This window comes from Plecotus auritus, assembly GCF_963455305.1.
Source record: "Plecotus auritus genome assembly, chromosome: 12".
Classification (NCBI taxonomy): Eukaryota; Metazoa; Chordata; class Mammalia; order Chiroptera; family Vespertilionidae; genus Plecotus; species Plecotus auritus.
In genome coordinates, this window is record NC_137778.1 from 21243883 (window position 1) to 21532240 (window position 288358).

The 288358-nt window shown below is 42.6% G+C and overlaps 2 protein-coding genes across 2 annotated transcripts; one reads left to right on the forward strand and one right to left on the reverse strand.

Moving 5' to 3' along the window:
- Nucleotides 1–72399: 72399 nt before the first annotated feature.
- Nucleotides 72400–221762, forward strand: ACBD6 (acyl-CoA binding domain containing 6). Its single transcript, XM_080648452.1, has 8 exons — nt 72400–73222; nt 80849–80913; nt 84399–84495; nt 130225–130307; nt 145279–145384; nt 159930–160019; nt 209076–209106; nt 221153–221762. The coding sequence occupies exons 1-8, from the start codon at nt 73001–73003 to the stop codon at nt 221305–221307; spliced, it is 849 nt and encodes a 282-aa protein (XP_080504578.1). The 5' UTR covers nt 72400–73000; the 3' UTR covers nt 221308–221762.
- Nucleotides 221763–237533: 15771 nt separating this feature from the next.
- Nucleotides 237534–276077, reverse strand: LHX4 (LIM homeobox 4). The gene is made up of 6 exons (XM_080648149.1): nt 275964–276077; nt 259696–259867; nt 244084–244286; nt 240545–240699; nt 240037–240208; nt 237534–238002 (listed from the first exon to the last, which is right to left on the reverse strand). The coding sequence occupies exons 1-6, from the start codon at nt 276037–276039 to the stop codon at nt 237608–237610; spliced, it is 1173 nt and encodes a 390-aa protein (XP_080504275.1). The 5' UTR covers nt 276040–276077; the 3' UTR covers nt 237534–237607.
- Between the last annotated feature and the right edge of the window lie 12281 nt (nt 276078–288358).

Genomic DNA, 288358 nt, shown 5'->3' on the forward strand with positions numbered 1-288358 from the left:
CTCTCTGAAATCAATAAAAATATATTTTTTTAAAAAAAGAAATTCCACACCTGAGGGAACTACAATGCATCTGTCTCTAAGTCTGTCTCCCTCTCTCTCTCTCCTCCCTCCCTCTCTAACCCCTCTTTCTCTCATTTTGATATGGACACTTAAGAAAATCTAGAATAATCTCTTATTCATTCATTCACTCAATATTCAGTGTCTGCTCTATGCAGAGCATTTTACAGGTAATAAAGTACATTTTACAGATCATGCTATACAGTAGTTATTGTTACAAAATACACTTAACTCATAAAAACAAGGCTCAAGGGGGTTAAATAACTTATTCAAGATCAAATATCAAGTATAATGAGGAAGGAAAGTTTTTAATCCAGGCTGACTCTCCAAAATCTATGTACTTTCCACTACACCACACTGGGATGACACAAAATAATTGACTTACATATCAATAATTTGCCATTAGGCACTAGCAACTAACATCTGACACACTCTAGCTAAACATTTTCCTAAAGTGAGAGTTCAGATTATGTACCCAAAATGAATACCCATAAAATAATTCTATGAGTTTGAAAAAGTTCTCTAAGCAGATTTTTAAAAACAAGTTTTTTTTTTAATGTGTAATACCTATAGAAAATTCGGTCTCTCTGGCATCTGTCTTTTTCCTGAGAAGCATATATATTTATTCATTTACTAGAGGTCCAGTGCACGAAATTTGTGCATGGGTAAGGGTGCGTAGGCCTGGCTGGCAATCAGGGCTGATCAGGCCCTTCTGGCTGCCAGCCGGGGCCTCCCTTCATTCTGCGCCGCCCCCCTAGTGGTCATCACACATCATAGCAAGTGATAGTACTCCCAGTCTCCTGGTCGAACTCCCGTGGGGACACTTTGCATATTAGCCTTTTATATACTAGTATAAATAATTATGCTGCCTTCTACATCATGCACTGTTCATTCCCCGCTAAGCTCTTTATGTTTGCTTTTGGTTAGCTCAGCATAATTTATTGTAGGACTAAGAAATCAATTCAATTCTTCTGAGTAACTTTATTTTTGCACCCAATCTTTAGGACTGGAAAAGTAACAGATGCTTATTGTATAAAAGACATATCATACAGATGTCTTAGAAAGTAAAAAACCCTGACAATTCCACCCCCAGACATAACAACTATTAACAATGTAGTACATAGACTGTCAAATTTCCTCTATTCATATAACCAACACATATTATATTTATACATATTTTTACATAAATGGGATCTGCCGTACATACTGTTTGGTGATTTTGTGTCTTTTTGACAATCATCTTAGTTATCTTTCTTTGTCAGTATCTATAGCTTGATCTCAGCCTTTGGGTAGCTTTTGACAAAAGAGAAAACATCCCTTTCACAGAAATAGAATGAATTTCAAATGTTTTGCAGTGCTCGCCTTAATCAAAACAAAGTCTACGTGAGAAAGTGGGGATAGTGCTATATATTGAAAAAAAAATCAAAGTAGGTTAATAGTTGCTGCTAATAAACAGTATGTTGTTGTAACTAACTCAGCCTTTTAAAAAAAGCAGAGGCGGGGGGTGGGGGGGGGGGTGCTGTTACATCCACTTTTTGAATGAGCAGCCAATGGACAAGAGGGGAAATGAGGAATGTTTTGGAAAATACCCCTTCATGGGAGTTGCCTTCAGGTAGTGGGTTGTAAACTCTGAGGCATTTTCAACAGCTTGACATTAGCTGGAAACACCCTTCGCAACACCTCAGTGCTGATCTGTTAAAGCCTCTCATTTAGTGAGAAACACAAGACAGATGATTCAGTGTGGTGTGCACTTCATTAACCCATCAAGGGCTTTCTTCCTGAGCCCAGGATAACAGGCAGAAAAAGAAATGTAATCCTTAATGAATAACAAAGGGCGCTGCTGGAGGGATGGGAACACACACATACAAGGCATGCGATGGGCTCCCCTCTTTCTTCTGGAGCAACCAGTTTTCTCCTGAACAAACAGATTTTCACCATAGATTGATCCTGCCTGGGAGCGAGATGAGTTTTTTTCCCCAGCTATCTTAGAAATGGGAAGTGACACACGTGATAGATCACACTCACAGAAGGCCATATGTCTAGTATCCCAGGTCTTGCATTGTGGAGTGAACCAAAAAAGTGGTCAGAGCCTTGTCAGCATTTTATAGGACACCAAAGAGAATATATGAGCTCAGGTCAAGACATAAAAGTTAGCCCTAACCAGTTTGGCTCAGTGGATGGAGCGTTGGCTGAAGGGTCCCAGGTTCGATTCTGGTCAAGGGCTCTTGGTTGAGGCAGCTGATTGATGTTTCTCTCTCATCGATGTTTCTAACTCTCTATCCCTCTCCCTTCCTCTCTGTAAAAAATCAATAAAATATATATTTTTTAAAAAGTTAATATTAGTCCAGGGATTACCTGAAATTTGCCCTTCTGGAACTCAAGTAATAGTCTTCAGAACACTGAATATGCTATGTTCTTTTTCATGTTTTTTACATGGCTTATGGGCTTATCAGAAAACGCTGAGGCTAGATTTACAGGAAGCAAACGTTTGTAATAATATTTTTATTTTTTAATCCTCACCCAAGGATATGTTTTTACTGATATTTATAGAGAGGAAGTGGGAGAGAGAGAGAGAGAGAGAAACATCGATCAGCTGCCTCTCACACGCTCCCAGACCAGAAATCTAATCTGCAACCTACATATGTGTGCCCCGACTAGGAATCAAACCTGCAACCACCTAGTGTATGGGATGAATCTCCAACCGATACCGGCCAGAGCTTGTGAAAATACTTTATTGATTTTTTTCAAAACACTTTTTTCTTTTCTCCACAGTATTTCTTTACTCCATGAGATATTTTGATATCCAACTATGATTCCTGGCTTGGGAATCTTCCTTTTTCAAATGAAAAGTCTAGAAGTGTAAAATATTTAGAAGCTAATCCTTCCTTCTTTTCCTTAGTCTTTTGGTTCGCTGTTATTAAGACGAGATCCAACAAGTAGGTTACTGGAAAATTCGTGTCCTTTCTCAGTGTAATACTGAGGGAGTTAAAAAGTAGGTTTGGGGAGGATAAAAGGAGGATAATTGAAATATCTTAAGCTATTTGCAGGGCTGTCTTACATTTTATGCAATATTATTCTCATTAATAATGTTTATGTTAATAATTATTAGGGTGACCAAATGTTCCAGTTTGCCCAGGAGAATCCTAGTTTGTGCTCAAATGTTCCAGTTTGCCCAGGAGAATCCTAGTTTGTGCCTGTAGTCCAGTATAATAATTAATAGCATCCATTTCCTCTTTCAAAATGTTCTGGCTTGGGCACAAAATTGTATGATCACTATATTAATTATGTAAGACAGTATTCTGCCATCACAATGGAAGTAGGGTCATTTAACAACTGTATATTGAACTGTATATTAAACAATGACAGTTTTCTGTCAAAATTTTAAGTGCACATACTTTTCATCCTAGAAATTTTTCTTCTATGAATTTATTCTATAGAAATTCTCATGCTATGAGCAGATTATATATATGTGCACACACAAGAATGCTTAGTGAAAACCAGAAAAAATGTAAATGTTTATCAATAGTCTAATTAGATACAATGGAATCCTCGGTAACTATTATAAAAGAAGGTAGTATGTCTCTATGTGTTGAAGATATGGTGAAATGTACAAGACATGCTTTCAAATTTAAAAAGCAAGTTGTGGAGGGATATATATGGCACTGCTTGTTACGGCTGGACCTGAGAAGCCTTTAAATTCTCCCATAATCTCCAGCTCCCGTCCCCACAACCCACAACAAATCAAAATCAACCTAAATACTAACTGGTTACTATGCAAATGAAATTTCCTGTCTAACCAGATTGCCCTTCCCAAGGCTTTCCAATATAGAAATTTTGGAGATGCCATAACCTACAATATAGTCCTGTTGTAATATGTATATTGGACCAAGATTCTCAAAGCTCTTGACTATTTCTGGGGAGTGATTGTTATTCCCTTCTGTACTTTTATTTTAACCCATAATCATATCTACACTAATAAAAGAGAAATATGCTAATTGACAATACCTTCGGGACTCTCACCAGCTAATCAGGAGTGAGTATGCAAATTAACCCAACAAAGATGGAGGGTTAATTTGCATACACAGGCTCTGAGCGGTTGGGGGCAGGGCGGGACGCTTGGGGCCTCTGGGCAGCGTGGGAAGGCGGAAAGGCGGCTCTGGCCAGAGCAAAGGCAGTGCCGGCAGCCAGGGGAAGGAAGGCCCATTCTTGCACAAATCTTCGTGCATCGGGCCTCTAGTATTGCTTATAATTTTTTTAAAAATTTGTTTAAAAGAAATGCATGTCAAGTCAGTTTGCCATGTAAGTTCAAAAGTGCATCTGGAGCATCTAGGATTCCTTTATTTACAGAGCAAGATTAGAGAGCCAGATCTTTGGTATCTTTCCTGTAAATATACTTGGGAGTACATGCTATAGTTATCTCCCAATTATCAGGATAATTGAGGAAATAAAAGTTGAAATCTAGCTTTTTGTTTCCAACCTTCTCACAATCATTTTAACTGGATCAGTTAAACAAATACATTAGTTGCTTCCTCTGAATCTCTTGTGGGAATAGATTATAAAATATAAACCAACTGTTTTTTAAAAATGGAGTTTCACTTTTTTCCCCCTGTCATTTCTCTGCTCTATCTTCTAGGACAAGTGTGACTCCAAAGGCTCACAGAAGATGAATGAAGATTTGAAGAAACTTCACTGTGAAACTAACAGATCAAATTGCACCATTTCAATTTTCAAGGGTTACAAAATGTTCCCACTCAGTTTTAATTTTGGAGTGAAACAAGAAACTAAAGAAAAATAAGCTAATACAAAAATCTAGAGTTGGAACTATCTTTCATAGATAAACATGCTCTAATTTTCATTTCTCCCTCCTCACTTGCACCTGCCTATCTACTTGGTTAACAATCATCCTTGGAGTGAAGGTTTCCCTCCAGGGTCACCTGCTCTTCCCTGCCTCCCAGCCCCCCTCCCACCCACTAATCCCCATATCCACCTCCTCCTCCTCCTCCCTGGCAGGAGGACTCTTAAATTAAGCACTTCCTCTCTGTTCTCCTGTACTCTCTTATAGGGCCACATTTATTTTATTTGTTTCATCATTTGCTTCAATCCCCTCTGCCACCCCCTAACTAGATGTGGCTTCCTTAGGAGCAGAGGCTGATTAATATTCATATTTAAAACATCAGTGCCTGACATAATACTTGGCACATAGTAGGTAATGTAAAATGTTTTTTAATGAATAAAACCTTGACATAAATACAAAAAAAAAAATTCCCATCTCTACTCCACAGAAAGAAGGTACAGAAAACACTCCAAACCATTTCAAGGTCCCCCAGGGAGGGATTCTCTTGGGCAGGTACAGCTTTGTTTTCAGTTGGCTCTTTGGCTGGGGTTCAGAAGCTTGTCTGCATTTCTTCCCCTAGTGGGTATTGGTTTGAAATGCTTTAATAACTACGCCTTTTGCAGTTTTCCTAACCACTTTTTTTTTTCTGGGGAATCAGAGTTCTATCATTGGAACTAACCAAGTGAGACAACATGCATTCCCCATATACCTGTTGTTACTGGTTGTCTTAGCTGTGCACAATGTTCTGAATGAACTGACTCAGGAGACAAGTGACTCATGCCATTTTCCCTGCAAACAGCGGTGACCTAGAGCACTTTAGGCTGGGGAGAAATTAGTTCCTCGCACTCTAGCTCTGTAGCTCTGACTGTAGATGGAGTCTGGGTGCCCTCTTGGCATCCATCAACATGACTGAATTAGTTGTTGCTCTATCTGATAGTAATGGCGATGGCGCCTGGCTACAGGAAACCTTCCCGGCTTGGCTAAAAGAGATTGTGACCTGCTTCCACATGGTAGAATGGGAGCATGAAATCTGCACTTAACTGAAGCTTTAGGTTAGAGACAATTAGAGACACAGCAGCATTAACTGGGCAACCTCTTTTAAAACCCAGGGAGTATGAAGCTATTAGCTATTCAAATGATGTGAATTAATTTAACATTTATTGACTGTTTCTAACATCTAACAGAGCTACCTAGGAAGTAGGCACTTGGATGGGAAAGTACAGGAAATGCCAGACAGAGAAGTGATTGGGGAGCACAGACATTGGTTACTGAAGACCACAGACGGGGCACTGTAGAGAAGATTGGGGTGGGGGTGGGAGGGCTGTCCTGAGCAATCAGAGAATAGTGTGAGTGTTACAGAAGGGTTTAGGAAAGAATTCTGAAAGGGAGACTCAAAACGCTCCTAAACATTGTGTGCCAAGAAGTCCCTTGTATTTGTGATCTCCTAGTCTAGTAAGCTAAAGAATAGGAGATTGATCTAAGGTGGAATCAGGAGGAAACATTAGTATTGATAAGAATGGGCAAAATGGGATGAAATTGTCAAGGCCTGATGATTTTTAACTTAACCGTTGCTTTGTTCATTTTCAGAAGTAACATACATGCAAGAAAGTTGGAAAACATAAAAAAGCACAAAGGACCCAACAAACAAACTAAATCAGAATTGATCCCACCCCTCAGAGACGACCTTACCATTTTCGCATGTATGCTTCGGATCTCCTGTCTATGAACATATTCATTCCTGTGCATATCTTTTCTAGAACGTAAACTATACCTTACCGCACATACTGTTCTACAGGCTGTGGGAAAATTTTCTCTATCTTTCTATTGTTCTGTACACTCCGTCTTTCCCACCCTGCCTCACTGCCCTGTTGCAGGGAGGTTGAATGCTGTAGATGGACCCTGCTCACCCAGGGGCCTCTTTGTTCACTGACAGGGTACAACGGCTCTGCTTAAGATGATAAGGCTCTGCTGATTTGTACATATCTTTGCATATATTGTCTTCCTAAGTATAAGAGGCTTTTAAGTGAGCATGTAAGATAAAACAAAATAGATTGATTAATGTAATCTATAGCCTAGCATTCAGGGCCTCCCATTTGTGGAACTAAACCATGTAATTACAGCCTGGGGTAAGCCGACTCTGCACACAGAGAAAAAAGCACAGGGTACCTGCCCTGCACCTTCTTCTCCCATCTCTTAGGCTTCAGACTCCTGATGCTGGCCAGTGGGGCAGAGTGCTGAGCCCTGTCTCTCCTTCCTACTACTGCTGCCTTAATTGAACACTTTTTCCGCACGTGGATTACTGCAAAAGCCTTGTACGTTTTCTTTCTGCCCCTAATCTTGCCTTCTGCTACTCCATCCTTACCATGTGAAGATAAATGAACTTTCTAACATGAGGTGAAGCTTCATGGCAGTGTGGGGCTGAGTCTCCCAAGTCACACAGCTTCATTTCCACTGTATTCCATGGGTCAAAAGTCACAAGCCTGCCTCAATTCAAGGGAAGGCACATAAATTCTACCTCTAGATGGGAACAATGTCAAAAATTTTGGAGTTATGTTTTAAGTCATCTATCTATCTATTTTCTAGATTTGTATATGCACAAATTAAAAAAGACACACCAAATTGCTAAAGATTAGAGGAGGGGAGGAGACGTTCACTCTTTATTCTCCACACTTTCAAAGGAGGAAAAACTAGTGGGATTACAGGTGATTTTTATTTTTTATAGAAAATTGCTTCCCCTATTATCGCAAGCCCCACAAAAGCTAAAAACATGATGGTAGGTCCTAAGTGAACACATTCTAAAAGCCAGACCACCTAGCTATGCAGGGCCTGCAAAGACAGTGACAGCGTGTTATCCACCTTCAGGTCATGGAAGAGAAGCTAGAAGCAGCCTGTGGGCGGTGTCAGAGGCCAGATCAGGACTTTGTAGAGCGTGGTTCTGGTGCTGCGTGCCACAACTCCCCTCATCCCCCGCTCTGCCAGTGGATACAGCCCCTCATCTTAAACCACGTGAGAGGGGTTCACAAAAATCCTTTGGAGATTGTGACCTGTGTCTCCTGGAGTTTGAGGGACACAGGGACTGGAGACTGACTTTCACCAGAGAAGCCTAAAGGTGAAAGGCCGGCTGGGGAAGCCTGCCTTGCAGCAGAATGAAGAAAGAGGACTCAGAGGTAGGGAGCTGCACTTTCACTTATGGGTGGGCCATGGAATGGAGAGAATCTATGGGCCACTGAATGGCATGAAGGATGCCACCCAAGAGAACCACCTGGGAGGTGAAGAGACCTGGAGGAAGTGCACTATAGCCAGGGGTCCCTGGTAGATGGATCTGCACAAGGTGCAGGTGCCACACCAGATGACAACTGTATCAGTCACACAAGTCTGGGCCATTTATCCCTAATCCTTCCTCGAGAGCCCAAGGAAAGAGCAGCTAGTGGTTACAAAAAGGGAAGATTAACCGAAGAACTTATACGCATAGCCCATGGACACAGACAATAGTGCGGTGAAGGCCTGGGGGTGGGGTGGAGGTGTGGTGGAGGGGTCAATGGAGGGAAATAAGGGGACATCTGTAATCTTTTCAACAATAAAAAAATGTTTTTTAAAGGAAAGGAAAAGACAGACCATGCACTCCTCCTCCACTCCAAGCTCCCCAGATTGAAGCAAGCCTAGCTGGAGGAATGAGAGGAGTTTTAAAATAAATAAAAGATTGAAAATGTAATATTGGGTTTGACATGACCTTTACAGTATTCAAATGAGAATATTCCTGTGATGGAATAGGATCAGAAAAATTATGCATGGGTTTTCTAGAGCAGCAGGAGAAAGAGTAAAAAGTTGCTTCTTTCTAGAGCTATATCTCTATATTGAATGTCCAGTACATTCAATAAATCTACTATGTGTTTTTTGTGCTTTTCTGATTTTCCAATTTTTATTTGGAACGCACACTGCTTGCTATTATTTAAATGCACATCTAGTCTTATCACTTCTATGCTTAAAACCCCTCAATGCCTTTGCATTGCCCTCACGATAAAGGTTAATTTTAAAACATGGCTTCCAAGGTTTTTTCAGGATCTGGCCCCTGCCTGCCTCTCCAGCCTCCTCTCCTAGCCTCCTCTCAGCCACACACAGCCTATAGTCCAGCCATATGGACATAAAGGTTCCAAATGCATCACGGTCTCCTGTGTCTTTCCTCAGATCACATTGTTCATTTAGCCCAGATCATCCCTCACCACCACCCTTGTCTGAAGGGTTGGCTCCGATCCACCCTTCAGCTCAGCTACCACCTCTGCAGGTTCCAAAACATTTCAGTTGGCGAGTTCATTTAGGTCAGAAACTGGGCTTTCCAGTTGGTATTTCTAGTGCCTGTGACCAAGTAACACAGCAGGCACTTGGTTTCTATTCCTATAAATAAACCGTCATAAACAAATGATGGCTGATGATCAGCCCAAGTTTCATAAGTGAGTGAAGTCAGGAGAGGCCAAGAAACATAGTCATCGGTCATCTTTCTGAGATGATGAAAGGATGTCAGTTCTCTGTGCCTCGCTGACACGAGGCAGAGGATACCATGGAAGGCTTTGGAAAGATGATGGCTCCCCAGTGTTGATGAAGTTCATCCTCTGCCCAGCTGCAGGTCTGGCCACTGACCTGCCCAAACAGTGACCACTTTTACTTGAACTAGACCTTGAAATCGGAAAGATTTGTCCTTGGTGTAGGCTGCTGCTCTGTTCTAATTTGGTCTTGGTAAACCACTCTTTAGGTTTCTGACTTGTGGGTCTTTCTCCTGAACCCTGCTAAGGGGATTTGATCATATTTGGGGTGATGGACTTGGGGTGCTAAGGCTCCTGTGGAACTTTTTCGATGAGAGTGAAAGCTCTAGAAGTTATATGCAGACAAAATTGAATCACACCGAGTTCAAATAACTGCTAATTTTGCTTCAGAACTTCTATCACTTTTTTTTTTTTTGCATTTCAATCTAATGAAACACATTTATGGGTTTTGTTTTGCTTTCTTTTGTTTCGTTTTGCTGAAAGCCATCTGTCCTTATTAAACAGGTGGTTGTTATCCTTCTAGAACCAGCCACTGAAGTTGCAGACTTCATTTCTAACTTGATGTAGACCTGCCTGCTTCTTGGCACTCTCTACTGTTAATATTAATAGGTAGCCATGAGGTCCTCAGATTCTTAGATCAAAAGGACAATAATCCTTCATATTTACTCAAGGTTTAAAGGTTTGCAGATAGTCTGGAATTTTAAAATACATTATATCATCTGAATTTCACAAAAACCTCTGAAAGAAGTGCTATCATCATTTTAAAGGTTTTATAGATGAAGAACGTGAGAAGCAGCAAGATCAGGCGATCTGTCTGCGGTTACAGAGTTAATTAGTGCCAGAGTCAGGACTCTGTTAACTCTAAATCGAATGTTCCATCCTGCAGTGAACACCATGGTTTTCTCTATCTTACTTAGTACATGGCCCTGTGTCAGTATGATAAGGCCATTAATAACAGACTTTATAGCCACTTGTGGTTGAGAGTTCAGCACAAAATCAACAATGACCATGCCTCTTGGATGACTGTTTCAAAATTCTTCCAGGAGGCAGCTGAGCCATCTGAAGTATCTAAGAAAGTAAAAATTATATCAAGAATTCACTTCACATGTTGATTTTCTTAAAGTGAGCAGATTGTTTGGTTCAAGTCATTCTGATAATGACGTCGGAAGCGTGTCCTGTACCTTTAATAAATGGCCACACCCCCTTCCTTCCTGGGCAGTAGAACTTGGCCAATGGCATATTGGAAAAAGAGTTATGCCTCCTTAGAGAGCTTCTAGCCTGTCCCCTGGAATAAATTTGCAGGATAAGTTGGGCATAATTTTCATTATGGAAAATTTGCCATTGATTCAATTACTCTAGTTATGCATTCTTGTTTTTATTTCTTTAAAGAGTAAACACATTTCTTCTGAATAAGTGGAACAATAAACATGGCTTGTTAAATATGAGAGACAGGATTCAAGTCTCTGCTCTGCCAATTCCTAGCAGTGACCCTGGGCAGGTGACTTAAACCTTTGAGACTCAGATTCCTCATCGATTAAACTGGAATGACCCCAGAGAGACTCTTTGTGGCCCCGGCTATGAGACCTATTTATGATGAGCATGTGATCCCATCTAATTAGAGTGCATCTGAGCACGCAGGAGAAAGGTCTCGATTTCCTGCTGAGAACAGAAACACTGGAAGACTGTCTGGTGCAGCTCCAGCCACCTGCCCCCACATTGAACCTGAGAATAAAGCCAAAATGCACAGAGGAAGATGGAGCCATCCCAGGAGGTGGAGGGAGACAAGATTCTGATAACATTGTGTGAGTCCCATCATGTCTGAAGTCAGCCCTATACATGGACTTCCCAGTCCGGTGAGCCCATAAAAACTCTTTGCATTTATACCTACTTGGTTCAGGTAAATCAAGAACATCCTAAATGATATTCTACCTAAATGTGAGAAGAAGATAATGTAAGGTGCTTAGCAACATACCTGGTACATAGTAAGTGCTCAATGAAAGTGAATTTGTTTGTGCGTCTTCTGGAGTTCAATTCAGAAGAGACTTCATCATTTATTTTGAACACCAAGCGACCTTTACCAGGAGAACAGTTGTGTCAATGAGTTCCTTAACTCCATTCCCAAGGACAGGTTTTGAGTGGCCCATAGAGATGATGGAGGCCACCGGGTGCCCTGCGGGAGCACGGGGACACGGCTGCAGCCAAAGGAGACCGCAGGGCCGGAAGTGCCGCTATTGCCCTGCGCAGTTTTGCTTTGGTTTCCTTGCTGGGGACCCTACAGGGTTGGGCAAACTTTTTGACTCGAGGGCCACATGGGTTCTTAAACTGGACCGGAGGGCCGGAACAAAAGTATGGATGGAGTGTTTGTGTGAACTAATATAAATTCAAAGTAAAGGAGCGGAGGGGAGAGCAAGAGAACCCTCCGCCCTTTCGGCTCCGCGGGCTGGATAGAACAGCCGAACGGGCCGGATCCGGCCTGGGCTGTAGTTTGCCACGGCTGCGTCTCCCATCTAAGATTTTTAGAAGGCGAGTCCTTTTTCAGAACTTACAGAAGAACATTTGGCTAAAACGGCCAGACAAACCTTTATTAAACAGAAAGCATCGCATGTAACCCAGTCCTCCTCTTCTGCCCACGTGGCCCCAGAGCCAAGCCCTCAGCTACGGACGTTCCATGGGAACCAAGGACCCCAGAGGACCGGGCAGATGAAAGACCGAGCTGGAGGGGCTGAGGAACGGCGGCGCGATGAGAGAATTAGAACTTTGCCCCTGTCAGGTGTGCATGCTCAGGTATCTTGATCATCTGTGATTCTTGCCCACAAGGGAGATGGCTGGATACGAATAATGGAGAGGCTGCTGGATGGAGTATGGAGTAAACAGTTTAAAAGTTCTGTCAGAACGAGAACAGACATACCCCGAGGGAAGAACCTGAGTCACATTTCAAAGAAATTAGGCAGAAATTCCAGGAAGTGACAATCTAAACAACTTAGACATCTTATTTAACTCTCAAAGCTTCAATCCTTCTTCCTCCCTCCCTCTCCTCCTTTCTCCATTCTTTCTTTCCTTCCTTCTTTTCTTCCTTTCTTCCCTCTTCCTCCCTCCCTTCATTCCTTCCCTTTTTCTTTCCTTCCTTCCTTCTTTCCTCCCAACCTTTCTTCATTCCATTTTTATTTTTTCTTACACTCTTTAACTTAGAACCTGTTTTCTTCTTGCTTTGGAGTGTCAGGAAAAGGTGCTACAAAGCTGGCAACATTTCAGCTGCATTTTCTGAGAAGAAGGAGAATTCAAAAGATTATCAAGGGGAGAAGGATATTCCAAGCAGGGGGAACAGCAAATGCAAAGTCATGGAGGACTGTTCTGGGAACTGTTAGTGGTTCCATATGGCTAGAGTGAAAGGCAGAATAAAGGAGAATGGCAGAAGATGAAGCTAACGCAGCCGTGGGCAAACTACGGCCCGCGGGCCGGATCCGGCCTGTTCCGCTGTTCTATCCGGCCCGCGGAGCCAAAAGAGAGGAGGGTTCTCTTGCTCTCCCCTCCGCTCCTTCACCAGCAGCAGTGTTAACATGGCAACATCGGGAGACACGGCCGCAGCTCCTTCTTCTGAATGGGCGGATTTATATCCACCCATTCAGTAGAAGGAACAACCTCTCAATCTTCCAGAGGCTCCTTGTAATGCCCGCGGACGCTCCCGACATCACCCTGGGAATGCGTAGACACGTTATCATGGTGATGTAGGGAGACACGCCCCTGGAGAGCACAGTATCAGAGCATTAGCTAAAAAGGAGACCAACAACACTGTTCCCACTGAAGTTGATGTTTTAAAGACCAAAAACCTTTCAACCCAGTCTACGTTGCCATCTACATCTACGTCCCGGGCATAATTTGGAAGTTGCACTAAAGAAAATGTTTAATTTACTGTTTATAGATTTTGTTCTTTTCTATTTGTTTTAGTTTTAAATTATTTTATTATATTTAAGTTTAATTTGAAAGGCTTTTGTACCTTTCCTTTGTTAGGCAATTTTATTTTGCCTTTGCCATCTTCAATATAAGGTATGTTATTGTGCTATGATTCCTCCATTTTTTGAAGTTTCAAATTATAATAAGTGTTTACATTCTTCTTGTTAAAATGTTTGAAATGAATAAAACTATTGAAATAAAAAAAAAAAGATCGTACCCTTTTATGTAATGATGTTTACTTTGAATTTATATTAGTTCATACAAACACTCCATCCATGCTTTTGTTCTGGCCCTCCGGTCCAGTTTAAGAACCCATTGTGGCCCTCGAGTCAAAAAGTTTGCCCACCCCTGAGCTAACGGGTAGGCGGAGGCTAGCTCATAACCGCCTTAGAGGTTGGGATGCACATTGTAAGTGTGCCATTCCTTTTCCTTGCTAACAGAATTTTGATTTTGTTCTGGTGGTAAAATGCCTAGGACCAGAACATAAATCACAATTAGCCTAAGCCGAAGAAAGCAGTCCCCCTTACATTTGATGATAACTCTTAGTCCAGGACTGGGTATGGCACTCAGTTCTAGCCAGAAAAACAGAAGAAATCTGGTGGAAGGTAGTGAGGAAAGAGTTTCATCCCGGATTTTAATTTATTTTTGTGAATCCTCATCTGAGAATATTTTCCCATTGATTTTTAGAGATAGTGGAAGGGAGGGAGAGAGACACAGAGAGAGAAACATCGATGTGAGAGAAACACGTCAATTGGTTGCCTCCGGCAGCACCCCGACCAGGGCTGGGGATAGAGCTTGCAACCAAAGTATGTGCCCTTGACTGGAATCGAACCTAAGACCGTTTAGTCTGAAGGCTGATGCTCTAGCCCAGGGGTCCTCAAACTTTTTAAACAGGGGGCCAGTTCACTGTCCCTCAGACCGTTGGAGGGCCGGACTATAGTTTAAAAAAAAATTATGAACAAATTACTATGCACACTGCGGGCCCGGGACGAGTTGGCTGCTAAGCAGGACAGGCAGCGGCCCCCGGCGGGCCGGATAAATGTCCTCGGCGGGCCGCATGTGGCCCGTGGGCCGTAGTTTGAGGACCCCTGCTAGCCACTGAGCAAGTCAGCTAGGGCTATCCCTGATTTTAAGAAAGAAAGAAAGAAAAAAAAAACGAATTCTGTACCAGGAAGAGTTTTCTTTTCCCTCCCTCCCTCCCACCCTGTGTGATTTGGATGTGATATCTAGAGTTGTCATCTGTGACCTTAGTGAGAAGCCTGAGGGTGGACACCACACACGGAGGATGGAAGAGAACGGACAGAAAGTCAGAAATTGGCCAAACCAATTGTAAGACTTCCTGCCTTAGGACTTTTTCAGGGGTGGGGAACCTTTTTCTGCACGGGCCATTTAAATATATGTGTATAACATCATTCGTGGACCATACAAAATCATCAACTTAAAAATTAGCCTGCTATATTTGGTCAAACATTTAATTAACTCACTCCTAATGCCTTGGCAGGGCCAGACCAAATGATTTCGAGGGCCTTATACGGCCCAGGGGCCAGACTTTCCCCATCCCTGAGCTAAGGGAACACAAATATCCTGTGGTTAAAGCCACCATTAATTGTGCTTGCTATCAAATTTGTCACAACTGCTGTCATGCCAAGGGTGACATTTGTAGGTATGGCTAAGGAGTTTGGACTTTATCATGAAGACGAATGGGAGCTACAGAAAGCTTTAGGCAAGGAAATGAGTCGTTGGCTCTGTGCTTGTAAACCAGGATGGTGGCTGCACTGTGTAGAATGGGCTGCAAAGGAAGAAACCAGGCAGAGACTGGTTAGGAAGCTACTGCAATCGTCCAAGAGATCAGGACCTAAGCAAAAGAAGTAGCAATGACAACGAGGGAAAAGGGGATACGTCTGAGAGCTATTTTTAAGTCAAACTAACATAACTTAGTGACTAAGTGGATGTGAGAGGTGGGGAAGGCAGGAGAATCAAGGCTAGCTCGAGGTTTCTGGCTCAGTTGACTTGAGAGAAAGGAGATCTGACTCTAATTCTGGCTTTGCCGCAAGTCAGTCCTAGGCTAGTTTCTGCATTTCAAGGAGGTCAGATTGAAAACATGAAAGTAGATAGGTCTCATGTCTCCTGACAGCTCTGACTTCCAGGAGCTCATTTGCTGAGAGGACTAAAAGGGGCCAGGAGGGCCACCTTGGGGAAGGAAAAACCTCTCTTTTCCTAGTGGATCCTCAGGTTTATTTGCCAAGAGCTGGGTGGTGGGCGACTTTGAGCTTTTGTCTGCCTTTTCTGGGTTTAGACTAACAATGTGAGAAGTGGGGTGGAGAGCTCGGTGGTGCATGAATGATGCCCAAGCATGTAAATTAAAAACAGCAAAACATCATTTCCCACACACCCTCAAGACTTACTATTTATTAAAGTTCTCATAAAAAGCCTTGTCTGCATCCCCTAGGATTCAGGGAAGTCTTTCCCTTCTGCAGTTTCTTTAGCATCCAGACCTGCCAGGTGCAAGGGGTAGACATTTGCTTCAGGGGAAAAAAAAAATGGAACAGGTAACAGTGATGTCTTCACCCCAGGATTGAATGATGCAAACCAGGCATAAAGCCCAGAGACTGTTGCCAGGATACATAGCTGCTAGGTTGCAGAGGTCACAGAACCATGGCAAGGGTTTCACAGATGACTAATTAGTTTTGTTTTATTCTCCTTATAGAAGGATTGCCTTGGGCTCACCGAGACTTACTACAGTTCAAATACTTAATCTCTCTCACTCCTATACCACATTTTAAATTTCACACATTATCTCACTTGATGGGGGAAGGGTTGAGGGACGCAAGGGTCCCGATTTTTCCCTGTACTCAGGGCCATTCTGAAGGGCCACCCCAGTTCCAGAGCTCCCCATGGGATTCGCTGAGGCCTCGGTGGCAACTGCATCATAATTCAATGTCTTCCTCTGCTTGTTTCACTCCCCGCTTAGAGGTGTTGTTTCTGGTAGACACCCCACCACCACCCCCAAACCCAATAAAATCCCTGTATGTGTCAAAGAAAAAACAGAGCTGGACAGTAGTTAAAGGGGTATTCAGGATTGTTGCAATAGGAGAAAAGAGATCTCTGTATAAAACTGGGCTCAGCTCTGAATATAAAAAGGACAAGTGGGGTTTTATAGCCAAATAGCAGAGGGTTGGGGGTTACGGCATGGAAAATTACTAATAGGAAACATCAGAGGTAAGAGGGAATTCTAACTAAACCAACCTAACAGAATTCTTGCTGGAGGCAGGTTAGGATGGTTACACATCACAAGGGAGATGCTAGGGGATGAAGAATTTGATCAGATATTGAGGGGAATCAGGTATTGGAGGGGGGCGGTCTCTAAATTAACGTAACAGGATTCTTGCTAAAACTAAGTGCTGCCAATCTGACAAGGACAGACTGAAGTCAAAGGTCAACACCTAGTTGAGAAGAGGCCTTGGAGCAGATTCAGCAGGATTTGGTGGAGGAGAGATCTGTCACATGCAAATTTATGTCTGTCTCCTGCGGAACCTGACCTATGACACCAACATAATATCATTAATCAACTCTATTTTTCTAGGCGCGCACACACACACACACACACACACACACACACACTTCTATCTATTCTTATTGTCATCATTTTATTATAGTATTTTTAAAAAGATACTTTAATTCCAACAGAGAAGCAAAATCTCAGAATAAATTTAAAATGCTTTGAGTTACTAGTACATAAATTTAGTTTAAACAAAAACTAAAACAACTGGTTGACAAACATTTCTTAGAAAGGATACAAAAAGCATAAACCATAAAAAATTAGTAGATCAGACTTTATCAAAATTTAAAACTCTGCCTTTTTGAATGTCAATAAAAGACAGGCACAGATTAGGAGTATTTGCCAAAAACATATGTGATAAATGGCTTGTTTCCAGATTATATAAAGTACTCCCACAAAGCAATAAGAACATAAACAACTCAATTTTAAATGGACAAAAGATCTTTTAATTAAAAAAAGATATAAGTGGCAAATAAGCCAACAAAAAGATGCTCAACACCATTAATTATTAAAGATAAGCAAATTAAAACTGCAATAAAATATCACTACAAACCCATTAGAATGGCAAAAAGGAAGCAAGCAAGCAGCCAATCTACCAACCAAAAAAAAGAAAACAAACCCTGACAATAGGAAGCACTGACAAAAATGAAGAGTAACTTGAACTCTCACACATGTTAGTAGTGATGTAAAATAATATTTCCATTTTGGAAAAGCAGTTTTTTATAACATGAAGCATACATTTACCAAATGATTCAGCAATCCTACTCCTGAATATTTACTCAAGAGAAATAAAAACATATGTTCACACAAAGACCTTTACACAAAAGTTTAAGCAACTTATTTATAATTGCCAAGAACAGAAAACAATCAAAATGTCCATCAACTGATGAATGGGTAAACAAATTGTGGTACCACCATATGATGGAATACTACTCAGCAATTAAAAGAATGAACTAATGACAGAAATTCTACTCCTAGGAATATACTCAAGAGAAATGAAAACATATGTCCACACAAGAACTTATACGAAAATGTTTATAGTTATTTATAATAGCCAAAAAGTAGGAAAAAAACCCCAAATGCCTACCAACTGATGAATGGATAAATAAAATGTGATATACTATACATACAATGGAATATTATCCAGTAATAAAAAGGACTGAGGTGCTGATACAGGCTACAACATGGATAAACTTTAAAAATAGTAGGCTGGAAAGAAGTGAAAGAGGCCAGCCACAAAGGACCACATAGTGTATGTTTCATTTATATGAAATGTCCATGAGACAGTTTGGTACTTGCCTAGGGCTGGGGCTTGGGGAGAATGGAAAGTAGCTGCTTTAGGATTTCTTTTTGGGGTGATAAAAATGTTCTAAAATTGATTGTGATATTGGTTGCACAATTCTGTAAATATACAAAAATAACTCCACTGAATTATATACTTTAAATGAGTGAATTGTATGGTATGTGAATAGCTATTTTAAAAAAGGAATAAATGGGGAAATAAGTAAAGCATAGGAAATATAGTCAATAATATTGTGATGACTATGTATGGTGCCTATTGGGGTACTGGAAATATTGAGGGGAACACTATGTAAAGTATATGATTGTCTAACCACTAAACTGTACACTCAAAACCAGTGCATAATAAATTAATATTTAATTAAATAATTAATAAATAAAGGAATAAAAATTATTCTACTATTCACCAGCATATATTAAGAATAAAAAAAATCACAGAGTAAAAAAAATGAACAAATGAAACACACAATAACATGAATGAACCTCAAAATTATAATACTAAGTAAAAGAAACCAGATGCAAAAGATAAATTACAGTCTGATTCCATTTATCTGACATTCTGAAAAAGAAAACTGTAAGGACAGAAGTTAGATCAGTGTTTGCCAGGGCTTGGGGGAGAGGTTTACTTTAAAGGGGCAACAGAGAATTTGGGGGGGGGGAGGTGATGACAATCCTACATAATAAAAGGCTAATATGCAAATTGACCACACGGCAGAATGACCAGGCACTATGATGTGCACTGACCATCAGGGGGCAGATGATCAACGCAGTAGTTGCCCCCTGGTGGTCAGTGCGCTCCACAGGGGGAGTGCCACTCAGCCAGAAGCCGGGCTCACCAGTGGGCTCACGGCTGGCGAGCACAGAGGCAGTGGCGGGAGCCCAAGGACCCCTCAGGGATGTCTGACTGTGGGGAGTGGGCCTAAGCCAGCAGTCAGACATCCCCCGAGGGGTCCAGGACTGCAAAAGGGCACAGGCCGGGCTGAGGAGACCCCTCCCCTACCCCCAGTGCACAATTGTCCTGCACTGGGCCTCTAATATATTATATTTAGATTATGGTAGTGGTTATACACTGTTTGTATTTCTCAATATTCATAGAACTATATATGTAAAAAGGTGAATTTTTAAAAATTAAATTTATTGGTAAAAGGGTGAATTTTATTATATTAAATGGTACCCCGGTAAACCAAACTTAAACCTCACAGCATTGTCCCTTTTTTTTTTTTTTTTTTTGCTGTTGTTTTGCCACAGATTAGTGACAACTTTATCACCTGCCAAGCTGGGCTTGTGGACATGAAGGGAAGCAGGAAGAGCAGGCAGTGGCTATAGGATCCAAAGATAATTTTCCTGGGCAGGTGGAGTCTGCAGCATGTGTATAGGCTGAGGTAAGGAATTTGTTTTGAAGGGAGAAACCAGAGTTACTGGAGGGAGGGAGAGCTGATTGATGGAGAAAGAAGACTACTTTCATCAGAATTCTTGATGGTAAACAACAGAAACCCAATTCAAACAACCTTAAGCAAAAAGGAAAGTATTTGGCACGCATAACTGAAAAATCCAAAAATTTCAAAGCAATGTTGTCAGCACTTGTCTTCGCTCAGGCTGTTAGAACAAAATGGCATAATCTGGGTGGCTTAAACAACAGACATTTGTTTCTCAATAGTCTGGAGGCTGGGAAGTCTGCGTTCAGGATGCCAGCATGGTCATGGTCAAGTTCTGGTGAGAGCCCTCTTCATAGCTTGCAGATGGCTGCCTGCTCACTATATCTTCACAGGATAGAGAGGGGGAAAGGACTTTGGTCTCTGCTCTTCTTATAAAGAACACTAATCCCATCATGAAGACCCTACCATGACCTCATTTAAACATAATTACCTCCCAAAGGCCCCACCTTCAAACATCATCAAATTGGGAGTTCAGGCTTTGACATGAATTTTGGGGGACACCAACATTCATCCAGAGCAGTAGTCTAGCTCTGTATTTCCTGGCATCTTCTGCCTCTCCCAGCCTTGTTCTTAGTCAGGCTCACTCCAAATAAGATAGGCAGACTCACACTGGTCTCATAGCTGGCAATTCCAGAGAAAAGAGTCCAACCAACTGTCTTCCAGTGCCCTTATCCATCCCTGAGACAAACTCTGATTGGCCTTATTTGGGTCATGCCTCACCTTGTGCTAGGGAAAGCAGAGTCACATTATTGACAGCCCAGAGCACATAGAAAGAGGGAAGGGGAGTTAAAAAAGAAGGAATGCCTGGCTGGTGTGGCTCAGTGGTTGAGTGACAACCCATGAACCAGGAGTTCACGGTTCGATTCCCAGTCTGGGCACATGCCCAGGTTGTGAGCTTGATCTGCTGTAAGGGGTGTGCAGGAGGCAGCCGATCAATGATTCTCGGTCATCATTGATGTTTCTATCTCTTTCTCCCTCTGCTTTCCTCTCTCTGAAATCAATAAAAAATCTCTATATATAAAAGCTTAAGTGACTGTTATGACCGGTCGGCCAAATGACTGGTCGACCGGTCGCTTTGACGACGCACTGATCACCAGGGGGCAGATGCTCAATATAGGAGCTGCCTACTGGTGGTCAGTGCACTCCCACAGCCAACCTCCTTTAGGCTGGCCAACCTCCCATGGTCCCTCCCCCCAGCTGGCCAGCCCCGATTGGCCCAGATCGCCAGCCAGGCCGAGGGACCCCACCTGTGCATGAATTCGTGCACTGGTCCTCTAGTTTTATAAATAAGGAAGGAAGGAAGAAAGGGAGGAAGGAAGAAAGGAAGGAAGGAAGGAAGGAAGGAAGGAAGGAAGGAAGGAAGGAAAAAAGCAAAGACAAGGGGGAAAAACAAAACTGCTACATGCTTATGATGGACCCACAGACTTGGGAGGGGATGAATTTAAAGGTCACTCTGCTAGGGGATTTCTTCCTTTGAGATGGATGGGGATAAGATCCAGATGGATGGAACATAGAAAGGTTGGGTGGATGGTTTTTATTGGACATAGGAAAATACGGTCAGGAAAATGAAGTCATTTGCATCTGTGAGCCCCTCTCTTCTCTATGAAGTAAGAAGTAAGGTCAATTGCTGGAAGTGAATGAGTAGGGGGAGTAACGGTGGAGACCTTGAAAGAGTGGCGAAAGGTTTAGAAGAAGTGGTAGGGAGATTTGGAGAGGGAGTATGTAGAGACAAGTAAAAGGATTGCCAAGTGGCACTGAGGTTGGAGGTAAGAAATTCTACCCACCTTTCAGGACTCGATGAAAATGTGTTCTCGACAAAATTGTACTCCTGTTGGAATATAGCACCCACTCCTCCAAGCTTCCTGCTATTTGGGGCCATTCTTACAGCCCTTATTGTGTCTCCACAGAACCAAGTATTCTGCTAGCTACATGGAACAGTTTCCTGAGTTTGGAGACCGACAGTTTGCACAGGGAGGTTAAATACTGATTGCCTGAGGTTTCTGAGTTTTGGAAAGTGAGTTAGTAAAGTTTGGAAAGGGAAGAATTTATTTTAAAATGTGTCTGAATCTATTCAGTTCCTGAATTTGGTTAGCAAAGAGTTTGAATACTGAGGGTAATACAAGCATGTGCATACATGTGTGCATGCATGCACGAGTGTGTGTGTGTGTGTGTGTGTGTGTGTGTGTGTGTGTGTGTTCGCCTGTTAATTTGCCTGCTGTATTGTACTCTCTTGAAGGCAAAAACCTTGTGTGAATAATTTTCATGTTTCCACAGGTCCTAATGTGGTGGGTCCTGAACATTTGTTAAATGAATAAATAAAAACCAGCTTTGTTTTCCCCACTTTTCCTTGTTCCTATTAAACCTGATTGCTCCGTTAAGATAATTTAGGTGAGACTAAAAGGACAACTTTAAAAAAAATTTGCCCTTCTAATTGGGACTGCTTCCAAAGGCAATTATAAGCACGTGCCTTTCTTTTCTTTACCCCTCCCTCCGTCCCCCCGCCTCCCCACCCCATCATTGGGTAAAACTTGAATCAATTCCAGGAGATGGATTTTGCTGCCTGTGTAAAATGTTCTGGCTTCTAATCAAATGGACATTACAGGAGTATATAAAAATAGTTCTGTTCTCCACACAAATGAATTCATTTAAGCTGCACACAGTTTCGATTTCTTATTAGCTTTTGGGAGGGTAGAGCATTAGGGAATTTAAAGGTATCATTATTGTATGAAAACTGCTGAATAAGGAATACCTAAGTGGTAAACAACTGGCTGAACTGCCCAGGTACATCTGAGATAAGGGAGCACATTCTTTATTGTGCCTGAAACCTGTTTCCTATACGAGGACGGTCCACGCCTTGCTTACAGAGGAACAATAACATGTAACCTTGAACACACAGCACAGCTCTGCTGCTTGCTCTTTGTTTGCAGCTGTATCCTTAGACAAGGCCGATTATCGGGGACTCCAACAAAAGGATTAAAAGATTCTGACGGCTGAAATGTCTTTGTTTCTGTGTGTTTGCGTGTGAACTAGACCAACATTAACACATAATTGGTGTTTAATAGTCACTGGAAGAGTGGATGAATAAAGAAGCAAACTCCCCTGCTAGAGATCCAAGCTTAATAAAGGCATTTTCCCAGAAGGAGGCAAAGAAACTGAGTCTCTAGACTCTATGCTTTGTAAGTACCCTAGAATTGTGTTCAGGGACTCAGGGAATTGGGGGAAGAGAAGAAATAGACATTTCTGACAGTGGACTCAGGAAGGAGGTCAACCCACTCCAAAGTGGGTGCTTCCATATTTTCAGTTCATAACAGCCACAAATGTGATTTGTCTAAATAGGAGCATGGGGAGGTAAGACATTGGATTTAATCTCCATATGCACTTCTTCCTAGCTCTGTGGCCTTTGCCATGTCTTGCTATTCTCCTCAGCCTCATTTCCCATTTGTAAAATGAATACATTCTAGGGCGTTGTGAGAATTAAACACTATATGTAAACATGTGTATTCATGTACCAGGCACTAGGGATGAAAAGGCATAAGAGGCATCATCCCTTAAAGAGTTTATAGTCTAGTGGGAAAGACATACAAATAATAAAGATACTTGTGGATGGTGCATTCTGGGAGCAAGAGGAAGAACGTCTAAATCAGATTGGGGAACCTAGGAACACTTCCTGGGGAGGCAGTGCTCCAGCTGAGTTTTGAAGAAGTAGGAGATACATAGACAAAAATGGGAAGGTCATTCCAGACAGAGTGGACCGTATGCGCACAGGCAGGGTGGTGTGAAACCGCTGACTGTTTAGGGAACAACAGATAGTTCAGTAAGACTGGAGCAAAGGTATGTGTGTGGGGGAGAGGCAGCAGATGGGGTGAGGCAGGCAGAGGTCAGATCATGAAGAACCTTGGGTGCCCTGCTAAAGAAAGTGAACTTTACCACCAAAGGTTGGGCAGTGGAGGGGTGGGGCAAACAGTGAATGTTTATGCTGAGAAAGAGTGCCCTGAATGTAATGTGGGGAACAGATTGTAGGGGTGCAGCTTGAAGGCATGGGGCACAATTTGAGATCCCTATAGTAATCCAGACCAGAAAAAAAAATGAGAGTCTGAGTTCAAGTAATGGGAATGGGGAGGAGGAGATGGATATAAGAGCCATTTAGGAGGTAGAGCTTGCAGGGCAGGAATATGGGGAAGGCAGTGAAGGAAATGAAAGTATCTAAGATGATTCACATCCAACCAGGTGGATGACATGGCCATTCACTGAGACGGAGATCACAGGAGAAGGAGCAGGTCTGAGAGGGGGGTGGAGTGGGTAAACACGGTGCTTTCCATTCAGGGCATGTTCAGTGTTACTGTCTGTGAGTCATCGGGGTAGAGGTGTCCAAGAGACAATCGGCTATACACATCTGGATTAAAAGCATGAATTGGAAAGAATGGCCAAGTCCGCTAGTTGTTCTGGTGGTTATTTATTGCTTATTATTCTTCGGTACTCGAATTCCTCACCTTTCCCTATTCCTTCCTTCCTTCCTTCCTTCCTTCCTTCCTTCCTTCCTTCCTTCCTTCCTTCCTTCCTTCCTTCCTTCCTTCCTTCTGAATATTGTTGCTGATTACATGACCACCTAGAATAAAAACTACATTTCCCAGCATCTTTTGCAACCGGGTGTGATCATATGACTAAGATCTAGACAATGAAATGCAAGTGAAGTTTCATGTGAGAAGTTCTGAAAACCTTACTTTAGATTTAGTCCATGTGTACCCTGTGCCCCTCCTTTTGCATACATCCCTTCCTCCTTTTTCCTGCCTGGAAGACGACAGATGTTGCAATCTTGGACAATGAGGTTGAGGCCATTTAAAGGAGAAAACAAGAGAGAAGGCTCCTGGGCAGGGCCATCCCTTTGCCCTCCTCCAGAAGGGATCCTTCATACTGGATGTATGCATAATGCTTCCTGTGAGGCTGTAAATGGAGGCCCAGGGCCTGCGTCTCTGATATCTCGGAGCTTCCTAACAGCTCTGGACTATTTACTCAACATTTATATGAAAAAGAAGAAAATCTAAAACTCTTTGGTTTAAGCTTTTAAACTAGTGGTATTTGAGTTTTCTCTCACTTGCTGCAGCATCTAATCCTAAATCCCACAAAGAGTCAATAAGCTATGGCAGAGAGTTGAAGCCACAGACATGGATCCTCTCACTCAGGGGGGGTCCCTGGGACTGTGCCTTCTGAAAGATTCCTTTGCTGCTTGTTCTTTCCTTCCTGCCTCTGGGATAAGAGTAATACTTCTCTACTCATCCAGGTATTAAACCATCACCAATGGCATAGACGTGCCACTCTAGCCATAGAGTCACAGCTGGGAGTGGGGTGAGGAAAGGAGCAGCAATGGTTTTAACAGCCTTACTGAGAATTCACATATCATATAGTTCAGTCATTCAAAGTGCACAATTCAGTGTTTTTCATTATTGTCACAGGGTTAGTCAATCATCACCACATTCTCATTTAACAACATTTTTACCCTGAAAAAAGAAATGGTATTTGAGCCCTGGCTAGTGTTGCTCCGCGGTTAGAGCATCTGCCTGAGCGCCGAAGGATCTCAGGTTCAATTCTGGGACAAGGGCACATACCTGGGTTGCAGGTTTGATTCCTGGCCTGGTTGGGCTGTGTGCAGAGGCAACTGATCAATGTGTCTCTCTCAGATCGATGGTTCTCTCTCTCCCTCCCTCTCTTCTCCTCCATCCCTCCCTTCCACTCTCTCTGAAAAATCAATGGAAAAAATAGACTAGAGTGAGGATTAACAAAAAGAAGGAGAAAAAGGAGAAGAAGGAGGAGGAGGAGGAAGAGAAAGAAAAGGAATTTGATGCCCTTTAGCAGCTGCTCTCATTCCAAGGCAATGATTTTTTAACATTGCCATTGGTTGTCCCTTTTAAAGCTGAAGTAAACCCATTTGATACCAATGCCATAGAGAGGGAGAGAATGGTAAGCTGAGGACACTGAGGTTCACAGATGACACACAGTGGCTAGACTAGATCCCTGCCTTTCCCTCCATTGCCCATTCACTTTTGTGAGTGATGCTGTGCACATAAAGACTCTCTGAATGGAAGTGACAAGGTAGCATGAAAGAACAATGACCTTCTTTTTTCTTTAGAAGTAATTTCAAATTTACAAAAATGGTGCAAGAACACTTTAAAGAACTCCTAGATGCCCTTCACCCAGACTCAACAATTGTTAACACTTTACCACAGTTGTCTTTCATTCTCTCTGAATAGTTATATAGTTTATTTTTTATTTTTCCTGAAAATTTTAAGAGAAAGTTAAAGACATAATGCCCCAGTATAATTTAATCCTTTAGTATGCATTTTCTAAAAATAAGGATATTTTCTGACATAACTATAGTACAAACATTGATACAGTGTTACCATCTAACCCACAAACAATATTCAGATTTTACCATCTGTCCCAACAATATCCTTTATGGGTCTAGAATCCCTTCCAGGATGATGCATTGCATTTTATTGTCATGTGTCTTTGGTCTCCTTTAATTTGGAATACTTCCTCAGCCTTTCTTTGTCCTGCATATATTTGATATTTTCAGGAAGTACAGCCAGTTATTATGTAGAATATTCCTCAATTTGGGTATGTCTGATATTTTTTCATGAAATATTTTTTAAAATATTTTTAAAATTAATTTTTGAAGAGAGCAAGAAACATCCATGTGATGGCAAAACATCTATCGGTTTCCTCCTGCACATGCCAGGGACCCTGCAGCACTGACACATACCCTGACCAGGAATCGAACCAAAAACCCTTCAGGGCTTGGGACAACACTCAACCAACCAAGCCACACCAGCCAGGGCAGTTATGCATTTTTGACAGAGCTACCACAGCACAATGCTTTGTTCTTCTCAGTGTATCATATCAGGGTACATGATGTCAATTTGTTTCATTACTGGCTAAATTGGGTCACTTAGTTAAGCTGGCTTTTGGCAAATTTCTCTACCATAAACTCAATTAATAAGTATTTTGTACTTTGAGGGCGGGACAGTCAATTAGCATATTCCCTCCTTATTGGCTGTGGGTGCCGCCATCTTTGAGACGGTGTGGGGGTCAATTAGCATATTCCCTCCTTATTGGCTGTGGGTGCCACCATCTTTGAGATGGTGTGAGGGTCAATTAGCATATTCCCTCTTTACTAGATAGGATTATTCTATATTTATTAGTTGGCATTATACTATGGGGTAGAGTTTTCTCTTATTTACTTATTTATATCATTTTATATGGATTAATATGGACTCATTTTATTAAGAGTGGGTTGTAATAATTAGTCTTGCCATTTATTTTGCTTCTTAATTTTTATTTATTTTGATTCTTAATTGCCCATAATTTGGCCAGTTGGGTACTCTTCAAGTTGGTCCTTTTGATATGTCCTCATCATCCTCAGCATTAACTCACTTTCTGGCACAACAAGATGTTCTGGATCCATTCACTATCCTGGCCTTCTCTCTATATATAAAAGCCTAAGCTACCGGCTGACAGGCTGACCAGCTGTCTGGTAGCTATGACGTGCAATGACCACCAGGGGGCAGACGCTCAACACACAGGCATGGAAACATGGAACAGACTGATGAATCTCCGAGGGAAGGGGGGAGGGGGAAGATCGGGAAGAGATTAACCAAAGATCTTATATGCATACTAGAGGCCCCGTGCACGGATTGGTGCACTGGTGGGGTCCCTCAGCCTGGCCTGCAGGCATCGGGCCAAAAACAGCTCTCTGACCTCCCCTGAGAGGTCCCGGATTGCAAGAGGGTGCACAAATCTGTGCACCAGACCTCTAGTATACTTTTTAGTTCCTGTGGCTGCTATAACAAATTATCACTGATTTTGCGGCTTCATACAACAGAAATTTATTCTCTCACAGTTTGGAAGCCAGAAGTCTGAAATCAGGTCATTGGACTAAAATCTAGATGTCAGCAAGCCCACGCTTCCTTTGGAGACTCTAGGGAGAATCTTTTCCTTGTCTCTTCTAACTTCGGATGGCTGTCAGCATTCCTTGACAAATGGCCGCATCACTTCAGTCTCTGCCCCTGTGATCACACTGTCTCCTCCTCCTCTGCCAGCAATCTCTTTCTGCCTCTCCTGTAAGCATGCTTGTGATAGCATCAGGGCCCACCCAGATAACCCAGGGTAATCTCATCTTGAGGAGAAACATAGTCACATATGCAAACATCCCTTTTCCCCCCCAAAAAAAGTAATATTTACAGATTCCAGGGATTAGGATGTGAATATCAATTGCTGGACCATTTTTTAGCCTTCCATATTCTGGAATGAAGGCCTGCTATTCCTATTGATAGAGAATGATACTTAGTAGCCAACATGTGGATGCTAGGTATGCTCGTTGCTACTTGAGTGCACTCTGTGCACCAACAGCCAAGAAGTTACACAGACAGAAAGATAGATAGTATGTATGACTGTATATATGTATACCTATGTAAGTAAGTGTATATCTATTTATAGACATACATAAATATACATAAATCTAATTAATCTATTTACATCAAACCCAGAAGATCACACAGATACCTTCAGTTCCAATCCAGCACCACAGTTTATCCTAGCCTCTTCCTTTCTGATCTCTAACTCAAATATAGATCTGTCTAACCATAAGACCTGGCTCCCATTTTTCTCAATATGTTTACTTATTTGCTCAATTTCCCTGTAAACAATCTCCTGACCATGTCAGTTAAATCCATATAGCCAACCACACTGACTAGAGGAGATGAATCCCATCAGCCTAGGGAAGGGAAAGAAGGATAGGATTGTCTAATGAAAAGAGGCACACTATGATTTTATTACAGAAATAGAATTGTCTTTGTTAAGGATAAATCTTTCTTTCATTCGTCAAAGCACCTTTAGTTGTGATCTTGCATTTGTTATGCTCAGAGAGAGTCCTCAAATCCCAGAAATAAGAGAATGATTTTTATAATTCAACATCCTCAAGAGCTTCTCTCCTAAAGACTTTAAGATGACAGTGAAGGGTTCAGAAGTTCCCTTACATAGCATACATATTCACATTTAGGGCTGCATTTTCTCATCCTTTAAAAAAAAGAGTGAATTGCCAGACATGCTGAAGCTTAAATTGCTAATAGACATAAAATGTTTTCAGTTGGATGAACACCTTCATATTTTATAACCCTAGAAGACCCTGGGGGGAAGCAATTTTAAAATCCACTCAGAGACACTAACAGCTGGTTTTGCCCCTCACTAACTCCTCTTCCGATGTTGTTCATGGGAGGAAGGGTGGAGTTCTGCAGTGCCATTTAAATTCTAGACAAACACTGGGTTTATATAGTTCTATTGTATAATATCATTGTCTAACACCTAAATGGTTTTCCTATCGGGAAACAGAGACTCAGTGTCGGGGGCGGGGAGGGGGGGGGGAGGGTGGGCGTGGAGTGCCAAGCAAGGGGAAATTAGTGGATTAGAATGCATTTGGGTGACTCTTTCAGACAATTTTGCTTTTTACTCTCTGGAGTAAAGGAAAAAAAGTGGGTGGCGGAGTGCTATCTTAGCTGTTGCAATTCCTGGACTGCTTACACATTAATAATGTTCCAAAAATGCAACAGATTTTGTTTTTGCTGCTATCGCGTATGCCAGGCATCTGGGGTGAGACGAGGAAAATGGGACCTGAAATGAAAGCCTTCTGAAATTGTGGAATGATGACAGTAGCTTCTGATAGCAGGACTGAGTCTGATATCCCTTTCCAGTTACAAAGGTTCAAAAATTAAAAGGAGTACATTAGAAAAGGGGTTAGGGGGGACTGGTTACTACACACCATACTTTTAAAAAAGGAAGAACACATGTCAGGAACTAGAGGAAATGACAAGGCAGATTTGCAATAATTCAGCCCTTTTTTTTAAAACAGGGTCCAGCTATGTGGTGTGCTTTACTCAAACATTCAAAGGACTGTATTCACTTCAAAGTGGCCACCCAGGGAGCCCATGCACAACTCCAAGGTGCCTGTGGGCTTTCGGAGCATTTTGGAAGCACCTTTTGGAATTAACTTCAGAGTCACTTAGATAAGCCACATCAAATTTTGGGCTCGTGACTATAGCAACAACCATTCCTCACCCTTCCCGCCCCCCCCCCCCCCCCCCACCGACACACACACACACCAAAACTAGAATTTCCAGCCCCATTTTTTTTATCCACTTTTATTTTACTAATTTAACTTTAAGGACTTGGAAATTCCCCAAAAGTATCACACTCAGAGACCTTTTAATGCAATTCAAAAGCACGTGTCATTAGCGCTAATTCTTTTTTTTTTTAAATATATTTTGTTGATTTTTTTACAGAGAGGAAGAGAGAGGGATAGAAAGTTAGAAACATCGATGAGAGAGACACATCGATCAGCTGCCTCCTGCACGCCCCCTACTGGGGATGTGCCCGCAACCCAGGTACATGCCCTTGACCAGAATCGAACCTGGGACCCTTCAGTCCGCAGGCCGACGCTCTATCCATTGAGCCAAACCGGTTAGGGCCATTAGCGCTAATTCTGATATTAATACTTATTGGGCTTCCTGGGATGTGCAAACACTTTACATACATTTTTTCTTATCCTTCTTCCCATTTTACCAATGAGGAAACTGAGGCTGAGAGAGAGAGAGAGAGAGGATAAGCAACTCGGTCAAGGTCCCACAGTTAAAAAGTGGCAGAACTTGATTTGCAGCCAGGTCACCTGCCACCAAAGCCCATGCTTTTGGCCCTGTGATACGCATCAATGAGCACGCCACAATTTTTTTTTTTTTTAAGCAATGGCTTTAGCCCTAGAAACAGGTATTAACCCACAAAGTGGGGCCATTTCAAAAGCACAGTGCTCATTGGGTTGTATACATTCCTACTCATGTGTCTAAAGTCTGTCACATTGTATTACTGGTCACGTCTCATCTTTTATGTTGCAGAGAAAATGTTTACAGCTGAAAATGCCAATGGGATGATACCCGTAAACAAATGTAGTAATTGTTAATATTACCATTTAGAACAATGATTCTTAGGAACCGGCGGTGGGGGGAAGGAGTTCGGACTCCCACGGGCGCCCCCATCAGCACCCAGCATCTCAAAGGGGCCGGGTTATGGGCCTGGTTCAGAAACAAAGCAGTGCTTTGTTCTAGCACATTTGTTCCCCCGGAAATTTACGATTAATTTCAGAAAATGAAAGGAGAGCACGCGATGTTTTCAAGTTTATCACAGGGCTTTTAAAACGCAGGGATTTTTAAACTACGTTTGGAAAATACTCAAAGAAGGGAAGGCATAAGCTGTTGCAGTATTCTAGAAATCTTTGCCTCCACACAAAGAAAACGCTGACGGGTAAAAGTCAGAGGTAAGGCAGTCAAAAAAAAACACATCTTCAGTGCCCATTGTTTAATAATTCATTGCAAACCCTCCTTCTTAGGCCTCTAAAAATCATTATTGTTCTGAGAGCGAGCCCAGCAGCAGCCTCTGGGCACAGACGAAGACAGAACGTGTGAAGTTCCAGTAGCTGCGGATGCTCAACCTGCTCCCTCCTCTTCATTGAAACCTGGGTGGTGAGAGACAAGTGCTCTTGAGCATCTGTTCGATAGACAGTTGTAAATGGCAGGGGCTCTTTCTCAACAGATTTGTAGCCTCCATGTAAACAGTTGGGTTTAAGAAATAGCTCCGCGGGCACGGGCCAATTGTGGGCCTATTGTTCGATGAGAGAATTTGAGTGCGAGGCTTTGGCGGCTGAAAAAGTCAGGGTGGTCCATTGTTTGCTGGGTGAATTGTGTGTTTCAGGCACTTCATTTCCACCCTTATTCCGCTCCAAGATTCCCATCCCAGTTTTTCACTGTATTCATCTTATTTTCAATTTATCCGTGACTAGATAATCAAATTCATAGGCTTCGAGGACCGGGTCTGTTTTATTCACCAGCGTATACTCGGCAGATAGCATGGTATTTGGCACATGGTAGGAACTTAGTGAATGAATAATCCAAAAATCTTGCTCTATCCTGCATGGGGCTTTGAGTTGGTCATTACCCAAAGATCATCTGGGTTCCTGGGGTCAAATTCCAGAGGGAGTGGGAGAGTCCCTTTTCAATGATGCGTGGGCCCTGTGCCACGGCCAGGCCCTCCTTTCTACCGCTTCGACAGCACCGCTGCTTACCCTGCCAGCTTGTTGAAAGGAAATGGGCGCTTTGAGGGGTCCACTGATTCTTGTTCTGGAAACACAAACTCTGGGTTTTCTCTACGGCTCAATCTGGGACGTGGCCCCCCGGGGCAGAAGCCAGTGCCATCAACGTGGTCTGCAGGGATAGTTCCCAGACGGGGTTCTTGGTCCGGGCCAAAAAGGCCAGCCTTTAGGCGGGCCCGAGAAAAGAAGACCAGCTGCAACATGGGAAATGATGTGTTGTGAGTAGAGAAGCATGAGGCAGGTGATGCCAAAGCTAAAGAGAAGCAGGAGCAGGTGGGAGGCCTGGACAGAGCCAGGAGTCAGCTCCAGACAGGTCCTGCATGGGCCAAGAACCCTTCTAGTGAATCTCATCGCTGCCCCCATTCTGACATGGAACACTCAGTCCTCTAATTATATTTTCCAGACTACAAAATAGCTGATACGACAGGGAGAGTATTCAAAAAAGAGAAACCAAGTAAGCAGAACAGAGGCCACTGGGATCAGAGGGAGGGCATAGGACAATGGTTCTCACTAGAACATTAAAATCACCTGGGGAGCTTTTGCAACCCGTGGATGCTGGACTCCACCCCTCCAGGTCCTTATTTAATTGTTTGGAAGTGCGGCCCCAGCATCAGTGGGTTGTAAAAGCTCCCAAGGTGATTCTCAAGTACACCAGCCTCGATCAAGCAAAAGTGAGCAGGAAGCAGGGATAATGCGCTTACCCACTTAACTTCTGGTCCTGCCCCGGGGCACTCTCGCCCCAGCTCATCCCAGGCACTGCGACTTGGTCCCAGCCTATTCCTAGTCCAGAGATCGAAGGAAGCTGATTTCAGTAGCTCAGGTGACTGGGTTAATTGGGATGGTCCCTTCTACTTTCTCTTTTTTGGCAACCAGACTATGCCCTAAATCAGTCAAAGACTAAAAGCTTTATACATCATAATCAGTATGATGAAATTAGCATATCATACAGTAGTAGCAAATAATAATATAGAACCCCCAACTTAGTTCTAATTTCAAATAAACAAAGAACAGTTTTAGCGTGATAAGTGTGCACTATGTAATAGTTGGAACATATTTATGCTAAACAAATTATTTGGTTATCTTAAATTCAAATTTAACAGGGCATCTGGACTTTTATCTGGCAATCCTTCTTTCGACTCAAATGTTATGTTTGAATTTAAGAGTGTGACTAGCTTTTTATAACAAAATTGAAAAGATTGGGTTACTGTGTATGCGTTGGGTAGCTTTAGGTCTTGATTTGCCAGAGGTGTCCAACAGAAGTACTAGGCCCCCTTTCATCCTAAAAGATATCTAGTTTAAATGATAAATTTTGTGGTCATCTATGCATGGTGACCCAAATGGAGATACCTGGCTGTGTGCAGTAAGGTAATGATTATACTTGGTTAGTCCTATAAAGGTGATCATCTCTGCTTTTCTTTCTGGAAGCCTGCGATTTTAACAGAACATGAACCCATCTGGGCTGCTCCTGATAGAGCCCTTGTACCTTGCTGTCTCCCCGTTGCCCTTCTCTGACTGGGGGAGGTGGGTCCAGGCTGTGTGGGGGCCTGCAAGAAGCAGAGATGACAAATTCTTCTGCTGCCAGCATGCCCTGCACCCTGCGGGGGGGGGGGGGGGCAGGGGGGGAGGTGGCAAGAGCTTCACACCTTACTCTTCCCAGGGCTAGAGAACTCCTCTTACTTGCCCACCAGATGCAGAGACCAAGGGAAGTAGCAGTAAAGTTGCTTTTGTAGTTTCCTTTCACTTGTGTCTTTATCTGTCTGGAGAGGGTCACTGGTCTAGAAGAACAAGAATATATTCTCAATTCCATGTTTAGAACTAAGAAGTTAGTCTTTAACCAGATGGAAACACTCAGTACTAAACTGACTGCTGTTTATGTCATTCTGTCCCTCTGTCTCTGTCCCTCTAATTATAGTGGACTGGCCATCATCACATCTTTGACCCCTCAGCATAATCAGCCACGGTCTGACTGGTGACAGAGTTCACAGCACAACCATATTACTCGGTGTCCCAGACCTCACCAGCCTGGGAGGACCATTCATACTCCTATTTCTTCTCAGCCAAAATACCAGCCAGTCAGTCTTGTTTCCACTTTCTCTATCTCTCTCCAAGAATGCCTGGGTTGCTTACCTGGTCCACACATCAGCCTCCTTACAGCTGCCTCCTGAAAAGAAATAAGAACTTTGATGAGTCCTTGCAGGCCACCTTCCACACCTGCCTCGCTGCCGTGACTAACGTGGATGGCTGGCCTCCCTGTAGACACCTGGACAGGCTAAGAAGGCCAAAGAGGAAAAAAGGGAACTCTAATTTGCAAAATCATTTTAATTATATGACTGTGCCCAGTTGCTGGTCTTGGATTTGCTGAAGCAACTTGTTTGGGTGTCATCCTTCCATGGAGCCTCTGGGGGCACTTACAGCTTCTCACATCTCAGAATGGACAATGACAGGGAGGGTCCTCCGGACACACCCCAGCCAGGCCGAATACCCAGCTACTTCATATGGCTGGCCCATGCAAAACACCTGCTCAGAGCTGCCAGACAATCCGATGCTGAGAGCTATCTGCATATGTGTATCTCCATGGAGCCCCTGTTCTCTAAATCCCTGCTGTGTACTCCACCCACCTTCTGCAACACCACCTGTTTCCATGGCTGGATTGTCCTGACAGTGAATAACAGGTCCTTGTGCCACCCCAATGGATTCACAGAGATTCCCTTGGCCCCACGTCTTGCCATACATGTAGCTTGACTGCCACTTAGCATCTGGCCACCACTGTGGTTTAGCTTGGCCTTCCCAATAACCCTCAGCTGAATGACTTCTGAGCTTCCGTTCCAAAGGCATGATGGGGTGGGGGAGGCAGATGGAGAAGAGGAGTGTGTTCAGGCGAGAGTAACCACTGAGGAGTGCCAGGAGAGAGCAGAACAAATATACCAGATAACCCTGCTTCCTGATAACCTTTTTGTTTTCTTTCCTCTTATCGCTAATTCTTTGGGCCTGGAACATGGTGACTCAAATCCCATGGTAGACCTGAAAATAGAAAGGCCCATACAGATTTTTCCCACCTTAAGATAACTGATAATATGAAACTTTAAAAAATTTAAGCATAACGTTTTTGATATTTCCAAAGAACTAAAAAGTTAGATTAAGCAGATATTTAAAACAATTTAATTTACCAAAAACATTAATTTGTCTACTGTTTACATTTTTTCTTGATTCATTCCTTTTACTTACCACTTTTCAAAATAATGTAATGCTTTATTTTATTTTCCAATTACAGTTTATAGGCAATATTATTTTGTGTTATTTTCAGGTGTATAATGTATACACTATTAAAAAAAAAAAAGAGCTTTACTACCATGTAAGGCTAGATACTAACCTAACTGGTTGGAGGACATGGTTACCAGTTCTTACAAAATAAGTAAATGCTACTGAACATTTAGTGAACTGAGTGTTCTCCATGTTAACTTAGCCAGCAAACGCATAGGTTATACAAAGTCATTTCTGATGTACATCAACCATGTAAAACCATAAGACAATTACAGTAGTTGCTGGCCCAGAGAAGAAATATTTCTTAGGGAATCTGAGGTGTAGCCCCAAATCCTAATGCCAAGTATCTCTAAATGCAGCTTCTAGTATTTCTTTAGTTATCGAGACCCGATAGGAGGTCATTATTATTATTTCATTGCATAAGTATCACCAAAAATAATTTCATTGTAAAAAAGAGGGAAGTGTTGGGCATCAGATGAGTTGATTAAGTATACTGAAGATCAGTGAGAGGTACTGGGTTTTATTATAATATCTCCTTTCTCTGTTTCTTTCCATCTCTCCCTGTCTGTATCTATTTGTACTCCTATCGATACATGTATATACATTTTTCCATAATAAAAAGTTTTTTAAAAATTCTAGAGTCCAAATGTAAGACATCAAGTGCCTGAACCTTGGAGGGATTAGAGAGTTAGGATAATAGCCAGCAGTGGAATCAAACTGTAAGCAGAAATTGGATTGGAATAAATTCCTGACATCCCTTCATGTGCCTGCTTAAGTATAGTGAGTGAGAAAGTACTTACATTCAAAGGTTCAGAGATAGAGCAGACTCAGGAAAATAATTGTCAATATAACTTTGAAAATGACAAAAGTAGCTCTCAGATCTTTATTACTACTGTTCATAACCCCAGGGATTCTGGAGACCCCAGGATGAAAGAATCTACAATAGACAATATATTGTTCTGTTCCTTCGTGGACTATACCCAAAAAAGTATTTAGGATAAAGGGAGTAGCAATAAGTGAGGCCCACCAATAACATCAGGAACTAAAGAGTTCTGGTGGCAAATGGTCTTTCTCTGGAGCCTGCTTCAATGAACAAGATCCTTTATAGTGAAGTATTCTTGGATCCCTAAAATTACAAGCAATGGACCCAGGGCTGTAGAGCCCAGAGTCAAGGCCAGCCCAGCAGCAGTGGTGATTTCTGGTTCTTCGCTTCCTCTCTGAAAAATCATGTCATGTGTAGTAATTTCCAAGAACTTGCATTTGTAGCGCTGCTTGCTAAATTCAGGGTTTGCCACTGAGAGCTACAGAAGTGCAGTTGTTTTGTTTGTTGAGAAAATGAGCTATTTGGAAATGAATTTCAGTGCAATGACTTTCGAGTTGGTTCTTTGAACCAACTGCTTAACGTTATATTTTTTTACTTCATGGTAATCTTTCTTCCACACCACCCCCAATGGAAGGCGGTTGGGTAGCACTTTTACTGAAAGCTAGGGTGATGTGGGAGAGAAGTAAAATTACACCATAGCCCAGCCAACTCCTTAGAACTAAACAGTAGCTATTAACACTCATGATGGAATCACAGAACTATAGAGGCTAAAAGGGCTCTACAGCTAATTTAATCCAAACCACTCAATTTAACAGATGAAGGAACAGAAATCCTATAAGGTAGGGCAATTGGCTTACGATATATCAACCAGGCCAAGGCAGAACTGGGCCTAACAATGAGGTCTGCCTCCTCATCGGGGACTCTTGTACAAAACTATACTGTTGCCATGGTTCTGAAGCTAGCAAGTCAGACCGACTTGAGGTGCTTAGGGATGGATGAATGCACAGCATCAAACAATAGCTCTCTCTGGATGAAAAGAAAACCTGGTGGTAATTGAGACCTCGGAACCACAGCGAAGAAAGAAGTGAAAGGCTCGGCAGGCTGCTGCCCTGCCTGGGGGCGGGTGGGTGCAGAAGATGTGGAGAGGGGGTGGACAGAGACTTAGGTGAGGCCCTGGCTCCACTGTGTCCCAGATGGGTCATGTGGGACGTCCTTCAGTTGCATGACACTGTTGTAGGCACCCTGTGGATTTTACATCACCCAAAGCTATAAATGGCTTTGCATTATATATATAAAAAAAAATTACAGGTCTTCCACAGCCCACAAAAATATGCTCCACCCAAAAAAGAAGCCCATAATTTGGCTGCATCCAGCTGGGTTAAACAAAATCGGAGCCAAGGTTGCCCTGTATTGTCCCGAGAGATGGCCTAGCATTAGCAAGAGGAAAGAAATGTAAAATTACTCACAATGGGCTAGATTTTCTCCATAGGGAAAGCTCTCAGAGTTACACAGCAAGACCTTGGCATCAGCCAGGTAAGGTCTGCGTAGAAGCTGCAGGAAAATCACTTCCAAGCTATTATTTATAATTGTATAGCATCGCACATTTGCAAATTGCCTTGCCATGAATTGAGGCAATTTCTTATAACAATTCTGAGTGGGAGGTTGAGGATGTTAACCCTTCTTTTACTAAAACACCAAGATATTGAGACAAATATGCATCAACCATAAAAAATACCTGAACAGTGTATTTATTTTGACCAGGGCTTGTGGTCTGTGACTTGGCTCCCATTAGGATGACCAATGTTCCAGTGTGTCTGGGATGGAGGGGTTTCCTGGGATGTGGGGCTTTTCGAGCTAAAGCCAGGACAGTCCCAGGCAAACCAAAACAGTTAGTCACCTTCTACACTGAGTGATGTTGCCTGTGCCTGGTGCTGACTCCTGGCCATTTCCATCTGCATTTCTTAAATGAATATGGCTCTATTTTTTTTTTTTTCACCTAATCTGTTTCATCTTGCTGTATCTCAGAAGGCAGAACCTGAAATTGAATTTTTGTTGCCTTCTCCTGTTAGAAACCCTTACCAAAGCAGATGTGTTCCCTTTTTTACTAGCTGATTGTTCAGGAGTGTTCATTTAGGGCGTTCAGGTGCCTACCACTGACGTCTGAAATGTTTTTATGTGTCCTAAAGAGGGCTTAAAGCAAAATGCACATGAGAGAATATGATTTCATTTTTATATTAAGTAATCTGATTTGAATACCATTCTCTGTCCCTGAACACACAGGTCACACTTTCTATCTGGGATATTGGCTTTGACAGGAGAACATTTAAAGTTATACAATTCAGATGGCCCACCAACTGGAGCCACAGCCCATTTTTATCACCAGTCAGGAGGATGGCAAAGGGCCAGGCATGCCAACATTTTTAATAGTAGGATGTCATAAATTAGGTGAAGTTTTCTCTAGAATTACAACATTAAAAATCCAGAAAGGTCTAAGTGAGGCAATATAACCACTGGCAGGGCCTCCTGATGTGAGGCCTCAGGAGACAGGTTGGCGGGAGAGTAGGCCCCAAACACTTTGTGAGTTACAGGGACAACCACAGATTAGCCTTTATCGGCAGAGCTCTGTTACTAATACATTCCATTGCCCACAGTGAGAGATAGCATGACCTCTTTAAAGAAGGTCAGAGAAGCATAGAGGGTGCAAAAAAGAAACCACAGATACAGAACTGGATTGAGGGTCAGGTCAGACAGACAGCTGACTTAGGTAGCAATTTCTAATGAATACTTTCAAGAATAAAGCAGAAACAGGGTGCCAGGTAAGTTCTACCACCAGATTCCACATGTAACTGATAAAATGTCAACAGGACCTTACCCCAGGGAAGTAGACCACGTCCTCCAGTGAAAATAAAACACCACTCTTCCCCCGTGTCAGCCCCCACCAGCATAAGTCAACTCATAGACACTAAATTCTTAACCCACCTGGGATCCCTGCATTTCTTGGTTTGCCATATAGAAAGGCCTAGAGGACTTCTCATGCCAAGTACATGCTTGTCCACAGAAGGCCCTGCTTCCACCTCTTGGGTACCAGGTTGTCTCTGGACAACTTATTCTCCAAAGTATTCAGGTGTAAATGGTACGGAGTAACACTGTGGGCCTTGAGGAAGGTACTTACAAGTTATAACAGTCTATTCTATGTCTGAGGTGACTTCAGATCACCTTGAAGTATTTTTTTTTTCTCTCTTGCCTGGTCCTGGCATGGTCCCTGCCTTGTTAGCCAGGTGTAATTGTATGCAGACATCTGTTACCCTTGGGAAAAGGACAAAAGGGATCTTTCTGTGATCTGCAAAAGCCCATCAAGGTGCTCCTTTATCTTAAGGGCATTTAGGTCTTGGCACAGAACCCAGGTCACCAGTCCTAAGTCCTCCTTTTGTCCTGGTGAGTTTCTCTTTGGGGGCATCTGTCCTCTGGTGGATTGGTTCACCCTTACCTCAGCAGGTCCAAAGTAATGTTTGAGGCCTGGCTTTGACAACCACAGGAGCTTCTGTGGCCCTGGAACCTTGACTATGCTCTGGTCAGCATACAGCCTACACAGGAGGGGCCTCAGGATGTAGCTACCCTGGCTGGGCACCAAGAGTGTTACCTTATCATAGAACCAGGGGACCATTGCACCAAACCAATAAGGATATCACTGCAGAGCAGACAAGCTCTGTTGGACTGTGCGGTGCCAGCCTTTGACAACCTCTATTGGCCTGCACAGGCCACTTGTCTACCTAAGAATTAATGAGAGAGGTTGGAATGCTGATATCCTTAGATTGGTCACCTTGGGTCAGCATACTCCCCAGGACAGCTAGGAGAGGGATGGGGCACTGTGGTTGTGCAATTGACAGCCTGCCTAGGATCTCAGGGGATGGGGAAGGGTAAGTCCCCAAAGAAATGAAGGACTAAGTTATCAAAACATAAGGGGAACCATTTCTGGCTGAACTATTCTCTCAGTGCTCTCTCACAAGCCCAGTGTTTTTAAGAGAGGGATCGGCAATGAGATAATATATTCCCCTTGCTCCATGTAAAAGATAAACATGATTTTACTACAACTCACTTGGAACATTATTCTACTGACTTGCTAGTGGGAACACAACCTAGCTTTTCTTTAAAAATATAGTTGAGTCAGATAATAATATAGTGGAAATTAAATTCCTTTATTTTTTTAAAAATATTTTTTATTGATTTTTTACAGAGAGGAAGGGAGAGGGAGAGAGAGTTAGAAACATCAATCAACTGCCTCCTGCACACCCCCTACTGGGGATGTGCCCGCAACCAAGGTACATGCCCTTGACCAGAATCGAACCTGGGACCCTTCAGTCCACAGGCCAACACTATCCACTGAGCCAAAAACGGTTAGGGCCTAAATTCCTTTATACTTCTCAAAATCAGGCTATTAATGGAAAGGACATCTGAAGAAATACGTAAAGAAAATGGCACCATTTCCACTACACGTAAGGTATCTTTCACCAGGGGGCCAGGTGCAGTCACTATTTTATTAGTTTTCATAAAATCCCAGAGTGGGAAGAGGCAACTATAGAAGTATGGTATTCTCTTTCTCTCTCCCTCTCTCTGTCTCCATTTCAGAAATTCAAGAAAAGTGATTAGGCCATGGTGACACACAAGGAATGTCCCTGGTTGCTATGTATATGTCCAGCATCCTGGTGATTGAGACAACTGTGAGTTGGAAGAGGAAGAGTGTGAGGTAGGTTGGCTCTTTGAAGAAGTTCATAGTTCGAGTTCTAAGGAAAGGTCTTATCCGTGAGGCATGCAGGACAACTAGGTTGTCCGAGAGCTCTCTCTATCCCAACTTCTCTGGTCCCGCAGCAATAGGAACAACGACAATAATAAGTATGCTGAATAGGAGAACATCCCTCGGATGAGCGTGTTGATGAGAGAGAAGGACTGTGAAATCATTTATAGCAAGGTCAGAACAGAACATATCATGGCCAAGCAGGAGGAGTTGGAGTTCATGAGAGCGTCTCAGGAATCCCTGGAATGGAATGAAATGCATTTGCTGAGTTCCAGCTACAAAGAAGAGCTAAATGTTGCATCATCACGATGGGCTAGAACATGTGATTGCTTGATTTGAACGAATAAAGCATACCAACAAAGAAGTGAAGCCTTTGAGTTTATAAGTTGTAAAAGTAAATAAACTGAATTGCATGTGAAAAAAATGTTTTTGTTCGAAACAGGGCTTGGGAGAGAAGAGGCCTCACGGTTGCCTGAGTCACTCATAAAATACATGTCCTCTCACACAGCCCCTGTAGCCTGTATCATTGGTGCTTTCTGAGAACAGGCAAGGCTGCACACTGTCCATCTACTTTCATTTGTCCAGTAGATTTAGGTAAACAGCGTTCAGCAATGCTGTGAAGCAGGTCATTTATGTTTGTCTTCATCCTCCTTGGGCCCAGGACCCTGCTGTGTGCTCGTTTCTACCAGCCTGGGAGCGAAGGATATGATCTTGGTCCTTTTCACTTTAGCGTGAATGAGCTACAGCCATAACCTAAGAATGTCAACACTGTAAACTTCACTCTAAACAGCAAATGAAAGACCTTGCCCCTTTAAAATAGAATTCTAGGTAAAGAGGAGCAGAGACAGCCTTCCCAAGCCTCCCAGAATCACATCATACCTATTCCTAAAAGCACTCTTCAGAGAATCTTGTCATTTTAGGGCATGTGGACTCCAGGAAAAGTGGTAATTCCTATTTTTTACTCCCTCCAAGTTTCCACTATTCCCAGAGGAAAGAATAGCCAAGGACTAGACTATAGAAAGAGGGTAGCTCACTAGAAGAAAAGGCTAAAGGAAAAACGGCCTGAATGCCACTCCATAAACAGCGGTGGTCTCCCTCTGGTCACTCTGTGTTGGATCTCTCTCCTCTTCCTCAATCCCTGCCATGGTGCTGGTCTCAGTTTACTATGCTTCTCTGTCCCCCAGACTCCAATGATCCAGAATTCAAAGTCACCCAAAGCTCTCACCCCCCACAACCCTGGTACCGTCCACTCTGGTCCAGGTTTCAGCATCTCTCTGCGTCCATTATTTTCAGCTGCTTAATTAGTTGGTCATAGCCCAGGGGTGGGCAAACTTTTTGACTCAAGGGCCACAATAAGTTCTTAAACTGGACCGGAGGGCCGGAACAAAAGCATGGATGGAGTGTTTGTGTGAACTAATATAAATTCAAATTAAAGGAGCGGAGGGGAGAGCAAGAGAACCCTCCACTCTTTTGGCTCCGCGGGCCGGATAGAACAGCCAAACTGCCCACGGCTGTATAGCCCCACAGTGTTGAAAACTTAAAGCTAAAGATTATTGACCAGCAACATTCTTTTTTCATAAGTAGAGAAATATCATTGATATTCAATAATTATTAAAGGTGTGCCATATGTACTTGATTTATCCCCATTTTTTTTTATTTTTTTTTTATTTGCTGAAATACTTTAAAGCAAATCCCAGACATCACATTATTTCACCTCTGACTCTCAAAATAGTGACTTTTGAAAACATAACCACAATGCCATTACCACACCTACCAAAATTAACAATAGTACTTAGGTATCACGAATACCCACTCTGTAATTAACTTTCTCTTACTGTCTCTAAAGTGTCTTTTTACAGTTTATTTGTTTGAGTCAGGACCCAAACAAGGTCTCCACATTACTTTTGGCTATTATTTATGCATCTAAAATTAATTTCCCCATCCTTGAATGGTTTTGCTTTAAACTCATTTTGAAAAGGCAACGTGAGTAGTATACTGTGCCATATCTATACTAATAAAAGGGTAATATGCTAATTAGACCAGATAGACTGGACATCTTCCAGACATCCTTCCGGACAAAGCCGCAGCGGCTGTCAGGGCCGAGGGCCGAGGGCTGGTAGCCATGGCAGCTGGCAGTGGCAGCAGCAGCGGGGTGATGGGGGTGGCGCCTTCCCCTGATTGGCCCAATGGCCTCCCGTAGAACATCCCCTGAGGGCTCCCAGACTGTGAGAGGGGGCAGGCCGGGCTGAGGGACCGCCCCCCCCAGTGCACGAATTTTTGTGCACCAGGCCTCTAGTATGATTATAATGCTTAGGGCTGTTGTTTCTGTTGCTGTTATGGTTGGTTTTTTTTTTCATAGAGATGAACCCTGGTGTTGTGTGTGATGGTGGGAGGGAGCAGCTGGAGAAGAGCGTTAAGATATTGGCGTCCGCCCTAACCGGTTTGGCTCAGTGGATAGAGCGTCAGCCTGAGGACTCAAGGGTCCCAGGTTCGATTCAGGTCAAGGGCATGTACCGTGGTTGCGGGCACATACCCAGTAGGGAGTGTGCAGGAGGCAGCTGATCGATGTTTCTCTCTCATCGATGTTTCTCACTCTCTATCCCTCTCCCTTCCTCTCTGTAAAAAATCAATAAAAAAATAAAATATATTTTTTTTAAAAAAAGATATTGGCGTCCGAGGAGGCAAATGGCACTGGATTATCTGCAGAAGAGAAACAAAAATAATAATTACAGCTAGCACCTACTCAATGCTTAGTACGTGCCAGCCATTGTTCTAAATGCTTCATATGTAATTACCTCATTTTTAAAAAAGTAACTGCATTGGGAGATTTGAGGATGCTGGTGAAACGGGAAGAAAGGGTTGTCTGTTGTGGTTGGGTGAAGGCTATCTAAATGGGTCGCAGAGCTAGTGAGTGTGTCAGGTGAGGGAGCATGGGTGGCTGCAAAAGACTCTGAAGACTGGCTGAATTTTTCTCTCCACTCCCAAATATAAAATAATATAAAGGGAATGTTTTTTCGCTGCCAAAACGTATTCTTGGGAGGTCAGGGGAGAGGGAGGAGTAGGTTGCTAGTGGCCTTTAATCCTTTGTTTGGGACAAGTCTCATTCTTTCTCTCCCCCATCCCTGTCTTGTGTCTGAAGTCATATGTGCACGGTCATGAAATGTCACGTCCCAGGCGGCCGCCTCGGTGATTCATCACCGGTGGTGCCGGCAGGGGCTGGCTGGAATTACTTAGCCTGTGAGTAAGTGGGATTGTTATTCATCAATATAATAATTTTGGTTTCTTAGCCTTGCAATGGCCATATTGCAAAACTTGGAGGCCATGTGCTGTTTAAATACTGCTTTCTACACTTTAAGGTGCTCCAAAGCTTGACCTTGAAAAGTGAGGATCAAGGCAACTGAAGGTGGTGCTAAGGACTCCAGGTAGAAGTGCTCTGGGAGATGGGCCTAAGCATAGGGAAACCTCTGGACTTGAGGTAAGTCAGGGGTAAGGGTGTCTAGAGGACACTGTGGAGATAAAGTCAGGGACAGGCTGAGTTTGGTGCTGGGGAAAGCTGGGGCTCCAGGGGTGGGCAAACTTTTTGACTCGAAGGCCACAATGGGTTCTTAAACTGGACCGGAGGGCCGGAACAAAAGCATGGATGGAGTGTTTGTGTGAACTAATATAAATTCAAAGTAAAGGAGCAGAGGGGAGAGCAAGAGAACCCTCCGCTCTTTCGGCTCCACGGGCCGGATAGAACAGCCGAACGGGCCGGATCCGGCCCACAGGCCGTAGTTTGCCCACGGCTGGGCTAGACACTAGAATCTAGTTCATGAGTTCAATGTAAAGTTGAGGCAGTCCAAGGTCAGTTACCTGCTTACATTAGACTCCCAGGTAATAACCCCAGGACTAATCTAGCAGAAGTTGTTAAAATGAGGCATAAAACTAGGGTGACACCAATCAACATAGAACAGTTCCTTTGGGTAAAATTGTCTGCCATCTGACCTCCGCTGAAGATCAGAGAACCTGATGTGACAGCAGGACTCAAAGGCATTGCTCTCTGAACTAATGTTGTCCCCTCAGGACCGTCCTTGTGGGCAGGAAGTCCTCACCTTCCCCGGCCCACCTCCTCTTGCTGTATGTGTCCACACAGAGCTGAGCCCTGCTATGTGGCAGGGCGGTAAATACAAGGGGAGAATTGCTTCTCTTGGGCAGTTCTGGGTCATCTTTATTAACTGGGAAATAAAACAAGAAGTCATTGTTAATGCTAATATTTAGGTATAAGCTTCCACCATTGATTGCAATCCTGGTTACACTATTCATTGGACCTTTGAGAAAATACATGTTTAAGATGCATAAATGTCACTCTCTTATTTTCTGCCTTAGGGCCACAAATCTATATAGAGATCCACCACCAAAATAAGTAGGAATTTAAATCAAATGGGTTTGCACACCTAATGACCCCCTTCGGTGGTAGAAATGTTTAATGATAGTTTAGTTTATGGAAGCCCCAGCGACCAGGTTCCAAACAGTCTCAGCTGGGAAACCCAAGTATTTTTCTTTTGAAAATTCTCAATGATATGTTTTCAAAGCAGCTGATAAAACAGTTAATTATAGTGAGGTGTTTGGGCTCCTCTGTAACATACACTTTCTCCTACTCTATGATTGGAGCTTCTTGTCACGTACCCTGAGCAGGATTAGCTAATGCTACCATATATTTTCCCCCCTTGGGAGAAAACCTCCTTAAATTACCACATAGGTAGAACTTCAGATAAAAAGGCAAAATCTAGCATGAGAGCATTCAGTTGATTTTCACCCAAAATCTGGAGAGCTATGTACCACACTACCTCCATTTTTCCAAAGCCAGGATCTTTCTGAGGTGGGAGTTGCTTGGACTGAGCTTGGAGAGCTCTTAGCTAGTCGAGAAGTGAAACCCCCCTTTTGGAAAGGTAGACCATAAAGAAATAAGCAGTGAAAGGACTAAGAACTCTGACATCACCCTTGATTTGAAATGAGCAGAATCAGTTCTTAGTGGTCTTGGTGGAAATTGGCTCTCCATCTAACAGAGAATGATGAAAAGTTGATTCAATACAAGCTCATATATCCAACTGCTTACTCAGCATCAACATTTGGAGGTTAAATGGGTATCTCAAACATGTCCCAAACTAAACTTCCAATCTCTGGGCCGCCCATCTCCCTGCTTCTCACCACCAACCTGCTTCCACTGCATTTTCCCCATCTCACTTGATGGCAACTTAACCTTCCAGTGGCTCAGGCCAGACACATCTTTGCTATCTCCAGGGCAGTGAATCTTACTGGCTCCTGCCTGACTCCCCTGCCCCCTTTGGCTTCTACCTATATAGGAAGTTAAAGCTGAAAAGGAACTTACAAGTCATGAGTCTTACCCTTTGTTTCCCAAATAAGAAAACTAAGGTCCAAAGAAGGTAAGCAACTTGCTTAAAGCCAAGCTAGGGACAGAGTGAACCCAAGGTATGTTCTGCTCTCTGTGAAGGCCTTTCTTTTGCAGAGTGACTTTTTGAAAGGCTTTGTGACAAGCTGGATGGACCTCTGGGTCCTTGTGTGCATGTGAAGCTGGTGGGCAATGCTGGGGCTGTCAGGTGGCACCTTCAGTAGGCTGGCCTTTTCCTTCTAGTGGCTGTCATCATCGCTGCATGATGCTGCATAGATCCAGATTTACAGCATGTGGCAAAATTCACACGTGGAGAAAGGATGGATAGAAGCAGCCACAGCACACACTGGTGTAGCACCCAAAGGTTCCAGCTTAAAGGACCTGACCAGCTCCCAGCTGGTGTTTGCAGAGTGTGAGGTCATGGACACAAGTTTCCAGTCTCTAAGGCATTTTCATATAAAAGGGATATTCCCAAGACCCTTTAAAATGTCCAAAGAGCAATTGCTGCTGCCATTCACTGGAAGAGGACAGGGACATGGAATCTACAGCCACAGTGCTGAGGTCATTTCTGTGAAGACAGTCACACGACGCTGACTATGCTTAAGGTTCATATTTGTAAGACACATAGAAACGAAGGGGGAAGAGGTTTCTCAGAGCAAGTTCTGGTGTTGGGAACAGGGCAAAGGCCTGACTGGCCTAAATTTGATGGGCGTTTGCCCTTCTGCCCACTCCTTTTAAAAAATCCTGGAAAGGCTTCTAGCCAGTTCCTCAAACTGTTCTCTGGTTGATTCACACTTTAAAAATGGACCACAATCTTGGAGTCGTTTTAAAAGCAATCCTATTCTGCACTTCTGTATGACATTGACCACGTCAATAAAGCAGGCTCTAAAGCTGCTTTTCTACATTATAATGCAGCAATATTTCCATTTGGAGCCTTGAGGCTTGTCAGTTACCCCCAATTGCACAGAGTAGATGCTCAATAGACATTTGTTCAATAACTTCCTGAAAAAAAACTATTTCCTCATCTGAACTGGAAACTTACCAAAAGCATAGGCATTTTTTGTTGTTGTTAATCCTTTAAAAATTCATCTCTTGTGCTCACTTGTGCAAAACTCTTAGCTCAGTGCTGAGCATGCAAGAGATACTCAGTACATATGTTGGCAGGAGCAGAGGCAGCAGGAATGATCTACAGTCTTATTCTCATGGGTCTCTCAGTATTCCTCTGCTGTGTCCTCCTCCCCCCACCTCAGGATCTCACACCCTCACACATACATTCAGTGCACACCCTCTGCCATCCACCCTGGCCCTGGCACCAGGGAGGGCCACCTGAGCACTTTTCCTATATCGATGCACCCAAAGCCAGAGTCTGCCAAACAACTACTTTCCAGGAACCATACGACTCCGCTCTGCTTTTGTAATGCAGCCAGAGTGCCGTGCCAACAAGCTCCATGCAAGGATGGATCTTTCGCTGCGTGCCACTCGATCAGAAAACTCCGCCACTGGGCCATTTGCCATTAATTAAATTGCTTAGTGTGGATGGAAGGGTGGGGAAAGGGGCTGGACAAGCCGTCTGTTCTATGTTTAAGTGAATTTATATTAAATTTTGAAGGGGGAGTGTGATTTTTTTTTTTTCTTTCTTGAGGTTGAAACCGTTTCGTAAGTAGACACCGGAAAAGAAATGTGATTATGTGCTTTTCTTTTTCTATTGTGTTATTCCTACTGCTGTTTATTATTCTGATGTCTTCATTTAAAAAAGTTATCGTCCTTCAAAATAAATGTTGGATTTTATTCCAGAATGATCCCTGGAGGAAACATCCCTGGCTTTTCGGAACGACTCAAGGTCTCAACATTGGCCTAACCGCCCCAAGCCACGTTGTCTGGTCCAAAAACTGTGAACATAAGACCTGCCCTGCCTCCCTCAGGAGGTCCCTTTGAATAATAGTCCTCTTGAATGCTCCTTGAAAAGCTGCGTGCGTGGAATGTCTTATTTTCCAATTTGTTAAGAATGTGACCCTTTGATTCTTTTTAAGAAACTGCTGAGATTGGTAATGACCATTATATTATAAGACAGCCCAGAAACCAGGTCAAGGACCTCAGAATCTTGTGTAGAGAAGACAAGTGGGAAAATGGCGATGGGAAGGGATGGAGGCATGAGAGTGCCCCCAAGTGGCAATTTGGGCACGAGGTGAGGGATGACCCTGCTGGTGCGACCTGTAGTGAAAAAAGGAAACAATCTAATACTCATCTCTCCTAGGAACATTTAAGTACCATAAAGAAAACAAGAAACTAACGTATTTCATGCGGTCAAATTGTGCTCCAACTTGCTGGCTTCCCTTCTCAGACCGGCCACTTTGTATTCAACGCGCTGCTCTGGTAACACAATGAAGTGTTTAGATTCCATTAAGGAACCTCAAAAAAAAAAAAAAAAAAAAAAAACCAAGCAAACCTTAGACCTTCAGAGATGGCAGGAAAGCTTTTAAAAGCTTCTCACAAGCTATCATTTGTGCATTCAGAAAACCATTAGGACTTCCTCCTTTGAAAATACGTGTGATTTTTTTTTTTTAGCTTCTGATTTTAAACATTAATGTCTTCTTACAGTGACCCTTATGCTCAAGAGCACATTTCCCATGCCTCACCAGACCATGCAATCACTTTCTGAGGTGCTGAGATGTGGACTGGATTTTTAACAGTATGTGACATCTTTCTATATGGATGATATGCAGTGATGGGAGGAAATTTGGAGGCAGGAGCTGGATGAGTGAAAAAGTGGGACACATAAGCATCTTGAATACTTAGAAATGCAGTAGGAATCACAAGGGCTTTGGGAGAGCCTCGTGCCAGAGAAGGGTACTTGCCAGTTGGGTGGTGGGGATATCAGGAGACCAGATGGAATCGAGGTGGAAAACATCTCTTCACTCCTAATGCTCTCTAGAAATGGAGACTTGGGAGAGAAACCAAGATGGTGGCATAGGTAAGCACCTGAAATTGCTGCCTCGCACAACCACTTCAAAACTACAACTAAAAGACAAAATGGACATCATCCAGAACCACAGGAAGGCTGGCTGAGTGGAAATTCTATAACTAGAAGGGAAGAGAAAAGCACACTGAGACTCACAGGAGCTGCGGAAGTAAAGTGCAGAGGTACAGCAGCGCACACACGGAAAGGGCTGGCAACTGAGTACGCGGCTGGCTTTTTCAATCCAGAGGGAGACACAAGCTCCCAACTGCTCTGAACTCCAGTTCCGGGCGAGACTCTGGGGACTCAGACTCATACGGGGAGAAACTGGACTGTCTGGCATCGGGCAGAACTCGAGGGAGGCTTTCTCTCAGAGGTGCTTGCAGCAATTACTGAGGGACACTGAGACCCAGGGGCCTCTCAGGGCAGGGCTGATGGGAAGCCATTGCTATTTGCTCTGCCCTGAGACTCCGCCCCACCCAAGCTGTGCGCAGAGGTTTTTGCATATGAATGGCCTGGTCCTTTGAAATCTAAAATTACCTAACAAACTGCAGCTGAGTCAGAGAGACCCAGAACATCCAAAAGAAGGCCAAGGCCCCACAGCAGCTTGCATTGCTTCACAGCTGGGCCTCATCTGGGCACCTCCAAAACCCAAACAAAGAAGAGGAATCTGCAGATCTCTCCATAGCTCCTGCTGGGTGGCCTCAGGCAGAGACTAAATTAGCACCTCCTTGGAGATCCAAGAGCCAGTGTACCCAGCGGGCAGAGTGGGACCATCCAGATTACAACTCCTCAGATCCATAAGGGACACACTCAGGGGTCAGACTCAGTGAACACCAAAGCCCCACTGAAGCAAGTCTTGCCTCATAAGGGTGTCTCCAGCACAGAAGTTCTCCCATCGTAGACACAGCTGATCCTCACAGCCAACTGGCCTGGAGGTCAATTCCTCCCAGTGATACCAACAACAATCAAGGCTTAACTACAACAAGACTGTGCACAGAGCCCACAAAGGGGTGCACCAAGAGTGTCCACCTCAGGTAACTGGGGAGGCTGAGCCACTGGGCCCTATAGGACACCTAGCACACAAAGCCAGTCTATTAACACAGGGAAGCAACCAAAATGCAGAGACAAAGAAACAGGTCACAAATGAAAGAAATTGAGGAAAGCAAACTACTGGATATAGAGTTCAAAACCATGGTTATAAGGTTTTTCAAGAATTTTCTAGAAACTGCCGATAAATTTAGTGAGACACTCGAGGATATGAAAAAGGACCAACTAGAAATTAAGCATACACAGACTAAAATAAATAATAATATACAGAGATCCAACAGCAGACTAGAGGATCCCAAGAATCAAGTCAAAGATTTGAAATACAAAGAAGCAAAAAACACCCAACTGGAAAAGCAAAAAGAAAAAAGAATCCAAAAATATGAAGATAGTGTAAGGAGCCTCTGGGACAACTTCAAGCGTACCAACATACAAATTATGGGGGTGCCAGAAGAAGAGAGAGAGCAAGATATTGAAAACCTATTTGAAGAAATAATGACAGAAAACTTCCCCCACCTGGTGAAAGAAATAGACTTACAAGTCCAGGAAGCGCACAGAACCCCAAACAAGAGGAATCCAAAGAGGATCACACCAAGACACATCATAATTAAAATGCCAAGGGCAAAAGACAAAGAGAGAATATTAAAAGCAGCAAGAGAAAAACAGTTACCTACAAGGGAGCACCCATACGACTGTCAGCTGATTTCTCAACAGAAACTATGCAGGCCAGACGGGAGTGGCAAGAAATATTCAAAGTGATGAATAGCAAGAACCTACAACCAAGATTACTCTACCCAGCTATCATTCAGAATTGAAGGTCAGATAAAGAGCTTCACAGATAAGAAAAAGCTAAAGGAGTTCATCACCACCAAACCAGTATTATATGAAATGCTGAAAGGTATTCTGTAAGAAGAGGAAGAAGAAGAAAAAGGTAAAGATAAAAATTATGAACAACAAATACATATCTATCAACAAGTGAATCTAAAAATCAAGTGAATAAAAAATCTGATGAACAGAATAATCTGGTGAATATAATAGAATCAGGGGCATAGAAAGGGAGTGGACTGACAATCCTCGGGGGTAAAGGGGTATGGGGGGTGCGGGAAGAGACTGGACAAAAATCGTACACCTATGGATGAGGACAGTGGGGGAGGGGGATAAGGGCAGAGGGTGGGGTGGGAACCGGGTGGAGGGGAGCTATGGGGGGGGAAAAAGAGGAACAACTGTAATAATCTGAACAATAAAGATTTATTTTTTAAAAAATGGGGACTTGGGCAGACACCCCAAGAGGCATCGTGCAGTGGCTGGCAAAGGCATGCAAACGCCGGGTCAAGCTCCTTGGCTTGGCCCCAGCTCTGTCACTAGCTATATGAACTTGGGCAGCCACTGTTTTCAGTAGCCTTAAAGCAAAATTCCAGGTAATTGATATAAAATTCCACGATCTCCTACTGAACAAGACTACTACCTCTTCTCTACACCACAAGCCTGATTTTACTAAATGTATTAATTGGATGGGCCTTCCAACTACTTTGCAAAGGAGAAAGAATATATGTGTAGATGTAAAAAGTATAGGCTTTGGAGCCAGACTGCCAGGGTTCAAATGGCAGCCTCACCTACTAGCTAGGTGGCCTCTTATTTTCTCTTTAAACCTCAGTTTCTTCATCTGTAAACTGGGAATGATAATAATTTCTATCTCAAGAGGTACTTGTGAGGATTAAATATAATTAAATACATATCTATCAACAAGTGAATATAAATGGTAGCTACAGTATAATAATAATAATTTTCACCTTGTTATTTGAGACATGATATTATAATTCCTGGTCAAGTTGAGGGAGACAAGGACATCAAAGACATCACCTGTATAAAGATTTAAATCAGGAGAAATTTCACAGAGCGTTTGACCTTCCTCTCTCTTTTTTAAAGTATAATTAGTTGCTTTTATTCCTAATCACTAAAGTACACATGAACACAGTATAAAACTTGGATATTTTATAAAAGCACAGAAATAATCACTGTTAATTATTTGATACATAAGAATACTTAAATATAGAAGTAAATGTGTATATTTCAAACAAAACTGAACTCATTCTATGCACAGTCCTATAATCAGCTTTTTTTCACTCAACAATATGTTGTGAATATTGTGAAACTTGTACTTTGGAAACATGATGTTTATTGATGAATATGCAATCATTTAATGCTGTATTGTCCAACATTTAGATTCTTCCTAGTTTTTTTCCTTTTGTAAATTATAATGCTTATTTCTTAAAGATAAAAATTCCAGTGGAGAAAGAGAAATAGTTTAAGGCTTTTGATTCATATTGCCAGGCTTCCAATTAGAGACGCAGTACTAATTTATATTCCCCTAGTGGTTTTTGAATGCCACTTCTCTGAGTATTATAAAAACGTTTGCCAACTTGATAGGTGAAAATGAGGTATCTTTAGTTATTTTGCATTTTTTTTACTTCTAGGGAGTTTGAATATTTAAAATATATATGTATATGTACATATATATACATATATACATACATATATATTTATAAGCAATCACATATTTCTTTTTTGGTGACTTATCTATTCGTGAGTTCTTTGTCTACTTCATTGAAGCGTTTCATTTTCCTCTTAATTGCTAAGAGCCCTTATCTGTATGATGTGAACCCTTCATCACTTGGGAGAGGGGGTTAAAACCTTCCTTTTCCATTTCTCATGATAAGTGAAAATACGTGGAAGAAGCAGAATACAAAACTGTATGCATAGTCTAATAGCAGTTTTATTTTGTTTAAAGCACATAAAAATGAAGTAAAATACTATAAGGAACCCCTTTTAAAAGTTAACTATTTCCTTTTTTTATGCTTTTAAACATGTCCAACTTTTTTCCAATCAACGTATTTAAGTCACAATGATTGTGTACTTTCTCTCCGAATTAGATTGTAAGTTCCTAGGGAACAGAGATACCTATGCCTCGTTTGTTCCCTGCAGTGTTTGACAAGTATTTGTCAAATAAATAAATCAGTGAACGAATATATTTGTTTTATTTGATCATAAAAGCTTTATTCTCAGTGATATATTCCTATGTTACTTCCACTGTGGTCTTGGTTAGCTGACCTGGGAAGCAGAGGAATTAATTTGTTTAAGAAACTAATTTTAGAAGAGGCAGTTGGTGGTGCTCAGGTTATATCTACAGGAAGCAATCTTGGAAGCTTTCAGTAAACATCATCAATTGACTCCCTCCCCCTCAGGCCTTATCTGAGGCTTGCTCCTGGGGTGGAGGACTCCATTGACACCAACAAGATACAGGAAGGTGTCATAATTTCACTTATATCCCATTGCTAGACAAAATCCCACTCATAAAAATTTTCTTATCTGCCCTCTAATAAAAAATCAGTCTCAGAGCTGTCACTGTGGTCCCTAAGGATGCAAAGGAGTCAGGACTTTAGACCTGTGGATGTGAGATCCCAGCAGCTGGAGAGGAGAGGGCAGTGGGTGGAGAAAGTGGTACTTGGGTAAAACACTGTCCTCCTGGCATCACATTGCAACATGGCACTTCCTTCACAATACATGGCAGGAAGGGAATTTCTGGGATTACTTTGAATCCAGGCTTGTTAGCAGTGCAGCAAATGGGATCCCATCACTGTGTGAAAGAGCTATCATAGGGTGTGATCAGTGCTGTTTGCATTTGAGTCTCCTGCCAATGGGCAAAGGCAACGGTTAAGGAATATTGAAAAGTATCTGAGACCTGGCTGGGTAGCTCGCTTAGATAGAGCATCAACCCCATGCACCAAGGTTGTGGGTTCAATTCCCGGTCAGGGCACATACAAGAATCAACCAATGAATGCATAGGTAAGTGAAACAACAAATCTCTGTCTCTCCCTCCCTCCCTCCCTTACTCTCTCCCTAAAATCAATCAATAAATTTAAACAAGTAGCTGAAAAAGGATATTGCACTTAGTACAGTTGGGGTCACAGTTGCCTTGCCTCAAGTGAAAATAAGGTGGGGACAGAGAACTGTTGGGTGTTTAGTGCCGTCCTGCTTTAGGCAGCAAAGCCAGGCATCAGGAAATTGGTGCATCGATTTTGCCTGAAGGGCTGTCTCCCCTGAATAATAAGACCCTCTTAGGAACGTGCTCTGTGCCATTCTTATTGACCAGCCTTCAGAAAAGAGCAGAGTGGTGGGGAGGAGAGGTGGGACCAGTTGAAGCCCAGACACCTACACAAGCAGATGGAGGCTTGTCGAAGCGCTCCATTCACCAAGAGGGGCCTTGTCTATCCCATTACAATTCTGAAGGTGCCCAGGATGGTTGCCTGATACTTCTGGTCAACTCCCCTCAGTATTCTTTTCTTCTCCTTCCCTACACCCTCTCCTCAACACCGCCCTTCATGTGACTTGTTGGAATACCCTCTATTTCTTTACTCTATTTGAAAACAATATATTATATGGTCAAATAAATCAGTGTGCACTTGAGGTACAGCAGGAAAGGCCTGTGTCTCTGAACAGAAGAACTTAGAAAAATCTCACCCCATTGTTTTCCAGGTAATTTGTCTTTCAAATACTTTTCTTCCACGGAGAAAATTCCAAATGACAGTAAAAAGAGAAATGGTTCATTTAGAAAATACAGTATTAGTATAACAGTATTTTCTTAGGGTGCTAATTAATGATCCTCTATTTGCTACATTTAAATCACATACAATGATAGATATTAAAATCACTTTTTAAAAAGGAAGCTTTGCACATATCTCATCTTCCCCAAAGAGCCACCTCTATGATTCCTTTAAGTGTTCTAGAAAAAAAAATCTGGTATACAAAGTGCTTTTGCATATATTTTCTCATTTGGTCATTAAGTGGTAAGGCACAATGGCATTTCCCCCTCTGCTCCCCCACCCCATTTTTTTAAATGAGGACACCCAGACAGGTGAGGTGACCTGCTCAAGGTCATTCAGCTCCCTGCTGCTCAGGTTTGATCACCACTAGTTCCCTGCATGTCCTTAGCAGCTCCGTGCTGCCTTCTGATGTTTAAAACAAAATGGAAAACAACGTATTACCCTTGGCACTATTTTGTGACTAGATTATACTTGACTTAGCTTTGCACGTAGGCACCCTTTGAAATGTGATTCTGAGCTGGAAAAAGGGGCTATTTTAATACACCCAAGTGGCGGCTTAGTTGGATTTTTCCTAGTATGTGCCTATGACTAAGAGAACACAATGCCTCAAGTAGTTGTTCCTTCTGCACTCTGGTAACCTTTGCTTTGCTACAATCGTGAAGTGAGAATTAATTTCCTTTCTAAATACACTGGAAATGTATGGTAACCATTCGGGAGAGGTAGGTGGGTTCAAAATTATTTTTAAAAGAATAATCAATCAAGGAGAATGTCCCATCAGTTTGGCATTACAGGCAGCTAATATTCCTCAATAGAAAATACTAGGAAAACAAAAAACATCTCCTATATAAAAGGCCAAAAAAGCAAAAAATTTTCCTGCTTTTATCTTAGGGGTGGACATGCCTCAGCTTGGCTGGGAAGCCTATATGACCACCCCCCCCACCATGAATACATACCCGGAAATTCGGAAACACAGGCCAGCATCCATCAGAAACAGCACTCCAAATCCTGAGGAAATGCACCTTAAAGCGCACACCCCTCCCCCACAACAACTGCTGACGGGACAGCACTCAGACATTTGTAGGTAATGTTACCGGGATTAGTTTCCTCATGGAGACATTTCCTGGCTCCCCGTAGCTTTCAAGCACTTTAACAGGGCGGAAAAGTTTGTGATCAATTCTGGCAAAGCCAAAATAACCGTTTGACACTGCGCTTAGGAATCAAGGTAAGGTGTGACCAGGTTATTTTTCAGATTTCCCAAAGAACAGACTCCTGTCCAACAGCATGAAATGGAGTTTCCAGCCAAACAAAGCTGAGAATTTTGTCAGGGTCCAAATTCATATTGGGCTCAGGAATTCTCACCTCCTCAGTGTCACTGGGCAGTGACGTCACAGGCATATACTTTCTATATTGAGAATCTGGATCATGCTTTTTTGGTGCGGTTTTTAAAAAAGAGAAAAAAATTATAACCTGTTATGTGCCCACTCTGATGTGGCAACTGTGAAGAAAGCCCAGGGGTGACTCATTGTCCTCTGAACACATCATTCGCATTCCTGCCCCCGCACCTTGGCTCAGGCCCTTCTCCTCGAGATGCCCTTGCCCCTTCTGGCCTGCCCAGAAAGGCTGCATGCCTGCCAGCCTCATCTCCAGCCAAACCTCTCATCCTCCTCCCCCACGTCAGTGCTGTCTCCCTCCCCTGAACTCCTGTAGCCCTCACTGTCTGCCTACCACATTTACAGCCTGACATATCCTCTCTAATATGGATAATTATCTTTTATATCCTGTCTCCGGAAATAGGCTGTGAGTCCCATCCGTACAGGCGTATCTTTCTTCCTTTCCTTAAAAATGAAATGTCCCTGAGCGTGTGTCTCAGTCCAAATAGGTCCTCAAAACCATCTCTTGATTGGTTCATGAATCCCAATATCTTGGTGCTTGGAGACAGAACCATCTATTAGTTTGGGTAGCAGAGCTGTCATTTCTCAGCACTAAGCGGTTTAAGGAGGCCGTGGACTGCGGACTCACGAACGAATGAATGAATGAATGAATGAATGAATGAATAAGTAGATGAATGAAGAAATGAATGAATGAATGAATGAATCAATAAATAAATTCTGGCAACATTTATTTGCTCTGCGGCCCCACCCCCACCCCCACCCCAACTCCCACTCCCTCCCCCACCCAACCTCCAGCACACCTTGTCTTCAACTGCTCTTCTCATCTCCACAGACAACTGGTCAACGCAATCACTCTAATCTGCTGCCAGAGACTAAGTCCGGGCCAGCACCTAACGGTGTTTTTGTAAAAGTTGCATGTGAATGCCTTTAAGCAGCCACGTTCCGTTACCTGTAAACCACACACTCCCTTATATATTTCCTCTGTCCTCTTTACTCATTTGATCAACTTGATCTCTAAAATAAGCTGAGTTAGGCCCTGTCGGTGTGGTCAGTGGTGCTGTTACAGTGTCTCCAGGCAAGGTCAGGGAGGAGAAGCACATGTTTACTTTAGAACTCCATTTGAATGTGCGCTCTCTCCGCTATGGCTGTCAGCGCAACTGGTGGCAAGGACGTAATGAAGAATTATGAGGATTCAGGAGGGCTGAGAGTCCGGGCTTAGTGCAGTGCCAAGCTCAGCTCAGCTCCAAGAAGGCCAAGGAGTTGGAAGGAGGAAAACACAGCTTCGGGTTGGGGAGGGTCCCTGCTTCTCTCTCTCCCCCTTCACCCCTCCCGCTACGGGAGAAGACACCTGGGAGATTCCGCCCCGCCCGCGGGGACACAAACATCCTGTGGCCTTTCCTATGGGGCTCCATTCACCTGCTTTAAGAAGGAAGGGGCAAATGGATCCAAGTTCCTGGGATTCACTGAGGCCTTTTCCACAGAAGAGCTGGCAAAGCAGAGGCATCGGGAGGAGGGGAGCAGAGACAGCAGAAAGTTATCTCTGGGAGCAAGTGAGCAGAACCAATCCCGTGGAAATACCAGAGCGGATATGACAATTAACCCGGCAGACGGAGGGTCGTTTTTGAGTAAGAGGTCTTGGGGAAAAGATTCAGTTGCATGGAAGAAAGGTTAGGGAAATGCTTTTACCTGACTCTACAGAAAACTTTGCTGAGGTAAGGGATGAGTAATAGAGTTGAATTCTGATGACCTAAGGGGTATGTGAAGAATTTCACTACGCAAGGAGGCAGCAACTGTAGCAGTAAGAACATGAGCCCGGAGCCGGGTTCAAATCTTAGCTGTGTGTCCTTGGTCAAGTTACTACTTCTGAGTCTCCGTTTTCTCAGGTGTAAAATAAGTGTGTCTACCACGGTGTTGTCGAGAGGATTAAGTGAGATAATACAAGCAGGTAGTGCAGTCTCTGGCCCTTAATAAAAGGTTGTTTCATCCATATGGAAGGATGGGATATTTCTTGGTTTCTTGGGGCAACTCGAGCTTTGGAGTGCACTGAGAGTACCACAGAGGGACACAGACAGAGAGAAATGCCTCGTGGGGGGAAGGGCAATGCCCTTCTAGGACTGATGATGTCCGATGTTGCATTTGAAAGAATTTCCTGCAGCAGGCTCTAATAGCACTGTCTGCTCCCATTAGCCACATCTTCAGAAAAGTCTGTTTTGTGCAACTGCTTTGTGTCAGTGGTGTTTTGCAAGAGAAAGGAGACAGGCGGATCTGTGTAGAGGCCCCCTGCCGTGGGAGAGCAGAGAGCAGACAGCAAGGACTGAGCAGGAGCCGGACTCCGGAGCTGGAGCCGCTGGGTGGGGGGTTAAGAAAGACAATAACATTTTTACAGGGAATGTCAGAGGCAAGACAGGCAGTGCACTTGGTAACATCCAGGTTACACTAACACATGCACTGTCCCCGGTCAAAGAAGTAGGGAAATGACCTAGCTGGTTTGGCTCAGTGGATAGAGGGTTGGCCTACGGACGGAAAGGTTCCAGGTTCGATTCCAGTCAAGGGCACATGTCTGGGTTGCAGGCTCAACCCCTAGTAGGGGATGTGCAGGAGGCAGCCAATCAATGATTCTCTCTCATCATTGATGTTTCTATCTCTCTCTCCCTCTCCCTTCCTCTCTGCAATCAATAAAAATATATTAAAAAAAAAAAAAAGAAATAGGGAAATAACCTCTAGTAATTGAACTAACCAACACAGAGCCCAGAGTCAATAGAAAGGCTCTCCTGGGCCCTCGGCCCAGAGGCAGTTTATCACTTACTGATTCAATTAGGTGGAACTGACTCACCTGGAGCAGGTCTAGCACATTCTACTGAGCAGGCACCGCTAAGTTTACACAGCCAGCATCTCTGAATGTCAGCTGTGGCTCTGTGTGCACAGTTTTCTCCTCTGTGTGACAGGAAGTTTCCCCCGGGGTCTCCAGCCTCAGGGACAGGCAGGCAGAATAGAAATTCATACTAGCACCAAAATGACTTGCTCGAAATGCGGAAGGATTTCTAAGGACGGTTTCCAACTGCTGTCGTGTGTGTACAGGGCTGCAGTGACTCTCCCCAGCTCCCACATCCACCAAAGAAATAATTCATGAAACCCCTCGGATAATGCACCAGCCGCTGCCACTGCCCCCACCACTGGCTTGCCTCTAGGGCAGGGCTCTCACCTGCACAAGCTTCCTTCTTTTTTCCTTTTATAAAAAATATTTTTATTGATTTCAGAGAGGAAAGGGGAGGAAGAGATAGAAACATCAATGATGAGAGAGAATGATTGATCGGCTGCCTCCTGCACACCCCATACTGGGGATGGAGCCCACAACCCGAGGATGTGCTCTGACCTGGAATCGAATGGTGACCTCCTGGTGTATAGGTTGATGCTCAACCACTGAGCCACACCGGCCGGGCCAAGCTCTCTTCTGAAGCCCGGGAGCAGGGCCCACCTCATCACCAGGCTCCTATTTCCTCGCAGGTGCAGCTGACTCTTTGAGAAGGTCAGCAGCTCATCAAGGGCACCAGCTAAACTGCTGTCATTCATTTCCTATCTCATTTGCTCACACAGGTGGCTTGAAAGCCCTTTGCAGCATCTGGCCTAAATCTCCAGAATTTCTCCAGACCACCCACTACCTGCTCATTTGCTACTCATTTGTTATTCTTAGCTTTCCCATCAGTGACCTCTCCCTTCCTGCTCACTGCCGGCATCTCCCCACTTTCCATTCCACACCTGAGCTTCTGTCCTTCATGTTGGAACAGATCCCCAGCTTCAACCCCTGAACTCCTTTGGACAACATCCCAGCTTTCTTCCATCTCAAACACCTGGGGCAGGACTAAAACCTTTAAAATTCCAAGCAATAGAAAAAAAAACACACACACAAAAACACATCAACGATCATTTTAAAATTATAAATCATTAAATATAAACTTCAATACATTAAATGATGACCATTCAAATGCTTTTTTTCTTTCTGTCAAATGCTCCTCCCACCCAAATATTTGGGAGGCCTGATTTGCTAGTGCTCAAAGCCTGCGGTTAGTCTGCCTAATTGTGAAGCAAGTATGCTTCCCCACCCACACATCTCCCCTCCCAGCTCCACCCCCATGCTCTGTTGACCTTAGGGCCTGTAAGGACTGACCAGCACAGCTGCCGGGCTCAACCCTTGCTTCTAGCTCTTTCCTTTCCGTAAAGCTGCCTCTAACCTCCCCATCCATCTGAGACTGTGTGTACTAGTATATCTGTTTTGTCTCTTTGACTCACTCTCACTGAATTGATGGCAATTCATTGCTATTTCAACCAAGATGACTAGAACACCAAGAGATAAGCATTACACTAGAGATATGTGTTGACTCTTTGTTTAATAGTCTTTTCTTCCTCTAGCCAGGCCTGTCCTCCTGGGTGATAATTGGGATCGGGAAAACAATTTAAGCAACAGGCTTCAACAATTGTTCTGACCCCAAGCGAATTTACCCAGGTCACCAGGACATCCATCATTTCCCACTGCAAGTGTTTTAATGCCAGTGGAGGTGGTTATGCATAATTTATTATCTAATTGACTTGACCAAAAGGCCATGAGAGAAATAACAGGCATGCTCAAAAGAACCCCCTCTCTTTCCTTCCCTCCCTCCCTGCCGCGGCTTCTTCTCTTCATCTATTTTTTAAAGCAAAGTGCATGCGAACATGAGTTTACTTTTTATGTATAACTCAAATATTTATCTCATGCCTTCACTCTTCGTGGCACAACCTCCCCTCCCCCCGCCCCCGCAGCCCCCGCTCTTTCCCAGACCATCAAGTGGAACTATTGGGCCATATCTAGCTCTGCCTTTAACGATTAGTTATTTCCATTGCAAGCAGTTTTCTCATAATAGTGTGTCATTCGCAAGGGCAAAAGGCCTCTTTGCCAGGGAAACCAGGAATTGTGTCTGCTCACCTGGGCAGTGCAGCACTGAGCCTCAACTCTGCCTTCAAGAAATATTTTTTTGAATAAGCTCTTTTTGTATTCCCAGCCTACACCTTTATTTTCCTCCCAGGTCTTCATGACCAATATGCTTCTCCCCTAATTTACTCACTCGTTTTATTTCTTCTAACTAACCCTGATACCTTTAGAGTCTTCTGTTCGGAATTCCCCACCTGCTCATCACGGTCTGGCCCACAATAGACATAGATGCTACAGGAGGGAGGAAGAGTCAGCCAGTCTCATATTTTGGAGATGATTTAGACATTCTACGCAAGAAGAGATATTAAAGACGAACCACGGGGGTGAAGACCAGATAGAGGAGGCAAAGCTGATAGGCCTGAGGAGTGTGTGAGTTTCCCAGGGGAGCTGTAACAAAGGGCCACCAACTGGGTGGCTAACACAACAGAAACTTACTGTCTCCGTTCTGGAGGCTCCAAGTCTGAAATCAATGTGTCCGTAGGACCATTCGCCCTCTGAAACCAGGGAGAGAGAATCCTTTGCCTCTTCTAGCTTCTGGTCACTTGCTGGCAGTATATGGCATTGCTTGGCTTGTAGCTTCATTACTCCAGGGTCTGCCTTTGTTGTCATGTGACATTCTCTCCCGTGTGTCTCGCCATCATATAAGGACACCCGTCATATTGAATTAGGGGTTAACCTACTCCGGTATGATCTCCTCTTGACTAATTACATCTGCAACAACCCTTTTTCCAAATAAGGTCCCATTTTGAATTGCTGGGGGTTAGGACTTCAACGTATCTTCTTAGGGGGGAGGACAACAATTCAACCCATAACAAGGAGCAGGCCCATTCTGATAACAGTTGGTGGTTCAGTTGGGCTGGAAAATTGGGTATGACGAGGGAGTGGGGGGACATAAAAACAATCTAGCAGTTAAAATAATGGAGAGAAAAATGATGAACTGGTTAGCTTAGTTTAATGCAGAAAAGGTCTCTGCATCTCTCATTCCAGTCCAGAAGCTTACAATTTTTTGGCCATTGGTCAAAGAGAAATCGAGAACTACCGTGCCGGAGAGCAATAATGTCTTCTCTACCTAGCTGTGATTTCTTCTTTTATTAGTTCAACTAGAGGCCCGGTGCATGAAATTCATGCGCAGGGGATGGTCCCTAGCCTGGCCTGTGATCAGGGCCATCTTCCCGAGCTGCCCACAGCCGGCCCCGCTCCCCACTGCCACCCACCCCTGTATCCCCATTCGCCATCTGGTAATCGGTGCCTGACAGCCGGGGAAAGGGACCAAGAGATGGTCAATGTACCTCATAGTGACTGGTCCAGCGGTCATTCTGGTTGTTCTGCCGTTAGGGTCAATTTGCATATTACCCTTTTATTATACAGGATCATATTTATTGAGCACCACGTACCAGGATCCATCCCAGGTGATGGGGCTTCAGTGGCAAGCAAAACAGAGCTGACTCCTGCCCTTCTGGGAAAACAACTCAAGTGTATTCTTACCGGTCTTTATCCATGACCTTCCGCATCAACAAGTAACAATGTTTAGAAGGAATTCCAAAGTAGAGAAATTTAAAACCAACAGGTGGCAAAATGAAAAACAAATCAGGAAATCACTTTAGGAGCAGGAAGTAAGTAAACATACATGGGTGGCAAGCCTGTGCAAAGCTCTTTCTATGTCAAGGCCAGTGCCCTTGACATACCATAAAGTATTGGATAACTAACTCCTCCTGACTGGGAAGACATGCTCCTCATTCCCATAATGAAAACAGAAAACCCTCAAGTGACCCTGCAGGAAGATGACAACATAACGCATTGCCCAAGGACTCAGCCAGCCGCTGAAGTTCAAGATGCACAGTGGGAAATACAATGCTATTTCTTCCACGCATTAGGGATAATTGGACCATGCCTGGACAAGCACAATGAGTTGGAAGCAAGCCTTCAACTCTAATCTGGCAGCACACTTGTTGATAAATTGCAAAATGTCCCCTGGTTTCCATGGCAAAGAGGAAGATGTTGCTGACATGTGACCCAGTGCCATTATGTTCGCTACCGTTAATATTTTCCATAAACTACAGATGGTCTCTGAATTGGCCGATATTTGCAGAAATCATATTCTAGTCCTATAAAATACTGTGTAGAATTACCTTTCAAAGGAGGCAGCTCATCTCTTATCATTCAGCAAGTGACCTACCTGGCAGGGAGGTTTCCATTAGATGATATAATATGTTTTCACAAAAGGTACAGAGGAAGGAAGGAAGGAAAAAAGAGTAAGATAGTGAATGTCACTGCAGCTGTTCACAAGGAGCCTGCTTGTCTCTCCTTCCAGGGACATAATAGACTGCATTTCTCTGCTCTTCTACAGTTGGGTTTGTCCATGTGATTTACTCTGGCTGGTGAAATGTGTGCAGACGTGACTTACAACACTACTGAGTAAAAGCTTTAAGACCCGGCACACAATTTTGCTACATTCTCCTCTATTGTGCTGCTTTTAGAAATTGCGGAAGCAGGTATCAAGACTGGTTCTGTCAGCGTGGGTCCCTGACGACTCTGACGAGCCAAGGAGCATAGAGTGGGTGAAACCAAAGATGTGTGGTGTTAAGTCATTGAAGCTTGGGGGGTTTTGTTACTGATATATATATATATATAACCTGTCCTGTTGTGGTCGACATCAGCAGTTTAAGTTCTTCATGTCAACTCCTACTAACCAACTTATCCTACTAACCAACTAATCAACACCCTCAATGTTAATGGGGCAGAATCCTCAGACGGGTGAATGGTATCCTGTAAAAGGGGTTGCTTCTCTTAGGTGTGCACCTGCCAGGAAAGATCTGTCAGGGAGGTCAAGGTTGGGATTTTTAGATAGATTTTAAAGGCTTTAGTAGGAAGCTACTAGAATATATTTATTTTTACCACTCAGTTGTAACATATGCTTTGGATATAACTATGAAATATTTCTTTTTTTTTTTTTTACATTTAAAAAAAATTTTTATTGATATTTTAGAGTGGAAAAGAGAGGGATAGAGAGTTAGAAACATCAATGAGAGAGAAACATTGATCAGCTGCCTCTTGCACACCCTCTACTGGGGATGTGCCTGCAACCAAGGTACATGCCCTTGACCAGAATCAAACCTGGGACTCTTCAGTCCGCAGGCCACAGGCCGACGCTCTATCCACTGAGCCAAACCGGTCAGGGCAACTATGAAATATTTCAATATGATAAAGGTTAATATAAATTTTTCTGGTAAATACTCAAGAATATTGCGAAGAATAAAGGAAAGGGATAAAGGATTAATATGAAGAACAATGGGATAAAGGAAAAAGGAAGAAGGAAAAACAATTGAACCAAATGCTAATAGGTGGATTGTAGCCATTGAGTTAATATTATTTGTTAATTTAAAAATACTCAAGAAAAGAATAAACAAAATCAACAATCAAAAGGGGGTGATGATGTAAATGCAAAGCTAAGTTTACCTCACCCTACATTGTATGGCCTCTGTTTCTTACTGTGACATTCAGAATAGTAAGTGGATAGTCAGAACATTTTAAAAAAATAAGCACATCTTAACAAAGCCGGTTTCCCTCTTCATTCTCAGTTCTTGGGTTCCAAGTTTAAAGAAGAAACAGAATTAGGATTTGGCTGCTGTTAAAAAAAAAAAAAAAAAAAAAAAAAAAGATGTAATTGTCCCATCCACTGTGCCATACGACCTGCAAGGTCTGTGTCCTCCCAAAGCTTAAAGACCCAAAGGACAAAGATAATCCTGCAAGTCTGGCTCACCGATGAAAAACAAACCTGGCTCTATGCTGCCATCATGTGGCCAATATGTATATTACGCTTCCACTCGGCAGATGCCCAGCAAGATGATGGGCATCTGGACTCTTGAGTCACCCAGAGAGGAGACTCAATCTCACAGGACTTATTTTTCATAAAAAGAAATTATATTTTACAAAGAAACAATATGTCAGTTATGTTTTTTATTTTCTGGCTCCTTTGTTCTGCAAACCAGTAACTGTACCACCCCAAAAGATTACAGAGATAAGAAAATTTTTAGAAAAAAAATTTTTAGTTTCATACTTTCAAGTTCAAAGATACTTTCCTTAAACATCTTGACTTCTAATGCATATGCAAATAGTTCATTTTAGCTTCTGCCAATCGCATAATAGTTCTCTTGCCATTTAATGAATTCTGAGCACAGTGTGTTTAGTTGCTATAAAAGGCCCTAATTGCTTAGAAGACTGGGGTGTTAGATGCCCTTGGTCACTCCCCTAAATGTAAAGCCTACAGCAAATCATGTGATGCTTAAAGGGCCTCAACTGAGGATTTTTATGTGGACGATAGCTAGCTAACAACACCTATCATTCTTTCACTTCAATGTGCATCACAAGATTTAGCACTTAATTTTACTATCTTATTTGTTTCATGAATCCTAATATTATTTCTCCAACTAAAATTTAAGTTACTTGACAAGGATGATATCCGTCAGTCTCCCCAGCCTGAGTACTTTTTACTGTGTTACATTACCTGAAAGATTAATGTCAGCATTTTTTGGATTAATTTTTAGCAAGTCAAAATAACAATATGAAATTTTAAAAATGCATTTACAAATAAAGAATACTCACTAAACTCCATTAATGTACTAGCTGCTATACTAACAACAACCACCCAAATGTTCCCAATGTGGGCCAGACGTCACCCAGAACTAAGCTCTTAATTGAGCCCACTGATTTTCTGTACTGCTTTGTGATCCAGATGTATCAAGCAAAATGGAACCTCTTTGGGACTAACATCTAAGAGTATGCTAGGATTTGCTTATTTAATGGTGTTTTTGTTTTGTGGCATCTGATTGCCCTTATAATTGTATCCATGTAATGATACATAGCATTACACAAGACTCTCTTATAGAGTTAGTTTCTAAACCCACAAACCCATCCCCTAGAATTTTCTGTTATTTGTGTTGGATCAAGGTCCATTATTATCAAACAACCTCTCTGAGATGGTCTTAAAATTAATCACAGTTTTATCTTAATTTTTTAGTAAGAAATATCTCACTATTCCTGAGAACTTGAGGATGTGATTTATTTTTTTAAATTAAACTTTGCTGATTATATAGATTTCACAGACTCCAAGATCAAGAGTCTGATTTTCCTGTTGTGATCCTTCCCCCCCTTTTTTGCACTTAGTAAAACCTGCTGGTTATTTATTTGAAGGTGGTCAAATGAACTTAAAGATTATGCAAATTAGATAATATGGTCTAATCTCTCTCTCTACCTGCTTATCTGTCTATATGCTAGAGCCCTTCTAATGTGCTTAAAGCATTGGATTAAAGGCCATGGGTTTCCTAGAAGATTATGTCCTAGATAAACTGTCAATTTGATTTAGTGACAAAATAAGTCACTGACCTATAAGGACGTTATTCTTTTAATATCCACAAAAAGAATGCAGTCTTTGTTAAACAAGGTTTTTCCTCTTAGGTGTAGGTTACATATATTCCAATTTTTAGTTTATGCTGGGTGAGAGAGGAAAAACAGCTAACTATATTTCTGCTGTTTGTTTATTGAATCTTTCTTATTATTAAGTGAAAACCAACAACATCGCTTGCTATTTTTATACCATTGTGCCTTTGCCCGTGCTACTTCTTCTGTCTGGTGTGCCTTTTCCACATCACTTGTAATATTTTATTGCCCATATTCATTTTCCATTGGCAAGCCCTTAAAGAACTATTACTGTGTTTTATACATTCACCCATTTATTGATTCAGTAAAGATTTAGCTATGTGTCAGGTCTGGGGGATACAGCAATGGTGAAAACAGACAAAAATCCCTGCCTTCATGGAACTTACATAAAAATCACATACTAAATGAGTAAAATATGTTGTAAGTTGGGTGGAGATAAATGTTAAAGAAGTGGGATAGACAGTGTTAGTGAGGACGAGGTTGCAGTTTTTAATAGGGTAGCCAACGGAGATTTGACTAATGTGATATTTGAGCAAGACCTGAAGGAGCTGAGGATAAACCATGTAAATATCTGAGGATAGGGTGTTCCAGAAAGAGGGACTAGCAAGTGAAAAGGCACTAAGACAGGAGTGTGCTGGATTACGCCTGGTTTGTAGAACCAAAGTGGTTGGAGTAGCGGGAGAAAGAGGAAGAATAATCTTGTTCATCCTGCTATCCTCATGGCTTATCACTGTGTCTGAAACATTAGGAATCAACATAGTATTGATAAATTAATGAGTATTTTGTCATGATGTAAAAAATGTCAATATTTCACAAACCCAGAATCATACTAAGTCCAGTCTAGTTACTTTTGAATGAAAATATTTTGTCTGCTTGCCCAAACTTGGATTTGCACTGAAACAGATGCATCTTTCGCGTTGGAGTATTTCACGTGGCCATTCACAGCTTCTTCTCTTTGCACTTCTCCCGTTAAAGTACTTACAGAAAACGATAGCCGATAGTGAATATAAGCATTGGAAATGCCGGCACACATTGCTGGATAGTAAGTAGTCTTATAACCTAACATTCAGATCGCTCAGCAAATTTGAACAGCACTATTCAGAATCACTTACAGAAATTTCCAGTTTAAGGACTTGTTTTGTCTCCAAAACTTATTTCTCAGAACATCACTCCGAGAATTTATATAAAGTATACTATACATGTAATATTTATTTGATTTGCAGGAATGACTCACTGGTAGCAGCAGATGGGGCTCTGAACATACATGCAACCTGGCAACCCTTACAAGTAAGACTGGTGAGAACTTGACCGCTTTTCTCCTGCCTGCTCTTTCCCCTGGCTCACTTTGGACTCCAAGTGTTAGCATTTCCTGCTATTGCTTTCAATTTGTTAGTGGATCCCTTTGCCTTGTAGCCCCTCTAGGTTGATGGTTAAACTTTAATTCTAGCAGGATGGTAATACTTTCCCCTTTCTGATTTCTCAGGTGATTTTTCTTGAGATTCAGAAAAACATACAATTCCCCACAGTACCCAAGAAATGCTTGAATGGGAACACTAATTGTAAAAGATCTATTTCCTCAAAGTCACCAGATCCTGATAGTTTTGGAGTTTTAATTGAATCTTCAAGAAATCAAAGGTTCTTAAGTGTCAACGGCGCCCCCAGCTGGAGACCCCCAGGAAGGCCCCTATAGTAAACCAAGTTGTACTTATGACTTGTTGCAGCGAGAACCATAGGAAAGCATGGGCTGTCACAGTAAGAGGGTGCTCAGAAGGAAGCTGTTATAGATTTGGGCTTTGGTTGGTGACAAAGGGGATTTGCTCTTGATTGGATGCTGTCAGAAAGCTGGGACAACACTGTGATTGGGCATCTTAATAAATCTTACCCGTAGGGGGAGAAGTCTAGGAGGAGAATAAAGCTGGAATAGTAACGAGGTAGTCATCACGCATTTTGGCTAAAATAAGGGTTGTTTGGTATTTTATGGTTGGCAGAGTGATTTTGTTTTTGTCTGTGCTTAGGCAAACTTGTGGAGTGCTCTGTTTTGTCTTATTATTTTTTTAAAGCATGGTTTATTTATTTTTAGAGAGAGGAAGGAAGAGGGAGAGAGAAACACCGAGGTGAGAGCGCAATATCGACCTGCCTGTTTTCAGAATGGCCTTGTTTGAACTTAGTATTTCATGAAATTATTTCCATCTGATAGGAGAATAATATGGCTTAGCTGTGAGTGCCAGGCCGCTTCTGAGTATCAGAAGCTTCTCTGATTAGTTTTTTCTACTTATTAGCTTCTCTTATTAGCCTCTGTCATTAGTTGTGCAGCCTTGGGCAAGTTACTCAACCATTCTGTGCTGATTTCCTACATCTAACTAGAAATGACTCTACTTCCCTAAAGTAGTAGGAATGAAGTCCCCTAAGCAGTAGAGGATTCAGTAAGTTATCACTTTTTAATTGCAAGAATTTGTTCATCAGTCATCCCTAGACTGGATTGTGAGTGCCTCAAGGACAGGGACTAAGAGTGGCACACCTGGATACTGTTAAAATTAACCTCAAATAGAGACCAGACTAGAAAATTCCCTGGGCAGACAAAACCAGTTTAGTCATAGAAGAAAAGCTAATTTAGCTTATTTTGCAAGGTAAATGAGGCTAACTTGACCTGATTCACCCTTTGCTTACGCCTCTGAAAATCATAAGCAAAACTTAAATTGTTCCCCAAAATTGATGAGGTAGCCACTAAGCAATTCTCTTTCATTTAAGAAAATTTTAATTATGACCAATCACTGTGACAAATAAGCAGTTGCTGCCTCCACACTATGTAGACTATACTGAGTGGCCAGATTATTATGATCTCTGAATGCATAATAATCTGGCCACTCAGTGTGTGTGTGTGTGTGTGTGTGTGTGTGTGTGTGTGTGTATTAGAGGTCCGGTGCATGAATTCGTGCAGCCTGGCCAGGGGGAGGGGACATGGGCAGTTGGCTGGCCTGCCTGCTGGTTGAACTCCTGGTCAAGGGGGCAATTTGCATATTAGCCTTTTATTATATAGGATATACACTGAGTGGCCAGATTATTATGTGTTCAGAGATCATAATAATCTGGCCACTCAGTGTAATTTATAACAATACTAGAGGCCCAGTGCACGGATTCGTGCATCGGTGGGGTCCCTCAGCCTGGCCTGAGCTCTCTCACAATCTGGGATCCCTCAGGGGATGTCAGACTGCCGGTTTTGGTCCGATTCCTGCAGGCCAGGCCATGGGACTCCATGGGTGCACCGGGCCTCTAGTATGCATGTAAAATCTTTGGTTAATCTCTTCCTGCCATCCCCCCTTCCCTCTGAGATTCATCTGTCTGTTCCATGTTTCCATGCCTATGCATTGAGTATCTGCCCCTGGTGGTCAGTGTGTGTCATAGCTACCGGTCAACGGTTGAACGGTTGCTTAGGCTTTTATATATATATTAGGGGCCCAGTGCATGAAATTCATGCACTGGGGAGGGGTCCCTCAGCCCAGCCTGCCCCCTCTCACATACTGAGAGCCCTCAGGGGATATCCTACTGATGGCTTAGGCCTGCTCTCCATTGGGAGCGGACCTAAGCTGCAGTCTGGCCTCCCTTTGCGGGAGGCCACCGGGCTGATCAGGGAAGGCACCAGCCCCATCACCCAGCTGCTGCAGCCACTGCCAGTCACTGCAGCTGCCAAGGTATTTTCATCAACATGGACTCCAGTCCCTTTACCACGAAAAAATGACAACTTTCTTTAAGCATTTTCAAGATGTGTCTTTCATAGGATATGACATTTCTTTCTTTCTTTTTCTTTTTATCCTCACCTGATGATATGTTTCCATTGATTTTTTCCCCTTCCCTCCGATCCCAGGCTCGGCCGCTGCCCAAGCCTAAAGCCTCTGCCCCAGGCTTTAGGCTTGGGAAGGGGTTTCCCCCTGGCACCTCCGATCGCAGGCTCGGCCCCTTCCCAAGCCTAAAGCCTCCGCCCGGTGGCCAGCTGAGAATGACCTGGGTGCCGAGGAGGTTCCCGGGACCCAGGTATGTATGCAAATTAACCACCATCTTTGTTGGGTTAATTTGCATACTCACTCTGATTGGCTGTGGGCATAGTGGAGGTATGGTCAATTTACATGTTTCTCTATTATTAGGAAAGACTAGAGGCCTGATGCACGAAAATTCGGGCAAGCGTTGGCCTTCCTTCCCCCGGCTGCCAGCATGGCTTCCCTCCAGCACCCAGGACCTGGGCTTCCCTCCTCCAGCCACTGGCAGGCACCCAGGACTTGGGCTGGCTTCTCCTGGGTTGCCGCAGGCACCTGGGACCCAGGCTGGCTTCCCCTGGGCCGCCCGCAGGCACCCGGAATCCGGCTGGCTTCCCTCCGGTCCCAGCTTCATCAGGAAGGATGTCCGGAATGACATCCGGAAGATGTCCAGTGTAATTAGCATATTACCCTTTTATTATTATAGATTATTATTATAGATAGATGTAGATACCTCTGAATCTCATTGTGTTTGAGAGCTCCAGGTTTTGGTGGGTGCATACTAAACTTTTATTGATTATTGCTTAAGTGATTCATTGGTTTTACTCGTGTGTTTTTAATGAACTTTGACAATACTTAAGCAATGTTTGTTGAATCCTGATCCAAACTTTCTCATCTGCCTGCCTTTTCTCATTGTTCTCTCATCCTGTCTACCCTTCCCCCTTGCCCACTTGTCTAAAGCCTAACCCCAAAGGATTAATAACCATTCTTTAGAGCACTTTCTTTGTACCATTCTGATGGTGCTTATTACAGTGTTTTTTTTTTTTTTTTTTAAATATATTTTATTGATATTTTACAGAGAGGAAGGAAGAGGGATAGAGAGCTAGAAACATCGATGAGAGAGAAACATCGATCAGCTGCCTCCTGCACACTTCCCACCAGGGATGTGCCCGCAACCAATGTACATGCCCTTGACCGGAATCGAACCCGGGACCCTTGAGTCCGCAGGTCGACGCTCTATCCACTGAGCCAAACCGGTTTCGGCTATTACAGTGTTTTGAGTACTAAAGGAATATAGTGTGTGTGTTTTAGGACATAGTAAGTACTCAGTAATGTTAACTAATATAATCATGTTATAGCTTTTGTATTTTTGTAAGTTCCTTTAGGACAGAACTCTATTTTACTTTTTTGGTTTCACTTTACAGTGTCTGCAAAGCACAGTGGCAAAGTGCTGAGGGACTGGAGTCCCCATAAGGCCCTGAGAGCTGGGGGTTCTGCAGGCATGCACAGGAGCCACGGAGAGGAGCTGACTCAACCAACCAACCACACAGCTTGGGCCAGGGAAGGCCCCACCTCCCCACTTTCCATTCACTGCTCAAGTGAGAGCCTGTCGACTAAGTGTAAGTGAAACGAGGAGGCTTTGGCTAAATAGAAAACATAAAGATTTATTCAAGGTTTCAACCAGAAATACACCTGGGCAGGAGAAAACAGAAAAGCTGAGGGTTCTTACAGTAAAAAGTACATTTTGAGAAGAATCAGTCCTGCATTCTTAGCCTCTGGATTGGTTCTAGATGGTGATCCTCGGAACATTCTTTTGTTTGCCCTTCAGGGAGTTATCAGACGTATATCTGAAAGTCTGGTGTATATGCAGGCGTTTTCGCAGGACTGGGAAGTTCAAAAGTTTCCGTTTGCAGGCTAGTTAAAAACAACAGAATCATTTCCTCGTAACTCAACCTATTTGATTTTAGTAGTTTAGCAGCTTGACTATAGGCGCTCCATTTTATTTCTTCAAGCCAAACTGTCCGACAACAGATGCAGGGATCCCAAGCCTCTTTGGGGGCGTCTGGGGCACAAAATCGGGGAGGCGGGCGCGAGGGCGGAACCTTAGTCCTCACTTCTGTTTCCCGCGACTCCACCCCTATGGCTACACTACCAAACCGAAGGTCTCCTTCCCCTACTCCTGTGGCCTATTCCGAGCACGGTTCCGGAGTTTGAGACTAACTTCAGCTAAATAAGTAAGGACCATTTTCCCAAGCGGCGTCTCCCCAGCGCGGTCCCGCGAGCCCCCCAGAGAGGACGGCGCCGAGCCTGGAATCGCGCACGTGACCCCCAGCTGCGCCGAGCGTAGCAGGGCGCGTGCGCGTGCGCGTGCGCGTGCTCAGCGTGCACGCCGCCCGCGCTCACGTCGCCCCGCCCCCGCCGCACGCCGCTTCCACTCCTGGACCGGCTAGTTGCGCTGCTCCGGGGTCCCCGCGCGGCTGGAGGGGCCCCAGCCGCCCCAGCCCACAGTTAGTCCCAGGAAACTGGGGGAGACGGGGTCTGCAGGGGAGAGCTGCAGAGAGTGGCGGAACCTGCCCCAACGCCCCGGGAGAGAAGGGGAAGGAGGCAGAGTGAGGGGAGGGAGCGCGGAGGAAGTGAGCTGGGGTCCGACGCCAGCGCGGGCTCCGGTCGCGGACTAGGCGGCCAGGCCCCCGAGCCGGCGTGACTCCCGACCTAGAGAGGACCGAGCGGACACATGGCCTCTTCATTCCTATCCGCGGGGACCACCACAGGCGACAGTGGTGGAGAGCTGAGCTCGGGGGACGACTCCGGTGACGTGGAGTCCCTCCCGAGCCCCGAGAGCGGGGCGTCGCGGAGCCTGGCCGAGCTGTTTGAGAAGGCGGCCGCGCACCTGCAGAGCTTGGTTCACGTGGCCAGCAGGGAGCAGCTCCTGTACCTGTACGCCAGGTACAAGCAGGTAAAGTCGCAGGGAAGGGGAGGATGCGGGAGAGCGATGAGAGGCCTTCTCTTTCCAACAAAAACTAATAGCAAATGAGCATGGTAAATGGCTAGTAATGGTGTGTGTGTGTGTGTGTGTGTGTGTGTGTGTGTGTTTTGTTTGTTTTTTCATCATCCCTTAAAGATTAGCATCATTACGGACATGGACAGGACCTGTCTGCTCTCCTAGGAGTGATGTGTAGCGGGACACTGAGTAACAGTTTTCCTATGTCTTCTCGGACTTGCTCAGTGACTTTGCTGCACTTAAGCTTTTACCAGCTTTAGAACCGTTACAAAATGAGGATGACAAAATAAGATTTGTCAGTCACTCTTGCCAAAGGGTCATATGGATGTAAGGTTAAAAAAAATATTGTGAGATCCAGGAGAATAATATGATTTGTTACAGAGAGGAAGGAAGAGGGATAGTTAGTTAGAAACATCGATGGGAGAGAAACATCGATCAGCTGCCTCTTGCACACCTCCTACTGGGGATGTGCCCGCAACCAAGGTACATGCCCTTGACTGGAATGGAACCTGGGACCCTTCAGCCCGCAGGCCGACGCTCTATCCACTGAGCCAAACCGGTTAGGGCCGTAGACATGTTTTGGCTGCATATGCTAAGAGAGTAGGTAACTTGCCTAAAGTCATACAGGTAAGTCAGTCAGAACTAGAACTAGCTTGTAGCGCCTGACCCTAAGACTGAACTTTACTTGGAAATAAAAATAATATCATTTAAGACATTTTTAATATGTCATTCAAAGAGATATTGGGTTAGGTACTAGAAGGAAAAATAATCGCTTTATCATAATCCACAAATACTTACTCAGCATCATTTATGTGCAAAACTCTTGGGTATTATGCCTACAGGGAATGCAAAGAAGCAAGAGCATCATGATACTTATCTTCAAGAGACTTACTAATTTACTTGAGTCTAGATTTAAACTTGCTGACAAGCATTGCTGACAAGCATTAAATAACAATTCAGGAAAACTCCAGTTCTTTAGAACACTGGAAGCAATGAAGTGCTGGATAATAGCCCATTTTATTTTATGAAAGTTTTAAAAACTTTTGCCTCTTGGTAGCTATTTTTCCCTGTTGTTTTTTTTTTTGTTTGTTTGTTTGTTTTTTACAGAAAGGAAGGGAGAGGGATAGAGAGTCAGAAACATCTATGAGAGAGAAACACCGATCAGCTGCCTCCTGCACACTCCCCACTGGGTATGTGTCTGCAACCAAGGTACATGCCCTTGACCAGAATCGAACCTGGGACCCTTGAGTCCGCAGGCCGACGCTCTATCCACTGAGCCAAACCAGTCAGGGCTCCCTGTATTTTTTTTATTTTTAATAGTTGTGGGGTCCCTCTGTATTCTTCAACTGAATATATTGAATAGAGATGAACCCTTCTTTTGAAGACTGATGAATATTAGTTAAATTGACCTGAGAGATAATTGTAGACACCGGTGGTATAAATCATAGTGTTGAATGAAAATTGCCCCTGCATTGGCCTTGAATTTGCTTTCTTGTAAAAGTTCTTGATATCTATTTTATCTTTGGTCACTTACATTAAAGTAACATTAAAAGGAGATTTCCAATTATTTCAACAAGAATTTATTGAATATTGTGCTAGGATTGTAATATGTTTAACTGATGATTCTCTGGGCAGTATAAGACTAATTTTCTCCAAATTCCCTAGAGAACATTCTTTCTAGGACATACCTTTATTATTGATATTAGCGTCATCATTATTAAAGATTTTATTTCTAAGTCATCAGTGAGCTGCAGTCACCTGTCAGCCTCTCTGTCTCAGGTGTACTCACTCCATCCAGATAGCCTGGAAGAGGCGTGTCCCTCACCCTTGCAAGAACTTGATGGTAGGGTGTCTAGAAATATTCTGTATCTGGAAAATAAAATTCTTCATTATTAGAGAATAAGATTATACCTACCTAGAAATGACATCGGGATACAGTTTTCCTCAGTATCTTCTAAATAATTTATTTTTAACAGAATTCTGAGATTGTGTTAAAAATAGCATCTTTGATAGAATAATAAAGTTGAAAGTCTACAGTATAATTCCTGCATGGTGGAAAATTTCTCGTAAAATAATTACATTTTGTACTTTGGGCTGAATGAGGTAAGGTTGTCAGCAGGAAGGTAATAAAAATGAGCAAAGATATGAACCTTTTTTTCTCAGGTATAGCTTTAAACTTACCTAATAGCTCTTTTAGTTTCAAGCCTATGGCTACAAAATCATCTTTTAGTGAAATTTCAAAAAGGTCACACCAATTAACAGTGTGTTTTGTTTTTTGTGTGTGTGCACTAGCCTACATTTTCCCAGCAAAAGATAATTAATTGACACCTATGAAAACAATAGGACAATAAAAATTTCAAATTCCTTTTGGCTTCATTGTTCAAGAGCCTTCAGCACTAGTACAAGTCCTCCTACTTTAACCTGGGTACACTTGATTCACTGGCATTCACCATTGGCAACCTTTGTTGAAATATTCTGTTTCACGGGCACTGGATATGTCATATATATCAGAGAAAACAGTTTAGATGCTCTGTTAAAGTGGTATGTTTTATAACTCTGCTTTATAGTTTATGATTCATTATCTAATGATTTGGAAACTGCTACTTATGGTCCTAAAATGCTATAGTTTTATTTTCTCAGTCTTTTCTGGATCCAGAACTGAATTTTGGGGTACAAAAGCTCTGTATCAGTTGGGATACAGGTCAGCTGCAGGACTTTTATTTTCAGTTCACATAATAGTCTGAAGGTAGTTGATCTAGGACTGGTAGGGTGATTCTGCCTCATGAGATCATCCAGGGGCTTGGTCTTTTCCATCTTGTAGCTCAGCCATTCCCCAAGGCAGCAGTTCTCAAATTAGGGTCTGTGGACCCCAGAGAATGCCTGAGATTTTCTTAGGATCTGTAAGATCATACTATTTTCATAATAATACTAAGACACCGTGTATCTTCTTTCTGTGCTGTCATGGTGGATAAAACTGCTGATGCATTAGAATGAATGAAGACACTGGTTGTAAATAGTACTAGTATTCATATTTCTTTGCCACCATGCACTCAGAGTAAAAAAAAAAACAAACCAGTTTCACTTAAAAATGTCTTTGTCGAAGCAGTAAAAATTATTGGTTTTTATTAAATATGAACTCTTGAGTATAACTCTTCATATATTGTGTGTGATGAAATGGGGGTGCACACAGAGCTCTCTTGCTGCAGACTGAATTATGTTGGCTATTTCGAGGACAACCACTTATGTAATTTTTGAGTTGCAAACAGCTATCCACTTTTTAATTAAACATTTTTACTTAAATAGAACAACTCACAGATAAACTATGCTTATTCAGATGTGAGCATTTAGCAGAAAGTTTCTTGAAAATGATTGAAGTGAGCCTATCACTTTATGGAAAACAACTGATGGTATTTGTTGCCAATGAGAACATTTGAGCCTTCAAGTGAAAATTAGGAGTTTGGAAAATCTGCCGCAGGAGCTTGACAGCTTCCTAATACTGAAACACTTTTCTTATTATATTGGTGATTTTAATGATTGTGAACTTTTGCTTTTGTATAGTGAAATGTGTCAACATTTGGAAGGTCTGCATAACTTAGTAACCATGTTTCCTAAATATTGCATGGAGTAATGTTACAAGTTATGTGTGGGTATAAAAACCTTTCAAAGTGCAAGTCAGAACAATGGATTTTAATGTAACTGTGAAAAATTCATTCATATTTTTCTTCAGATTCCAGATTGCAACTAACCTTAAACTGTCACTGAGTTTTGGTGTGGCATCAAAGAAGAATATTCACAATTATCTGAAAATGCTGCTAAAATAGCTTTCTTTTCTAGCAGCATATCTGTGTGAAGCTGAATTTTCTTCATATACTTCAATCTAAGCAACATGTTGCAGTATATTGAATGCAGAAGTAGATTTCTGAGAATATATTAAGGCAGACATTAAAGAGATTTGCAAAATGTAAAACAATGTCACCTGTTTTATTCTTTTTGCTTTAGACTGATGGTTATTTTTTTAATATATTTTAATTTTTTTTACAGAGAGGAAGGGAGAGGGATAGAGAGTTAGAAACATTGATGAGAGAGAAACATCGATCAGCCGCCTCCTGCACACTCCCCACTGGGGATGCGCCTGCAACAAAGGTGCATGCCCTTGACCAGAATCGAACCTGGGACCCTTGAGTCCGCAGGCCAACGCTCTGTCCACTGAGCCAAACCGGTTAGGGCTGATGGTTATTTTTTATAAAATTTTGTTATGTTAACATATGAGTTTATTATTTTTAAGTGAATTAATACATAGTTTTAAAATGTCTTTTAAGCAGGTGTTCAACAAAACACCTACTTTCCTTAATGCTAAATATCCAATCTGACCCCAATCTACTTCTCAGGGATCTTGTAAATATCAGTAGCTATAACCCACATAAAAGCTCTTTGGGATCCTCAGTTTCTAAGAGTGTAAAGGGATCATGAGATCAAGAAGTTTGAGAACTGCTGCCCTAAGATCCTCTGTCCGTGGCCAGAGATAGCTCACCATCAGCACATGCATGATTTAGCCCGGGCAAAGGGAAAGGGAAGGACAAGCCTTTTTTTTCGTTTTAAGAAAGATACTATATAATAAAGAAGAAATATGCTAATTGACCATCACTCCGTCACAAAGATGGCTGCACCCACAGCTGAAGCCAAGTTCCCATAAGGAGCCTTAATGAGCAATCAGCAGAGACCTGAGGCTACACCCTCCCCCGCCCCCGTGGGGCTTGACAGGGGACCTCAGGCCACATCCTCCACCCTGGCACCAGGTCAGGGAACCTGAGGCCATGCCCCCCACCAGGTGGGGCTTGACAGGGGATTTCAGGCCATGCCCCCCACCCCAGCACCAGGCTGGGGGACCTCAGACCGCACACCCTGCCCAGCAGGGCTTGACGGGGGACCTCAGGCCATGCCCCTTGCCCCAGCACCAAGCCAGGGGACCTGAGGCTGCGCCCCCCCTGCCTGGTGGGGCTTGACAGGGGACCTCAGGCCGTGCCTCCTGCCCTGGCGTCAGGCTGGGGGACCTCAGGCCACGCCTCCTGCCTTGGCACCAGGCTGGGGGACCTCAGGCCATGCCCCCCACCCAGCGGGGCTTGACAGGGGATCTCAGGCTGTGTCCCCCACCTAGAGGGGCTTGACGGGGGACCTCAAGGCACGCCCCCTGTCCTGGTGCCGGGCCAGGGGACCTGAGGCTCTGCCCCCCGCCCAGCTGGGCTTGACAAGGGTGGGACTGGCCGGGTCTGGATCTAGCCCAACGGGGGCGATGAGGGGGGGTGGCGCGGCCGGGTCTGGGTCTCACTCAATTTTGAGGTGCATGTGTGTGGGCAGAAACTTGACTCTGGGTCCCCCTTTTGATGTGCACGAATTTCGTGCACCGGGCCACTAGTATTTATATAATTTTTACACACATTCAGTTCCCTGTGCCTGGGCAAGAGTTGCATGGCTATATGTAATGGATGACCACGTGAGGGCTGAGACTTCTGTTACTGTAGGAAAAATGGATAATAGATACTAGTTTTTGTTTCTGCCTCTGGCTGAAGTCTGGTTAAAAAAACAACAACAATAATAATAACTTTTTATAATGTCCAATAGTTAATCTCATTTAATATTTCTATCATTTCAGTAGTTCAGGTGATTTTAGAGATGCCAGAACTGAAGCCTAGATTCTGTGTAACATATATAACAAGGTTATAGTAAAGGAATATTGGACTGTGGAGTCAAACAGCCCTGGATTCAAATCCTGACTACTGATTAGCATTTACTAATGTGTAGACTGCAACAGCCCTCCTCAGCTGCTCTGTACTCATTTATAAAAGGCGTTTGTAATAGCAAACTTAACGGGATTGTTGTGTGGCTCGTTTGATATAACGTGGGTGGAGCTTTTGCGCACCAAATGCAGCTGCTGCTCTCTCACCTCTGTGTCCCTTCATAACAGGGCTGCTCCTGTGTAAGTGTACATTTTAGTAACAATTGGATTAATTATGACAAATTGCTAAGCAAATGATAGGGCTGATAATTATGATTTCAGAGATGGATGGATCATTGTGGACTGAAAGGGTTCTTAGAATCTGAACCTTGAGCAGGAGGTGGAGCATTTTGGAAAGCTCAGGGAAGCAGGGAAGGCATTTGTGATGAGGGGAATTACATTGAGCAAAACTCAATAAAATTCCGTAAGGCAGTGAGTAGACCAGTCTGGTTAGCAAGTAGACCATCATTTTGATTTTAGCAAAATTCAAGTGTAGAAGAGAAATAGGAGTTAGAAGATCCCTGAGAAGTGGATTGGGGTCAGATTGTATATTTAGCATTAGGGAAAGTAGGTGTTTTGTTGAACACCTGCTTAATACATTCACTCTATAGTCAACAGCCTTAAGTTAGGCACTATATTAGGTGCAATGATTGAGTTATATTAACACACATTTAGTCCCCTGTGCCTGGGTTTCTTGCAGGCTGTATTCTAATAGAAGGATGAGACTTTACACAAAACTTTCTAACACAAAATAAAAGTGAAAAGTACTGTCATAGATTGTATTATATAGAGTAAGTGTTATGAGAGTTTATCAGAAAGGGAGATCACTCTGGCAGTGGGAATCGGGCTGGATAGTTAATTCTGCTCTTGTGTCAATTTCATTTATGTTTATTCACAATGAAGCTAATTACTGCATAGTTTAATTGGATTAAAAATAAGTATTGACCACAAACAGAAAAGATTATTGTGGAATAGATGAATTTATATTGTTGAGAAACCCTTGAAATTTTTTGCACAGCTTCCAAAATAAATTTATATTAATTAGTTTCATAATAGGGCACTTTAAAAATAGTGTGTTTTATCCTGGAATTTGGGAGACATAAAATGCTATAGTGTTATGAGCATCAGTATACTAGTAAATAAACAATATTATGAATTGCGATCATTGTACTTTAAAGTTTGTTTATTGCAAACTTTAAAATTGTTCTGTATTTTAAGTAGTAATTAGGATTGCATAATCTATATTTATAATTTGTCATATATAATTTGTCTATTAACTTAGGAATGCAACTCTTTTTCACTCATTTTTTAAAAATATATTTTTATTGATTTCATAAAGGAAGGGAGAGGGAGAGAGAGAGAGAAACATCAATGATGCAAAAGATTGGCTGCCTCTGCATGCCCACATCAATGATGAGAGAGAATCATTGATTGGCTGCCTCTGCATGCCCTCTACTGGAGATTGAGCCTGCAACCGGGCATGTGCCCTTGACCAGAATTGAACCCGGGACCCTTCAGTCCACAGGCTGATGCTCTATCCACTTTACCAAACGGCTAGGGCTTTCACCCATATTTTTAAATGTATTATAGTATTAGATAAATTGTTTCATGCAGTAAGTAAAACCAGCCTATATTTAAAGTTTGTTTTTTGTTTGCTTTTGCAAAAATGTTATATTTTGTTATCCTATATAGATGCAAATATTTTCTAACCAGTAGTTACTAAGTACACATAATAACTTTGAAAATAAAAAAGTTTCTCTGGCATTTCTTTGAAAAGTAAGTTCTTGATTTCCTCCCTCTTCATTTAGGTCAAAGTTGGAAATTGCAATACTCCGAAACCAGGCTTCTTTGATTTTGAAGGAAAGCAAAAATGGTAAGGAATTACTTTATTGGGGTTGTTGGAAATGGTTTAGGTGTTTAGGAATTAGAAATGGATGAGCAGATTAAAGAATTATTTTTATATTAATCTCCCTGCTGTAGAGTGCTAAGGGCTGACAGTTGAGAAAGAGATTAAAAGAATCCGATTTAGCTAAGTCTCCTAAAGGATTTTTATTTCATGATGTTGGTATGTAAGTAGTTCACTACAGAAATACATTCCTTGCATAACAATAGCTTCTTAGAGAGTGACCATGTGAGCTGTTGCTGGAGATTTCCCTTTCCTGTCATACAGGCCCCCCCACTTCTTCCTCTGAGAAGAGCAGGTGAATCCCCAGTCCTTACTCTTCTCCCCGACCCTGTTTTATCTCATCTCTAGTGCTCTTCTGTTCCTTGCCCCACCCAACAGGAAGGAAGTGCTGACCATAATCTTTTGGGAAGAAGGGGGAAAACCAGATGCTTACTTAGTTCACTTCTTTTTTTTTTTTTTTTTAATATATATATTTTATTGATTTTTTACAGAGAGGAAAGGAGAGGTATAGAGAGTTAGAAACATCGATGAGAGAGAAACATCGATTCAGCTGCCTCTTGCACACTTCCTTCTGGGGATGTGCCCGCAACCAAGGTACATGCCCTTGACCGGAATCGAACCTGGGACCCTTCAGTCCGCAGGCCGACGCTCTATCCACTGAGCCAAACCGGTCAGGGCATTAGTTCACTTCTTTAGTGAATATGTAAAAGGATTATACCCTCCCCAGTTTTTTTGCTTGTAATTCAGAGGTTCCCTCTTAGCGTATGAGACCTTATTTCCTCTTACCTTGTCTAAATGAAAAAAGAGGACTTGCACACAATAGGGAACCTTAGTTATAGCAGGAAGAACTTTGAAGCATTAGCCCTGGAATTAAATGTATAGAGCAGCCGTGGGCAAACTATGGCCCGCGGGCCCGATTCGGCCCATTCGACTGTTCTATCTGGCCCACGGAGCCGAAAGAGCGGAGGGTTCTCTTGCTCTCCCCTCCGCTCCTTTACTTTGAATTTATATTCGTTCACACAAACACTCCATCCATGCTTTTGTTCCGGCCCTCCGGTCCAGTTTAAGAACCCATTGTGGCCCTCGAGTCAAAAAGTTTGCCCACCCCTGGAGAGGGTAGGGTTTTTAAAAAAAGAAATATGGTTGTAGAGAGAAGTGCTAAACATGAATTGTAATTTTACTTTCTAGAGCAGTGCTGCTCAAAATGTGGTCTCCTGGACAGGTTGCCTGTCTGAACTGTTACCCAGTTAGAGAGGCTGAGCTTGAAGCCAAATGTAAATCAGTTATGGCATCAAGCACACTGCTTGGTTCCGCTGACCTGTTTGTGTGTAGGACATCTCAGTGAAGGACGCAGTGCTTTGATTTTCATTCCGGCCCAAGGTTTCTTTGCTGGTGATAAAGAGTAGTTCTCCGACTGGGCTTTATTACTGTTGTAGAGAATACCTGACATAACTTTTATTGTGAGGTGTGCTTTTTAAAATATTTATGACAATTTATAACTTCATTATTTTTATCTTGTTTTAATTTTTTAAAAATAATTTTACGAAGTTTAGATTTTACAACCACTCTTAATATAATTCAGGCAAGAATCTAAATTGGATGCTAAAACCAGGAGATGAATAACTATTGGGAAGCAATTTTTATTCATACTTACCCACAATTTACTTATTAATTACAAAGAAGAAAACAGGAGATACTGCCTTTACCAAGTCCTCACTCTTATCACCAATGATGGGACAATCTGATATTGTGCCCTCTGACAGAATGCATTGTAAAGGACATGTCACCCGTGTATTGCTCTTGACAAAATATTTAACCTGATTCTAATCATGATTAATTGCTTTTGCCATGAACACTCTTTGGTGAGGGAACAATCAGATAAGTCCAAATGGATATTTTATAAAACACGTTTGGAGTCTTAAAAATATCAGTATCATGGAAGACAGAAAAGGCTAAAGATACATGAAACTCAATGCTGTGTATGAATCATGATTGGCTCCTGGTCTAGGAGAAGAAAGCTATGAAGGAAATTATTGGCAAATCGGAAATTTTATTGTATTGGTGTTAAATTTCCTCAGTTTGATATATGCTGATATATTTATGGGTAAAGTGTTAGGATGTATACAAGGAACACTCAAGAGATTCAGTAAAAATAAATTTAGAAATCTCAGAAAGGTGTTATATTTATCAGAGGAGCAGGAATGTGTTTAAGAAAATGTATGTCTGAGTTCTGGTTCACAGTGGATCAGTAGGTTTACTTCCTGGTGGACATAAAATCGGCAAGGAAAAACCAAGAAGGAGCCTGTTTTGGCAGCTTGCAGAAAAAAAAAACAAAACACTAAAATATTACTCTTGGTATTTATACTTAGGAAGTCCCTACCTTCTTAACCCATTTGTGTATTCTTTCTTTTTTTTTTTTAATATATTTTATTGATTTTTTACAGAGAGGAAGGGAGAGGGATAGAGAGCTAGAAACATCGATGAGAGAGAAACATCGATCAGCTGCCTCCTGCACACCTCCCACTGGGGATGTGCCCGTAACCAAGGTCCATGCCCTTGACCGGAATGGAACCCGGGACCCTTGAGTCCGCAGGCCGACGTTCTATCCACTGAGCCAAACCAGTTTCGGCCCATTTGTGTATTCTTAACTCTGTCCTCACCAGCCCTCACTTTTGAAGTTTCTGCGGAGGCCTCAGTATCCATGACTAGCAGATTAGATAACAGCAGAAGGGGGAGGTGTATTTTTTACATCTTAAACAAGAAGTTTGAGGCATTTTTCCAGGGAATGTTGTTTTGTGTGATGATTAGTTTCCACGTTACCAAAATGCTGTAAGCACAGTTAAGTTATAAGATGGGAACTACTTGTATTGGTCTATATACAGATCAGACATTTTCAACAGGGGTGTGAAAGTTGGTTTTGGAGAGTTATAAAATCTTAGATATTACAATGGTTTGTGGTCTTATAAAATTCAACAGATACGCAATATATCTGAACTACTAAGATTTCTTAGGAGAAGGTGATTAGAAAAAATTGTGTAAAATGTTCCTTAGGTGTGGTGAGAAGATCTGTGTAGACTAATGTAAATATAAAAAGAGAGGCTCGCCCTGACCGGTTTGGCTCAGTGGATAGAGCGTTGGCCTGCGGACTGAAAGGTCCCAGGTTCGATTCCGGTCAAGGGCATGTACCTTGGTTGCGGTCACTTCCCCAATAGGAGGTGTGCAGGAGGCAGCTGATGGATATTTGTCTCATCAATGTTTCTAACTCTCTATTCCTCTCTCTTCCTCTCTGTAAAAAATCAATATATTAAAAAAAAAAAGAGAGAGGCTCGTCTATGGCTTATTATATCTGTATCCCCAGACCTGTAAAATGTGTATGCCAATTTTTAAATAAAAAGAAACATGCTATTTGTGCTACTTACATACTTAATGATGGGTTGTTTGGGATATTCTAGGGAAGCATGGAAAGCACTTGGTGATTCCAGCCCGAGTCAAGCAATGCAGGAGTATATTGCAGCAGTTAAAAAATTAGATCCAGGTTGGAATACTCAGGTAAGACTTAATGATTACAAAAACATACCATGTTTCTCTCAAATAAATGTTTAAATCTAAACTTATGCAAAGTAACATTCTTAAAGTTTTACTTTCTCAAATCAAAAGATTCTAAATTTATTGCAGTATTTATCTACCTAAAAATACGATTGCTTAAACATTAATATAACCAGCTACTGATACTGAGAACATCTCTGAATTGTAGAGACTTTTAAAAAAGCATAACAATAATTTCAACCATGTAAAAACTCAATTTATTTCAGAATTTTAAAAGAGTTTAACATTAGTTCATCACTGTTAAGAAATGGTAGGTAGCCCTAACTGGTTTGGCTCAGTGGATAGAGCGTCAGCCTGTGGACTGAAGGGTCCCAGGTTCGATTCCAGGCAAGGGCATGTACCTTGGGTGCGGGCACATCCCCAGTAGGAGGTGTGCAAGAGGCAGCTGATCGATGTTTCTCTCTCATTAATGTTTCTAGCTCTTTCCCTCTCCCTTCCTCTCTGTAAAAAATCAGTAAAATATATTAAAAAAAAAAAAAAAGAAATGGTAGGTATCTCTTGGGGTTTGTTTGTTTTTTGAGCCCCTTCTGTGCAAGTACAAAATTATTATTGATAGGAATAAACTATGAATAACATGCTTCTGCCTTTATGTGGTTCAAAGTATATTATAGAAGATGAAACATACCGAAATATGATTAATCGTATAAAACAATAACATCCAAGTGCTAGGGAATCCAGTGGAAGCAGAGATTACTTTGGACTTTGGGGGCATTGGATATTGTTCACTTAAAAGACTCCTTTTCTAGTATACTTATTAGAGAACATCTATAAAGAATTTATTAAAGGTGGAGTTGCTACTTTATTTAAAATTTTTAAAGCCATGGTTGGCAGGTGTTTCAGTGGGATAAAGGCTGGATCATTACCATGTCAAAAATACAAATTGAATGTATTTCTTTTCAATAGAAATATTTAGGCCAAACTTTTTAGCAGTGAATGAATTCAGCAATTTTCAGTGTATCTGATAAGTTATTTCATGGGTACATATTAATTACTAGTATGAAGGAATTTTGCTCCATTAATCAAATTCTTAAAATGTCAGAGTTATGAGGAACCTTAAAGATTATGTATTATGACATGTAAAAGTATATCGTAACTGTGAGTTCAGAGTGGGACAGGTATCTTTGATAATGTGATTTGGGTGCCATTGAAACATTTCCTGATGTTTTCGATGTACGTGAGTATTCATTCTCAGAAACATATCATTTTATTAATATCTTTTATAGAACAAGTTTGCATACAAATATCCTGTATAATAAAGAGCTAATATGCTAATTAGACCGGACGGCAGAACGACCTTCTGGGATGACTTTCCGGAATGACCAGTGCGGGGGGCAGGGGGGGCGCGGAGCCACGATGCAGCAGGGGTTGCGAGGGCCTACTCTTGCATGAATTTCGTGCACCAGGCCTCTAGTATATCGTAACGGTCCTAAGAACTTAAAACCTGAAATTCAGTGGTCAAAACAGGTGCTCTCTGAGCTGAGCTCAGCCTAAACACATATGGCACGATGTTTAAAACAAAAAGAAACAAGACTTGAATGTCTTCAGATGGGCTCTTCAGGTCCTGCCACTGTGGTCTCAGTTCTTCTCTATTTATGCTTGACTGTTTCCATTGCCTGGCCTATGTAGACATTTGAGTTTATAACTCCTAATTAATGACAGAATTTATGATTTCTTAACTTCAATACCTTAATTACTAAATAAAATTCTGTTAACTATGACTCTTACAAATGTTTGCAGAGTCCATGTGTTTGGGTAGTTCTTCCTTATGGAAATCCAGACAGGCATTAAGGATGCTTTTAAAAAATATCTGAATCTCACCTATTGAACATAAACTTAATTTGTATACCAAGCATAATCAAAGGTACTTTCATATAAAGAGCATTCTTTAATACATTGTTCTAAATATATTTTGACATCATAATCTACTTGTAAAAGGGAATTTTGTTTCATATACATTAAAATTTTTAGTTCAAACACTCTGAGCTGGTCCCCTTTGTCTCAGTTTTTTCTCTTCGTTTTTTACTGTTAGGGGACAGAGCATGACCTCAGTCTCAAAAGATTTGATACTCAGTTCATAATCTTTCAGGTTAAAGACTCATTTTCTTTTAATGTTCATTTCTAAAAACAGTGAAATAATAACTCATATGCTAAATGTGCTGAGCTCTTTACACATGTATTCACCTTTGAAATCTTCACAAGAATCGTAAGAATTACAAACTATTGTCTGTATGTTAAAAATGAGGAAATTTAGGTACAGAGAAGTTGAGCACCTTGTCTAAATTAGACAGCTAATAAATGATGGTGCTGGAATTTGGGTCTATGCTTATGTGAATGTAGAGCCCCACTCTTAATCACTCTGCTCCCTGTTCTATAGCTTTATATATATATGTGTCTATATATGATCTTGGTTATGTAATGGCAGGATTTACTTTTTTTTCATCTTATCCATTCATAGATGGACACTTAAATTGTTTTCATATCTTGGCTGTTGCAAACCATGCTGCATGAACATGGGAGTGTAGATATCTCTTTGAGATCCTGATTACATTTCCTTTAGATATATACCCAGAAGTGGTGTTGCTGAATCATACAGGAACTATGTTTTTAATGTTCTGAGGAATCTACACACTGTTTCCTGTCATGGCTATACCAGTTTACATTCCCACCAACAGTGTACAACAGTTCTTTCTCAAAGTCAGGAATGTTAACATTGATTAGGTATTATTGGCAAATTGATAGTTCGTATTCAAATTTATCATCTATCTAAAGATGTCCTTTGTAATTTTTTTTTAAAATTCTGAATCATCATACAATCCAGGATCATGCATATCTTCCAGTGGTCCTGTCTCTTTAATCTCCTTTAATCTAGAGCAGTTTCTCAACTTTTCTTTCTTGTGATATTTTTGAAGAGTATAGGTCAGTCATTTTGTAGAATGTCTCTTATTTTGGGTTTGTCTGATGTTTCTTCATAATTAGATTCAGATCATACATTTTTAGGGGGGAATACCACAGAATTGTGTCCCTCTCAGTACATTATACCAAGAGAAACATGATGTCTCTTTGTCCCAGTGTTGGTTATGTTAACTTTGACCACTTGCCTAAGGTGGTGTCTGCCAGATTTCTCTACTGTAAAGTCCCTATTTTCCCTTTGTAATTAGTAGGTAATTTGTGGGAAGATAACTTTGAGACTACTATGTAAGTATCCTTTTCCTAATCAGATTTCACCCGCTAGGTTTTCGTCATATATATATATATATATATATATATATATATATATATATATATATATATATATAAAATTAATTTCAGAGAGGAAGGGAGAGGGAGAGAAACATCAATGATGAGAGAGAATCATTGATTGGCTGCCTCCTGCACGCCCCCTACTGGGGATTGAGCCCGCAACCCGGGCATGTGCCCTTGACTGGAATTGAACCAAGGACCCTTCAAGTCTGCAAGCCAGTGCTCTATCCACTGAGCCAAACCAGCTAGGGCTCACCCACTAGTTTTAATATCCATTAATGATGTTCTCCTCCACCATTTCTTCTACATTTACTATTTGCCATCCCACTATAAGGATGGGCTTTCCCTTCTCCCCCATTTATTTATTTATTCATTGTCAAGAACTGTGAAAGGTCTAGGATTGTATCCTACTTGCAAGCTAATAAGTTAGCCTGTTACTGTTTCTTAGATGATGGCAGAGGTACAAGACCATCTTGGGTCTGAGCCAAAGGACTTTATTATTCATGGCATGGCAAACTGCATGAGCTTCATTTGGTTTGCATTGGTTTCTCAAGTCCCCCAAATCCCCCAGGATGACGCAGGTGGGCCTAGATAGATTCCTGCATATGCAGTGGGTTGTGCTCTAGGGAAGGAGCACTGAGCTTTGGGAATTCACTTTTATAGCAGGTGGAAGCAAGCCTGTTCTTTGTCAGAGGTTGGGAAGACATTACATCATCCCTGAGGTGTCTCACTGCACACAATCCTGAGAAATGGCTCAGGTAAAGAGTGGTCAGAGCCTGGCATACTCAACAAGAGTGCATAGGGACACTTAGGGTCCATGGTTTATTGCTTCTCCCAACACTCATGTAGTATTTATATCAGTGTGTATTCATGGATTTTTATTTTATTCAGTGGGTTATTATTTATTACCACCATTACCTATTTGGCCTCTAGGAACCCCTTCACAATGGCTCCTGTGTCCTTTTGATATACCCCCATCATTCTTTGATCATTTTCTTTCTGGCACAAGATGTTTCAAGATGTATTAGTTTCCTACAGTTGCCATAGGAAAGAATTACAAACTGGTACTTTGTAGTTTAAAACAACAGAAATTTACTCTCTCTCAGTTCTGGAATCAAGGTCTAGCAGAGCCAGGCTTTCTTTGAGGGTTCTAGGGAAGAGTCCTTCCTTGCCTTGACCAGCTTCTGGTGACTTCAGGTATTCCTTAGCTTGTGGCAGTGTAACTCCAATCTCTGTCACTATCTTCACATGGCCTTTTTCCATGTGTGTCTGTATTTAATCTCCCTTTCCTTTCTCTGATGTAGACACCAGTCATTGGATTTAGCCCCCCCCCCCCCCTTAGACCACATCTTATCTTTTTCTCCTTCAGCTTTATTGAGATATGATGTTTCATATTGAACCAAATATAAAATGAGGCCTTTGTCCTTTTTTTTGGTCATTTGTTAAGGTATTATTGATCTTATTCATTCATTCTATTCATTAATTGTACACTTGCATGTGCGATTTATATCTCTAAGAGCTAGAGAAACAGCAGTGAACAAAAGAGAACCTTCCCTGCTCTTAGGGAGCTTGTAGTCTGTTAGGCATGAGCAATTAAATAAGTAAGTGGGTGTTATGTATTAGAAGGTGATTAGTGCTATGGAAATAAAGCAAAAGAGAAGGTTAGGGTGTACAAGAGGTGGGGTTTTAAATTAGATGGTCAAAGAAGGCTCATTGAAAAGATGACATTGAGCATACATTTGAGATAGTGAAAGAGTGAGCCATACAGTTATCTGGGGAAGAGCATTGCATATAGAAAAAAGCCAGTGCAAGTCACTCAAGCAGGCTCATGCCTGGTGTGCTCTGGAAACTGCAAGGTGGACTGAATGGTATAGGATGATGGGCAGTGGGGCAGAGAAGTAGGAAATGAGGTAGGATGGAGCACATGGAATAGCCTATTATAAGGATTATGGCTTTTACTGTCAATGACAAGGGAAATACTCTGATTGTAAAGTTATAAAAGATACGGTATTCTACATTGTCCAGTAAATATTTTAATGAAAGTAATATAGGCATATGGGAATAATTCCAACAGAATGAAAGAGTATAAAATGAAACTTTATAAAGTTTCTTGCCCCATACATTATTATATACTATTTTTAGAACTGTCTCTCCACTTGTGACTGTTTCTGTAATTCTGCATTGCTACATCTGTAACACTAAACTCTAAATGCTTTCTTTTAAAGAAAAGCTTTTTGTAAATTGAACATTTGTCTGACATATAAATGAGGGTTAATTTGGGTAGTTCCTACAGTTTCATTTCTGTTTACCCTCTTCCTCAACGATTTTCAACTAGTGTCCTGCAAGAATTTTTAAAACATGCAAAACCTGACTAGTCAGGGGCACTTGGACCTCTTTTCCCTTTTATTGTAAAATTAAAAAATGGTAACAGCCAACATAACAATAGCCATCTGGTATGAATGCCCTGTCTTGAACCATAAATATATCCTATATAATAAAAGCCTAATATGCTAAGTGTCCAGTCGTCCATTTAACCAATCAAAGTGTAATTTGCTAATGATATGCTAAAGCCGCTCATCTGCTTGCTATGATGTGCACTGACCACCAGGGGGCAGATGCTCCGACTGGTAGGTTAGCTTGCTGCTGGGGTCCAGCTGAACGGGACTAAGTGAGATGGGCTGGACATGCCCTGGAGCCCTCCTGCGGTCCCTCCCTGGCCCCGATCATGCACCATTGGGGTCTCTCGGCCTGGCCTGTGCCCTCTCACAATCCAAGACCCCTCCGGGATGTTGGAGATCCGGTTTCAGCCCAATCCCGCAGGCCAGGCCGAGGGACCTAACTGGTGCACGAATTCGTGCACTGGGCCTCTAGTAAGTCATATAATAGAATTGCATCTTTGTCATGTTGTAGAAGTTTGTGTATGATTGGTTAATTCTGGGTATCAGAAATTCTTAGGCACCTGCTTTTTTAACAAGTCACTTTGGGGCCAAAAGAGTGGGTAATTACTATTATCTTTTTTTGGTAAATGAATCAAAATTATACCTATTATTTTGTGTCAGATTAGCAAAAAGTATGATATATTTTTTGGTGTGCCGTAGAATTTGAGTAATTTGTTTATGTATGCCATGAGATGAAAAAGGTTGAAAATCGATGCTCTACCTCCATTTCTACTCATATCTGTAAAACCTCTTGTGACCACCAGAGGGAGCAAAGTTAATTATAAAAAAGAATGATTTTCTCAGGAATTCTAGGGCTTTCTGTGTGTTTCAATAGTATTGTTAATACCTTGGTTCTCACTAGTCTCTTGCCCTTTTTTTTTTTTAATCCATTAGATCTTTAAAATTTGTATATTTACATGGGATCTTATTAGTAACTTTATCTTCATTTTACTGATCTGATAACTCTTAGACCAGCATCATTATATTGTATTTGTGTATTGTTAGTGAATATAAATAGTATAAATGGGAGAACTCACACTTTTGTTCTGATAGCCAAATAAGTGGTTATTAGCTATCCAGTAGCCATCTGGCCTTTTTGTAAAACTTGTGCTATTCATCATTGTCAGGTTATCTTTTACCTATAAAAAGTCATTGAATATCAGAGTAGATAAATTCATACATGTAGTGTACTTACCTATAAAGCTAATCATAACTTTTGAAATTTCTATTTTATTTTTTAATTTATTTTTTTAAATTTAATAAATCTTTATTGTTCAGATTATTACAATTGTTTCTCCTTTTTCCCCCCATAGCTCCCCTCCACCCGGTTCCCACCCCAACCTCTGCCCTTACCTCCCCCCCACTGTCCTCATCCATAGGTGTACGTTTTTTTGTCCAGTCTCTTCCTGCACCCCTCATACCCTTTTCCCCCTGAGAATTATCAGTCCACTCCCTTTCTATGCCCCTGATTCTATTATATTCACCAGTTTATTCTGTTCCTCAGATTTTTAATTCACTTGATTTTTAGGTTCACTTGTTGATAGATATGTATTTGTTGTTCATAATTTTTATCTTTACTTTTTTCTTCTTCCTCTTCTTAAAGAATACCTTTCAGCATTTCATATAATACTGGTTTGGTGGTGATGAACTCCTTTAGCTTTTTCTTATCTGTGAAGCTCTTTATCTGACCTTCCATTCTGAATGATAGCTTTGCTGGGTAGAGTAATCTTGGTTGTAGGTTCTTGCTATTCATCACTTTGAATATTTCTTGCCACTCCCGTCTGGCCTACATAGTTTTTGTTGAGAAATCAGCTGACAGTCGTATGGGTGCTCCCTTGTAGGTAATTAACTGTTTTTCTCATGCTGCTTTTAATATTCTCTCTTTGTCTTTTGCTCTTGGCATTTTAATTATGATATGTCTTGGTGTGGTCCTCTTTGGATTCCTTTTGTTTGGGGTTCTCTGCGCTTCCTGGACTTGTAAGTCTATTTCTTTCACCAGGTGGGGGAAGTTTTCAGTCATTATTTCTTCAAATAGATTTTTAGTATCTTGCTCTCTCTCTTCTTCTGGCACCCCCATAATTCTGATGTTGGTACGCTTGAAGTTGTCCCAGAGGCTCCTTACACTGTCTTCATATTTTTGGATTCTTTTTTCTTTTAGCTTTTCCGGTTGAGTGTTTTTTGCTTCTTTGTATTTCAAATCTTTGACTTGATTCTTGAGTTCCTCTAGTCTGCTGTTGGGTCTCTGTATAATATTTTTTATTTCAGTCAGTGTATGTTTAATTTCTAGTTGGTCCTTTTTCATATCTTCAAGGGTCTCGCTAAATTTCTTTTAAAATATATTTTATTGCTTTTTTACAGAGAGGAAGGGAGAGGGATAGAGAGTCAGAAACATCGATGAGAGAGAAACATCGATCAGCTGCCTCCTGCACACCTCCTACTGGAGATGTGCCCGCAACCAAGGTACATGCCATTGACCGGAATCGAACCTGGGACCTTTCAGTCTGTAAGCCGACGCTCTATCCACTGAGCCAAACCGGTTAGGGCAAGGGTCTCGCTAAATTTATCGGCCTTTTCTAGGATATTCTTGTAAGCCTTATAACCATGGTTTTGAATTCTATATCCAGTCATTTGTTTTCCTCCATTTCTTTCGTTTGTGATCTGTTTCTTTGTCTCCGCATTTTCGCCGCTTCCCTGAGTTGGTAGGGTAGCTATGTGTGCTAGGTTTCCTATATGGCCCAGTGGGTCGGCCTCCCCAGTTAACCTGAGGTGAACACTCTTGGTGCACCCCTTTGTGGACTGTGTGTACAGCCTTGTTGTAGTTAAGTCTTGATTGTTGTTGGTATCACTGGGAGGAATTGACCTCCAGGCCAGTTGGCTGTGAGGATCAGCTGTGTCTACACTGGGAGAAGTTCGGTGCTGGAGACAGCCTTATAGGATCAGACTTGCAAAATTGCAAAAGCCTCTGTGCTCAGCTTGGATGGGGCAGAGTCTCAGGGTGGAGCAGACAGTCTTGGCTTTTCGTCAGCCCTGCCCTGTGTGCGCGCCTCCAGACCTCAGCCTTCCGCGGCTCCCCTGAGTTTCCGCCTGACAGTCCAGATTCCCCCTGTAAGAGCATGGGTCCCCAGGGGCTCGCCCGGAACTGGAGTTCAGTGCAGTCAGAACTGGGGTTCAGTGCAGTCAGGAGCTTCCATCTCCCTTCCACTAGGGAAAGCCTGCGGCAACCTCCGTATTCAGTCTTCTCTGCAAGCACGCGCGTGCGCGCCTCCAGACCCCTGCCCGCCGCGGCTCCCCCGAGTCTCCAAGTCCCTGTGTGCCTTTCTCTCTACCTGACAGTCCAGACTCCCCCTTTATGAGCCTGGGTCCACGGGGTTTCGCCCAGAACTGGGGTTCAGTGCAGTCGGAACTGGGGTTCAGTGCAGTCGGGGGCTTTCTTCCCCCTCCCACCAGAGAAAGTCAGCCAGGCACTCAGCCGCCCTTCCTCTCTGCAGGCATGTCTCCGTACCTCAGCCCTTTGCCGCTCCTCTGATTCTCCGTGAGCTTTTCTCTTTCCTTCTAGTTGTAGAATTTCCACTCAGCCAGCCTTCCTGTGGTTCTGGATGATGTCCGTTCTGTCTTTTAGTTGTAGTTTTGAAATTGTTGTGCGAGGCAGCAGGTTAGGTGCTTACCTATGCCGCCATCTTGGTTTCTCTCTCTGAAATTTCTATTTTAAAAATGATTAGATAGGTGTTTTTTTTTGCCCAGAAAATGATCTTCTTTGATATTGTTCTCATCATTCAGATTTAATTTTTGTCAGTTATCAGGTATTAGTGTTGAATTGGGTTTCTTTTCACTAGCTGCTTTATGCTAGAGAATTATTCTTTAAGGTACATTTTTTTCATGTATTGAACCTCTCGTCTTAGAAAGAACCTCATGTAACCTTTATACTTGCTAGTACTACATGTAGCCTATAGGCTTCTCAAAGCCTAAGACCATGTTGGATTCATCTTTTGTGTCCTGGCCGTACTGCCTACAAGGTATAGTATAGGGCACAGGTGCCTACTAAATAATTCCTAGATTATTCTAATGTTCTTTTCAAATAACACTAACCCCTTTGCATTTTTTTATCACCTATTTCTAAACATCTCCTGGCTCCTTTCTTGTTTCTTCAAGATCCAGGGCATAACTTATGCTCAGTATTAGGGGGATTGCTTTGTTTAATTCAGCTAGCATTTATAGAGCACATGCAGGATGCTTTTAATTTCTAAAAAAGACCTACCTAGAAGTAAGTAGAATATTCAGCATGTATGGTTAAAAGAGATTAAAATATATACACATAGAGAAAGTGAATTTTGAATTAAGATTTGAATGTTCACCACTTTTAAGGTGATAAGAATATTATGAAGCAGAAGCCTGCATGATTAAATATTGTTTTTCCCAAGGATTTAGCCTGTGTTGATGTTTCTCCCTACCATTCTTACGGTTTTAAATACAGCCTATGTTGATTCTAAATTTCCTTTTTAGCCCTGACCTTTTTCTGTGTGATCAGGGCTCAGAGTTTTTAGACCAGGGTCACAAAAACATATTTTTTAAAAAGTAAAATGCCTACAGGGACCAAGCCATTAAGATAAGGTAAATGAGTGAAGTGGGCTGGAGTTTGTACACAGTCATAGCAGTTGTGGCTTACAGGGGAGTGCGTGCCCTATTTAAACAGGGGAATTCAACTTTAGCTCCAGCCACTTATTACTGTGAGTGCCCAGTAGTGCCAGATCGGATATGAAATCTAGTTTTTATGTGAAATCTCTTGGTTCTTAAATGTGAGCCATATCTACAGGCTACATTCAACTTGAGGGGCTCTGCCTGTTTTACTTTTGGTTTAACATGTCTAAATATTTCCTGAGCATTTCTACATTAGTATTGCAGGTTGACTTCAAACTCAGGTTCAAGATAAAACTTATCAACTCTTTATTCCCCTCATCTGCTTTCAACTGTTTTCTTCTCTTTTATTCCCTATCTTATTTAATGGTACTGCCATATACCTATTTAGTTCAAGTGAGAAACCTAGGAATAATCCCTGAACTTTCCTTATTACTTCTTAGTGGCCTAGTTAGTTACCAAGTCTCACTAGTTTTACCTTCTAAATATTTTACATTCACCGGTTTCTTTCCCTCCCTATTACTTTAATCTTCATACGTCATCATCTCTTGGCTAGATGTTGCAATACCTCCTGCATGTTATCCCTATTTTGTATTGGTCCCACTCAATCCTCTCTTCAACATTGCTTATAAGTGGCTTATTTTCAATACAGATGGAATCTTGGGTGAGCCAGAGAGAAGGAGATACTTTAAAAGAGGTTGAAGAATATTTACAATAGACAGTTCTCCAGAATAAATCTGTTTTTGAAAAAGATCTTTATGGAGCAGAAGGATTTTGAACAAAAACAAGGCAGGAAAATCCAAAATTCCTAGTCTGGATTAATATTGTTGAGATTTAGGTAAATTGAATTGTCTATAGAGGGCAGTGTTTCTCAGTTTAAAGTTACTGTAACTTCCTGTGAAGATAAAATACACTTATATTGTGTTTATTTTGTGTTTTTGTTTCCTTTATACACACACATTATAGTAAGGTTAGAAATTTAAAATTCTTAGCTGTAAGTAATCAAAATGTAATGTTTTAATGAAAGATAACTATATAGTCTCAATATAAAGAACATTATTTTTTCTATCCAAAAATGTCTGTTCTTGGAATGATAGATGAGAACTAAAAATGAGAAAATATTTTGTTTTATTCAAGTCATAAAAGTTAAGAAAAATAAGCAACATAAATTTCATTTGGTAATCCAGGTTTATTAGAAAATTTAAAGAAAATTGGTATCTTGTATAACTAAAATTTTCTTTTACAAAAGAAATCTTAAAGACTTTCTTATTTGTGCAGTAAAACAGGATATATATTTTAAGTGAAGCAATTACACATTTGAGTAGACTAATTGGATTATGTTAGTAAAGCCATAGGCAGAAGAGTAATCTTTTTGAAATGGGTTATTTCAGACTAGAGGCCTGATGCACGAAATTCGTGCAAGGGGCTCGGCCCTTGCAGCCCTGGCTGCCTCTGCCAGTCCTCGCAGCACCGGCTTCATCCGAAATGTTGTCTGGACGATGGTTCTGCTGTCCAGTCTAATTAGCATATTAGCTCTTTATTATATAGGATTTGTTTTAGTTAAAAAACATTTTGGGTCAAATGTGTTAGCTTCCATATACAAGTAATATCTGATACAGAAAAGCATGATGAATTAGTAAAAACATAAAGTGGTTCTACTGACTTTATGAGGGTTGCCACTATGGAACTATAGAATTTTGAATGGTTGTGTATATGTATGTGTTTGCCAATTTAATCCAGTGGCCCCTATTTGTGGTTTTAAAATGGGTAATGTTTTGTTAGCTTCAGAGGGGAATTGACAGATCGATAGTCATCTGATAGATAGTATTTTCACATTTTTCCATGCGTTTATTTATTTATTTAGTTATATTTGTCACTTTATGAAAGGAAGCAGTATGTGCCTGTATGTGTGTTTATGCAAAAACTTTGAGTGACAACTTCATTCTTCATTAAAAAAAAAAATAACTTAGTGGCATAACTTAGCAAAACTTGTGAATGTTTTTAGGGCTCACATTTTGTCTTTAAAATAACACCATAGTTTTGCACCAAAAATCTCATATAAAGTTAGTTCGGAATAAACATGTTTTCATTGATAGTGGGATTAGGTTGTGCTGGAACCAGATTCTGAAATATGATAGGTGTTAGTTTTGATGTTTCTTCTAGCATTATCTAAGACATAATAAGTGTTGTCATCTTCCAGTTTTATAGTTTCTCTTCAGATTAAACATTTCATATATTTCAAAAAAATTTGGTGAAACTCTTAGTAAATTGAATTGTCTATAGAGGGCAGTGTTTCTTAGGAAAGATTTTTTTTTTTTTTTTCATCAAAATGTGTCCCGCCATGCTGAGCGTGACTCAGTGGTTGAGTGTCTACCCAGCAACCAAGAGGTAATCAGTTCAATTCCCTGTCAGAGCATATGCATGGGTTACGGGCTCGATCCCCAGTGGGGGTTGTGCAGGAGGCAGCCAATCAATGATTCTCTCTCATCATTGATGTTTCTATCTCTCTTTCCCTCTCCCTTCCTCTCTGAAATCAATAAAAATATATTAAAGAAGAAAAAAAAGTGTCCTACTTACTCTTTTAAACATATAATTAGGTTTTGTTATAGCATTTTATCATGTAACAGCTATAACACTGGACCATTTTAAATGTAGGGCCTGAAAATCTAATCTAATATACTTCATTTCTATTCTAAAATATACCAAAAAAAGAATATACAAATTCTTTTTTATAAAAGGTAAATTTTATCTTTTATACACACGCACGCACGCACGCACAAACGACACGGAGTAAAAGGTGTTCTTAGTCTCATTAGTTCTTTAATAATCTTGTAGGTAGGTATTATTATTCCCCTCTTGTAGACGAGGAAATTAAGGCTCAGAGAGGGTATTTTAACCCAAAGGTTAAGTAACCAACCCATAGCTAGAATATACAAAAACAAGAGGTCAGACCTGAGCTTGTCTAAGAGACATGCATTTTCACCACCCCACATTGCTCAAAATGTTTTCATTGATGTATTGTTTTATTTCTGCCTTTTTCTTAAATATTCATCAAATGTTTGACCCTAATGTATTGGAGGCTGATACTCTTTTCTAGTACTACCTACACTTTTAAAAGTAAGTATAGATTTCACTGTATTTAAGCCAGCCTAATATACTTCCCATTTCATAACTTTTTAAAGAGAAATATACATCAGATTTGTTTCAAAATGGCTTTATAGCTTTGTATTCTTCCTTGACAACATAGTATTCTTGTATTTCTCACTGGATATAAGTTCATATTAATGGAATTACTAATAAACTAGAAGCCCGATGCACGAAATTTGTGCTTGGGGGGTGCAGGGTCCCCTCAGCCCAGCCTGCAGCCTCTCCAATCCGGGACCCCTTGGGGGATGTCCGACTGCCAGTTTAGGCCCGATCCTGGGGATCGGGCCTAAACCAGCAGTCAGACATCCCTCTCACAATCCTGGACCGCTGGCTCCTAATCCCTCACCTGCCTGCCTGCCTGCCTGCCTGGTTGCTCCTAACTGCCTCTGCGTGCCGGCCTGATCGCCTCTAACTGCTCCTCCCTGCCGGCCTGGTCACCCCTAACTGCCCCCCTCCCCGCTGGCCTGGTCACACCTTACTGCCCCCCCGGTGGCCTGGTTGCCCCCAACTGCCTCCCTCTGCTGGCCTGCTCGCCCCTAACTTCCCCCCCCTCTCCGCCAGCCTGGTCGCCCCATGCAGCCTGCTATTCAGTTGTTTGGTTGTCCCTCACTAACCCCTCTGCTGGCCTGGTCGCCCCACGCAGCCTGCTATTCAGTTGTTTGGTCGTCCTTCACTAACTCCCCTGCCGGCCTGGTCACCCCATGCAGCCTGATTTTTCAGTCATTTGGTCATCTCTCACTAACCCCCCTGCTGGCCTGGTCATAAGCAGCCATCTTGTGAGGGTGTGAGGGTCAATTTGCATATTACTGCTTTATTATATAGGCTTAGAAATTGTAAAATATTAGCAAAGTGGTCTTTTTCTTTATTCTGAAACAAAAGTCTGCATAATATTTTGGTGAGAATTTACAGTCTTTGGAAGTATTTGGAAATATTACATTTAAGTGGAGATTTACAGTGAGAAATCTTAACATGGAGTAATATAATTTCAGAATTTTAATTTTATTATGTATAACTGTATATGTACATATAAACATATCAATATAGACATTAATTAACCTTTTAATGCAAGTATAAGATTATAAGAAATATTTTAATCAGGTAAATCCAAAGCTTCTGTTTTGGTGGTGATGGTGTATTAATTTGTCATGTACATGTATACATGTTGTGTGTATTTTTAAATGTCCTTCATACTACCTACTATTATTTAGCATCTAATATCAATAGTTTGATGGTGTTATTAAGAAATTAAATAACATTTAAAACCTAAAAAATAGCAAAGTTGTGCCTGCATTTGGTATTAACATTGCATCTCAAATAATCCTATCTCTATTGTGTACTTTACCAAAAAATGTTTGGACAATTTAGTATATCACCATTTTAAAGTTTTTAAAATTTTTAACATTTTGGGATATTACAATTTTTTATTATAAACCTAGATAGATAAGTTTTAAGTTTGATCTCCCTATCTCCCAAATTTGTATCATTTACAAAAGTTTTATATGTTGAGAGATTGAATTTTTAAATGTCTAGTATTTTGTACAATAGTTGACTAAATAATTTTTATTACTATTTTAATCCTTGTGTCCTTTCTACATGTTGATTTTTATAGTCCATGGAGCATTTCTCTTATGTTTTATTCTGTGGGATTACTCTATATTTTTGTTCTTTACTCAGTACTGCACTAGATTTCTAGATTTCCAAGTGCTATAGTCTTTGTTTTCTTTTTAGATCTATTTGTGTTGTAAAACTAGAGGTGACTATGTTAATTTGTCCTTTGAGATTCACTTGAGCTAAGATTTATTGAGCCTTTCAGGTTGCATTACTTAGCATAAAGTAATGCTGTAATCCTGCTGAAATCTTATAATAATAATGATTAATTATATGTCATCTGAAATTTTTAAAGAATTTATGAACTTTGAATGTGATTTTCCCAGTCCAAATCACTTAAGTTTTACTTCTTTTCTCTAGCATTTCTGCTGATCAATGTAAAATAATGAAATCATGCAGTATCATTATTGTTATTGGGCTATGACTTAAAAAACTACTGAATTAGAAGATTTTATGATTTTCAAAAATTATTATTGGTGATACATACACACACACACCTATACCTTTGTGTTTGTGGTATCTTCCAAAAAATTTTAAATTGGGATTGTTTTCCTTTAGACCAACAACTAACCTCCTTTGGTCTTACCTGGTGTTTCCAGGGATGCCTGATGGGATGCTTCAGCTGACTTCCCTAAGTCCTGATGCTGTTTTGTCATTTTCAGCTACTCTGCGTTGTTCTTGTCTATCGTTAAGGTGTGCAGCAGCATTTTTTCACAGTCTAGCTTTTTGCCAGGTGTCATCTAAGCATGTAAATCAACTCTGAGTAATGAAGTAATGGAAGAATTAACATATTTGGTATGTAAATATGTTATGTTATAGGATATGTTAACTTAAAGAACTGTTTGACACTGTCCTTGGAACCCCCTCAGGTCAGGCCTTGGTACGTGTATGTTTAAGTTCCTAAAGTTTCAGCACATCAGAAATAATATCATGAAAAGCATAACTTTAGAATAAGAAATGTAAACAGGTTTCTGTGTTTGAGAGTGCGTATGTGTCTCTGTATGTGTGCATCTTTAAGAGGTTTTTAATGAAACACATTGGTATTAACCTCTACTAAGGCTAAAAACCATGTATTTTTAATAATTTGTTTTCATTTTTGTGCTGTAGTCTTTTCACTACCTAATGCTTGTTGGAAAAGAGTGAAGTCACTTATCTCCTTTTTTCCACGATGACAGATTAATTTTAGATTATTTAAATAATTTAGGCTCAAGAAAATACACAGTTGCAAAGTGAACAAGACAGCAGTTGCAAGTTTCTATTAAGTTATTTTCACAGGTTAATGCAAAATGCTCTAAAATTTTGGAAAACTTAGAATATACTTCTATTCAAATAACACATTTTTAAGAAATGGGTTTATTTTAACCACAAAATGGTTAAGTATTTTAACCCACCTCCACACAATGGCATTTGGTTTAAATGTCATTTCAATCACATACTTTAAAATTCTATTCACCATTACTTTACATAGTCTTTTAAAAAAATTTTTATAGTAAGCACAAGCAGAGTGGCCTTTTAATGCCTGGATGTTATAAGATGCTTTGGATAAAGCATTTGTTTGTATGAAAATAGTAAATGCTATGCTGCTCACTTTTCTACGCCACTTTCTCTTTTTCCTGTGTATTGGAGTTCCTCGTCAACTGTGTAAATATAGAATCATGGAGGCTTGAGAATTTCTAGGTATTTGAAATGTAATATATAACCTCGAATAAGTGTGTTTTATAGATAGCCCTCATTTCATGCAGAGGCCTGTATTTAAATAACTCATATCATTGCTATTCTAAGTAGTGCTTTTGCAGTCAAACATCTGAAAGGTGATTGACTTTTCCCCCATAGCTCCATAATTTATAAGAAAACATAAAATGAAAAGACTAAACCAAGATGATTTTGGTGCATTGTTATAATCTTAATATCAGTATAGAGAATAAAGACTAAGTCTGTTCAAAATAGATTGGTTAACTTACTGATCAACTTAAATTTCATAACATAACTCCTTTTTATTGTTTAGTTTGTGTGTTTTTTTGCATTTAATTTGTAGGTGTTGGGTGTCTTTGATTTTATGTCCTTTGAGAAATTTATGATCAGGTACTTTATTTATGACATCGTAGCCTCAGCTTAGGCAATTGATTGAAATACAATGTAGGGCAATTTAGTATGTATTTTTCTAAAAGCTTAAATTAGGAAAATGAACCAACAGTGCAAATGTGAGTTGTTTTGGAGCAAGGTAAGAAGGCAATGGCAGGTTAATTTCTTTATACTTCTTTTGGTCTTTTATTATTAGAATCCTATTTATAATATTTGATATAATTTGCTTTTAGAAATTTGTAGTGTATTGTCATATTTTAAAGTTGTTAAGGAAGATTATAATTCACTGAGGTTATATATATAGAGAAGAGTTTGTAAACTATAGAGTGTAATGCCAGTAAGTTATTTTTATTATACCAACTATAATATTTAACAGGGGCAAGAATTTTATTAATATGCTACCAAAAATAAATGGGATATAATGTTAGTGTAACTGGGGAAGTTAGTGAGTGATAACATAGCACATGGTAGACTGTGTTGGATAAATGACTAGGTTGAAATTATAGAGAAATTATTCAGAGGGAAAAGTTAATATATTTCCTTTTTTGTGGCTGCAAACCCTGAATCATAAAGAACTGATTTAGTTAAGTCTTAAGTCATATTCCTTTAATTTAGTGTTGGAAAATACAGTTTTTCTCCATATATATCGAATCTGTCAGCTGTATGAATTAGATTTTGTTAACCAAGTTGAAAATAAATATGTTCATTTAAAAGAAATATATTACAAAGGTTTGTGTTTGAAACACTGAATGCTACAATGTTTTCAGTCTGTCTGTAGAGTAATCCTCTTGTGGACGCAATGCAGTTATTCCCATCACAATGCATGTGAAGTAAGACTCTCAGCTATTTGACACAATTTATAATTTGAAACCAAAAATATTAGTAACTTTGCAGCTTTACAGTTAGAGCTACTATATGTTTATTGGTCTTTCAGTATTTAGAGTATGGCAGAGGTGAAAAAGAGAGAGTAGGTTGACTCTTGGGTACAATTAAAATACCAAATTTTAAAAAACACATGCTCAGGGTAATTGAAAGGAAAAAAAGAGCATAAGAAAAAGATTTTTATAACAGATTTGGGGTTGACTTTCTAGGTGCCTGTCCTTGTATGGAAAGGTTCTGTGTTGGAGATTGCTATTTATTTATTTACTAGAGGCCCATTGCATGAAGAGATTCGTGCAATAGGCCTTCCGTCCCTTGGCTTCCAGCACCAGTTTTCCTCCGGCACCCGGGACCCAGGCCTTCGCTCCGGCCGGAGTCTACCGTCTTCGCTGCAGGCTCCGGAGTCTGCAGTCTTCATCTTCGCTGCTGCCGGAGTGCTGCTCCTGTAGATCCCTTCGCCCCCCACCCTCCCTCTCTAGCAGGCTTCCGGCCCTGCCCGGCCACTCCGCGCCTGGAGCAGCTGGGTGGCCGCCATCTTTGTCCTTCTAATCTGCATATCCCCTCCTAATTGGCTGGTGGGTGTAGCAGAGTGATGGTCAGTTTGCATGTTTCTCTTTTATTTTATTTTTTTTAAGTAAATCTTTATTGTCCAGATTATTACAGGTGTTCCTCTTTTATTCCCCCCTCATAGCTCTCCTTCACCTGATTCCCCACCCCACACCATGCCCTTAACCTCCCGCCACTGTCTTCATCCATAGGTGTAAGATTTTTGTCCAATCTCTTCCCGCACCCCTCACACCTCCTTCCCCCTGAGATTTGTCAGTCCGCTCCTTTTCTATGTCCCTGATTCTATTATATTCGCCAGTTTATTCTGTTCCTCAGATTTTTTATTCACTTGATTTTTAGATTCACTTGTTGGTAGGTATGTATTTGTTGTCATTTTGTTGTTCATAATTTTTATCTTTACCTTTTTCTTCTTCCTCCTCCTCTTCTTAAAGAATATCCTTCAGCATTTCATATAATCCTGGTTTGGTGGTGATGAACTCCTTTAGCTTTTTCTTGTCTGTGAAGTTCTTTATCTGACCTTCAATTCTGAATGATAGCTTTGCTGGGTAGAGTAATCTTGGTTGTAGGTTCTTGCTGTTCATCACTTTGAATATGTCTTGCCACTCCCATCTGGCCTGCGTAGTTTCTGTTGAGAAATCAGCTGACAGCCGTATGGGTACTCCCTTGTAGGTAACTAACTGTTTTTCTCTTGCTGCTTTTAAGGTTCTCTCTTTGTCTTTTGCCCTTGGCATTTTGATTATGATGTGTTTTGGTGTGGTCCTCTTTGGATTCCTCTTGTTTGGGGTTCTCTGCGCTTCCTGGACTTGTAAATCTATTTCTTTCACCAGGTAGGGGAAATTTTCCGTCATTATTTCTTCTAATAGGTTTTCAATATTTTGCTCTCTCTCTTCTTCTGGCACCCCAATAATACTGATGTTGGTACGCTTAAAGTTGTCCCAGAGGCTCCTTACACTATCTTCATATTTTTGGATTCTTTTTTCTTTTTGTTTTTCTGGTTGGGTGTTTTTTGTTTCCTCATATTTCAGATCTTTGGTTTGATTCTTGGGGTCCTTTGATCTACAGTTGAATTTCTGTATATCTTTATTTCAGACAGTGTATGCTTAATTTCTGACTGGTCCTTTTCCATATTTTTGGCATTCTCATTAAGGTCCTTGAAGGTCTCACTAAGCTCCTCAGAGGTCTCATCAAGTTTCTCGGCAGTTTTTAGAAGATTGAGTAACCTTATAAATGTGGTTTTGAATTCTATGTCCAGTAGTTTGCTTTCCTCCATTTCTTTCATTCGTGATGTATTTCTTTGTCTCTGCATTTTGCTGCTTCCCTGTGTTGATGGAGTGGTTTTCTGTGGTAGGTGACCAGTGGTTCAGCCTATCACCTGAGGTGGACAGTCTTGGTGCACCACTTTGTGGGCTGAGTGCAAAGTCTTGGTGTAGTTAAGCCTTGATTGCTGTTGGTACACTGGGAGGAATTGACCTCCAGGCCAATAGGCTGTGAGGATCCGCTGTGTCTATAATGGAAGAACTGCTGTGCTGGAGACACACTTATGGGGCAGGACTTGCTTCAGTGGGGCTTTGGTGCTCACTGAGTCTGCCTCTTGAATGTGTCACTTATGGATGTGAGGAGTTGAAATCTGGTGTCGTCTCACACTGACCACTAGATACACTAGCTTCTGGATCTTCAATGGGGTGCAGGTCAGCTACTGTCTGAGGCCACCCAGCAGGAGCTACAGCGAGAACTACAGTTTTCTCCTCTTTGCTTGGGGTTTGGAGGTTTTGGAGCTGTCTGACCAGAGCTGCAGTTTGTTAGGTTAAGCTGCGATAGGGCAGACCATTTATATGCAAAAGCCGCTGCGTGGAGCTTGGGTGGGTTTGTAGATTGTACGGGGCGGGGTCTCAGGGAGTCACTAGGCTAGGGCGTGGCAAACAGTGATGGCTGCCAGTCAGCCATCTCTGCATCTCCGTGTTTCCAAGTCCCCACGTCCCGCGCTCCAGCGCAGTAAACAATGATTGCTGCTGCGCAACTCTGCAAGAAAGCCACCCTCATTTTCCGACCTGATGGCAGACAGTCCAGCTTCTCCCCGTAGGAGTTTGGGTCCCCAGCGTCTCCCCAGAGACTGGAGTTCAGAGTAATCGAGAGCTTGTCTCCCTTCAGGTTGAAAAAAGCAGCACACCCAGTCACCTGCCACCAGCCTGATTCACCTGCCTCCATACCTCAGCTTTTTAGCGCTTGTGCACGTCTCAATGCTCTTTTCTCTTTCCTTCTAGTTGTAGAACTTCGACTCAGCCAGCTTTTCTGTGGTTCTGGGTGATAGACATTTTGTCTTTTAGTTGTAGTTTTGAAATTGTTGTGCGAGGCAGCAGTTTAGGTGTTTACCTATGCTGCCATCTTGGTTCGGATCTGCATGTTTCTCTTTTATTAGTGTAGATTTATGACAGCATTGCGGATGACTCCCTTTCCCCCTCCACCTAGCCCCTGACCCACCCCATACATTCCCCACACTATTGTCTATGTCCATGGGTTATGCATATATGCTCTTTGGTTGGAGATGGTTATCTTACGGTAAGAGACAATTTAAACTGGACACTGGCAGTGAGGCTAGATTGGCTTGGAGACAGGGGTCAGTGTTCTGACCGATACTGAAGCATTTTGGATGGAAATGCCAACTTTTTTCATATGCCGAAGTTTCCCTAATTGTGTGAAATATAATGATGGAAACCAGGTATAAGGAAATTGTCATGTTCTTGCCTTATCCTTTTCTGTTATAGTTGCAGACAGAATAACCAGTGAAGATTTTATGATGCTGTATTTAAGCTCACTAATAGTTTAAGTATATTGACTCATAGGTAACTTGAAGTAACTTTAGGACAATGGTCGGCAAACTGCGGCTCGCGAGCCACATACGACTCGCAAGCTGCGGTTTGCTGCTCCGTTGACTAATGAGTTTGCCAACCACTGACCTAGACTCTCGATTCCAATAATTACAGGCTATTGTTGTTCCTTGTGATTAAGCCCCTATCCCAGTGGTCGTCAAACTCATTAGTCAACAGAGCGGCAAACCGCGGCTCGTGAGCCGCAGTTTGCCGACCACTGCTTTAGGAAATAGGGCAGACCTAAAAGTAACAGAATCCTGTAGTTTAATTAATTAAAACTCCTAATGGAAGGGTGAGAAATTACACCTGAAGTTTATAAGAATAAGCCAAGCCCAGAAGAAATACAAATACAAATGCCAATGACTAGTGAAAGATGCAGAATCTCACTACTAATCAAGAAATGTAAGATAGAATAGTGTATACTTTCTTTTCAGCTGATAGGTTGACTTAATAGGCTGCTGGCAAAGCATGAGGAAATCACAGGCATGTACTTTGATTGGAGTGTGAATTGATAGCCGTCGTGTAGGAGATGTTTTCTTTGCCTTCTGAAACCACCTACACATTTAGCCTCCTTTGAGGACCAGCTTCAGCAGGGCCTCCCAACTGAGTAGATTCATGAAAGTTTTGATTCCTATCCCTTCCAGGCTGGTGATGTGATGGGTTGTGTGTGGTAGAAGCTCTATTTCCAGCAGCTGTTTGGAGGTGTTAGGTAGCAAGCCTGGTTGGGATGGAGGTAGGTGGGCAAACTTTGACAAGGAAAGGCAGGAAATGGGAGGGAACTGGCAGTGAAATTGCTTTTCCTTTCTTCCTTTGTTGCCTCTTCTGAGACATTGTGGCTCATTTATCCTGTGTGACCTAGCTCAGTGAAGACAGCTCAGTAACTGTGCTGTCTTTTACTTACTTGCTTTTCCTCCTTACCTTCCTTACCTCCCTTTACTTTACCTCTCATTCTTCATATCCTGGTATTTCACCTCCTAAGATTTCCTGAGCTTGCAAGCTTTGCCTCAGGTTCTTTTCTTTAAGGAATATAGGCTAAGCAACTAACAATCCCACTTCTGAGCCTCTATTCTACAAAAGTATTTGGAAGTTCTAGAAGATATGTGTATGTGGACATACACTGCAGTGTACCTTACTGAAAGGTTGGAAACCATCTAAATGTTCATCAATAGGGAAATGGTTAGATAATGATATATAATAGAATACTTTCTAGCAATAAAAAGAATGATATAGAAAGTTGTCCATGATATATTATATGAGATGACATGCAGTTCATTATGCTTAGTTTGACCCCATCTTGACAAATTAGGTCACTAGACAAATCAGATGTGTTTGTGCCCATATGTGATTTTCAGAATTTTCCTCTGGGTAAATCTGTGACTGCAAACTGAGCCAAAGTTGCTTCATAATAAAGGATGGAAACAAAATATGAGAATACTAGTGGCCCAGTGCACGAAATTTGTGCACATTAAAAGGGGATTAATTAGAGGAAATAATTTAATACTGCTATTTGCCCTTTCTCTATAATAGAAGTGTCAGAAATGAAAGAAAATTAGTAAAATATATATGAAAACCTTCCTCCTGTCAGAGTCTGGGACGCACCACGGGACCCAGAGTCAAGTCCCCGCCCACCCACATGTGCCTCAAAATTGCATGAGACCCAGACCCGGCCAGTCCCCGCTCCCATTGGGCTAGATCCAGACCTGGCCAATCCCACCCTTGTCAAGCCCCGCCGGGCAGGGGACATAGCCTCAGGTCCCCTGGCCTGGTGCCAGGATGGGGGGCGTGGCCTGAGTTCCCCCAGCCCAGACTGGGGTGGGGAGCATGCCTTGGGGTCCCTTGTCAAGCTTTGCCAGGTGGGGGACATGGCCTGAGATCCCCTGTCAAGCCCCACTGTGTGGGGGACATGGCCTGAGGTCCCCCGTCAAGCCTTGCCAGGCGGAGGGGCGCAGCCTCAGGTCCCCTGGCCCGGCACCAGGAGGGGGGCACAGCTTCAGGTCCCCCGTCAAGCCCCACTGGCAGAGGGGTGCAGCCTCAGGTCCCCCGTCAAGCCCCGCTGGGCAGGGGGCGTGGCCTGAGTTCCCCTGTCCCAGCACTGGGGGTGCACCTTGAGGTCCCCTGTGAAGCCCCGCTGGGTGGGGATCACGGCCTGAGATCCCCTGTCAAGCCCCGCCAGGCGAGGGGCGGGGCGCAGCTTCAGGTCCCCTGGCCCGGTGCTGGGGTGGAGGGTGCGGCCTGAGGTCCCCTGGCCTGGTGCCAGCGTGGGGGGTGCGGCCTGAAGTCCCCTGTCAAGCCCCACCTGGTGGGGGGCGCGGCCTGAGGTCCCCCAGCCTGGCACTGGGGCAGGGGGAGCAGCCTGAGGTCCCCTAGCCCAGCACCAGGATGGGAAGCGCAACTTGAGGTCCCCCATCAAGCTCCGCCGTGCGAAGGGTGTGGCCTGAGGTCCCCTGTCAAACCCCGCCAGGTGAGGGGTGCGGTCTGAGGTCCCCTGTCAAGCCCAGCCAGGCAGGGGGGCGCAGCCTCAGGTCCCCTGGGCTGGTGCTGGGGTGGGGGGCGCGGCCTCAGTTCCCCCGACCCAGCACTGGGGGTGCACTTTGAGCTCCCCTGTCAAGCCCTGCTGGGTGGGGGGCATGGCCTCAGGTCCCCTGGCCCGATACTGGGGCAGGGGGCACGGCCTGAGGTCCCCCGTCAAGCCCCGCTGGGCGGGGGGTGCGGTCTGAGGTCCCCTGGCCTGGCGCTGTGGTGCAGGGAGCAGCCTGAGGTCCCCTAGCTCAGCACCAGGACAGGAAGCACACCTTGAGGTCCCCCGTCAAGCCCCACCGGGCACAGGGCATGGCCTCAGGTTTCCTGGCCTGGTACCAGGGTGGAGGGCGTGGCCTGAGGTTGCCCAGCCTGACACCAGGGCGGGCAGCGCAGCCTGAGGTCCCTTGTCAAGCCCTACGAGGGCAGGGGAGGGCGTAGCCTCAGGTCCCTGCCGATTGCTTGTTAAGGCTCCTTATGGGAACTTGGCTTCAGCTGTAGGTGCAGCCATCTTTGTGATGGAGTGATGGTCAATTAGCATATTCCCTCTTTATTAGATAGGATTACTCCATGGGATTTGGAGGGAAATAATGAAATATAACTTTAAAATCTATGTAGATTATACTTTTCCTTTAATAGTATTTACTGACATTATAATTGACTGTGAATACTTATCTCTACCTTCCTCTAAACTTGAAGCTCTAAAAGTTTAAGAAAACATATCCGTCTAGGTCAGTGGTCGGCAAACTCATTAGTCAACAGAGCAGCAAACCGCGGCTCGCCAGCCACATATAGCTCGTGAGTCACGGTTTGCCGACCACTGGTCTAGGTCACCATTGTACTCCTAGTTAGGAGGCAGTGACTGTAAGTTGAATTAATAGATAAATGAGAAATAATATACGTATATACAGTGAAGTATAATATCTATTTCCTAGGTCATTTGGAGAACTATTGCTACTGAGCTTTTTAGACATATGTTATGATGCTAAAAATGTTTCAAAGCTATATAAGTGGAACCAACATTCTCAATTCATTTAATCAAACAATTTCATTTTATATGTTCATACCATTTCATGAAGTGAGATAGTAAACCACCATTCTGTTTCCACATTATGCAGCTTAATTATAAACTCAGGGTCAGACCTATCCTGGGAGGCAGCAAACCAATAAATCAGTATTACAAATGATATGCCCCAAAGGAGTGTTTACTGGTTACTTTAGCCAACTTATAAATGCATAGCTTAAAACCACAAGTAATTAGATGGGATCTGGAATAAAGGGAATGGCAAGTTTCTTGGTATTTGAGAGTTGTTACCTCTGTTTTGCTGATTTTCAGTCTAAGTTGTCACTGATAGTGTCTGTGTAGGTGTTTCAGATTTCACTTTCCAATAGTAAAAGCTACATAAACTTGATTATAACAACTAGGAAATAAAAATAAATCACTTAGAAGCAGCAAGTTTTCTGGACCATTAGAAAGAATTTCTTAAGCTTTTGGAATCTTAAGCTTTTTGGTCTATAATTTTTGGCATAAGTAAACTGCTAATAAAGATACATCTTAATGAAGATTTCTCATAATTGTTTTAATAATAAAACAAGTATTTTATTTAAAATTTAAGTACACCCAAAAATACATCCTTAATTTCTTTCTCCACCAAGTCAAGAAAACCACACATGTTGGGAAAATTCCAGGCTCTTGTTCAATGAGCATTATAATCAAACTGTGAAACCACTTACAGATCTCTTGATAGATTGCCAGTGACCACCAAAGCCTGTGAACTTAAAAACATTTAATTCAGAATACTTAAAATACTGTTTATATTCATCCAAATTAGGTAGTAGAACTATCATCTACAGCTAGACTAGGATAAAAGGATACTAGGGTAATTAGGTTGATGTACTTGATATTTTTCTTACTGTAAGAAATATGATGATGCCTCATCTTTGAAATATTTGAAAATGGTTAGCTGGAAAGACATGGTTTAAATTGTGTATTGATCATTGTTTCACTTTTATTATTTATTTTTTATTCATTATGTTAATAGTTTATTTCCTTTTTAAATGTTTTTAATGTTCTTCCCATGTTTTTTAATGTTCTTCCCAATCATGAGATTCTGTAATTTAGTAGTCGTTAAGGTAGCGTGCAAAATACTGAATTCCTGTAACTTGCATTGTACTACTATGATATAGCTTCTCAGTTACAAAGCAAGATTTAATAATATGTTCATTTGTTCATTTACTTGTTTTTCTTCAATCAACTTGCCTGGCATTAGTGTTAGATTTGGGGATACAAAAGTAAATAATCCTTTATCTTGAGAGATCAAAATCTAGTGAAAGAGAAGAACCATTTAAACTGGTCATTTCAGTGAAGTGTGAAGAATACTAATAACATTGTGAACAAAGGTCTGTGGAATCACAGGAATCATTATCTGCTTGTTGATAGCCATGGAGGAAACCTTTAGGCTGGGTCTTATGGTTTGAGTAAACTTATTAGTGGAAGAAGAGGATGGAACAGCATTTTGTATAAATGCAGCAGATAGAATTATAAGGGAATCTACCGTGTTTCCCCGAAAATAAGACAGTGTCTTATATTAATTTTTGCCCCCAAAGACACACTAGGTCTTATTTTCAGGGGATGTCTTATTTTTCCATGAAGAAGAATATGGTACACATTTATTGTTAAATGAAAATAAAGGAAATTTATTACCTGTATACGGTACGGTAGTACGGTAGTTGTCAACACAACCCAGACAAACTGAATCCTACAGTATCAAGAATTTACTCATTTATTCAATGACAATCATGTCATCATCTTCTGGAACATCATCATAACAATCCAATTCCTGAATTTCCTGGTGAATTTCTTGTGACTCCATTTCTTTCAGAATCAGTGGACCAAATCTCTCATGTTTAGCAATAGCACTGTCTTTAAATGAGTACTTCTTGTCAAGGTAGCCTGCTCGCAGTGCATTTGCAATGCAACTGTCAGTGATTTTCTCCCATGAATTCTTCACCCAAGTCACAACTTCTTGCAGTTTAGGTTTCACAACGTTTCCACGCTGATTTCTCTCCATCCTATTTTCATTGTAGTCATTAATTTCCATGCGCAAATTGTCTTTGAATGGCTTGTTTATTGCAATATCAAGAGTCTGGAGATAGGCCGTCATTCCTGCGGGAATCATTATCTGATCTATTTTTCTTTCGTGAAGAAATGTCTCCATGTCTTTAGCGCGGTGAGTGCTGGCTGCATCCCAGACTAGCAGACCTCTTTGGCTCCCTCACATAACAAGCGGCAGCATTAAATCGACCCACTTCCTTATAACTGCTTGTGTGGCCCAGGCTTTTTCAGTTTCAAGAATAAAAACGCCCAAAACACGTTTCAATCTTTTCCTTCTTGCCCTTAGAAATGATTAAAGGTGGGATTTTAGTGCCATCAGACGAATTGCCAAAATACAGGAAACACGTGCACTTTCGTAAGCAGTGGAGGGAATATACGCTAAGGAGGCACCCCGCTGTTCAATTGTTGTTTGAGATGATTGGCCCATAAACACTGCAGTTTCATCCATAGCAATCATGTTGGAAAGATTGTATTTAGAGAAGTCAGCATCATCAATAAAGGACTTGAATGCAAGTGCTTGCTTAATAACTTGAGCATCTTCCAACCTAAACAATGTTGTAGATCTTCTTAAAGACAGTTCACTTTGCTGAAGGAAATTATCCAGCCAGTGTTGTGATGCTTTGAAGTCTTCGGGGGCTATGTCAAACTGTGGTGCCATTGCAAGGGCAAATTCTTGAATCTGAGCCCTATTCACAACCAAAGCCTTTGCTCTCCTGTCAACAACCCATTCACAGATCAGGTCTTCCAGCTCGGAAAATAATGGTTGCCGACCTGATCCACACTTGCGCTTTTTAGCATTTCCCTTGTCCACTTGTTCAATGAGGTTACCATACTCTGCTCGTCATTTTCGGACCAATCGGATACTCAACATCTTCTCTTTGCAGAAAGCAGTAAGATTTTGGCCCCAAGAGTCTTCCACGATTCCTTTCTTGTACTCCACGGAGTAGCTTTTACTTTTTGCACTCATTTCTACCGTAGGGGTAAAAAAAAAGGAATTGGGGTATCAAGGTGGGGGGAGGGGGATCACTCAAAATGACACAGGGGGGATCAGAGGGGGGAATCAAAATGGCACAGGAGAATCAGAGGGGGGATTACCATTTTAGTAACCCCTTTTGATCCTCCTGTGTCATTTTGATTGTCCCCTCTGATCCTCCTGTGTCATTTTGATTGCCCCCTCTGATCCTCCTGTGTCATTTTAAGTGATCCCCCTCCCCCCACCCCTGTGCCACTGAACACCTTCACCAGACATCCCCCCTACCCCTTTATCAGACATTTACCCCCTGGGGCCTGCCTGGGGACTGTCACTGGGCTTGCTGGGGCCTGGATCTGGGCTGGAGCAGGGTCTGCCACTGACTGAGAACCTTCAGTCATCATGAAGGCGGTCGCGAGCATCAGGTAGTGTCACCAGAGACAGACCAGCACTCACCACCTTCACTGCGTCCCGTCCGCTCTAATCCTCCTGTTCTTCTACACGCATCTGCGAAAGTCTCCTCTCTCCCGCCCCGCGCTCACCGCTCCGACCTCCGCTCCGCCTCCACACAGCAGTGATGTCAGAACTCCGCGTAACGTCACTGGTTGCTAGACGCCAGTCGGGGCGGCCCTAGCGACCAGTTTACGGTAAATTAATTTTCATTCTGAGACAGAGCCTGGGGGCCTTATTTTCGGGGGATGCCTTATATTTCAGAAGGAAACCTGTAAGTAGGTCTTATTTTCGGAGGATGTCTTATTTTCGGGGAATCACGGTATATACATAAAAGCCTAAGTGACCAAATGACGGTTTGGTCACTGTGATATGCACTGACCACCAGGGGCAGATGCTCAATGCAGGAGCTGCCCCCTGGTGGTCAGTGCTCTCCCACAGTGGGAGCACCGCTCAGCTGACGGGTGCTGGACGCTGGGCTCACAGTGAGTGCAGCTATGGCGGTGCAAGCCTCTCCCTCCGCAGCAGTGCTACCAAGCCGTGGCAGTAAGTGCAGCGGGGCCGGGATGAGCAGGAGCGGCGCCCATCCGGTCCCAGGCTTGGGCTCCTCCCCAGCCGCCTGCCACTTCGCACACTACTACATCCCCCGAGGGGTCCTGGATTGCCAGAAGGCGCAGGCCAGGCTGAGAGAGACCCCACTGGTGCATGAATCTGTGCACCAGGCCTCTAGTAGGCATATAAGAGTTTGACAGAAAGAAAATGGAGAGGAGCTTAATGTGTATCAGTCATTGCTTAGGAAAACATGTATGGGTAGATTAGGGTTACCAGCCTTGGGCAAACTATAGCCCGCGGGCCGGATCCGGCTGTTCTATCCGGTTCTCTTGTTCTCCCCTCCGCTCCTTTACTTTGAATTTATATTAGTTCACACAAACACTCCATCCATGCTTTTGTTCCGGCCCTCCGGTCCAGTTTAAGAACCCATTGTGGCCCTCGAATCAAAAAGTTTGCCCACCCCTGGGTTAGACTGTTATTTTAGCAGCATTATGAAGTTCTGTGTGGAGTGAAGAGACACTACCCTTTATAGTTCTTTTAAAGGAAAAACATTATTTTGCTTTTAAATTTTATAATTCATATATTAAAAAATATTTAAATGCCCACTACTTGGCAGACCTTATATTATTACTTGGGAATTATTAATGTAATGATTTACACTTAAATGTAAGAAGTTTAGATATTGATCTAGAAAAATTCATATATAGAACTATGTTATATGTTATTATTTAAAAGAATAAAGGGAGTATAAATGGTGATGGAAAAGACTTGACTTGGAGTGGTGAATACACAATACAGTATACAGATGATGTGTTATATAATTGTATATCTGAACCCTATATAATTAACCAATGTCACCCCAATAAATTCAATAAAAAAAGAAAACTTATGTACACACACACACACACACACACGAGGTAGCTTAGAAAAGTGTGAATGTATCTATAGTGCTTAAAATTTTTAATGGTAGATTGTTACAGGAAAATTACAGAGTGATATGTAGGTAATATCCTTAAAAACTGTTAAATCTTTTTTGGAATTCTGAATGTGATATGTTAATATATACTCTTATAATAACAGTGTAAATAAAAGTACATTCTTAAATAATCATAAAATATGTAAAATGTTCATTTTTCTTCCTATTGATTTTAGTGTGCTCATACTTATCAACATAGAGAAATAGAAAATATTCTGTCAAGGATGTTTTCTCTTTAAAATTTTTTTAAAAAATATATTTTATTGATTTTTTACAGAGAGGAAGGGAAAGGGATAGAGAGTTAGAAACATCGATCAGCTGCCTCCTGCACACTCCCCACTGGGGATGTGCCCACAACCAAGGTACATGCCCTTGACCGGAATCGAACCTGGGACCCTTCAGTCCGCAGGCCGACGCTCTATCCACTGAGCCAAACCAGCTAGGGCAGGATGTTTTCTCTTTTAAATTTGTAATGCCAACTGTGATATTTTTGTTTTACCAAGGTCTGAAGGATTCTCTTTCATAAACTTTTGGTATCCAATACAGTCTGTCTATTGGCTCAGCTCTATTGTAAGATACACCTTATTTACTAGATTCTGTCATAATTCATCTTAGCCTAAATGGCATGTCAGAAGGAACAACTATCTCATCTGTAAGGGAACAAGCAGCAGATCCAGGGAAAAGGAAAACCTACTAAGGGTAAAGATATTATGGAGTGGCTGGCAGTTCAAGTTACCAGTTTTAGCTCATGCCTTGAATATTGACTATACTACACAAAATTCTTGCGTGCGCGCGCGCGCGCATGTGTGTGTGTGTGTGTGTGTGTGTGTGTGTGTGTGTGACTTTTTAGGATTACAGAACTCTTAAGACATTATTCAACATAGCCTGGAAGTATCCTTCCTTCTGACAGTTTTGGAAGTGATAAAATAGATCCAGGTTAGGTTGTCAATTAATAACTTAAGAAATAACTTCATGAGTTTCCCTTTGGAATTTTGATGTTTTGGCTAACATAGTTTAAAAGTCACTCTCTTATACTACAGTGCTTATTGTTTATATTTAATTTTATAGTCTTTGAAACATTATTTTAACTCACAAGATGTTATGGGTGTTTTGAAAGTAAATGACTTCATATTTATTAATTGTTATAGAGGTTACAACCTCATTGCAAGAGACTGCTTCTAAATCACATGTGTAGTAAATATTTTTATAGAAATATGGTCATAAATAGTCCCAGGAAATCCCTATTGAATATGCTGTATTTATATTTCAATTTTATGTTGTTGATTTGCTGTTTTAAAATTGAATATAATTAGAATAAATAATATGCTAATGCCTTCATTTTGCACTTTGAGTCAAAGCTTACTAAATTAAACCTTTACTCCCAAAGTAACTTCTTGATGAAAAATATGCAGTTTACTGGGTTTAAATCTGTTCTTGAGATCACGTGTGTCTGATTTTTTCCATTTGTAAAACTTAAGAACATTGCATAATACAACTAGATGCATAACAGTCTTTTCCTTGTACAAGCATCCCTCATTTAATAGAATCCTTAGTAAGAGGAATTTATGAATTAAATAACTAATTGACTTAAACTTTTCCTCTTCCCCCTGGAACTTGAGATCTTGGCATTGTACATATATCACCAGGTGGGGAGTCAGAGTCCTTTCACTGTGAATGTTATAGTTGAATTAAAATGAATGTGTGAGAACATCTTTTAAATGTATTAACAGTTATTAGTGAGTTCCCTAGTCCCTATTAAACAGACCTTTATATTGGGACTAGAATAGTCACAAAGGACTAGTCTTTTCTCATTTGCCTGTCATCATCAGGATATTCATCTGCAGTGAGTCCTAGTTATTATGAGCTGAATCTCCTTATCTAAGCCAAGATTGAATACTTGAATCTCTGGCTTGATGAATTGCTGTTTCCTCACATGCAAAGATGGTAACAAACTGTAGAAATATAATTGGGGGAGATTTTAGGAAAGAGAATAGTAAATTATAATTATAGAAAGTGCAAAAAACATGGCTTCAAAATAAGAAATGTTAAGGTAGACTGGGGCCAAATTACTAAAATCCTATCTAATACAGACGGAATATGCAAATTGACTGTAACTCCGCAACAAAGATGGCAGTGCCCACAGCCAATCAGGAGGGAATATGCAACTTGACACAACAAGGCAAGAAGCAGAAGGTAGCTCTGGCCGGAGCGAATGTGGAAAGGTGGCTCCGGCCGGAGCGAAGGCGGTGCCAGCAGCCAGGGGAAGGAAGGCCTATTCTTGCACGAATCTTCTTTCATCGGGCCTCTAGTATTAGATATTTCTCTTGAATAGCTGGACTATCTTAAGCATTCTGGTATACTACCAAATTGTCTTCTCTACTGTTTCTACCTGTTTTTATTTAGACCTGGTCAATTCCTGTTCATTCCATGAAGCCCCCAATCCACACTAATTTCTCCTTTCTATAAATCTACTACATTTATTGTTTCTAGTATACATTTTAATATTTCATCTTATCTATTGTTTCTTATCTGTTTTACATGTGAACATCCTAAATCCCTGGTAATATTAAATGTCTTGATAACAGGTACCTTGATTTATATATCTTTCAGTGATAAGCTCAGTGTTTATTACTGTGTTGAATTGAGTGGAACTGAAAATGTTAGGGATATTTGTTAACATAAATTATGCCTCTTTATGTGGACATATGCTCTTTGAATGTGGTTCTAACAATTATATTGTCTTTTTAAAAACATTCCAGTTACTGAATCATGCTTATTCACTGACTAGAGGCCTGGTGCATGAAATTCGTGCACTTGCGGGGGGGTCCCTCAGCCTGGCCTGTGCCCTCTTGCAGTCTGGGAGCCCTAGGGGGATGTCCGACTGATGGCTTAGTGGGTCTAAGCCATCAGTCAAACATCCTTAGCATTGCCATGGAGGCGGGAGAGGTTCCCGCCACTGTCGCTGTGCTCGCCAGCCATGAGCCCAGCTTCTGGCTGAGCAGTACTCCCCCTGTAGGAGCACACTGACCACCAGGGGGCAGCCTCTGCGTTGAGTGTTTGCCCCCTGGTGGTCAGCGCGCATCATAGTGACCGGTCATTCCACCATTTGGTCATTTGCATATTAGCCTTTTATTATGTAGGATACGCTGTAGATGAGGCCCCCTAGAACCATAAGAAATGCAAAAAATTCACTGTTAACTCATTCTCAAATTACCTCCAGTTAAAATCAAATTGCCCCCCTCTGCCCTGTGGGGCGTGTGCTGCACCTTGGGAACCACTGGGCTTGGCACTTTTCCTCTCTGAGCTTCATTTCTGAATACATACATACGCATATACCATGGGAATTGTAATCTCTTCTCTACCTACCTCACTGGGTTGTCATGAGGAGGTTCTGAGCTAATAAACCTAGAAATGTTTCATCAATAAGTGATATCTAAACAGGATTGTTATTTTTAAGCTCATGGGTACCCTCGCAGGTAGCAGGTGCTGATTAGAGGAGGAGGGCATGCTTGTTTCCTGGGACTGTAGCTATGGAAGCTTTGCAGAGGGTTCCACAGGCCTCAGAAGGGCGGGCTCTGGCTAGCAACCCTATAGCGGTGGTTGTCCCTGGAGGCGCTGGCGGGGGGCAGGGTGTTAGGGGGGCACTAGGGGAGCAGCGAGGCTGAAGGGGGAGTAACTGTCAAACCTTCCCGCTTGGTGCCATTCTTTAAATTGTACGTGGCTGTTTCGCAGCTGTACCTGCTCAGGGTGGGGTGGTGGCCAGGCCAGGGCAGAGTCAGGCGGGCTAGAAGGGCGGGTTTAGCCGTGCCCCCAGCGTGGTTCAGCACACTTCCGCTGTGGAGACAGCACTGCTGCTGTCGGGGGGAAGGGTCTGACCCTAGGGGGCCGCCCAGGCCTGCCTCCACCTGCGTCTGGAGTTGTAGGGAGGAGAGGCATGCCCAGCCCCAGCAGAGGGGGCCCAGCAGCGGTGGGCCACAGGCCCTGGGTGCCTCGGGGGCTCTGACGGGTGGTTGCCGGCGTGCTGTTGTTGTGGGCGCCCCTGGCGGGGGTGGCGGGGGAAGAGATCGGGAGTCGGGGGTGCGGGCTGCAGCTCCCCCAAGGTTGCATCTTCTCCCCATCCAATCAGCCTCCCCATCCCCCCGGGGGTGCAGGGGCTGGGGTAGGGTGTCCATGCAAGGGGATTGGAAGAGCTCCCCATGGCCGCTTCCTCTTCCTTCTTTGCAGTCCCGGCTCCTGTCAGGCACTCTCCTCAGACCCCCAGGAACTTGGCTCCGGCCAACTGCCCCCCGCTGCGTGCGCAGCCTCCTGCTGGTCTGTCAATATGCAAATTGGTTGTTACTGGGACACGGTAACAGACAATTAGCATATTACCTCTTTATATGTATAGATGGGCTATCTTGAGCCATGCTGTAGGGGAGAAATATTAAACTAGGATGTATATTATCAACATTGATAAGAAGCTAATGTTTATAGTACAGCAGATTTTTATGGAATAATATATTTAGTGTTTATGTCTATATATCTTCACATTTTATTGTATGAAAATCTCTTCTGTTTTTTTCAATTAATTTTTGTCTCCTTCAAGAGAAGCCACTCATCTGAATCATCTGAAGTGATTATAATTTTTCTCTGACTACTGATTGTAAGCTTTCTTAGCACTGATCTGATTATTGAGGTCTTTTAAGCAATAATTGACTGGCAAAGGAAAATGTAATTTTTTCCTAATCTAGTGGGCCAATGAACTAGTAACTTTTGATCTCTCACTGAGACAAGGTGAGATGGAATAAGAGACCTTTTCTTTCCTTAGGAGTCTGTAGGGGAATGCTAAGAAAAGGTAGGTCCCTCTTGAACAAAGAGATTGGGGACAGTTCAGCCCACCAGGATGGTTTAGGACTGAAAGAGCAAGCAGGATTCAACATGTAAAGGACCTGCATGTGGCTTTAGTTGGTGCACCTCGGTTGAGTGTGTCCTCCAGTGCACCAAGAGGTTGCCTGTTTGATTCCTGGTCAGAGGCAGATTCTCTCTCACCGATGTTTCTATCTCTCACCCTCTCCCATCCTCTCTCTAAAATCAATAAAAACATATTTAAAAAATAATAAATAAATGAAGGACCCGCATGTGGCAGGTGTGACTCCTCTCTATACTTGCTAAGGAATATATCTTCCGAATTAGGTAGGTCCTGACCATCCTCTCTAGGTGTACTCATAATTTCTTCCAGGCTTATTTTAGTTGTTGAATTATTCCAGTATGCTGTGTGTAAGAAGAGGGAGCCAGTGATCTGTGTTTAGTCTGACATCTTCCTATTGTTTTAGGATAAGCTTGTTGTTTTTGCTGTTTTTCTGATGTTCCCAGAGTTTTCAGGTTTTCTATTTAATATAATTTTCACATGCTCAGTAAGCTTTTGTTATAGTGTGATGTTATGAGAGATAATTTATTTGATCTCTTGCTAAATAAAGGTCAGCATTTGATCATACACATGATCCCCTACTTAGGATATTTTGATTTTATGATGTGCAAAAGTGATACACATTCAGTAGAAATTATACTTCAGATTATGAACTTTTATCTTTCTTGGGCTAGTTGGGACAATACTGTCTCTTGTGATGCTGGGCAGCAGTAGTGAGCCACAGCCCCCCGTTAGCCACCAATCATGAGGGTAAACAATACTGTTCGGTGTAGTGTTGCCAGAGTTTATTGGATATTGTGTTTAGTGTTTTCACATCCCGTCATGTCTTCAAAATGCTCATCTGTGTCCCCTGCTTCTGGTGGGAAGAAGAGGAAGGCAATCACTCTTGAGATGAAACTCAAGATAACTGCCCAACTATAGGCAGTTGTAAGTGTTCTGAGCATGTTTAAGGTAGGGTAGGCAAAGCTATTATGTTTGATATGGATGTATTAAATGCATTTTCAACTGGTGATATTTTCAACTTGTGATGGGTTTATCAGGACATTAACCCCATCATAATTTGAGGAGCCTGTGTATTCATTGTGTGAATTTTTCTGATATTCTTCACAATGAATTGAAAGGTATAATGGAAATACCTTTTAATGTTGCATGTTAGTAGTTTATTTCACACTTTATCAGTCTCTTATCAAAGGAATGTTCTGCATGCCTGATGTTCTTATAACCAGTGTTTTCACATGTTCTTGGACCAGCTGCATCCAAGGTGAAGTTTGCCATGAATTCCCTTCAAGCTGACCCTCAATATTAACAGAAAATACCACACCAATTACTGCCCACACGTTAATGGTCTTCTCATCTCCAACCTTGCATGTAATTGCTGCTGTCAAATATAATTACTGTCTACACAAGTTTCTTACCCTGGGAGCAATCATGCGTGCCATGGCTTGATGTAGAGTTAGAAAATGAGAAGAGCAGTTTTGAAACTTTTTGAAGGTTTTGCTTATAAACTTACCTACTTTGAAAATTTAAAACTATAAAATTACCATAGCCTTTTTGTTTTTAGAAGACTGAACTGAATACGTCTGACAGTGACAAGAGAATAACAAAAAAAGATTTGGAGGTTCATTGATTGTAATTATATTTTTGAATAATTAATTATGAATGTTTTTCCTTTATGAATTAGTACCATATTGGCTGCAGTTCAGGAAACTTAATTCTAAGCTGGTGTAAAGTATATATACTAGTTAAATCCAGCATTAATTTGTTTTTGTGATTATAGTGATAGGGCAAGATCATAATCGATCCAGTGGCTCTAGATTGGAGATTGCTTATTATAGTAATACCTCCTTGATTCCAGATCTGAAGAATGAACTTACAGTCTATAGCAGGGACTGGCTTTGCCACTAAAAACTTAATTGGATAACTTTGATTTTCTTGAAATTTGGTATGATATTAATTAATACTCTCCTGTGTACTTAAAATAAGAATTCTTATGATAAGTTTTATTTAATTGCTTGAATTTTGCTTACAGTTGACCCTTGAACAACACAGGGGTTAGGAGTTGTGACCCCTTGCACAGTTGAAAACCCATGTACAACTTATGACTCCCCAAGAACTTAACTACAATAGCCTACTGTTGACTGGAAGCTTTACTGATACCATAAGCAGCTGATTAACGCATAATTTGTATGTTATATTAATACTGTATTCTTACAATAAAGTAAGCTAGAGAAAAGAAAATGTTATTGAGAAAATACATTTATAGTATTTACTGAAAAAGATCCACATGTAAGCGGACCTGTGCAGTTCAAACTGTGCTCAAGGGTCAACTGCTTTTGTTAGTGAGATTATTTTAACCAAATTTTTAAAAAAATATATTTTATTGATTTTTTCACAGAGAGGAAGGGTGAGGGATAGAGTTGGAAACATCAATGAGAGAGAAACATCGATCAGCTGCCTCCTACACACCCCCAACTGGGGATGTGCCCACAACCAAGGTACATGTCCTTGACCGGAATCAAACCTGGGACCCCTCGGTCCGCAGGCCGATGCTCTATCCACTGATCCAAACCAGCCAGGGCTTCAACCAAATTTTGAGCTGTGAGTCAAGAAGTGTGATTTGCCGTAGGTCAATGATATATCCAAGTGGCTTGTTTGTGTATCTGATGAATGGAATTTAGGTCATTGGCCTGCATAGTCCAGCTGCAAGGGAATTTGAGAAATGAGGTTTTGAGGATTCTCTTGTAAAGTTGGGACGCAAAATATGGAAACCTATGAAAACATTGAGATAGTGTTCCAAAGACTTTGATAAGTCACAAATAAAATATCCATTGGACTTGTTTTTCTTTATCCATCTCTGAACCTCTCTTTCATGAACTCATCCATCTTATTAAGATAGTTGGTTGAATGGAGGGAAATGTAATGGAAAAGGGTATGGTATGAAAATACATCTAGTTTAGCAATATTAATCTATCCCTTTGTGTATTCTCATTCATGCATTTCATAAAAAATCACTCATAGTTATTGGAATTTATTTTAATTTTAAAGTTTCCTTTGAACTAATGAAGTACTTTACTTAAATTTTAAAAATGTTCACCTAAGAAACATAACAAAATTTTAATTCAGAATATTTTAAGTATGTGATAATGGTTCCTAAAGTAGCTTGGAGAGGTGGCATAATTTAATAAAAACACCACAGGCTTTAGATATCAGAATATCTCAATTCTGCCAATTGCTGTGTGGCATTGTGTATTTCTCTTATCTTAACTTTATAATCTGTAAAATAAAGATATGTTTTATCAAATATAAGGCAGACAGTTACTCAGTTTTTAACATTTAAAAAATTCTGATGTGTCTTAAATGCCAACTTTATAGAATTGTTTTGAAGTTGGAATTGGAAAATATATGTAAAGTGTGAAGCATATGGAAGATATTCATTAAGTCCTAGTTTGCTTTCCTTTTTTTTCTAATAACAGTTATTTTGTTAGGTTTTCTGGTTATTTTGGAGTTTTGTTTTATCAGGAGAATATTAGATAAAGACTCGTGGTTCAATATTGTAATTTTCTACCTCAAAACATTTTGTATCTGTCTTGCTGAGACGCTTCATCTTTGGAGAAATGGCAATATTTTGGAAAAATTGCTAAAGTACTATATATATATAGTACTTTAAACACTCAGATGAGATAGCAACTAATCCTATTTTTACAAATGAGGAATCTGAAGCAGAGAGATTTATTTACCCTGTCGTACAGCTAAACCTATAAACAAATTAAGTAAACAAACCAATAAAACAGAAGCCAAAAAGGTAGTATGTGGAAACAAGAAACTCAACCCCCTCCTTGCATATATTAGCCCGATAACATATGGAATAGTTATTTTTCAGATGGAAAGAAAGTTTCACAAGTTTTTAAGTCTTGACCCTGCAACTGACTAATGTGGAATCTGAATCCAAACAGTAAAGATTCAGCCAACAACTTATCCTTTCCCCTCTGAGTGAAGGAACATTTCAGTGTCTCAAATAATATAGGCTGAGGCAATGTAAGAATTGGCAAATTTTATCCTATTGGCTGCCAAACTGTAGTCTCTTTCTTTAACTGCTGATGCAACATAAAAATAACTTAATGGATTTTGAGTAGAGAGAAATGGAATAAACTTCTTAGCCTCTGTGAGAAACATTTCATTGGAGTGGAAATCTAGAGGCTAGAGTAGCCAAAGTTTACCCCTTCTTGTAGATGAAGTGGATGGAGACGAAAACTAATGCATCTTTGGCAGCTTTATTCTGAATTCAATCTGATAATGGCAGATTATTTTTGAAATATTATTTCTGCTTAAGATATAATCTTCCCTTTTTCCCCACCCCCCAGGAATAAAAAAGTTAACAGCAGCATTCTAATATGCTTTGTGCTATTGCTTCAGAATGAGAAATTAATCCTAGGAAGAAGAAATATATTTAGAATACACTATATTCAAATTATAGAGTCATATTTGCCCTAAAATTTTTATTACAACTGTATTATGCTTTATGTACAGAGATATCCATCATATGTTTATGAGGGGAAAAGTGAAGATAACCTAAATAGGTAACTATCAGATAATCGTTAAGTACGTTATAGTACATTACTACATGGAATGTTAAGCTGGTTTTTTAATTAATGTTTGTGGGACTCCTGCTCCTAGGCATGGAGTAATAGGAATGAGATTTACCGTTAGCCAAAACAAGAAGAAAACTAGACATAATAGATAAAACAATAGTTTTTAGAAATGGCACTAAAAGTTATATACAACTAGGAGAGAAGGGAAACAAAGGAGCTCTACAATCGCCTTAGCTTATTGCCTGGAAGCAATTTGCAGGCTACAGTGAAGGGAGGATGGATCCAGTTGAGCTAGAAAATGCAGGACCAAATACTAGAGAAGATGTTCCTGCAGAGGGAGAGAGAGTTCCAAAGATCTGCAGAGGTGTCCCTTTGACTGAATACTAATCTGTGTGTGTGTGAAAGGGAACTAACAGGCTGGGAAAAGAATTACAAGAAAGCAGTAGGCCAAACCATTCTTGGAGCTGACATAGGACTGAGAATATTTCATTTCCTACTAGTAAGAGTGGAAAGAAAACGTAATATATGGGTCATATGGTAGAGGCCTCAAAAGGATTTCATCTCAGTAGTGAGGCTAAATTAAGCTCTAGATTGAAGGCTGCTCTGCCCCTACCTTAACACGGCTTTAAAGTGAGCCTTGAAAGGATCAAATTGATTCCACATAATTGAATTCATGCCAAAACAAAGTCATAACATATTTTAAAGGCACACAACAAAACCAGCAAACAAGAGTGTAAAATTTACAATGTCTGGTTTACAGTAAGTCTCTCAAGCATTTGTGGACAGCAGCAAAATATCACCCATAACTGCAGAAATGATAGAGGTGAAAACAGCTATTATAAATATATTCTACATATTCACGAAAGTAGAGGAAAACATGAACATAATGGACAGAGAAATGGAAGATACAAAAAGCCCAAATGGAACTTCTAGAGAAGAAAATAATAGCTGATATAACACACTGGATAGGATTAACAGAAGCTTAGATATTGCATAAGAAAAGATTAGTGGCCCTAACTGGTTTGGCTCAGTCGATAGAGCATCAGCCTGCGGACTGAAGGGTCCAAGGTTCGATTCCGGTCAAGGGCATGTACCTTGGTTGCAGGCACATCCCCAATAGGGGGTGTGCAGAAGGCAGCTGATCGATGTTTCTCTCTCATCGATGTTTCTAACTCTCTATCCCTCTCCCTTCCTCTCTCTGTAAAAAATCAATAAAAAATATATTAAAAAAAGATTAGTGAACTTGAAGATGTAGCAAGTGAAACTAAGAAAAATCAAGCACAGAGCATAAAAAGACTGAACACAAATGAACAGATCCCTAATGAGCTATGGAAAAATATCAAGCAATGTAGCATATTGGAGTCCCAGAAAGAAGACAAAAAGCAAGAGAGGAAAAAATAATTTAATAAATGATAGCTGATATTTTAAACATTTTATGAAAATTATAAGTCAGAGTATTTCATCCTTTGCAGCATTAACATTTGAGGCTGGATAATTCTTTGTTGTAGAAGGCTGAACTATGTATTGCAGGATGTTTAGCAGCAACTCCAGTCTCTACTTACTAGATGCCAATAGGACCATTCACTTGCAACAACCAAAAATTGCCCTGGACATTGCTAGAGATCCTTAGAGGAAAAGGGGGGAATCTCCCCCAGTTGAGAATCACTGCCATAAACCCATAGATCCAAGAAGCTCAATGAACCCCAAGCAGAAGAAGCACCAAGACACATCATAATCAAATTGGTGAAAACCAGTGAAAAAATCCTAAAAGCATCCAGATGAAAAAAAAAAAAAAGGATACAGGGGAACAAAGGTAAGAACTACAACAAGAAGGAGAACCAAGATGGCGGCATAGGTAAACACCTATACTTGCTGCCTCTCACAACCACATCAAAATTACAACTAAGAGGCAGAACAACTACCACCCAGAACCGCAGGAAAGCTGGCTGAGTGGAAGTTCCACAACTAGAGAGGTGAAGAAAGCGTATTGAGACTGGTAAGAGGTGTGGAGGTACGGAAAGTGCTGGCACCTTGATGTGCTGCTCTTTTAATTGGGAGGGAGATACAAGTTCCCACATGCTCTGAACTCCAGTTCCAGGTGAGACTCTGGGGGACCCAGACACATACGGGGAGAAACTGGACTGTCTGGCATCGGGACAGGAATGCGAGGGCAGCTTTCTCTCAGAGGTGCTCGCAGCGATCATTGTTCTTGCACGAGGGTGCGGGACATGGAGACCTGGGGACCTCTCAGGTGCAGGGCTGACTGGCAGCCATTGCTGTTTGCTCCGCCCTGGTGATTCCCAGAGACCCCACTGCACCCAATTTACAACCCCACCCAAGCTGTAGGTATTGGCTTTTGCATATGAATGGCCTGTCCTTTCTCCGCTTAAAACCTATCAAACTGCAGCTGGGTCAGAGAGCCCCAGAGCTTCCAAAAGAAGGCCCAAGGCTCAGCAGCAGCAGCCTGCCTTCACAACTGGGCCTCGTCTGGGCACTTCCAAACCCCATACAAAGAGGAGGAATCTGCAGATGTCTCTGTAGCTCCTGCTGGGGGGCCCCAGACAGTGGCTGACCTTGCACCTCCTTGGAGATCCAAAAGCCAGTGTACCCAGTGGTCAGAGTGAGACCATACCAGGTTACAACTCTTCTCATCCATAAGAGACACACTCAAGGGGCAGACTCAGTGAGCACCAAAGCCCCAGTGAAGCAAGTCCTGCCCCATAAGGGTGTCTCCTGTGCAACAGATCTTCCAGTGTAGACACAGCTGGTTATCACAGCCAATTGGCCTGGTCAATTCCTCCCAGTGATACCAACAGCCATCAAAGGTTAACTACAACAAGACTGTGCACACTGCCCACAAAGGGGTACACCAAGAGTGTCCACGTGAGGTGACTGGGGAGGCTGAGCCACTGGGCCCTATAGGACATCTACCACACAAGGCCACTCTATCAACTCAAGGAGACTTAGCAGTTACCCAGTACATAGAAACACACACAGGGAAGCAGCCAAAATGTGGAGACAAAGTCACAAATGAAAGAAATGGATGAAAGCAAAATACTGGATATAGAGTTCAAAACCACGGTTATAAGGTTACTCAATCTTCTAGAAACCTCCGAGAAATTTAGTGAGACCTTCAAGGATATGGAAAAGGACCAATGAGAAATTAAGCATACACTGACTGAAATAAAGAATAATATACAGAGATTCAACAGCAGACTAGAGGATCCCAAAAATCAAGTCAAAGATTTGAAATACAAAGAAGCAAAAAACACCCAACCGGAAAAGCAAAAAGAAAAAAGAATCCAAAAATATGAAGGTAGTGTAAGGAGCCTCTGGGACAACTTCAAGTGTACCCACATCCGAATTATGGGGGTGCCAGAAGAAGAGAGAGAGCAAGACATTGAAAACCTATTTGAAGAAATAATGACAGAAAACTTCCCCTAACTGGTGAAAGAAATAGACTTACAAGTCCAGGAAGCACAGAGAACCCCAAACAAGAGGAATCCAAAGAGGACCACACCAAGACACATTATAATTAAAATGCCAAGGGCAAAAGACAAAGAATTTTAAAAGCAGCAAGAGAAAAACAATTACCTACAAGGGAGCACCCATACGACTGTCAGCTGATTTCTCAACAGAAACTATGCAGGCCAGAAGGGAGTGGCAAGAAATATTCAAAGTGATGAATAGCAAGAACGTACAACTAAGATTACTCTACCCAGCAAAGCTATCATTCAGAATTGAAGGTCAGATAAAGAGCTTCACAGATAAGAAAAAGCTAAAGGAGTTCACCACCACCAAACCAGTATTATATGAAATGCTGAAAGGTATTCTTTAAGAAGAGGAAGAAGAAGAAAAAGGTAAAGATAAAAAAATTATGAACAACAAAGTGACGACAAATACATACCTATCAACAAGTGAATCTAAAAATCAAATGAATAAAACTGATGAACAGAACAAACTGGTGAATGTAATAGATTCAGGGGCATGAAAAGGGAGCAGACTGACAATTCTCAGGGGGAAGAGGTTGTGGGGGATGCAGGAAGAGATTGGACAAAGAGCTTACACCTATGGATGAGGTCAGTGGGGCGGGGTGGGAACCGAGTGGAGGGGAGCTGTCGCGGGGGGGGGGGGGGTGGAAAGAGGAACATCTGTAATAACCTGAACAATAAAGATTTTAAAAAAAAACTACAGCAAACTTCTTTTCAGAAGTCTGAAATCAGTAGGGGCAACATCGAAAGGAAAAAACCATCAACTCATAATTGTATACCATTTAAGGCAGCTTTAAAAATGAAGGTGAAATTTACTTACCATGACAATAGGGATTTATGAGAAAGCCACCGGTAACATTACATTCAATGGTGAAAGACAGGAAGCTTTCCATTTAAAATCAGGAATAAGACAAGGATACCTGCTTTTACCACTACTATTCAACATTATACTGTAAATTCTAGCCAGAGCCATAAAACAAGTAAAAGAAAGAGCATTCATATTGGAAAGGAAGAAGCAGAACTAGCTCTTTTGACAGGTAACGTGATTCTTACATACAGAAAATCCAAAGACTCTCCCAAAAAACTACTGGAGCTATTAAGTTAATTCAGCAAATTTGTGAGATACAGGAGCAACATACAAAAATCAGTTGTGTTTATATACACCAGCAAGGAAAACCCCAAAATGAAAACTAAAAAAAAAAAAAAAAAAAAAAAAAAATTCATTTACAATAACATCTAAAAGAATAAAATGCCTAGGAATAATTTTAACCAAGGAGGTGAAAGGTTTTACACTGAAAACTATAAACGATTGTTGAAACAAATTAAAGAAGACCCAAATAAATGGAAAGAGTCATAGATTGGCAGGTTTTATATTGTTAAGATGACAGTACTACCCAAGTGATGTACAGATTTAATGCAATCTCTTACCAAAATTCTAAATGCCATTTTTGCAGAAAAAGCCAGTTCTCAGGTTTAGATGGATTTGCAAAAGGACTCAAATAGTAAAACAATATTGAAAAAGAACAGAATTGGAGGATTCACACTTGCTATTTCAAACACACTATAAAGCTGCAGTAATTATAACATTGGTACTGGCATAAGGATAGACTAGTAGAGTAGAATCCAGTCTAAAAATAAAACCTCATTTTTATGGCCAATTGATTTTCAATAAGGGTGTCAAGACTCAATATTGCAGTAGTGGGCTTTTGCAGAAGTTGCAATTTAAGCCTTTCAGACAGTAATAACATCCAAGTTCACTGCTTCCACATTACATGTTTTGGAAGAATCTTATTTCTAAATTTAATCTTCATCTTGTGTTTTTTAAGAATATCAAGGGACAGAGTATTGAATATTTGATTTTGGAACCTGTTTTAAGAGTTTATTTGGCTCTTTTTCCTTTTAGTTTAGGTTTCATTTCCTCTCTCCTTTCCACCTTCTTCCTTTCCGCCACCTAAAAATATTTTCTTTATGGTTGAATTTTAGGTTTTACTATGTAGTTTAGATTCGTTCTTTTTGGGGGATTTTAATTTTGTTAATGTAGATATGATTTTCCTGATCACCTTTATTTCATATTTTTTTAATATTCACCTGAGGATATTTTTTCCATTAATTTTTTTTAGAGAGTGGAAAGGAGGGAGGGAGAGAGGAAGGGAAAAAGAGAGAGAGAGAAACAGAGAGAGAAACATTGATATGAAAGAGACACATCAATTGGTTGCCTCCCACACAAGCCCCAACTTGGGCCAGGGATTAAACCCACGACCCTTCAGTCTGGGGGCCGATGCTCTAACCACTGAGCCAAGCCGGTCAGGGCCTCATTTTTCCACATGGAACATCCATATTTTCTACCTTGAACTTAGCTAACATCTTATAATCAGTTAGGGGAATGGCTTTTAGGTGACTTCACAGGCACTAATGGAATGAACATAGCTTGCTAGTGGGTACTCATTCCACTGCTGTGATGACCTGAAAGTCCACTTGCCTTTTTGATACCATCTTGAAATTGTTACTAGTACCTTCGAGAAATGGTGGATGGTCAAACTTTTAGTAATCCTTTGCAAAGTAGTATTTTGTAACCAGTTTAAATATACATTGCTTTAACCCTTGTGTCTTTTCTGTCTACCTTTTATCCCCCCCTCCCCCGCACAGTCACCAGAGAAGAAAGGAAAAGAAGCAAATACTGGTTTTGGCGGACCAGTTGTTAGTTCTCTGTATCATGAAGAAATCATCAGGTAATTTTTTTTCTTGTCTTTGATAATAGGGATATCTATCTATCTGGATATATATTGTGTGTGTATTTAAATATTTTTGATCCTGAAAACTTTCATTTGTGAAGAACTTTTTCTTAACCTGAAACTGATTTGGTGGTATGTCTAATAAGATAATAAATGGCAGGAAAGGATTTTTAAGATGTATAATCATGAAAATCAGTGTGTCTGAATCAGTGCCAGATAGTAACCCTTCCCACTATATAAATATTTGGTACGGCAAGAGTTTGTGTCTCAGAGAATCTAAAGCTTTGGATTTTTGTTGTTAGTTTTCCTCAAAATACCATTTAAAGATTTTAACTTTTATAGTTCATTCATTCTAGCTACAAATTAAAGACCACTTTGGAATATAAAATGGTACACTAAGAAAAACGTTGTGGAGGTTCCTCAAAAAATTAAGCAGAGAATTACTCTGTGACCCAGCAATTCTAATTCTAGTTCTGTATCCCAAAGAATTGAAAGATAATCTGAAAGACATATTCGACACACTATGTTCCACTATTCATAATAGCCAAGAGATAGAACCACCCAAGTGTCCATTGACGGGTGAATAAACAAAATATGGTACATATAATGGAATATTATTCAGCTTTGAAAAGGAAGGAAAATTCTGAAACATAGCTAGAACATGGGTGAACCTTCAGGACATTATGTTAAGTGAAATGAGCCAGTCACAAAAAAATAAATACTATATGATTCCACTTATATGAGGTATCAAGAATAGTCAAACAGAAATAGAAAGTAGAATGGTGGTTGTCAGGAGCTGGAGGAAGGGAGAAGTTGTTATTTAATGGGCACAGTTTCAGTTTTGCAAGATGGAAAAGTTCTGGAGATTGGTTGCACAACAATGTGAATTTACTTAGCTCTACTGAACTGTACACTTAGAAATGGTTAAGATAGTAAATTTTATGGGGTTTTTTTTAAACAAAAAAATTTTAAAGGTCATTTTGTATTTAATAAAGGTCTTAAATTTTATGTTATGTATAAAATTTATTGGATAATCTTTTTCTTTCAGCACTGTTTGTGTAAATCAGGAAAAGAATTCTGTCCTGCTATAAAGTCATGTGACACATTCTTCTAAGATTGCTCCTTTACAGATAAAAACAAAATAGGAATCTCTGATGTTCTTACTCTTTTTGAGTTACCTGAACTTTATTTTTCTTATTAACGTGGAGTAAAGGAGCTCTAATCTTTAAGTGGAAAATTGGGATTACCTAAATTTATTGAAGGGAAATACCTATCTTCATAGAATGAAGAGGAAATTGTACCAAACTGTTATGCTTCACTCTTGCAAAAGAGTTTGATCACATTATCCATCACATAAGGAAGTGATGATGAGAACTCCCAGGTAGCATTCTGGGATGGAAGTTACTGATAACACTATGAATTAAAAACTTGAAATGCTCATAGTTTCCAGTTATTGATCAGTCAGTTAATACTAGGAGTCCTCTCTTGAATCTATTTGCATAGCAAGTACACCAGTTTTTGTTAAGATTAAATGTTTATTTGGGTTATGAAAGGGAAAGGCTGATGGAGAATTAAGGAGAATAAAGATACCCTTTAAGGCTGATACTGGCCTGGAGTATATTTGCCATCCTGATGCCTATTTGAGTCTCTGAGAACTCCTGAGGAGCCCATTCAGTTTTGAGGAAGCATAGTTTAAAAAACATTTTCAGAACTTAATCCCCCTGGCCCTTAACTCTTATATATTCAGAAAAGGTTTTGGGTTTCTTAATTTATATATTCCATCTTTAGAGTCTACTTAAAAATGGCATCTCAGAACTCTAACCCTACCAAAGTTTATTAAATGTTCAAATCTGCTTCCCCAAGGAACTGATAGTTTAGTTAGGAAAATAAATTGAGATAGTTTCTTGACTTTGCTTTTTAAAAATCACCATACATACTTTCTAATAATAGCAATTGCTTATCTATAAGTAGTAATGATCCTTATTTTGTATGCTGATTTCTTTAAGGGCTCCCAGACTCTAGCATTTTTCAAAATGACATGCTGAGCACTCTTCTTTTGGAATGTCCAGTGACCTGACTAATTACAGTGCCTCTACAGAACAGAAAGCAAATCACATGTACTACAATTGAAGTGAGAGTAAATGTCTGGATACTTGGAGTATTCCTAATATAGAGCTAAGCTATACTGGAAGAGTTAACCTACCTGATTACCCTCCATCCAATTCCCAAAGAAGTGACTCTTATATTTAAATCAATACCTGTATTTAGAATTGGATCATAAGAAACATAACAAAATAATATCACATTTTATATAAAGTAGAGATTTTAATTCAACTCACATTTATTGTGAATCTATGAGATAAAACATTGTGGATATTTGTGCTTCTAAGCTTCTTCACCTTTTAATAGTATATTCTCTGTATTTTTTACATCTATATGCATGTTTAATAAACATTATTAGTTAATGGAATGAAATATGAACCTCTGCTATGGCAAAACTGGTTAGTCTTGGCCTTATTTCATTAAGTCATCGAAATATTAGTCTTCTTATGATATGATCTAAGTTTTTGTGTTCCAGAACATATTGTTAAGATATGAAACAATAAGAAACATGAATATGAGAGCCACAGAAAGCCTTTTAATTATTACAAACAGTAATTTTATTACTACTACTAGGGACTCAGTGCACGAATTCGTGCACCTTGAAAGGAATTGCAGACTGCGGTGGGCACAGGGGCAGGTCTCAGCCCATCCTCCGCGCCCCCGCCCGGCCCCTCCCACTGTGGCCCCTGGTCCCCTGTCTGCCGGTAGCCCTACTCCTGCTGCTTTCACGTGTAGACTGTGCCGGCCCTGCTTGCACCCGCTTACGACCGATTGGGGCTGGCGCCAGCAGCGGGTGCAAGTGGGGCCAGCGCTGGCAGTGGGTGTGAGAGGTGGCTGTCGGCCTCAGTCGCCCCTCAGGAGCAGGGGGATGTGGAGAAGCCCTGAGGGGCGATGGGGGCCGGCACCAGGTGCCTGCAGAGCGGGTGCCCGCAGTGGCTCTGGCACCGGCAGTGGGTGCAAGCGGGACAGGCACCAGCAGCAGGTGCAAGCGCCCGGTGGGACTGTGGCGTGCGGGAGCTAAGAATTTTCAGTAACCACCAGAGGCTCACCCCGATGACAGCGACTGGCGCCCCCCATTGATCTGGCACCCCCACTCACCTGCTCCACCATCCCACTGCAGCCAACGCCCGCCATGTTCTGCGTGCGCCCCCTGGTGGTCAGCACACATCATAGCGACTGGTTGTTGGGTTGTTCTGCCATTCGGTCTGTTTGCATATTAAGGTTTTATATACTAGTATATAGATAGCAGATCAGAAATTACAGCAACTACTGATTTTCTTATATTAGAGAATCCATTTTATAATTGAACAGCATTCCAGCATAACAAACTAGATCACATTAAAAATTATTCTACATTGAAATGTTGGGTTACTCCAGTAAAGGACCCAATGTAATCCTTATTGTTTCTTAAAACACATTGCAGAACAGTAGTTTTATTGCTAGCTTTACCCAGTGGCCAAATAAGTTTCTATTGAACAAGTACAAAAAGCATTTTACATAAATGTTAAAGGCATGTTTAAAATTAAATACCCATTGCATTTTAAAGTTATTTATTACATGTTCTTATAAGCTAATGTCTTTTTAAAGTATGATACTTTGTAAAACACTGTGTAATATGAAGCAAGAATTCTCGTGATCTGTCTGCAATGTATTAAGTATGAGACTATGGTTGCAACGTTGGGAACAGGGTATTGTTAGCTTTTATGTAATCAAATATTGCTTGTATTTTGGTGAAATATAGTAGCTGGTGTTTTCTTTTGCCGAGAGAATGTGGTGCTTTAACTGAAGTTAATTGCAGTCTTGGTAGTGTTATGTTCAACCGAGGTGAACAGTAGGATCTAGAGTTTTAGAAACATGGTTAAAATGTTAATCTTGAAGGGAAGGAAAAGTTTTCCTCTACAGAACCATTATTTTTTAAAAGAACATTAAAAATGTATTTTGAAGTTCTTAACTATATAAACCTCTAAATTTTTTCACATTGATAAAGATCAGGAAAACCAGTTTCTAATAAACCCATTTCTTAAAGCTCCATTGTCCTGGCAGCTTTTCTGACTAATGTGCACTGTAGCTAATAAGTTAAGGGCCCACTTGAGTTTTATTGTAAATATTTTTGAGCCATGGACCACTGGGGCCAATTCTGAGCTTGCTCCCTGCCTGTTTTGGTTCTGGCCTTTATTTCCATTCTGTCAGAGAAAGTGATAATATAATTTCATAGGTACAGATCTCTGTGTTAACATTCCAGAGCCCTGACCCAGTTCCTCCTGAAGCTAGTTAATGGTTCTTTAGTATAACGGATGGGACATAGTGTGAGGCTAATGAAGTACAAAAACTTATGGAGCCAAACAGCCAGCATTCAAATGTTGGTTCCACCACTTATTAGTTCTGTGACCTTGGACAAGTTATTTATCTGTAAAGTGGGGGTAAATAACTGTAGTACCTTTCTCATGTAGTATTTATGTGGATTATAGGAATACACACATACAGGCATCCAAGAACAGTATCTGGCACAAAATAAGTTACTATGTCGCTGTTAGCTTTAATAGTATTGTTACTCAGAGTCTCCACAGTTAACACCCAGGACATAGGACTTATGTAGGAGCTAAGAATCACATGTCAGTCTGGTTATAGAATGTGGTACAGGTTGTTTGCTTTTACAGAAGAAATTGGAAAACAGGGAAGGGAGAGTTGATGCTATTAGATCTGTGTTTGGAACAAAAGAAGCAAGAGAGTCAGAAATCTTGTCACTCACAGTTACTCTAGTCTTGAGACCAGTTGTGTTTCATTTATACTGAGGACTGGCAGAAAAAGCTCTGGTAAATAAGCTTAGGACTTTGCAAAGAGTCATTTGGTTCTGTACTACATATAGTGACTTAATAAACACTTGGGTGAGTTGTATACATGGAAGGTTTTATCTGGAAGTTGGCACATAAAGTTTTATCTAGAATTAGGACAAGAATTAAAAATACAATACATGAAGCCTGTAAATATCCATCTCACCCTACAATAAGATTTGATCTTCCCTGTTATATTTTGTAGTTTGATGCTATGTAATCTATCAGAATTTTATTAATCCCACTTACACAGGCAGCCATCTGGACCTTCTCTAAGCAAGACCAGAGCAGTAAGTATACAGCTAAAATGATTGATGGGCTCTAGAATTGATTAGTTGTTCTGTGAGACAAATGAACTGTTTTGGCAGAAAATACCAGAGGTCACTGCTGTGGTCAGACACAAAGGCCTGTAGAATTTTAAAGAGATTCTTTCATTTTTGACTTACAAAGTTAAAAATTTTAAACAATAATGGATTTCGAAAATACTTTAGAAATATCTCTTCATTGGCTGCTCTTTGGTTCTGATTATAAAATGGAGGATATAAGTATTAAAAATGAAAGTGAATGTGATTATTTTATGCTTTAATTTTATAATTTTTGGTGAAAATACAAACTGAATAAAAGTAGTATAAAAGCCTGCCACTTATACAATATTGTACTCTAAAAGAGTATGATTGGAGAAAAAGCTACAATGATTATTATTTTATTGTAAGTGACTTATAAAATGAAATGGTATAAAATTCCATGTAGTTATTTATTCAGAGCCTTATAGCAATCTCTTTTGTGGGAGTTTCTGTTTTTAACAAATCTGTAAGATTTTTAGGCTTCAGTAGTATTTTTTTTTTAAATTGAAAATTTGGATTTTTATGCTTCCAGTAAGTTAAGTCATTCTGGGATACCACTGTCCCATTAACACCACTGCCCTTAGCACCAAAAAGATGATTCTGCTTCCTTTCATCTGTTTGGCTGGTAGTAGTGAAATCCTTCCCTATTTCAGTGTTGCCCATGATCAACATTGTGTTAACACTTTGGTGATAGGTGATAAATTGGATGACATATGTCTTGTTACATTCTGGTTATTCTTTGAGGACTACACAAGTGTAGATAGGCAAGTGGAAAACTCCCCCTTGAGAATCTGACTGCTTAGAATGAACTTGAGTTATGGATTTATTCAGCCTGTAAAACCTCAGCTGGCATAAATAATTGAGAAAGCAAAGGTTTGTCTGTGGTGCATACCTCAGGGACTCATGGCTCCCTTCCTCCTCTCTACCTCCCTTTCTTATGAAAATGATCCCAGTTGCACTCCTAGATAATAACACACCAAGCAATTAAAAGCCATGGGTGGCTGGAGAGAGGAGAAAAGGTTTAGTTAATGAGCTTTTCCTCTTCCAGTGCCCATGAGAGCCTCAGGAATGACAAGGCGATTAAAGCGAAGAGATAATTATAGATTATGTGAAAATGGGTCCCTTGAGACAAATGGGTCTTGACATAAACAGTAACTGTTGTAAAAGTCTCCTGGCTCTCATATTCACCCTTTTCTTATGCGCTTTATTTAGCTCCTGTATCCTCAGTGTCATGATGTCAACCAAGCATATAGGCAAATCTACCTGTTTGCAGATCAACAGCCTTTTCTGAGCAAGAGAATCACTCAACAACTGAAACCAATCCTTAACTTTCTCTTCCTCTCCCCTTTCTTTTTTTCTTCCCCCCTTTCCTTTTCTATACTTTGTTCTCTCTTTTCTGTCTACCCTTTCTTCTAATATTTTTCTTTTTCTATAATGGTACCTGTGAAATACTAAGCACCTAGACTTGTTTACATAGTTTAGTGTATGTAAGTGTGTGTACACATATAAAGATGTATATACTTATGGATATGTTGTTTCTAGGTCTTTGTCATATTGTTCTACTCTCTCATCCCCTAACATATTAGAAATTCTGTTTCTTCAGGTTCAAAAATAATCCACATTCTTCTACTTTCTATTACTGCCACTATCATGCTCTTTGCATAATCATTGCTACTCTTAAACAATCTTCGTCTCTTGGCCAGGACAGTACAGACAGTTTGAAACTGGAATTCTCTCTTCCTGTGCTGTCTCTTCCCCGGATTTATAACTCAGATCTCATCATATCACTCTCTTGCTTAAAACCTTTTAATGATTTCCTATAGCACTTAGGATAAAATTTTAGATCCTTAGCATGTCTTACAGGGCCCCTCATCATCTTCATCTAATGCCAATTTTCCCCTCTGCACCACCTCTTTGTTCTACTCTGCTCCAGCTACATTGGCTTATTTTTTCCTTGAAGGTCAAATTAATCTTTGTTAGATGAATTGATTGATAGTGTTACAAAAGGATATATGATACATGACCCCAGCTTACAGTATATGCTAAAACCTTATGATAAAATTGCTAACATTTATTGACTACTTCTTGTAAGCTAGTAACCAGAATGATCCTATGAGATATAGGTTTTATTAATACTGTATCTGTATTTTATAGATGAGGAAACTGAGACTCAGAGAAATTAGGTTACTTGCCTAAGGTCACATGGTTGTAACTCTGTTCTTAACTGCTACAGTTGTAATCTCCAACTGATGAAATCAAATTTGACAGTTGTTATTATACTAATGTAGTAAATATCTTCAGTTTAAATTTTGAATTAAATCTCATTCTACTTAGTGTTTTCAAAAATGTGCTTTACTGGTAAAATTAGAGACTTTAGTCTTTCATTTATCAGTGTAATGATGATGATGATGATGATGATGATGATGTTTTCTTTGGATTAATTGTTTCTATTGATTTTAGACTTACCTTAATGGTTGAGAATATAACTCAGCTCTGCAGAGCCTGTTAGTCAAGGGATTCTATAGATTTTTCCGATGTGGCCACTGATTTTGCAAGAATTGATCAGAATTGAACTATGTTTTTTCTTATAGGCATTGAAAGTATCAGAAATTTTCAACCAACTTTTTTAGAGTTAAGCAGATTTTAAGAGATGAAAATTTATTTTCAGTAACTGGTGTCTTTATAAATCATGGCTAAATAACTTTTCTAGTATAATGAGTTATCTACAAGAAGTATACATTGATCTTTCCTTTCTCATTGCTTGCTTGAGAAAAATATGTTAGTAACATATAAACAACATAAAATAATAAGTAGAACTTGGTATTTGAGGCTTTTCGAATTTTCTAGTCCTTTAGGTACACTACTCATGTATCGCAGTCTGAAAATAGTTATTACTTGGTGAAAGAAGATGTTGCCATGTCACGTAACACGAGGGGGTGGGGAACTAACTGGTTATTTCCTATAGCTAATACTAATTGCAGATCTAGTAGCAAGCATTCTGAGTTGGAGGATTGTGATTCAGTATACCCTATATAAATTCTTTCAGTCATAGTTGTCTTGTCCATTTGGCACTGTGTAGTTTGAACCTATCCTATTACTTCTTTGACTCTAAAGCACTATTGGTTTTAGAACATCATTTTTTTAAAGCCACTAATCAATTATAAGATGTCACACATTGTAAGATCTATCAGAAACGTTAAAATATGAAAAAAACATTATTTTAGAATCAATGTAACCTGGCAACTTAAGAACAATTTCTAAATGACTATTTGTCATCCAGGATTTTAAGAACAACAACAAAAAAACACTTTCTTAAATGCCTTGGTCTGAATTCTAGGCTTCTTGAGCTTAGTTACTGCCCAAGTGTTTTGCCTCCTTCAGGGTTTAGGATCAAGGTATTTCAGAAAGAATACTGTACTATTTGCAAGATTTTACCTGGGGATCATAGTATAGACTCTCATTTATGGTCTTTGGTAATTTTACCTGGTGATCATAGTATAGGCTTTTGGTAAGATTGGATGGGTATGTTGGTAAGATTTATGGTCTTTGGTAAGATTGAATGTTTTACAAAGGTGAAATTAACATCTAAAATTTGAATTAAATGTTAATTAAAAATGGGGACTTTTCATGTGCTAAATATGACAGCTATGACTACTGCTTAATCCCTGAGTTAGGAATTGATTTTATCTATTTTGCTCCTCCCAGATAACCTTTACACACCAGCTTCACCAAGGTTCTAATGAGGCCTCCTGAGCAAACCATCTCCCAGCAGAGAAATACTTCAGAATGCTCTTTTCCTTAGATTGTTTCTTTTGGTCTGTGTTTAAATTGGCATCACTAACTTTCCCCCCTTAGTTGTCTCTTTGTTTTTTTAGATGTGTTAAGTTTAGTGTCTGAATCAAATAGCTCTTCAAGTCTATCTGGGAGACATTCCTTTTTCCTCTCATTAGTAGCTTATTTAGTTTAACTTTGAGGGCAGTTTTATTTCCCTTTATTCAGGTTTTGGAAGGTGAATAACTGTTTTTTCTCCAGCTAACTCATTACCTACATTTGTTCCTTACCTTATATGCAGTGAGTGTGCCAAGGCTCTTTGGGATCTATGTTCAGCGTATCCCTCTAACCTTATCTCCCAATACCCGACCATAACCAAGTGCTTGAGGTTCCCCTGAACACTTCATTTTGGTGGTACTTTTCTTTCTTTTCTTCAGAATCCTTCAGTTACCCATCTGCGTTGTCATCTCATCCTTCAAAGCTAGGCTGTCATGTCATCTCTCCTATAGAGCTTTCTTTGATCGTCCTTGATGAGCCTGCTCCTTGCTTTGGGCCTCTGCTTTCTAAAATATTGGGCTAGCCCTAACCGGTTTGGCTCAGTGGATAGAGCGTCGGCCTGCGAACTGAAAGGTCCCAGGTTCGATTCCAGTCAAGGGCACGTACCTTGGTTGCGGGCACATCCCCAGTGGGGGGTGTGCAGGAGGCAACTGATCGATGTTTCTCTCTCATCGATGTTTCTAACTGTCTCTCTCCCTTCCTCTCTGTAAAAAATCAATAAATAATTTAAAATAAATATTGGGTTAGACACGTGGTACTCAAAAAACCTTATTGCTGATGTAGTCCCTAAGAGAACTTTGAAAGACTATGTTCCCTTTTACATTTTTAAGATTTCTAAAAAAATTACTTAAAAACTTAAATAATTTTCAAGGGCGAAATCTCTGGCATTTTGTAAATAATGAAAACGTAAAATAAACATCATTTTTTAAATATAGCCAATGGAATCTAAGTGCTGTAATGATAATCCTTTTTTTTTTTTTTTAAATAAAAGAACATGTTACCATTGAGAGAAACTGGGAAAATGGTCCAAAAGATCTATTATTTCTTACAACTGCATGCAAATCTTCAACGGTCTCAAAATAAAGTTTAATTAAATAAAATTCTGATCTTGACTTAAAAATACATGAACAAGTTCTTAACAGAAATTGTACATCATTTTTTTCTACTTCTCACATAATTTTATTTCAAAGTAATATATTTTGTGTAACCTTATCACACTCATAATTCTCTGTAACAAAAATATGTATATGAGTTAGACTTTTAAAAAATTTAAATTTTTGTTACCCCAAAGCTTTAAAGCATTAACTATTTTTCTCATTTGAGTTACAATTATTTCAACATACATAATAAATCTTGTTAAATAATTATTAAACATAAGGTAAACTTATTGAAAATGCGTCAATGAGATAAGTTTTTAAAAATACATAGTTTAACAGATGAATATTATTTCTATTAGAATGTGACAGGGTTTAACATCAAGTCAGTTTTTTGTTTTGTTTATTTCACTTTTTTCATCCTCTAATGTTAGTTATAGAAGGGCTTCCCAACACCAAAGTTTTATCCAAATTGTCCCTTTATTTGATACCATGGAAGATTTTATATCCAGAGGCAGTACAACCTAGGGTTGATATTTCCCCCCCAAACCGTTCCTAGTATGTTAAACCGTATTTTTATGTAAAAGAGTAACAAGTTTAATTAATAGTAGTTTGCTAATTCTTAGTACAGTTTTTTGGTTATAATTCCTAGTAGTAGACCATAGTAAGGAGAAGAGGTATGTGCTTTTTTTTATAAACTAGGGGTGAAGAATAGTGACTAAGCAGAGGGAATGTTGAAAGGAGAATGGTGATGAAATATTTACCTCAAGAGCCTTTTCAGGTAGATCAGTTTAGGAAAGAGTGCATTTATATAGAAATGGAGCTGAAAATAGATTCACATAAAATTTTCCATACCTACATATCCCTTTAAAGGTCTTTCTATACTTCCAGAGCCCACAGGTATACATCCCTTAGTTTGAGGAATTGGGAGCATTTGTCTATACCTGTTTGTGTGGGTATTGGCTTACTCTTCTTTGTGTTTTTATTCAATAAATAATTTTCCATTGTCTGTTTACTGGAATACTGTGGTACACATAGCATATTTAGGAATGGGCAAGGTTTTAGTCTTCCTGTGGTAGATGAAAGATGGCCATACTTAAACACCATCCCTTTTTCTCATAAGGGTGTGCCTTTATTTTTCAAAGAAAGCCAGTGATCTTTTTTCCTTGAAATATACAAATATATTTTCTGTCATTTTCGGGAAATTTGGAGTAATCTAAAGAGAGACATTCTGTCTTGTGCTAGGGATAATGTGGGAGAGACTACATCCTTGAAAGTAGTCACAAACATAACTCATACTCATCCATAAAGAACAGATATGATAATATTATCTCTTATATTGAGGAAAGAGGGAGAACGATAACTGAGTAAGAAACGTAAGAGAAAGGAAGGTAAGGTGAGAACATGTAGAAGGGCACTAACATGTATTAAGGCTCTACTGTATTTGGTAATGGTTGGAATCACTTGCACATGTTTCCTTTAAGTATGGATCCAGAAGGGGAGGTTGCCTCTGGGAGATTGTATTGACAGGGAAATGTAGAGGGGAAAGAGAGAATTTGATTTGTATATTGTACATAATCTTGTTAGAGGCAAGAAAGGAGATGTGGAAAGATAGTGCTCCCGATGTTTCTCCATTTTGGCCACTAGGTGGTGACATTGTATTGACAGCTTGGTTGCTGGCAAGTAAGATAAGTCAGACTTGGAGTGAGGATAGAGAACTATTCAACAACTAAGCCCAAGCGTTACCACTTAATTTTTTTAATATTAGTCATTCAACTTTGTATCATATTTTTGGTGATTTTATTGAATTTCTTTTTTCTTTTTTTAAAAAAATATATTTTATTGATTTTTCACAGAGAGGAAGGGAGAGGGATAGAGAGTTAGAAACATCGATGAGAGAGACATCGGTCAGCTGCCTCCTGCACACCCCCCACTGGGGATGTGCCCGCAACCAAGGTACATGTCCTTGACCAGAATCGAACCCGGGACCCCTCAGTCCCCAGGCTGACGCTCTAGCCACTGAGCCAAACCAGTTAGGACTTGAATTTCTTTTTTATACTTAATTTACATTGTATACTCTACCCTGGAGTATTTTTTAAATACTTCTGTGTGCATGACATATTTAGCCATGATAAAGTGCAGACAATAAGCAGGTATTCAGATGAAAATCTGCCTCTGCCCTCCAAAAACTCTTATACCAAATCAGAATATTTGATGCACATAAGGAACATTGACAATATATTAAGCAAAATAAAAATGTGAATATGTTTGTACTATATTTACTCTTTTACACTGTTTAAGCATAAGTATACATGCACATTTGGGGTTCAGGAAGAGAGACCATGCAGAAGGTCCTCTTATCTATGAATAGCCCTTACATATTGGGTATGAGTAACTGACACCCCAAGGGTCCTCCTTACTTTCCTTTCTGTGCCCCACCATCAACTCCCCATTATTTTAAAATTCAAAACAATTGGTAAGTAGTATATTTTATATGATGACTTAAAATGACTCGGCTCTTTCTCTCACAGTTGAAGTTGCTGCCTCTTGAATTAGAGAGGTCTCTGTTACTGGACTGGAGGAAAATAGGTTCCTATTATTAACAAGTTGGTATTCTGAACACACGTTTTCATAGAAACTGTGTTTTTTTGTTGTAGTTAAATATAGTTAAAGTGGTACTATTTGCAACCTTAATTTTTAAAATCAGACTTCTCCTTTCAGACTTCTCTATTTTCTTTCAGAGTAGGTAATGTGGAAAAGCATTTTTTCTTCTGCAAAATGGACATTTTCGAGAGACCATAAAAGTAGGTTTGCAGTTGTGAATATGTGAAACACAAGTGTATTCTTGCATTATTTATTAATTATTGTGTTATTTTCCATATGAGCAACTATAAACCTACTTCTGCTCACCCCTGTATTGCTTTTAAATATGATTTCTTCTGCACATGTACCTCATTTTTTCCAGCTTGAGGCAGACTGTTTCTCCTCTGTACTTTTTTAGGCCTTTTTAAAGATCCAGTTATACCTAGTGTTACTGATGTATCGATATTATCATCCCAACTCTACTGTGCATATATTGAATGCAAAGCTTTTTGCTTATCCTTGTTACCTGTTATCAACAGAATCTTGACCAGTGCCTTGTATGTAGTAAGTGCTCAATTGAATACATCAAATGCATAAGGAAAACTTAGTTGAATAAGGCCAAAGTAGTGTATTTTAATGTAATTACCTCTGACTGAAAATAATTTTATAGGGTATAAAGTATTTAAATTGGCTTTTAAAATAGGAGGACTCCTATGGCTAGGTGCTTTAATTTCTGATGAATGGAAACGTGGTCTTGAGATTATAAAACACTAGTTTTTAGAGCTCAAATTGCATTCTTTTAAGCCTGTCCAGAAAATGGAGTCCACATAGGAAACAGTTTCATTGTTAATATTCCAAAGGACTTATCCTTTTGAGAATCTCATTGAAGCTCCCCTCCTCTCAACACACACACACCCACACACAAAGAAACACACAACACACATTCAGAAAAATGCACATGCATTTCCACAGATAGTTCTGTATCCTATTTTAGAGAACTCAAAGACCTCATGTTAGAAACTGCTTTCATGTCTAGAATAGATTACAGTTGACTAGTCAAGATGTAGCTAGATATAATAGAAAAATGTACTATATATAAAATCAATTGATACGAGTGAGTTCTAGCTCTCTTGTTCTACCTTTGATAAATTCGATGCCATTTGGAAGATCATGCAATCTCTCCTTACTTGTTCTTTCTGAAGTTGTTGGATAAGGGTAAATGAATTCAGTACATCAGTGTACTTAGATTGGTGTTGGGTACCTACTATGCTTCTCAGATTTTGTTCCCAGTTTTTGTTTCTATTAACTCATGTAGGATTTCTGAATTTTGTGATGCTCTAATTATCTTTCCCTTAAGAAAATTATTTGTGTGCATGTGTATGTGTATATATATATGTATAAAATTTGAGTAACAATCAACTTGTCATTCTATTGTCCTATAAGACAAGCAGTAAGCTGTATTCTGATCTTTTGGTGCCTCTGTACAGAGATTACAGTGCTTCTTATCTCAGTGCTACAATGGAAAGTTCTGAGACAAAGGAAGTATGTGCCTGTCAGTGTGTGAAAGTAACGGGGAGGAAAAGAACACTGAGATAATCTATTGAAGTTGTTACGTTATTGCGCTGGTGTGACTTGTTAAAGCAGTGAAGCTTTTCCTTACAATTATAGTTGACTAGAGGCCTGGTGCACGGATTCGTGCACCGGTGGGGTCCCTCAGCCTTGCCTGTGCCCTCTCACAATCAGGGGCCCCTTGGGGGATGTAATAGTGCACGAACTGGCAGGTGGCCAGGGAGGAGCCCGAGCCCAGGCAGGGCACGGCGCCACTCCCACTCATCCGGGCCCCGCTGTGCCTGCCACTACTGGCACTTGGTAAGCTCACTGAGCATCGCTCCCACTGTGGGAGTGCCCTGACTACCAGGGGGAAGCTCCTGCATTGAGCATCTGCCCCCTGGTGGTCAGTGCACGTCATAGTGACCAGTCAAATGGTCGAATGGTTGACCGGTCGCTTAGGGTTTAATATATATAGATAAGAACTTTCGTCTTTTTCAGAGGTTGGATGTATTATGTCTTACTGAAAATCCATTATTCATGTAAAATCCTTTATAAAAACAGATTTTATTAATGTTTGTCAGCAGCAATCAGGTTGTGTTGAAAATATGTGACTTTTTATTTTTACTATCATTAGGGAAGAAGACAAAAACATATTTGATTACTGCAGAGAAAACAACATTGATCATATATCCAAAGTCATCAAATCAAAAAATGTGGATGTGAATATGAAAGATGAAGAGGTATGAAAAACATGCCCTTTAATTATATTCTTATGCTTTCTTGTTCTGCCCCAGTGCTTTTTTCTAAATGCAGGCCTGTGAACTACAACTCAAAGTACAGTATGGTTAAGAGAATGTCAGAATATCTAAATGAGATGGTTGACATCAGTGAAGATACTTCTTGTGTCTGTACTCATCATATTTCTGTCCATGGCACAGAAGTTACTAGGTGAAACTTGTACTCAAATAATTCATATTTGTTTATTATAAAGGGAAAGACTATTAACATAAGTAAGATCTATAGGAAATCTATAATAATAAAAGCATAATATGCTAATTAAACCGGACATCCTTCTGGACGACCTTCCGGATGAAGCCAGGGCTGCGAGGGAAGCCCGGGTCCCGGGTGACTGCCAGAGGCCATAGGGAAGCCCGGGTCCCGGGTGCCAGAGGGAAGCCGGTGCCAGCAGCCAGGGGAAGGAAGGCCTACTCTGACATGAATTTCATGCATCAGACCTCTAGTATAAAAATATTTAGCCCAGCTGGCGTGGCTCAGTGGTTGAACGTCATCCTATGAACTAGGAGGTTAGGGTTCAATTCTCGGTCAGGGCACATGCGGACTGTGTGCTCGATCCCTGGTGTGGGGTGTGCGGCCAATCAGTGACCCTCTCTCATTGATGTTTCTGTCTCTCTCTCCCTCTCACTCCTCTCTAAAATCAATAAAAAATATGTGTGTGTGTGTGTGTGTATAAAGAAATATTATAAATAGCTTTAGTTTTCTCTGTCATTATATCTTAAATGGTATATTGTCCTTTACTCAATACGTATATTTCTAGAAAACTCAGAATTTTGGTAAATCCAATCATTTAAATGTGAGCCCACTATTTAAATGTATTTTGTAAAATATATTACTTCTTAAGTTTATTTATTTTGTGAATAATACTATTTATTGAGCTTAAATTGTCCCTGAATTTTAGTCGTTAAAAAAGAAGCAAACTTTAATTCACTTTTAATTATTTTTCTCATTCTTTGGTAATACAGTGAAAGCTGATTGAAATGACCAGCAGATGGCAATTGTTAGGAAAAGGGGATGCAGTGATCATAGATAATGTGTAGAGTAGATAAATGATCAACTATGTATTAATTGAGAGCTCTCTGTATAGGTTAGCCCTTAATACTGGGTGGGTTAAAAGTAGGTTTACAGTTTTGATTACCCAAAACAGAGTTTATTCTTTTTTAATTATTTTATTATTTTCCATATGAACAACTGTAAACCTACTTTTGTCCCACTCGGTATTATCTCACTTTAGGCAACATCTTTCCTGTAACACATTGTCAATCACATCTAGAACTGAAAATGTAAGGCTATAATTCTACAATAAAGGGGAACCAATAATACTGTTTGTTTTCTCCTAAGTATTGAAACAGTCAAGAAAAATGTAGCTAGAGAAAAGTAGATGCCAGATTGTGAAATAATAAAACTAGGTCATGATTCCAGCTAATGGTCTTTTGCCTTTCAGGATCAGAATACTTTTTCTTAGGGAATCAGGTATGATTATTTCCCTTGATTTTATTGTCTTTTCTTATTTTTGTGCTCCTGAGTTAAGAATTTTTTTTATAAAATTAATATATGTGGATAGTTCAAAGAATATCAAATTATGTCTTAAACCAAAAAAAAGTACTCCCTTACCTGCATCCTTCTCACATTTGATTCTAGCTCCCTTGAGGCAAAAATTTTCCATTCTTTTAGTTGTTTCTTTTGCAGCTTACATAAATAATCCTATATAATAAAAGGGTAATATGCAAATTGACCCTAACAACGGAACAACCCAGGAACGACTGGTCACTATGACACTCACTGCTCAACGCAAGAGCTGCCCCCTGGTGGTCAGTGTGCTCCCACAGGGGGAGCTCTGCTCAGCCACAAGCCGGGCTGATGGCTGCAAGCACAGCAGCAGTGGCGGTGGCCTCTCCGTCTCCTCAGCAGTGCTAAGGATGTCCGACTGCAGCTTAGGCCTGCTCCCTGCTGCCGGGGGGTCCCGGGCTGCCAGAGGGATGTCTGACTGCTAGCTTAGGCCCAATCTCCCTGGGAGCCGGCAGGTGGGCATCCCCCGAGGGGTCCCAGACTGCGAGAGGGTACAGGCCAGGCTGAGGGACCCCCTCAACCCCGAGTGCACAAATTTTTCTGCACCAGGCCTCTAGTGTAATATAATTAATTATATTATAACTACATAAATATTGTCCATTGTTGAGCTATGGATTGTACTATATGTGTTAGCTTTTGCTATAGCAAAAACAACCCCAAATTTCATTGGCTAACAAAAACATTTTTTTTCTTTTTTTTTTCTATTTTAAAAGGGTTTTTGGGTCACTTGAGGCTCTGCTGGGTTCTGCTAGCCTTGTTTGGGATCAGTTCATTTTGATTTTGTGTATTTTCTCATTCTGAGATCCAATCTTAATAGATAGGGGCAGAAACTAAAAGCAGAAAGACCAGATCCCACAAATACATTGAAAGGTTTTGCTTGGATGAGGCATGTGTCACATCTACTCAGATTCCTTTGGCCAAAACTAGATACAAGGGCAAGCCCCAGGGCAGTATGGTAGGAAGTCTGCTTTGATTATAGAGAAGAAAGGCGAGGGTGGCAAAAGAATGAATAATTATATAGTTATGAAAAATACAGTCTGCATGCCAGGTACAACATTTTGTTTTACTCTCAAGGTTAATAATTGCCTCTTTGTTTTTCTATTTTCCATGTTTCCGCCATTAATTTTTTCCTCAGATTGCCCAACAGAGGTCTTCTCTGTACAAACACATTAGGTATTCAATTCCATATATTTTTTAGCAATGTTCCTTCTGAAAACCTCTTTCCTCTTCATGTATAATCCGGACTGGCTACTTTCCAGACCTGTTGCGTAGATGTCATCCTGTCCTGGGAATTCTCTTCTCCTTTCTTCTGGATTCTTCTGTTTTCTGATCCCAGGTCTTCATTTCTTACTGTTTATTTCCCTGTTTTGATGGAGTATCTCCCTCCCTTATTCATTTCCTGGCTTTAATGTAGTATTTCCTCCAATAACTGCCTGAGAAAGTAAATGTTTTGAGATCTTCCTTGTTGAAAATGTTTCCATCAGAGTTTTGGCATGTTCCAAATGCTCAAAATAAAGAAGATGAATTGCCCTGGCCGGTGGCGAAATGCACTGAAGAGTCTCGGGTTCGATTCCAGGTCAAGGGCACATGCCTAGGTTGCAGGTTTGATCCCTGGCCCTGGTTGGGGTGTGTGCAGGAGGCAACCAATTGATGTGTCTCTCTTACATTGATGTTTCTGTATCTTTTTCTTCCTCCCTTCCCCTTCCCCTCCCTCCCCCACTGGCTCTCTCTCCTCCTCCCTTTCCCTCCTTCCCTTCCTTCCTCCTTCCCTCTCTCCCTTCCTCCCTTCTTCTAAAAGTCAATGGAAAAATATCCTTAGGTGAGGATTAACAAAAACAAAAATAAAATAAAAGTTAGAAGGGAGCAAGGAATAAAACTTAAAAAAAGATGAATTAATGGATGATTGAAAGAATGAGTAACTAGAAGCAGTGTAATATAATGGTGATGAGCTGGACTACATAGGTTCAAGTCTTAGCACTGTTACTTTCTAGCTGTATGGCTTTTCAAGTTCATTCTGTGATTTAGTTTCCTAATGTGTAAAATGGTGATAATAATAGCACCCGTGTCAGGGTGATTTTGAGGGTTAAATGAGTTAATATATATAAAGCAGGTAAATAGTATCTGACACATACATAGTAAGCACTCAATAAATTTTAGTTATCTTGATTATTCTTAATGAATAATTTGCATAAAGAATGAGACTATAATGAAGAGATGAATGAAGAAGCCACTTACCTCTTTTTTTTTTAACTTAATTTTTTAGAGCAGTTTTAGGTTTACAATAAAATTGAGAGGAAGGTACAAAGATTTCCCACATACCTCCATTCCCCACACATGTAGAGCCTCCTCCATTATTAATATCACTCATCAGAATGGTAATTTTTTTTTTTTCTTTTTGACCAAGGTTAAACCTACATTGAGATATCAGAACCACTCAAGTTCCTAGTTTACCGCAGGGTTGACTCTTGGTGTTGTACATTCTCTGGGTTTGGATAAATGTATAAAAATAGTACTGAAAATCAGATTCACACATGACCTTTGCAAAGATTATTGGACAGCAGTGAAAGGGATAACATAAGTGTCTAGAACAGTGGTCGGCAAACTCAGTCAACAGAGCGGCAAACCGCGGCTCGCAAGCCGCAGTTTGCCGACCACTGGTCTAGAACACAAACAGCTTACACTGATAACACTTTTTTTGGTGAAAATAAAAGGAAAACTTGTAAATGTATTGCCTCTGTATCACTTAGTTACTTTGATATAGTAGCTTCCCAGGTTTTCCAGTTTGTTACCCATGCAGCTACCTTTACCCCAGCCTGCCAGAACATTCGATGAAGTGCTTACACATTCATAGACTGAGACGCCAAGAATTCAGTTGGGTTCTCTCATTGCTCTGAGCAGATTTCTGCCCTCTCAGCCATGACAGCTCAGGCTGGGCTTTGAATACTGATGGCAAGCCCTTCTATTATTAATCAGGGATTTGTATGAATTAATTTAAAAACATGAGGGAGATGAGAGCTTAAAATGAGAATTAAACTTAACATCCTAAATAAGGTAAATGATACTGCTTTATGATATTTAAAACTCTAGCAAATAAAACAGCAATTTGGTAAGCCTTGGTGATGGACTAAAAGAATATAACTTCAAAGTTAAGTTGCTAACTAAATATTTTTAACCCCTTTATCAGAAAAATGGCATTTCTCTATAATAGGTTGGGGAACAATTACAGTTTTGAGAGGACATCCCATTCTTTGTGTTTATCTATTAGGGAAAAACACTTAAAAAACATTTTAATAATGTACTAATGTCTTTAACCTGAAGTCAAAACTTCTGGGTAAGGGTAATGCCTTACACAGTGGTCGGCAAACTCATTAGTCAACAGAGCGTCAAACCGCGGCTCACGAGCCGCAGTTTGCTGACCACTGATCTATGTGATATATAAACTTGAGATATTTCACTACTGATTGCCTAAGACAGTGGTTGGCAAACTCATGCAGGGGTCCTTGAACTATGTCCCGCGGGCCACATGCGGTTCGCCGAGGACATTTATCCGGCCCGCTGGGTGCCACTGCCTGTCCTGCTTAGCAGCCGACTCGTCCCCGGCCTGCAGTGCGCATAGGAATTTGTTCATAGTTGTTTTTTTAAACTATAGTCCGGCCCTCCAACGGTCTGAGGGACAGTGAACTGGCCCCCTGTTTAAAAAGTTTGAGGACCCCTGGACAGAGCCAAATATCAACAGTACAACGATTGAAATTTCTTTTGAGAGCCAATTTTTTTAAACTTAAACTTCTTCTAACACCAATTCTTCAAAATAGACTTGCCCAGACTGTGGTATTTTGTGGGAGAGCCACACTCAAGGGGCCAAAGAGCCACATGTGGCTCGCGAGCCGCAGTTTGCCGACCACGGGCCTAAGATTTTTTGGGATGGTGTAGAACTGTATTTAAAATGTTTATCCAGCAGGGAGAAACCAAGATGGCGGCATAGGTAAGCACCTAAACTGCTGCCTCGCACAACAATTTTAAAACTACAATTAAAAGACAGAACGGACACCATCCAGAACCACAGGAAACCTGGCTGAGTGAAAATTCTACAACTAGAAGGAAAGAGAAAAGCTCACAGAGAATTGGAGGTACGGCAAAGGGTCTTTGTGCACGCAGAGGGAAGGGCGGCTGAGAGCCTGGCTGACTTACTCTGGCGGAAGGGGGAAGGAAGCCCCCGACCGCACTGAACCCCAGTTCTGACTGCACTGAACCCCAGTCCCGGGCAAAACCCCATGGGCCCAGGTTCATACAGGGGGAGTCTGGACTGTCAGGTAGAGAGAAAGGCACCCGGAGACCCGGGGGAACCCCGGTGGGCAGGTGTCTGGAGGCACGCGCGCCAGTGTGCACAAAGGCTGCGGAGGTTGCCACAGGCTTTCCCTAGCAGAAGGGAGTCGGAAGCTCCTGACTGCACTGAACCCTAGTTCTGACTGCACTGAACCCCAGTTCCAGGCGAGCCCCTGGGGACCCACACTATTATGGGGGGGGTGGGAATCTGGACTCTCGGGCGGAGACTCGGGAACCAGGGAAGGCAGAGGTCTGGAGGCGCGCACATGCCAGTGCGCACAAAAGCTGCGGAGGTTGCCACAGGCTTTCCCTAGTGGAAGGGAGTCAGAAGCTCCTGACTGCACTGAGCCCCAGTTCTGACTGCACTGAACCCCAGTTCCAGGCGAGCCCCTGGGGACCCACGCTCTTGTGGGGGGAATCTGGACTCTCTGGCAGAGACTCGGGAGCTGGGGAAGGCACAGGTCCGGAGGTGCGCGCGCGCGCGCAAGGGCAAGGCTGACTGGAAGCCAAGGCTGTCTGCTCTGCCCTCAGACTCCACCCCATCCAAGCTGAGCACAGAGGCTATTACAGTTTCGCAAGTCTAATCCTATAAGGCTGTCTCCAGCACCGAACTTCTCCCAGCGTAGACGCAGCTGATCCTTACAGCCAACTGGCCTAGAGGTCAATTCCTCCCAGTGATACCAACAACAGTCAAGACTTAACTACAACAAGGCTGTACACACAGTCCACAAAGGGGTGCACCAAGAGTGTCCACCTCAGGTTAACTGGGGAGGCCGACCCACTGGGCCATATAGGAAACCTAGCACACAAATCTACCCTACCAACTCAGGGAAGCAGTGAAAATGCGGCATCAAAGAAACAGATCACAAACGAAAGAAATGGAGGAAAACAAACGACTGGATATAGAATTCAAAACCACGGTTATAAGGCTTTTCAAGAATATCCTAGAAAAGGCCAATAAATATAACGAGACCCTCGAAGATATGAAAAAGAACCAACTAGAAATTAAACATACACTGACTGAAATAAAAAATATTATACAGAGACCCAACAACAGACTAGAGGAACACAAGAATCAAGTCAAAGAATTGAAATACAAAGAAGCAAAAAACACTCAACCGAAAAAGCAAAAAGAAAAAAAAATCCAAAAATATGAAGATAGTGTAAGAAGCCTCTGGGACAACTTCAAGCGTACCAACATCAGAATTATGGGGGTGCCAGAAGAAGAGAGAGAACAAGATACTGAAAACCTATTTGAAGAAATAATGACTGAAAACTTGCCCCACCTGGTGAAAGAAATAAACTTACAAGTCCAGGAAGCGCACAGAACCCCAAACAAAAGGAATCCAAAGAGGACCACACCAAGACACATCATAATTAAAATGCCAAGAGCAAAAGACAAAGAGAGAATATTAAAAGCAGCATGAGAAAAACAGTTAATTACCTACAAGGGAGCACCCATACGATTGTCAGCTGATTTCTCAACAGAAACTATGCAGGCCAGATGGGAGTGGCAAGAAATTTTCAAAGTGATGAATAGCAAGAACCTACAACCAAGATCACTCTACCCAGCAAAGCTATCATTCAGAATTGAAGGTCAGTTAAAGAGCTTCACAGATAAGAAAAAGCTAAAGGAGTTCATCACCAAACCAGTATTATATGAAATGCTGAAAGGTATTCTTAAAGAAGAGGAAGAAGAAAAAAGTAAAGATAAAAATTATGAACAACAAATACATATCTATCAACAAGTGAACCTAAAAATCAAGTGAATTAAAAACCTGAGTAACAGAATAATCTGGTGAATATACTAGAATCAGGGGCATAGAAAGGGAGTGGACTGATAATTCTCAGGGGGAAAGGGGTATAGGGGGGTTCAGGAAGAGACTGGACAAAAATCATACACCTATGGATGAGGACAGTGGTGGGGAGGTAAGGGCAGAAGGTGGGGTGGGAACTGGGTGGAGGGGAGCTATGGGGGGAAAAAGGAGAAACAATTGTAATAATCTGAATAAAGATTTATTTAAAAATAAATGAATAAATAAAAAATAAAATAAAATAAAATGTTCATCCAGCAGATTCAACTCAATTTTAGTCTTGCCCTTAGATGACTAAAAATTATTACACTTAAAATTCGCTATGAGCACATAGATAAATTTAATTATAGTCATGAAATATGCTACATTTGCATTCCCACCTATTTGAAATAAACACAATTATTATATTGCCTGAAATGCATATTTGGATCTGTAACTATTATAGCACATGAACATATGTAAGATGCCTTTTAAATAAAATATTAATATTTCATAATGAAGTTATTTATTATGTATAAGTATAGTTCCTGATATATATCATTTATTTATTCAAGTTGTAATTGTAACTACTAGAGTGGGGCATATATTTCTAATTTGAGAAAGTTACATGGTGTTTTCTACTGATACAGTAATTAGGACATTGTCTATATGATATATAATGGAAAAAGTTTTGTAGTTAACATTTATTCAGGAAGCTATCCTCATAAAGTCCGAGCTTATAGCATCATGGTGCTATGTGTACTCATTTCTTATTTAAATTATAACTTTTATTACATTTTTTAACCATTTGCAGAAATATGTGGAAATTGAGGTAGGCAATATGAAGAGAAATGTAGAAAAGTGCATCTGAAAGCGTAATAATTTTTTAATGGTGATTCAGTTTGTATCATTGAGCCAAATATTTACAGTTTTTCAAAAATATATTTCTTTTAAGGGTAAATAATTATTTAAATAATTTTTAAAGTATGTGTGATGTGAGCAGAATATTTTTATAAGTCAGATACAAATTACATCTGCATAATTCTTGTCACGCACATTATTTCTCAGATCAGTGCCATAGAGAATATACATTAAATACATGCTTATTGGTTATATTTAATATTTTAAATCCTTATATTTATATTAATTTAAATTTTTAGGATCAATGTAGCAATGTACCAATACTTGAACAAAATAGATTACAGTATTCTAATGCTAGCTACCATTGGTTCCCCCAAAAGCATTCATACAATTCATTAGCTTTCCATAGATTCTTATCTAATGCACCCCCAATATCCCCCTTTATTGAGCTACATTTTTAGTTCTTTTCTACCCTTTTGAAGGTATAGTTGTTACACCATTTTCCATATATGTTTATTGATCCTTTCAAATATTTTGAGGGAGATCACCTTTCTCTTGACTCCATTTCTTTCCCTTCTCACTTTGTTGTAAATCTGTGCACATGTCAGAATGCGATTTACATGCTTTTGTCTTGAGAAACTGCTGGAAAATCTGGCAAAACTGTTAGTATTAACCTAACAAAGAAGCACAAGGTTTAGTAGGCAGAGTCAGTATACTAAGGCTAACTTCATGCTTTTATTTAAGATTTGAGAAAGGAAGAAAAAAAATGCATTCTCTTAAATAACTTTTTACATTTGAGTATATGTTATTTTGGTTGTGTAATTTATTAAAATATTAATTTGAAGGAACTTTGCTATTCATAATAACAATTGAGAAATGTTGAATTATTCTCATTTGCATTTAAAAATCAAGCATATGGTAATATTTTACATCAGAAATGCATATTAAATGCAAGATCAGAAAATAGTGAAAGTAGTTACATTCTTATGAGCTTTTGCAACTTATATTTTTATTGTGATAAAATATAACATAAAATTACCATTTTAACCATTTTTAAGTATACAGTTCTGTGGCACTAAATTCATTCATATTGTTTTGCAACCATCACCAACATTTATCTCCAGAACTTTATCATCGTCTTCAAATGAAACTCTATTCATAAACACTAACTCCCCATTTCCTCCTTCCTCCATCCCCTGGCAACCACCATTCTACTTTCTATCTCCATGAATGTGACTACTCTAGATACCTCATGTAAATAGAATCACACAATATTTTGTTCTTTTGTGGCTGGCTTATTTCACTTAGTATAATGTCTTCAGTGTTGTAGCATATGTCAGAATTACCTACCTTTTTAAGTGAATAATATTCCATTGTGTGTATATATTGTATTTTATTTATCCAAAGTCATCATAGACACTTGTGTTGCTTTCTTAATTTGGCTGTGTGAAAGTACAAATTTTTGTTTGATTTTTTTTCTAACAATTATGAAACATTTTAAACGTACAGAAAAGTTGAAAGAATTTTACAGTGAATGTCTATATTCCTACTACCTAGATTCTACCACTAATGCGCTTGTTTTAATCAATATTTACCTATCTCTCTATTCAGCCATCTATCTTAAATTTTGCTGCATTTTTATCAGAGTATTTTGCAGACAATATACTTTCTTCTAAATGCTTCAGCATGCATATCATTAATTAGAATTCCGTATTTAGTTTTTCTTTAAAGATAACATATACAATGAAATGCATAACTCTTAAGTGTACATTCCATTATTTCTGACAAATGCATGTACCTGTATAACTGAAACTCCCATCAACATAAGACCCTTAAGTGTCACCCCAGAAAATTCCCTTATGCTCCTTCCCAGGTGGCTCCTCAAAGGTAACTGCTGTTCTGATCATTGTTCTACCATAGATTGGTTCTGCTCTTCTCAAACTATATAAATGGAATTCTAATATTGTACTTTTTTTGTATGAGGCTACTTTTATTTATCATAATGTTTTGGGGATTCATACATATTGTTGTATAGATCAGTACTTCCCTTTACTATATTGCTGAGCAATATTGCATCATATGAATATATTATAATTTATCTGTTGTTTTATAATGGACATCTGAGCTGTTTTCATGGCAACTTATTTTTGCTGTTACTACTTATTTTACACAGGATGAAGTTATATCTCCCTTGCTTATTCCTTCACTTTTACATCACTAACATTATGGTGGTTTAGGTTGGTAGTTCTCACTGTAGCAACTTCTATACAGTAGCTGCAGAAAAGGGGGAAAGTTAGGGATGGGATAGAAGACACCAGAGTCATTACAAGTTATTGGTACTAAAGTCAATCTCTACTACAATTGTACATTGAAATTCAGTTTTTCAAGTCGACCTGTTTGCAGTATTTCATTTGCTAATTATACTGTACTCTATTATATCATCTTTGATACAGTGGCTAGGTGACACTTCTTACAAATTTAAACATGTTTTTGTCTACTGTTTGTTTGGTGTACATACTTTGTATCTGTTCTCCAAATACCATAAAAACATCAAGACTTGTTTTATAATACAGTCTCTTCACTTAATTTCTGATATCCCAAAGAAAATATAAATTTTAAAAAATTATGTGGTTTGAGGACAGGTAACTAAGGATATCAAAGAAGCATTTAAAATATTAAACCCCACTCAGCATTTTCCAGAAGATGTGAAAGTAATACCACTTAATAGGTTAGCTGCCACCCTGTACTTTTGAAGCACTTTAGAGTCATTCATCTGTCTGAGGTAGGACAGTATTAGTACCTTTGCTTGGTTAATAAATGAGAACTCCCCCTCCCCACCTCGCCACCAACCTCCGCGGGTATTACTATATTTGAATTCCAGAATTTATCCAGAGCACCCCAAATAGTGCGTGTGTGGTCTTCTGGTGTCCTAACAAAGATTCCTTTTAAAAATGGCTTTCCTCCCTTATCTCCTGAATACTTCTGGGATGTCTTTTTGCAGAAGAGTTGTTAAAACTAGATACAAAGAGTTGTTCGTTTTTGTGGTAGCGGTAAAAATAAATTTAACTTGAAAATTTGTCAGAGATTATATCATTCATAGAAGATAAAACAGTTATATAAAAAAATAGGTGAAATGCTTCATAAATGTGGATAAAGTAAATAGATATAACTTTAATGTGCACCTAATTCATGTTTTTCTTGAGAAAAGGGAAAGAAATCATGGGTGTTTAGTTTCTGATTTTGTCATAAATGGCTATGAGGATGGTATCTCTGCAGATTATTGCTTATCTTATTACTTGAACTGATAATCTTAAATTAGAGCATGTTTATGGGAACTTTATTATTTGAATAAGTAAAGTGTCATCCCATTCAGACACCTGGCTGTGCTAGTTTTTGTTCATTTAAATACAAAACATGTTTTTTACTTACTTACTTACTTACTTATTTATTTATTTATTTATTTATTTATTTATTTATTTTACAGAGAGAGAGAGAGAGTTAGAAACATCGATGGGAGAAAAACATCAATCAGCTGCCTCCTGCACATCCCCTACTGGGGATGTGCCCGCAACCAAGGTACGTGCCCTTGACAGGAATCGAACCCGGGACCTTTGAGTCCGCAGGCCGACGCTCTATCCACTGAGCCAATCCGGTTAGGGCTAAATACAAAACATTTTTAAAGCAAAAATTTCAAAGCCTGATTATTTTATCTATGCTTATTTATAAGTATATTTGATCGGGTTCTTGTTTTTGAGCTTCTTAATACTGCATAAAAATATTAATCATTAGTAGTCTTAATGTAGATATCTTCAGCACTTCTACAGAAAGTCATTGTCAGAATTCATTCCAATTCAAGGTTAATTAGTGTACCATTAAAATAATGTGTTACCAAAATTAATTACATTGCAGGTCAAGCAATGTGTTAAAAAGGATAGTGTAAGTGTCTGAGAGCACATCATCCTCCTTAAAACATTGCTGTACAGTGCCGCCCTGCTGGAAAATATATCCAAAGTGGAAATCACTACTGAGGTCCAGTCATAGGTGTTCCCCCTAAAGTAAATTTTTGGCACCACATATGGGAAATTTAAAATATAACTCCCATTAACAGTAAAATGTGTTGCTTGTCTGCTTTCCCATCGGAACAGCTAAGGACTTACATTTTATTATTAATCGATGTAACCCTACTAGGTTAATTCTAAGGAGAAACTAGGAACCTGGTGGAGAGTAGAAATTATCTTGTGGTAAAAGTACTAGATATATTAATATTTTGTTTTCTTACTTAACTGGTAGGTAGTTCTGGTAGGTGCCCTGTGAAAGTGTATCACACATCATTTTAACTATGTAGTAATTCTTGTTAATAGTTTAACTTAATAGCTATAAAATGCACATTTAAAGTTAGAACTAAATATGGTAGAGACTTTGTAATGTTATATGATTCTTTTAATGTAAAAGCTGTAAAACAATTACATTGAACTATAGGATATTTTCTATATTGGTATTTGTTCTGAGGGTCTTATTAGGATATCTAGTAATTCATTTGGAGAGTTTTGAAATTAGTGCCTTGCTAACAGCAGGTCATTAGAGTTACAGAAATTTTAACATAGGAAACTTTGTTCTCTACTTGACAAAACATTTTTTACTTGGCTTGCAGAATTGTCTCGATTTAAAAAAATTCCCAGTGGGCTCTGAACAAAATAGTTTTGCTACTACAACAAATTTTGAGTGATTTGCCCATGTTTTAATTTTCTGCTTCCCTTCCTGTTTGGATTTTGAGTAAGCCTATTGGAAAACATATTGACAGGTAAATAAAAATAAGTTGAGCAAAAGAAAGAAAAGGCAAAGAACAATTTGTATGGAAGAAGTTGTCTTTATTTTTTGTTGTTTTTTCAAGAATGGATCCTAGTTTAATTAGTTGAACTAATAGGTGCTTAAATAGGTGCTGGAAGATAAAGAGTATAAGTGGGTTTAGAAAAGCTTTCTTGAAAGGTGCTTTTCCCTTTAAAGCCATCTTTATCCCACTTTGTCCTACTTAAATCTTTTCTAAAATGACATAAAGCAGGGATTTCAACTTAATGTGGAAACACATTCCAGTTCTTAAAAATGACAACATCACTACCACCTTTAGAAGGTAGTGTTAAGCCATACATCACTCACTGCTTCCAAGAAGCTCTTAGTTGTTGGGGTTTTGTTTATTCATTGGACCAAGTAGCTTCTTTCTTTAACTAAACCAAGATTTTCTGATGGTGCAGAATAGAATTAACACATTGATAGTAACTCTTGAGTCTTTGGTAGATAACAGTTAATGTTTTATATTTAGTACTTTCCTAACAGTTAATCATCTGTTCTCTTTTACAGATGGCTTTCACAGTCAACGTTTGAAACTAGAGAACCAAGTAAACAATACTAGTGTTTTTGAGATATTTAAGAGTGTAAATTTGGAATATTAAGAGGAAATACTTACTTTCAAACTGATTAAATTTTCTTACATTTTAAGGAATAAACTAGCATATTTAGATATACTACACTTAGATTATATTTTCTGCCTACGTTTAAGTGCTCATTTTTTTTATCCAACAGACTTCTTTCACCAGAAGTGGTAAATGTCATAATTTAAGAAAACTATCTTTTACATTTATAAAGTAGTACTTTAAAATTTTCAAAGAATTATCTTGCAGCTCACTCATTCAACAAATATTATCCTTATTTTCATTCTATAGGGAGGAAACTGATCAGGCTGACATAAGTCATTGGGCTAGAAGTAGAACTCAGGATTTCCCATTGATTTAGAAAAGTTTACTGCTTTTCCCATAGAGCATTTTATGTCATCTTTCTTAGAATAATTAACCCAGTTTTACTTATTACTTTGTCTTTCTTAAAACATTATATCTTTTATATGGCCTCACAGTTGTCTTAACAAATTTATTTCTCTTTTTCTGTGTTTTAGGGCAGAGCTCTATTACATTGGGCATGTGATCGAGGACATAAGGAACTAGTCACAGTCTTGCTACAATATAGAGCTGATATTAACTCTCAGGTAAGAGTGATTGATGAAGGTGGAGCTTGTTTAAAAAATTGAGGTCAAATCCACATAACATAGAATTTACCATTAACTATTGTACAGTGTACAGTTCAGTGGCATTAGTTAATTTAACAGTGTTATAAAACCATCACTACTCTCTTACTCCACTACATTTTCATCACCCAAAAGGAAACCTTGTACCCATTAAACAGTCACTACCTACATCCCATCAGTGTATTTCTGGGCTGTTCAGTACCATTGTTCTATTTTTCTGTTCATGTACTTGGGCTTTGTTTTTTAAAGTATTATAGCTTCGAAATATGTTTTCATATCTTTTAGGATAAATTCCTTCCCTACTTGCTCAGAATTTTTCCTGGTATTTTTGCTTTATTTTTCTGTGAACTTTGAAATCATCTTTCCAACCCTTGCTTCTTCCCCCTAAGCAACACCACCATCACTAAGTTTAAAAAAAAAAAAAAAACACAAAAGAAATAAATTATTGGTGCACTTGTGTCTTTTATTTGGTTTGGATTGTAAGGATATATTTTTAAAATTATTTTCGTTTTTCAATTACAGTTGACATTCAATATTATTTTATATTTGTTTCAGATGTACAGCATAGTGGTTAAAACAATTATGTAATTTATGAAGTGTTCTTCCTGAGAAGTCTCCTTCCCACCTGGCACCATAGGTGGTTATTACAATATTATTGACTATTTTCCCTATGCTATACTTTGCATCCTGTGACTATTTTGTAACTTCTTACTCCCTTTACCTTTTTTACCCATCGCCACACCTCCCTCCCATTTGACAACCTTCAGTTTGTTCTGTTTCTGTATTGTTTGTTCATTTATTTTATTCTTTAGATCCACTTATAAGTGAAATTATATGGTATTTTGTCTTCCTCTGTCTGACTTATTTCACTTAACACAATACCCTGTAGGTCCATCCATATTGTTGCAAATGGCAAGATTTCATTCTTTTTTATGGCTGAGTAATATTTCATTGTATATATGTACCACATTTTCTTTATCCAATCATCTGTTGATGGACACTTGGCTTGCTTCCGTATCTTAACTATTGTAAATAACGATACAAATGAGGATAGGGGTGCATTTATCTTTTGACTTAGTATTTTTAATTTCTTCAGAGTATTTGGAGGGAAATGTCCCCAAGTTAGGCAGAGCCTGAGGTTTTTGCTTGTGGGTTTCCTGTATTCTATTTGTTTGGGTAATATAAGGCAGATAAGCGAAAAACTACTTTATGTGGCTTTATAGAACACTCTTTACTGAAATTTTTTAATGTAAAGTGAAAGTTTCATGTAGGTTTTTAGAATGGATCAGTTAGGGCTATATACCTGGCCAATGTTTTCTTTTTTCTCTTTGTATTGTCATGACCACTTTATATTGATTCTAGTTTTGATTTTCCTTTGTTATTGACAATCCTAAGTCATGTGATCGAGTTTCAGTTAGGGAATGCTCTGCTTTTGTCATTTTGGGTTGGTAACATGCTTCCAAGTCATGGGGGACTTTTGGAAATTAGCTCTCAGAATAGCTTTTTCCCCTTATAATTCCTTCTTTGGTTTCAATATTGAAATCTCTTTGAAAATATAGGTAATACAAACATAATAAATGGAAGTAAAGGTTCATCTCTCTCATGACTCAGTCTTTCTTAAACAACATTATTATTGACTGGCCTACTGGCTGCCAAAAAAGAAAGTCAATTTTGTTAGAAATATTTGATTGACCACAGATCTTGGTTACTAACCACCTGAGACAGGCTGATGTTATCAGCTATCTGAAGACTAATTTTTACTATTTGTTTGAAACCGAGTAGTAATTAGAGATATGTCACAGTCTACTCTGTGTTTTCCTGTCATTTTTACCCTTCAGTATATCTTGTATACTTTATTGCCCTGCAGTTTCTATATGCTGATGGAATTGCAACTTCTAATTTTATTTCTAAAAAAAGATCCTTTATAGATTTCAATTTTTATCTAGCAATATTGTGGACACTGTTTTGTCTTTTCCTCTGCTTGATATTGATTTTTAGTTCAACTCTGGAAGCTAAGTTCTTAACCACATTTGAGATTAAGACATAAGTTAAATACACACACACACACCCCGCAGACTTCTTGAGTAACTTTGATCTTTCAAGCCCTGGAGAAAGACTGAAGCTACTCCCAAAGGACATTAAAAAGTATTTGAATGTTGAAGACTTACTGCTATGTTTTCTCAGATTTACTGTAAAGTAACATTAAGGAAATAAGCAGGATAGAGGGAGGAGTAGGAGCATTTGTCATAAGATGTCTACACTATGCACTGGGTGTTATGAAATTCAAAAGGAAGTTATTTTGTTTGATACTGAAACATTTAAGGACTCTTTGATTTATAAACTACATAAACTTATGGTTAGTATAATGGCATAGAGCAACACAGCCCCTCTGTGAATACCTTGGTGAGCATCTGTGTGTTGTAAAAGATTTCGAAAACATGAGATGTTAACTAGACTTTATTTCATAGTGATTATTTCATAATATATACAAATATCATTATGTTGTACACCTGAAACTAATATAATGTTATATGTCAATTATACCTCTATAAAAAAAGAATACTTATGGAATGAAAGAATAAATGAATGAATCTGAAAAAAAAAAAAGAAATTCCGTATAGTTTTATGAAATGAATAGAAAATATTTTAAAAATTAAAAAATGGGATAATGACAATTCTAGATTTTACCTGGCTATTGTGGGGCTTAAAATGATGACATGAGATCCTCACTTCAAAGCTGTCCTGCTGCTCCTGCCAAATCTACTCCTCCCCAAGTCCACCAAGCATGTTGCTGCCAACAGCCTTCCCAATACTGCTCTTTACTGTGTCATTGACCTTGTCAAAACTCTCTAATGACTGCACAGCCTGTAGGATAACTTCCAAATTCTATGGATTTGGCATCAGAGTTCCCCATCATCTGAAGAAAACAAATCATAAGAATGGTATAAAGTAGTAAATAAGACCATCTGTAACCTATTATGAGAGGGGGTTGTTAACATAAAACAGTTCTTTAATATTTACTAGGTATCAAGTATTTTATGTGTACTAGTATTGTCTCTTTTTAGCCATCACATTCATCCAACTTAGGTATATTATTTTCTGTGTTTTACTGATGAAGAAACAGGAGCTTTGAGAAGTCATGGAGCTATTAAGCGATAAAATCTAAATTTGAACATGCCATTCTGATTCCAAAGCCCAAGCTCTTAACCTCTCCACTGTGAAATTTTAGTACATTTTGTCTCATTTTTATCTTTTCTACTAACACATATATGACATTTCAAAGATACTATATTTAGTACAATATTGTATATAGAGTAGTTTTCCTTCATTACTTAAAACTAGAGGCCTGGTGCACAAATTCGTGCACTGGTGGGGTCCCTTGGCCTGGCCAGCAATTGGGGGCCTTGGGGCCATCTCGCCCAGTCTCAATCAGGGCCAATCTCGCCCAGTCTCGATCAGGGCCAATCTGGGCCAGCTGGCTGGGGGTAGGGACCACGGGAGGTTGGCTGTGGGAATGCACTGACCACCAGGGGGCAGCTCCTATGTTGAGTGTCTGCCCTCTGGTGGTCAGTGAGCATCATAGCAACTGGTCATAATAGTCACTTAGGCTTTTATATATATAGATATAGATATAGATAATGGAGCTATAAAACACATTCATTGAGGTACATATAGTACAAAAATCTTAAGGATATAACTTAATGTATTTATGTATAATTTTATTTGCCACAGCTTTAATGCAAAGTAATATATACATGGGATCATTTTATGTATACGTATATGCAACTACCACCCATATCAAATTAGAATATTTCCAAAACACCGAGAATGTTTGTTTTCTTAACCTACTTCCTATCAACATCAATCCTTCCACCCCCCACTCTGAGGTGACTATTCTGATTTCTCTCACCACCAGTTAGTTCTACCTCCTCTTAAAATTCAAATATTTGGAATCATATAATGCATTTTCTTTTGGATCAGGCTTATTATGCTCAGTATAACATCTGTGACAATCATCCATGTTGTTACATATATCATTTGTTCCTTTATTTTTGACTGCTGTGTAACATTTCATTGCAAGCATACACTGAGTGGCCAGATTATTATGGTCTCTGAACGCATAATAATCTGGCCACTCAGTGTCTATCCTATATAATAAAAGGCTAATATGCAAATTGTCCCCTCGACCAGGAGTTCGACCAGCAGGTAGGCAGGCCAACCGCCCATGTCCCCTCCCCCTGGCCAGGCTAGCCGGACCCCACCCACCCATGCACGAATTCATGAACCGGGCCTCTAATATATATATATATATATATACACACACATGCACACGCGCGCATACACACACACACACACACACACACACACACACACACACACACTGAGTGGCCAGGTTATTATGCGTTCAGAGATCATAATAATCTGGCCACTCAGTGTATACCACAATTTATCCATTCTCCTGTTGATAGACATTTCGTTTTTAAGGTTTTTTTCCCCCCTTGGCTATAATGAATAAAGTACCTGTGAACATTCTTCAGGACGGACATATATACATATATTTTTATTCCTCTTGCATTTTGCTCAGGAGTAGAATTGCTGGGTCATATAGTAACTGGGTGTTTAACCTTTTGAGGACCTGCTCATGGTTTTTCAAAGAGACAGCCTATTTTACATCCTCACCGGCAACATATGAGAGTTCCTGTTTCTCCACATCCTTATCAACACTATTATTTGTCTTTTGATTATAGCCATGCCAGTGTATCACATGCTATATCATTGTGTTTTGATTTTCATTTCCCTGATAGTCGATGACGTTGAATGTCTTTTATGTGCTTATTGGCCATTTTTACATGTTCTTTGGGGAAATGTCTATTCAGATCCTGAGCCCTTTTTTTTAAAATTGGGGGTAAGGGGACAAAGAACATGGTACATTTGGTGTCTGTTGTTGATTTCTGCTCTTTATTATTTTCCTCTTACTTTCCTTGGATGTAATTTGCTGTTCTTTTTCTGGCTTCTTCAGATGGAAGCTTAGATCATTGATTTTCAACGATTCTTCTCTAATAGGTGTACTCAGAGGTATAAGTTTCTTTTTATGCACCATTTTAAATGCATTTAGCAGATTTTGATGTATTTTTATTACCCTCTAGTCAAAATATTTTTAAATTTTTACTGTGATTTCTTTCTTTGAATCATGGGTTATCCAGATGTTTGTTGTTTAATTGCCGACATTTGGGGATTTTACAGTTCTCTTTTCTATATTCATTTTTAGTTTGATTCTTTTATGATGAGAGAAACTACTCTGGAGAGTTTCAATATTTTTTAAATTAACACATGCTTTTTGGCCCCATTATATGATGTACTAGAGGCCCGGTGCACGAAATTCTTGCACGGGGTGGGTCCCCTCAGCCCAGCCTGCACCCTCTCCAATCCGGGACTTCTAGCTCCCAATCGCTCACATGCCTACCTGCCTGATCGCCCCTAACTGCCCCCTCTACCAGCCTGATCGCCCCTCACTGCCTCTGCATGATGGCCTAATCACCCCTAACTGCCCCCCCCCATCGGCCTGGTCTCCCCTAATGGCCCCTGCTGCCGCCCAGGTTGCCCCCAACTGCCCCCTCCCTGCCAGCCTGGTCACTCCTAACTGCTCCCCCCCCACCAGCCTAATCGCCCCCAACTGCCCCTCGCCCCCAACTGCCCCTCCTGCCGGCCTGGTTGCCCTCAACTGCACTCCTCCCCGCTGACCTGTTTGCCCCTAACTGCTTCCCCCCCCCCCGCCTCTGCTGGCCTGGTCACCCCCAATTGCCCCTGCTGCTCGCCTGGTCGCCCCCAACTGCCCCCCCTGCTGGGCTGGTCACCCCTTATGGCCCCCCCGCACCAACCTGGTCACCCCATGCAGTCTGCTGTTCAGTCGTTTGGTCTTCCCTCACCCCCCTGCCGGCCTGGTTGCCCCACACAGCCTGCTGTTCAGTCATTTGGTCGTCCCTCACTAACCCCCCTGCCAGCCTGGTTGTAGGCAGCCATCTTGTGAGGGCGTGAAGGTTAATTTGCATATTACCTCTTTATAGGATTTGAGGGAATGTTGCATGTTCACTTGAAAAGACTATATTTTGCAATTGTTTGGTGTAGTCTTCCACAAGTATCATTTAGGTGAAGTTAGTTAATAGTATTAGACAGGTGTTCTATATTTATTGATTTATCTATTTGTTTATCAGTTACTGAGAGAATTGTGTTAAAATCTCTTATGATTTATCTGCTTTTCCTTTTAGTTATGTTCATTTTTTATATCTTGAAACTATGACATTAGATACAAATTTAAAATTGTTTTATCTTCCTGTTGAATTGATCCTTTTACCACTGAGAGGTGGCCATTTAAAAATTCTATTAATCTTCTTGCCTGAAAGTGTACTTTGTTCAGAGTTATATAGCCACATGAGCTTTCCTTTGATAGTGTTTACCTTATATATTTTTCTATCCTCTTACTGTTATTTCTCTATCTTACTAGGTGTACCAGTTAATAATACGAATTTTTTACAATAGATGGAATTACACATATGTTGATACATAAGCGACTTGATATGTATGCTATTTTGTTGTATTGACAATGAGCTTTAAAACTTTATATGTCAAATTTGCTGAAGATGTTAACATCATAGATATTTTTACGCTTAAAAATGTTGAATTTCATGCCCCAAAAAAGAGCATTCACAGGAAGTTTTAATTCAGTACTTTATTTTGAAGAAAAAGTTATCATATACTTCGGGAAGCTTATGGTGAACATGCTCCATCTCAAGGTACTTATGAACACTGGTTTAAATGCTTTAAAAGTGATGATTTTGATGTGAAAGACAAAGAACACCCAGGTCAACCAAAAAAGTTTAAAGGCCAACAATTACAAGCATTATTGGATGAAGATGTGTGTCAAACTCAAAAGCAATTTGCAGAAAGATTAAATGTTGTTCAGCAAACAATTTCCGATCATTTACAAGCAGTGGGAAAGATTTTAAAAGAAGGAAAATGGGTGCCACATCAACTGAATGAAAGACAAATGGAAAACTGAAAAGTCATCAGTAAAATGTTGCTTCAACGGCACGAAAGAAAGTCTTTTTTGCATCAAATTGTGACTGGTGATGAAAAGTGGGGTTTATTTTGAGAATTCCAAATGCTCAAAATCATGGGTTGATCCAAGTCAACCATTAACATTGACTGCAAGGCCAAATCGCTTCGGAAAGAAGACAATGCTCTGCCTTTGGTGGAATCAGGAAGGTGTGGTGTATTATGAGCTTCTAAAACCAGGTGAAACTGTTAATACTGATCGCTACCAACAACAAATAATCAAATTGACCACCCTTTCATCATGAAATGACCATAATGTTCCAGAAGACACGGCAAAGTAATTTTGCTTCATGATGACGCACATCACACACTTCAAAACCAGTTAAAGACACGTTAAAAGATCTTGCCTGGGAAGTATTAACCCACCCGTTGTATTCACCACACCTTGCTCCTTCAGATTACCACTTGTTCCGATCAATGGCACACGCACTTTCTGAGCAGCAGCACTTCAAAATGTAAGAAGTGGAAAACTGGGTCTCTGAATGGTTTGCCTCAAAACAAGAAAAGTTCTATTGGGACGGTATCCACAAATTACCTAAAGATGGGGGAAATGTGTAGCTAGTGATGGACATTACTTTAAATATAGCACTTCTGATGTTTCTGTTGAAATTGTGTTTTCTTTTATTACAAAATGCGCATTATTAACTGGTACACCTAGTAGTTTGCTTGGGCTGCCATAACAAAATACCACAGACTGGGTGGCTTACACACATTCTATTTTCTCAAGCTCTGGGGGCTTCCAGTCCATGAGCAAGGTGCTGGTAGAGTTGGTTTCTGATGAGACCCTCTCAGTGGCTTGCAGACAGCTGCCTTCTCACTTTCCTCACATGCCTGTGCACTTGTGGAGAGAGCTCTCTGATATCTCTTCCTCTTCTTATAGGACACCAGGCCTGTTAGATCAGAACCACACCATTATGACCTTATTTAACCTTAATTACCTCCTTTAAGGCCCTGTCTCCACATATAGTTCATATGTGGGGTTAGGGCTTCCACATATGAATTTGAGTTTGTGAGGGGCGCAATTCAGTTTGCTAACACTATGTCTTTATACTTAAAAGTGCGCTTTTTGTAAATAGCATGTAGTTGGGTCTTGGTTTTTATCCAGTCTAGTCTTTGTCTTATAATTGTAGTGTTTCATTTATTGAATTCATTTGATGTAATTACTGGTACAGATCTGTTTAATTTTACCATCTTTCTACTTCTTTTCTGTTTGTCCCATCTGCTTTTTGTTTCTTTGTTTTTCCTTTGCCATCTTATTTTGTATTTATCAAATATTTTTTATTCCATTTTACCTTCTTTACTGGGTATTTGCTATTCCTTTTAGAATTATTCTTTTTTTTTTTTTTTTTTTTTTTAAATATATTTTATTGATTTTTTACAGAGAGGAAGGAAGAGGGATAGAGAGTTAGAAACATCGATGAGAGAGAAACATCGATCAGCTGCCTCTTGCACACCCCCTACTGGGGATGTGCCCGCAGCCAAGTTACGTGCCCTTGACCGGAATCGAACCTGGGACCTTTCAGTCCACAGGCTGACGCTCTATCCACTGAGCCAAACCGGTTTTGGCTAGAATTATTCTTTTAATGGTTATGATAAAAATTACAAAATAGTCCCTTAACTTATTATAGTCTACCTTAAATACATACTTTTGTCATATCCTGAACAGTGTAAAAATCCTAAGTGCTATAATTTTGTTTATGTTTTCCTGCTTCTAGTGCTATAATTGTGATATATTTTTACTTACATATTTTCTAAATACCTCACAAGGTACTGTTTTTGCATTAAGCAGTCAATAGTCTTTTACCTTTATTTATATACTAGTAGCCCATCGCGCGATATCGCGCACAGTAGGCTGCCCACCGCTTCTGCGGGAGCCAGCGGGAACCGCAGCACGCCACCGGGAGCTGTGCTGCTTCCACAGGAGGCGGGAGGGACCCGCGTTCATTCCGCAGGAGCCAGGAGGGACCCGCGCAGATTCCGTGGGAGGCAGGAGGAACCCGCGCTGCTTCTGCAGGAGGCAGGCCCGCTGTCTCCTTTCCGGGCCTGCGCTCGGCCGTGGAGGCTGCAGGCCGGCCCCCCTGTCTTGTCCCCGTCTGCTCCGGCTCGGGGGGCCGGCCCAAGCCGGGCGTAGCAACGAAGCAAGCATTCCGCTAGGCCACTCATGCTGCCCACTCTCAGCGGCCATCCCCCTGGGACTGGGGGCTCCAGTGGGGCTGGGAGGACTGGGCGCCACCATCTTGTGGCTATGGGCACTGCTATCTATGTGATGGAGAGATGGTTAATTTGCATATTACCCTTTTATTAGATAGGATTTACCCTTTCTGATATTTTCATTGCTTCTTGTACTTTCCTGATTCTGATATCATTTTTCTTTTCCTAAGGAACTTACTTTGATACTTCCTATAGAATTGATTTCTAGTGATGAATCATCTCAACTTTTAATTGTTTGAGTATATTCTGTTTCACTTATAGTATAGAAAGATAATTTTGCTTGATAGAAAATTCTTTGTTGGTTGATTTATTCTTTCTGCCCTGTAAAATTATCATTCTATTGTCTTCTAGCTCTTATATTTTCTTTTGAGAAGTTAGCTGTTATTCTTACTATTCTTCCTCTGAAGATCATGTATCTTTTTTGCTCTGAACTGCATTTAAGACTTTCCCTCTATGTTTCAGCAGTGGCTAGGTGTTTTTGTTTTTAAAATCTGCTTCGGGTTTGCTGAACCTTTTCACATAGCTTTTGTTGATTTTGCAAAAATTTTAGTTCTATTTTCTCAGATATTGCTTCTGCTCCATTTTCTTCTGTCATCTGGAATTACAGTTTTTCATATATTAGACCATAATAGTATTCTACATGTCATATACTCTATTTCAGGGGTCCTCAAACTTTTTAAACAGGGGGCCAGTTCACTGTCCCTCAGACCGTTGGAGGGCCGGACTATAGTTTAAAAAACAAACAAACTATGAACAAATTCCTATGTGCACTGCGCGCCCGGGATGAGTTGGCAGCTAAGCAGGACAGGCAGCAGCACCTGGCGGGCCGGATAAATGTCCTAGGCGGGCTGCATGTGGCCCGTGGGCCGTAGTTTGAGGACCCCTGCTCTATTGGTTCTATTTGTCTGTTTTGATTACTGTTTAGTTCTTTTCTCTATACTTCAGTTTGGATTTTTGTTGACCCACCTTTGTCTTCGTTAGTCTTATCTTCTCTTTAAGACTCTGCATTGAGTTTTTAATTACAGACATTGTAATTTTTCAGTTCTAGAATAACTGTGTGATTAACTTTTACCTCATCCTTTTTCTATTGAAATTTCTATCTTTTCCTCTATTTTGTTTCACAGATTTGTAATGATTACTTCATAGTTCTTGTCTCTTAATTGAAATAGCTGAATTATCTCTGAGTTGCTTCTTTTGGCTGTTTTCTCTTGTTCATCTATCACAATTTCCTACTGGTTCACATGTCTCAATTTAAAATTTTTTATTTTGAAATAACTTAGCATTTATATAAGCAGTAAGAGTATATTTGAACCTTAAACCTTGAACTAGAAGAATATTTTGTCAACGTTATATTCTCTTACCCCTATACACCCCCTATATCAGTGGTTGGCAAACTCATTAGTCAACAGAGCCAAATATCAACAGTACAACGACTGAAATTTCTTCTGAGAGCCAAATTTTTTAAACTTAAACTTCTTCTAATGCCACTTCTTCAAAATAGACTCGCCCAGGCCGTGTATTTTGTGGAAGAGCCACACTCAAGGGGCCAAAGAGCCGCATGTGGCTCACAAGCCGCAGTTTGCCGACCACGGCCCTATATGACCACAATTCAGTCACCATAATCAAGATATTATTACAGATATTTACTACTATCTAACCTTTATACATCATTTAAGTTTCCCCAGTTGTCCTTCAAATGCCTTTTATAACAAAAGGATTCAGTTTAGAATCGCATTGCATTTAGTTACCATGTCTAAATGAACTTAAAGGAGCAAACTAAAAATCTCCTTCAGTTTTCAGCAGTTACAGTTTATTCTTGACCTTTATAACTTTGATACCTTTAAAGATTACAGACCAATTATTTTATAGAATGTTTCTCAATTTGAGTTTGTCTGATGTTTCCTTCTGATTATGTTTATGTTACACATATTTAGAAGGGATATCATAGAAGATGATACTGTATTCTCATTGGAACCTATCTGATGGCAAAAACCTTCAGTTTGCTCCATTACTGATATTGTTAACTTTTATCACTTGGTTAAGGTTGTGTCTGCCAGGATCTTCACAGTAAAATTAGTTTTGTCCCTTTGTAATTCATAACTATTTTGCAAGGAGATAACTGGAGATTATGTAAATAACCTTTGTCAAAATTTCAGTTTATTCATGCTCTTATTTACATTAATTTGGATTCATAGTTCCCTATTTTTATTCAGTGTTATAATGCATAATTAACATTATTTAATTTTGTGCTCAAATTATTCCAGACATGACCAATGGGCACCACTTTAATCTGGCTTCTGTTTCCTTTTGACATATGTCCATAATTCTTTGAGAATTTTCATTCTTTCTGGCATAACAGTAATTTCTAGGTTCATCTTGAACTTTTCTCTTTCCCAGCTCTGGAAACAGTAGTTTCTCCAAAGAGTTCTGATTCAATTTAATAGAGAAGGGTATTTAGAAACCAATATCTGAGCACTATGTGTGCTCATTGCTATTGGGCTATCACTTTTCCCATAGCCTCTCACATATATACATACACACAAACACACACACATATACACATTTACATCGATGTTCATTTTCCTCTGTGTGTGTGAGTGCGCGCGCACACATGCCGTAAGTTCACACAATACCTCTACTTCCAGTTCAATACCACAGGATTCATCTAGTTCTCTTTGTATATTTGTAACTCCCTTCTCTGATGACAGTGAGAAATGTGGCTCCCATTATCTTACCATATTTACTTATTTGATCAGTCTCCCAGTGTGTAACCATCTTTCATGTTGCTGTCACCCCTTCTCCTGCATGGAAGCTCTGACAGTTGTCCCAGACCACTTTTCTGGAGGGTGACCTCCTCACTCCTATTGGTCTCTGTCACCTTGAGTCAAGTCGCTTTCCCATGTGAGTGCCTTCCTCACTCAGCTTAGGCTTTAGCATCCAGTACAATGCCAGCCTTTTGTGGGGATATCTTCTTTACCCCACTTGGTCTCTGACACTTTGTACTGGCCCATCTTTCTGTGTGAACATCCTCCTCCTCACCCTTCATGAGCTCAGACACCTCACAGATGTCTGATATCCACCACTCCAGATGGATATCTTCCTCATCCCAGTTAGACTCTGTTACCTTCTCTGGACCTTTACAGCTCTCCTCTTCTCCACCCTTCCAAACCCAGAAGGACACCTACCTAATTCGGCATTAGCTAATGGGTTTAAAATTGAGATGTTCGAGAAAGGAAGAGCAAGAGCTGTAGGTCATAATTTCTTATGTTATACTAGAGGCCCGGTGCATGAAAATTCATGCACTGGAGTGGGGGGTCCCTCAGCCCAGCCTGCCCCATCTCACAGTCCAGGAGCCCTCAGGGGTGGGAGGCAACCCCGCGATCAGGGGAAGGCGACACCCCATCACACCTTTGCTGCTGCCACTGCCGGCAGCACAAGCCTCGGCTGGCCCTGGTTACCTTGTGTGCTTTTTTAGAAACGTTTGCCTTTGCCTCGGGCCAGCCCTGGGCAGTTGGGGGGCTGAGGGGACTGGGGTATTCCAGAGGCAGGTGTGCGGCGAGGCTGAGGGTTCTGGGCGCTGCCATCTTTGAGGGCGTGGCAGTCAATTAGCATATTCCCTCCTTATTGGCTGTGGGTGCCACCATCTTTGAGGGCGTGGCAGCAATTAGCATATCCCCTCCTTATTGGCTGTGGGCACCAACATCTTTGCGACAGCATGAGGGTCAATTAGCATATTCCCTCTTTATTAGGGTTACACGTTATGTATTAAGGGCCAGAAACTGAAGTGAGTGTTATTTTCCCCAAAAGAGGGCACTTCTTATGATATATAGGTTGAGGGGCTGGCACAGTTGTAGGCAAACTACGGCCCGGGGGCCGGATCCGGCCCGTTCGGCTGTTCTATCCGGCCCGCGGAGCCGAAAGAGCGGAGGGTTCTCTTGCTCTCCCCTCCGCTCCTTTACTTTGAATTTAGTTCACACAAACACTCCATCCATGCTTTTGTTCCAGCCCTCCGGTCCAGTTTAAGAACCCATTGTGGCCCTCGAGTCAAAAAGTTGCCCACCCCTGGGCTGGCACCTCAGGCCAATGAGGAATTGAGCTGGTTGGGGTTCAGTTACAGCTTTAGTTGGACCTAGTCTACCTTTGCTTTCCTACATATCTTGGGGGAAATTCATTAGGGCTTTTGTTTGTGAGACTATGGGGTCTCTGCTTCCCTGTCCCAAAGGACTGGTGAAGATTCAGTCTGATTTTTTCTGCTTTGAGCTTTGTTCTCCAGTTTCCTGCCTCATTTTGGCAAATGTGTTCAGGCTGAGGTTTGTTGTTTGAGGACGGCCCTCTTCCTCAGATAGGACTTTGTCTTTAAAACATTGCAAAACAAGAGGAGAGTTTTGTGTATGCCCTTCCTTCCTTCCTTCCTACCTTCCTTCCTTCCTTCCTTCCTTCCTTCCTTCCTTCCTTCCTTCCTTCCTTCCTTTTCCTCACCCGAAGATATGTTTTTCATTTATTTTAAAGAGATGGAAAGCGAGAGAGAGTAACAGATGAATGTGAGAGAGAAGCATTGATCAGTTGCCTCTCCTATGTGCCCCAAACTAGGATCAAACCCACAATCTAGGTATGTGCCCTGACTGAGAATGGAACCCACCAACTTCTGGTATATGGAATAATGCTCTAACTCAGTGGTCAGCAAACTGCGGCTTGCGAGCCACATGCGGCTCTTTGGCCCCTTGAGTTTTTAGCAAAGGCCAGCTTAGGAGTACCCTAATTAAGTTCATAACAATGTACCTACCTATATAGTTTAACTTTAAAAAATTTGGCTCTCAAAAGAAATTTCAATCATTTTACTGTTGATATTTGGCTCTGTTGACTAATGAGTTGCCGACCACTGATCTAACCAACTGAGCCATACCAGCCAGGGCTTGTGGGCTTTTTTAGAAACTCTGGCTTCCCACACAGCCCCTGGCTCATAAAATAAATCATGTAGCAAAGCAGCACTTTGTATTTGGAACTGCTAAAATTTTTGAATTGCTGAGCCAACCCCACACAACCTCCAAAAGTTTTGCTGATTTTATTTCCTCCAGTATCATCATTCATTTGAGCCACTCTCAATCCTCAGCCTGTGTACAGAAACAGCAAATGCCTCAGCTTCAAAAGCAGCAGGAGAGAGCCTGACTATTCTTGAGTGTTTATTTTATATGAACTTTAATATCAGTTTGTGTAACTCCATAAAATAGCTTGTTGGTATTTTGGAGGGGAGTGCATTGAATTTTTAAATTAAGAACAACTGACATATTCATAATATTAGTCATCCTATCCAAGTATAGGCAATATCTTTCCTTTTGATCAAGTTTACTTTTGTGTCTTTCAGTATTTAATTTTTTTCCCTCATATAGGTTTTGCATATTTCTTGTTAAATTTGTTTTTAAATACTTAATATTTGTTGCTATAAACTGTTTGCTATTTATTAGTTTCTCAAATAATGTTTTCAATTTTAGATATATAATTTCTCTAATGTAGTTCCCATATTTATATGATGTTAAAGTCATTGTCTACATTTCAGATATTCCAATTGTAAGTGAAGGTGTAAATATGTTAAATTTTACTGTTTTCCCTCACATCTTGTCCTTGTGACTCTAATTAAAGGGTCATTTGGAAAGACTGGGCTTAATGTGTTAAATCACCTGTGTGATTTGCTGGTAATTGCTTTAATTCCACTTAAGAATATGCAATAATGAAAGTCAGGTGTGAAAACAGACACTCTTTGCCAAAACACAATACATTTTGTCATTTGATCTTTTTTCCTGCTGAAAATAGCCTTAGCCTTCAAATTATTTCTTTAATCCTTGATTCTCTCACACATTGTAAAGTCCAGCCCTCATACAGTTTTACTTTCTTCCTAGATTACTAATATGGTTTGGGTATTGAGAAAGAAATGTTTACTAGTACTTGAGCTTAGAACCTTTCCATGGGAAAATATAAAACTGCTCTTTAAAACAAATGAAGTTTTCCATAATCTACAGAATTCAAGTGAGTGTGCATGTGGTAGTAAGAGGGATGTGGGATTATGGAGAATAAATCCAATAGCTATACTTCTAAAATATATAATTGTTTTCTTTTTATCATATGCCTTTCAAATACATTTCAGTTCTTGGTATTTTGAAGGTGACTTGATTTTGCATTGCTTTTAATATTGAAATTACTACTGCACTTAGGCATGCTAGTTAAATATTTTCTTAATAGTTCCTAGAGCCAATCAAAACTCAAAATTTTAATAAAGAAATAAAAGGGTTTTTGTCAAAAACATCAGTTGACACAGCAAATAGTTTTTTTAGGATTCTCTTTATACATTCTTAAAATATTACAATTTTAGTATCAAATACCAAGTACTACATCCCAGAATGTGAATATTCTTATATAATATTCTTTGTTGTTGCTATTGTTAATCTTCACCCAAGGATATTTTCCATTGATTTTTAAGGAGAGTTGAAAAGAGAGGGAAAGACAGAGAGAAACATCAATGTGAGAGAAACACATCGATTGGTTGCCTCCTACACAAGCCCTAACCAGGGCCTGGGCCGAGCCTACAACCAACGTATGTGCCCTTAACCAAAATCAAACCCGGGACCCTTTGGTCTGCTCTATCTACTGAGCCAGATTGGCTAGGGCTGTAATATTCTTTGCATTTTAAAATAATTTTTATATTTAGGGGGTAAGTCATAGAGTTAGAACAGTGTATATTTAGCAAATCCTGATCCCACCATTTATTCTTGATATCAGCAAGATTTAGAATTCTCATTGGCCAATATATAATCTGTCCCAATGGGTTATGAGTTAGAAATAAATATATTTGCACATTTTTATGCTTTGCAAGCTTGGATATTGCCTTCTCAGTGACATTCTAATTTGTCTGTTTTCAACCCATTAATCAGCTATAGGAAAAGTGCATTTAGCTAAAGACTGCTGTTTTTCCTAAATAATGGTATTTTCTTTCTTGATGCTCAGAGATTATTAAATGTTTTAAGTTACATTTTTGCAAATTCTTGTTTTGATAAGTTACTCTGTAATGAAACCCTAAAATAGCAGCAAAGTGCTAAAATGACAAGTAGGACTTTGATTTCTCTGTGCAAAGAACATGTTTAGAAAGCTGAAATAAAGGGTAATTCCAGTGAAGGAAGAGAAATAAAAAGTAAATGAGGTAATCAAAGTCAGAGAAATTGATATTGGCAGGTCCTGAATGATGTTTCTAGATGAGCAATCTTTCAAAATACTTCTTGTACATTGCTGCTATTCCTTTATTTATTATTAAAATAACATGATCCATGAGGAGCTTGGGGTGACTCTGGGCCTAGCTAATTCTAATTAATCCAGTCAGGGAGAGCAGTAGGGTAAGTGGAGCAGTCTATCGGATTGAAATTCATAACTTAATTGAGGTCAAAGTCCCGGTCTGGGAGAACAAAAGTCTTTTGCTAGGACCAGGCAGATCAATAGCAATAAATATCTGGCTTGGATACAAGTAGCTTATAGTGACAGATTATCTGACAGTGGCCAGAGGTCTTGGTTCTGTTAAGGGCAGTCTTGAGCATGCCATGGTTCTTGCTGATGTTCAATCCATACCCATGACACTTGGAAAGAAGTAAGTAGTACTCTCGAGAACTCTTAAAAGTCTTATGGAAACACTATGTATGAAACTCCAGTGACTTCTATGTTGTTGTTGTCAAATGAACATTCCCTAATGACACATTTTTTAAGGGATACAGGAGATTCTATCATATTGCCAGTAAGATCCAAAGGATTTGCAAAGGTCATTAATCTTTTTTTAAATATATTTTTATTGACTTCAGAGAGGAAGGGAGAGGGAGAGATAGAAACATCAGTGATGAGAGAGAATCATCAATAGGCTGCCTCCTGCATGCCTCCTACTGGGGATCAAGCACAACCCAGGCATGTGCCCCTGACTGGAATAGAACCCGGGACCCTTCAGTCTGCAGGCTGACGCTCTATCCCCTGAGCTAAACCAGCTAGGGTAAAGTTGATTAATCTTGAGAGCTGACTTTCCCATTAATAATTCAAAGAGTGTGGTATAGAATTGCTTTGGGGGAGGAACAACACAAGACCATGTTGTCTTGATTTGTATGTAACTGTAAAAGTTAAGAGGGCCATCCTCCTATATAATAAAGAGCTAATATGCTAATTAGACCAGGTGGAACAATCTTCCAGAAGGACCAGTGGGTGGGGGGCAGGCCCGGGGGCCACAAGGCAGCCGGGGCCGAGAGGGCCGAGAGGCAGCTGAGGCGGCCAGGGCTGCGAAGTCTACCCTTGCACAAATTTTGTGCATTGGGCCTCTAGTATTATGATAGCATTAAGGAGTTAGTGTTAACTCTTTAAGTTTGAGTGGTATGTGTTGTGTAGGAATTTTCCTTGTTTTTAGGTGCACACTGATATATTTAGGGACAAGATGTTATGATGTCTTATTTCTTTAACCAACTTCAATGAAATAGATAAAGGAAAAGAAAAAAGAAGAAAACATGGCAAGATGTTATCAATTGTTATAAATATGAGTAATAGGTCTCTACTTGCCTATACATATAAATATTTTCATTTTAAAAAATAACAAAAAAGACCCCTTTGTAATAAAACCATTAGCTAGTGTGTTACCAGGAAAGGTTTCCCTCTGTTTCATTCTGTTCATACTTTTAATTTCGACTTAGTTCTCAGAAGCTTAGCTGTTCTTTTATGCATTATATTATTGTTTATCCATAATAGTACTTAATTAGTATAAAACTTTGCATTCTCCTCATCATCTACACTAATAAAAGAGAAAGATGCAAATTGACCGTACCTTCGCAACACCCACCAGCCAATCAGGAGTGAGTATGCAAATTAACCCAACAAATATGGCGGGTTAATTTGCATACACAGGGCGCCGAGCCCCCCAGCAGCTCCGGGCCTCTGGGTAGTGTGGGAAGGCGGCTACGGGACAGAGCAAAGGCGGTGCCGGCGGCCAGGGGAAGGAAGGCCCATTCTTGCACGAATCTTCTTGCATCAGGCCTCTAGTTTAATAATATTATTGCAACTGAGTGTCAACTACCTTCTGACTGTGGGAAAGGAGTTCTTGAGATTTGTGGTCGTTGGTCTTATAAGGTATGGAGAGCTTCATAGTATGTATTCCATCTCCACTGATACTTCTCTGATTCAAACTGTCATTCCTTCATTCATACATGGAAACTTATTAACATGACTTTTTTGTCCTATGTAATTATGACATATTAGTCTTCCTTAAATGTCATGATCTAAATGCTACTTCAATGTCTACATGATTCTATTATCAAAAACCTCTAGTACAGTGGTTGGCAAACTCATTAGTCAACAGAGCAGCAAACCGCGGCTCTAGTAAATTCTCAACTTTTATTATTGACTCTCAAGTCCCATCTCCATGATAAAACTGTTTTACCTAGTGTTCCTCACTTCATGAATTTGGTGAGCTCACTTTGTATATCCCAGAAGCTCCCAAATCTGGATTACCGGCATTAACTAGATCTTTTTAAAAATAAGCTTCAGCTCCAGAAATTATGACTCAGTAGATAAGTCAGGTTTGGAGGGTGTTGGGAAGATGAGAATCTCAAAATTATAAAACATGTATACGTAATTCTATAGTGCCAGGTTTGTAATTCTGAACCTGTATTCACCTGCTAGTTTTTCAGTGCTACCTACCTTAACAAGGAGTTAGGATAAAAACAGTTGGATGAAACTAATTCATTTCTATCTGAATCAACAACTGTTTAGAATTATCAGATATGGTTTCACTTTTAAAGGAGGGATACAAATTTTCATGTAATCCTATTGGCTGAGCACTTGTTATTTTTCTAATAATTGTGCAAGATGGTCTCTTTTTTTCCTTATAATAACCCTGTGAAATGAATTTTTCCACATAATAATCCAAAGTCTCACAGCTGCTGCAATGTTAAAATTCAAATCCAAGTTTTCCAAAAACAAATGACCTCTAATTGGTAAATTTTCAGTTAGTTTATCAAAATAAAGTGGAAACATCAAGGCTTTTTAGAGAAGATATTTTTAAGTAGAACAAAAAATAAGGTAGTCTAGGCTTTGCAGATGCCACTGCCCTAGAGAGCCGTCATCCACAAGAGACAGCAGAAAACTTCATGCTCTGAGTACTAGGGAGAAAGGGTTTGGTTATAAAACTTCCAACTTTCACAGAATTATTCTGGGATTTATGTGCCAGGGTGATAACTTCACACACCATAATGGCACAGGTGATAAGTCCATCAATGGGGAGAAATTTGATGATGAGAATTTCATCCTGAAGCACACGGGTCCTGGCATCTTGTCCATGGCAAATGCTGCACACAACATAAATGGTTTCCAGTTTTACATCTGCACTGCCCAGACTGAGTGGTTGGATGGTAAGACTGTGGTCTTCAGATACATGAAAGATGGCATGGATATTGTATTAGCCATGGAGCGCTTTGGGTTTAAGAATGGCAAGAACAGCAAGATCACCATTGCTGACTGTGGACAGTTCTAATAAATTTGACTTGTGTTTTATCTTAACCTCCAAACCATTCCTTCTGTAGCTCAAAAGAATACCCCTTCACCTCCATTTTCTTGGAATGTTTTGTAATCATCATGCTCTTGCTGCATTTCACTGGGTTTCATGTTTTTCTCACCCCTTCCAAGTCTAGCTGGATTGCAGAGTTAAGTTTATGATTATGAAATAAAAACTAAACAACGATGACAAAAAAACAAGGCAATCCAACATGAGGTCCTTTTCCAGCATGTTTCTGTAGGTTGTGACCTTTGTTCATTTGAAACTCACCTTATCCTCCTATATAATAAAAGACTAATATGCTAAATGTCCATTCGTCCGTTCAACCAATCAAAGGGTAATATGCTAATGATATGCTAAGGCTGCTCAACAGCTTGCTATGATGTGCACTGACCACCAGGAGGCAGATGCTCCAACCGGTAGGTTAGCTTGCTGCTGGGGTCCGGCCGATTGGGACTGAGTGAGATGGGCCAGCATGCCCTGGAGCCCTCCCGCAGTCCCTCTCTGGCTGGTCAACCTCCCGTGTCACTCCCCGGCCCCAATCGTGCACCGGTGGGGTCCCTCAGCCTGTCCTGCGCCTTCTCGCAATCCAGGATCCAGCAAGGGATGTCAGAGAGTCGGTTTCGGCCCCATCCTGCAGGCCAGGCCGAGGGACCCCATTGGTGCACGAATTTGTGCACTGGGCCTTTAGTTTTCTATAAGTTCGCGTACACACCAAAATAATAAAAACTCATTTCTGATGGCAAATTGGTAGTTTTTTTTCATGGGTCACTTGGAATCTAAATATAGTCAGAGACTACTGAGTTCAGGAAAGCATGGTAGAAAAATTCCTATCCAAGAAACATAAAATTAAAGAAGAGGAACTGAGGTTCCTCAAGAAACTCCACTAAATTTATAGACTGTTCTCCAACAGTTTTATTTAGTGTTACTGTATTATTTGTATTTACTTTATTATCTACCTGTGGTTTCTCTCCAGTTGGATTGTGAGTTCTTTAAGTGCAGAAACTTTGTTTTCTATTTCTTTAATATTCCTACTGGTCTCTTGCATAATGTTTGAGATATAGTATACATTCAGTAAATACTATAAAATATTGAAAAATTATTGTTCCTTTGTAGATAAATACTCCCCAGCCTGAAACACAGATACACATACACACAAAATCTTTTCCCCTATATTTTCTTTATTAAAGCATCACCTCTTCTGGGAGGACCCTGACCTAGTCCCATCCTTTTCTTCCAACTACAACCTCCCTTTGGATACCCTCTTTTGCATTCCTATCATATACTTTGGTCACATCTTTTCATAGAATTATTTATTCTTTATTATAAATATTGCCATTCATAAGACTCTAGGCTCCTTGAGATAGGAACTTTGATATTTTTCTATTCCCAAATCTTAATGCATTACTGGGCATGTCAATAATATGTGTTTGATATGAACAAAGGTTAAGATTTAGAATAGAAATAATACCTCCATAAAACTGTTTTATAGAAAGAAAAAAAGGAAAGTAATTAGATTAGTAAAACTTGATCTTAACGAGGTTATCTGAATACTTCATGACTTTGTTGACATCTGGTCAATATGCTTATTTATTCTGTAGAGAATTGTTTGAGAGGGGCAGGCCTAAACAAATATGCTTTGGCACATATATCAGATAGACATTCTTAAGCAGAGGATGCTAAAGACTTTGTTCTAAAGATAAATTAGATGTACTCTTAAATGAAGGTCATGCATTATGAGACCACAATGCCCATATTCAAGTGACTTATTGCTCTTGACAAATATGGCAGTGGACTGGCTTTGTTTCATGTGTCTTATTTATTTTTTCAAGCAGTTATTTATTAGAAATGCAGTTTCTTATTTAGCGTACTTTTAAAACTCTGAATGGTTGAAAGAAATATAGAGAATCTTGTAAAACTGGTAGAAGATACTAATTTATGACGAGAGTAGAAAAAAGAAAGAGCTGAGGTATAAGATAATCATGTCTCTTATTTTTCCCTTCTAGGATATAAAATTTATACCTACTTTGTGCTTTTTTTCTTTTTTAAATTTTATTTTATTTTATTGGTTTTTAGAGAGAGAGGAAGGGAGAGGGAGAAAGAGAAACATCAGTTGGCTGCCTCCCCCAACCAGGGATCAAACCCAAAACCTGAGTATGTGTCCTGACCAGGAATCAAACTGCAACCCTTCAGTGCACGTGAGGACGCTCCAACCAACTGAGCCACACCATCCAGGGCTCTTCTTTGTATTTTTAAACCACATCTTCACCAGGAATTCAGTTGGCTTGTATAGAGACCAGTCCAAATGGCCCAGTGCACTTCCAGTATCCACCCTGGGGGTAGATCATGCTGCTGGGGCAAGTGAATGGCAATTGGGGGAATTGGTTGAGCTTGGACATGGGAGCTAAGGTGTCTGTGCTCATGTATGTGAGGCCATTTGTGATGCACATGGATCCAGAGAGTGGGAAAAGAAGGCTCTGGAGATATCCATTTGTACTCTTGTCCTGGGGACATAGAATTTTCAAAGTGCTCTTTGAATCCCCACAGAGGTACCTAGAAGTTCCCCTCCCCACTTCAACTTTTACTTCTTTAGATTAGGCTTCTGAATAAGATTTTGTTTTAAGAAAAAGTCCTCCTGTAATGGTTTATAGAGGTAGAGATGAAGTCTAGTCCTCGCTATGTACCAAGCTTTTAGTATTATTTAATACTAAATTAAATATTTAGCATTTTGTAAATATTTGATTAATAAAACAAATGTATTCAGCCCCTTATGCAAAGAAATCTCTGCATCTCTAAAAAATGTAGGCAGTTTTCCAGTTAATAGACAAATGTCAATGAAAAGGAAGTCTGAATATTGTTGACAAAGATTATGAAATCAGTATTTAAAGATGAAATATTTTTATCATTTTTTTCTGTGCCATAAAATAAGTTTATATATATTAGCTCATTTTATCCTTATAGGAGTCCTGTGTGGTGGTATATCCTCATTTCACAGTTGAGGAAACTAAAGCTCAGAGAGGTTATGTGAATTGCTTGAGGATACAAAGCTAGTAGAAAACTGTCAAAGTAAGTAGAAAACAGAGTTCACACCTCAGTGTTTTGATGATCCATGCTTTTTCCTGCACCGTGCTGCCATCACACTCTGTCACACTGACTCCTGCTTTTAGAATTCACAGCCATCTGATGCATTTTATGAGGGTTACAGTAAGAAATTCTGCACGTCCTTAATAGTTTCTTATCTATATATCTGAAAGCCTGAGCGACCGCTATGACTGAACGACCGGAATAACTGCTTACTATGACATGCACTAACCACCAGGGGCAGACACTCAACGCAGGAGCTGCCCCTGATGGTCAGTGCGCTCCCACAGTGGGAGTGCTGCTCAGCTGACCCTTTCTGGTCCACCAGCCTGGCGGCAGCCACTCACCCCCTAAGTAAGCCTGCAGGTCCAGTCTCCGGAAAACTGGAGAACTGGCCAGGCACTGTTGGACCAGCGCCACTGGCACTATCCCAACAGTGCCACTGGCCTCCTGGAAGTCAGCCTTGGGCACTGCAGCCACTTCCCCTCCCTAGACGCTCTGCAAGGAAGAAACAATATAAAAGCGGCTGGCCACCAGATGGCTCCCGACAATTGGCGCAAATGTCGGGGACAGATCCGGATCCCGGGCCAACAAGGGCATCCCACCACCCGCCCGGAGGGCCAGTGGTGTCCCGGCCCCCCACTCCTACCCCCTCAGGACCCCACTTGTGCACAAACTCATGCACTGGGCCTCTAGTTCATAATGAAATTCTTCTACGTAAACAATATTTTGTTTACCAGGTTTTCCCCTTCAGCATGATTTTTAATACATGTTCCTATTCTCATAGCTCATAATTTTCTTTAATACGTTATGTTTTTCTGTCATTTTTATATTGAATACTCCTTTTGCTAAGTTTGTATCTGAGAATGAACAACTAGCTCACAGTACAGTGTGAATCAAGTTCAAATTACTTAGAGTTTACAGAACACCCAGTGTCATCTTATTTTTACATCTAACTGAATTATAGGACACTGTCAAAGTGTTATGTCCTGGTATGGTAAATTGCTCCTTCTTAATGGTCCCCTGGCTACATTCTCTCTTGCTATTGCTATAAACCAGAAATTGTTGACATCTTACATTATCGTGAGCTTGAAAACAAAAGAACTGTTCTTTATCCCCCTTCTTCACCATAAAGGTTTCTGAACATCTTAGCTACCTCATAACATTTATATACTTGAAAGTTGTGCCTTCAGAATTGGATTAATTCTATAATTCTTTAACATTTTAAAAAGGCAGGCAATTCTTTCTCATTGACTCAAGGAATGGATCTTCATCTTCTTAAAACTTGTTTGAATTTGAAGTGGTGGTTCATTGATGATTTCTGAGATTTATTATTTAAATGTATGCATGTTATAAAGTATGTTTGGCTGTGCTTAGTGTTGCTGAGTCTAAAATGTTCTTCTAAATGTCACATTATGAGGATGAATTAAAGATGAAAGAATTACACAAAGTAACAAATGAGTCGACAGAGTAAGGTCTAGAAATGGTCAAGCTTGCTTTTTTGATGGTCAAACTGATATAGAGTGGTTAATAGTGCCTGAAAGATGGGAATAAGATAACTCAGGAAAAAATAATTATTCAAAGAAAAGGTGATTTTTCTGTAAAACAAGTGCTATAGAATATTTATAGACCATGTTCATATGCACATATATTGAGATTGATTATGCACAAATATCAGCTGTAGAAAATTTGATGTTTTTTGTGGACCGTCAGTGAACAATGAGACTACAGTGTAGTGTTGATCTTATAAAAAGCCAACTTAATTCTGCCGCTAAGTAACAAATATAACCTGTAAAAGCCAGAGCAAAATACTATTATATACATAGAAGACTGTAATTAATATAAAGCATAAAGTTTAGATTTTTTTTTGTATTTTTAAAAGGATGTTGATAAATTTGAAGACTCTAGAGGGGATTTTTAAAAATCAGTAGTTTGGAAATAGAGTTTTTTAGGAAAATGTCATGATCACAAACTGGTATGGGTCCTATGTAGCCCAGAGATCTGTTTTTGTTCAGAATTCATAGTGTTACCCACTGTTTATTTGTAATTTACTGCCAGTTAATTTCTCATAAAAATACAGATTTTAGGATTCTCTTGAGAAATCTGAAAATCTGGCAGTCCTGGGCACATTCCCATGTGGCAGCAGTCAGATAGAGCCTAGTAGCTACTGCCCTCTATTGACAGACAGTCCCAGAGCTTTCTAGTTCCCCATGACCCTCTATTGCTTCCTGACCCAATTAACCTCACCTTTTGATATTTACTGTCTGAAGTCATTTGAAGGAATTATAACCTTGTATGTAGAAAGACTAGGCTTTGAGTCAAGTTGCCTAGATTCCAGTTTCTATTCTACCACTGAGTGTGTGACCTTGACTAAAGTGTAATTGTTAAATCTTAAAAGTAGAAAGGAATTCAAGGATCATCTGGTCAACTTCCCACCTAAGGCAGGAATTCTCTCTACTAAACTTCCAAAAGAGGGGTAAGCCAGCTAGCCTCTGTTTAGAACATTAGTCTTTGCTTCACAAAGTAGCCTATTCCATTTTAGAAAGCTCTCATTATTAGAAATTTCTCTTACATGTTGAGTATATGTCTGTCTACATTTAATACTAAAACTGTACAATTATATAAGGTATCTCCTTATTACAGAACAGAGGAGAACTTAATAGTTGTTACATGAAAGACAAGGTATCTACCTTCATATTTTCTTTTATTTAAAAGTGTAATTTGTGTGTACAATGTGCTAAGCCATCAAATGAGTGAATGCTTCTATGGCAAAGCACTGTAGAGTTACAAACATGATAATATTAGTCAGATTTTAATCAGACCAGTTAAGAGCTTTATTGTAGACTTAGTAACCAGTCTTTGTTGTATCATTGTTTTAGATATTTGCCATCTCATTGCGGGGCGGGGGGTGGGGGGGAGGAGGGAGAGGGGGAGAAAGGAAAGATTTAAAGATATATTGTGTTCTTGTTGATATAATGGCATTTGTCAGTGTGTTCATACTTTTTAATTTTCCAGGATTTGCAGACTTAATCCCATGAGCTCACTTCTAATATCAGTAAAGGGTGTGAGCCGTCTTTGTGGTTCAAGCTGCCACTGGAGTTTTCTCCTTCCTGTGGAGCTTTCTAATGGAATTCAAGGTTCTCTCTAAGGGTGAGCATTACGAAGCCTTCTCAGGCTGCTTGAGAGCAAAAAGTGCACCATAGATTCAAGGACACACAAAGTTTAATGGGCAAAACATGCTTCTGCTCCTGCTCCTGCTCCTTCTTCCTCTGATTGGCAAGGTTAACTCTGAGAGGCTGAGCTTTTTAAATGATTTGATTAGACCCACCACTTTATTCCTTTCACTTTGCCCTCTCCCCTTCACACACCAGTCGGCCACCTTCTTTGTCTTTGTAGTCTTTGCTTTGCCGTTACCTTTTCTCTCCTCCTTTTTCCTGATTTCGTGTCAAATTTTGACATTTTGTGAAACAGAATAAGGAATTCAAAAGTAAAGTATTTTGCATCAAAATCCCTTACCTTCATTTTGACTTACCTTACGAGATAAGGAAAGAGAGAATTGTCACCTACATTAGCAATTCACTTAGATTAACATATATAATTCTACAGTCCTCTATCAGGAACTGGTTTGTACATAAGGAATTCCTTTTATAGCAGTTTTTAAAAAATAACCTTTTAATTACAAAAACTTCAACCACATGCAAAATTAGTACAGCAAGTATAATGAACTTCCATGTACTCATCACCCAGTTTCAGCAATTACCAGTTGGTGACCAATCTTGTTTAATCTGTACTGGTACCCCACAACTGGTTTGTAACCCTTTTAGGAGGTATAGAGGAAAGCTATGCACACCAGAGAGAAAGGACGTGCATGTGGAATTTTTGCAAACAGTTTTAATAGGTTCATACACTTGCTGAAGCCCTTTCATGTATCTCCTAGGAATCTAAGAATCTAGAATTAGAATCCCTGCATTCCAGCAAAGAATTCTACGTATTCTCACCTTTTCTGTTCACCTGGATGTCAGGATTTGGAATCGGCTTAAGTTCTCCTACAAAAACAGCATCGTTAAGCTAATTGCAGGATCTTTTGATGATGATTAAGTATTTATTATGGAATCTTTTAATATGCTCCCTTTCTCCCTTGTTCAGCTTCTTTTCCCTTTAGTTCTTATTAGTTTGTTATAATTGATATATCTTTTACCAATATTGACTGATTAAGAAGGCTTTCAGTGATTCAACTTTTAAGGCATAACAACTTAGAATTTCATCTAGAACTTCTGAGTTGTTGCTAACAGCTAAAGGAGGAAAACAGCCTCTCCAGAGAGAGAGAGAGCCGAATGACTGGTAATGAAATGCATTAAGTTGTTAGGAACTTAAGTAATAAAGCTGAAATTTCCATTAAAAAAGGATACTAGTTTTTAAACACTAATTTTAATTAACAAAGCATATTTATTGAAAGTATAGGGATAGCTGATTGTACATGACAAAAGTGTGATTTTTCTTTTTCCCAACCTGTTTCATGTCCTCCTTTCTCAGCTAGCACTTCATTAAGGCTCCCTCTGGACCAGCAATGGTCACAAGGTAGACACAGGACACAAGCAGTTAGTAAAGGGACACTAGCAACCAGCAGGACTATCTCATTATTGAACCCCGTCTGCCACCATCAGCCCTGATGTGAGCTAAAACTATTTTTAAAAGGCAAATAACAAAAGAGGAGTAATTGGCATAATTTAATTGTTAAATTATTTCATTTCAGAATGCTAGGATTATTATCATTTGTGTTTGGCATAGTTTCCTCTACGTATCTCAGTGTGGGGAGATAGGGCATAGAATAAGGTACACAATTCTCATTTGAGTATGGTTAAAAATACTTCTGTTAAGTTGATAATTCAGGAAAGGAACCATCCTCATTTGTAGCTAGCCATTAAAAAGAAAAAAGTCCTCAGCCCTGGCCAGTGTGGCTCAGTTGGTTGGGTGTCATCCCATTCACTGAAGGGTTACTGGTTCAATTCTGGGTCAGGGCACATGCCTGAGTTGCAGTCTTGATCCCTGGTCGGGGGGTATGCGGGAGGCAGGCGGTCGATGTTTCTTTCTCCAAAAATCAGTTTAAAAAAATAAAGTACTCCATTCTGGTATTCCCCCTATAACATTTTGTTTTGTTTGGAAGTACTTTTTTAGTATTCTATTGAAAAGGGGAAAATTCAACAACAACAAAAACCCAGAATGTTTAATGGTTATATCTACTCAACAAATATACCAAAATAAATATATGATCTTAGAAAGAAAATATATACCAATTTATTATATGTCTCTAAAGATACATGCAATCCATATAACATATAAACCAACTAGTTTTGTTAATTGGTGTTTCTGTAGTATTCAAAAAGTTGTAAAATGGGGGGACACACAGTGTATCTTTGCTGTGTGGTGCCTCTTTCTGTGGGAAGACACTTGATTGAGCTCCCCTTTGAGGTTAGCTTTCTTCAAGGCCAAATTCTTTTTAAGAAAATTTTCAAGAAACTCAGTATATAAATACACTTATAAAAAGATTAACCATCACTTTAAATACATTTTAACATATTTCTTTTTTTAAAAGTGTCCTTAAAATTTGTTTCAGCTATTTTACAGATTCCATTTATGGTTCATTTTTTTGTTGTTTGGATTGAAGTTGGGCTGCTATTTGAGTTAGTGCCCTGACCTCTCTCGATAGAGAGAAGCCTAAGCATGTCTAAGCACCTGTTTAAAAAAAAAAAAAAAAAAAAAAAAAGTTGCCTGCAACGAAAACTATCCCCACCTACAATTTATTAAACCTTGACATACTGCATTACTTAAAGAGTTCTCAGAGAAAATTAAAACCCTTTTGACTGGGTTTTGCAATGCAGGGAAAATTTTAGTGACATTTAAAAGGTTTCTCTTGTGTTCCTCTAATAGGATAAATAAAAAAAGGCTTGTTTTAGCCCAGCAAATGGGGGGACAATCCAATTTCCTTGATTCCATCAAGACACTCTTAAAGCATTAGCCTGTGCAGTAAAATAATTCAACTGACCCCCTTTGCTTGATGGCTTTGAAAAGTGTCCTGATGTGTAGGTATTTGCCCAACACAGCATACTTGGTTATTGCTCTTCCAACACATCCGTTGATGGAAAGATCTTATGTGAAGCTCCAATAAATGTCAGTTTGTGTTACAGAACTATAAAAACAGTGCAACAGACCATAATGGTCTCTCTGATGGGCAGCCTTTCACTGGAAGATGAAAAGAAATCCTGTCAAGTATGTTTAATAGTAAGGAAAATATAAATCGTTTAATATTTTAGAGAACTTTTTATTACATTTAATTATTTTTTTGTGGCTGATATTTCTGTTGTCCAAAAGGTCATGCTCATTTACGGAGAATATACACTGAGTGGCCAGATTATTATGATCTCTGAACACATAATAATCTGGCCACTCAGTGTGTGTGTGTGTGTGTGTGTGTGTGTGTGTGTGTGTGTGTGTGTGTGTGTGTGTGTGTGTATATATATATATATATATATATGTGTGTGTGTGTGTGTGTGTGTGTGTGTATGTTTATATATATATATATATATATATATTAGAGGCCCGGTGCATGAATTCATGCATGGGTGGGGTCTGGCCAGCCTGGCCAGGGGGAGGGGACATGGGCAGTGGCTGGCCTGCCTGCTGGTCGAACTCCTGGTTGAGGGGACAATTTGCATATTAACCTTTTATTATATAGGATATACACTGAGTGGCCAGATTATTTTGTGTTCAGAGATCATAATAATCTGGCTACTCAGTGTACTAGCATAGGGCAGTGGTCCTCAAATGTTCGCTTGTTAAAACAAGTTGCTGGACCCACCCCCAGAGTCTCTGGTTCAGTGGGTCTGGGGTGGAGCCTAATATTTGCATTTTTAACAAGTTTTCAGATGAAACTGATGCTGTTGCCCTAGGGCCCACACTTGGAGAACCACCGGCCTAAGGGATCTGTGAAAAGAGATACTCACCTCTGGATCAGTGGTTCCGAATTTAAATCAAATCATTTCATCTGCAAGTTATTAATATCTGAGAGCACTCTAATGTGTGAAAAATGTCTTGATGCATATCAATCTAGTCAAATGGACATGCATTTATTTGACATTTGGCTTCCTCATTGGAAGTCTTTAAAAACCATTCTGAAGGTGGGGCAGGGGGGACATGAAAACAGAGCTTTCATTTTAAAGAGAAAAGTATGGGTGCCTGTGTGTTATTTAAAAGAATAGAAACTGATCATATGTTTCCTATGACCTGCTGAATAATAGTAGAATGAAGCTGTCTTTTATGGTATCCTGATATTTAAATTTTTCTTTTTAACAAGATCGTCAGCCCTTTAATTACGTAAAAACCCAAAGCATTGTCTTACTCATTAAAAAGAATCCTACATAATAAAAGGCTAATATGCAAATCGACCAATCGGCTGAGCCACCTGTTGCTATGACACACATGGTCCACCAGGGGGCAGACACTCAGCGCAATAGCTGCCCCCTGGTGGTCAGTGTGTTCCCATAGGGGGAGCACCGCTCAGCCAGAAGCCAGGCTCACGGCTGGCACGTATGGCGGCAGTGGCAAGAGCCTCCCCTGCCTCCACAGCAGCGCTAAGGATGTCTGACTGCCAGCTTAGGCCTGCTGAGTGGGCCTAAGCCAGCAGTCCAACATCCCCTGAGGGCTCCCAGACTGTGAGAGGGCACAGGCTGGCCTGAGGGACCCCACCACCCCCGAGTGCACAAATTTTGTGCACCAGGCCTCTAGTAAATTATATTTGATATTCTGATTCCAATTTTGTTTAAGAATTGTATTATCCAGAATATTTCACTCTAGCTATATTAGAAATATTTCCTTTGAAATACTTAGAATTGTTGTAATAGCCCACTTTTATTTTAGAGTCTGGAAGTTAGATACTATTTATTTACTTGTCCTTAAAATGAACCTGTGTAATAGTAAATAGGAGACCCCCAAAAAATGTATTTTTGACAAGGAATTGTCACAGAGGTTTGTTGACATCCAAAAATCACAGAAGCAAAATTAGAATAAAAGAGGCTCTGGAACCTTGGATAAACACTATTTAAAGAAGGTGGTCTAGTACCCAGTCTCATTTTCTTCTGGTGGAAGAATACATATGATAATAAGTACGTTATATATGTTCTTACAGTGTTTGAATGCTTTGTAATCATAATGTTCTTCTGTTCCACATTTCTTTTTTCTTCTTAAGAATATTTGTTGAATCATAGCTAATGTTGAAGCAACGTAAATGTTAGTTACTGTTTTTAATGAGTTATCAGTTGCTTGTGCTTCCTTTGGGAGTAAGGGTATTATCTCCATTATTTAAAACTCAGTTTGAAAATAATTAAAGGTGACTTTGAAATTGCCATGAGTTAAATGAATGGAATCGGGTAATCAGCACTTTTCTGGAGTCCTCCTGCATGTCCCTAAAGTTCTCTGAGCCCTACATTTTGTGATTACCTTCTGGCACCAACTTTCTTGTTTTGGTTTGGTTGTTTTCCTCAGCTAAGGATAGGTACTCAGTCAAATGGTAATGCTCCACCTATCCCAGGCATTGTTCTGCTGACCTTTCCCTGGGGGGCAGTGGATATTGCAGGTGGAGCCCAGTGAAGACTGCGTAGAGGAGGTCAGTGCAAAAGTGGTAGCCGTTCATTTCTGCTGCTCTGATGTCCGACAGCTGGTCTCACGTGGCCTGCTGCCAGCAGTGTCTTTACAGGCTTTGTGGCAGAGATTATTTAAAGGAGATTAACCCCTTTAAACCCCTTATATTTTAATTATTTCTGTATGTATTTATAAAACCTGCAGTCTGCTTGTTTCAGGGCACAACTGTCCAAGGCCTTGTCTTTAACCTGGTTTCTACTGTCAGACTAGTATATCTCTGTTAGCACAAAGGAGGCACCATTGATTTTTAGCTTCCTTGTTATTAAAATTGTTTGGGTTTGTGATGTTTTGGGGTTTGGGTTTCTGCTTGATGTTGTTATCATTACTGTTTTTTGAAAGGATAACTAAAATTAATGTGATTTATTTTAGAATACTGTTAAAATGCTATTTTTGTGTTATATGATAGAAATCTAAACCTGTGGACATGTAGAATGTGAAAACTCTAGGGTATTATTAAAAACAATAGGCCTTTCAGGGTATTATTTTTAAAGATGGGTTAGTAGGCATGCTTCCTAAGGTTTCCAGCATTGTCTCGTAACTGCATGCCTGATGAGGGCATCCAGAACAAAGATTTCTACCTCCCCAATTTATGTTATTGAGGGCTATAAAATATTTCCTCTGGATTTAAGAGATCACACATATGAAGGAACCAAAAAAGTAACACAAGATCTTATGAACTGTCCTCTGCCATTAGAGCATCACATCTCAGCCACTATGGAGTGCTTCTAATACAAGGAGGCAGTTCTGTCTCTTCATGCATTCACTGCCCCTCCTCCAGATGCTGAGGAAGGGATCGTCCTCTTGAGGGTCTTCCAGTTTCTAGGGAACCTCTAATGGGACCTGTCCTGATTCAAAATCTGTTCGTGATATTTGTTTCTTCTAAAATCTTGTTTTACATTGTTTCATGTTAGTATAAAGTTACCACTTCCAGTTACTGAGACTGTCCTTTTTCCTCTTAGTTTGATTTCTTCATGCTTAACTGAATGAATATTGACAGTATTTGAGGGATGGAGGAGGACTGTTGGTTAGCCAAAATGTTAGTAACTAATGTTTATTATCCGAATTCAACGATAACTGTTGCTTATGTTCTAGAAGTGGGAATTAGACATTGAAATTACAAAACTTGCCATTTCTTTGCTTCATTTGTGTAGAGGTCATAAGTTTAAGCTCTAGGTCAGTTGTTTGGCTTACTTATATCGCTTTGGGCAAGTCATTTAACATGCTGAATTTCAGTTTTCTTATTTATAAAATGGAGCTACTACCTACTCCAGGATGTTAGTTTCAGATAAATTGGTATCTGTGAGTGTTCTGTATAGTGGTATACAAGTGTAAATTTTTATTTTCTTAAAAAAAGAATAGCATGTCTGAATTAAGAAAAACTTGGTGAAGTTAGATAGTATAGTTAAAGATCTTTACACCATCCATGTTTTGTGAAGGGTTTTTTAATTGGTGTTAGTTGAGCTCTTTCCTTGTTTCTTCCCAAAACAAAATGTTTTCTCTTTCCTATAACTATTATTTTTCAAAAATGTCCTTTAATGTAATGGCTATTATGGAAGCACATATTACCATAAAAAATTATATTGTAACCTAATGTAATATTACAACATAAACAGTAATATATTCATTATGTAATATGCTCTCATATTTGATCTAAACTTTCTATATGTACAATGTCAATTTTTAAAACCAGAACAAATATGCTAAATTCTATTCAAAGCTAGGGAAATTCCGAGTTAGAAATACTGATCTGGCTTTAAGACAATTAGAATATGCTTCAAAGTTTTAAATAAAAGAATAGCAGGCTTAGGACAATGCTTGCAAAAGAGACTGGAGACCAGATTAATTATAAAGGAGGCTCTTATAGGAATTAGTGGATTAGGATGTTAGGACCTGGATAGGGTCCATTACTGCGGAAAAGAAAAAATTAGAGATACAGGGCAGAGGAAATTCAGTCAACCTTAATGGGAGATAAGAGATAAAGAAAGGGGATATAAGTTGAATATTACTCCAAAGCCTTGGACAAAAATGATTTTTATTTTTGACATGGCTAATTTAGGAAAAATGTCCTAAAGAAGAAAAAAAGCCAATAGAGGACATTCGTACACATAGAGATGTTTTCCAAAAAGAATAATCACCAATTCTGAGAGAAGGCTGAATCTTAATTTTAATACCTCAGAATAATGAAAAATCTCCATGTTAATATGAAGATATACAGGGGAAAAAATAATAACACAAAATCACAGTATTGTTTAAGAGCATAAGCTTTGGAGCCAGATTCTGAAAGTTCTGGCTCTGCCACTTGTAAATTAAACTTCAGTTTCTTCATTTGTGAAATGAGATCATAATGCCTACTCCATAAGGTTATTTGGGTGGTTAAGTAAGGGAACTTGCTTGGTACAGTAAACAGATTAGCCACTACCATCATTGTTTTTACTCACAGCCTACTAAAATCAGTCTTTCTTGTTACATTGACAGGTTATAGGCAGAATGATATAGAAAATTAAGTATCATGAAAGTTGCCTGGAGTGCTCATCTTTATCTCTTTTACTACTCATAGAAAACTTGCTTGTATCTTCATTATGGAATTCTAATGGATAGGTCACTGGATGAAGTCTTTTGCTCTTATTTTTAAACTTGTATCAGAAGTAAGACCTTTTTATTTGATTCTCAGTTGTATAGCCATACACAAGTTATTAAATTATAGTAGGACTGGGAGGAAGAGATGGAGCAGGGGAATAAACTAAAGCTAACATTTATTGAGACTCTATTCCCCTTAATACAATCATTCATTCCCCTTAATAAAATTAGTCCCTTATGCCAGAAAAATAGCTCAAAAATAGTTTTACCTTTGAATATATGGATTTTTTTTTTTACTTCCCATAGGCTATGTCCTATTTTATTGGGTCCCCAAAGAAAGCAGTATATTAAATATTTTTTTGGGAAACCCAGGAAAGAATTTACACAGTGGGACTAATGTGGACAATAAAAACTGAAGTAAAAATCTTTCCCTGTATTTAAACATTTTTTATAATTACCATAAAAGAGGATGAAAGAGTGTGGACCACCATTTGATAACATCTATAGACAAATAGTTCTGAAGAAATTACAGTACTAAAAATCTGAAATTGTAGCTTCAGGGCATATAGAGGGTTAAATCTCTGAGCTGTAGAAGCAGATTGTGTTTTCCTTTTGTGATCTGGGCTGACAAGACATCAGTATTCTATTCATCTGCTGGGAATTAGGCTGTTAATCCAATCAATGACTCTTGAGTGAGCTGTGGCCTGCCTCCCCCACTGGGGAACAATCGGATCAAACTGCAGATTGTTTAAGAGCACAGTGCTGTCCTCGTGTCAGGTGGAATTCTCAAACGTTCCCTGGTGAATTGGGGATAGGAAAAGCTGTCTTGGCCCATTTATCCTTCTCCTTAAATAACCAGGTATCTGTCTCATCCATAGGAAAGCATTTGGCAATAGTGACAACAAGAATGTGATAGAAATCCATTACCTTGAACTCACAAAAGTGTGGGTGAAAAGAAGAAATCTTTTCAAACACCCCACAAAACAACTTATATAAAAGTTTTTATACTTTATTCATATTTTTTTCCTATTCCTTAAACCCTAAGTCATTTTTTCTGCAGCGCTTTTTTTGGGGGGTTGTTGTTAACTGTTTTATGTCATGAGTTTTGTTAACCACTATGAGCTCTTTCTGTAAATCTACCCTGCCCTGCCTATATTTTTATAAGTCAGCAGGATACAAATAAATTTTAATGTAGATTATGAGAACACTAATTAAATAAAATTTTAATTTTAAAATATCTTTCTCTGAGGAATGCTAATTAAATAAAATTTTAATTTTAAAATATCTCAGTCTGAGCATACATAATTTTGACATCTTTTGCAGCATAGCAAAATTAGATTTCTAATTACTGATTTAATAGTCCATTAAGTACATTTGGAAATTATTATTGAATTGATTACAAAGATGTTCAGAGTTGCAGTTCTCTTCTATAAAATGCTGTCCCAAATTTTTCCTTTTAAACAATAAGGTGACATGAGCTATCATAAAGCGAAATATCCAAAATTTCAAAGAGAAATTCTCAAAGAAGATACTTATTATTCCAATCTTAGTGGAGACAAGCTTAAAGGGTAATTTTATTGTTTTTATTGTTAATGTATTACATAAGAGTGGTCCAAAAAGGATTTTCTAAGTCTGCCAAATTTATCCATTCATTCCGTGACTATTTTGGCATACCTTTTATATACCCAGGCCTCTGCTAAGCATTGGAATTATCAGAGGAACACGACAGACAAGCTCCGCACTTTGGGGGAGCATAAATTCTAGAGAGGAAGACATAACAAAAACAAGTAAGTAAACAAGGAAGACAATATCAGATAAGTGCTAAGAAATAAAGCAGATTGGTTCCTATGAACAGAGTGATCAAATGAGTCTTTACCAAGAAGGTAATAGTTAAACTGAGGCTTCAATGGAGAAAAGTTGCTGTAAGTCATGCCCCGAATTCCTGAAACAGGAGGAACGAGATTGACATACTAAGAACAGACTACGTACATGCACACTATACTCCAGGCCAGGGGGTTTGAGACTTGGCAAAGCCTCTGAATGTCCTTAGGAACTTTGTGAAAATAGAGATTGCTGAGCCTGTCCCTGGAAATGCTGATTCAGCAGGGCCGATGAGGTAGATAGAACCTGTGTGTGCAGCGCCGTGAACAGTATTGAAAACCTCTCTCTAGCTAGTATCATTTCTTTCCTTGAACATATCACATACTTAGCTACTTATATCTGTGCTTTTGCTCATGTTGTTCTTTTAGCCTATAATGTTCACAGAGTACTACTTGTGAAATATTCTTACCAAAAAAAAGTTGAACCCAAATGTAATAAAGTCTATAAATAAATACATGTGATGATAATGTAAATGACATCAAAATAAAGTAGATGGCATATCTGGTCTCTGGGACGTTCTGCTGAATAACTGACTCTATTTCTATAATAAGTCTGCAACATTAGAGTAAGGGGGTCGGCTCTAGATGGAAAATTACCTAAGAGGTCTACCAATCAAATGTAACCTGTAAACCTTGTTTGGATCCTCAGACATCCAAATCAAGTATAAGAAGACATTTTGAAAACAATCAGGAAAATTTGGTGCTGTGGTTATATAAGTAAATTCCCATGTTTTTTAAAGTTTCATACAGAGATGGGGGGGTGACATAATGTCTGGAATTTGCTTTAATTTATTTCAGAAAGGAAAAAAAGGAATGAAGAAAACAGCAAGATTATTATAGTGTTGAGTCTGGGAAATGGGTATATGGAAGTTCATATTTTCTATTTTTGTGCGTGTGTGAAATTTTTCATGTAAGATGTTTAAAGGGCATGAGGTTTTTTATGTTTATCTGAAGTGAGCATGAATACTTAAAGGCTGAGAAATAGAGTACTGCACCATTTTGCCTTACCAGACTGATAAAGTTAAGGATATTTGGTCATGGTATAAAAAAACACTGCTATTGCTTCTTGACCTTTTGGCAAAGATCAAGTGTAAAATGATACTGCTTAAAAGGATTTATCAATGAGTGCTGAAATTCCCCATCGCGTTCAGAGTATGATTTGATACGTGCCTGACTTCTCAGGAATAAATCTTTTGCATGAAAGGAGACAATTCTCTAATCCCCAAGGCACCTTCTCACAGTTTTAAATGTTGTGCTCCATTGAAGGAAGTCTGTGCTTAATCATTAGGATTCTTCTAGCACAGAGAATATTCACATTTTTAGAAAAGTACTGATTATCTGGTCTCTTAATACAGTGAAGTTTAAAGCAGCCTTTACCTTAATGTTTAGTAGAACAGGGAAAGGTGTGTGTGTGTGTGTGTATAGAGGGTGGGGTCAATCCAAGGTCTCTATGGAAAAAACTTTGGCCTGCCATGAGGTCTAGAAACATAATAGCTATTGTATAGTTAAATATGAATAATTTAAAATGGAAATATCCATAGTATTATGTTTATAATAAAAATCAGTAGAGCTCAATAAAGCTGGGTTTTATTACCAAGTACATATTACATATATTGTACATGTATATGTGGGGGGAAAGGACAGTATCATTCTGGTAAAATAAATAAGGCCCTCTTGTCACAGTTACAGTAATATTTGCTGTCATTTTCACAATGACTTGTTTCCTGTTAATAGAATTTTAACAGCACCCAATATTAATCTTGGAATGTTTAGCACTTCTATGTAACATTCAAAACTGCAGGTAAAATAGGGCGAACCTGGCCATGAAGGCCAAACCCAGGAAGTCAGCTAGGACAAAATGTTTCTGTCAGGTAAGTGATATTCTGGAAGACGAAGAGTTAACTAAAGCAGAGCCTCACATTCAGGAGTATGGACTGTCAACCAGAGTAATAACCTCAGAGCTGGGACTCTGCTTCTGTCCTGTTACCACACAGGATTAAGTAGCCCTGGGCCCATTCGCTGAGTGAGCATTTGCGCATTTGCTATGGCTAGGCTGTGAACTAGACCAGGTAGACAGAACATGTAAGACTGAGCTCTTCCCAAGGGGTAACTTCACCTCATCCAAGAATGATAGACACGCATCATGCTGACTCAGTGGGATGGCTGCTTTGATGGAAATGCATATGAAATCATTGAGCTGTCATCCACATTGCTGGTGGGAATATAAAATGATTGTTTCTGGCTTGGGCTTCACAGAGGAGGTGCACTTTTCTTTGACTACTTGACCTTTTTACAGGACTGGCCACTCTTTCCTTGACACTATTCCCTCAGCTTCAGGTTTGGTTCTTGCCCACTTTTTTGGATTATTCCTTAACAGGCTTGCTTTCTTCTGTTCTCTTTTTACACAACAGATTCCACCTTGACCCCATCTCTCCCCATATACTTTCTCTAGATTACCTCATTTACACCTATGATTTCAATTATTTCCTCTGGCCTAAAATTTTTCAAATCTTTATCTCTAGTTCAGACCTCTCTCTAAGCTACAGACCCATATTTCTAACAGACTGTGAATGTTTTCACATGTGTTTGGGGGTCAGAAAGATGCAGATTCAAATGAGGATTGTACTACTTACTAATAGTGTGACTCGGCCAAATTAGATGACCTCTCTGAGTCTCATTTCCCACTTGTAAAATTAGGATAATAACGACTACTTCAAATGGCTTCTGTGAGAATTTAATTATATGTGAAAATGCCTAGCATAGTTCCTGGTACATATAAAAGGTATAAAAATATGTTTTGGTTTCATATATCTCTCCTCCTACCCCTGGCAAGCCACCATCCCACTCTCTCTCTGTCTCTGTGAATTTGGCAACTCTCAAGTACCTCATATAAGTAGGATCATTCCATATTTGTCCTTTTATGCCTGGTTTATGTCATTTAGCATTATATCTTCAAGGTTAATCCATGATGTAGCATGTGTCAATTTCATTCTTTTTAAGGCTGAATAGTAGTTCATTGTATGTACATACCACATTTTGTTTATTCTTTCATTTGTTGGTGGACATTTAGGTTATTTCTGCCTTTGGACAATTGTGAATAATGCTGCTATGAATACCTGCTTTCATTTCATTGGGGTATTTAGCCAGAAGTGGAATTGCTGGATCATTCAGTAATTCTATGTTTAATTTTTTTAGGAACTGCCATATTGTTTTCTACAGCAGCTTCACCATTTTACATTCCCACCAGCAATTCACAAATGTTCCAATTTGTCCACATCATCACCAGCACTTATTTTCAGTATTCTTGATAATAACCATCTTAATGGATGTGAAGTGATGTCTCACTGCATTTTCAGGAAATTTTAATATATAGATGATAACTGACAGGGCGCTCAGATTAAATGAATACCTAACAAATAATGTAAGCCATAAAATGATATAAAGATGTCTTGATTGAGATTAAACCTATTCATTATTTTCAGTTTTATATGGGTATATACTTTTCTTGGAATTGTTTATCATGGTTAAGATAGTAATTATTAGATACTTAGTAATTACTAGATACTAGAGGCCCAAAATTCATGCAAAAGTAGGCCTTCCTTCCCCCGGCTGCCGGCAGTGGTTTCCCTCTGGCACCTGGGATCCGGGCTTCCCTCGCAGCCCTGGCTTTGTCTGGAAGGTTGTCCGGAGGGATGTCCAGTCTAATTAGCATATTACGCTTTTATTATTATAGATAACACACAGACTACCATAGGAATAAAATCAGCAGTACAAACTGATAAGTAAACTAACACCTGAGGTTATTAAATTCATCTCACGTATTTTTATTGAATACTACTCCATGACCTATATGCTATAAGACACTAGGGGATACAAAAGAAGTGTCAGCCATGGTCCCCTGCCCTCAGGTTGCTTACTGTCAAGACAATAAGAAACTCATTGAATAACAAGAACAGTTGTGAGATAGAATGTAATCAAGTGCCATGATGAGATATACTGTGAAAGTGCTTTGGGAGAAGTAATGGAGGAAAAGGGAGGCCACAGTAGTCAAGAGACATCTTCAGCAGGGAATTGTGGCCTATTATGAACTGTAAAGACTAAATGATCATTGATGACCTCTGAGGTGGGCGTAGGGATAGGTAGCAGAAACAGCTCAGTCTAAGATAGGTGTTTGTAATGAAGAATAGTTGAATAAAGTGAAATCAGACCATGGAAGCTATGATACTCAAGAGTAAGGAGTGGACTACTGTGTGTGTGTGTTAAAAAGGAGTACATAATGGATTTTTTTAGTGTTTAATCTACATATGTAGTAGGTTTTTAAAATCTTTTCAATGTACTATTGTTTTGTTTCTTTGCTTGTTTTACATAGTTGAGAGCTTATAAAAACACTAGAGGCCCGGTGCACGAATTCGTGCACTGGTGGGGTCCAGCTGGCCCACCCTGATGGGGGCTATTGGGGGCAGGCTGGCTGGGGCGAGGGGCCGTGGGCAGGGCCGGCGAGGGCCACAGGCGTTCCAGTCGTTCCACCATTTGGTCGATTTGCATATTACCCTTTTATTATATAGGATTCTGATTATTTTTTATTACACTAACAATACTGTGATTTTCTAAGTTATAAATACTTTATAACTATTGTTTTAATTTGCTGCATGCTAATATGCTCAACTGACATATTAACTTTTTCTGTATTGTATTGTTGGACTTTAAATTGTTTCTAATTTCTTGCTAATCTAGATAATGCTGGAATTAACTCAAATTTTTCGTAAGTTTTTTTAAATATTGAAGTATTTTAAAAAATAGATGCTAGCCCTGGCCAGCGTGGCTCAGTGGTTGAACATCGACCTATGAACCAGGAGGTCGTGGTTTGATTACCATTCAGGGCACATGCCCAATTTGCGGTCTCCATCCCCAATAGGGGGCGTGCAGGAGCCAGCAGATCAATAATACTCTCTCATCATTGATGTTTCTATCTCTCCCTCTCCCTTCCTCTCTGAAATCAATACAAATATATTTTAAAAATATATACATATATATTTAAAAAATAGATTCTAGAAATGCAAAACCATAGGCAGTAAACATTTTCTAGATATTATGCTAATTTATGTTCCTACCAACAACAAATAAAAGTGTCTATTTCATAACAGTGGTCGGCAAACTGCGGCTCGCGAGCCACATGCGGCTCTTTTAGCCCCTTGAGTGTGGCTCTTCCACAAAATACCATGGCCTGGGCGAGTCTATTTTGAAGAAGTGGCGTTAGAAGAAGTTTAAGTTTAAAAAATTGGGCTCTCAAAAGAAATTTCAATCATTGTACTGTTGATATTTGGCTCTGTTGACTAAGGAGTTTGCCAACCACTGTCATAGCACCCTCTGTGGTTGGAGAACTGTTGTGTGGACCTAGCACACTCTGAAAATTTTCATTGTGAAAGTAAAGAGTGAATGAGTATGAATGGAAAGAATCATTTCTTGGATTTCTCCACTAGATGTCTGCTTTTTTACCATACAAAGGACATAGAACAGAGTAGATTGAGATATATTGAATTTTTACTGCACAGTATTATAGAAACAGTAATGCAGTAAGCAAAACACCCTTTAGAAGAGAAAGCAGTTTGGCTCTGTTTTCTTATGTACCTAACTTTGAATGCTAGACCAGCTTAACAAATTAATTTTTTAAAATGTATAGATTTAGCTACAGCTTTTGATATAAGCATACTTTGAAAAGTACAGCAATCAGCCAAGGAGAAGTAAAGATGAGTGCATGGTCCTAAAGAGTAAGAATATTCACTCGCTGAATGTGACATATCAATTTGGAGATTATGATTAATAATCTGACGTGAGATTATAGTTTAGGCCAGCGGTTGCCAACCTTTCGGGGACCTCGCAGACCACCGGTTGTCGACTGCTGGTTTAGGCTACCTATTGTCTTTATCCTGAAAAAATAAACGTTTAACCACATTTCTCCTTACTTTGTATTTATTTGTCTTGATTCCCCTGCTCCTTTTCAGCAGCATAGTACAGTTGAGAAAGCAGTATTTTGATCATGAAAGGCCTAGGACCTTGGGCAAGTTATATATAATCTCTCTGAGCCTCATTTTACCCAGCTCAAAAATGGTAATAATGTTTATGTAATAGGGTTGTTGTGAGGATTAAAGAAACAATGTTTGTAAAACTTCAGCACACATAGGAATTAGCCAATGTTTGTTCCTTTTACTTCCCTCACTCTAATAAAATCTCAACTATTCAGTTCCCTTTGGAAAGTTAAACATTCTAGACTAGTGTTGGTTTCAAATAGCTGAACAGTTACTTTCTGCTTTTTATTTTTTGAATGTTTTTCTATAAAATACTTTTTCTAAAATATATCCAATACTTCATTGCTTCCTTCTTAAGTCAATGTACTTATACCATGGGTATTTATAGACGGTGTGAAGCATGGGGCCAGAGCTTCTCTTTCTCTCTTGAGATTGCTAAAATCTACTGGTTGGCATGCAGCCCAGCCTTCTTTATGGCTGGCTGTTCTCTGTGGTCTAAAATGTCTGCAACTTGCCACTGCTGTCACAGCTTTTAATTTCTGCAGGCTGCTACTATTGCTGCCTCTATTCTTTCTTCTAATTGCCATTAGGCTTTGCTGGCCCTCTTACCATTTCTGCTCTACTCCTTGCTTTCCTTCACTGTTCCCTTTCCATGTCTTCTGCCTCTCATAGCATCTCATATTTCATTGGCAAAGACTGGCCTTGCTTTGCTTTCTCAAACCAGCAAGAAAAATCCTTCTCTGCAGTGAGCCAACTAATCACAACATGTTTAATATGACCCTTATCAGCATTTCCCCCCAGAATCTGGGCCCTATTCCAGGTACTTGAGAATGCCAGAAATCAAGTCCCTGGGTTAGTGAGGTATAACTCTGCAAGTAGTTTATTTTTTTGGTCTTATTTAACTTTTATTTTTATGCAAAGTTTTGTGCTAGATGCAAGGGACAAAGGAAATAGGGGTCTATAAAGTTAAACTGTGCCATGATCCTTACCTTCAGAACAGCAGGAAAACACAGACATATTCATATGATACAAGGTAAAGGATGAAGGTGGTTGAGAAAAAGCTTAAGTAAGGGTTATGAAGGCTCATGGTTCTCTAACCAATTGATGTTTCTCTCTCACATCGGTGCTTCTCTTTCTCCTTTCCTCTCTCCCTAAAAAGCAGTGAAAACATATCCTTAGGTGAGGATTAAAAAAAAAATTTGTTAAGTTATAAAGAAGAGTGGCTGCTTTTAAACCAATCTCAGAGAAGTGGGTGGTGGTTCCATTTGTAAGTTAAATGGAATTTGTATTAAAGAAGGGAGGACCAAGCCAGATAGAGAGGAGCTGCCATTTTAAATGTAATGGGAGAAAAAAATAAACTTTTGAAAAAAATAAATGTAATGGGAAAGAATCACATAGGGATGTCATGGGTGCATTTTTTTCTTTTCTTATTTGAGAGTCTGAGTTTAAATTTTCCATATTATTTTGTCATTTGTGTTTCTTACAAACTTTTATTTACTTGGATAGAAAGGATATGGAGGTATAGTGTAGGGATTGCACATTTATTTCTTTTGTACTTTGAATTGTTTTTATTGTTGACTCGATTACAGTTGTTACCCCATTTCTCCTACCTTTGCCTTCCCCCAACCTGCCCCCAGCGCCCCTAGTTCTTCACCACATTATTGTCTATGTCCATGGGCTATGCATATATGCATATATATTCTTTGGTTGATCTCTTCCCATCCATCTCACTCCCCTCTCCTCTGAGATCTGTCTGTACTTTGAATTTTAAACACGGTTGAATTTGTCTACATTTTAACTTTATTATGTGATTTTGTTTATTTTTAATTCAACTGAGTATTTTTATTTTACCCTAGTGTATAATCCCTTGCAAAGATTTCAAATGTATGACCGATTTTAATTTATTGGAATTGTTTTTGCTGCTGTTTATAACAACTCCATACTTATTAAATTTGAACATTTCTTTTAAGCTAAAACAGAAAGGAAAAGCATAAATAACCATGACAAACAACCCTCTTCTGGTGTGGTCATTCGAAATGAAACAACCAAAAAAAATTAATCAACTTAAATTTAGAAAAATTAGCTGATATAAGTTGTAAACCAGATGAGTAAAAGCTTTCACTTACTCATTCTTGACATTCAATTCCATTTATTCTTTGTAATATATTTTAAAACAGAATGTTTATAAAGACTAAGGTTTGGGTTCCTATATCCTATTTTGAGGTTACTGAGAAAAAATGTTTTGAGTCATATTCCTTTAATACAAATTCCATTTAACATACAAAGAGGAATAACAAGAGGTAAAGATTTTGTAGATACAAGATGATGTGTTTTATTAAAGCTTCATAATCGTAATAGTAAGAGTATGGTAATGTAGTTGCTTTAAATAATTATTAATAATGATTAAAAACTAAACAGGATTTATATTAGTTATAATCATCGAGTTCATTGATCAAACATTTCGTGAGTACTTATTATGTGCTAGGCATACAAAAGATGAATGAAAGAAGAAGAATTTTAAATTTAGGTCTCTAAAGACTACAATTTGATTAGAGAGTAATTTAAAATAATCATCCTTTCTCTGTTTCTCTCAAATACCTATTTAGACATTTCAAGGTAGTTAGATATATAAACAGATCGGAATTGAGGAAAATTCTTGATGTCTTTTTAAAGTACTCCCTTTCTCTAGTACTTTTGGAAGACAGAAAAGAGAATAAAATTAGAAGACAACTTGGTTTTCCTTCTGTCTTTCTATTCTCGGCTTGCCAATCAATTCTGTGATTGGAGTCATGGTTCTTATGTTCATATCCCTGCTCTAAGTGATTTCTAGGTGGACATGCTCGAAGTTGAAAGATCAAAAATCTCAGTATTTCACATTAAATACTATAACACTTCAGCTCCCAACATCTGATCTCAAAAGCCACAAATTAGGCATGGTGATCTGAAGAACATAGCAAACAAGAAGTGGATGATGCCAGGTGGGGTAACCCTGTCATGCTTGTAACTGTAAAGAGCCATTTATAAGTAACCATGATTTTAATTGGTTTGATAAATTTTTATTGGAAATAGCTAATAATTGTACTCACTGAGAAATGTTTACAAACATATAGATGGTATTCCACATCAGAGAAAGTACAAGTATATAGTAATTTTTTCTTATTACATGCATGCTCAAAGGGTAATGTTCCAATTATTTGAAAAACCTGCAGGTTTTTCACTCTCCAAAGATGCCAGTTAAATGAGGTGGTACTATACCTCCTTTTTTGTTGTTGTTCAAGTAAGGAGTATGCCTTTAACCTTCAACTGAAGGCTTACTCATGTGTCTAGAAAAATTCTTTAAAAAATAATCACAAAATATATTTGCAAGCTTCCAAATTGTAAATTTAGTTTATTAGTCACAGATCTCATAGAGAAAGAGGCAGTACATTCTAAGCTTAGAAATAATATTAAAAATTATCCCAAATCATATTACTAACTCATTATTTTTACCACTACTTCCAATACCTCATAACCAATTTTCTTTAGTGCCTCCTTGTATACTCACTTGAAATACTATTTTTAAAATAAAATTTAAAATCAAATAATTTATCAAATTATTGGGTAAGAACAAAACCTCTCTTTAGGCACATGAGAAAATGCATCCCCTCTGTGCAGCTCTGCTATTACGCTTAATGGTTCATGCTGCCTTACCTCTGTACCTTTAGAACTTAACATTGGCAGAGATGGTAGGTCAAGTCTGAACTAAATTAGAGTATCAGTATCACTATGGTCACAAAAAAAGAAATCCATTAACATTCAGCAAAATTTTCTGCTCATAGAGAAAGAACATCTAGGAAGCACGTTATTCCCATGACTGCAATATATATATATAATCTTGACTTGGAAATATGGCTTTTGATTCAGATTGATAAAAGGTAGTTAACAGTAGGGAAGAAATCAGGACTTGGCTATAGTGTTTTAATGCACAGAAAACAGTGTTATTAGTGACTTAATGTTAAAAGGATAAAATAGTGTTTATATCTGTTCTGAGCAAAATATTAATATTTTCATCAATACTTCATATGATAGAATAAGAAAACAAACTTCTTATATTTGATAGGGTGCCCAATCTGGAGATAGAAGAAAGCTAAGTCCTTAAAAAAATAATCATATATAATAAAGAGGTAATATGCAAATTGACCATCACTCCAACACACAAGATGGCCACCACAAGATGGCTGGCAGGGGAGGGCAGTTGTGGGCGATCAGGCCAGCAGGGGTGGGCAGTTGGGGGGGACCATCCCTGTAAGGGAGGGCAGTTGTGGGCGATCAGGCCAGCAGGGGAGGGCAGTTGGGGGAGACCAGCTCTGTAGGGGAGGACAGTTATGGGCAACCAGGCCTGCAGGGGAGGGCAGTTACAGGCAACCAGGCCTGCAGGGGAGGACAGTTAGGGGTGACCAGGTCAGCAGGGGAGGGCAGTTAGGGGCAATCAGGCTGGCAGGGGAGCAGTTAGGCGTCGATCAGGCTGGCAGGGGAGTGATTAGGGGGTGATCAGGCTGGCAGGCAGAAGCAGTTAGAGGCAATCAGGCAGGCAGGCAGGTGAGCGGTTGGGAGCCAGCAGTCCTGGATTGTGAGAGGGATGTCCCAGATTGGAGAGGGTGCAGGCTGGGCTGAGGGACACCCCCCACCCCCTGTGCACGAATTTCATGCACCAGGCCTCTAGTTATGAATAAAATGTGGACATGATAAAAATAACAGTACAAAAGTGTCAGTGCAGAAGACATGTGGGAAGAGAATCAAGAGTGACCAACTCATTCTGTGCACATAGGGAAGAAAAAAGGAAGTCAACCTGAATATAGTAGTGATTTTGCACCTAGTTAACTATAAACTACATATCCTATTCATTATTGTTTAGGCCCACATTGGATTATTACAGCTAGTATTATACTCCACACTATAGGAAATATGTGGGACTTAAAAAAGTTCAAGTAAATGAAAAAAGGTAGTCAAGAGATTAAGTAATAAACCAATGGGGAAAGATAAATATACTCATTGTTTCATTTCATGAAAGCACACACTGTATGCAAGACACTGTGATAGGCCCTGGATGAAAGCCATAATACTTGCCTATAGGAAGCTTACAGCCTCAATAGAAGAGAAAGAGTAATACACAGAGTGTATGCTATGCACAGTGCTAGAAAGCAGGGCCACCTAACTCTGCCTGAGGACTCAGGAGGGTTCCTGAAGAAGATGAACTGAGTCATAAAGGTTGTAAAATAAGTTTTTTTTAAACCCAAAGCTTAAAAAAAAAAGTAGTGAGTTTAAACCCACATTGGGCTGCCCTGCAAGAATTGGCCAGTCTCAATACCCATGGGGTAGAGATCTCAAAACCAACCACCATCAGGAAAAAAGTAGACTAAAAATAATCTGCCCACCAACATGTGGACAAGGAGAGTTTGTCTTGGTCTGTGCTCCAAGCCTAGTAGTGGGAAGGGAGAGAGATTTGCCCTTTTAAAATTTGCACTACTTAAGGGTTCAAAAATCTACAAGCTAAGAAAACACAAGGATCTCAGTTTGATAATATCTCAGAGAGGTGCCTGGCAAATACAAAAGCAAAATCATTGTGGAGGGAAAGACTTTCAATCCAGAATTTTTCATATAAAACCCCATTTAAAATGAATTTACAGTCCTAAATTATAAAGCACTCAGGAAGCTATCAAAAAGAGAACCTCAGGCAGCCCAATAGGCATCCACGTGTATTGTCACCCAGCCGCCTCCTCTTTCTGAACTCAGAGAACTAGAGGAACTATTAAAGACTACAAAGTAAGTCTACCTACAATGCTCCAATGTATCAAAGACAAATTTTAAAACAGGAGAAAAGAGCAAGACACTGTCTTTAAAGGCTGCAGGATAGTTTTCCAGCAGAGTGAAGAGCAGTTACAGATGTGGGAGTCCCAATTGATTAGTAATTGGCAGTCACAAAATTGGGAGGAGAAGGAATTGGGAGGAAGATGACCAAGGTTTGGGTCATAAATTGTCTTGCATACTGTATTAGTGAAGACACTTGTTTGCAGTGACGAAACTATCACATTTGTCTAGGGAGTATTTTGTTGTTGGCTCATCTAACCAAGAAAGGCAAGGGTATAGTCAGAATGACAAGAACCAGAGACTCTCAGTCCCTCTCCATCTCTCACTACTATTTCTTTCTTTGTCAGTACTTCTTCCTTCTTTTCTCCTACTGCAGACTTTTCTCCAAAAGTGGAGAACATTGCCTCTTGCACCTTTTACTTTTCTATTTTTTTAAATGGTTGTGAAATAGCCGAAACCGGTTTGGCTCAGTGGATAGAGTGTCGGCCTGCGGACTGAAGGGTCCCGGGTTCGATTCCGGTCAAGGGCATGTACCTTGGTTGCAGGCACATCCCCAGTGGGGGATGTGCAGGAGGCAGCTGATCGATGTTTCTCTCTCATCGATGTTTCTAGCTCTCTATCCCTCTCCCTTCCTCTCTGTAAAAAAATCAATAAAATATATTTTAAAAAATAAATAAATAAATAAATAAATAAATAAATAAATAAATAAATGGTTGTGAAATATACATTTTTAAGTGTGCAGGTTAGTGACGTTAACATTCACATTGTCATGCATCCATCACCACTATTCATCACCAGACTTTTTCACCATTCCAACCTGAAATGCTGTACCCATTACCCACATTCCTCTCTCCCCACAACCCCTGGTAACCACAGAAGTTACTATGAGGCTCAAAGATCTAACTTCTTCATTTTATGTATCTGATAAACCTATAGAACTTTGTAATATCAGATATTTGCTATAGCTTATGTACTTCCATACTTTTGCAATAACTTAGACTTCTAAATGTATTTTTTGTTTCTTTTATAGGACAATGAAGGACAAACAGCTCTACATTATGGTAAGATGTTTCATAACTATTAATCATTTGAAACTTTTCTCTATATGTTTATCTCAACTTTGTCCAGCACTATTTAGTGCTTAGAAAAATGCCTGGCCACTAGCAAAGATACAGTAACTTTTTGTTTAAAAAAAATAGATTAATCTCTAAAGTTGAAGATATATTAAAATTCTTTTTTTTTTTCTTTTAATCTTTATAGTTGAAAGTATTACATAGGTCCTCCTTTTTCCTCCATTAACCTCTTCCAGCCCTCTCCTATCTTCTCCTCCCTCCCCCAGGCCCTTACCTCCCCATTGTCTGTGTCCACAGTATATTAAAATTCGTATGGGCCCATTCATAGGAATGTGGGTAATGGGTACAGCATTTCTGTACTACTTATCAACAGGAATGAAGGCTCCTCCAATCTCCCTTTGAAATTTTATTATTTCATTCTTTTACTGTCAGCGACAACTAAGATGCTAATCACTGTTACTGTAGGAGCTAGAATCTATCCTGCAAACAATAATTTCTTGATGTAATTGAAGAAAAATAGATTTTATTTTTTAACTCATTTCCCCTACTAACTTATTAGCATAGTTAAGTAATCTTCATTTAAGTCACCTATAAAATAGAGGATAATGGCTTTAAAGAGCTACTGGGTAAATTCAATGAGGTAAAAGATATTGAAGTATTTTGTAAAGTGTAAAGTACTAGTAAAAGTATTCCTATATTTTTTCTATTTGGATGTGAATATGGTTGAATAAGAGACAACCATCAATATTTAAATCAGATAAAGGATCAACCACCTTCAGACCTTTTGGGAGGGAATTAGGCTATTTTACTAGTTTTGGCAATCCCAGATCACCATTCAGTAGTAAGTATCCCGGGTGCCCCTGGGCACTTTTGTCCACTGCTTAGTATTTGCTTGGATGTCAAGCACCTCACTGGGTTGTCTAGGAATCTAAATTATTGGGCTAGCTGTTATGGTAACTTGGCCTGATAAAAAGGATTGAAATGTCACCAAATGCATGCCCCAACTCATTTATGACTGTAGCTAGTGGCAAACTTTTTGACTCTAGGGCCACAATGGGTTCTTAAACTGGACCGGAGGGCCGGAACAAAAGCATGGATGGAGTGTTTGTGTGAACTAATATAAATTCAAAGTAAAGGAGCGGAGGGGAGAGCAAGAGAACCGGATAGAACAGCCGGATCCGGCCCGCGGGCCGTAGTTTGCCCACGGCTGAATCACCTGGGTACCCAAAACCAGCTGCAAGTCTGCTTCTAGATACATACCCTAGAAATATTAATGGACATGTATATAATGAGACATGATTAAGAACATTTATTGCAGCATTACTTATAACAACCAAAATTTTGTTTTATTAAACTTTATAGTCCTTTCTGTACTGTACTTAAAATATTTGTTAATTAAAATTACATATATATAATATACATACACACATTTCCGACATTTGCAAATGAAAATCTCAAGTCCAGAGAGGGTAACACGAGCTGTAGGTAGCAGAGACCAGAAACTTGTGCAGGTCTCCTGGTTAAACTTCCAGTGCTCTTTTCTTAATTCCATAAATAATTACAGTCCTAATATCCTTTTAAAACACATTATTTTGTGGAAGATGATCTCTTCTAGAAATAAAATAAATGAAAATCCTTTACCATTGGTCACCTCAGTCAGTGAGTCAAGGCTATTTTTCAAAACCGTATTTGTGAGTAAACATATATATCAATATCTGTGTCTGTCTTTGCACTTTTATAGTCTTATTTCTGTTCACTGAGAGTTTAAACATTAATAAAAATTATCCCTGATTCAGGAATCCTGGCCAAAATTGATCTTGTAAAACCTCTATTTCTATCTCATTATATTATTTATTGTAGAAGGAACAAAATAAATATCATATATGTTATAATCAAGATAATTAAGCATAAAAATAATATCATTAGTTAGAGGTTTTTGGCATTACAAATATATAAAACTAAAATATTCTGACAACCAGGAATATTTCATGAAATTAATATTTTAAGTTAATAATCACTTATAGGAGTGATTCATTTTTAATTTATATTCTTTAACCAGGTCACTAGACTTTTGCCAGTTTTTAAGCTCATCAAAACAAAGTCTGGCATACAATAATAATAGTAATTATCATTTATTAAGTACCTACCAAATGCCAGAGAATCTGCTGGGCATAGTTTATCTTTTTAGTCACTTAATGTTATTTAACCTTTTTTTATTTAATAGGCACTCAATAGCTATTTGTTGATTTGGTTTGATTTTAGGACCCTTAACCTATTCTTGAGACTTTCATAAAACTAAAAGTATAGTTAAATCCAGGAAGTGCAAAGACAATGTTGGGGATGTCTTAGGGGCTTAGCTACTACTTTTTATGAATTACAGTTTGGCTTGACAGCTGTCCTTGTGTTGACAGCTCTTCTGATTATAGCAGTTGTCAAACTCCATCCTTAAGCAGGTTGTAAATCCTGGCTTCGTCTGATTAAAACTGGGTCAGAGCCAATGGCAGGTTAACTAGAGGCCAGTATTCTACTACTGTACGGCCATACTGGTTCTTTCCAAATGGGCTTTGCATAGCCGCATACTAAAACCCTTATTTGCCTCAATTTTACTTGGGTGATTTTGAATCTTCAGATATTGGTCCTCCTGTTATTTTATAATTAAACATGATCCTTGCTGAAGAGTATATTAATATAAGTGTGGTCTTCCTTGTAAATGGCCTGTTAGCCTTCCCCTCCTCTCCCTCCACTGGGAATACTAACATCATTGCATCTGTGTCTCCCAGGGGAAATCAAGGCTTTTCCTTGCACGTGCAGTCATGTGATTTCAGAGTGGGCAGGCTTTGTATCCTCATGAGCCCTTGGTCTTCCACGTAAAGCACCATCTGTTCTGTTCCTTCCACGCTGTTACAGGGCAGTGGGAGGAGGCATTCGAGTGAAAATAAATAAAATAAAAAAAGAAAGAAATTCATCATCAAAACCCTGAGGATTAATGGAGTCAGAAGGCTCACTGCTCTGAATGAAATTCATCTTCACCTGTGCCAGTGTCAGGGCTGCCTCTATGGCACTTGATAAATAGAGGTTCCCAGGGTACCATAAATTTAGCAACTGTTCTTCTCCCTGTGGACTTGCTCAAGCTTTTCTGAGACGGGCTTATGACTGTTCTTCTATTTCCCAGCACATTGTGGGCACCAATATATCCCCTCATTAATTGGGTAAAATGTTAGCCCCCTTTCCTTCTCACCCCCTCTCTCATCTTCTTTGCCTTTGTCCATTTTGAGGGAGTGGGCAGCTCACACGTCTCTAAAAGATGACTCTGCCTCATGAATTGTGCTTCACTGAAGATGCCAAAGGCAAAGAAATCAATTAACTAATGAATTTTGAGCAAACACTAGGTTCCCAGCACAGTGCTAGAGGGAGGAGAGAGAATAAAAAAGCATGAAATCAAGTAACTCACCATCTAATTGGGGGTTCAACGCCTATTAAAAAATAACCCCAGCTATTTGTTGGGCACTTACCTGTGCCAGGAGGCTCTGCGAATCATAAACATAGTTCATGCCTATCCACAGTGAATCTCCAAGAGGTGGAGCCGCAGTGCCCACCTTATACTGGGTATGATTCACCTGTGTGGTTTTCCTGTCCTGTAAACCAGTCTTACTCTTCACTGCCTTTTTGTCTCTCTACTACAGCTTCCTGATTCCTTATGCTCTCATTTCGGTCTGCCTTTGCATAAACCCCTGGCACTTGTTAATCAAACTCCTTTCCTTATGGATAGCATATCCCTTACTCACAAGTACTGTTTTGTAATCCTTAAAGTCCAAACATAAATCTCATTTTATAGTTAGACTTGAGCTAAAATTGTATTCACATCTGTTAGGTTAAGGGGATTGTTATACAGCCTCGTTAGCCTTTTCTCAACTGGTTAGCTATCGTCCTCTAGCTGTGGAACTTAAAAAATTTTAAGCTCCACTCCTGAGTTAGTACTCACAGATTATATCATCTCTCCCTTCCTCTTACAGCATCTATGAAATCAGTGCCCCTTTGTCTGAGATGGCCAGCTTAGTGTTTTCAGCCAGAGTGCACATCTACTTAGACTGGATCTTCATGCTTAGTATCTCAAGTGTTGGGTTAGATTTGAGCCAATAGTGGTCTGACAGATCATGCTAGTTATTATCCTGTGTTACAGATTTATACACTGGGAAATTTATTCCTCTGATACTGCTTTAAAAGTTCCAATTTTAAAATCTAACCAAGTGTTTCTCACAATAAGTTGAGACTGATAGCTGCGGCAAAAAGGTTAAATGATTATTTCTCAAAATACAAATGTCATGCAGTTCTATGCAGGAGAAATATCCTCCTCTCACAGCTACTTAATATTAGGCAATGTGTCTTTAACTTTGTTATATTTTGTAAGAAACTGTCTTCCATTTGGAATCTAATTTGGTGTACAGTGATTCATGGTATAATGTTCATTATATTATTTGGGGAGATATTTTTAAATTCTCGATGAGATGTTATAATTCTAAACACTTTCTGTTGAATCCTGGGCCTTGGTAAATATATCCAGTCTTCACCTTCTTCCCCATCTGTGCCATATCCCAAAATATGATCTCAACCCAATACCTGCCCCAAGTATAGACTAGGCAATTTTTGCCCTTCTCTGTTTTGCTCCTCCCCTATTAATTCAGTTATCAAATATGTAGTTTCAGTGGCCGTCTAAGAAATCCTACCCCACTGAAGGCAGAGATAGGGTTCCCAATTGGTCTGATTTTAGTTCAGAAAAAATTCTGCCCTCTACCTCGATTCTCTTAGAACCATCTCTGACCTTGTGCTATTATGAATTAGAATTTGGTGCCTAAGTTTGTCCCAAGTTCACAACTCATCCCAACCTGGTTTGGACTGTTGACTCTGTGCCTAGTTCACCTCATACAGCCAGGAAGCCCTGAGCTCCACCAGGGGAGTGAGAGCAGTTAAGGGAGCCAGAGAAACTATTTTACTTGAGTACCAACAGAGAGCAAAAGAAGAAATGTCACACTAAGTCATTTAAAATCAAACTCTCAGAGAGCTCTGCTTCCATATAAGATCCAGCAAAGAGTGACAAGCCCCTACAAGACACACAGACTATTTCACTTTGGTGGAGCAACTGAGGAAGAGGCAATCACCATAAAACAGATAAGAAAAAAACCTTCAAGTGAGCTAAAATGACATTTTAGAATAATTCAGACCCAAGAAGAGTCCTCACTCCAGTGCTCTTTATCATTAACTGATGCTCTTAAGAGAAATTGAGAATAGAGAGACCCCTCCTCTGTGGCATACAGTTGTGAAACTCTGCCACTTCCCTGGACCCTTAGTTCATATGAAGCAAAATCCTTAAACCACTGGTGGTAAATCAGAAAACTTTTCTGTCCTCCTCCTGTCCTTGGGCCCAGGCAGATATCCACTGCTTTTGGAGGAGGAATAAAAGCAAAATCTGCCGCCAAGGAGGAGCAGGGAACCCCTAGGCTCTGAACCTTGCACCAACATAAAGCAGAGAAATCTCACCACTGGGGCAGGGTAGGAGACTCTCTCCCACTCAGGACATGTTCTCCCTCATACAAGGCAGAGTTGGGTTGACATTTCTGGGAGGGGGTACAAGAACACTGAGAAATCACCACTCCTGAGAGTCTGCCTGAGACTGAGACCAGGCCAAGAGGACAGAGAACTGCATCCCACTCCCACCATGAGCTTTATCCTGAATAATAAGCAATGGCAGTCTTAGAAGCAGAGTTGAAAGAGACTCCCTTTGTGGTAGACATGCAGAGACTACTGAAAGCTGAAGGTGGAGCAAGAATACTGAAAAAACCCTCTGATACCCTGGACTGCACACAAAGTGTAAGGGAGCAGCAGCCCACACCTGGAGGAATTGAAATGGGTGATATACTGAAGTTACCTATTGGACCCACAAACCTCAAATCCAGTTCAACTGCTGACTAGATTTAACCAACACCTGTACTAATGGCATGACAGAAGAAAAGGAATCATTTATTGGGGTAAATAGTATTCTTTACTGCAGCCTCCACTGTCCTTCTACACACAGTGTTCTGCGTTCAATCAAAAATTATGAGACACAAAAAAGCAAGGGGAAAAAACAACCCTTTGTCAAGCAATAAATCAGTAATTGATAGAGCAAGTAGATAATAATTCAGCGAGGATATGAAAGATTTGAACAGTACTGTCAATCAATTTGACTTAATTGATATCTATAGACCTTTCCATCTAATAAATAGAATAAACATTATTTCAAGTACACATGGAATACTTTGCCAAGATCGACCATATTCTAGGCGATACAACAAATTTCAACAAATGTAAAAGAAATTGTGCAAAGTTTGCTCTACGACCACCTCAGAATTAAATTAGAAATTAATAACAGACACACATCTGGAAAATCCCCAATTCTAAAACATTTAAATACACCTCTAAATAATTCATAGGTCAAAGAAGAAATATCAAGGGAAATTAGAAAATATTTTGAACTAAATGAAAATATCAAAATGTGTGGAATGCAGCTAAAAGCAGTGTTTAGAGGGAAATTAAATACTTTTACTAGAAAAGAATAAAGGTCTCAAAGCAATGATCTAAGATTCTACCTTTAAAAAAATTAGAAAAAGAAGAGCAAATTAAGTCCAAGGTAAGCATAGGAATCTATATATATAAAAGCCTAATATGCTAAGTGTCCGACTGATCAGTTGACCATTCGGTTGACCACTTGACCAGCCGCTATGATGCACACTGACCACTAGGGGGCAGATGCTCCAACCGGTAGGTTAGCTTGCTGCTGGGGTCTGGCCAATCGGGACTGTGGAGATGGGCCGGACATGCCCTGGAGCCCTCTTGCAGTCCCTCCCCAGCCAGTCAACCTCCTGCAGTCCCTCCCCAGCTGGCCGGCCCCCATCGGGCCTGATCGGGACTGGGCAAGACGTCCCCAATCGGCCCCAATCACTGGCCAGGCCAAGGGAGCCCACCATGTATGAATTCATATATCAGGCCTCCTCTAGTATAATAATAAAGATCAGAGCAGAAATCATTAAAATAGAAAACCAAAAAAAAAAAAAAATCCATGAGAAAATCAATGAAACCTTTAAAAAGTTCAATAAAACTGAAAGGTCTTTAAAAAAAAAAAAAGGAAAAATTACCAATTTGAGGAATGAAAGGAAGATATCAACATAGATTCTACAGATATTATGAAGCAAATAAGGGAACATTATGAACAATTTTATGCCAATAAATTAGATAACTTAAATGGACAAATTTCTGAAAAGACCCAAACTACCAAAAGATACAAACTATTTCTCTCAAAAAGAAATAGGTACCCTAGATAGTCCTACATTTATTAAAGAAATTGAATTTGTAGCCAGAAACTTTCCCACATCAAGATCTTCAGAACCTGATTGCTTCATTGATGAATTCTACTAAATGTTTAAGGAAGAAATACCAGTTCTACACACAAACTTTCCAGAAAATAAAAGGTGAGGGAACACTGCCCAACTCATTCTATGAGGCTCACATTACCCTAATACCAAGACCAGAAAAAGACCCTAGATGAAAAGAAAACTATAGGTCAATATCACTCATGAATATAGATGTAAAAGTTTTTAATAAAATGTTAGCAAATCAAACCCAGCAATATACAAAAAGAATAATCTATATCTATAAAACCCTAATATGCAAATAGACCGAATGGTGGAACAACCGGTCGCTATGACGTGCGCTGACCACCAGAGGGCGTGCATGGAACATGGTGGGCATCAGCAGCGGGCAGCAGAGTGCAGAACATGGCGGGCATCAGCCACGGCAGGATGGTGGAGCAGGTGAGCAGGGGCACCAGACCAAGGTGGGGTGCATTGGTCTCTGTCATCGGGGCGAGACTCTGGTGGTTACTAAAAATTCTCTACTCCCACGCGCCGCGGTCCCGCCTGGCACTCGCACCTGCTGCCGCACCGGGCCTGCTCACAACCGCAGCCGGTGCCAGAGTTCGGTGCTGGCCCCAATTGCTCGGCACCATCAGCAGGTGCAAGCGGGGCTGCTGGCCCCAATCGCCCCTCAGGGCTTCTCCACCTCCCCCTGCTCCTGAGGGGTGATCGGGGCCAGCAGCCACCTCTCGCACCTACTGCCGTCGATGGCCTCATTCGCACTCGCTGACAGCGCCAGAGCCGATGCTCCACCCACTGCTGGCGCCAGCCCCGCTCGCACCTGTTGCCATCGCCTGGTGCTGGTCCCAGTCGCTCAGCGCTGTCGGTGGGTGCAAGCGGTGGCTGCCGGCCTCAGGGCTTCTCCACCTCCCCCTGCTCCTGAGGGGCGATTGGGGCAGCAGCCGCCGCTTGCACCCGCTGAAGGCGCCGGCCCCGCTCACATCCGCTGCTGGTGCCGGCCCCAGTTGCTCTGCACCGTCAGTGGGTGCAAGCCGGGCCAGCACCGTCAGTGCATGGGAGCGGTGGCGGCGGGAGCGGGGCTGCCAGCAGATGGAACTAGGGGCCGGGCAGGGACGTGGAGGATGGGCCAAGACCCGCCCCTGTGCCTGCCGCAGCCTCGTGGCCTACAGTTCCTTTCAAGGTGCATGAATTTGTGCACTGGGCCCCTAGTAAATTAGAGGCCTGGTGCACTAATTCATGCACAGATGGGGTCCCTCGGCCTGGCCTGCGGGGATTGGGCTGAAACCAGCTCTCCGACATCCCCCGAGGGGTCCCAGATTTCGAGAGGGCAGTTCTCAGGTGACATACCCTGGAATCGGGCTCCCTCCTCTCTGGCTCCGGGTGCGTCACCCAAGAACTGCAGCTGCCAAGTTACCACAGCTTGGCAGCTCCTGCTTTGAGCATTTGCCCTGTGGTGGTCAGTGCGCGTCATAGCTACTGGTCAGAGCGTCTGCCCCCTGATGGTCATTGCGCATCCTAGCTACCGGTCAGACATGATCACCAGGGGCAGATGCTCTGACTGGTAGGTTAGCTTGCTGCTAGGGTCTGGCCGATTGGGACTGGGCAAGACAAGCCAGACACGCCCTGGAGCCCTCCCACAGTCCCTTCCCAGTTTACCTATAAGTATAGTGTTTTTGTATGTATGGTATAGATGTTTTAAATTTTTATGTGTTCAAATTTATCAGTTTTAGGTTTTCATGCATTCAGATTTATCAGTTATTTTCTTTATGGTATCTGGGTTTCATATCAAGTGTAGAAATACTCGGGCCTTTTTTTTTTTAAATATATTTTATTGATTTTTACAGAGAGGAAGGGGAGAGGGATAGTTAGAAACATCGCATAACATATCAGCTTTGTTAATTATTAAATTTAGTGTACACTGACATTTTTTAACCACGTTGCTATGTCCTTCTCCTTGACTTTCATTGGCTCTCTTATTCAGTCCCTTATATTTCTGCTAACAGTGGCTAATTTCAAGCCCCTTAAAGAACTACCACAATCTCCTAATTGGTCTGCTACCACACATTTCTAGACTTTCAGGTCACTCTTTATAGAATGATCATCCTAATACAGAAGCCAAATTATGCCACTCCCCAGCTTATTAACTCCAAACTTCTTAGTATGGCTTTCAAGGCACCCTGTCCAGTGCGAATGAAACCCAGCCTCTCTGTGTTTGACCCTCTGTTGTTTGTGTGCGACAGCAGCCAGTTCTCAGCGTTCCTGTGTTCTCATGCCTCTGGCGGTGGTGGTTTCTCACTCTGCAATGCCTTTCCTTCTGAGTTTAGCTGGAATTTTACTCTGTCTTCAAAGCTCAACTTACATACTACCTACTAGTGATGTTTTTCCTGAGTCCTCAACCTTCTCCTCTCCCACCTTCGCATGTGTGTATGTGTGCATATGCACGCATCATAGAACTTATTCATTCTTTTGTGGCAGAGTTGCCGAATTACGTATTCCTCTCCTAGCTGTTTTAGAATACGTTCCCAGAGCAGTAGTCTTTTTTTTTTATTGTTTAAGGTATTACAAATAGTACATATGTCTTCTTTTTCCCCCATTGACCTACCCCCGGCCTCCCCTACCCCCTGGCACATGCCTTAAACGCCCCCCCCCCGTGTCTGTGTCCATTGGTTATCCTTATATACATGCATATAAGTCCTTCAGTTGATCCCCAGAACAGTAATCTTAACCTGTATCCTTGATAAGAATGATATAGTATGTATTCAATAAAGTACTCATTGAATCTAGCTCTTTATCCTTCTTTATTTCCTTTTTTTCTAACCTTTTGTTGTTGCTTTTGTGTAATATATCATACTACAAAAGAGTAATAAAATGTATATGAAGAGTTTAAAATGTAGCTTTTTAAAAATGGACCCAACACCTAGCTTAAGAAATAGAACTTCACCAATATCTGTGTCTACCCAAGCACATAACCTTCCTATACCCCTCCCCCACTGATTAGCACTATTCCAAATTTTATATTAATGATTATAGTTTCACTACATATTTGTGTCTCTGAACAGTGGTGTTTAGTTTCATCTACTTTCTTTTAATTTTGTTTAAATGCAATCAAACGTATATATTTTTTTGACTTTTTCCCTTCAACGTTACGTTTTGGAGATACTCCTGTTGTATGAAGCTAGAGTTCATTAGTTTTCAGTGTTTTGTGGGGTTTCATTTATAAGTAAACAGTATTTTTACATATTATTCTAAATGAGCATTTGGGTGGTTTATGTTTGGGGTCTACTATGAATAGTGCTGCTATGTACATTCTTGCTAATATCTCCTGGAGAAGCCATGCAGAAGTTCCTATAGAGTACATAACATACTGGGAGCAGAGTTGCTGGGTCAGAGCATATATATTTTTGTCTAGGGTCAGTGGGTAATGCCAAATTGTTCTCCAAAGTGCCCTCGCCAGTGTGCCCTCCCACAGCCTCAAGGGGAGTGTCCCTTGTCCTGGTCCTTCTTAAGGCTTGGTGTTGTCTAAGTTTTTCATTTCACCTACCTATTGGGTATGAAATGGTATCTCCTGATTTTAATTTTCATTTCCCTGGTTACTGATGTGGTTGCTCATCTTTTCACGTTTATTGCCATTTATGGTGTGAAATGCCTGTTTTTGCCTTTAGCCCATTTGTCTCAACACCATCTAATTAATGGGTCTTTGTTTCCTCACTGATCTGTGATGCCAGCATACTCATAAATCAAGTCTCCATATATGTACAGAGGAACGTACAGCTCTGTGTTCTAGTCCTTCAGTATGTTTGTCCAACCTGGGGGCCATATCACACCATCTTCATAACAGTCTTGATATCTATAGTTCCTTTTCCCTTCCTGCACCTTTGATTGGTACCATTAATTATTTAGCAGGGAGTGGAGGGGAGAGAAGATCATGCAAAGGGATGGTCTAATTACTAAGCCAGCTTTTATTTTTCATTTACAAATTTTAAAGTTCAGTTAGTTACCCACTTACCCCCTGTTCAAAGACAAAAAAAATTTTTTTCTTTGACATTTACAATATTTTTAGCCTTTTGAGAACCTATCTTTGTTCTCATCAAAGTATAATAGATACTTAAGTACTCTTTTTGTTCTTTCCCTTCATCCCATCTTTAAGAATAGAATAAAAAAGCCTCACAATTGAAAAATGTATTTTGCCCTGGCCAGTGTGGCTCAGTTGGTTCAGCATCCTCCTGTACACCAAGAGGTTGCTGGTTGATTCCAGGTCAGGGCACATGTCCGGGTTTGCAAGCTCAGTCCCCAGTAGGGGGCATGCAAGAGGCAGCTGATCAGTTTCTCTCTCTCATCTATCTTTGTCTATCTCCCTTCTCCTTTCCTCTCTCTCTTAAAAAATCATAATAAAATAAAAAATGCATTTCTTTGTTTTTGGGCAACCAAAAAAGTAAATTTGATTTTCCTATTTCACAAGTCCACTGTACTGTCACAGTTCTGCTTCTGAGGCCAGATCCCCCTACAGCCACTGTAAGGGTTCTCATCATTCTGGATTCCTCACAGCTCAGCACGTGACCCTCCTGCTGAAGTCTGGTCTCTCTGTCTCCGAGTAACCTTGTTTTCATGTCTGTCACTTTCCCTGTTAGCTGCTGCCTGTGAGTTTCTGGACATCGTGGAGCTGCTGCTCCAGTCTGGCGCGGACCCAACTCTGCGAGACCAGGATGGCTGCCTGCCGGAAGAGGTGACAGGTTGCAAAGCTGTGTCTCTGGTGTTGCAGCAGCACACGGCTGGCAAGGCTTAAGCAAAGACTGGAAAGCTACAGTCTAACAGCATAGGGTTTCAGTAATGCAAGAAAACCATACTTCTTTTACCACCCATCTTTGGTGTACATTGGTTAATAAAATGTTCTGAGGAACGGGAATTTTGAAGTCTCAGCAATTCATTCTGCTTGCATACATTCCGACGAGTACAGTTTTGGCGATGAACATGTGTACTGTGCATAATGCAATCCAGTTCTGCTGAGCATGCTCTGAAATTTATCACTGTTCTTAAGGGTGGGGAGAGGAGGAGTCACATCATAGTTCACAATATTAAACATGGCTGCTCTTTTAGGAAACATACAGAAGCAAAACATGACTGACAGGGAAACGTTCATGAAATCCTAGTGTGGTGGGGATCACACAACCATGTGGCATTTTGTACAGCGGGTCTGAATAGGGAGCTAAAATGTCTAGCCTCTTGGCAGACTGAATTGGGAAGATAAGAAAGAAAAGAGGTGTTAAAAAAAAGGCAAAAGGGCAGCATTTTGTCACACTGGGATGTAGAAGTCACAGGAAGTACCAGAATAAGATTTAGTGACCTCACTCTAAGATTGAGACACAGGTTCTGGAGAATTCACTGGTTAGGTCAGGATATCTTAAACTCCCCTTCATATAATAGCAATTTCCCTAGGGCCCTTTTAATTGACTATACTGTCCCTGTCACATGGCAGCAGCCTCTGCATATGGGCTCAGGCCTGAACTGTTAGGCCTGTTTGGGAATGTGAAATAGCCATACTGCCCCAGTACTTAGTGTGATTGAAGTTATTTCAAGATACCAGGAGAGCGTCTGCTTTTTGTTAAAAACACAGACAAGTATGCCACGGTTTTTATGTAAAGGATAAGTATGACACTGTTGAAACTGGCATCCTGCGTTTTCCCCTTTAAGCCTAAAGAACTCCATCTGGGGAGTTCCTTGACTTTCCTTACTATGTAGGAAAGTAGACAGTTGTAATATGAAGAGAAATGAAGTAAGAAACAGGTTGAGATGCAAAGGTGACCATTTAAAAATAATGTTTCTAATGTGTTATTATTTAGATAACAAGCAATAAACGTGCTTAGTGGAGCCCTCAACAATGGATAGGATTTCCAGTAGCTTAGGCTAACCTGTCCTGAAACAAGCCCCTTCAGAAATGGGACATACTAATGCTGCTCACTTTGTGACTTCTAAACTAACTTATTTTCTGAGATGTAAGCCAAGCCATTCCCAAGGCTATTCAGTTTTCAATTATCTGTGGAAGAAATACGATGTTAGTACGTGCTAAAATGGTACTATCATTCTAGTAAAGCTTTCTCTTCATTATCTGCTTTTCCCACAATCCAACATTGCAACCTACTGTTTAGCTAAACACTCTCATGGTCCACATTAATTGAATGTGTTTTAAGAGACATTATGCATTAGTTACAACAAACGCAACCAAGGTGTATGCAGCTTTTATTTTAGTATTTTTTTAATTAAAAAAAATTTTAGTGACATAATTTCAGGAGTCCCCATTTCCCCTCACTTTTGCCCATCTCCACCCTTCCCCGCCTACCCCTTTCTTGGCCTTTACCAAATTATTGTTTGTATTCATGGGGTATGCATATATGTTCTTTAGCTATTTCTTTCACCTTCTTTATCCAGTCATGCCCACTCCCCTCCCCTTGGGCACTGGCCAGTCTTATTCCATTTATTCATGCATCTGGTTCCATTTTGTTTGTTTTATTTTGTTCATTATATTCCGTGTATTAGTGAGATTATATGGTATTTGTCTTTTTCTGACTGGCTTATTTCACATAGCATAATACTCTCCAGGTCCATCCATGCTGTCACAACGGTAAGACTCCCTTCTTTTTTTACAGCCGTATAGTATTCCATTGTGTAAATGTACCACAGCGTTTTTATTCGCTCATCTGCTGATGGGCACTTGGCCTATTTCCAGGTCTTAACTATTATAAAAAAATGTTGCTATAAACATAGGGTTACATATATTCTGATTGGTATTTCAGGATTCTTAGGGTATATTCTCAGAAATGGGGTCACTGGGTCAAAGGCAGTTCCTATTTTAATTTTTTGAGGAAACTTCATACTGTTTTCCGCAGTGGCTGCACCAAACTACATTCCCACCAGCAGTGCACGAGAGTTCTCTTTCTCCACATCCTCGCCATCATTTGTTGTTTATTGATTTATTGATAGTAGTCATTCTGGCAGATGTGAGGTATAGTTTTTATTTGCATCTCTGATAATTAGTGACCTTGAGCATTTTTGCATGTCTATTGACCATTTGTATGTCCTGTATGGAGAAGCGTCTATTCAGGTCCTTCGCCCATTTTTTAATTGGATTGTTTGTCTTCCTGGTGTTGAATTGTATATTTATATATTTTGGAAATTAACCCCTTATTGGATATATCATTGGCGAATATGTTCTCCCATTCAGTGAGTTCTCTTTTCATTTTGTTGATTTTTTTGCTGTGCAGAAGCTTTTTAACGTGACGTCATTGCATTTGTATATGTTTTTAGAGTTTCTCTTGCCCTCAGAGACATATTGGCAAAAATGTTGCTACAAGAGATGTCTAAGATTTTACTGCCTATGTTTTCTTCCAGAATTTTTATGTTTTTGCAACTTATATTTAAGTCTTTTATCCATTTTGAATTCAGTTTTGTGTAGGTGTAAGTTGGTGATCTGGTTCCATTTTTTTTTTTTTTCATGTGCCTGTCTAGTTTTCCCAGCACCATTATTGAAGAGACTGTCTTTACTCCATTGTAGTCTCTTCTTCGTTAAATATTGACTATAGAAGCATGGGTTGATTTCTGGGCTCTCTGTTGTGTCCCATTGATCTATATGCCTGTTCTTATGCCCATAGCAGGCTATTTTGATTACAATGGCCTTGAAGTATAGTTCACAGGGGTCTGTGGGTCCCATCTAGAATCCTTTTTCCTGGCTCCTTGTTAGAGTATTCCAAAAATGAGAATTTTTTGTTGACTAGTCCAATTTCCATGGTTTTAAGTGTTCTTACTAGATATCTGAGGTGTTGCCATGCATATTTGAAAGATTGGGACATGCTTTTTTTTAAAACAATTGATCAAGATTTTAACAATATAGACTATAGTTTTATCACTGACTACCACACTGGAAATTTTTTAAAGAGAACTGGCTAAAATGTTGGCCCTTGACTTCTCATTCTGCTACAGGGCAGAAATGAGCCCACCTGTTAATTCTGTGTCACTCACTAATGATTCCTGTTTATATGTTTAGCTTTTGCGACTTTTCAGAATGCTTTCATAGCATTATTTAAACTGCCCCTCCACAGTAGCTCTATAAATTAGGTAGTGCAGCTGCTATTAAGGCCACTTAAACAAGGATGAATCTGAGACATAAACAGATTACTTCAGTTGCCCAAGGTTAGAGAATAGCAGTAGAGCCACAATTAGAACCAAGTCTGCTGGATTGCAGTCCTTTCTATTAGAGCACAAAACTCCTGTGAAGTGTTCAAGCTCTGCCACCAATACGTCTTGAGAGTTTACTAAATGGCAGGTACTGTCATTCCCTCCTCTCATTATCATGTACATTTACAATTACTCATGTTATTTCAAGGGTACTGCATGAGATATCTTGAAAAGCCTCATAGAAATTCATAAATTGCTAATCAAAAACTCACTAAATCTTTTAAACCTGCTTTAACTGTGTCTCTAATAAAGATGTAAGAAGTCAGCCAACTGGCCACGTATTGTTATCTCTTATGCTTGTCAGGTAGAAGGGTAACAACCAAAGTATAATATCTGGAAGCATATCTATTATATCTTTTTTTTAATGTTTCAGCATTTTCCAGCTAAAAGGTTGCTATAATCCAGTGAACCTTTCTATTAAATAGGTATTTCTTAGCTTCCTGCCAGGTTTAACTACTTGGCCATGGGTTATTATTCCGTGTACATGGCATCTCTGAGGATTAATGAACAAGGCGTGTGACTATAGCAAAGCTGAGTTTGGATTGCAGGAGGGATTAGTGCCCAGGCTAATATATGCTTCAGTTGAAAGTGAAGACTTTTAAATGTTTATTTAACGTTTATCAGTTGAAACATGAAGGCTTTTATCAAATTTCAAGTCCCTAACAGATCCCTTTATAAATAAATGTTTATCACAGAATAAATGTGTACCCACCAGCCACAATTTAGTAATGAAAATATTGCATTTAAATATTTATAAGTGAATTTCAAATTCACTATGGTGTTTTGGGTCAAATGCTTTAATAGAATTTATAATACTATTATCTGATCAATTCTTTTTTTTTTTTTTTTGTATTTAATGTTTCCAAAATTGTTTCTTTTACAAACAATGGTATGTCAAAGTTGAATTGACAGCATTTTTTTCCTAGTGATTCATACATAAGCTAACATACCTTACAGTCAAAACATGTGAACTTCAATGACATGACAGTAATTACACCTTACTTTTTCTTTATTGTCTAAAGTTTTACATATGTCTCCTTTTTCCCCAATTGACCCCTCCACACCAGCCACTCCCACCCCAGGCAAGCCCCCACCGCCCCAGTGTCCATGCCCATTGGTTATGCTAATATGCATGCATACAAGTACTTTGGTTGCTCTCTAACCCTCCCCCCCCCCCATCATTTGTCTCTGGATCTATTCTTGTTCATCAAATTATGTTGATCAGTATATCCCACATATGAGTGAGTTCATGTGATATTTTTTAAATATATATTTTATTAATTTTTTTTTACAGAGAGGAAGGGAGAAGGCTAGAGAGCTAGAACATCAATGAGAGAAACATTGATCAGCTGCCTCTTGCACACCTCCTACTGGAGATGTGCCCGCATCCAAGGTACATGCCCTTGACCGGAATCAAAACTGGAACCTTTCAGTCCACAGGCCAACGCTCTATCCACTGAGCCAAACCAGTTAGGGCAGTGGTTCTCAACCTTTCTAATGCCGCGACCCTTTAATACAGTTCCTCATGTTGTGGTGACCCCCAACCATAAAATTATTTTCATTGCTACTTCAAAACTGTAATTTTGCTACTGTTATGAATCGTAACGTAAATATCTGTGTTTTCCAATGGTCTTAGGCTCTACAGCAGCGGTTCTCAACCTGTGGGTCGCGACCAAAGGTTGAGAACCGCTAGCAGGGTTGCCTAAGACAGTGGTCAGCAAACTCATTAGTCAACAGAGCCAAATATCAACAGTACAACGATTGAAATTTCTTTTGAGAGCCAAATTTTTTAAACTTCTTCTAACGCCACTTCTTCAAAATAGACTCGCCCAGGCCATGGTATTTTGTGGAAGGGCCACACTCAAGGGGCCAAAGAGCCGCATGTGGCTCGCGAGCCACAGTTTGCTGACCACTGGCCTAAGACTATTGGAAAACACAGATATTTACATTACGATTCATAACAGTAGCAAAATTACAGTTATGAAGTAGCAACGAAACGAAAATAATTTTATGGTTGGGGGTCACCACAACATGAGGAACTGTATGAAAGGGTCACGGCATGAGAAAGGTTGAGAACCACTGAGTTAGGGTGATATTTATCTTTTTCCGACTGGCTTATTTCGCTTAGCATAATGCTTTCCAGTTCCATCCATGCTGTTGCAAATGGTAAAAGTTCCTTCTTTTTTATAGTGGCATAGTATTCCATTGTGTAGATGTACCACAGTTTTTTAATCCACTCATCTGCTGATGGGCACTTAGGCTGTTTCCAAATCTTAGCTATTGTAAATTGTGCTGCTGTGAACATAGGGGTACATATATCCTTTCTGATTGGTGTTTCTGGTTTCTTGGGATATAGTCCTAGAAGTGGGATTACTGGGTCAAATGGGAATTCCATTTTTAATTACACCTTACTTTTATACAGGACTTTATATGCAAGCATGTTAATTGAACCTCACAATAATTATAAAAGTAGAAATAATTGGTGTTTTCTCTATTTTACAATGGCAGAGTTGAAACTCAGAACTGGTAGGAAAATGCCCATCTTTATATATACTTTTACACAGAATTGAGTTGATCTCCCAAGCCTAGTGATACCAAGTTCAAAAGTTTTATACCATGTTTCAGGATAAGCTAAAGTGCAAACAAAAGCAACCACACTCAAAGGTGCATTGTTAAGCCTCTTAATGGATTTTATATATGTACATTGGATTTTCTTCTTAAAATATAAAAAGCCTTCAATGCAGTCTTCTGTAATCATGTGGTTTGAAAAATTATGACAGTCATTACTGGAGCTTTACCTTGAGCAGCTTTAATTATTTTAATAACCATCCACAGTTCCTTCATCAGAGAGATTTTGGACCAAAGTATAGTGATTATCAGACTGATGGGGAAAAGCTTCCTTGTTATACTTACCACCTAACGTTTATTATGTGCCGAGTGTGATCAATTTTTTACGTATGCGTTAATTGCATTAAAGAACTGAACAGGAAAAGCTATTTAACCTCATCTTTATTCACTTATCTTTGAAATAGTCCTGTCATGCTCCTCCTCGAAAAGCAGAACATAATGGCTTGAACCTTGTATGGATCACCATAGTTACTGGGCATTCATGACATTTTATTCCTTACTATTTTTTTCTTTTACGTATAAATTCTTCAAAACTTTCTTTCCTGTGTTTTATTATATCATTTTTCCCTTGGCACAGTTATAAAATGAATGTCATTATTTTACATCTTTTACTCTCCTTTTGGTACCTGTGTACTGGAGTCATTTCCGAGGGTGCTGTTCCTTCCTGTGGCAATAGGAGCCAGAGCGGGGCGTTCCTAAGGTATGTGCCAGTGTATATATACCCAGCATAGACTCTTCCTTGCTGATATTCCTACACATTTAGAAGGAATGAACATGAGTTTGCAATAGAACAATGAGATTAAAAACCCAATGGAACCATCCAGTGATGACCCCATTAACTGTGGTTGCCTCACGGTGGAACTCTGGGCACTCAGGATGGGTTTCTCTCACATGTGGAAAAAGGACCATTTGAACCTGACACTACTGAAGGCTGAGGCTGAACATGGGGACAGTGAGGGCCTGAAGGAACAGAGGGGTGACTTTCAGTGGGCTGCCCTGGGCTGCAACAGCCAATTCATCACCCACACGGCAGTCAGGATTTATTTTTCCTCTCGCTTGTGTAGCAGTCCCGGTTTCCATTTTAATACTTAGAAGGTGAGTTCAGTTGATGGACACTTTGTGTAATAAAAAACTCGTTTAAAGTACGTGCCCACATACACACACGGGATAAAAAGTGGCACCACCAGGGCCAGTGGCTTTCACGGAGTACATTTGTAGAGCCCAAAGCTTAGTCCTGGATATGTTTATAGCACTTTAGCTCCGTTTGTGAGTTTGGAACCCTTCCAAAAAAAGAAGAGAAAGACATATATTATTGTTTATAATCTGCTTTATTTTGCCAAACCTTGACTGAACAGACCTGTGGATTGCTGTTTAAATCCCTCAGTGCCTTTAACTACCGATGGGGAAAGTGGTTAATGCGCATTCTAAACGAAGCTTGGCATCCACTCCGGGAAACCACTTTAATTGAGAAGCATTAAATGTTAAAATGATTCTAAAAAAATAATAAAGCCAGCACACATATTGAGTATAAAAGTCCAGGCCCATCAGTAATATAGTTCTTGGTTCTCATATTCCTCTAGCCTGAGTGAGCTTTAAGCCCTGCAGTTGACAGGTGTCGAAAAAGCGACTCTCAATTCCCGAGGTGGCTGGCTGCGGGTGGCCACCCATCCGCTGGCAGTGAGCAGGCAGTGGTCAAGAGCTCCACTTAGAGGAGGGGAGCTGGCAACTTTACAAATGTTTGTTTTTCTGGAATAATAAGCTAGTCCCAGGTGACTAAAATATGAGATTTAACCCCAAAGTCCTTGCCTGGGCTTTCCATTGCTGTGCTGGAGCCATCTGTTGAAACCTATTTACCATTTTAATGGCCTTTTTTTCTTTTTTAACTGCTTTATTTCCAACTCCAAGTATATGTGCCAAGACTACTCTTTGGGGTCTGTATTTTATCTTTCAGGAAGCAATTCCCAGCCTTTCCAAAATCCCCAAACCCCTCCCAGGCAATAGGAGATCCTCGTCCAGGGTTGGCAAGCAAGTGAGAGAAAGATAAATCTTTAAAAAACAGAAAACAAAACCTCTCCCCCAGTTTCAGAGTTAGCCATCCCTGAAAGTTCTGGCCGATTCGGTGGTTACTAAATAACCCAAGGTGTGCGTAAGTCACATGGCAACTTTTCTACCCTAGGAGCCCCTTCCGTGGGAGCAAGTGCGTACTGTCGGGGACAGCCGGTGACTTGTCCATTTAATTACAGAATAACATCCCATTTAATAACATGCCTAAATTCAATGTCTGTGTTTAATGGGGGAGAGGCCAAAGGAAAGGGTTCTAAAGGAAAATCCTGAAATCACATTGGACAAAAAGGAGAGAAGAAAATGAATGAAAAATTTATAAAGAAGTGTTACAATCAATAGCCCACTCCCTCTGAAAGGGTGTGATGTACTCTCCTAGGGCAGGTGCAGATAGATGATTTGAAGACCTCTGTTCAATAGTTTGGATGGATTCTTTTTATCACTCCTTTTAGAAAGATGATAAGTTTCCTCTTTCTAATGATTTGACCCCATTTTATAAACATTGGGTTTTTTCCTCTCTCCTAACACAGTATTTCCTCAGCAGCAGTGGCTAACCATTGCTTAGTGCTCTGGGGCAGCCGTGACCCACACCAGCACTTGACCGAGCACCACTGCTCACTGCACATCCAGCAGAGGACCAGAGGAAAGGCGAGGATTTCCAAATGACCAAACTGAAATAGCATCCGTCTAAAGAGGTATGGCAAAAGGATGCAACCATTTTCTGTTTAGACTGTAAAGGGCAATTTTTAAACTATGTCTCAAATAGCACATCTAAGGAAATACATTCAGAAACGTTGAGGATCACCTTTTAGGATTTTTACTTCTAGTTTGACAATTGGTTAAAATTTACAACACACTGACTTACCTTTGATCTTTTTTTCATCCTTTTCTGACTTTGGCTGAGTGGAATCCTGGTGGCTGAGTGGAATCCTGGGCCCAAGGAGAAAGAAGGCAGGGCAAGCAGTTCAAACACTGACTGTTGTGCCTTCCTCAGTTCTCCTGAGTTTGAGTTTTATTTCATTCTTTCTGGCCAGTGATTTCTTTCCTTTATTCTTCTTTAACACATTACGGATGGATCAGGAGAATTCTGCTTCATATTACACAGTGTTTTACAAAGTATCATACTTTAAAAAGATATTAGCTTGTAAGAACATGTAATAAGCCCTAACCGGTTTGGCTCAGTGGATAGAGCATTGGCCTGCAGACTCAAGGGTCCCAGGTTCGATTCTGGTCAAGGGCATGTACCTTGGTTGCGGGCACATCCCCAGTAGGGAGTGTGCAGGAGGCAGCTGATCAATGTTTCTCTCTCATCGATGTTTCTAACTCTATCCTTCTCCCTTTCTCTCTCTAAAAAATTAATAAAATATATATTTTTTAAAAAGAACATGTAATAAATAACTTCAAAATGCAATGGTTATTTAATTTTAAAGTGTGCCTTTAACACTTATGTAAAACATTTTTTGTACTTGTTCAATAGAAACTTATCTGGCCACTAGGTAAAGCTAGCAATAAAACTACTGGTCCGCAATGTGTTAAGCAGCTGTCCTTCTGAAAAGGCTCTGTCAGAGAATCATGCTCAGGAGCTGGTCTCCAGTGACTGAGCCAGAAAGAAGGACCCAATCCTCCTTTGATAATTCCAAAACGTTGCTTCTAGATTAGTGTGGTGGTGGGATCAGAGTGCACTAGAGCACAAAGTAGAAACATTCCAATGAACCGTCAGCCTGATACACTCAAAGCAACTGATAGAGTATGGAAAGCAAAGACTCGGTAGAGACTGCTGGTGACAAGGGTTTGAGACTAGAGTACAGGCATGGACTAGAGTGTTACAATCAGTAGCCCACTGCGTACACTGGCAGAACTCTCAAGCCCCATTGTGAGTTCCTCAGGAATACCCAGATAAGTAATCAAATTTCTAGAGTCCACCATCCAAGCGACTGAGCAAGGGAAGAAACAAAAGTCCTCATGTGCAGCACCTCCTTATTGCTCTACCTAAACTCCCCACTCCCATTGGGTGCTCTCATCTTCACCCTCACTTGCACCCAGTAAGGTCCTCCTGATCCTCAGCCTTCCTTGGTACATACCCCAGTAAGGCCTTTGTCTTTCTCAGCCTTGTAAAGTATTTACCACAGGAGATGACTCGCCCAGGGACTATAAATCCCTTCCCTCCAGAGCAGGATTTGGGTCTCCACAAAAAGACCTTTAAGCCCTCCAAGAATCTCAGTGGAGGTCTTTCCTGGGAAGGTACTACCTTTCCTGTTTAACTGGGTTGACTGGGGCACAAAGTAAGTCTAAAACTTAGGAAGAGTCCCAACAACCTGGTGGCATCCTTAGACTGAGAACGGAGGCCCAGAGCCCAGCCTCATGCTTTGTACCTAAACGAGCCACACAAGTTGTGACAGTTGTCACTACCCCTGTCTGAGGAGTCTCAGAATACGTCCCCAAGTGCTCCAGGTTAACTAGTGGCTAAAGAGGTGATGAATGAGTTTTCTCTGTCCCTTCTCCTGAGCCAGATGCCATCAGCACTAACCAGTAGAACTTTCTGCAATGATATGTTTTATATTTATGTCCAAATACCATAGCCACTAGCCACACGTAGCTCTTGAGCGCTGGAAATATGGCTAGTGTGAGAAACTGAAATGAACTTCGTTTCACTTCATACTGAGCAATTTAAATGTAAATAGCCATGCGTGATTAGTAACTACCATATTGGACAGTACACCTCTGCTTGGATCTTCGCTTCAACCAAACAAAACTACTAATCACTAATGGAAAAGGCATTCTCTGGTTTTTCCGAGTTGGGACCCCAGCTCTAAAGAAAGGCTATGGCGCTTTTGTTTTGTTTTTTAAATTAAAGAATCTCTGTTGCTCTTTCCATCCTCACTATACTTCAGGTCCTGCACACGAATAAAGCCTCCTGTGGAGAAAAAGTCTGAATGGAGATTTTCCTAGAAAAGCTTGTCTAAGAGCCCTGATGACTCTGATGAGGTGTTTCTATCCCTCGGTCCACCTCTCATCCAAATGTAGACATTTGCACATACTTTCTCAAAGGAGAAAATGTGTGAAGTGTGAAGGACAAACTAACTAAAAAGTATGTAGTCAATGGGTTTCTCTGCCCATTCCCTAAGTCCAGGAGTAGAAGATTGGGCCCTAGAACATTGCTATGAGAGAAATCAGAGAACTCTAACCAACCCTTCACTGAGCAGTTCTGGTACGTATGGTTGTAAGTAGTTCTGGCATTTGGAGTTGTACTTCGGGTTTTCTTCTGGTGATGAAAGGGTCACATGTCAGCACAGCTTTGCATTTGATTTAGGTCAAGAGAAAAAACTTCCAGAAAACTAAATGAAAAGCAAGACACACCAGCTTCTAAAGAACATCCATATTTATTTAACATAGTTTTACCATACACATCTCATGCCAACACACAGGAGGCATATACAAACAAACGCACCAGCTTCTGTTCCAAAGTCACATGGCAATAAATAAGGATGGGTGGGTCTTTTTTTTTTTTTTTTTTTTCCAGCAAATGAGACTTCATTTCTTTTCACTGTACAAAATTTACACTGGGAAGGGTGAGGGCAACAATCCAGAGCTTAGGGGAGCAGGTGCTTTGAGGTCTGAATGCAAGTTCAGAGCAGCATCTGGGATCCTGCAGCCCCGAACCTGCCCATTTGGCTGCACACAGTCCTCAAGTGCGGGAGTACAAATGATTTTGTCTCCAGGTGGGCAGCAGATGAGAGTGGGGGTGTCCTTCTCTGTCCACCTAAGCTCTGCCTCCCTAAGCAAAGGAACGCTTGGCACACCTCCAAACCTGCAGCTGTCTCCTCCCCAGAGCTAGCAGCATGAAACTGTGCTTTCGTGGGCCTACCAAGCAGAGTGAGGGTGGGATGACTTTGCTGAACTCTCTCTTTTTGGCTCCTGTCACTGTGGGAGACAGTTGGAGCAACTACTGCAAAAAGGGCCAATTGACCAATCCAAGAAAGAGAGAGCCAGTGATGTGCTTTTTATTTCGCTTTCAGCGTGCCCAGAGCCCTTCAGCAGCAGGCAATAAAACAGAACTCATTTCCGCTTAATTGAATTTTTCTTCATCTCATGGGTTCCAATTTTTAAAGTGCAATGTTTAAAAATGAGCCTCCTCAGTCCTTCCAGACCCTGCTGGCTAAAGAGGTATGGTCATTATTTCCACAGTTAGAACCAAGTTGTCAGTAGTGGCATGTGGGAGGGGTTGGAAAGGAGAGTGGGTGCTGGACGCACCATCGCCCATAACACAGCTTCTGCTCAGCTGAAGCCTTCAACCCACTCCAGCAAGGAGGCAGTTATTTCAAAATAACTAGCTTGAGCCTCAAGAGGTGGTCGTATCTTTTGTTCTACAGATTACTTCTTGCAAAGCGAACTTAATTATGTAGATCGAATGGCCCCCAATTATCTTACTAGATTTCATGTTTTATATTGGCAAAAAAAAAAAAAAAAAACAAATAGAACTTAAAAACACAGCTAAATGCTTTTCTTTTCGTTGTTGTTTGTTGTTAATCCTCACCCAAGATGTTTTCCATTGATTTTTAGACAGTGGAAAGGAGAGGGGAGAGACAGAGAGAGAGAAACATCAATGTGAGAGAGAGACATCCTGCATATGACCAAGCCTGCAACCAAGGTACGTGCCCTTGACCGGAATCAAACCCGGACCCTTCAGTCCGCAGGCCAGCCCTCTATCCACTGAGCCAAACTGGCTAGGGCTAAATGCTTTTCTTATGTCTTAATTTTGTCCTCTTTCCCTAATGTTTCACTGTGTTAATTTGCAGGAATAATATCAATATGGTAGTTAATTTGCACTTTCTATTATATTCATAATTATTAGCTGAAGCGAGAAAAAGAAAGCACAGAGACAGAAAGGAGTTTGCCTCAGGTGGCACAGCAAGTCCCTGGAAGGGCCAGGACCAGTCTTCCCAACAATGTGATTTAACAGGTGGGCTGGCTTAGCCTTGCATTGGGTATTTCTTCTGTGGTTTTATTACTTTTTAAAAATAGAGATTCTTCCATAGCCCCGTGTGTCCCATTTTTGCTTATACCAGCTACTACTGGAAGCTTAGGTGTTGCTGGGTTTTTAATTATTATTTTGCTCCTGAATTCAGAAACCTCCTATCCCAAGGTCTATCAGCCAGGTACTACAGATGAATGTTGCTACTTAATCGTTCTCTTAGAGCCAAAGGCAGATTCAAATTATGTAAATTGCTCTAGAAGGTCTCATTTCGTGTTTAAAATTTGTCCATGTCATTTTAGCAAGGGAGAAAGCAGCTCCCAGGAGGCACCTTATACCTCAGTCACAGACCGCTGAGCAACGGAGGAGTGCCTGGAGGAGGAGCTCAAGGTACGTCGTGTGCTCACCATCTCCAAGCCACAGGAGAACCAAGGAACAGTCTTGGCACGCAGTGGCTCACTGGTGGCACCAGTCCTCTAGAACGCTAACTGCACTTGCAAGGAGAGCCACTTAAAATCTGAGGCCAGGCATGGCTGTGCTTCTCCATGGAGCACCAGTGTTTGCTGCTCTCTGGGAGGAGGCTCTGGGGCAGTGGTCAGCAAACTCATTAGTCATCAGGGCCAAATATCAACAGTACAACGATTGAAATTTCTTTTGAGAGCCAAATTTTTTAAACTTAAAACTATATAGGTAGGTACATTGTTATTAACTTAATTAGGGTACTCCTAAGCTGGCCTTTGCTAAAAACGTCCTCAATCTGATTGAGGTACACTCAAGGGGCCAAAGAGCCTCATGTGGCTTGCGAGCCGCGGTTTGCCGACCACTGCTCTGGGAAACTCAACTATCCCAGCTTTGTGACCAGTATAGCTAGCCAACCCCACCAACACCAGCTGCCCTGCTCACTGAGTGCTCGGGAGACTGTTATTAGCACGATGGAAGAAGAAGGCCTCCCGTTCTCCAACCATTGAATAAGGCATGAGCTTGGTTAACTTGCATACAAAACAAAAACTGCTCAACTAATCTTAAAGGAGCAGTGCTACACAGAGGGGCGTGTTCCTTTAGAGAGAGTCTGCTGCCCCTGTTAACCACCAAAAGCAGGCAGTACCTTGAGATCCCAGGAGCTCCCACACCAAGTAAACGAGCTGTGACAGTGGCCTGGGTGGGACAGTCTTTAAGTGATTCATTGTGCCCAACACAGTCTTTCTCCTGTGCACTGAGAGCTGCCTGCTGAGAACAGTATGTTCAAGAACTTGTCCTCCCAGAAGACTGCAGCACGTGTCTTTCCTTGCTTGTGAGTATTCATAACCATCCCCACTGTTCACTGTATTGAAAATTGTCTGGGCTTCACCCTCTGTCATCCCTACTCCTGGAGCCTCATGAAGAAATCCTGCATCTGCAAGACTCCCCAAGCAAAAATCACAATTGCAGCCTGTCGAAAAATAAGGGTCCACTACAGAATTGATCAGAGAAAGGTGGCCTGAAGGCTGACCCCAGGAATTTAGTGGCTATACAATTTGAAGAAGCTTAACTGCCCATAGTTTAGTCCTCAGAGGCATTTGCAGAAGATGCAGGAGCCAAAGAGGAAGGTTTATTTCTTCCTTGAGTCTACCTAACACACTCCTAAATCTTTGCGGCCTTCAAAACGTGACAGACATGAAAGAAAGGCAATGTCTTTCTTACCCCTTCCTACTGTGATGATCTTAAGAAAACAGGAGGCCGGGAGAAGTAAACCACCATTTCCCAGGGGACGAATAAATTTCCCTGGCTAATTTCCAGTGTGCACATGGAGAACCTCCTGACAGGTTGAGAGGTGGTGTATTAAGTAGGAACCATGGCACCGTCACCACGGTATGTCCCACCGAAGTGCGGTCTGTCGCAGGGCTGGCAGCTCACAAAGCAGGGGTTGACCTTGCCTTTGCCTCAGGCTTGGTGATGTGCTATTAAAACCCGTAAGCTGAGTTTGCACTGCCACAGGCCAGAGAGCTCCCCTTTCTGAGCAAGTGCAAGGCTGGAGCACCACAGGGCCTGGTGTGAGGCCAGCCAGCAACCCAGAGAGAGGCAGCCCAAGGACCACTTGGAACTCTGACAACTTTAGGGCTGCTCCCTAAATGATTCCTACCAGCCAAAAAGCAATGCTAGTACTTGGAAGAGGCCAAGACTCTCCTCCAACTGAGTCAGCTAGCACATCAGAGAAAGCTCTCATTTTTAAAGGGCTAGGGAGGGTTGGCTGCAGGTGGGTGTGGACTTTCAAACTCATTTAAACCAACTCACAATACTTCCCCTGCAGAAGGGGGACTCTGGGAGACTGGCATCTGCTGATTTGGCTAAACAGACTACACGCTTGGAATCCAAATGGGTCTGCAAATGTTTTCACTGATTGTCTTTCTGGTCTCTCCATATTTTAGCTTTGATCGTTGTGTAACCCACAGCCTGTCTAGTGGAATAACTGATATGAGCAAATTAAAAAGGCACATTGTGCTCCAAGGGGACTCATCGGGCAGTCGCTGTGATGGTCCAGGGCAACTCAACTCCAACCTTAGAGTCACCTGCAACGAAAACCACTTCTTGCCATCAGGGATGGATTCAGTGATGTTGATGCGACTGCTCACAAACCCAAACTGATATATTCTCTGGAGAGGGAAGAAGTCATTCTTCACAGCAGAAGAAGAAGGAGGGGCATGTTTCTATATCAAACTGGCCATCAAAGTGTCTACTGACCTTTAGTAAGTGACCTTTTTTTTATTTTGAAAATTAGGGTTTGATAAGGGTGGTTCAGAAATCATATTTAAGGGCTGTGACGTCACAGGAATCTCAGTTCTGGCGAGAGCATTCATGTGGGAGGCATCTCATGAGACATACCAGTTGGAGCAGAGTTCCCTAAGGCCAAGGTGGCCTCACAGTCACCTCCTGCTGCCAAGCACTGAGCAGCCACAGCCTGTAAGCAGGGTTGGGGAGGGAGCATAAGCCAGCACCCTAGCTCTAGGCTCTGCACTGTTCTGAAAGGAGGCTGCTCCCCCACCATTTCTCCAGGAGAGCAGCACCCTAGTGTGGTGGCTTCCTAGGGATCAGTAGAGGACTTCCATTGAAAATAATGGAAATTCACATTGGTGCACATTTGATCCTAAAAAGGTCTCTTTTGATCCTTGAAGATATTCTCTCAAGCCAGAAGGACAGGTAGGGTGGGGAGAACATATGTTTAAAAAGGAGGATGATCCATTTCATCGAGCCAAGAGGCTGGGCTAGTGGGAAAGTCGGGATAGCCTACACTGCTTCCTGTGGAAATGTCAGAGGTGGGTCCCCCAGCCATGGCTCTCAACGTCTGGCTCACTCCCTGCCCTGCATGCGCAATGATGCCCAAATTACTGTCCACCGTGTAATCCAGCCCATTGAGCAGAGGAGCGTGGGACGGCAGGGACGATATGGAGGATGGAGACTGGGGGATTCCATAGGGGCTCCCATCCCTCAAGTCCTGATAGGATTGTCCTGTCCCGTCCATGGAGAAGTTCCCATTCATTAACTGTCCGCCTGTAACGTCCCCCACGTTGCCATAAATCCTATTGGTGTGGCCAAGTTCTGAGAGAATTTGATCCTCTGTGGACAAAAGAACGGAAATTTATTGTCAGCCAACAGGACTCCAATGTTCCTGTTCTTTACAACCTAGGTAGGAATACACGTGACCAGGAAAGAAGCCCAAGGATGACAGCTGCCAAGCAGGGGTCAAACACCACCATGTCAGCCCAAGGCTGACCCACATCAAGGTGGGGAATAGAAGAAACACCTGCAGGGACTAAATTCCTAGGACCCAGAAGTCTGGACAATGTTTGGTGAGTGTGTTGGTACCCTGTCACTCATGAACTAAGATACTCTGGCCACACTGAGGACTACGAATGCCTCACATCATCCGTGCTGACAAGATTTAATCTGAAAGCTTTCAGGCTAAGTAATGTGCTTGGGTTGGCTGGTTGGGAAACAAGCAGGCCCATATGGTAAGGATAGCTGAGGACCACTCTTAGACATGTGTACACTGCTCTTCTGGTCTACTTGGGAGAGATTCAATAGCAAATGACTAGGTTTGTCTAATGCGGTCTTCACTGGGGACAGTGTTGACTTGATTAAGACAAATGTTTCTTAAAGAATTTGATGTTTCTTAGAGAATTTCACTAAGGGGATCTAACAGGATCTTTGCCACCTGGAAGAAGTCATCTCTCCAACAGGGGTGGCCATTTTAATCTTAATACATAATTACCCAGAGAGAGCAATGATATGACACCCTGGGGACCCACCTGCACCCAAAAGAAAGGAGCTACAAAATGAGACCTGGTAATCCTGTATGTTCCCAATATGGATTCCAACAGCTCAGCTCGAATGAGATGGAGTGGCTTTCCCAACCCTGCCAAGAGGGCTAGGATGTGAGCATGAGGCCCTTGAGCCATCTCTGGGGTCCCAGGACAGACCTCTAGGCTGAGCTACCAGCCCCTCAGGTGAGCGTGCTCCTGGCGGGCAGCTTGTTCTGTCCTCTGCCCCATAGACTTTTCTATTCCCCACCTGGGCCTGTGCATCAGTTCCTATCCAGGCCTCCCCAGACTAGACTTCAACACCCACCTTCTGACAACCTGCCTCATTCCACCCAGGCTCTTTAAAGGGACAGGAAGGTGAAGGATCAGCTTCACCATAAAATGGCCAGTGTTTGGCCTTTTGCATATACCTGTCATCCCATAGAACCAGAGCCCTCTGAGGGAGCCACAGGCTCCCCGTGGGGACAATTGTCCCTTCCAAGTATAAATATATGCTGAGCTTTCCCCAAACACATCCAGAGTCATTTGTGTTCATTGATTCCCCACAACACCACTGTGAGATGGGCAAGGATGTGGTTATTCCCTGTGTATAGGTGGGGAAACTGAGGCTCAAGGAGTGAATCCATGTGACAGAGCCACAACTGGAAACCCAATTTCTGACCCCAGCTCAGTACTTTTTCCTCCCCACAACATAAGGCCTTTCACATTTTGAGGACTCAGGTTAGGAGGATAGTTACGACTATTTGCAAACAACCTAAGGACTCAACACAGTCATTTGCAATTTTGCTGATGCACCAGTGTGAACTTAGCGCATGCTCCAAAGCATTTGTGCGGGGCAGGATGAAGTGCGCAGAGGGGAAGGGATTCAGAAGTGAGGCTGTTCCCCATCTCACATGCACTCACAGTAGTGATTTCCCAGGGCAGAGGGCCCGAGGAGCATGTCCTCCCCATCAGGAGTGGAGAAAGGGGTCACTAGGGGATCCTGAGAGGGAGCCAGGGCCCCTGCAGGGGGGCTGAGAGTACAGACTGAGACCCGGCTCTGTTCACAGTTGCATGGGTGGTGAGGGAGCCCCAGTCAGCAGGAAAGGAGGGGAGGCCTTGGGACTCACGGTGCTAGGGAACCAGCTTGCACATCTCAGCAGCAGAGCTCTCTCGTTTCCTTACAGGGCCACTCCATGTTCCCCCACCCATTACTGCCAGGGGCATCCGGGAGCCTGTGTTCAGGAGGGAGTTGTCAAGGCCTCAAGAAGATCCCTCCTGAATGTCAAGGATCACTGCTCCCCAGGGGCCTTTCCCAAGGCCTGGGCCTCGCCCCTCCAGCCCTGCTCACCTCGGAAGCTCAGCTCACTGTCACTAACCCCACAGTCCTCTGCAGAGCTCTCCTTCTCCTGCTTGCTGCCGCCCCGGCTCCTCTTGACACTCTTATAGAACTGTCCCCAGCGGTGCCGTCCCGCGTCCTTCTTCAGGCGCTTCTCCTTGGCCCTTCTGTTCTGAAACCAAACCTGCCACACAAGCACAAGGCACACATTCCGAGGATGCCCACCCCAACTCCACAGCCCCCAGGTGGCTGGAGACAGGGACTGGAGTTCAAGGCCAGGAGTACAGTGTGCCCAGGACTCCCTCTGCCTGAGCCTCAGAAATCTCCGATTTGGCAAATTCCCCAGGATCATGGCCCCAAGTCCCCAAGAGGATCAGTGACACGGTATGTATACCACTCCCATGCCTTCCCATGTAGAGGGCACAGACACACAGACTGGCCCTGGGACTCCCAGGAGTGTCACTGGGCCCCAGATCCCAAGGTGGCAAATGAGTACGTGGCCAGGTAGCTGGTGTCTCACCTGTACAACCCTCATGTCCAGGCCCGTCTCTGAGGACAGCTGCTCCCTCACGTGCCGGGCAGGCTTGGGGGAGTTCTTATAGGCATTCTTCAAGGTCTCCAGCTGCTTGGCTGTGATGGTGGTCCGGGGCCGCTTAGCTCCTGCCTCTGAGTCATCTGCAATAAAAACCTTACTGGTTGAGTTCAGCCCACCGGAAGCTCCTGGGTCTCGTCCCACCTCCTTTCCTCACGTGTGATCTTGCCTGCTATGGGCAGAACGGTGGGGAGGCAGAGTGGCGCGGTCCACGCCAGCACCACAGGCTTTCCGAAGTGACTTAAAAGGACACCATCGTCCCCTGTCCGGCCTCCTTGTTCCCTCCCATCAGGCTGAAGGTGTTTCATTCCACGCATCTCCTGTCATGACCAACACTGGTGGCCATCCTTGTGAGTATCACCAATGCTGTGAAGGAGCTAGAGTAAAGTCTGGGTTCAGGGCTGTCCCAAATGCCCCTGTCCCTCCAGCAGGAACCTCCATCTCCTCAGGGCCCCTCGCAGGGGTGGCCCACGCATTCACCAGTCATCTACAAAATGTTCATAAATTATGAGCCAGAGCCCACCACCCAATCCCCTCCCTGGAGTCCTGAACCCAAAGTGGAAGGATTCCAGAGCCACTGTGGCAGACACAGGAAAACCGCCAAAACTCTACTTAATTGTGTTTTAAGGAATCGGTCCTTCTGCCCATATTTATAGAGATCCCAACATGATAGCAAATATCAAATAGTGCACTTTTAAAATACCTATAGTCTTTATATATAAAATTTGAAATAGATCAAAAAATTTTAATTGAGAATTGCTTAATGTCAAAGTAGGCTGCCCTAGTGAATTAGAAATTGCTCTCACCACAACCAGATGGCAGTGCCTCTGGGATACACCCCCATCATCCTGGCTGGTGGGCATGGCTTCCGCACTGCTGTCCACCTGCACAGGACCTTCTTCTTGCGATTATGGGGACTATTATGCTGTTATTTTAACATTCACTGTTATTATAATTTAAAATCTTCTTTATATCCTATAATAATGTCATCCAAGTATTCATTAAGTAGTGGTGGCCGTGCTCATGCTGAAAAATGTACCCAAAAATCAATAACTTTGGTACGGAAGTTAAATGTGATAAAACGCTATGAAGAAGGCCAAGCAAGACCATGATACCCTGGGCTGTTAATTTAGGAGAGAGCATTCTGCGAGGTATTAGAGATAGTGCTGAGAAAATAAAAAGTAGCATTAAGGCAAAGATACATCTCACCGATTATGGATTTATGTGCTCCCATAATACATCCCTCCCCTTACTTCTTACATTAATTCCTATGGGAAAATTAGCCTTAAAATAGGTTAGTTTTGAATTATTCAGGTTCTCTTAGCACTTGTCCCTGGCACAAAGCACAACCTCATTATATTGAAAATGCAAATATCTAGGGAGGTGTAACAAATGAACAAAATCATTCACACTAAGGTACAAACAGCTGATATCAGATCCTTTGTAGCACAAGGGAGGGAACTGTAAGCCTGAAAGAGGGTGTAGCTTAGCAAGAAGGAATTAAAACATAAAAAGAGAGCCAAATGTCCCAGAGCAGGCAAAGGCCCCCTGCTGCCCTCAGCATCATCCCAAATTCATAGGATGGAGTGGCCGTGGCCCCAGCTTCACTGCCGGCGGAGACAGAGGAACCCATCAGAACTATGTAGCCTTCAGCTCCTTGAAAACCCAACGCAGATCGCACCTCCCCGTTCACTTTTCTCCGTGCTGGTCTCACCCTCACCTAACATCCCATTCCACATGCTTTCTCCTATTTAAGCCTCAGGAAACAGCCCTATGTGGCAGGTGCTATTGTCCCCCATGGAGAGCTGAGAAGGGACCCTGACTTGTGAATGACCCAGCAGCAAGGCCCACCAGGTTCTGAGGCTAAATCGCAAGTCTCTCCATGGTCCTACAGGTCTGCTTCGTCACAAACAATCCCCGCTCAGTGTAAGCCCCGCTTGTCTCCCCTTCCCTGCACCACTGGCAGTGGAGGATGCCAGGCCAGGTGTGCTCAGGGCCCAAACAAGGCCTCTGACAACAAGCCGGCCCCGGGGGAGGCCGTGCAGTCTCAGTATCTGCTGAGGGGCATCGGAGCACCAAAGCAGCTTGGGACCTCGCAGTCCATGTGCTTTGATGGTTTATCCCTAACAAAACGCCCTAATCTTCTGTGACATCATAACTGACTTCAAAGCAACACCATCGAGTGAGTTTTAAGGAACCAGAGCAGATAAATACATTAAAGCAAAGAGCCTAGAATGGGTTTACGGAGGCCCCAGAAAGAGAAAGAGACTGAAGGCCTGTACCCCCCAAAAGACCGAGTGAGGGTGGTGGGAGGAGAGAGACAGGAGGCCCCTGACTCAGCACCCCTTCCACCAAAGCCAGGCTCGGCTCCAGCTGGCTAGCCCCGAGATTACCTCTGCCTCCTCACCACCACAAACCCTTATTTTAAACTGCAAATATTGAGCAAAAAATTAATTTCCCCATGTAGTGATCAGATCTCTATGACATGTGTGGGAGCCCAGGAAAGCTCTAGAAGGAGATACCTAACACTGTTGTTGCTATTTTTTTCTCCATCAAGCCCAGAACTGTCAACAGGCGTGCTTTCCACAGTGATACCCTGAGCTGATAAAAATCCTAGTCAAAGGCAAACAACCTTGGTGTTTTGTGAGTTTGTGCATCGGAGATGCCCAGGTTGGGTTTGGCCAAATGCCATATTTGGAGCCAGTGTGTGAGGAGCCCAAGGAGGGCTGCAGGAGGGGAGCGTTGGGCTTGGCCTTCCTGAGGGGCACTCGGAGGAATGGGGTCCAAGCCCAGTCTAGGCCCTAGAAAGACTCGGGCTGCCCAAGAACATGGCATTGGAGGGCAGGAGCAGCTGCTGCCCATCTGCCCAAGTGAAGGCAGGTTTTCCAGGTGTGAAATGCTGGGCCTGACATCAGTGTCAGCCTGGGCTGCTGCAGACCCTGGACCATGACTCTGAGGAGGTTGGGAAGGTGGCGGGGAGTGGAGTTCCGCGGCTGAGTGTGGACACTGGCTCAGTAAGCACTTTGCTCCTGCGTCCGGGGCTTCAGGAGACCTGAGGGGTCCTTACCTCATGAGGGGAAATGGAGCACAGCTGACTGGAGTCCGAAGTGATAGGCCAATAGGTGCTGAGGCAAGTGTGCCCCCCCAATATACAAGAGTAAGCCCAAGTGTCCACTGTAGGCAGAACACCCTCTCAGCCCTGACCCAGGCAGGAGACACCCGGATAATGACACACGGCCCCTGGCTGCTCCTGAGCCCACAGTGGACGACAGGTGCGCTCACTAACCATACTTGCTTAAGCTTCCATGAACCAGCAAGCGCTGAAGAACTGGGGTGTTGAGAACTCCCTGTTGAGATGTGGGGCGGATCTCAGGAGGCAGGTGTGAGCAGGGCTCTGAGGGACTCAGGCAGAGGGCCTGGCCTGAACAAATGCCTGGCAGGGGACTGTGCAGGGCAGTGCCACCTACCGTTCTGCTTGGCCGTCTCGTAGTCTTCCTTGCACACCAGCCGCCCGTCCTCCATGAGGTAGAACTCGTCCCCCGTGGCCAGCTGCCGGTTACAGATGATGCAGGCGAAGCAGTGCAGGTGGTAGACAAAGTCCTGCGCCTTGCGGACTACCTGGGTCGGGGGGATGCCCTGCTGGCAGGCCGTGCATTTTGTGCCGAAGCGCCTGTCAGGACGGCGTAAAAGGATTAGGGCACAGGGGGCTAATGGTTTCCTCCCGTTTCCCATTGGCCCCTCTCCCACTCCACCACTCGGGTGCCCATGGGCATCAACCCTGGACCACCCAGTGCTTACCATCTGGTCCCCAAGCTTCTAACTGACCTCATTGCTTTGTGTCTGAGCTCTTTAACCACAAAATAAAGGGGCTGGATCAGAACTAGTCTCTCCAGTGCCTTTCAAAGGCTGACATGACACCACAGGGCTCTAAACTGTCCAGGTAACACCCATCACTTCACCCAACGGAGGAGTGTATGTCCCTTGCGGGCAGGCCGCTTCACCCTCCGCCTCCTGGTTTCTCCAACTGTGGTGAGGCCTAGAAGACCCGCCCAGGGGCGACTGCTGTGCCCACACTGGTGAACATCAGGCAGACTGCAAAGTCCCTCTTCCCGCGCTCCCGCAGGAGGAGCCCGTGTGGTAGGGAGAGAGCACGTGCCATGTCCACCATGGAGTGCCAGGCACTGCACTTGGGCAGCAGAGTACGGCCCGGCCCTCCCCTCCCTCTCCTGCCTTGCCCCTCCATCCCGCACAACCAACCCTCCTTGCCCCCGTGCCAGCCTCCATCCCCTTCCCATGCACAGCCCCTGAGATGTGATGGTCCAGGAGCTGCATTTTCATATCCCTATGCCATTCAGGGCAGGAAGTCTGCAGACCTGGTTGGAAAATGCCACTTCCGACCCCTCCCTGGTCTACCCCCTCCCTGGACCAGCACTGAGGCAAGAGGAAGGCACCTGCAGCCACCCTGGGCCAAGTTGGGAAGGGAGGAGACATACACATCTCGCAAACAGCCCAGTGGGGTCCTTTAAGCTCCTTTCCCTATTCTAGCCACAGACACACAGGCCACATGAGCAGCCACAGAGGTCAGCAGGGAATTGGGGGCCAGTATAGATAGGGGCGATGGAGGGGGCCAGTCCGCTGCAGGTGAGCCTTCCCCGCTTCAGGAGGGAGGTGGGAGGGGTGGGGAGGCAGGGGCAGAGTTTAAAACAGCAATCAACCTAATTATTCATGACATTTCACACAGCACAACTTTATCTTCTTCAGGATGAAAGACTTCGCCTAATGGATCTGGGGAAGGTTTGATTTTAATGGTCCTTTTAACTAATGCTTATAGGCAGCCTGATTTCCCCTGAAAGGACAGTACATATTTCATCCACATTAATACCAAATAAATTAATTATGGTCATGGCTATCATGATGAATCCCAGATTAATGCAGAATGATGGGTCTCTTATGCAGTAATGATACCTGCTGGGGGCTGCAGGGCCTGGAGCAGGCGAGCCAGCTGTGGCTTCAGAAGTCTCCCTCCCAGGACATGTCACAGAGAGAAAAGGGTCTCTAAGTCTAGATGGGTAACCCTGAAAGAGCCAGCAGTGTGGCCCAGGGGACAGATCTTCTGAGACGAGATCTGAGAAGGTGCTGGGGTGTGAGGGGCTGAGGCGTTTGGCTTGGAAGGACTGCAGAGCTCAGAGCTCCTAGAATGGCTCAGGTTTTTGTTGGGGGCAGGAAGGGGGTGCATGGAGCAGGTCTCTACAGCGGGCCGGACGGGGCGGGCTGGATGGGGCTCCTCAAACCACCCCCAAGTTTTTCAAAACTGTTCATCCAGAGGGGGACTTGGGCTTCCAACAGATTCTCAAAGGGGTCTAATCCCGAAAAATAGAGTTAGCATTTGTTGAATCATAAATCTGAGAATAAACAAGCATGTTTTCAGAGACTATGCACAGAAATAGCTAAATGTGAGCATGGAGAACAAGGTATACTATCAGTTCTAGACAGTTCTTTACCTTCCAGGACACAGGCTTCTTCAACACCTGCCATGGAGCCACACTGCCTGCATTCACAAGGGAGACAGGCAGGCACCAGCTCTATCCTGTGTGTGTGTGTGTGTGTGTGTGTGTGTGATTGGGGGAACAGAGGAAGGAAGCCCATATAGTATGTGTTCTCATGTTTTCAAAATGCCTGTCGTGTTTGTATCCAGTCCAGGCCCATTCTCAAAGCAGGTGTTCAAAATAAAAGGAGCCCTTGCACCATGCTCACTGCAAAACCCCTAAGTAAACCACCCAAATCCAGGTGCAAACGCCGCAGCAGAGCAGCTCCTGAGAAGAATTGGAGTTTCCAAAAGCAAGTCTTACCTTGCGGCCCAAAGATGGAGGGGCAGGGACTGAAGGGGGGCTGTGGGGAGACTCCAGGAGAGAGGAGACCCCCCCTCAGTGGCCACCCACTGAGCGGGCCACTCTCGCCACCACAAAGCAGACAGTGGCTTTCAGTAACCAGGAACCCAATTGACACCAGCGCCCCAGAGACGTGAAAGATAACGGGGTATAAATTTAATCTGCATACCGACAGTGATTCATGCGTGAGGGTGGCAAGTGCACAAGAAAAATGAAAAATAAATGGACTTTTCCACCAGCGTTTTTTAGCAATTGAAGCAATTTTCCTGATTGTGGGATTTATACCGACGGTAAGTGGAAGTTGCTCCTTATTACCTTGCTCCTCTGGAGCACAGCCAATGGGACCCTCAGCGAGGAGACTGCGTGCACTCCCTCGGCCCACAGGGCTCCCCGCACAGCCCACCCCGAGGGGCACCTGCCCCCACTCAGCCACTGGACCCAGAATAAGGTGCCATCCTGTGGGGCTGTGTGTGCGATGAAGACACTGCCTCTGAGTCTCCAGCTCTAGGACCAGCCAGTCAGCCACAGCCGGGAGAGGCTACATAACCTCTGGGATGGGCATGAGGCGGCCAAGGTTAAACCCCCTGGTCTAACTGTGAACTTTGCTGCTACACAGAGAAGCAATAGTCTAACCAACCCAACAAAGCTGAAGGAAGCTGGGGTGGGGGCGGAGCTGGACACTGGCCAAGTAAGAGGCTTCCCGGGGATTTCCCAGGCAATCCCCCCTGCGTCCTGTCACTGAGCACCTGTGTGCAGCGCTCTGCCTACTCGGGTGCAAACACACTGGCCTCGCTCAGCAGGACCATCACCCTGGTCAGTCTTGCCTGGCCAGGTGTCAGGGAGCCCAGGGGAAGCCGCTGGAGCTGCTGTCACTTCTCCAACCAGCATCACTGGCAATTCTAATGGCCCTGCCCAGCGTGGAGTAGGCAACAAAGACCCACTGACTGGGAGAATGGATGCATGTATGTGTGAATGAATGCCTGAACTGCTCATAAAACACATCTGACACACTCTGAAGGATTGACACTCAACATAACCGTAGCTCCTAGCAAAAGCTTTCCTAAGAAGGGACTTGAACCCTGGGTTGAAATGGGGCCCACGGCGTCCTAACACATAAACTTTCCAGGCACTTTGCTGTCATCCACGTTCCTGAGAGCTCTTGTCTGGAAAGTGATGCCTTCCAACAGCTGAGGAACAGGCTCAGCAGGGGAGCTGCTGGCCGCAGCTCACACGGGCAATAAGGGAGAGAACCAGGGTTTGAGCTTGGTGCTTCTAACAGGATGGCTAGCACATGGCGGGCAGCAAAGGCAGCAAACATCCACTGAGAAGATGGCTGTGGCACCCGAGTGGAAGGCTCTGTTCCCCTCAAGTGTCCCCAGCTGCTCAGTCACTGAGCAGGAAGTTCCCAGGCCTGAAATTTAGGGGCTGCCCTGGGAGCTTTCACCTCTGGGGTGTCCACCCCAACACACCCACAGTCACACCCCACTACCCACCTTGTGATGGTCACTGCCCCCTCATCCCTCAGCGGGTTTAGCACCACCACCGTCACTGTCACTGTCTTTCCTGCCATCATTTCCTTCCTGCCCCTGCCCTCTCAATTATTTGACCTCTCCTCCTGAAGGTCATGGCCTTCTCACTCCCATGGACTATCGCAGACCACGTTGCTACTAGAAACTGCAGTATCTCCAAGAGTACCCTCCAACCACCCCAGGTCCAGCCATCACCTCCTGTCCTGTGACCTCACTCCCTGCAGCACCCTGACGCCCAGGATTCTGCAACCTGCGGGACTAGTCCATCTTTTCACATCCCTCACTCCCCTCCTGGCCTCTCTTACCTCTTCCAGCAGAGATCCCTCTTACCAAGCCCTCCCTTGCACACACACCCAACTCCCTACCCTGCTGCAACCCTCCACTTTCTCCACCCAGCTCTGGGGGTCTGCACAGAGCTGAAGGACACACGCCACATCTCTGACTGGCTCACTTTAAATCTACACTCTGCTCCAGACCTCAGGAGCCCTTGGAAACCACAAACACTTCCCTATCGCTGTCCCTCCCTCCCACCTCCTGTCTCAAGCCCCCCATCCTCCATCTCAACTGGTGGCCCACTTCCTATTTCCCTGGAAAACAGAACTCTCAGCCAAGACCTGCCACCTGCTCCCACTATCCTGGCCACACACCCGCCTGCCCACCTGCCCTCTGCTTCCTGCAGCTGGGCTGTCCATGCTCCTGTGCAAAGCCAGCCACCCACCCTGGCACAGAGTCCATCCCTTTGCGCCTAATCAGATGATTCTTCCAGCAACGGTCCCCTTTGCCTCCCACATCATTAATTTTCCCTTTACTAGATCCTACCCAGCAGCGTACAGCATGCTATTATTCCTGCCACTTTAAAAAAATCCCTCTTCTGACCCCCATCTCCCTCCATCTACATCCAGCCTCTACTCTCTCTAGAGCAACACTCTTCAAAAGAGGGGTTTACAGGCAGGGTCTCTAACACCCCTGCTCCTGCTCCTGCTCCTGCTCCTGCTCCTGCTCTTCTCTTCTCTTGAATCCACTCTGGTGGTTAATTTTATGTGTCAAGGTGACAGCCACGCAGTACCCAAATATTTGGTCAAACATGATCCTAAATGTGCCTGCGAGGGGGTTTCTGGATGAGACTCACATTTGAATAGGTGGACCGGGGAAAGCAGATCGTCCTCCCCAATGCACTGGGCCTCATCCAATCAGGTGAACTGAATAGAACAGAAAGACAGACCCTCCAAGAGTAAGAGTAACTACGTCTGCCTGACTGCCTTGAGCTGGCACATTGGTCTTTTCCTGTCTTCAGACTCGAACAGAAACATCAGCTCATGGGGCTCAAGCTTGCTGGCTTTTGAATTGGAACTTACACCCTCAGCTCTGCTGGGTCTTGCTGACTGCAGATCTTGGGCTTCTCAGCCTCCTGAATCACCCGAGCCGATCCTTACAATAAATATCTTCACATGCACACACACCTCCCCTGACCTCTCAGCAGCACTGGCTCCCTGCCTGCCTTCCCTGAGAACACCGCACTCACTCGGCCTCAGCACTGGCACTCCTGGCTCTGCTCCTCCCCTGGCAGCCTCTCCACCATCTCCCACACCCTGTCTCTGCCTACTCTGCTCCCCTGGGGATTTCACACCCATCTCCAGTCAGACCTCTCGCCTTCAGGCCAGTGTGTCCCACCGCCTGCTCAGCATCCCTACGTGGATGTCCAAAACCAGACTCCTGATCTCCCCCAGTATCTGCTCCCGGGGTCTTCCCCATCTCCCAGAGGGTGATTTCACTCTTCCAATCACTCAGGCCGAAAGCTTTGGACGCCCTCATCTGATGTGTCAGCAAATCCTGTTGGCTGTACCCAAAATTACATTAAGAATTGGACCACTTCTCACCATCTCCACGCTGCCTCCCTAGTTCAGGCCCCATCACCCCTCACCTGGAACTGCCTCTGCACGGGCCTCCTGCTTCAGGACTTGCCCCACATCCATTCTCCACACAACAGCTACCAGGATCCTGAGTCAAACCATCTCACTCCCCTGCTCAAAGCCTTCCAGTGGCTGCCACCTCACCTAGAGTCAAAGGTCAAGGTTCCTAAGACCAGAAGCAGGGAGGCAGGGAACAGACTGATATGCCTCAATGTGGGTGGGGTTAGGGGGACGAGAAGAGAGAAACCAAAGAACGTATATACTTATATGCATAGCCCTGCCCTGCTTCCTCGGCTTGGAACACACTTCCCAGACACCTGCGTGGTCCCTCCTGTATGGCTCCCCTCCAATGTAGCCCTCCCTGGGGCATTCCTTGGCCATCTCCTCACCCCCAGCACTTCCTTTTCTCTCTCCAAAGCACTTATCTCCAATGGATAGACTGTGCATTTCTTGTTTACTGTCTTCCTCCCTCTCTAGACGGCCAGCACGGGCTGCATCTGTTTTGTTCCAGCGCCTAGAGAAGTGCCTGGCCCAAGCTATGTGTTTGGTGGATATTTGGTGAATAAATACTGAATGACCCATGTCTGTGGCATGTGTTTGTATAGCGTCCCCTGTCTGCAGATGAGGAAACAAGTTCAGAGAAGGTAGGTAACGTGCCAGAGGCCGCACGGCCATGAACGGTGGAGCTGGGATTTGAACCCCATGCTGTTCTTTGCTCTTGGCCGTTGGGAGCAGTGGGGGTCGGGCAAGGCCCACGCCAGCCTCCGTATGTGGGAGCTGCCACAGCCCAGCACACTGGCCCGAGGAAACAAAGTAGTGCATAACTAAATTTTACGCTTTAATTGCTTGGCGGTGATGTACTGCAGGCCGTATATTTTTCCCCAGCTGACACTTCCCAACATGTATTTCTTTTCTCTATCAGCACACTTGACAGGTAAGCTGCTGATATTTACTGTTACTGTATGGACTAATATTTCCAGCATATATCAGCACCTCAGCCATGTCACGGGCACATAAAGTTCTGCCCTAGAATGGTCAGCCTTCGCCAGACATGGACAGGGGCCATATTTGGAGAAGACCTGGCACCAGAGAATGTGAGAGCCTGGGCATGGGAACATAGCCTCCCAGCCCCACCCCCCCATGCACACACTCACTCACATACCTCCCAGGCCCACCAGAACCGCCCCACAGGGCGCTGCTTTTTATTTGGGGTTTTCAACGTGTTTTTCTTTTTCATGAGCGTTCAATATTATTTTGAGATAAATGCTATTGGAAAGGCTTTAGAACCAGTGACCTAGTCCAGTGGTCGGCAAACTCATTAGTCAACAGAGCCAAATATCAACAGTACAATGACAAATTTCTTTTGAGAGCCAAATTTTTTAAACTTAAACTTCTTCTAACGCCACTTTTTCAAAATAGACTCGCCCAGGCCGTGGTATTTTGTGGAAGAGCCACACTCAAGGGGCCAAAGAGCCGCATGTGGCTCGCGAGCCGTAGTTTGCCGACCACTGATCCTAGTCCAACCCCCTCATTTAACAGAAGGCAGCTCGGGCTCAGAAAGAGGTAGTGACTTGCCCAAGATCACAAAGCTCGGTTAGTAGCAGAAAAGAAGCTAGAGCCCAGTTCTCCTTTTCCCTCAGCCATGCTTCCCTCCTCTCCGGCTCGGGGCAGGTAGGACCCAACCCTCTTCTAGAAGAGTCCAGCTCCCTCCCTTAACTTCTGTAAGCACGCAGTAAGCATGCAGCACGCCCCAGGCAGTGCCAGGTGAGCTCTCTCTTACCCACAAGCAGCCCTTACAGTAGGAGTCATATCCCCTCCCACAGCGGGACAGGCTGGGAGCTGTGGCCTGACCGGCCACAACACTGTCCCTCCTCCCGTGCTTGCCTCCAGGCACCCAACCTGCCCTCCTTACTTCAGGCTCAATTCTCTGCCAAGGCCTTAGTTTAGCGGTTACCGGATTACCTGCCCCCACTCCTAGCCGAAGAGCCACCTGGGAGGTTTGCTTAAAAGCAGAATCCACACTTTTAACAAGCCCCCCACGGTGCCCCTGATGCAGGGTTCCAAGGACCACTCTTTGAGAAACACTGTGTGACAGATGCTCTTGGCCCTCTTGTGGCATCTGCAGATTCTTGGTCCGCGGGACCGAAGGACTCCCTCTCAGTGGCAGTGTGGCAGGCGCTGTGACAGGCAGTGGCAAGGATGTTTAGGGGCAGAGGCCCCATCGAACCCTTCACACCACACCCCAGGCTCACCCACTGTGCTGACCCATCATGCCCACCACAGAGGTCAGCCTCCTCAAGTGGGGCTTTCTGGGGGACAGACAGGTCCCAGGATGCTCAGCGACAAGCCAGTGACTGGCTCTCACAGTCCAAGCCGTCTCCCGCCCCCCCTCCCCCCGCCCCGCCATCTGCCCCATGTGACCTTGGCCAGAGAGTCAGAAGGAAATGGGGTCAGGCCGGATCATTGTGGGCCCTTGAGTGCTGAGCTTCGAAGCCTCAGGAGGCCGTGGGCCCCGTGGCCAGGGCCAGGCCTGGCTGAAGGGGAACAGGGGCAGCCAATTGGGGAAGATTCCAGTGGTGCAGAGGTTTGGTGACGGGGCCTGCCTCAGAGGGGACAGAGACAGCAGGGATGGAAAGAGAGGGCATTTTAGCCCTAGCTGGTTTGGCTCAGTGAATAGAGCATTGGCCTGGGGACTGAAGGGTTCCAGGTTCGATTCCAGTCAAGGGCATATGCCTGGGATGCGGGCTCGATCCCCAGTGCGGGGTATGCAGGAGGTGGCTAATCAATGATTCTCTCTCATCATTGATGTTTCTGTCTCTCTCTCCCTCTCCCTTCCTCTCTGAAATCAATAAAAATATATTTTAAAAAAAAGAAAGAAAGGGCGTTTTTGGAGGTGGGACCCCATGACTTGGTACCTGAATGGCAGGGGTGGGAGGTGAAGGAAAGAAAAGGAGGTTGAGCCTCAGCGATGAGGAGAACGGGACTGCACCTCCACGCCCATGTCACCTGGACCCCTCTCTGCTTGGGGACCCCATCTCCACAGCCCAGCTGCCAGCTGACTCTCAGGCTGATTTGCAACTCTTTGGTTCCAAACAGATTCCCCCAAGCAGCAAAGTCTCTGGGATGCAGGTTGCACAGATGTCATGAGGATGGGCTCTGGGAGGGCGGGCAGACAGATAATCCGCGGACTCATCACCCCTGATATACAACCTCGGGTCCCAGGGGGAGCCGCTCTGCTAAGTAATTGCTTCTGCCTTGATTACAGGCCTTCGCAAATGACTGTGGGCCTGGTCCCACCAGTGTATTTGAATCTTACAAATGTCCACACGCGCAGCCACTCTCTGCACCATCTGATCATTACCTTAAAAGGTTTAATTTGCTTAGTGAGGAAATTAGACTATAAACTATTCGGAAATTATGGAAAGTCACACGTCAAAGAGACACGCCCCCTGTGAGTTCCTTAAGCACATTTGCTAGCGGGTGTGTGTGTGTGTGTGTGTGTGTGTGTGTGTGGCCTCGCAGGTGTGTAGTTAACAGAAATTAGTGGCTGGGCAAGAACCTGGCCCCAGATTAGACCCACAAACAACCCCAGAACTAAAGGGGCCTCTTCCTGGAGCAACAGGGTACCAGCTAGAGGCCCCTCCAGCCAGAGCGAGGAACCCCACCCTGGGAAGGAAGGTGAGGACTGCAGTTACTGCCACCGAGCTCTGGGCCACCCGGGAGAGATGGCTCCCCACACTGAAAGGGGGCAGTGGCTCCAATCACCTACCTGCCATTGCCACTGGACACAGGCCCGCCTCCCACACCAGGACCCCTATCTGGCCTGAGGCCTTTTGCAGCCTGAGCCCCTCATTCTCTCTTTTTTTCTCCTCCTACCTGGATATAGCATCATGACCTTAATAAGAACAGTTACTGATATAACTAGGTACTTGCTTCCTTCATCACACTCAGTCCTCATAGTGACTCAAAAAAGGAGATATTTCTATTCCCATCCCTTTTCCGAGATGGGACAGTGAGGCTCAGAGAGGTCTACACTGAGCCTGGAGTCAATCCTTGCTCCCACTTCCTCTATGAAATCCACCACTCAGAGGTTGTTAGCCCATATCCTGTGCGCATCTGCCCAGCTGAGCCAGGGAGGCCCAGGTCCCCGGAGCGGTGGGGCCAAGGTCACTAGTGAAGACTTGACAGGAGCCAGAGAAACCACCCTGCGGCCGGGCCAAAGGCAGAGTGTGCCGGAGCGGAAACAGGCTGTTCTGAACCGCGGGGATAAATCAGCAGCTCCCGGGCTCCCAAGGACGCCGCTCACCTGCCCTTGGCGGACAGCCCTGCTGACTGCCTGGAGATTGACTGGCTGGGGGAGGAGTGGAACTGCTGGCTGGGCCAGCGGCTGGCACAGCTCCCCCCTGACAAGCGACACAGAGGCCCTCTATCCCTCCAGGTCCCCGACAGTGCCTGTCTCTGCCCACCAGGCAGGTGAAGGCCTCAGGGGCAGGGAGACACCCCCAGAGAAGCATAACATTTTAGACGGGAAACCCTTGGAATGGCAATCACCCCCAGAGTGCCTCCGATGCTTCCCATGACCTCTCAGGCAGGCAGAGTGGCCAGGGGTGCAGCCTGGAATGTTCTTGAAAGCTTTACTTTAAGTATTTGTATGACTGTTACCCTTTCTTTGATTCTATAGCTGTTTGTATTATCATCATCGCTAAGGTTTGTTTCCCAAGCCTTCATGCAGATCCACCTGGCATCTTTACCTTGTGCTTTACCCCAGCACACTGCTGTGTGCCCTCCCCACTCTGCCAGGCTTCCCCCACCTCTGAGGGCTTCTAGATCATTGAAGGTCATCTGAATGGGAAGGTCTCAACCCTGGGGGTGGAGGAAGAGGTCAGAAGCCAGCGCAGGCCCAGCACTGCGGGCGGACTCCGACAGCCAGGCCTTCCAGGGCTGTGGGTCAAGCGGCCAGTCAGGGCCGTGAGATACAGATAAAGCACCTAGCCTGTGCTGGGCACGGTTTCCTCACTATCCTCTCACTTCACAGCAACTCTGTGGGTTAGAATGAGTGCCTCTTAACAGGTAAGGGAATAGGTTCAGAAAGGCCTACTCACTGGTTTACTGACAAACAGCTAGTAAAAGTCAGGACAGGGATTCAGCAAGCAGAGTGGTTCCCCAAACCACTCTGCTGGTAAAACACCTCCCTTCTGAGAAGTGCTCCAGCGTGCCAGGTTTCCCAAAGCAGCTACCATGAGCACTCCCACCTTTCCTGAAGAAGACAGTGGAGCTCAGAGATGTCAAGGAAGTTGCCTAAGGGCACCCAGCACTCGAACCAGTTCCTGCAGCATAGAGCCTGTCCCGTCTTCACTGCACTTCAGAGCAAGGGAGCTGCCCGGCTCCTCACAGGACCCAATCATTGACCGGGAGGGGACCCAGAAGCCCTACTCTCAGACCCCTGCCCTCCCCAGATCTGGGTTCCTTTGCAAGGAGACAGGGGACCCACGACATGCTGGGCACACAATCCAGAAAGGACCTGCTTAGCAAATGCAGTACAAGGAGCTGGTGCTTCGGCTTGTGACTGAAATTGCATGGCCTTGAAACCACACTGCTCCCCTCTCAGGCTCAGAATCTTATTTCCTTTGGAGAAAGGGGAGCCGAGAACCCGAGGAGTAACAACAACAAACAACAGCACAAATCAGCCAGTGTTACTGAACAAGAGAGAGTCCAACACCCACCGCCCCCCGCCCCAAAGAAAAATGCACCAACCAGAGTACAACCTTCCTCAATACTTCGTCTGTGACACATCAACATCGCCCTCTGCTGCCAGTCGTCAGTATTACCCCATCTCCCAGAGGTGAAAGCCAATCTCCAGCTTTCCCCTTGGCCCTCCCCCCATTTCTGAGATATGACACACACCCAGGGGGCCACTCTTCACATTACAGTCGTGATTCTTTTCTTCTTTGACTTTAAGGAGCACAGAGAAGGAATTCTCCCTGGCTCTGACCAGGCATCTTCCAAACCCACAGCTGAAAGCTGCCTGAGGTTCAAGGTGCAGAGTTTGGGTTCCCCAACCACTCTGATTATTAAAAAAAAAAAAAAAAAAAAAAAAAAACACCCACAACTCCCTTTAGTGAGATGCTCCAGCATGCCAAGTTTTCTAAAGCAGCCACCATCAGCATTTCCCTTTTTCCTGAAGAAGGCAGTGGAGCGCAGAGATGTCAAGGAAGTTGCCTAAGGGCACCCAGCACTTGAACCAGTTCCTGCAGCCAGTATGAGATGAGGGAGGGATCTGAGGTCCCAGAGACTGCCCTGCTCCTCCTCCCCGCCTCATGTTCTCTCTGCTCACAGAGTCCCACTGCACAGGTGCCCCAGTGTTCCATGTGAAAGCAGGGCCTGGGGACATTTAATGAGCTGTCATGAGCAGCAGAGCAGCCAGCTCTGTGGCCAAGTCACAGCCTGAGCCCCAAGTGGGAAGTGGGAGGTGAAGCCACCTGGACCCTGAGCAACTCCTTTCCTCCCTGTCCTCACCTAGGACTGTGACTCTGCCTGCAGCTGTGCCTCCCGGTACCAAACAGCCACGGTCCCAAAGAATGGGTGGGGCCCAACTGCCTATTAATCCACGTGTCCTCTCTGGGGGGGCGGCCTCAGAGCTGCCTGATCTTCATATCGGATTGACCCTCCATTGGCAGTGGGGAGAATCACTTCCCTCCACACAGCACCCCATCACAGGGTTAATGACCTGGAATCAGCACTGATGCTGTGGACAGCTCCCCCACTTTACAAAAGGCTCCATCCCTGAGACTGAGTCATTTTATGAAGCAGGGCGGTCTCGAGGCACAAGGACAAGAACTGTGCTAAATAAGGGGTCTGTGCATTTCCCAGGCAGCCTGGGCCTCCAACTAGCAGGACACCATGCAGGGGACAGAAAAAAAACTGGTTGTAAATTCACTGTGTAATCTACTCTTTGACAGCCGATGGGCAAGGTTTGGGGCCAGGTGTTTATATGGGGGACAGAAAAATGATTGACTAGCAAGCCTTTCCTCAAGTCAACAGGAAGCTCGACCAGGTGCATGAGGAATGAGCAAAACAAGGCCGTTCCCGCTGAGTCACCAGGAGGGAGGAGGGACAGGGTGGCCATGCCTCCCAGGGGCTCCCACCCACTGAGCAGCTGACTCTCGGCCATGGAAGATGGGGAGACCTTGAAAGGATGAACATCATTCCCGGGGAATGAAACAGCCTGAGCCAGGGCGTGGAGGTGGGAAAACGCAGAGCATGCCTGGGCAGGGGGCATCCTGCCGGGCGGTGTCCTGTATCTAGGAAAGCAGTGAGCTAAGGACTGGAAGGGAGGGTGGGCACAGGGCAGAAGGCTCTGATGGTGCAATGCATCTGGAATACTCTGTAGGCAGAGGGGCCCCTGAGGAGCTGGGGAGAGGGGTCAGGACCTGAGCTGTGAGGTAGGATGCTAGTCTGTGGGGTAGAGGGGGTGGGGGATCAGTCAGGAGGTTGCTGCTGAGCAAGGCGCGGGAAAACTCCAAATGAGGGTCACAGCATGGGGAGGCCATGGAGGCAGGGAGGCAGGGTACCAGCTGGGTGTCACTGTTACTTTTGGTCAAGAGCTTGTGGCCTGTATACCGGTGCTAATCCCTCCCCAGCCTTCACTCTGAGCCTCTCCTGGGTCTAGGGGGACTCTCTCTCCTCATCACTACTTCTCCCAAACCCAAAACTGCCCCCAAGCTGCTACCACCCTTTCCCAAACCCGGAACCAGCCAGTCAAGGTTGAAACATCAGATGGTGCCCCCGGGTGATTCTGGGGCTCAAAAGAGCTTCTCCATGGCAGAGCCCTAGTTCTGAGGCCCTGACAGGCTTTGCCTGCACCCCACGGGCTGCCCTGCCAAGCTGGACCAGCCAGAGGCCTGACCCAGGGGCACCTCAGTACCACCAACCCTGTCCCCAGATGAACAGGAAGGTGTCGGGGCCTCCTGCCTCCCTCAGAGCTCACTGGGCTTCCCGCAGGTAAAGGGAAAACCTGGAGGGTGGTGCCCTGGCTGTGGAGCGGGGACAACTCACCCAACCCCCTGCTTCCTCACTTAGATGCTCCCTCCCACACGCTCTTGTTCACAGGTGCACACAGGTACATGACACACGTGCACACACGCACATGGTGAAACCCACCCCATCAGGGCTCCGCAAGAACAGCCGTGGTGCTTGGCCAGGACATCACTGAGGGAAGAGGACGGGCAGATGCTTGCTGCCCACCGAGAAAGGGTGTGGGTAGAGGGGATGGAACTGCGTAAATGCCAGAACAAAGGAAGCAAGGTGAGGGTCGCAGGCGGAGAAGGAGAAGGAAGAAAGGCTTAGACGAAGAACCAGAGGCCCGTTTCTCAGCTGGAGGATCTGTAGGGTGTGCCAGCTATGGCCCCCACACTCAGATACACACACACACACACACACGCGCGCGCACACACAGACAGCAGTGCGTACCTGACCAAAGTGTGATGCTGATCGACAATGAGTGCTGCCTTCTGAACACAGGCCATGCAGGCCGCCTCAGTAGTTACCAAGATGATCTTTAATGTACTTTTCAACTCCTATTGCACAAAAGTCATTGGAATCCTCAGACAGTCAAATGACTCACTCCCCACAGTTAAAGCTTTGAGAGGATTTTGGAGAAATCCTGTTTTGTTCCCAGTACCGGCTTTTCCCTCCCTGTCTCCAGAACACAGTCTCTGAAGGATGCACACCGCCTCTTTGGGGCTTGCTCACCTGGCGAGCCTCCCCACAGTCACAGTCCCGTCCACGGGCCCCCCCACACTGGGCTCCGTGTCGCTGATGGACAATCCCCGCCTCCTGTTCTCGTTTGCTGTTATCAGCTGTTCCATGTCCACGGAGGCACCAGCCTAAGTGCCTCAGGTAACAGATCCTGGGACAGAAGTTCCCGACTAAATGCCACGGAAATAAATTCTAGGAGGTCCCTCACCCTGACCCAAAGCTCCAACAGGAATTTTTCTGATGGACCCAACATCAGAATGAAAAATCAAGGCCGTCTTCAGAAGCTAGCACACAGGGGCCACTGTCCCAAGGCTTCACACAGACTGACTCATTCAAAGCTAAGAACAACTCTGAGAGGTAGGAACTATCAGCCCCACTTTACAGGTAAGCAAACTGAGGCACAGAGACGTGAAGTAATTTGCCCGAAAGCACACAACTAATAAGTGGATTCAAACCCAGGCAGGGGCTGGGCTCTTAACCACCCCATGGAACTGGCTCTTCCAAAGGAGCCTACCGGGGCCCCTGGAGAGACAACTCTTCTAGGCCTCTCAGGCCCGGGAAGCAGCCTCATCTAGAATCGGGACAGGAAGCACAGCCACCGGGGCTCATCTAGAATCGAGACAGGACTCTCAATGCACCTGCTCTGAACGCTGCAGAAATGATACAGCCAAGAGCCCTGAAGCACCAACTCCCCGGACAGAGGGAGCGTTTCAGGATCTGCAGGAACCCGTGGTCAGCCACCCTGGGCATGCTCCCTGGGCAGCTCAAGTGAGGTGGAGACCCTGGGGTTTCCAGCAGTGAGGGGCTGGTGACCCAAAGGGGGCTGCAGAGGAGCAGCCTCTCAACAGGAGGGTTCACACCCCGCCCCCAGGATGGACCCACTGCCCTCCCCACCCTGCCCCACTGCCAGCTCCTGCCCCCCTCCACCGACGGCACAGCACGAGGCAGAGACAGACCAGGCAAGGACAGGGAGGCTGCGCCCCGTTCTGACTCACTTGAAGAAGTCCTCCTTGCAGTAGACGCTCCCGGCCCTGGAGAAGCACCTGTCCGCCAGCTGCATCTGGCAGTCTGCACACTTGAGGCAGGAGCTGTGCCAGTGTCTGTCCAGGACCTTCAGGATGAACTTGTCCAGGATATGCTGGTTGCAGCCAGCACACTGGGGGATCTCTGTGGGGAGAGGAGAGAGAGGCAGCGTGAGCCTTCCGCACAGCACCGCTCACCAGATGGGCCCTGACGCCTTCCCACCTCCGCCCCCCGCCCCTGGTCGGGGAGGACAGAAGCCAGCCTCCAGGGCTGCCGCATGCAGCTGTGCAGGCTGTACACTGCACAGAGAGCTCTGGTCAAGGGGGCTGAAATGCAACCCATGCTTTGCTGGTCTTGCTTTGGGTGTCTTTGGCCCAAAGGCGTCTTCTGTGTTTCTAAGGGCCCCACAAGGCTAGCAGCATCGGCTCACCCCATTTACACCAGCTGCAATTCCACAGCCAACGGGCCAGGAAGACCCAGCAACATTCTCCTCTGTGTCCATGACCTTTTCACTACTGGGCGGGATCTGGGTTAAAAACATCGTCGCCAAAGCCAGCCCTGCCTAGGCACAGACTGAGAGACCACCTGGCGGAAGAAGCAAATGACTTGTGCAGGTGGTGAGCAGCGATCGAGGTCCAGGTCTGAGGGTTTGTGCAGGGAGAATCTCAGTGTCTTGAGAGGATCTCCTGAGAGTATTTTAATGACCTGCAATGGATACCAGGGACTGGCTCCAACAGCATCCCTCCTCACGTGCCTTCCTGTGCTGCAGACCACAAGCCAGAAACTGGGTTTCCAGGCTCCCTTGCAGCTCAGGTTCCAAATGTGATTTCGAGCCTGCCAATCAGATGTACTGAAAAGGGACCTGGCCCTAGCTGGTTTGGCTCAGTGGATAGAGCATCGGCCCATGGACTGAAGGGTCCCGGGTTCGATTCTGGTCAAGGCACAAAAGAGAGGCAACCGATGGATGTCTCTGTCTCTCTCCCTCCCTTCCACTCTTTCTAAAATGCAATGGGAAAATATCCTTGGGTGAGGATTAACCAAAAAAAAAAAGGGGGGGGGCAACCTGAATTGAGAACGAAGTTAAATGGAGGCACAGCCTTTGGGCAGGCGCCCCTGGTGCGGGTGTGGAGCATGCAGAGGCTATGGGGGCCGGGGGCCGTGATGTCCTGCTCAGTCATGGCAGAGGCAGGGAAATTCTGGGGGCTGGGAGTTCCTCCCAGAAGCCTGGCCCACACATGGCTCCGCTGAGTTGAAAGCTACCTAATACCAGGTAACTGACCATTTCCACCTAAATAGTGCAAGTGGATTCTGTTGTCTGCAACTCAGCCCCAACCACTGCCCAACCACTGTGCCTCCCGCTCTGGGTGGCTTTCTATCCATGGTCTGTTCTTCTGCCATTTCATCTTTTCCAAGGGATTTCAAGTCAATAAAGCAGTTTCAAATAGACACGATGGTCAGGCTTCCACGGCTGGATGAGTAAATAGACCCCCCTCCCGCCCCCAAAGGGAAGGCAACAAATTAACAACAAAAACACATAAAAGTGCAGCATTTGGCTGGGGTTTCTCACCTCTATTACCAATAGGACTTTTGCTAATCGTTTGTTTACACAGTGTCTTTCCCATTAGAAGGTGGGATGCTGGGGCAGCACCGGTGTTTCTCAGCCTTGTAAACTCACTGCCCAGCACCGTGCCTGGCACACGAGGTGCCACCACAGATGCTAATCACTGGCTAAATAACTGACCAAATCCTCTCTCAGAAGCTCACCTTGGAACACTGCTCCACTCGTTTCTCCTGCACGTTCCAAAACGTCAACAAACCTCATAAAACCAAATCTCTCATGAATCACACGGGTTTCTCGATTCCTATCATGTTCGTTGGTTGTGACATAAAGTGTTAACATACGGGGATTAGCCTCAATGCACTGGGAAAAAATTGAAAACATCTAAACTATGGAAGGAGATCGCTTTCTCAAGTTTAGTCATTTGTGCCTAAAACTTACACACAGGCTGTGGGACAGTTACAAAACTGTCATCACTAGCCCTGTACACATGTGTCGATCTTAGACCCCATTAAACCCCGACCCCAGCCTGTACCCTTCAAGGCTTTGGCAGCCACTAACATTTGCCTGAAAGTCAGACCCCTTCGATGCCTTGCCCTTTGACCCCATTCTCAGACCAAAATACACCATGAAAATTACCAGGAGTCACACTTGGTAAAATATATGAAAATTGGACACTTGCTACTGGTCCCAGATTGATGAGGATTTTTTTTTTCTATCTCAAAAGGTTTCCTCTGTGACAAAGAACTTGTTCAACCAACATCTGCTTACCAAGGAGTTCCGGTGTGCCAGCAAAGTGCTAAGCACACGATGACTACAGAAACCTCCATCGGAGAAGAGGGGAGAGAGAGCGCGCAGGGTAAGACCACAGATTCTGAGGTTGGACGCCTGCGTTTGAATCCTGGCCCTGCTTTATAACCTTCAACCAATTACTTTGCCTCCGTTTTCTCGCCTGTAAAAAGCGGCGGGGGCAGGGGCGGGATGGAGAGGGTGATGACGACATAGTACCCCATAGGATTGTTGTGAAGACTAAACAAGTCACCGTGTATACAGCTGGTGCTCAGTAAAGGCTTGCTTTCATTAGGAGGTAACTGCAGTAATCAGGTGTTAGATGTGGTGCTGCTGGGCCTAGGGGAAAGGAAAGTTAGAAACCACATTGGCTGGCTTGATCTCATTGAATCTTCCCAGGGGCCCCTGCGTGGAGGTCATGACCCTCACCTGGAGCCTCAGAGGGTACCCACATCACACAGCAGCTATGCAAGGCTGGGGGGCTGCTCACTCAACCACACCCCTGCCTCTCGCCAGGAATTATCAGGATCCCCAGAGTGGCCAGGGAGGCTGTGGGTGGGCGAGGCCTTGGGAGCGGAGAGGTTTGGATACACACAGGGGGGACCATAGGAGCGCAGCAAGTCCTGGGACGGGGGAAGAGACAGACATCCCAGGCAAAGGGCATCTTAAAGGTCTGGGCCAGAGGGTGGGGTCTCTCCTGCCAGCATTTGCTTCCAGTGCCTGCAGCTGCTGGGCTGGGGCTCGAGGAAGGGAGTGTCAGGAAGATTGCTCTGGCCTCATTGTGCAGGAGCGGGGAGGGAAATTCTGACCAAGAAGCCCTCCGGGCTCAGCGAAGTGGTTGCAGACAAACGGACAAACGGGTGCAGAGTGCAGGGACCTGTGAGCACAGCCCCTGGTGCCTGGCAATCGCCCTGGGCACACCGCCTGCTGCTGGATCTGGGGAGCCAGGGGCTGGGCCATCGGACGCAAATGCACCCTTGGAGAACCAGACAGAGAACAGCCCTGGGGTGCTCCGCGAGCCCTGGCGGGGGGGCGTGCCTTCTCCCTCCCCGTACCTCGTGGGTCTGGGGCCAGAGGCCCCCAATTCCCACCTAATTGTTGTTTGGCCTTGCCTGGGAGGAAAGATGTGGCTATATTTCTCCTCCCGGCTGCAAATGCACGGGGATGAGGGCGAGGATGTATGCCCATAAAATTTATTTCGAGCAAGGTATCTAGCGGGGACCCTTAATATGATGAGTATTCAAGAGAGAATACATTAAGGCTAATGTATGCAGGGGAGGGCGGGCCGGGAGTTGTAGAGGCTTGCAAGCCCAGACAACATCACGTTTAGGAACAACACTAAAAGCAGACAAGCCATCGCAGCCGCCAGCTTGCAGGGAGGCGTCCCGCTGGGTGGGGCTGGGCTGCCCAAACTTGGGGTTCTCAGAGGGAGGCCTCGGGACCAAACCAGGGTCCTCGGGCTTGGCAAAAAAATGTAAGGGACATATTTAAGGGTGCTTTTTTAAATGAAAAAGAATAATAAAACCTTCCCCACTGTAGATTTTGAGAGGAAAGAGGATTTTTAAAACAAAGGTAATGTAGAAATGCTTTAAGAGATCCATAATAATAGTAAATCCGGGCGTCTAGAGCCTGTTATGAGCTGTTCCAGGTCCTGAATGCACATTACCCCAATAACCCACACAACAGGGTGAGGAAGGTGTAATTATCCCCATTTTACAGGTGAGGAAACTGAGCCTGGGAGAGGGTAAGCAAAGTGCCCAAGGTCCCGCGGTGGGGGAGCCAGGATTTGAACCAAGCCTGTGTAAGGCGGGCTAACCTGACCCAAGAGCTGGAGTCTGAGGCATCACCCTGGCTGGCCCTACCCTATCATTTTATGGAGAGGAGGAGGCAAAGAGATAGCCTCCAAGCTGCTCGGTGCACAGTGACAGGGGCAAATGGGAGCACTGACCGTTTCCTTAGCAATCACGCTCCCCAACAACTGTGGAAAGGGAAATAGGGAAATGTTTGAAGCACAGATTTGGGTCCTTTGCACCGAGTATGCAGGTGTGTGTGGGATGACCCAGTGCCCTGGGGAGGCCTGGAAAAGGCGCCCTTGTGGGGCGGATCCTCTCCACCCAGGTAGCCAGCTTGTTGAAGGCATCTGTCAAGTTCAGATTCGTCCCTGTGCGTGAGGGGGTACAGCCCTGTGGACTCAGATCCCACACAAGTAATTCTGTAGATGGTTGTGAAATGCAAGCTATCTAGAAAAATCTCAAAGAGCAACAACACTCGCCTTTTCAAAAACTTGCAATTTTTTACAGTTGGGAGAGAAGGAGCAGGACAGCGGTTAGATGGGTCTCCTACCAAAGTAAAGTTGTAGCCAACAGGCTTTCCCAATCCCCAGTAAAGTCAACTTATTTCCTGCAGTATTTACTATCCCAAAATTCCACCGTACAAACTGGAATAGAAGCAGACCCTGGGAGTCACTAAGACAGAATTTCATCTATAAACTCAGTTCCTGCTATAAGGAGTCATTTCATTTCAGATGAAAATGTTTATCTTATCTGCACGCAAGTGGTGTGTGGTAATGCTCCTTCCTGGGACTCTGGGGAGGGAAGCTCAGGCATGACGAGACAGCGATGGCCCTGGGACAGCCGGCACATCTGCAGAGATGCTGGGCCACACCGTGCAACACACTCCCCACTGGCAGGTCCCTCCACCAGCCTCTGTGTCCTGCAAAGTGACGCGGCTGAAGGCACAGACCTAACCTCACACGGTGAGAGCTGTGTGTGTGCCTGCAGACACCCTCACACGCACACATCCACACATACAATTCACACACAGGCACACCATATAGAGAAACACACACAATCCCAAAGGTTTCCCTATACACAAGACACACGCACACAGCACACTTAGCACACATACATACACATACCCATATGTACACAAACATATATTACTAACCCGTACACACATGCACACATGCACACACACACATGCATACACACACACAGGCCAGGCATTGCCTTTCTGGGAACAAAGCTCGTCTGTCTGTGGCTGGGACGCCATCACTGAATGAGGGAAGTATGCCACCTGGAGCAGTGGGGAGAGGGGGCAGTGAGTGAAGTAGAAAGCGAGGCGGAAGTAGAAACATTCTGTTCAAATACTCTTTTGGAAAACCACTGGGGGAATTTGAAAGTTTTCAGTTTTGTGAGTTTAGGCCTTCAAATCTTTAGGTTTGCCAAACTGTTTATAATGAATCCCAGATCAGACTGTCGCCAGACCTGGGATCAGATCCTGTTTCTACCACGGATGTGATCAAATAAACAGCGTCACCTCTTTGAGCCTCCGTTTTCTTACCTGTAAAATGGAGATACCACCAGCAGCCCCCGTGTGATCACATCGGGTAACAAGACACCTGGCCCTGTAATCCCACTGTCCCGGCTCCACGGTCAGCTCCTTTCTGCACTCTCGTGGCCACTCTCCAACAAGGTGAATTTATACATTCAAAGTCTGTCAGAATTATTTCATGCTTTTTTGTTTCCCAATAGACTACCTTTCCCTCTCTCACCCTGTCATCCCTTTCGTTCTAAAGCATCTGGAATGAAGGGGCACAACCCCTTTCTAACCAGCATTAGTCCAGGGTATGAACAGATCATGCAACATTACAAGGGCTCAGGTGTTCTTAGGATAAAGAAGTCTCGCAGGTTCTTTCTGCCACAGAAGAAGGGCAAATTCACCGGACCTGGGTCCCCTCCCCACCCGTGAATGGTGAGAACAGGGGTGTTGGGGCCACCAACTGCCTGGCCTCACTTCACTTGTGCTGTAATGTATTCAAGCAAGAATGGGTTGAGTTCAAATTGCCATGTAAGGCTTCTAGAGTTTTTCTTGGAACATCCAAATGCCGAGTGAAAAAGTGAGTGTTTCTACTGCATGAGAAATGGCGAGAAGCCCTTTGCCTGCAGCTGGAATCTACTTCGCCAGGAAGCTTGTGAAACCCTCAACAGAATGCCCAGCCCCCGAGGCACCCGAAGTGCTGCTGTGGGGGCACAGAGGGCCTGTTTTTCCTGAGTGGCCCGTCAGAAAGTGGGCTCCATTTTAAATCCCCAAATCCCTCCATTAGTGAAGTTCCAGAAAGCTGGTAAGTGGGAGAGATAAAAAGGTCTGATGTGGTCCGTGGGAGACCAAACTGCCCATACCCCTCCGGAGAAATGTAATAACCGCTGTGCATCTTTATTCCCCGCGCGCATCTCTTCATTCCCAAGGAAGTGCTCTCAAGGCACGGCGGGTGTGGGAGAGGGGCGGGGGCGGGGGGCGCGGTGAAGCATTTCAGAACTGGCCTGTGTGTTCATGTGACCGATTTTAATTCTTTGAAAAATAGTGTTTTCTATCTCTCTGGTCACAGAAGATCAACAAGGTGAGGGGGAAATGTTTTCTTTTTTTCACTAAAGAGACTAAAATTAGAACCAACACACTTGACCAGAACTTCTAAAAAATATTTAAGAAAGCGCACCTTTCTGGGAAAATAGAATTTCAGATATTTCCATTGGGATTATAACGCTGATGGATATTGTAATATCTGTAAAAATGGGTTTTTCTCTACTGACAGGACCCGTGTTCATTTAACTGTACTGTGAGATCAGATTAATATTTTGTCAAATTGGACTGTGATGGGCCATTCTGGAGTCCTGTGGGCAAACAGAGTTCCTTTTTGTTTCACAGACAGTTCACCTGGCAGCCTCGCCCAGGACAAGGTCGTCCCTGCTTCTCTCAGGGTGTGAGGTCTGCTTCCAGGTCTCCCTCTTCCCAGCGCTCACAGCACTCCGTGTCAGCTGGGCCCTCTCCGGACCCGGCAGCACTTCAGCCCACTTAGGGCGGCTCCATCCGCAAAGTGGGAACCCGGACTCTGGCCTGGAAGACGGCCAGCACTCCAAACTTAGTCAAGTAAACCTGCAAGCCCATTGACTCTTCCGGAGAACCTGTGAGGAGTCAACTTCTCCATTTAAAAGCGCTTCCCTAAGGGCACACAGCCGGGGGCCAAGCTGGGGCTGGAACCTTCTTTTTCTCTGGGACGGACTGTGGGGCTGAGGGAAGACCAAGACTTCCAACAGTGCTCACCAAAGTCACCTCTATCTGGCGGCTTTCGCCCCAGATCCTTTTGCTGGTGACTTCACTCCAGGAATATGTCGTTGTGTGTTTTGTTTTTTTTAGCTCTGTCTCAAATAACATTTGGTTCCCAAAATACATAATTTTATTTTCTTCTTAAGTTTCTTGACTGACTACAAATTGGAAGAAGAGGCCAAATGGGGCTTCATGGAAACACACATGCAATTAAAATATTATGCAAATGTTGTCCTTGGAATTCTCCATGCTTTCCCCAATTATGAGAAAACAACAGTCCATGGCAGACTTCCTTGCTCCCATACCTAAGGTTCCCCAGTCCTGAAGAAGGAAGACACTTTTTAAAAGGCAGGCTGGGAAAACACTCACGGGAGGGGGCGGGGGCTTATTGATTTAGTCTGGGAATGACTAATTCTAAGGTGTATCAGCATAAGGCCACAGGGATATATATACCTTGCATGGCGCCTGCCTAAACTCAGACCTAAATTCTCAAATATCCCAGTCTAAGGATTATACCAGAGGCATAGCTAAACTGAAATTCAATTAATTGAAAGTTCTACTACTGGATATATATTTCAAAAATAAAACTTTCCAATTCAAAGTTGCCACCACCACTACAGACAATAAAATCCTGTTGTCTGATTACACTATCCCTTTCAGATCACCTGGTAATTGTGCCTGAAGGAACCCAGGACTCATTCGTTTATGCAGCCCACATACGCTGTAAACCTGAGGATGCAGTTCGACATGGCACATCATGACTCGCTGCGTGTCCTCCCCCCACCCCCTCCTGGCTCTTTATTTGCCATTTCCCTATTAAAGACAATTGGTTTTTCTTGAACAATTTATGACTTCCTTGTTTATATTTCCCTTATTCTAAACCAATGTATCTTGAAGAGACCAAAATGTTTTATAAATTTTCTTTTAAGGGATCTTCATGCCCTAGTACGCATAATCTCATAAACATCACAGCTGAAGCACAAAATTCCAAAGTTAATTCTTTAAGACTTAAGGCGAAAAGGTGCATTGAACATCGTGGTATTTTTTGGGACAGGGACAAGAGAATTAAACAGAGATCTGGGCCAGCCACAAAAACAATGGGAAAGTCTAATAAAAAAAATCAGCATTCCACTTAAGGTAAACCATATTCTCTATTATAATCATATTCACTCACATACTTTAAAAACACACCATTCTACACATGTCTTATCGAATTTCTAGTGCTTTCTATTTGTCTTGACAAATGATTAACAACCAGAAACAAAGTCAGAAAAGTCCTCCTCTTATCAGAAATGATCACCCGAACATTGTCTTTCCCTCAGCTTCTCCGGAATCCTTCTCACCACCCCGCCTATTTGTTTCCCTCTGTAGTTCGGGGTCCCTTGGGAACTCTCCTTTGTTCTTTTTCTGCTTAGACAGCTCAAACATAGCAACCGCTTCAATGAAAGATCAAATTCAAAAGTATCCTGGGACAATTTCAATGTGACCATTTTAAGAATGAATTTGGATCACGAGCCTTGTAGTAAATGAAATACTCCATGTACACATGGAGTTGCAGGTGGAGGATTATCTTCCAGGTTACACAAAATTCCGTAATCTTCAGTAGGCTACATATTCTCAGTAATTGCAGCTAAAACGGAAAATCACATCACACAAATCCAGGACCATCTATGGAAATGTCCCAGACACATCTCTACTTCCACTGCATCGACACGTTTAATCACTGCTACGTCTGCACAGTGTGTTTTCCTGATGTCTCATTCTGTAGCTATATTCCATATGTTTGGCAACCTCCCCCTCATAGGGAGAAACTTTCAATTAATTTGGCTGCAAGTTTTGTCTCTATTAAGCTATTCCCAGAACCAATCCCTTCACCCCCTAACATTATAATTAAGGCAAATTATACGTTAAAGACATTTGAGGGTGAGATACCGCAGTAAAACATCTGTGGCTAGACCCAGACTGACAGAGCAAAGGGGGGTGGGGAGAGCTCAAACAAGAAATCCACCAAAACAACAACAGAAGTTAGGACCTGCCCCCCAAGTCGATTCTCCAGTCCTCCACTGATACAGTTAACCCCACGTACATTTTCCGAGGGTGAATCCATCTAATTTGCCAATTCAACCCAACCTGTCCGCCTACCCCCAACAGCAGTGGCTCAAAATGGTTGATTTGTGCTCCATTTTGATCAGGGCTCCTGTAAAAAAATTTAGCTTATTCTGTCTTGAACCCAGAAACTGCCTTATCCTCCCAGGCCTCCCAGAAAGAGGGCGGGAGATGGACCTCGCCACCCTGCAGCCTGCTGGGTGCTCAACCCCCAAGGAAACCTCTCTGCCGTGAATTCAGGCACAAATGCAGGTTCCTCCCTGCACAGATTTCACGGAGGAGAGAAGGGAGACATTCAGGCCACCGTGGAATTTTACTAACAGCAGTAGCCTCTGTTTGCTCACATCTGTGTTATGGCATTGTTCACACTCACCCCAGCGAAAAGGCAAAAATACCACAAATCCCCACTCCTCAGCGCTCTCCCAACCCCGCAGTTCCCAATGCCAACAGCTGCTTCAGCCTGGGGTTTCCCAACGAGGGGAGCAGTATCCCTTCCTTCCTCCCATCAGCTAAAGTGGTTCCAAGCCTCCATGCATTCCAAAGTTCTTCAGCTCTAATCCTGATAAATTTCCCTAATTGAAAGAAATGACAGAGGTCCTCCATCCAACTCCAGCAGCCTCCCCCTCCCCACAAATCTCCCATGTGGAGGAGGAAATTAATTTCCCCAGCCAGAGAAAGCCACCAGAGATCCACCACTCCTGAGTCCAACGAGAGGCTCAACGGAGCTTTCTTCCCAACGTGCGGGCGAGGTCAGTCCCTGGTAACTAATCTCCCCTCCTGGCCCGCAGGTGCGCTCGCAGCGGCCCCCTCCCCGCCCGGTGTCTCCCTGAGCTCCGTCTGCTAATTCCGCGCTAAGTAGTCACTAATTGACTGCGGCTCGGAGTCAAAGGGCACTGCAATCCGAGGCCAGGGGGAAGTTACCACAATAGAAATATTTAGGGCTTGAGGGCTGTCTACACCTGGTCCGCGGGGTCACCGGGTCACTGTTCAATACACAAGCCGGTGCTGTGGGCCGCGCGTTGTCTCCTCGGTGGAAAGAAATTACTTCGCCGGTTCCCTCCTGCCTCCTCCCCCACCCCACCTCCAGGAGGGCTCGGTTTTTAAAAATTCACCCTGGAATTTGCAGTCGTGGAGGTGGGTCTCCGAGACGTCCCGAGGACTCAGGTTGCTCTAATCCCCAGAGCAGCCGGCGCACATTCTTGCCTGAACTCCGCTTTGTACCTGGGTGTCCGGCAGGTACACCTCCTTCCGCTAACCTCCTGCTGCCCTCCGGGTCGCCCTGCCCAGGCTGTGCGAGTAATTCCTCATTAGTTTCACCCGGCAGATCCTTGTCAAGACATTCGCCCTGTCTATTAAAAAGTAGTAGTAACAGCAATTGAATAATAATAATAATAATAATAATAATAATAATAATAATAAATAATAATAATAATATCCCATCCTGGGTGAAGCCGACCTCTGAGCCCGGAGTGGAGCCGGCCCTCTGGGACCCTCGGGGCAACCTGCGGCCGCGCCATTTCGCCTTCCCCGGTGCCCTGTCACCACTCCTCTCCAGGGCGACTTTAATTCACACCGTCGGCCGCCCAGGTCGAGACCTGGTCTCTCCGGGGCCTGCCCGCGCTCTTCGCGGTCCGCTAAGCGCGGGGAGCAGGGCGGGGAGCTCCCCAGGCTCGAACTCGGGCTGCAGGGCGCTCGCATCCCACGTCCCCGTGGGCCCCCTCCGGGCTCTGTGCGGGAGGAGCCGCTCCCAACCAAGGAGAACCGCTTTCCCAGGGTTGAAAAGTGACCGAAAGACGCATGCCGCCGGCGCAGGAGTTCAGTTCCGAGTTCCCCGAGGCTGGGTGTGAAATCGTCTGAGGAGGAAGAGGGGGTTCTGCCGGCCGCCCCTCGCTGGAGCGCAGCCTGCCGGGACCCCTACTTCCTCCGAAGTTTCTGCCGCCGCTCCGAAGCGGCTGGACACGCGGCCCAGGCGTGGCCAACCCCAACCCGCTCGGGGCCGCCCCGAGAATAAGACAGGAAAAGGAACGGGCGAGGTGGCTGGAGAGAAAGGGCCGAGGCGCGGGGAGGCCGAATGCGGCCCGCGGTGGGCACAGCCTCTTGCCCCATCCGCAGCCGCGACCTCTTATCTACTCCGAGCTGCGGGACACGGTGCCCGCAAAACCGGCTCTTCCCCACGAGTACCCCGTCTGCACCCACCTCTCCTGGCGGACCTTCCAAAACTCTGGGCGCGGGTGGTGACAGCGCTCGGGACCGGGCGCCGCGCGCGGCGCGCAGCCAGTGCTTGGGGAGGGACTCCAGCGTCCGTCCCCGGGCCGCCCCGGCGGCACCTGCCCTCGGGGCGGAGGCGTTCGGCCCCGGTCGCGGCGAGGCCACGCGGGTCGCGCTCCCAGACCTGAGGACGCCGCTCCCGCCCCGCCCCGCCCGGCTCTGGTTTTCCGCGAGCCTGCACCGAGAGAGGGAACACCTGGAGCTTTCCTCTCCGCTCAGCCCCGACTTCGCCTTCCCCGGTCCGCTCGGGGCAGACCTTCGCCCCTCACCCGCCCCACCTGCGGGCCCGGGCCCAGGTGAAGCCGCTAACGCCGCTCCCGGGAGCGCTGGGACTGCGGCCTCCGGGAGGGCTCCCTGCGCCCTGGCGCCCTCTCTGCTGGAGGCAGAGGAACGGAGGGCGCCGGAGCCCTCTCGCCCCTCGGCGCCCTCCGCCGTCCTCCGCCTCCAGCCGCGGTCACCTCGTTTCTCCCAATTCCCTCGGGTGGCGCGCAGCTCTGGCCCGAGGCTGGGCTGAGAGAGCCCTAACCCGCGAGGCCCGAACCTGCTGGCGGCGAGGCCTGTGGGCTCGCACCTGGGAATGTTTGCGGCGCGGGAGGGAGGTTTGCGGTGTGGGAGGCAGCTGTCTGAATATCCCTACCGGGGTCTGATAGAACATGTACTGATGCTTTCGTCTCCCCTCCTCCCCGCACCGCGAGAAAGGCAGGGAAGGGAAAAAGAGCGCGTGGCTGCTCGGAGTTGGAGAGCGCGCCCGGCGGGAACTGAGGCCGTCCCACCCCTTCCCAAAGGGCCTGCGAGGTGCTGGGGGGTCCGCCGCAGGAGCCCGAGGAGAAGGAAGGGAACGGGGCACCCAGAGAAGTCCTTCGCCCAGATCCTCCCGAACACAAAGTCAAACACCCTTCCCCCACAGCTTCGGGGTTCATAGGAGCTGCAAGAAGTAGGTCTTTTAGGAGAGGAGGGAGGACGGGAGACGCGCCGGGCCTGCTCCCCATTTCCCACCCCCGCCTGGACCAAGCGGGCGCTCCTTCCTCCGGGCGGCCCCGCTCCCGGCCGGCAATGCGGGGCAGCAGAGGCCCGAGACAACGTGGGCAAGGGGTAGACGAGGCGCCCCCCTCCACACCTGTCCAGCGCCGTCTCAGCCAGCAAGAGGGGCCAGTAGGACGCAGGTGCTGGGGCGGGGGGCGGGGAGGACTGTTTTATTCGGGAGGTGAGAGGTGAGAGGTGAGAGGTGAGAGGAGGTGCGGGAGCGCTCACAGCAACCAGTGCTGCGGGGGCGGGCGGCGTGGTGAGGACTCGGACCTCGACGCTCCTACCCTCGAGGGAAGCAGAGGGGACCGCTGGATAGAGGCCGGATGTGCCTGGACCAGGAGGGACCTGCGACCCTACATCGGAGTCCAAGGGCCCCAGAAGGAAAAAAAACTGAACTCTTTCAAACGGGCCAAAGGGCCTTGGGCTCCTCCTGGACGTGACCCGACGGTGCCGCCTCCCGCACACAGAGCTTCCTGCCACCCGGAGCCAGGAATGGAGTTCTGAGTTCCTTAGGAAACTAATGGGAGGCGGGATGGGGCTGCCCAGCGCACCGGCTGGGATTTAGGGGGCTGGGGCTCTGCTTCTCCACCCCAGGCTGCTCCTGGATGATTCCCAGCGACCTCCGCGTGATTCTTCCCGAGCTTCTTGTCCCAGAGGCCACCCCCTCAAACCAAAGGATCCCCCGCACACACACACCCAGTCTGTCTGGTAAAATCCCAGACCCGTGGGGCCTGATCCGGAGCCCCAACACCCAGCCACCTCTGCACCTGGAAGCAGGAGGGCCACCTCATCTACCAGATCCTCCAGAAGCCAGCGGCGGCGGCGGGAGGCCGGGACACAGTGTAAGGAAGAGGACCGTGTGGAGAGGAGAAATTATTACATTACTCGGCAAGGGAAAGTGCATGCACCTCACCCATCCTCAAAGAAGCAGAAGAATATTCTGGAGTCCAGAGCACCAGAGGCACCAAGGTTGGGGATCCCTAAGCCTGTGCCCCCAAGTCCTGTGCCCCCAAGTGCTTCAAGTGTGGTGCCTCAGGGTGAAGGAGCAGGACATGTGTATGTATGTGTATGTATGTGTGTGTGTGTGGGGGGGGGACAACCCAAACCTTACAGTGGGTGGCATGGAGGGACCCTATTTGAGAGCCTATCTGGGGTCTCCTCTCCCCAGACCCAGGTCTAAACACCCACAGGCTGGGATGACCCTTCCTCCCTGAGGCCCAGGAACCTCACCCCCACATGAAGTTCTTAGGCCACAGGCCCGGTCCCAGAAGAGAGAATTGTTGTGTAGGTGTGTGAGGGGACCCTGCCCCACCTATGCCCCGTTCCCAGCACCAACAGCTTAACTCACAGGCAGCGGCCAGGTTTGCTGCAATGGGGTTGGGTCTAATCCACACTTACCCTAAAAGAAAAAAGGAAAGAAAAAGCTGCATCCCCACAGTCTCCCAGGCCAACCCGGCCACAGCCACAGGCCCTGGGCAAGACAAAAGGAAAGAGAGACCACCCCTCCTGGTTGGGCACTGCCCCCTGGGCCGCCCTGGAGAAGTCCCCTTTTTCTACCCCACGGTGGTTTCCCACAGTTCCAACCCAGACAGGAGCCCTGGCCAACTGTAGCTTTGAAGGCAAGTTCTAGGCATTTCAGGAAATGGAGTTCCTGAGGTGGAAATCAAAGCTGTCCGTGGATAAGAAAAACAAAAAGGGAGACCATCTGAGAAAGGCTGTCAGGGCCTCACCTACCCATCCTGCACTCCAGTCCTAACCGACAGGCCCCCTATGGGTCACAACTGTGAGAGCGCAGAGTGCTGGGGAACAGGGACAGGCGGCACACACCCTCCCCCGGCTGGCTGGCGCAGAGCTTAAGAACTTGCCATCAGCTTAGGGACTTGGAGCACTTTTGCCAAGGCTTGTGTTTATGCAGGGGCTGAGAACCCGCTCCTTCCCTGCCTGTGGTGGGGTGCGGGCAGTAAGGGGGCAGTGAGCCCCCCAAACCTTCTACAGACACACCTTAGTCAGCAAACTCCGCAAGGCACCGCGCAGACGTGAAACTGTCAACACTTGACAAGATGAGGCACAAAGGATAACTGTAGGATATTAAGTAAGAAGCAACCTAAGCAGGTTTGGGTGAAACTATGCTCTTCTAGTCCTTTCTCAGAAACTTCCGGGAAGCCCAGAACACACGCTAGTCAGCCTGCCTTTTGAGGTTTGGCCGGGACAGAAACCCTGCCATGGTGACCCGGGGCGCAGGAGGGCGCGCTCGTGCGCCCTAGTGCATAGGTGGGCAGCGTCCTTGGATGAGCCGGTCCTTAACTTAAAAGAAATCTACGCTAAAGAAGTCGGGGGGGGGGGGGGAAGCACAGCCCACTGGCAAGCAGAGTGACAGAACCTCTGTCTCTCTGTGGTGCCCAGGGACGTTCCGAAAAGCCCTCCAGCTGCCCCCGCTACGAGCTCGACGCTTCAGGACCTGCTCCGGGTTCCACACAGATTCTCTACCGCAGATTCTCGGTTCCGGAGTGGGGGACAGAGACTGATTCCCTCCGGGAAAATCCCTGCGCGCGCGCGCGCACCTATACACACACAGACAGGAGGTAAACATTCCCGGAGCTCCCGCTGCCGGCGCGGGAAAGAAAGCAGAGGGCGAGCAAAGCGCCTATACACCCTGATCTCTCCCTTTCCGAGTCCAAGACCTCCTGAGAGCCTACCCTCGCCTGCACACAAGCGGTTCCCTGAGTTTACAACTTCGTCTCGGTGCTTCTCCCTCTTCGCATTCCTTGCGAGATGGAACATGGCGAGTGGACTCCCCCTCTAGGAGCAGGCGGCCTGGGCGGCGCAGGCGGCACCAGCGGCACCAGCGAGCGGCAGCGGCAGGGACGCACAGGGCGCGCGTGCTCTGCTCGCGGGGACAGAACGTGCGACCTGGGCTTTGGCGCTGCTAGTCCCCGGGGCGGGGAGGTGGGGGGCGAGGGAAGCGCTCTCCAACGTCCCGCCAGCGAGGGTGAAGTTGCTATACCTCTATACTGGGATCTTTGACAGTAGCCCCCGGCGGGGTGGGGGCGAGGATGATTTGGGGAGACCACCCAGCCCTCAGGCCTGCCCTGCAGCTTGTTCCCCTGGTGTCCCCCAACAGCACTCTCCCCAATGGTCCTAGAAAAGCCATGGGCCGGGGATGCCGGGTTCGGTACTCTCGGATCTGGAAGGCTTTCACTTTCTGCCCCAAAAGCCAAGAGCCAGGCCCTTCGCCCCTGCCCTGTGACCGCCTCTGCCCCCGGGCTGCCCCTCGCCCCGCCCGGCCCCTTCGGTCCAGGCTGCGCGCAGCGTCCGGCCCGCCCCGCACCAGCCAGGGCAGCCGGCTGTCTTGTTATTAAATTAAATCAGCGAGAAAGGGGGGTGTCTTACGTTGCATCGGCACACCAAGCATCTCCGGGAGCCCCTTGACAGCCCCCTCCGCGGGGACAGCTGCGCTCTGCATCATCTCGGAGAGAGAGCCAGCGAGTCGCAGTCTACGAAGATCTCTCGCTCTCTCTCTCAAGCTGGATTCAGGAATTTGAAAATAATAATAAAAAGCCCAACCAGGCCGCCGAAGTCACGGCCGAAGCAGGACCCTCCGCCTCTCCAGGAGGATTCCACAGGCTGGCTGCCCCCCTCCCCCCGCCAGTCCTCAGTCTGTTTCAAATCCCTTTGATCTCGCTCTCCCGGGTTGGTGCACATCCCGGTTGAGACGCTGTTGCTGCAGCCCTGGCTTTTTTCTCCTCCTCCCTCCCCCGCCCGCTTCTCTCCCCCTCCCCCTCCACCCTTCGCGTGCCGGACGCCGGGAGGCCGCGGTCACCCAGGCATTTTGATTCATTCACACTGCAGGAACCGCCATGACGTCGCTTTCCGCAGGGAGGCCCGCCCTTCAGCCAATTCCCCCACCGGGCAGTGAGCGGCGGACACCGGTCAGAGTGGGGGTCCTGGCGCCCCAAATGGGGCCGACGGTGCGGGAGGGCGGGGCCGCATGGAGTGGGGAGGGGCCTCTCGGGCAGTCCCCCACCCCCACCCCGGCTCCGGCCGTGCGGCTGGCTCCCAGTGTATAAATACTGCGGCGTTCCGGACAGCGGCAGCAGGTGGTCCGGACAGCGGCGCTCTGGGCTGACAGGTTTCTGCGGGTCCTCCGGGGGTTCTGGCTCCGGCCGGCGGTTCTCCCAGCCCCTCCATTCTGACCAAGGGGCGAGGAGGGGCGGGGCAGACCCTCCGGTGGCCCGGGCTGCACCGCGATGTCTTCCCCCTCGTGCGCTCTTGGTCCCAGGCTTCTCTCCGCCGCACTGAGCGCACTCCGCAATCAGCTGGCTCCACCATCCTCTTCCTTTTTCTTCCCTGGCCAATTCCTTTCCCTCCGGCGCTCCTCAGGCTTTGCTCTCTCTCCCCCGCGGCTGGTTGAGGCTGGGCCAGGGACAGCGGGTCCTCCGCCCGGAACGCGCGTCACGCTGCAGGCGGCGGCGGGCCGGGGAAGGGGGCCAGGGACTGTGCGCGGAGGTCGCGGGGGAGCGCAGGCCACAGTGCGCGCCCTCTCATGCCGCGGCCTGCACAGTCCGCTCTACCCTCTTTCTCCACCCGTCGGGGCCCCTTGCTTTTGGGCGACAGGGCCCCCCTGGCCGCTCAGCCCTGGCCCACTCAGCTTGGTCCTGCCCTCGGTCCCTAGAGACCGCTCTGCGTAGCCCGCTGCAACCGCGGGCGCTTTGAAAAAAAAATTCGACCTCGCGCCTACAAGCAGGACACCCGGGCTAAGCAGCGAGGGGACGTGTGCTGCTTATTGTAATTACAAGACACACATAAACGCTTAAATTCTCAACGCAAGTTCCTGGAGGAGATAAAGCAGAGGCCCACTGCTGGCACATGTCTCCATGGAGGTTCTCTAAGGCTTGATCAGACACTCGACGCCGCTGACTGCAGGCCAACTCCGATGCCGCAGGAAACTAGCGCGGCTCTCCGGATCCCAGCCCGTGCGTCACCCCCTTCTGCGTTTTCGTTCCAGAGATTGCAGGCAGATGTGTCCTCCCAGCACAGTGAGGTCCAGCTCTCGTGGGAAGAGGAACTGTGTACCCTCTCCAGCCTTCCCGCACGTCCCCTGTTTTTTTGTTGTTTGTTTTTGTTGTTGGTTTTTTTGTTTGTTTGTTTGTTTCCTGGTGTTGTCCCCAAACAGGGGACACTAGGGTTGGGGAGGGACGAGCATGAGGGTGGGGGTAGATGGCGTGACCACCTGCACCTAGCATTTGTCTTCAGTGGTGTCACAATGGCTTCTATGGCTACTGGCACTGGGTTGGCATAATTTCTTCCCGGTTTACCTGCGAGGTGACTCCAGTCCCCAAGAAAAAAAGCAAAGAATCGGGTGACATTTTCAGTGTTTTCTACAAAAATATAACTAGTAAACAAACACGAGGAAGTGCCAGCCTCCGTTAGCAATCAAAGACAAGCAAAATAAAACATCACAGTACATACCTCTTTTCATCTGTTAAATGGCCATCTGGTACTCTCACAAATATTGCTGGTGTGCGTTATAAACTCTTAAATCCAGGTGGAAAGCAAGTTGGCAATTTGTATCAAATCCATAAAACTTTCATACCCTTTACCTCCTGTAATTCCACTAGTACACACAATAACACTGAAAAAAATACATGAAGATATTACAGCATTATGTTTTGGAGAAAAATAACCTATTAAATACCCCCACAAAATAAAAGATGTTCAGTGAAATATGTTAAATTTGTTTGGTAATATGTTATACAATTATTGAAACTAATTATGAAGTCTAGCAACATGGAAATGAAGACTGATTTTTAAAAATCAGGATGCAATATTGTATGATTTTAAGTATAGAAAAATGTTAGCAGTGATAATACCCACTGTTGATGAGGATGTTCAGAAATTAGAAAACAATTTCCTGATGGGAATTCAAAAAGGGACAGTGTCTTCTGAGGGCATTTTGGCGATATGTTTTGTAGCCTAAAAATTAGACCTAATTCATGTAGAAAATTATCTGCAGAAAATAATCAAGAATATTTATAAGGATATAGTTGCAAGGAAGTTCATAACATTTTAAAAAGAGAATAACCTACATATTCAACAATAGGGGATTATTAAATAAATTTGAGTAAATAAAATGGAATGCCATGTAGTCATTAGAAAATATATCAGAAGGATATTATTAATGTAGAAAAGTGCTTGAGATTTATTAGGAAGGGAAAAAGAATATGAAGCAATATGAATTTTGAGATATTTTAAAAAGAGAAGCATAGATGATAATATGCTGAAATATAAAAGTAATTACCTGTACAGTGGATATTTTTCTTTTTGTTTTTTTTTCCAGTTTCCTCAATAAGCACATTATTTTATAAAACAAAAAAACTGATAAAATACTGTTTTCAAAAACATTGGGGGAAAACTGAAAGGAAAGCTATCCAAATGCTATTTAAAACTATGTTAGGGTAAAAAGTATATTATATTATGGAGCTTTTTTTCTTTTTTCTCTTTCCCAGATTTCCTGTAAAGTGGTTATATTTTTTTCAGTACTATTATTAAAGGATAAAATATTTATATGCAGTGGAATGTGGAGCCTGTGTGGTGATTACTTTTATAATTTAGAATTATGTTTTTCAAATGTTCTCCGCAGCTCCTGCTCCCCTGGTATGAACCTGCCCAGGTCCTCCCCTCTTCTCATTACCTGCCACTAGCCTGTCGCTGGGGGAGGGGCAGCATTACTGTGGTGGGGACGCTCCTGTGCCCAGCCTTGATACAGGGGAGGCCACTGTCACTTCTACTGGATGGCAGAAGAGCCTTAGGAGGTCCACTTGGCCCTCAGTCCTGGAACTTGTGGTCAGCAGCTCAGCCAACAGATGCCTTTTCCACATTATAAGACTTTTCCAGAGGCATTTGCCTCCTGGTGAGAACTGGGTCCCATTCCCACCGTCTTCTACTAACATCTGCATCTGCCAAGGCATTTCCCCTCCCTCCAGGGTTCTCCACTTTCCTAGCTAATGATGAAACCCCAATAAAAAGCTTCCATAAATAGGTTTTCAGTGCCTACTGCTGCTGATAGTAATAACAATAACAATACAATAGTATACCATGGTAATAAAAACACCCAACACTTACTGAAAGTTTAAAATTGTGCCAGGTGCCCTAACCTGGTTGGCTCAGTGGATAGAGCGTGGGCCTGTGAACTGAAAGATCCCAGGTTCGATTCCGGTCAAAGGCATGTACCTTGGTTGCGGGCACATCCCCAGTAGGAGGTGTGCAGGAGGCAGATCGATGTTTCTCTCTCAGTTTCTCTCTCATTGATGTTTCTAAGTATCTCTCCCTTCCTCTCTGTAAAAAATCAATAAATATATATATATATTTTTAATATATTTTATTGATTTTTTACAGAGAGGAAGGGAGAGGGATAGAGAGTCAGAAACATCGATGAGAGAGAAACATCGATCAGCTGCCTCCTGCACACCCCTCACTGGGGATGTGCCCACAACCAAGGTACGTGCCCCTGACCAGAATCGAACCTGGGACCCTTCAGTCCGCAAGCCAACGCTCTATCCACTGAGCCAAACCGGTTTCAGCTAAAATATATATATTTTTAGAAACTGTGCCAGGCCCCAAGGTAAGTGCTTCTACCTGCGTAATTCTATTCCTTGCAATGATTCAATAAGTGGTTTTATTATACCTACTTGGTGGATGAAAAACTGAGGCTAGCTAAGCTAGTCTCTATCCTCAGAGAATGGGGAATTGCTGAATCCCACAGATAGACACTCAGGTGGTGTATATCACTGCTAACATTTTCCTATGCTTAACATCACACAATATTGCATCCTGTTGTTTGGGCTTAAACCTCTGAGCTGACTCAGTGGGGCTTTTCTCAGGGCTGGCAGGTGACCTCCAAGGAGCAGCAGTCTTCGGAGCTGCCCTCAGACGTGTGCCTCTGGGACAGGGCTTCCCCCAGGTCTCAGTTCTGTCAGGGCGGTCAGTCAATAAGTCCGTAAGAGTATCCAGTACCTTCTGGACATTTACACGTTACATTTCTGGGAACCAAACCCAACATGTCAGTGGTTCCAGTTCCCAGGGAAGGATTTCCAGAAACTGAAGTTAGGAAAATGGTTGTAGCTTGCATTGGTCTTCTAGCACTTCACATTTTTTCAAAGTTCTTCCACATATTTTAGCTCATTTGATCTTCATGATCAGGCCTGAGCTTGGGAATGAGGATCAGGAAACAGAAAGGTTAAGTGGTTTGCCTAAGGTCACACTACTAATAAGTTGCAAAGCCCACTGGAAATTAAATCCAGCCTTTGACTCCCATGGTGCTCTTTCCACTCCGCACAGCTGACTTGGGAGTCTTCTAACCTTGACATTTTAGGAGCTTCACCGAGTGGGGGAGTTCACCCTCAGACACTAGCAATCCTGAGCCCCAGCCCCTTTCTCCACTGAGGAGCGAACTCACCCGCCCCTGCTCCCCATCACCCTATCTCCATCATCTCCTCCTGTCCTCATTCCTCCTAAACCCTCTTTTATCATTTACATTTTGAAACTGTTTCCTTAATTATTCTCCTGCCATTGGGAACCTGCTCTCCCAGTCTCTGTGGCATCCTTTGATTTATCTTTGTCTGGATAACAGCTCCCCGATTCTCCTTGGGGAATTCAATTTTCATTCATTTTTCTACTGGGTTAGATTGATATAGACCCTCTGCCCTGGTCCATATTACTCATCCCAGCAGAGAGAGCCAGGGAGACCAACCCTCAGCCCAGCCCCGGGGGAGCCACTGTCTTGTTCAGGGAGCCACAAGGAGTTCTCCAATAAAAGGACAGGGGCCTTTGCTCCTCTCCATCTGTCCACCCAGTCCTTCCAGTCATTTGTCACGGGTCCCTTTCGTGAGCCCACCACTTTGTCATTTGTCTCCTTCTCTTCCCAGAACCCTGCAGGGGTCTCTCCCCCCTACGATGCTGATCAGAAGGCAGTTGCTGCTCATCTTAAACCTGCCCTGTGTCCTTGACACAGAATTGAAGGGACACAGGGAAGGGATGGTCCTATACTTGGGCATCTAACTCTCAAGATAAGATTCTGAGTCTGTAGCCCTGACCGGTTTGGCTCAGTGTATGGAGCGTCGGCCTGCGGACTGAAAGGTCCCAGGTTCGATTCCAGTCAAGGGCATGTACCTTGGTTGTGGGCACATCCCCAGTAGAGGGTGTGCAGGAGGCAGCTGATCGATGTTTCTCTCTCATCGATGTTTCTAACTCTCTCTCCCTCTCCCTTCCTCTCTGTAAAAAATCAATGAAATATATTTAAAAAAAATAAATAAAAAATCAATAAAATATATATATTTTTTAAAAAGATTCTGAGTCTGTAGCCCTGAGTGGTTTGGCTCAGTGGATAGAGCGTCGGCCTGTGGACTGAAGGGTCCCAGGTTCGATTCCAGTCAAGGGCATGTACCTTGGTTGCAGGCACATGCCCAGTCGGGGGGGGGGGGGAGGGGGAGGAGCGGTGTGTGTGTGCAGGAGGCAGTTGATCGATGTTTCTCTCTCATCAATGTTTCTAACTCTCCCTCTCCCTTCATCTCTGCAAAAAAAAACTCAATAAAACATATTTAAAAAAAAAAAAGATTCTGAGTCTGTACGTGACTGAGAGACAGAATAGAAAAGGGCTCTGCGATCCTCAGAAAAGAAGGAACGTGACAATAGCTGACACAGACGGCCAGCTCTACTCTAAGTGCTCCATGTGTATGAATGCATTCAATCCTCCCAAAGCCTTCGATACAGGTGCTATTACTACCCCATTTTACAGGTGTGGAAACTGAGGCACAGAGAGGCCAAGTGATAAGCCCGTTTGCAGAGGTAGTAAGCAGTGGAACCAGGATGTGGTTACAGGTAGTCTGGCTCTATCTTTGTCAGCACCACAAGCATCACCAAATCACTCTTCTTTTAAGGTTCCCGGGCATGACCAAGTGGTGGGTCCATGCAGAGTACATTACCGGGCAAGGCCAAGTCCTTCAAGATCCATCTGTGCAGCCATCCCACCCCATGGCCTGTGTGCATGGGGAGCTGGAGAATGAATCGGAGGATTTGGTCTTGTTCTAATCTCAGGTTTATTCTCTTTATTTCCCACTAAAAATCTAGTGTATTTTATTTTATTTTTTTAAATGTATTTTATTGATTTTTTACAGAGAGGAAGGGAGAGGGATAGAGAGTTAGAAACATCGATCAGCTGCCTCCTGCACACCCCCAACTTGGGATGTGCCTGCAACCAAGGTACATGCCCTTGACCAGAATCGAACCTGGGACCCTTCAGTCCCTAGGCCAATGCTCTATGCACTGAGCTAAACCGGTTAGGGCAAAATCTAGTGGATTTTAGATCATGCCTTCATTCATACATTTATTGAGCATCTATTGTATGCCAGCTCCTTGCTAGACCCTGGAAGACAATGACCTGGGGTGCCACATACAGAAATGTCCACCACTCGCTTTGCTCCAGGACTCCCAGCATGCCTGTGAAACAGCGGCAGCAAAATGCCCCACGTGCATCTGCCTTCCTTGTGCTGATAGGAGAATGGGTTCTGGGCTCAGAGTACTTGCATTTGAATCTCAACTTGGGCCTGGCCAGCGTGGCTCAGTGGCTGAGTGTCCACCTATGAACCAGGAGGTCATGGTTCGATTCCTGGTCAGGACACATGCCTGGGTTCTGGGCCGGATCCCCAGTGTGGGGCGTGCAGGAGGCAGCCGATCAATGATTCTCTCTCATCATTGATGTTTCTATCTCTCCCTTCCTCTCCCTTCCTCTTTGAAATCAATAAAAAATATATATATTTTTAAAAACCTCAATTTGGAGACACCCTAACCTTTGGTGGGTTCTTTTTTTTTTTTTTTTAAATACATTTTATTGATATTTTACAGAGAGGAAGGGAGAGGGATAGAGAGCTAGAAACATCGATCAGCTGCCTCCTGCACACCCCCCACTGGGGATGTGCCCGCAACCACGGTACATGCCCTTGACCGGAATCGAACCCGGGACCCTTCAGTCCGCAGGCCGACGCTCTATCCACTGAGCCACACCGGTTTCGGCTTGGTGGGTTCTTTACTGTGCCTTCTCACTGGCCACATGGGGTCAAAATAGTAAGTCCTCTCCTCACAGATGTCAGCAGAAGCACCAGGGAGCTTTCCCTAGAAATGGTGACTGGCATCATTATTGCTCACACACCACCGCCCCCCCCCCCCCCACCTCGGTAATATTTTGCCTTTTTTCCTTTTTCTGGTTTTGTTTTTATGGAAGAGACCAGGGGACAAGAAACTCTCTTGAATGTTTTCAAGCAAAGACTAGAACTTGGGAGCTCTTCTCTCCTAAAAACGTTCACTGAGAGAGAGAAGCCCCTGATCCTGGGGCCACTGTGGTGTTTTCCCTTTGGGGGGGCGGAGGGGGGGGACCTGCGCTTGGTCACAAGCTGAGGTCAAGGTGCTGACATTGTTCCTTGGGTAAAAGTTTAGCTCTCTTGGGAAAAGCGCCCATTCTATCATGGAAACAGGCACCTTTTGTGCCAGGCCAAGGGGGCAGAAAGGTCCCTGAGAGAGGGCTGGGGAGGGTTTCCCGTTTCCCTGAAGAGAGGCTTCTGGTGTATTGAGTCAGACCCCCAGGGCTCAAACTCTGATACCTAGCGCAAGTTACTTAATCTTACCAACTTCGTTTTTCTCATCTGTAAAATGGGGATAAACCCCCCTTCATTATAGGGTGCTTGTCGGATTAGAGATAATGTGCATAAGCCCCAGAGCCCAGTGCTCAACCCACGGGAGACACTCACACGCTCCAGTGTTCAACCCCCCAGAAGACACTCACATGTCCCAGTGTTCAACCCCCCAGAAGACACTCACATGTCCCAGTGTTCAACCCCCCAGAAGACGCTCACATGTCCCAGTGTTCAAGCCCCCAGAAGACACTCACATGTCCCAGTGTTCAAGCCCCCAGAAGACACTCACATGTCCCAGTGTTCAACCCCCCAGAAGACACTCACATGTCCCAGTGTTCAAGCCCCCAGAAGACACTCACATGTCCCAGTGTTCAACCACCCAGAAGACACTCACATGTCCCAGTGTTCAAGCCCCCAGAAGACACTCACATGTCCCAGTGTTCAACCCCCCAGAAGACACTCACATGTCCCAGTGTTCAACCCCCCAGAAGACACTCACATGTCCCAGTGTTCAACCCCCAGAAGACACTCACATGTCCCAGTGTTCAACCCCCAGAAGACACTCACATGTCCCAGTGTTCAACCCCCAGAAGACACTCACATGAGTTCAACCCCCAGAAGACACTCACATGTCCCAGTGTTAACCCCCAGAAGACACTCACACGCTCCAGTGTTCAACCCCCCAGAAGACACTCACATGTCCCAGTGTTCAACCCATGGAAGACGCTCACATGTCCCAGTGTTCAACCCATGGAAGACGCTCACATGTCCCAGTGTTCAACCCCCAGAAGACACTCACATGTCCCAGTGTTCAACCCCCCAGAAGACACTCACATGTCCCAGTGTTCAACCCCCAGAAGACACATGTCCCAGTGTTCAACCCCCAGAAGACACATGTCCCAGTGTTCAAGCCCCCAGAAGACACTCACATGTCCCAGTGTTCAACCCACGGTAGCACTCAAATGTCATGGCTGTCGTTAATGAGTGACCGCAGTAGTAACAAGATGACTTGGTTCCTTCCCCTGCTTCCCCACAGCCTCTGTCTCCCACTGAGGTGTTCTGTCTTTAGAAGCTGCTCTGCGCACACACCTGCAATTACGCTCTTTGTTTTCGTTTGCTTTTAAAGTTGACTCGATATGCAAGTTTATTTAATGGAAGAACTTGTATTCCAGAGGCTGTGAATCGCCAAGGCTCAGAGGCATCCTCTGTCCATGACCAACATTTCGTGGTGCTCTACAGTCTGTAGGGGCCTTTACCGACCTTGGTTCACCCGCGTGTCACAAGGTGGGTAGGCACCTCATTTGACGACCATGTTACAGATGAGGAAACAAGGCAGCATGGCGGAGCTCAGTCCCAGAGCCGCTAAAGGGGAGGTTATAGTCCAGCTGGTGTGGCTCAGTGGTTGAGTGTCAACCTATGAACCAGGAGGTCACGGTTTGATTCCCAGTCAGGGCACATGCCCAGGTTGCAGGCTCAATCCCATTAGGGGGCATGCAGGAGGCAGCCGATCCATGATTCTCTCTCCTCATTGATGTTTCTCTCTCTTTCTCTCCCTCTCCCTTCCTCGCTGAAATAAATTTTAAAAAAAAATTTAAAAAGAGAAGGTATATAAATGTGCAGAAGCAGGGGTGGAAAGTCCAGCCTGGCTCCATTTAAAAATAGCTGCAGGTGTCAAGGTTAATCTATTAAAAACCCCATCATCCTTTGTCGAAAGATTTTTACTAGAGGAGCTTAACTCAGCAATTTCCTCGCAGGAAGTGACTTACAACCCAGAGACGTGGGTGTGTTCGATGTGGGCAGAGTGGGCAGGAGAAAGGCCCCGCCCAGGAGGGTCGTGTGAGGAGAAAAGGAGCAGGGAGGCAGGTCTGACTCTGGCACCAGAGGGGCCTCTGTGCTGGGGAGAGTGCGAGCACTGGGGGCTTCAATGACCGATGCTCACAGTGGGATGAGTAACAGTACCTGCCTGGTAGTGTGGTCACAGGAGGGCTACCGCTGTTAGCTCAGGGCCTGGCACAGAGACCCCCTAAATGGCAACTCGCTTTCTTGGGAGTTGACATTTTCCATCTCTTCACACCCTGGCTGGCTATGAAGGGGCTTGCCCTCGGTCACCAAGGTCTTCTGCTTTGAGAACATCGGCCCACCGAGAAGGGACCAGGGCGCTGTGACTATGGCCACCTTTGTTGTTTTTAATCTTCACCTGAGGATATTTCTCCCATTGATTTTTAGACAGAGAGTGGAAGGGAAGGAGGGAGGGATAGGGAGAGAGAGAAAGAGAGAGAGAGAAACATCGATGTGAGAGAGACAGAGAGATCTGTTGCTTCCAGCGTGTACCCCAACCGGGGCCTAGGATTGAACCTGCAACCCACGTACATGCCCTTGACCAGGGAATCAAACTCTTGACCCTTCAGTCTGTGGGCCAACACTCTAACCCCAGAACCACACCAGCCAGGGCAGCTATGGCCCCTTTTGATGATCACAGAAGAAATACTTAAAGATCTTTGGGGGGCAAAGACACAAATCCTGGATCTCTCTACCTCCAATTTGTGTGGCTGTGAGAATGTAGACTCTGTGCAGGTGGCTCTAGAGGGAAGTCAGAGAGTGTCTGTCCCATCTAGGGTAGGAGCTGGGGAAGGGGTGTGGTGGGTGTGGTGGGGGCTGTTCCGAGGAAGAGGACTGGGGCCGACTGTTCTGTGTTGCTTGGGGATGGCAATACCCAGATGGTCCCCTGACCAGGTGCTGTGTGAGAGCCACTGTGAGGAGCCGCTGGGGCAAGCACTCCGCCTGCTCGTTCAACCCCCTGGCCCTGCACACAGCGCCCCTCGGACTTACCGTGCACCTGGGCCTGCGGTTAAGTTACAGATTCGGATCCAGCGGGCCTGGGGCCTAAGAGTCTGCCTTTCTAAGAAGTTGCCAGGCGACGCTGCTGGCCTGTGACCACACTGGGTGTAAGCACATGCTCAGCCTTCACTGTCCCAGACAGTAGCCCCTAGTCACAGGTGGCTGCTGAGGACCGAAACGTGGCCACTCAGAAATGAGATGTGTTGTAAAAGTAAACCACGTATTGGGCTTTACAGACTTGGTCCAAAGGAAAGAATGTAACATATCTCATTAAGGGTTTTCAAACTTCTTTTACATGTTGGAATGATAATATTTTGGAGATACTGGGTTAAATAAAATCCATTATTAATTTCACTTCTTTCTTCTGTTAGCGTGGCTACCAGAAAATTTTAAATTACGCACATGGCTGGCATCGTACTTCTATTGGGTGGTGCTGCTGTGGGCGTTCTGCATTGTATGCTCTGTGCACCCGCACACCCAGCAGTTCCTTTCCTCCCAGCGCCCAGCACCGTTTCTGGCACCAAGTAAAGGACCAATAAGCATTGGCGGAATGATTGAGGGGGAGGATGCTCCCCAATGGAGCCCCAGGAGAGATGGGCCTCCCAGGCTGATGAAGAGACCTCAGCTGCACGATACAGCCCCAGACACAGAGCAGGTGGCTGTGCCTGAAGAATGACCATCTCTCCCTTGCAGTTGACCCTGACCTGCCACCCATCCATTCTCCTTCACGCTCAGCCCCGCCCTCTGCTCTTTCCAAGGCTTTGATGGCCAAGAAAATAGAAATTCTGGTGCTCCCTCCCCAGGGGCCGGATAAAGAGCACAGCCGGGGACCGTCTGAAGTCCAGGGACCAGGCTTCCTGCCTTCCCTGAAGCCACCTCAGCTACCACAGGGGTGCCACCCTTTTCCTCTGCTCCCCTCCCCCGGTTCTCTGTGTGGTCCTCACCCCATTCCTGCTGGGGGTGGGGTAGGGATGGGGGGAAGCCCATGACCAGGCGCACAGGCCGGCCAAGAGCCTGCACTGACCTCCCTGAGCCCCTGTCACCGCCGGAGGGGTTCTCAGAGAATGAGATGGAAGGCGGTTCCTGAAGATGCTCCCCCTCTCCCACCTAGAAGGGAGAGAGAAAGGGCCTCACACCCTGCGACACTCCCAGTGACCAGTCAGGTTTCAGGGCACCACAGCCTGGGTTCTGGGAGCACGGGGCTGTGGAGGGAGGGCCAGCACCAGCAGCGGCTCTGGTGAGCCAGGAGCGTCCCTGGGGTGC

Excerpts from the sequence above, each read along its gene's own strand:
- ACBD6 (XM_080648452.1), top strand. The coding sequence starts at position 73,001 with ATGGCCTCTTCATTCCTATCCGCGGGGACCACCACAGGCGACAGTGGT. Across the intron at positions 145,385-159,929 it reads TGAATATGAAAGATGAAGAG|GGCAGAGCTCTATTACATTG; the intron begins GTATGAAAAACA and ends TCTGTGTTTTAG. Across the intron at positions 160,020-209,075 it reads GAGCTGATATTAACTCTCAG|GACAATGAAGGACAAACAGC; the intron begins GTAAGAGTGATT and ends TTTCTTTTATAG.
- LHX4 (XM_080648149.1), bottom strand. The coding sequence starts at position 276,039 with ATGATGCAGAGCGCAGCTGTCCCCGCGGAGGGGGCTGTCAAGGGGCTC. Across the intron at positions 240,700-244,083 it reads CGAGACGGCCAAGCAGAACG|ATGACTCAGAGGCAGGAGCT; the intron begins GTAGGTGGCACT and ends TTTTTATTGCAG. Across the intron at positions 238,003-240,036 it reads CAGTGAGCTGAGCTTCCGAG|AGGATCAAATTCTCTCAGAA; the intron begins GTGAGCAGGGCT and ends TTTTGTCCACAG.